This window comes from Haliotis asinina, chromosome 2 (assembly GCF_037392515.1).
Source record: "Haliotis asinina isolate JCU_RB_2024 chromosome 2, JCU_Hal_asi_v2, whole genome shotgun sequence".
NCBI lineage: Eukaryota > Metazoa > Mollusca > Gastropoda > Lepetellida > Haliotidae > Haliotis > Haliotis asinina.
This window is the reverse complement of record NC_090281.1, coordinates 37603144-37891501: the sequence shown is the minus strand read 5'-3', so window position 1 is coordinate 37891501 and position 288358 is coordinate 37603144. Positions and strand designations below refer to the sequence as shown.

Below are 288358 nucleotides of genomic sequence, written 5' to 3'. Positions count from 1 at the left end.
GCATCTCGTGTAAGAAATCTCCTATTTGCACATGGTTATGGTTTTGTATGCTTAAGTCACTCAGTTGGTGATGCAAGTTTGTTCTGAACTCAGTTTCGAGAGAGAAGTCTTAATTTGTTTAATCAACAATGTTGTTCATTAATAGATAATAGTTCACGGTACGGCTCTTATAGAATATACAAATCACTACTCCAGCCTGAGAAATATCTGTCGTTTTTAACATCAAAGAAATTAAGAAATTCATTTATACGTTTTTGGTTAGGTTTGATCAACATAATGGTAACCGCTTTTATATTGAACGATGCAAAAGATTGTGCCCAGTGTGTAGTATAGACGTGGAAAATCCATTTTCTACTTGTATGTCCTTTGTATAACGATTTCCGTACTAAATATATAGCGGAATACTATTCACATTAGCCACCTACATTAGCACTTAAACTACTTCTTTCATCAACTGACCAACATGTAATACTAAAGCTGTCGTATTATATCAGTTCTGCTCTTTTGAAACCTAACAGTCTGATAAAACGTTTGTAGGTCCATCACATTTCACTACTTGTACACAGTCTACTGCCCATATCGTGGATTGCTGTTTAGATCACTAATCACTTATACTCATTGCATTATATATATATATATAATGCAATGAGTATAAGTGATTAGTAATCTAAACGATATATATATATTGTATGTGTGTAACTCTAATGTATATGGGCCGGAGGCCTTTTGTACAATAAACATCTTTAACTTGACTGATTTTTCACCCGTCCTTCTTTATGGCTCCGAGATATGGGGGCACTAAGCACTGAAGCAATGAGAAGGTCCATACCTAATTCCTCAAACGATTCATATATGCTGTGAAATTTGCATCAAACAGATAATAATGAGAGAATAATGAGAGTTATTACATATTAATTGAAAAACTACTACTAAGGGACTCCTTTAGATATCCAAGGCAGAGCTATCTTCTCTCTAATCTCTAGATGGTAACCGAAAAAGGCATCACTGGGTGTCGAAGGTCAGATCTCTGTTCTATTCAACAGGTTTCGCGTGAACTCGATATCACAAAAAGTGGGTGACATGGGGCTATTGATCAGCACTTTCAAACAAAGGTTATAGGATATCTTTATCCAGGCTTGGCATTTGTCTATTTCTACCTCAGGTTATCAGTCATTATAATCTTAAAAATAGAGGAAAGTCACATGTACAACGCAAGGATTCGAACGCTCTTTAGACTAAAGATCAAAGTTTCCGGTAAGTGAGTTTTCTAAAACAAAACGGCCCGCAGCACTGCATGGTGAGCATTAGCCTTGTTCACCGCCCTGTAATTCACCGTTAGCTAAATATTTTACTGACAATGCAGGTTCATTGAACATTTTTACCATCAGTGTATTTTACAGTTACGGTAAATATAGCACCCGTGAAGGTCCCGGGGTAGAATAGGCCTTCAGTAACTCATGCTTGCCATGTAAGGTGACTATGGTTGGCGTAAGAGCATTGGCTAGTGAGGATCCCTCACGGCGTTGACACATGTCAACATGGGTTCCCAGTTGCGCAGATCGATGCTCATGCTGTCGATCATTGGATTATATTTGCAGACCGCTGCCATATCTGGAATATTGCTGAGTGCGGCTCAACTAAACTCACTCACTCGTCTCAGACATTTAGCTGATATTCTGTATATCCACTCATAAACAAATGAGTAAAAACTGTCTTTATTTAACCTCCACATTTATTTTGTCACACAGGAGCAATACATGATGGACTGCTTTGATAAACTGTCACTTCGCTGAATGGTCTTTAGACTCTCTTTACTTGTGAAGGTCAAGCCATTGTGGGGGCTTCGTCGCGTTTACTCACAGCCCTCCTATCGCGATTCCCCTCAAACAGTGATCCATCAGCAGGAATAATGCCATTCTCAACCAGTGCCCGAGCAACGTCGTTGTCAAACGTTTTGTCTGTCACCTCAGTGTAGGATGCGAACCTTCCAGTTACTTGAACTTCGCACAGGGTCAGGAGATCGTTGCTGTCAACTTGACTGGTCTTCTGGATCTTAATATAGCGGCCCACACTAGGCGCAAAGCAATTGACGGTGAAGTTAGCTCCTCCAGCGACGTTGCCAGTGATGGTACCGCAAAGTTTAGGGTACTCCAGGTATCTGTAGGGGTCTTTCAGGAGAGTGCTGATATTGATGTTTCGCAGGCGTTCAGCTGAAATTGAAATGAACATATTTATGAAGATCTTCAGCACCCCGTGTTTGTCGTAAGAGTCGACTTATGGGATCAGGTGGTCAGGTTCGCTAACTTGGTTGATGAATATCATCGTGCGATAGTTGTTCAGATCAATGCTCATGATGCTCAAAGACTCTCTCATGTTGCTTAACCCAATTAAGTATAAGAACATAAAAATGCTCACCACAGCAATCCCCCCTGTTGGTGACGGTGACGGAGTTGATGAAGAAGTAGGCGCCAAGGTCGATGTACAAGGTAGGAGTTGTGTCACCAATCGCGCTGGAGTAACAGCTTCTTCCGGTGATGAACTGGCTGTCAAAGTTACCGTCCACCGCCAGGCCAGGGGAAGCAATAAGGCTGGTTTGGGCAAATGAAAACTGAGAGGTGGCACGCACCGGGCGATTCCGGGCGACATTGATGGTGGGCTGTTTATTGAAGTTATCTGAAATAAAGAAAAAGCTTTGAAAACTAAAGCCAGACTCACTCACTGGAAGGTCAAACTCGATAAACAAGTCTGTTTGGAGGACTATACTTCTAATATATATAGAAGAAGTTTCTGATAATAATCGCACGGCACGCATCTTTTCCAAAATGTTTCAATTTTATCTTCAGGGAGGAGTGAAGTTTAACTGTAATCACATCCCCCTCAAGATAAAAGTGAGACCTGGAAGGTGACAAACAAGTCCTTCATGTTTGGAGGACTCGTCTAAAAACTAATTTACTAAGTCTTCCTTTCAAATATATAGACTCACTTGAAACAGTCACTATACGTTTAATATATCTAGACGTTTCTGAAAATAATCGCACGGTAGTGATCATCTCCAACATGTTTCATTTTTTATCTTCAGGGAGGGGTGAAGTTTATCTGTAATCACTTCTCCCTGAAGATAATGTTGAAACATGTTGGAGAAGATCCGTGCTGTGTGATTATTTCAGAAACTTCTTCTTCTAAATGTACTACTGTACACTCGGTAGTCTCTCTCTCTCCCTCTCTCTCCCTCTCTCTCTCTCTCTCTCACATATTATATATATATATATATATATATATATATATATATATATATATATATATATATATATATATATATATTCTTCCACGTTAGAGAAATCAATCTTCGATTAAACTCTATATATAGATATAGAAGGAAGAGTAACTGGGACAAAGTATACACACAGTTAATATTGCCTCCTGACACGGTAACTTCGCAGATGGTGAGAGGGTCGGTGGCGGCGGGTTTCCTGATGCGGACGAAGCGTCCAGTGACGGTCGGAGAGCAGGAGAGGGAAACTGTTTGACCAAGGGCCACTCCACCAATGACCATGGAACAGAACTCAGGAGTCTCGGTACTGGTGGTTGGATTAAACTCGAAGACCTCGATCGTCAGACCACTCAGACGATCAGCTGAAATATAGACGATGTTCTTTAAATTAACTAGCAAAGCACACCTGTAAAGAATCGAGTGTAGAATTGATGTTCAGTAACCCATACTTCTCCTAAGAGGCGACTAACAGGATCGGTTGGTGAGGTTCGCTGACTTGGTTTACACATGTCATTGTATCCCATTTGCGTTGATGTGGGCTGATGCTGTTGATCTCTGGGTTGTCTTGAGCAGGGTCGACTTTTTACACACCGTCGTCATATACCTGAATATTGCTGTGTGCGGCGTTAACCAACCAGCCAGTAAAACATGAGACTCGCTGCCTTAGTTGGCACATGTTATCGTATCTCAGTTGTGTAGAACTGATGCTGTTGATCACTGAAGTGTGTGGTTCAGAGTCGGTTATTTACAGATCGCCGTCATACAGCTGAATATTGCTGAGTGCGGCGTTAACCAACCAGTCAATAAAATATGTACAACAGCAGACTATTAAATCACAGTGGTAGCCGATTGATCAACAAGTGTGGACTGCCTAGGAATTACGTAAATGCATGTAAGCAGTGAAGATATGCTGCATATGTTAACTCCTCATGGTCTCTGTTGGTTTTACAAGGTATAGTGATTTATTTTAAATCAACCAAAGTATTCATCCAAATCAGTACGAGAATAGCAATGTTTGTGGAGATAATCCCTGAAAGAGGCACCAAAGCATCGATACAAAGATGGGGATCATAATCTTTTCTTTCATTTTTGGGTGTGGAAGGTATTAAAGCTGTGTTTACTTCTGTAGTTATTATTTATTTTCAGGATTGGTGCACTTTATACTGAATTTATTTCTAAAATGATTATCATAGTGTTTACGGATTAGGGATTAGATGGTTGACTAGAGTGTATGTATGTATATGTATAAAATATTCCAAACCGGTAAGGGGTCCCATGAAGGTCTGGGTTATATTTGGTGTCAGCAATCCATGCTTGTCGTAAGGGGCGAATGCAGTGACAGGTGGTTAGCCTGTTCATTATGACAGCCTCTAGACTGTCTGCTCAAGACTCGAGTATTTGCAGAAAGTCGTCATATTCTTGAAGCGTGGCGATAACATACGAACAAACTGACAAACAAGAAAGACAGATAAATTTGGTATAGTTACCACAGCAGTCGCCTCTGTTGGTGAGGGTAAGACCGGACACGTAGCGACGGGATCCCAGGTCCACGAACCAGAAGGGGTTGGGGTCATTCGCCGGAACATCGCTGGAGAAACACGAACCGGCAAAGAAGTCTGAGTTGAAATTGCCGTCGACGGCAAGGTTTGAGCTGGCGGTGATGGCAGGAACACCGTTGACGAAGACACTGCTGGAACCGGTGGGGCGATTCTGGGCGATGTTGAAACCTGGGAATGCAAGAATTGTTTGTTGTTACACGGGATCTTTAACAAGCGTTCAAATGTAAACCATGAATAGCGGTATGAATGTGTACAATATTTCCTTAAGACGCTGCAGGCATTTTGCATAAAGTGTACCAATTACTAGACATATGAAGACTCTTTTAACACACGATGTATTTGTTGAATGCAGTTGTTTTTAAAGCATTTCCATTTAAATCCAAATTTTAATTTCGTCCAGTGTTTACTTTTATGCACGCTATTTGAAGCCCAACAATTAAAACATATGCAACACACTTTGCATATACAATGAACTTACCGAAATTGCTGGCTTTCGCCACTGCTAAGAGAGCCGCCAAGCACACGATGAAGACCATGGTGGAAGGTGGGAATGAGGACAAGTTAGGGCGATCCATGGTATATATACGCACCTCACTATCACTCGTACATAATCTGGCGTAATAAGTTAATGTTGTCATTTCTGAATAAATTAAGGTGTGGACCAGGCTCTGAGACATAAATGACGGATGTTATGTTGAACTACCTGGTGTGGTGCATTTACCCTTAGATGATCAATCAATCGCAAACCTACATATTCATCTACCATAGCTTCCTGTATTGACATGATTTATTCGAACTTTCTTAATTCACGTAAACGATAACACTTGTTTTGCGGACATACATAACAGAAAATAATGATGGATTCAGACATAGGAACCTATTGAATTCTTAATTTGAAAGGATGGGGAGGTTGGGTGCCCTAGTGGTCGAAACGTTCGCTCGTCACACCAAAGACATCGGTACATCAGCATCGGTACAAGGTGTGAAGCCCATTTCTGGTATCCTCCGCTGTCATGTAGCTGGAATGTTGCTAAACACGGCGTAAACCAAACTCGCACTGGTTGGAAAGGAAACATTGCAATCGTGTTACTTCAAACTTTCATTAGTGCAATAAATTAAAGTTTAATTTTTTCACAATTCATTTGAAAATATATCTTGGCAGTAATGGCAATGCGGTGTATCTCCTTATTAAATCATAGTTTAAAGCGAAACAGAACGAAGTTGAGAATACATCTGATAGTATGTGTAAAACTGTTGTGTATGAAATCTCCTCTGCTGTTTACATTTCACACCTGTGAGGTGTGAAACTGAGCAGGTCTGGACAGGACAATCCACTGATCATCAGCATGAGCATCAATCTACTGAATTGGGGTACGGTGAAAATTGTTAACCAAGTCAGCGAGCCTGACCACGCGATTCCGTTAGTAGCTTTTTACTACAAGCACGGCTTACTGAAGATCACAGAAAATCAAACATGACCCAAATCTTCACGGGTATTATGAATGTGGACAGGGTTAATGGTACAACTGTGACTATACCATGATTATATATTTGTTTCAGCAGTATTACAGCTTTTGCTCTGTTTCTATAACGTTTGGAAAGCATTAACGCCTCCTGCGTTACTAGTCGTTGAAAGTTTGCCTTTATTGAAGGTTTCGATAATGTATACACATTAACTTTAGTAAGCACCCCAAAACATATCTGACGATTGAATGAGCCCTTTGGGGCATATCTGGGACATGACTGATTGTCGTGTGCAACAACGGGATCCTCCTGTACAGAACCTGGCCCTGTTGGAAGCTGCTTTACAGGAGGGGTGGTAAAGACTGACCCTTCGGAGGATCAGGAGGTTGACAGGGAGTATGTGAAGGGGGGTGCTGGTTGTTCTGCTGGTTTTTCACCTCTGACCTCCAGATTTGAATGACATTAGCATTCATTTCATATTGAATGGGCTGTATTGTTTCAGGAAGATGAAATAGAAGGCTGTGAAAGTCATACATAGGTTAACCAAGTGAGGGTTATATACAGTAGGATAAAGGTACTTAAAATAAAATAACAGATGAATTGCCTGTAAACAATTTAGACCAAAAGGTTAACAAATGAGTTTTAATATTAACAGAAAGTTGGACTACCTAATTCAACATAAAGCATGTACAGTTTGGTAGTTTTCTTTACAGGTACTACTTTTTCATAAACATATATGTATATTTTCAACTTGTTTTAAATTAACATATCCCCAAATTTCTCAGTCGAACGACAAGATTGGTTTCACCATTGGGCCAAAGAGATAGAGCTGACATTGTGTTGATTATGGTTCTGCGTAAAACAGACTATCTACATGGCTTTAGAGGATTGTTGACAGAGATTTGATATAAATATTTTCAATGAACATTTTCTATCAAAATCAAGTCCAAGATATTTATACATAATAACAGTTTTCCTTAGGAATAACTAACTGCCTGGAGGATAAAGGTGTTGCTCTGATTGATCAGTTTTCCAATGTCTTACAATTGGGATGTCTAACTAATATGATATCTAATGTAATCGTAAAAGCGACGTTACTACAGTCATCAGCATAGACCAGGAAATAACCGGTGAATGAGGAAGTGGTCATTACTATAACCCAGGGCGTGGTAACACACATGTACACTAATTATCCCCTTCGCCTGCTTGAGCTATAACCAGACGCCCCATTTGTGAAAAGTGTATGTTAGTGGTAACAATATGCATGAGAGCCCAGACAACGACGAAACCAAACACTGAACTTGGAAAAGCACAAAGCACACCTGATTATTCCGTGTAGTGACTTGTAATGAATAAGCAGTGAGTATCACATGTACGCGGCATAAAACATGCATGCTTTGGCAGGATACGTCCACCATTTCGCGAACACCTGTTATCATCACTTTTCCCATGTTGATTCGACCCGTGAAGATCCGGGGTAGAACAGGCCTTCAGCAACTCATTCTTGCCCCAAGTGGCGACTATGCTTGTCGTAAGAGGCGACTAACGGGATGCTTCATGTCCTCGGTTCCCAACTGCACCGACCGACGCTCATGCTGCTGAGTGAGATTTGTTTTACGCTGCACTCAGCAATGTTCCAGCTATATGGCGGCGGTTTGTAAATAATCAAATCTGGAGCAGACAACCCAGTGATGAACAGCATGAGCATCATGTGCAACTGAGAGCCGGTGACATGTGTCAACCAACTCAGCTAGACTGACTACCCGATCCCTTTAGTTGCCTCTTAAGACAAGCATAGTCGTCTTTTATGGCAAGCATGGGTTGCTGAAGGCCTATTCTACCCCGGATCTTCACGGGGCGTTTCATAAAAAAGAGTAAGGAAGAGAAGTTTTAATTGTTCTAACATTCTTTTCTTTACGTGTATCACGTCTAGATGCCATTCAACGAATTAAGAACATGTAAATCCCAATTTTGAGATCTGTTATATTTTTATTTGTGTATCAGCTGACGCTAATAACATTTTATGACAGACTATTTGGATATATCACATTTTCTTTACATAATATTTGCTTTGCTTTCATGGTGCATTTCAAAGCCAATAGAACAACTACTGGGAACACTTCGGCATGCATGAAAGTGAAAAGGTTAGAGAACCACCCACAGCATCATCATTACCTCATATGGAACCAATGTGGCGTCAGATTTATTAGCTTTTTGGGGAAAGAGTGACATAAAATGAGTCAGTGAGTGAGTGAGTTCATATTCAACGTTACATAGGCAATATTCCAGCCATATCGTGACGAGAACATTTAACACTACAATGGAATATTTGTATACTATAAAAACCTGTCGACGGTGGACAGTAAAAAACACTAGAATATCACAGATATGAATATAAAACCAGCATGAAAAACTAAACCATTGTAATTATAGAAGACACTACATAATAAAACACAGGCTATAGATCGCCAACAACCGAAGGTAGATCACCATACTAGGGACCATGGGGACTTACAGTACCTTTGCTACCTGCATGGACCCTAGCTGGATTTACACTACCCCTTCAGCTGCTGGCGAGTGTACGAAATGCTAGCCAAATTTAAAATGACAAGAATACTACGATTAAAAACCTGATAGACTTAAATTTACATCGAATGTTACGTACCCTCTCAGGAGGACAGTAATTTTACAATGCTTCAACACCCTTTGAGGGTACAGCCACTAAGAATCTCAGCTACTAATCTAAACTACCAATAATAAACAATATATATTTACAATTCATTGAACAAACAATTCTTTTAAAAACGCGATAACTGAATGAGAACTGATATTAGTAAAAAGATTCTTCAATGCTCGTGATTTAAAATAGGTATCCCTTCTGATGGAATATTCAACGCAATCAAGCAAGACATGCTTCACCGTGATTCTTTCATCACAAGGGATACAAAATGGAGGATCCTTATCTTTCAATAGGTATTTATACGTATATCTGGTGTGACCAATACATCGTCTCATGATGACCTCTTCAAATCTGGACTGACAACCAAATAAGAATAACCAAAAAGGGTTGGGTGTTCCACTTCTTCTGCATCAGATCACGGATATAGGATCTAATGGTAGCTTTATAATCGGTGTATGGAATAAGAAGTGGTGTCACAGATTTGTTGAGTGCTGCCTTAGCAGCAAAGTCAGCCATTGTGTTCACCGGAAATGCCTACGTGGCTGGGTAACCAACAGAAGACGATGTCATATTGGCCAGTACCAATATTATTATATACCTCAATAATTTCAATTAAAAGTGGATGTTTAAAAGAAATATTTTTAATAGCCTGAAGGAAAGAAAGAGAGTCTGAATAGATTATATGCTGTATATATATTGTTTATGTTTAGGGTGTGTTTGAATATATTAGTTAGTATGGCGTTAGCTTCAGCTGTAAAAATAGAACTATTATCTGGCAATCTAGAAGATATTGTTCAGGACCCAATGACAGTGGCTTGCACCACCGTCCTTTGAACCATCTGTAAATAAGGGTTTGTAATTGCTATTTGTAGTTTGTAATTGATTATATTCTTGTTTATATTGTAATTCATTAGTTTCTGAATGTTTAAATGAAGTTAATGTTAATTCGACTTGTGGTCTAACCAACTGCCAAGGAGGATAAGAAAGAAGACTGGAGGGAGCTATGTTTTCCTGCTCAATGCCGGCCGAAGAAAGATAGGGTTTAATTCTGTTCCCTAGAGGTGGAACACGAGAAGACTTCTTGTCGCACACATCCTCATAAAGTGGATTGAACACACAGTTATAGGCAGGGTTAGATTCATAAGAGTATAATTTAATAATATATTGTAAAGACAATTTTATACGACGTTGTGTAAGAGATGGTTTATCAGCCTCAACGTAGAGACTGTCAACAGGTGAGGTTCTGAAGGACCCAAGACAAAGTTTTAGACCTTGGTGATGGACAGAATCTAATAGTTTCAGGTTGCTTTTGCAGGCTCCACCATAGACGTTGGGCCCATAGTCATGTTTTGACAAGTGATCTATATAAGTGGAGGAGGGTAGCTTGATCCCCTCCCCACTTTGAATTAGAAACGACTTTTAATAAATCCAGCGCCTTCAGGCATTTATTTTTTAGGGACTTGATATGGGGGAGAAAAGTTAAATGTGAGTCGAAAATCAGACCCAAAAACTTTGCCTCCTTAACGACGTTGATGGGAGTGCTTTTTAAAGACAATTCTGGGTCTTTATTCGGTTTGTATTTTCTACAGAAATGTATACAATTGGTTTTTGATTAGAAAATTTAAAGCCGTTTTCAAGACACCATTTGTTTATTTTGTTCAAGCAAAATTGAAGTTGCCGTTCAATAGTATGCATATTTTTCGAACGACAAGAAATATTAAAATCATCCACAAGAAGTGATCCATCGATTGAATCATTTAAAATCTTGGATAAACTGTTTATCGTGATACTAAAGAGTGTAACAGACAAAATACTGCCTTGTGGAACACCCTGATCCTGATTATAAAAAGAGGTAAACGACCCCTTAAACCGAAGTCATGTAAATCCTTCAAAATGTCGTGTTTCCACGTGGTATCGTATGCTTTTTCGAGATCAAAGAAAATCGATACTGCATGTTGTTTATTATACTAGGGCATTTTTAACAAAGGATTCTAGTCGTACCAGATGATCAATGTTAGTGCGGTTTTTACTGAAACCACATTGAATATTTGTGATAAGGTTATTGGTTTCAAGATACCAAACTAATCTATTATTCACTATATTATTCACCAGATGTTAATGCTCGTACAGGAGATATGAATGATTTCATCATAGATGTTAATAGCCGCTATATACCAAGACTTGAAGATATGGATAATGAAATACATGAATTCACTATGCAACGTCACTCTTGTGATGATGTAATTAATGACTATGGCAAAGAACTCATCGATTTATGCTGTACATATGGAATTCATATGCTCAATGGTAGATTCAGGGGCAACAGAAATGGTGCATTTACGTGTTTCAAAGAGAGTGGAGCAAGCCTGGTTGATTATGTACTCTGTTCATCAAAACTGAGAGAATTCTAGATTTTGCTGTTTGCACGCGAAGCGAGTCAGATCACTTCCCTTTGTCTGTTAAATTCAACATTGGCACTGCGTCTAGGCATAGCACGGATGTAGACACGAATGGAACCAGTATCCTCAGATTCGTATGGAAAGAAGCTAATTCAGTAACATTCAGGAATACTGTATCTTCATCCTTAAACGACTCGCATATAGATTTATTACTTCAGAATCAGGTGGATAATATAGATCAGATTGTCAGTGATATCTCCTTAACCATTCAGAATGCAGCTGTAGCATGTGGTATGTTGAGCAGACCATATCAGGGACGAGCGAACAGCGCATGGTACGACCAGGAGTGTAAAAATCTCAAGGACAAAAAGTTCAAGTTATTGAACAAATTTAGCATTACCGGTGATAAACAACTACTGACTAAATACATTAAGCTCCGAAATATGTACAGATGCATGTGTCGAAGTAAGAAACAACAATACCAAGATCGACAGATAAATGAATTAACGGATGTGGATATCAACAACAGGGAGTTCTGGTAAAAAGTAAAGAAAATATGAAGTAATAGAAAAGTAAAAACATCTACAGGCCAGAACGAGTGGACCGAATATTTCAAGGAAATTTTGAATAGAACAGGTAATTCGGTAGATCAACTTCATCTCGACCACTGCAGTCTGTTAAGTGAGATATGTCAGGATGACGACATTATGCACCTGCTAATTAGGGACATATCCGGACAAGAGGTCGAGACAGCTATTTGGAACTTAAAGGACGGTAAAGCACCAGGTCCAGGTGGTATAAAGACAGAGATGGTAAAATGTTGTAATGACTTACTTACTCCGTATCTTACGATCATCTTCAACGAGATATTAGCTACTTGAAACTACCCCACTGAGTGGGCAAAGGGTATAATCGTACCTCTTCCCAAAAAGGTGACGTCAACGATGTGAATAATTATAGAGGCATATCCCTCAGGGATGTTTTTGGGAGAATATTTTGCTCAATTCTAAACGAACTCTTACAACTGTTTGCAGATGTTTACGATAAAATCCCCGAGTCCAAAGCAGGATTCAGGAAGAATTACAGTACAACTGACAATATACTCACAAAGTTTGATTCAGAAATATCTCTCAAAACGTGGCGGTCGCTTTTATTGCATTTTTGTGGACTTTAAAAAGGCCTTCGATTCCATTAATAGAAAGTTTCTTTGGTACTCACTAATAAGAAACGATATCCATGGCCGAATATTAACTGTGTTAAGAAATATGTACGCTAAAATACAGTCAGCTGTGAGAATAGGTACTAACTCAATTTCCGACTATTTCCAATGTTTGAGTGGTATTCGACAAGGGTGCGCATTTAGTCCTTTCCTTTTTACAATATTCATTTCAGAATTACAAGTCATGATGGAAAATGCCGACCTTAGAGGAATAGTTGTCGATCCTGAATTTATGGAGCTCTTTCTGTTACTTTTTGCCGATGACTTATGCATCTTCGACGATTCGGCAATTGGTCTTCAAAGAAAAATAGACATTCTACATAACTACTGTGTGACATGGGGAATAGAAATCAACATGAATAAAACAGAAATCCTAGTCTTTCGAAACGGAGGATTCTTATGTAATTCTGAGAAATGGTATTTACAAGGATCACAGATAAAATGCTCAACATATTATAACTATCTCGGAATAACGTTTTCCGCTTGCCTGTCTTGGACTAAATGTACTGAGACCCTTACCAGTAAAGCTACTAAGGCTATAATGGCTATCCAACGGTTATCCTACAAATATCCAAATATGTCTGCAAGTGTTCTTTTCAAGCTCTTTGACAGTAAAATAAAACCAATACTACTTTACGGCGCAGAAGTATGGGGTTATCAGGAAAGAGAAGTTATTAACAAATTCCACTCTAATTTTTGTAAATTTGTACTCGGAGTAGGTAAGCATCTGTCTAGTAACGCAGTATTAGCAGAATGTGGTAGATATTGTATTAGTATTGAGTATCAGATTAAATGCATTCGGTACTGGTGTAAACTGTTATGCATGCCTACTGATAGATATCCCAAAGAAGCCTATATTCTTATGAAAAAACTTGATAATTGTAACAGAATTACCTGGGCATCTTATATTAGGATATTGTTAAACATGTATGGCTTTGGTTTTGTTTGGGTAAGCCAAGAAGTTGGTACTGGCAATGACTTCCTAGTTGTATTTAAACAAAGACTTATAGACTCTGAAAAGCAAAATATGTTCAGCAAAACAAATGAGACAGTTCATTTATCTTGGCCACGGGGGTGTTGGCCACGAGGTGGCTCGCCACGGGTGCCAGTGACATAAAAACCGTTAGTGTCAAGCCAAGGCTGTGTTAGTTGGCAGTTATGTATAGTTGTCAGTCTGTATTAAGTGAATTGATGCCAAGTCCTCTTCGATTGCATCTTTTCACATTCAACCTAATGAAATATCAGCTTCCGGCAAATAACAAGCACGTGGCCGGCACAGGTAATACACTGTTATATATCTCAATGTTCATGTAACGTTATTTCAACAGAGTTGTTTCCTCTGAGGAACATCCCGGAAAGAGTTAGCAGGGCCTTGCAGACCCACATAACACCCTCCTTTCAGGGCATTATTCTAGATAACACCCTCCTAAGAAGATGTTATCAAGAATAATGCCTGATAGGAGAATGTTATCTTGTCTATGAGGCCTTGTTATCGATTCCTCCAAAAAAAGAAACTACATCATTTTCATTTTATATATTTCTAATTGAAATTAAAGACGATTACAGGACGTGATTTCATGTCGATGTTGTTGGTAACAACGGTCTCTGCTGGACTCTGTGTGGTGATTTTGGAGACATCCGTCTTTATCGGATTAACTGTCGTTTTGGACACCTTGTCTGCGTGTGTGTTTGCAGTGGTTTCTTGTTTACGGGTTTTTGTGAGTATTTCTGAAACCGTGGCTTTCTGGTAGTCACTCGTTCTCTTGTAGATACGAACAGCTTCGCTCCTGTGACCTGCGTGTTCACAGATTGTTTGTTCATCGACGTTGGCTTGATATAAGCTACGTTTCCTTTTACACGATTGTTTCGCACGACGTCGTGCGACGTCTACGACGATACACGATTTGTTCATTTTGCCATCCGAAGATATCGGTCGAGCTGTCCGATTTGCCGGATCTGACACAGCAATTATGGCGCCCGTCTCAAGACGTCAATCACTGTTGTACGTGCAGAAATTGATCGCAATTCTTGGATTGTATCTCATGGTCAAAAAAAAGAAAGAAGTGTTCGAAAAGAACGCACCGTTTTGGGGTTCACCCAATTTTGATGAGAAGAAAAGAGCAGGGGGCGTATCACAATCTGGTACAGGAGCTGAGCCTTACATGAAATTTCAGGAATATTTTCGTTCAATGAATTTTTCTACATTCGCAATTACACAGTTCAAGCACATGGTCAAAACTGAAAATTGGATTATTTTTAGCACAGTTGCCCCTTGAAACCAGTACGACGGGCTCCGTCACACGACCAGATCGCTACATGTACCGATAGAAAAAGGCCGTGGTATCACGTCGTGCTTCAAAAACGCAGAAAAGGAAATAGTTACTGATAATTCAACGTGAGCTAAATCTGTCGTACGACGTCGTATGGAAAAATCGTGCTAAAGGAAACGTTAGCCGCCGTCGCCCGTAGCGAATGGTTGGTCTTTTTGTAATGTATATCAGCGGAAGTGCAGATACGTTTGACAGTTTCTTGGACGGTGTTGAGTCCAACTGGGACACTGGCGAGCCAGATGCACGGTTTCTTTTTCCTCAGTGGTGTCAAATAAAAGGCGTCCTTGGTTTTGCGGACAAAGTTCCGGGCTGTGAATAAAAATTGAATATGATTAAAATAAGTAACTTGGAGTGCTTTAGGAAATTATAAGAATCAGGAACATTGCAATTGGATATCAACATTTTTCTTTACGTGACGAAAACGAAATTTCGGGATATGTTTTACTCGGACCATTTGTTTTCAAATGTTATGAAGTATTTAAGTAAAATAAACTGTCATAAATACCATTGTCAAAACAGTAAAACTAACAATTATATTTTTCTCAATTTATACCAAAGTGAGTTCTACTTCTGGTATATCGCAGATAGCAGCGGTCCGGTCTTGTCAGGTTTTCATACGCCCTTACGTCTTTGGAACAGCTTTGCGGTTTTTCAAACCTCCAGGGTTCGTTTTTCAAGCGTCTTCAACGTATCTTAAACTTTCAAAAAGTGTCAAAATAAGCGATCCTCGCCTTTGAAATGTCTCGCTTGCATCCAAAGTACACTGTCGTCAGGTCCCCTAATGTTCACGGTCATCAATGTCATCAATGTGTGGCCCCGTAATTTGCGGGGTTACGATGCTCTCTAATATACGAGTGCTTTACGCATGAGAAGTCACGGGATATTGCACATGTAGTTTTGTCGTCCTCACTGACAAAAAAGGTTTTTATTGTGATAATTTTGTTGAACTAATATGAATTGTAATCTTATCGGTTAAATATAGCACTGTGTCTACAAGTTTTTGAGGGGAATCGTCTCCCAATTTCTCTACTTTGGCGAAACTTATTACTTCTCTCTGCTTTCTTGAAGCCCCCATTCCAGCAGTTGACCTTTCCTTCATAACGCAGTCAAGACATTTTCTAGCGTCGCTGAAACTATCATCCTCAAATAAACTGAACTTAGAACCTGAAGGTTTTAAGGCAGATGAGAAAGAAGAGAATATCGCTTACAGCGAAGATGAGGGGTAATGGCTTCCACCTTTCTTCCTGACTTCACGCAAGAAGTATTTCAATGTGTTCAGTCTTCACGGCCACACATTGTGATTGCGAATGAAACTGGCGCGTGCAGCACATGCAATCACAGTACGTGCGCCGAAAGTTGTAACGAATCGTTTTTGTCCGAATACTTCCGAAAACTGCCGACTTTAACGAGGCATCAGTACAAAAAGTTAGAACGTGAAACCAGTCTTCGAAAATAAGTATGACGTAATTTTTTCGGTATATAATTTGGATAACACCCTCACACTCGAGCGTTCTAGCAAAGAAAGGCCTTTGCCCTAGGGAACACGTTAGCGCCCTCGGGTGTTCCCGAGAGCAAAGAACTTTCTTTGCTAGAACGCACTCGTGTTTCGGTGTTATCCTTTACGTAACGCTCATAATAGGCACTAACCATTTTGCTTTTCCGATCAAACTAGGGTGCTAATATACCGTGTTTACGATATGTTTTTTCACAAATTGTGATTATTTTTAAAACTTTGATCATTTGGTAACAGTGTGTTATTCATGCAGGAGATCAAACGGCTTTGCTTTGGAAACCAATTTTAATACTTTTAAACAAACCTGAAATATGTTTTATCTGTGTGCAAATGTGTCGTTTATATCATATCAGGCCATACGCTTTCACAAATGCGAGACATATAGTTATATAATAACTATTTCACGCCTTGATGCAGATGGGAAACGTGAAAACAACATAGATATAGATCAAGGCCTCCGGTAAGTTAAGAATTATGTGACAAACCACTCGCAGCAATGCACGGTTAGCGGTGGACTTGTTCACAGCCCTGCAATTCACCATTAGCTAAATATTTTACTGATAATTCAGGGTTTTTTTTAACAAATTTTACCTTTACTGTACATTGCATTTACGCTGTGTATAGACATTCTGATATTTTTTACATCAACTTATAAACAAATGAGAAGACGATGTCATCAATTAACCTCCACATTTATTTTGTCACTCAGGAACAACTCTACAATAGTACATGATGGACTTTGATTGAAAGTGAAATGAACTTCCGATGAATGAACTTTAGACTTTCTTTACTTGTGAAGCTCTGGCAGCATTTCTTCTTTGTCGCATCAATTCACAACCGTTTTGTCGCGATTCCCATCAAATTGTGATCCACCAGCAGGAATAATGCCATTCTCAACCAAAGCCTTAACCACGTCATTGTCGAAATTTTTGTCAGTCACCTCAGTGTAGGATGCGAACCTTCCAGTTACTTGAACTTCGCACAGGGTCAGGAGATCGTTGCTGTCAACTTGACTGGTCTTCTGGATCTTAATATAGCGGCCCACACTAGGCGCAAAGCAGTTGACGGTGAAGTTAGCTCCTCCAGCGACGTTGCCAGTGATGGTACCGCAAAGTTTAGGGTACTCCAGGTATCTGTAGGGGTCTTTCAGGAGAGTGCTGATATTGATGTTTCGCAGACGTTCAGCTGAAATTGAAATGAACATATTTATTTAATTTTAAACGACGGACTATGAAGATCTTCAGCACCCCGTGCTTGTCGTAAGAGTCGACTTATGGGATCAGGTGGTCAGGTTCGCTAACTTGGTTGATGAATATCATCGTGCGATAGTTGCTCAGATCAATGCTCATGATGCTCAAAGACTCTCTCATGTTGCTTAACCTAACTAAGTATAAGGACACAACAATGCTCACCACAGCAATCCCCCCTGTTGGTGACGGTGACGGAGTTGATGAAGAAGTAGGCGCCAAGGTCGATGTACAAGGTAGGAGTTGTGTCACCAATCGCGCTGGAGTAACAGCTTCTTCCGGTGATGAACTGGCTGTCAAAGTTACCGTCCACCGCCAGGCCAGGGGAAGCAATAAGGCTGGTTTGGGCAAATGAAAACTGAGAGGTGGCACGCACCGGGCGATTCCGGGCGACATTGATGGTGGGCTGTTTATTGAAGTTATCTGAAATAAAGAAAAAGCTTTGAAAACTAAAGCCAGACTCACTCACTGGAAGGTCAAACTCGATAAACAAGTCTGTTTGGAGGACTATACGTCTAATATATATAGAAGAAGTTTCTGATAAAAATCGCACGGCACGCATCTTTTCCAAAATGTTTCAATTTTATCTTCAGGGAGGAGTGAAGTTTAACTGTAATCATATCTCCCTGAAGATGAAAAGTGAAAAGTGAGACCAGTTGGAGAAGATTATTGTGATTATGTCAGTTTCCTTTGAAAGGGAAGTACATATTCATGAGTAACTATAACCCAATAAAGATCCATTTTTAACAATTACCTCGTGTAATCTTCCCTGTATGCTTCAATAATATAATATTGGAGTGTTGTTGATAGAAGGAAAAGTAACTGGGACAAAGTATACACACAGTTAATATTGCCTCCAGACACGGTGACTTCGCAGATGGTGAGAGGGTCGGTGGCGGCAGGTTTCCTGATGCGGACGAAGCGTCCAGTGACGGTCGGAGAGCAGGAGAGTGATACTGTTTGACCAAGGGCCACTCCACCAATGACCATGGAACAGAACTCAGGAGTCTCGGTACTGGTGGTTGGATTAAACTCGAAGACCTCGATCGTTAGACCACTCAGACGATCAGCTGAAACAGACAGTGTCCTTGAAATTAAATAACAAAACAGACCCGTTACCAACCGAGTGTAGAACTGATCTCCGCTAACCCGCTAACAGGATCGATTGGTGAGACTCGCTGACTTGGTTGGCACGTTATCGTATCTCAGCCGTATAGAACTGATGCTGTTGATCACTGAAGTGTGTGGTTCAGAGTCAGTTATTTACAGGTTGCCGTCACACATCTGAATATTGCTGAGTGCGCCGTTAAGCAACCATTCAATAAAACATGTACAACAGTAGGCTATTTAATCACAGTGGTAGCCGACTGATCAACAAGTGTGGTCCTTCAGACAGTGCGGTCTTGGAATAACTTAAATGCATGTAAGCAGTGAGAAAATGCTGTGCTTTTTCACTTTTAACACTGAATGGCCTGTACGGGTTTTGTCATATTTTGTAATGAGATGAGTTATTCCAAATTAGCCAGGTATTCATTAAAACCTAATGTGAGAATAGAAATGTTTCAAGATAATCCCTGAACGTCATTCATCACAGATTATGGTAGATAAATAACTCCAAAATTGTATAAATTTCAGATGATGATCTTTTCTTTCATTTTGGAGTGTGGAGTGGGCGTTATTAAAGCTGTGTTTTCAAATACAGGCTTTCGTTTGCGTGCGTAATCAGTCTTTTTCTTGCAGCTTGTTTCGAAAATGATTATCATAGTGTTTACGGATTCGGGCATGGATGGGTCAAGGATGCTGAAATATGTATAAAAGATTCCCAAAAGACAATGTGGATGAAGTTGGAATGGGTTTGACTTATTGGGAATATGATGGCAGGTAGTCAGGCTAATTGCCTACATTACTGACGTCATCCATTAGATTGTTTAGGACGCGAGTGTTTACAGAAAGACGTCAAATACTTGGACTATTGCTGAGTGCGGCGATAAAATATAAACAAACCGACAAAGAAGAAAGGCCAGGTAAACTGGAATAGTTGTCGGGTACCAACTTACCACAGCAGTCGCCTCTGTTGGTGAGGGTAAGACCGGACACGTAGCGACGGGATCCCAGGTCCACGAACCAGAAGGGGTTGGGGTCATTCGCCGGAACATCGCTGGAGAAACACGAACCAGCAAAGAAGTCTGAGTTGAAATTGCCGTCGACGGCAAGGTTTGAGCTGGCGGTGATGGCAGGAACACCGTTGACGAAGACACTGCTGGAACCGGTGGGGCGATTCTGGGCGATGTTGAAACCTGGGAATGCAAGAATCGTTTCTTGTTACACGGGATGTTTAACAAGCGTTCAAATTCTAACCATGAATAGCGGTATGAATGTGTACAATATTTCCTTACGACATTGCAGGCATTTTGCATAAAGTTTATCAGTTGACACTTTAACACACGATGCATTTCAAGCACACCTGTTAAAACGGGTTGTTTTAAAAGCGTTCACGTACATATTTCTACCCGCAATTTGGATGCTTAAATTCCTTTTGACTGTTATATACTATGCACGCTATGCATACACAGCATACGTACCGAAATTGCTGGCTTTCGCCACTGCTAAGAGAGTCGCCAAGTACACGATGATGACCATGGTGGAAGATGGGAATGAGTAAATGAGCCCCCACCACGGCTTATATACGTATCGGGCGATCCCGGGCGACCCAGGGCGAACCCAGGCGAGTTAGGCAACATGGCGCAATGTAAGTAGTGTTCTTGTAGTTAGTTAATTAAGGAAGTGTTCGTTAGTGAACGGTGCGCCCTTACAGGTGGGTCCAGGGAAGGACGCGTGTGACAGATGAAAGGATCTGATTAATGCATCATGTGACGGGTTGGATAAAGAAGGGACATTTGGTGGCAACATTTTATGTAAGATTGCAGGTGCCATGTGTTGTGCTGTAGAAATCTTCTATTTCAAAGCATTCAGTTGGTGTAAATGTAGTAAAATGAAGATGTCGACAATGATACCAGTGCAGTTTGTCATGCTTGAAAGTGTGATTCAGGATCCTGGCAGCCTGCAAATGAAATGTTTAGCAGTTTATCCATCCCCCAGCTCTTATAAACTATAATTGTCGGCTATTTGACCATACTTACAAATTGATAAAGGATGCGCTGAGAAGAATGTGATAGTTTGAGAGCATTGGAGATATAGTTTATAGCGAGAGACGATTGTTGATCACCAACTCCATACACACGTGGTACACGTGGGTGAGTTTTATAAATATTGGACTCGTGTAGCTATGGCAGAAACGATACAAATATGTTATTTCTTTCCAAAACGTAATCTGTGTGTGACTGCAAACACCTTCAATACCAAAACGAGGCAATTTTGACTCTTTCCCTTGTTTTAGAAGCGTTTGAAGAAATGTTTGCCTAAACGTTGTCAAGAAAACTTGCAAATGAAAATAACCGGGAAAACACGCGGTATCGAGCACTATAAATAGGTAATTATTTGTTTATTTTCTTTCTCATTTGATTTTGCCTGGAAAGGAGGAAAACATAATGCCGCCACAGAGTGGGCCAATCGAAACATCGCCAGGGGTCGTCATGAAGCTCAGGAGTAGTATTCTGCTGTTGCCAGACATTTCAACGTTCATCTGAGCACCATATCTCGCGTTTTTTATCGTTTCCTCCTGACCAAGATCGCCCGAGAAACGGCTGTCCGAGAGTTACTACCCAAGCTCAGGAACGCTACTTCCGGGGTATTCAATTGTGGCATCGCCTTTCCACAACCGTCAAGACTGCACAATGCATCTCGGGGTCTTCTGCATCTTTGCGGTCCAGGGTAATTTTACAGCAAATCGGTACATCAACGAAGTCCTTTCTAGCTTTCTTGCGCGGCCTCCCCGATCACCAGCTCTAAACCCAGTAGAACACCTATGGGAGGAACTCACACAACGTCAACGTAAACGTGAAAACACGCCTCAGATACTTCCACAACTGGTCATCGCATTGTAGGGGAGTGGGGAATAATTCCGCAAATGCGAGTTAGTCGACGTATCCAGTCTGTGTTGAGACACTTCTGAATAGTAACTGCTGCCAATGGTTGCCATATAGAGTACTGAGTTTGATGCCATCGTGTGGACATGAGTAAACAGAAACACAACAATAAAGGCTGATGTTATGTTGGAGAGCCCTTTGTCTGCGCAAGTGTGAATTGTCACCTTTTACCATTGAAATTACATGAAATAATTGCCCTTTAACTCTCACAATAAATTCTTCTATAATTGCTTTATGTGTTTCGTTTTTGGAAACGAGTGTAAACGTGGGATGTGGGAGGTCCAGTTCAGTTTCTTCTATGACAGGTATTTCTCAACATCTGGCAACAATGATATCTATAGCTATCATCTTAACATCCAGTTAAGTGTTTGATAGATTCCCAGATCAAACCACTCATACTGCAGAGGTATTTACAGTGAACTTACAGTTGTATTCATATTCCACCGTACGTCCAGTTTTCAGATTTTGAAAGTCTTAGCCCATTTTTAAGAACTAACCTTTGACCTGACGGTAGTTAATTCAATTCCCAACTTAATACAGTAAGTCTATCCTCTTTTGTAGTTTAACGGGGGTAAGAGTTCCTCCCCTTCAGCCATCCGAAATAATATTTATATATTCTTCTAAGCTAGAATTATGAACTGAACATAGCATAATACTTATTGCAGAACGCACAAGATATTAAGATATTAGAGTGGAACCAAGTTGTGTTACCTGTTATAATACGTAAATCAAACGAGCCTTACCTGGAAGGTGAAGTTTGATTGTAGGTCTGTTACGTCACAGGAATGCTGTACGTTTACTTGAGATTGCGCAGTGCTAATGAGGGTCAGTTTTTAAAGTATCTGTAACATAAGTGACACATTAAGGGGTATATTTACTGATCAATGCTGGGGTGGAAGAGATGGGCAAGTAAACCTGCAGTTTTCCTATGACGTAGCAGAGCTACAACCAAACTTTAATGTAAGTATTCTGCTACGTCACAATGCTTCCGGTTCACTTGAGATTTCAAAGCCACTTGATGGCACAGCGTTTCACATACACAACATAAGAACTAATTCTGCATCTACTAGTTTTATTATAACAAAGCTGCAACAATAAAAACATTTATACACAGCAATAAGCCGAATTTATGATGAACACTGGTTTTAGCACCATGTGGTTTGGTTTGGTTGATCAATTGGTACATTATATTGGTTAGCAAATGTTTGTTTTTTTCTGATGTCCAGCCCGCCTGGTGGAGAATGGCGGCACTTGTAGTGTCATTGCAGCTGATGTCGAAGCTGCTCGTGTACTGTGTGCTCCAAACGTGTACACATCTATTCCAGGGTATTGCATAACTGTGCTGAGCCACCGGGCAACTGTGTCTCTTCATACCTTGTGGCATCTGATGACTTATTAGCAGTTGGGTACAACAACCTCGAAGAGTAGAGGTAGCTTCAAGATAGTCACAGACAGTGGAAAAAATACATAGTCTTGGATTGTGAGAATAGCTAACTATTTCTACAAACACATTTGTTATCGTTGGTCTAGACTGTTTTATTTTTTCTAATCTAAACACTATTCTATCTGTAGACGTTTCCATGCGTGAAATCTCTAGTGACTACATCGACTGCAACCGCTGCGCTGTGGTGAGGGCAAGCAACATTGTCAATTTCAATGTGACGTGTTTGAGACTCAGTTTTCTCCCATGTTATCAATCCATTTTAGCCCCACACCTGCATCCCACACACTAGAGTATCTGGCTTGAGTGGGTCTTCTGCTCTCATAAATCATTCAACTAAAAGGTGACTACCAAACTTAACACCAGTGTTTAATGCCAACCATGAGGATATAGCTGAATGGGAAGTGTTTAATGAGCTATACCCCAAACTAAGCTGAAATAGAGTGGTGAGGAATAAGAGCATATCACTCAGATGCACAAATGGGATCGACATCCCTTTCACAACAGAATATTTCCCACTTGTGAAGGAACACATTGTTCTGTTTTCGAGTTGACTGTCTCCAGGAGGCCATAATGGCTGGTCTAGCGTCAGCCGGACATGCAAACAGTGTTATTTTCTTCCTCAATGGGTGAACCTTGTTGTTCTGTAGTAGTCCCAGGAGATCCATTCTTCGAGGTAGGATCCGTGGCTTGTCGATCAGCATCTCCATCAGTTTCACGTACCAGTACTATGCTGGCCAGCCTGGTATTACCATGATTGCCGTGCCCTTGTCCCGCTCTAATTTCTGCAAGCAACGGCTGATGCCACTGAAAGGAGGGAATAGGTAGATATAAATGCCAGTCCAAGGTTTGCTAAATGCATCACAGTATATAGCACCTGGGTCAGGTCTCCATGACACATAGCGAGGGATTTGGACATGATGCAAACATGTCAACATCTGGTGTGCCCCACAGCTGACATATCTGGCTAAACACGCTGTTATGTTACTTCCACTCTGGTTTGTCATCAAATAACCTGGATTCTCTATCTGCCACAATGTTTGTTGTTCCTGCTATGTGACCAGCACTTAACCAAATGTCTTTTTAGTATGCCCATGACCAAATGTCCTTGCAATGGCGTGCTTTTTTCTTGAACGGCTACCCCCCATGGACTTGATGTAGCTTACAGCAGATGCATTATCGATATACAGTCTAATATGGCAGTTTGAAGCCTCAGAGCACAATGTCTGCAATGCTAACAGTAACTCCAACTCATTAATGTGCCTTTCTGCCTCTGTCATGGACCATTTCCCATTTGACTGTCCTTCCCCACTCTGTCTTTGCTCCCCAGCCTGATTGAGATGCATCAGTGAACAACACAAGGTTAGGGTCCGGATGAGCAACAGGTTTACTGGTGTTTATGATGTTTCCAATCCACCATTCTAGTTCTCATTTAATTGCATTTGATATGCCCACATGAGCCTGGAAGCTGCTACAATGAGCTTTCAAGGCATCTATTTTGGCATTCTCGTGTTCTCTATAGTACAGGTGCCCCATCATCACACCAGGAAAACTGCTGACCATAAGTCCTATCACTTGAGCTACAGTCTGAATAGGTACATGTTTCTGGTTCCTGAGTGACAAGCAAGCAGCTTTTATTAGTTCAGCTTTGAAGGGAGAGAGTTGAACTGACAATTTGTTTAGGTTACAATTGTGACTTGTCAGCATTCACCTCAAACCCTAAGTCTTGAAATAGAGCGCCTAACTTCTTCACAGCCTTTTTACATTCTAGTTCACTGTCACCTTGGATGTAAGAGTGATCTAAGTATGGCACAGCTGAGTAACCCTTCTAATGAAGAGTAAAAATACTAATTTTAGTAATTTGGTGAACTTTTTGGGTGCACAGGCCAACCCATTTGGTAAGCAAGTATACTCATATAAGATATCACTCCAAATAAAGCGCAAGTATTTGTGATGTTCAATTGCCACAGGTACTGAATAGTAGGCATCTTTCAAGTCAATGCTAGCCATGAAGTACACTATGGTTGGGTGTGATTACAATGCAAAAAGGGAAGCGTGGACATAGTAAGGTATGAGTGGGTTACTGGCGGTGTCTTTGGTTGGGTGATGATAGGCCTGTGAGATGAAATAGCATTGATCATCATTCATGGTGGGGTTGAAGCGTTGGGTTTTTATGGCTTCTAGGAGTTCCCTAATCTTGTAGTCAGCTCGGTTGATTCAATATTTTCCAGGATGACGATGTTTTCGAAAGGATGGCATGGTCAGGGTTGACGTAGTTGTTGCTTGCTCTGGTCTATTAAGAGTTTTTTTTCTGGACTGAAGTTTTGATTTCATTAATAATATTTGTAGTGGGAGCGGGCGGGATGTTTCTTCAGTATAGAAGTCTCCACGTTCACAACGGATCTGATAGACTACTACCGACGCGGCATCTTTTGTTGTTAATGGCGGTTTACCTGTGGCTGAGGTTCTGGATGGACTCTTACAGCATTAAGCAGGCATACACGTATTCATGTTTTAACTACACTTTCCACTAGTACTTAATATTATCTCCATTTCATATATCTTTCACCCTTTAATAATATTTTACAGCATTAACCTATTAATATATTACTTGTATATACAACATGTCCTACATGAATTTACTGTCTCGTAGGTCAATGTTGGTCGGACATTTTTATTGAATTGTGTGGCACTTTGATGAAAATAATTCTTCAATATTTCTTTTCTTCTATAAAAGCAGCTTAAGTCTGGGCTAGTACAAGCAGCCATGTATACACACGCATGCACATCGTTATATGAGCGAAATATCCTTAAAGTACGACGTTATTGTGTTAACACACTTAGGTTTGATTTAGAGCGTGGAAATTTGCAATCTTGTATTTTTCGGATATTTTTTGGCATTGACAGTGTTTCGGTGGTTGTTTGCCGCCTTGTATTGTCTTCATAACGTTGTTTTCATATGTGTTGTGAAACGCATTTTCACACGAATATTTTTTTAAGCATATGTTTAGTTTACTTTTGTCAAGGGAATGAAACCAAATTTGTTGAAATGGCACCCATCAAACAAGCTGACATGTTCTGGTCAGTCTATCGGTGGTTAAAGTCAGGACGTCAGGACGAAGACCGGGTTCGAGTGCCCACATGAGTACAATATGCGAAGCTCATTTCTGGTGTCCCTGTCGTGATATTGCTGTGATATACCTAAAACCGGCGTAAAACTAAACTCCTACACAGAATGTATACTGGTTGCTGACTTGTTTTTGTTGGTGGTGGTGTTGTTGTTGGTGTTGTTGTTGTTGTTGTTGTTTTTAAAACATCCTTGGACTAATATCACAGCAGTATTGAACAGATCAGGCAGCTGCACACAACGACATATTTTGATCGTGTAGTCAGCCGTCTTGTAAAAGACACAAAAGGTTACCGTACAAGAAATGTTGTAACCTGGATGTTTGATACTTTGATGTGTCTTTCTTTGTTCGATACCATAACGGCATAGCTAAACATACCGTTGTTTGTACATACATATGTTGATATACGAGATGTGTAAAGGCGGTCAGTGAATAGTTGACTGATGCCATCATTACCATAAGGCTCGATCTCCGGTGTTGGGATGTGGGAGAGCCAGTTATCTCTCACGACAAACATGGAATGCTCAAGAACAATTCCAACCAAATGAAGTACCTGTTAAATCAAAAAGTGCGTATGTATCTGGTTTCCTTAGTCACATTTGGATTCTCTTGTCAACGGAATTTTTTTCACATAAAACTACACACACAATTGTGCAAGTACTGTTTAAATAATAATGATTGTATCATTCGTATATCTGTTGCACTACATCGAAAACACATGCATGTTAAGGTGTATGCCTGTCATATTAGAAAGGTAAAAAACTGATTTTAACAAAGGTGCCACATTGCAACTTTTACCAACTTTACGTTTTTCAAAATGGTTTAATATCCGAAGAAACAAAAGTACATAATACAGCAATTCGTTCTGAGCAATTTCAGTCCAGTAAATCAAAATATATTTGTCCGAAGGCATACGTGTAGACGCGACTGAAAAACACCCCAGTGTATTTATACTACTTACAGTATTGTAAGCAGATGAATCAGCGCTTGCATCGTTAAACCGTCAGTAATGCTGTTTTATGCAATTTTGTCAGTCACCGTCATTGCAAGCATGTCTACTTGCTTACATGTGTACTGAACGTTCACTGTCGTCCCTGATCATGTTGCAGTTACAGATGTCCGCTTTCCTCAACTAAATCTATTATGTGTGAGCTCCAGTGCCACAGCATTACATCTCGCTAGTGTCCTTAGTGGATATGCTTACGTTATGTCCCGTTTACGTTTATCAACAATTAATGCATAAAGTGTGTAGTAGTGTGTGAAACTGACAGTGGGCATTTTCCGGCCACATAGTCATTTCACACAGCTTGGCAAGGTGAGTATACGGCAAAGTCAACTGCTTGAGGTCGGTTCGTAGTGGTCAATCCTGCCGCTGATGGGTGTATACTTACATTAATTCACAGCCCATCTAGAGTTAGAGTCAATTTAGAATTTAATTCACTACTGCCATTAATGACGTTCTCACTCAGAACCTGAGCAACGTCGTTGTCGAACGGTTTGTTGGTGATCCCAGTGAAAGATGCAAACCGTCCATTTACTTGGACTTCACACAGGGTCAGGAGATCGTTGCCGTCAACGTGACGAGTCTTCTGAATCTTGATATAGCGGCCCACAGTAGGCGCAAAGCAGTTGACGGTGAAGTTAGCTCCTCCGGGGACGTTGCCAGTTATGGCGTCGCAAAGTCTAGGAAGCTCTACGAACCTGTATGGGTCTTTCAGGAGAGTACCAACATTGATGTTTCGCAGGCGTTCAGCTTGAATAGACAGGAACATGCTTATTTAGTGACTAACGACACATGTCGACGTTGAGGAGAGAGAAGTAACTACAGTAAACTATGGCAGTAACGACCTCAAAGGGCTCGCCAATATTATTTCGGTATAACTATTTCATCATAGGCATTTCGACTTAAATATACAGCACGTGGACGGAGCATGAAACAATTAGTATGGAAACGGTATGTTAGATTTGTCAATTCTTTATAAAAGGGGCGCCGGGGTAGCCTAGACGTTAAAGCGCACGCTCGTCGCTTTCGGATTCGATGCCACCGATGGGTAAAATGTGGAACACCCCTTTCTGGTGTTCCCCGCCGTATTGTTGCTGAAACACTGCTGAAAGAGGCGTAAAAGCATACTCATGCACTCATTCACGCACTCTTTATGAGCGTGTTCCTTATAAACGTAATTTATTGTACCTCGAAAAATACGCACACTGATGACTAGAAAGGATTTCGTAGGGACCAAGCTTTTACGTGGAGACAAGCGTCACATTAACGTTCTACAGTACGGTGATAGACTGAGCATTTTTCTAAACGGCTTGAGAACATAAACAAGAAAATGCATTTTTAATGCTTACAATATTACGCAGCAATAATATGCACGCAGTTCACCGATTTTAGAATTTTGTTCGATTTTGATGTCAATTCCTGGAAAAAATAATTTAGTTATGGCAGATCGTCAATGGTCTAGAAAACCTAAAACCTCAGCATCCGTGTACTCACCACAGCAGTCGCCCCTGTTGGTAATAATGATGGAGTTGATGTAGTAGTAGGCGCCGAGGTCGATATAGAGTGTGGGAGTTAGATCACCAATCGCGCTGGAGTAACAGCTTCTTCCATTGACGAAGTCGGTGTCAAAGTTGCCGTCAACAGCTAGGCCAGGGGAAGCAGTGAGGTTGGTGACAGCGAAATTAAACTGGGAAGAAGCACGCACTGGGCGATTCCGGGCGACATTGGTGTAAGGAATATTAAGAAGGTTTTCTGAAATTAGGAAATGAAGGTGTGGAAAAATGAATCTTTACGTTTGTGGAGAAGCCACTGTGCCGAAGATTACTGAAAGCCACTACATGACATCAACAATTTGGTATTTAAATCTGTTTTACCAATGAAGATCCGGGTTACACTTGGTCTACAGCAACTCATGTGATTAGGTTATTAGGTTAAAACATACTGTTGATCTCTGTGTTGTCTGATCCAGACTCTTTTACTTACAGACCGCCGCCATGTTGGGGAAAGGTGAATGATTTCATATTAAGCGTACATACTGTTGAAGTTGCCTCCTGATACAAAGACTTCGCAGATGGTAAGAGGGTCAGTAGCGGCGGGTTTTCGAATACGAACGTAGCGTCCAGTCACCATACGAGAGCAGGAGAGTGAAACTGTTTGGCCAAGGTCCACTCCATCAATGACCATGGAACAGAACTCGGGAATCTCGATACTGGTCGGGGGGCTGAACTCAAAAACTTCAATCGTTAAACCACTCAGACGATCAGCTGAAATATAAATGAAATCGTTCTTCAAAATTCAGTAACAATTATTTTTTGTCTGCTTTTTGATAGCAGTTAGGTTCATTCAGCCATTTTGACGATGAGCAGAAAGAACGCTTTCTATACTCCAGCAATGTTATGGTGAGAGACACCAGAAATGGGCTTCACACCTTTTACCCTGGTGAATCGAACCCAGGTCTTCGGCGTGACGAGCGAAGGGCTAACCACTGGCCTATCCCACCGCCTTGTACCCTTGTTGAAGCTATTATACATCATAACATATCTTACCTAACAAATAAATGTCGCTGTCTGATTGGCTGACCCAATCAATGTACCCCGGTTACAAGCGAGAAACATTTCCTGTGTTACCCTGTGATGTACATCACCCTTTGTACATCAACCCATAACGCCCTTGTAACCAGTGAACACCTTATAATGGTTTTCTTGGAAATATGGCACATTTTGCATCACTTGTTTATTACATGAATACAATTCACTGATTAGCTCTGACATAGCCACTGTGATACTAATGGGATATATTCCTTAGTAATATGGCCTGAATACCCTAAAGTAGGGGTATTTAACTAATGACGGGGACACTGAATAGCCTACTGCCATGGTCATCAAACCATTCATAATGTATCAGACCATTAACTTCGTCAGTTGAGGTGAGGTTAGGTGAAATGGGAGAGAGTTTTTTTGGGTTTCTTTGGGTTTTTTTCGTTTTTTTTTTGTTTTGTTTTTTTGTTTTTTTTGTTTTTTTTTGTTTGTTTGTTTGTCTGTGTGTGTGTGTGTGTGTGTGTGTGTGTGTGTGTGTGTGTGTGTGTGTGTGTGTGTAGATGCCAATCTGTACAGAAGCCAATTCAAAATATAAATTCTGGAACCCAATCAATTTTTTAAACATTCGCCCAAATAATGGCACTGAAATCGGCGTGATAAGGAGATAATCGGAGAACAGTATGCCCATGTGCTTTCAGAATTCAGCATAGAGTTGTAAAAGGCAAATCATGTATATTGTAGCCACGATTTGATTTCATCTTTCCAATTGGCAGTTGTTGGAGCTTTGGCTATTTGTGTGCTATGGTAAGGGGCATTGTAAATTATGACTACTTTGTTTGAGGGCAGATTAGGAATAAGTTTTTCTTGCAACCACTGCTCTTTTGTGTGGCTTTAAATATCAAAGGAACCGCCAGCTCCTTGTCGCTTCACCAAAATTTTGACACCGTGTGATGGACGTGTACCCATGATTCGTTAATGTACACGATTGGACGGTTCTCTTTACGGTATTGGCGAATCATTCTGGGAAATCTCAAACGCCATGCAACAATGTCTTCGCTCCATTGGGACCTGTCCGTCTGAACGAGTTTTCCGACATCTGCAACCAATTTTTCGCATTGTTTCTTCACTCCCTGTATATTCCAAATCATCAGTAGCCATTTTCATGATGTTGGCGGGACACTACTTGAGAACATTTCGCTTATATAACTTGTATGCGTGTGTATCTGTGGGACCAACAAGTACCATATTTTAAAGTCTTTTGTATGACGCGGCTGGGGATCGAAGCCGCGACCTTCCGCTCCCCGGCCGGGCGTTCTAACCACTACAGCACGGAGGTGGTCGTGTCAGGTAAAGCTGAAGCAGTATGACTTGTTACAGCTAAATAATTACATACCACAACAGTCTCCTCTGTTGGTGATGGTAAGACCGGAGACGTAGACGCGGGACCCCAGGTCCACGAACCAGAAGGGGTTGGGGTCATTCGCAGGAACATCGCTGGAGAAACACGAACCAGCAAAGAAGTTGGAATTGTAATTGCCGTCGACGGCGAGGCTTGAGCTGGCGGTGATGGCAGGAACACCGTTGACGAAGACACTGCTGGAGCCGGTGGGGCGATTCTGGGCGATATTGAAGCCTGGATTTACAAGAGAAATAATGTATAAATAGAATGCTGTGAAAGCGGTCACTTTTCTAAGGATACGACGCATTTATTTAGATACGACATACCACATATTGTTTACAAGCCTTTACACTTGTTTATCCCGGGAGGCACAGGTGGGGCAGGATACGTTCACCTTCATAGAAAATCGCAAGCACATACTTGTGATATCGCAGTCATACCATTGACTGTCGGAATTCTCGCAACTGTTATGAAGTTTACATACATTATGGGTGGGGGAATGGTTTTGGATAATCAATTGTATATACGATACCTTAGATTCCATATTTTTGAGAAAATATGCATAATACCGAGGTATTTACTTACCGAAACTGTCGGCTTTCCCTGCTGCTATGAGAGCCGCTAGGCAAACGACTAACTCCATGGTAGAAGGAAGGGACGACAATGGCCAGTGATTCCGGAACACGCCTTATATACGTAACAGGCGATCTCATGTTAAATGACTTCTGAGAAAATATGAGGTATGCGAGAATTGTCGACGAATACGACCTGGGAAGTGCTCATTACGACAAGCCCTAGGTAGCCCCCTGGCTGTTACATAAAAAAGGATTCATAAGAATAAAGTTAACGTGACAGGGCTCCCAATCAGAGCAACGAGTCATTAGAAGATTAGTTTCATGCAACTGTTTTAGGGGGTATTTTTATCTTCTTATTGTTTTCTTCTTCTTCTTCTTCGTGTGTCTGTTTCTTTTTTTTCAGTTGTGGCTTTTGTTGGTAGTGTCGGGGGTAAGGGGCGTTCTTGCTATTTTTATGTATTGTTAGTTTTCTAACACTCTTTTCAACATTATTTCAGGCACCAATTTTGTGTAGGATGTTAATGTTTTTGCTGAGAATATGGTTGTTTCCTGAGAAGGTTTGGAGCAGTTGGATACCCGGGCCTTTACCATTATCTCCAATACAACGGCCTGGAACACCTGACATGGTCTTCCAACATAATACCTACATGTATGTGAGGAACTGAACCCAGTTTTCTTTAACCACTTGGGTACGTTACCGTACCTCGTGATCAGGAATTAACAGTGATGGTGTTGGTCCCATTGTGTATTTTTGCAATAAAATGTCATTTGCCTGTTTTGAAACCACGGACCATTGCATATATGTCAGGTATTTACATCTCAAAAGATGTTTTATATGATCCTCATAGTTTTTCTCGGTTATTTTGTGTTTGTGCGTGCGTGCATTCGTGCGTGCTTGTAACAAAATGCCATCTGCTCTGTTTACTTAACCTACTCGAGATCTTGTCAAGGTAGTTAACCTTTGGTTTATATACATTTTCCCAAACTACAAGAACTTCATGACGTGTCTGGTGTGCGTTTGGGGCGTTCTGGGGCACTTGACTGGTGTGTCAGAAGTATCCTTAAACGTATAAGCAATCGTTACGCCATTGACAAGATCGGTAATTAGTCTTCTGAGACCTGTCTTTCACTAATAGTTTTATAATTAACTGTCCATTAATTGATTCATAATTACCTCTGACTTGGGGATTGGCTAAGTGTGTTGTTAGTCCACGACTAGGCATGATGTTGTGTTATGTAATCGGTCATAATGACCGTCAGTGTAGGTATACATACCGTGATCTCGGGAGTCCGGTCATAATTCTATCGTCTCATTTGAAATGGATTTCATCATCTGCATAGCCGCTTTTGTAGCAGCTGCGACCGCCAATAATTTCGGTAAGGAACTATCTGCCTGTACTGTCACGGGCAAACACATATTCATGTACCACTAGCATGATACAACATTGTATTGCTATTCATATACCTGTTATCCCGGGTTAGAAGTGGTTTTTAGCAACACATGCTGATCGTAAGAGGTGACCAACGGGATCGGGTTGTCAGACTCACTGACTTGGTTGCTACATCGTCAATGTTTTTCATTGCAGTTCTCAGATACATTACATATGGTATTATAAGGCAATATATATCACATTCTTGGATATATAGAAATATGCTTCAAATAAATCTGTATTGGAAGTCTAACAGCTTACAGTCACATTGCCAGTAGTATTTGAATACATCTCTCCAAAATATAGCATATTGAAAGGCAGTATTCCAATGCTCTAGTACCTTAGGGGCATTGTTGCTCTCAATCAATATATCATAAAATACCCTTGAACTATTAACATTTGAGATCATAGTTTGGTATACACTATTAATGTTTAATTGATTTATGCAGAGAATTCTGCTTCCTAAAATTTGTCTCCAGTTTACTGTAATGTTATTTAACGATTGATAATAATCTAAGAAGGTTCCTCATATTTTGTGCCTCTGTTTTAGCTCGTCAAAGCTGAAAAGACCAATCTTATTACAAATATCTCTGACGTAACGTATACCTCAATCAAACCAATTTTGTTATCAAGTATGAGGATTTATAGAGAGCCTTTCATAAAATAGTCTCCAGGCTGATAAAACATCTCTCCTATATGGATTGTCGTCGCCAGATAGGCAATGAACAGCATTAGAGCCATGTGACTGTGAAGGATTTGTGGGAAAGGTGTTGTTAAAGCTTGAATTTTTCCTTAAGTGGTATTTCAGTGATGATAATTTCAAAGCATTGATGAAATATTCAATGTCAAACATTCTGAGGCCTCCATTCTCGAAGGGTGATATTTGAATCTTATCATTTTTATTATTCCATATAAATTTATAGAATGCTTTCTTGAGTTCATCGATGAATGTGTTTGGTGGGTTGGGGAGTGCGGAGAAAATGTACTAGAGTAGAGATTGCTAGAGTTTTGATAACGGATATGTTACCGATTAAACTTAACTTTCTTCTGCGCCAGCTAGTGTTTAATCTATTAATGAGGCCTATGCGTTTTCTAGTATTCATTACAATGTACCCAAAGGTCTTGTGCCAGTCAAGTTAAAAGCCATGGGCTAAAGGTATATTTCTACCTGGCATAAAGTTTAGGTTTTGTCTTGTTATATTCATCGTAAGTCCTGACATTTGATACAATTTATTCAGTGTTTCAATTGCAGCCTTGAGGCTTGTTTGAGAACCGACTAGATATAGCTTTGCGTCATCGGCATATTGTCCAAGTTTCTGTTCTATAATCTTGCGTGTTATACCCTTTGTTTCGGGATTCGACCTTATAATAATGCCTAAAATTTCAACTGCAAGGATAAATAAGGTCAGACCAGGTGTCTCCTGTCTACATTCCCGTTCCTGAGGAAGAAGGAAGAGATATGCTTATTATGTAGCACCTGCGCTGTTGTGTTATTACTAATCAGGATATTAAATTTAAATCCATTTGATACTACTGGGCCCAAAAACAAACGCTTTCATTACCTGTGTTATAAATGAATTTCAGATAGTGTCAAAGGCTTTTTCAAAGTCTGTTAGGCAAGGCGTATTTAAAATTCTTTTTTTCAAATACAACATCTCAGAGAAGTCTTATATTTTATAAAACCTGTTCGATGCTCAATGTACAATTGTGTCTAATTTTGATTTAATCCTGTTTACTATAGAAGTGCTTACCAGTTTGTAAAGAACGTTTAGTAATGAAATAGGTCTCCAGTGTTTTAGAAATGTTCTGTTTCTTTTTGGTTTAGTTAAGCAAGTAATATTTTCTCTGTTCATTGTAGTAGTTAATTCATCATTTGTAAATGTTTTCTTTTATAATTACGGTAAACCCACCGGCCTAAATCTCACAAAAAGAACTTAAACAATTCGGTTAGTAGCCATCTATTACTCGGCTTTTATCGTTCTGCATGGAAAGAGCAGCTTTATTAATTTCTTCTAGGCTAAACTCTGTTTCTAAATCCTCAAAGTCTTTCTTTGTTATCTGGAATGTAAACAGATCTTGAATCCCTATCATTTTCATCCTCATGATAACGAATATCTCTATACAAATAACTGTGAAATTGTTTCAGTTCATCTAAAATATTACTACCATCTGTAATCGAATCGCCGTTATCTTTCATAACACTGCCTATAAGCTTACTAGTGAAATTTCTGCTTCCCAAGTGACAGAAATGGTTGGTTTTTCTCCGTCTTCATACCATTTAGTTCGTCTTAGAAAATGATTTCTTCTTACATCTTCCTCGTTCATATCCTAAGTGTTCATGCTGTTGATCACCGGATTATACCGGTCCATACTCGAATATCTACAGACGGCCGCCATATAGCTGGAATATTATTGAGAGTGGCGTGACACAACAAACAAACATATACCTGCTGTATCTCTTTCTTAATCCTTAATTCCGTCTTCAGACCAAAACATCGCCCAGAATCGCCCCACCGGTTCAAGCAGTGTCTTCGTTAACGGCGTTCCCCCCATCACAGCCAGCTCGAACCTCGCCGTCGATGGCAACTTCAACTCCAACTTCTTCTCCGGATCGTGTTTCTCCAGTGATGTTCCGGCGAATGACCCCAACCCCTTCTGGTTCGTGGACCTGGGGTCCCGCGTCTACGTGTCCGGCGTCACCATCACCAACAGAGGCGATTGCTGCGGTAAGTTTACCTAATCAACGCAGCTTCGAACATGCAAGCTAGTTTGGAACGAACGAACTTAAAACCGTAACCTATATTTGAGAGTAACAGAATAAGGACGACAAATCAACACGTGCTATTGAAAAGTGTAAAACGATGTTTCGTTATATTTTAGCTGATCGTCTGAATGGTCTAACGATCGAGGTCTTCGAGTTAGATCCCACAACTAGTTCCGAGACTCCTGAGTTCTGTGCCATGGTCATTGGTGGAATGGCCCTTGGTCAAACAGTTTCACTCTCCTGCTCTCCAACCGTCACTGGACGCTACGTCCGTATCAGAAAGCTCACCGCCACCGATCCTCTAACCATCTGCGAAGTCACTGTGTCCGGAGGCAAGTTCAAACGTAAGTATATGCAAAGGTAATCAATTGTTACCCACTTAATATGTTCACAATATTCATTATCCTGTGTAATGTTAAATGCAAACATAAATATTAAACGGTCACGTTTGCCACATATACATGCGGTATTATTTTAAACGATGTTTCCGGCATAGGATCCTTTTAAACAAAGAGATTTGTCCAAGTAAACTTCATTTTACGAAAATGCATAAATGTAATCGATTATTTTCAAATAATATTTACGGCGCTGAGTATTTGGTGATTTTAGGCATACAAAGTTACACAGACAGATGCATCGTGTATCGTTGTGCCTGTTTAATTTTACTTTTTGAAGTTGTGAATTTTCACAAATAACCTTCGTACACCATGTACAATTTGAACTTTTGACAATGATCTTAATTATGTTGTAAACAAAAATATGATTATGTACCTTTACAAGTTTCTGAAATAGTCAGGACTACAAACGAAGATATCGACGTCATTAAATTTTGCCCTGAAAGTGTATACATAGTGCTACTGGCCACGTAACTTGTATTCCGCTTCTTCAGCGACATTCCCTGGCGTCAACCCCACTAATGTTGCCCTGAATCGTCCAGCACGTGCTACCTCTCAACTCACTTTCGCGGCCAGCAATCTGATTGCCTCCCCTGGCCTAGCTGTGGACGGCAACTTTGACAGCCAGTATGACACAGGAAGGAGCTGTTTCTCCAGCATCGTTGGTGATCTGACTCCCACCCTCTACATCGACCTTGGTGCCTACTACTACATCACCTCCGTCACCGTCACCAACAGGGGGGACTGTTGTGGTAAGCGTTCTGCGTCTGTGTCCCAGAGACGCATGTTATCAGAGCCGTAGTACATATATGCTATGTGGATTGAACCGTTATAGTAAATGAAGCCGCTTTTAGCACTATCCCACCAGCGGGGGACAACTGAAACAGGATTCACACCTTGTACCGAACCCGAGTCCTTGTACACCTTGTACCGAATGACGAGCGAACGTTTTAACCAGTAGGCTGCCCCTGTTCCGATGTATGTTTCAGCGACATTTAAAATAGTGATAGTGTTCGGACAAAATTATATGCGGTATTGATATCATTATGTATTTAAGCTACGTACCAGGATGTACCTGACTATCAGAGAAATCCGTCATGAAACGGTATGACGAATTGTGTTTTTGTCGGACTATACAGTTGCTGTTTGCGACAAGGATGACGCAACACATACCGGAAGTACATAAGTCTCATTAACCTAACGTATTCAGACAATGACGTACTTTCAGCCGATCCGAATTTTCTCGTGTAAAAGTGAAAACACACATCACAATCAACTCTGGTTACACTGAATTCCAATTTCTCGTTTCATATGAAAATCAAATTTACAAATGAATTTTAACCTTGAAATTTAGTAACAACGTATTTCTGTTTCATGTCGAGGTGTAGGCAGCATGACCGTAACTAACACGTCACAAATTGTCCCTGTTTGATGGGTCGTAAAATCATTTGCAATGTATCTGGCTCACTCCGTACACCTGTTATGTGTTTTTACGCTTTTTCAATGTAGCTCTGTAACGTACAATGGGACTGACATAATATCAATTCCGTACCAGACCGCCAAACTTTTCTACCGACAGAGCCTCGTTTTGCGATTTCCTCGATTCCATTTGTCAGAGCTCGCCATACGGCGACGTGTTTGCAATATTAGGAATGTAGTGTTGCAATATACAAGTGCTTAGATGTATCAAATTATACTGATTAATATCTATGTATCCAGTTAAATGAATCAATTAAAAAAATCTGGGCTGTTTATTGTACTAAGGTGCACAATAGGACGGAACCCAGTCAACTGGAAACGAGATCAATGTTTTGACTTGCCTGTGCGGAGTAACGTCCCTTAGGCATTCCAGGAACTTTCATGCGTGTTCAAGCTGAGACTGAATAGTAATGGAAGCGCGTGCTGACGTAAACGGACGTAAACATTCTCTTATAAGTCAATGTTTCCCCTCTCGCTGGCGTTACTGAAGGTAATTTATTGTTTGACGTCGCACCCAGCAATGGTCCAGCTGTATGACAGCGGGTTCTATATGATGGTACCTGGACCATACAGTCTAGTAAGCACAGCATGAGCATCGGTCTACGCAATTGGTATACGACCGCATGTGTTAGTTGCCTCGCGACGAGCAAGGGTATTAGTGGCCAATGGGTACTGGTCAATGGTTGCATCTTTCCACTTTAAATGATTTTCACACAGTATCTTGTGTTTTAGCATCACGAAATTTTATTGATTTCAAAACTTAACGTTATTGGTGAAAGTTTGAGAATTAGGCCATCGTATAAAATGGTGCAAACGTTCTATATGCCTTGTAACATGGTGATGCTGAGTGCAACTCACTCACTATAACATGGTGATGCTGAGTGCAACTCACTCACTATAACATGGTGACGTCATACTCTGCTTCAGCTGAGCGTCTCCGCAACATCGACGTTGGAATCCTTATTCAGGACCCCTTCAAGTACCTAGAGTTCCCTCATCTTTGCGGCACCATCACTGGCAACGTCGCTGGAGGAGCTAACTTCACCGTCAACTGCTTCTACCCAGCCGTCGGCCGCTTCATCAAGATCCAGAAGACCAGCATGGAAGACAGCAACGACCTCCTGACCGTGTGTGAAGTCCAGGTCAGCGGGAGGTTCGCATCGTACAGCGAGGTCACCAACAAGTTTGTGGACGATGACGTTAGCCGTGCCATGACTGCAAACAACAAAGTTCCAAACAAGGTAGAAAACGATGATGCTGATGTAGCTTTTGAATTTGATTTTGACAAAGACTGGCAAAACCTTGGATGAATTGTGAAGTGTAAATCTTGCAGAGATACTTTTATTCGAGCACACCAGAGTACGATTATAATCTAATGATGATATTGCATCATAATGATGTAGATGCCAACCAATGTGCTTTATAACAAATAATGATTGTGACAAATGAAAAGTTCACTTATATTGCAAAACCTTTTTTGTACATTTGATGTGAATTCATAGCAGCAAATAGGCAGTGAAGTGAACGTTTTTCACATCCCAAAACGAACATGGACCTGTACCATGTGTCACTTAAATAGGAAACGGGAGAAGGGGTAGCCTCGTGGTTATAACGTTCGATCTTCACGCCAATTGTCCACATGTGTGAAGCCCATTTCTGGTGTAGTATTGCTGGAATAGGAAACGCCCCATAAAAAACAAATCTCACCATTTAAAGATAAAAAAAAACTCACACCAGCTATAGATATTAGACAACTTGAGACACTGACGCACAGTAGAGAAGATCCTCTCAGTCACCGATTGCAAGAAGCAACTAACCAGACACTGAAAGATATACCAGTACTGAAAGGTTCCACACCGCATTCTGAAAGTTTTGTTTTCAATAATGATGTCACAATTTAGTGCAAAGTTACAGATTTACACAGAGATATCGCTTTCCGTTTTGTTCAAGCCATCGAGATGTGTGATGTTGCCTGACAATTAAAAGTGAAATGATATCTAGAGTTTGATTTGAAACAGCGCATCCGTTGATGATCATATTCGTCTGTATACTTATGCCAAGAATAAAAAGTTAAGCGCCTGCCTATTTCAAAAGTAAGGTGTGAAGTTTTAGAAATGTTAGGCTGAACTAATTGGGAAGACCAATCTATATTTAGAAAAGATGTATGTGGTAATTGTTTTAGGGATATCATAAACATTTGTATTTACAGTTAAAGGATATATCGCTGCAGATGTGATGACACTGCCTTTTTTAAAATCAAAATAACTATTCCTGTTGTCCTTATACAAGACTATTAAATTTAGGTTTCAGGTGTGACGATATAACAATTATTTCTGATTTTCACTTTTCAAAAGAAGATAACAATTTTTTAGGAAAACAGTATGCATAATGGCTTTGTTTTTAAACTAAAAGTACTAAACCATATTATGATAGCTCTTTTTTTCTGAAAGATTTGCTATGTGCCAACCTATATTTTTGTAAAATATACTGGGTGACGCGCAATGAAAACTCCGTACAGGTCTGTGACCCGTGAAGGTTCCGGGGTAGAAAAGGCCTTCAGCAACCCATGCTTGCCATAAAAGGCGACTCAGCTTGTCGTAAGAGGCGACTAACGGGATTGGGTGGTCAGGCTCGCTGACTTGGTTGACACATGTCATCGGTTCCAAATTGCGCAGATCGATGCTCATGTTGTTGATCACTGGATTGTCCGGTCCAGACTCGATTATTTACAGACCGCCGCCATATAGCTGTAATATTGCTGAGTGCGGCGTAAAACTAAACTCACGCACGCACCCGTACAGGTCTGTATAACGAACGGACTCCCTGTACTGTATACACGTGGCTGATCACATATCTATTCATAATCATGAAGCATATTGTAGCCCATTCATTGTGTGGACTCACCCATTCATTATCTTTTGTCATACATGGTATATTTGGGATTACACTTCCTCTGTAAAGATCTATAGCCTACTTTTATATTATGTATTGTCCAAATTGCGCTGTAGTTTTAACTTCATATACTAGTTTTAGACTCGAATTGTGATACTCTAGTTATTTTACCGTACTTTGATGACGGGTTTTATAATATCTACATGTTCTGTATAATCATGTTTATTCTCCTCACGATATGGCTGAAATATTGCCGATGTGACGTTAAATTATAACTCACTCACTCACTCACTCACTCACTCACTCAATCCTCTGTAAAGAGCAGAATTCTAGCACTTGTGCTGGGCTGAGTCCTATCTCTGATTCGAACCAACGCTCTCAGAATGAGGCACAAAACCGAGAGCTCTAACACGGCGACTTCCACAACTTGAAGAACATGACCTTCAGAGAAGACCTCCTCTTTCAATCAGGTGACCAATATCAATGATCATGTATATTGTAATTATTTATCACGGAATATATGTTAGAGAAAACACTTCTCGATTTCGGTAGACAATGTAAAACCATCGGGATTCCAGTCCCCCTCTCCCTCCGGTTTTACATTGTCTACCAAAACTTCAGAGGTGTGTTTTCGCCTATACTTAAACCATGCCTCTGTCAGTCACTCACGCACAACTGCAAGCGATACTGAGCCTCTTGAGACCAGCGTAGCATGTCATCCGAAGACACTGGGAAATAACAAAATACAAAATTCTTCATCGGTATTTATTTCAAAATATATTTCAAGCACCTATGTTTCCATAGATACTACCTAATATATTTGTTGATATTTCACAAGAACATAGTGATACTTAACGCTAAGGTAAGTACCCTGAAGACAGGGACAACAGCTGCAAGGTGCCATGGGGAGACAACTCTGTTATTAGTAGTTGTATCCGCCTCCAATGTAAAGAGTACCGCAACAAATGAAGTTCTCTTGAGCGTTGCAGCTCTCTCGGTCCCAGAGGTAATTTCCGTTGTCGATGCAGCGCAACAGAGCACAGTTCTCAGGTTTCGAGTCGCTGTCTACCACCTGTGTCTGGGAGAGTCCAAGAAACGGTGACTGATTGCTGGTACCGTTGATAAGAGGGGATGTGAAGTTGGTGAGTGGAACCTCATCGCCGGGGAGGTATCGCCATGTTTGCTTGTTTTGCAGTTTGTTGGCACCAATCCAGTAGCTGGCATCTAAGAAAGTTTTATAATGTAATTCCATGGTTTAGGGTAGAGTTGGAAGGTGTGAATGTTGCCTTACGTCAAAGTCAACATATTCACGGGAAATACATTGTAGCTACGATTATACGAAAAGTAATGGAGCCACGTTTGTACCATTCGATATCAATTATGTCATTGATATCGAAATTGCTCATTTCCTTTCGTTAATTCGAGCAGGTAACACATTATGAAACATTTGCTTTACAAAGATCTGATAGATATAAAACACATAGATAAACTTCTTTCTCAAAGTATGACCGTCTGTAATTCTGTAATTGTATTTTAACAAAATGGAACTATTCAGGGGAGGTAACTTACATGTGTCGGCTGGTATCATTGAGGTTACGAAGTTGTTCATGTCGTAGGTGAGGATGTCTGCTAGATCGGTGAAAAGGATGTTGCAGTACTCCTGAGAACACATGACGTCATGAGATATAATAGGATACACACACTATTGCTTCCGGAACATGATAATAAGTCTCACTTTGAGATACCATGCCTGTGGTTCTATGTGACTTTAGTTTTGTGCCGCTTTTAGCAATATTCCAGAATTATCAACATATATGGCATTCATACACTGTACCCATTTGGGGACTTGAACCCGGGTCTTCGGGGAGAGGTGTGAACACTTTAACCCCTAGGCTACTCCAACGCACGCACACGCACACACACAAACACACACATCTCCCGCCTCCCCACGCGCCCGACCCGAAGCATCCAGAGCCTGTCATGGTAAACGTTTAGGTGTTGCTCGACAGGAGATCGAACTCTGACCATCCATTCTTCAGTGAGGTGTTCTGTCCACCAAACCACGAAGGTTACTGATGTTGGTCGTCTCCAAATTATCTTGATCGAGGCCCAAAATTTCACTCATTGCACTGACTGGTGTTAGACAACAAACTAACTGATATTTTGGACTGATTTTGTTGTTTGTTTGTTTACTGGGATTACCTGAGCTTGGGCGTATGTGGTCTTGAAACAGGAGTAGAGGAAACAGTAGCGGTCAAGTTGTTCATAGCCATCTGGACAAGCTGTGAGAAAACACGTCAAGACAATCAACTTCATTCAGTTTTACATTCACGAAGTGCAATAGTCATACCGCGACGATATGGAAGTTTTTCACAAACTTTGTACCCATGTGGGGTCTTCAAGAACCCTGGTCTTCAGCGTGACAAACTGAGAGCAGTAGGCTTAACGGACCTCAGAGAGTAAACGGACCCCTCAAATGTGGTGAAAACGGCCACCGCGATAAAAAAAGGGATGTTTTCTGGAATTATTTTTGGCTGTTTTTGCTGGGGTCCTTTTCTCTATAACCCGGCTACTCCACCGGCCCCCCATCAGGGAGAATCCGTTCCATACTTACGTAATTCAAACCCTTCGGCTTCAACCTCACAGAACTGGAGAGTGTCAAAGGAACTATCCGAAAGTTTAGATATCCGTATGTAACGACCGACCACGTAATCTGGACACGTGATGGTTATATTTCCGGAGGCTGCAACATCACTTTCAACCAAGCCGCACAACTCGGGAGTCTCCGTGAATGGGAAAAGGTCGAATACTTCGATAGTTACATTTGTGATACGGTCCCCTGTAAACAGAGATGTAGTTGGTTTGAAATGCAGACTTTGAAGGATTTCCTGCTCTGGGAGTAAAACGTGTGTATGTTTGGTTTTTTAATGATATGTTTAGTATCAGTGCCCATGTAGCTTGAAAATGAGAAGAAATACACCAGCGTAAAAATGTAGTTATGCTTTATAAAGGGCAAAAAATGTATTTTACTCTGAAATTGATGAGTGTATCTACCAATGCATATTTATGAACATAATACATCGAAGTTAAGGTTGGAATGCACAATTTATAGGTGAAGTTTGTGCCCGGCGTACAAATAGGAAGTGTATCTGTTTGTTTCCATTATGATACACACACATGTGGCTTTTGAATGAGAGAAACAGCCAAGGAATCTGAGAAAGGATCTGTGTACCTGTAAATGAGTCCTCTTCCACAGAGGTCACCCAAGGTCGCGCTTCTCGTAAAATCACCTAGCAGCGAAAACTCGCAACATGAATTATCTCCCCTCTTTTTATCCAATCAAAACACGTGCTTCCTCGACTTTGATTCGATATGTTATAGTACAAATATTTCACGCATAGTAACTATAATATTCAAATGTATAAGAATTCACAAATATACCTTTATTGCGATTTTTTCATTCTTACAAACGAGGTAACTCACTTAGGTTGTAAAATACATGCCGCCAGACATAGACATACTGTAGACAATAGATGACTGTTTGTACTGGAGTTACCGGCTGCATGTCACTTCCTGATTGACAAGTTGACCACTTAATGATAATCCCACAAACAAGTCGACGGTCAATCTGAAATGCTTCTGGCTAAATGAAGCGGTAGCCTTTGTGCTTTTATTGCCACCGTCCGGTTACATACCTCGGACATACATAAGGCAGTTTATGAGAATATTGTATCAACCAGAAACAACCCATGAAATAACAAAGTGGTAATGGTGACAACAATTTACAACTGCTAAGCGTTCCTCCGATATATAAGCAAGTGCAGTTTGACAAGTCACTCTGCATCTGAATAAACCTTGGAACGCTAGCAACTCTGATGTCATCATTATCCTGAATTCATCTGTTGTATTTTAAGGCGAAAAATACCGTGAGACAGCACGTGCTCAGCGGTAATTTGGGCCTTAAAATAAATCTGATTGCAAACCAGTCACGAATCCTGAACACAAACACGATGGAAAGGTTTCTGAGAAGATTTGAGTAACCTCTGTGGGAAGAAAATACTGTAAAAGACACGGCTTGACCGAAATGAGCGAGAGAGAACTTGGCTTTACGTCGCACTCAGCTATATCCCTCATTCTATATATGGCACCGGCCTGTCAATAATCTAATCTCGATCAGACAACAGAGTGGCCAACAGAATGATCATCGATCTACACAAATGGGATGCAATGATATGTGTGAATCAAGTCAATCAGCCTTGACCACCCGGTCCCGTTAGTCGCCCCTCACGCCCGGCATGGTTTCCTTAAGTTCAATTCTAACCCGGATCTTCAAAGGTATAACCAAAGTGAAAAAACCATCTTCGACACGTGCCTCTACGGAATCAATACCAGACTGTCACATTAACAGCTCGGACAATTCCTGTTCTGAGAGTTATTATTTAGTGTAATAATTATCTACTGCTGAATGAGTTGTAAACCGGCATACAAAGATGAAACAGTCAGGAAATTGCTTTACTCATTGTTGTCTATTGCCATGTAGAATGCGCGGTGGTACAATTTCCTATCGGTCTGATTGTATGTTATTGTAACCCTATTGATAACTTTGCTCTTGCAGTCAACCATTAGACTCCCGTTTGAGTATCAACAGTTTTAAGAACTCGCCGGGGCTCCCGATATCGCTGCAATTGTTCCGCGAGTGGGCTGCGTTTGTTTACATTTGAGATGCAATTCCTTCAAATTCCTTCAGGTTCGCGTTTTATATTTTAAAAAAAAGCGAAATACGAAAACTGTTTATAAAAATATCACATACCACAACAATCTCCTCTGTTGAAGATGGTGACATTGTTGATAACGAAGAACTCTCCAAGGTCTACATACCAGAAGGGGTTCAGATCGCCAACCTCACTACTAAAACAACTTCCATTAAAGAAATTGGAGTCTGTGTTTCCATCAACAGCTGCAGATGCAGTAGCATTGATCCCAGCCCCTGAAAACGCGGACGATGCACCTGTTGGCTGGTTTAACGCTATGTTCGTTGATGGACCGCTGATGTCACCTGAAAAAGTAATACATAGCAAGACCTTTAATTTGACTGTTGATTCGTTCAACGCTATGCTCTCTGACGGTCACTGATGTCACCTGAAAAAGTAATACATGGCAATACCTTTACTTAGCGCTGTTGATTGGTTCAACGCTGTGCTCTTTGACGGTCACTAAGGTTACCTGAAAATGTAACGTCTCGTATCAATGCACAGCCAAACCCTCACTTGGTACCGTGCAACCCGTTTGTATCTAGAAGATCTAGTACCCATTACTTTTACTGCCATAAAACCTTAAGAACTAAATAACTAATAATATGTTAATTTCTCAAGATTTTGATAAGATCCAGTTGCTTGTAGCATCACACCAAAGTATAACCAAAGTACATGGGGAACAGGACGTTTCTAACAGTTTTTGTTGAATTAGCTTCTGGAAATAAGCGAAGAACAGGATGTTTTCATTATGGACCACGAAAGTGAAATAGTCTTCATAAAATAAAGTATGAACAAAGTTGATATAATTTTTTGGATGACTTCTTTCTCCATGATGGAACAGGCATCTTTCACTGGTAGAGGATTAAAGAACGAAATGCAGTATACCAAAATCTTCAAGAGTGATATCTGTAAACAAATCAAACCAATGTTCAAGGAATGTTCTTGCATGGATATCTTTAAAACTGAGTCGGACAACAAATATAAGGAAATATTGAAAACCGTTTATTTAAGAAAAGAGCAAACATAATTTTGCTACGGTCGGCTTTTGGTTGTTCGGATCAACGGGGGAGGAGTAATATTTCACTCGACGGCTTGATTCGTGGCTCAAAATATCATTCACCTAATTGTCTGGTCCAGGTTCTGTTATTCTGTTATTCTACTGGCACCTTGATCCAGTTTCAATACGACTTCATGTAGTTTTAAACAAATTCTAACGATGTCATCCTCGATTAGAAAGTGAAATTTCTGAAATTCGATTTTATAAATAAATACTCCGGACCATTTTGGAACCGCAGGTTCAACAAAATTGGCTACCGTAGTCTTTGATAATTTAATAAGCCATTGAGGCTTTTACAGTGCCGCTCAAAACGAAAATACGGTTTTGTATGGTTTTTGGGCATTTACCGTTTACAGAATTGCACAGGTACTAAGATACATCACTTACATACCTAACGCAGATCCAAGGAGGCCGACAGCAAGGAAAGCACACAGCAACAGCATGACGACGACAATGCTAGCTGACATCAATAACAGACTTTATGTAGCGTTCATTAAATAATTTCATTTCACTATGGCTATTGTGCATGCAAATACATATCACGCTCAGTAGGACTCAGTATACGAAATGTCACACCTGTCAATTACGATCCCACTGAGCTCGGAATCGGAGTTAATTGACAATTTCTTGGTGTCAGCAGGCAGTATGTCGTCCGATATATTTCTACGTCAGCACTGAGAATACACAAAACAATACTTTCCTATTGACCTCTATGGCAACGTTTTACTTTAGTAGACATCCAGATACTATTGCATGTACATGTGTGCAGAGTGTGGTTTTAAAGCAATACAAAAAGAGATATGACAGCGTAGCTAACACTATTCATTTTCGAGGGCAGAAAGATTACAGGGGTTGACGACTCCCCTTGTGCTCGCCAACTTGGGGTAATATTGACGCATGCGAGACGGGGCCCAGCTTACACGAACACAACCAGACCAATCATGGTTCCGCAGAAAATGTCACCGTTATGAATAATTGATCAGTTTTAGTTACAGAGTGGATATAAATTTAACACACTTTAAATATCTCTCACACACTCATCCGATCACAGGCGCAGAATGATGTATTCTACATTTAAGACTAAGAAAAGTACTTGTTGAACGATTGATTCTGATTTGGTGCAGTACAAACTTGAAGGGTTCAGTTTTCTAACAAAACGTAGGGATAAAGGAGTTCGGTTAAATGGCTCGTTTCCTGGCTCGCACTGGAAAATGTCTAATGGATAAGTCATAATTCTTTATATGAGCATATTAGGAATACGTGGCTGGAACATGACTTCAAATGGCAGTCTACTTTTCATTCGCACTCGTACCATTCGTAGTAACTCGTATTATTTACTCCGCAACAAGCATAATACCGAGTCGTGCTCCTCTAAAACGATTTTTCTTTTGGTTTTTGAACAATAGAACAAGTTCAAAAACAATGATAACTCTGTGATGATGATGATGATGATGATGATGATTTTTAATGAGGTTTAACAATCGAGAATAGGAACTTCTTCGCGACTAACCAAATAAAATAACCGTTTATTTCAGCTCAAACAATAGGCACAAAGATAACGTTTAGTCTAATAAACTGAAGAATTTGGGAAAGTTCAAACATGATTTAGACTAGTGTACAGCATGTCTACCAGTTGTGTGATAATGCATGGATAACATTGCTGCCACGAACCTGGTGAAATTTCAGTGAGTACGTTGAAAAAAGTATGAAATATCCAAAGTGAAGAGAAATGTAAGCACAATGTTTAATATTAAAGTTCATAAGCTATATATGAATAAAATGCTTTGAAACTCGGAGCTATCTATTAATTATATTGCCTAAAATTGTCTGAAAGCGCGCGTAAGATTTTTGAAAGTGTGCCCGCAACATCGTTTGGCACACAATGTACAAATTACGAAATCACTTCATCAGTCACGTTACCAGACTTGCAGCAGTGAAAGATTCTTCGCTATTCATAACACCTTCACTTCGCAGTACGGCGTTTAGCAGTACTTTTTCACTCACTTTCACGTTGGTATCCAGCGTTAGAACCTTCACTAGGCACCAGAGAGATCGGAACGGGTAACGAGCGGTGTGACGGCGCGTGTGTGATTGGTCAGGCTCGCCGCCGCCCTATCGCTGGAATAGTGTTGAGTGGCACGTTAAAAATAAACCACAATTCGACTAGCTATTCAGTCACCAGCTTGGGATCCTGACTGAATTTGTACAACGGATTTTCACGAGAATAACTGCACGTATTTGAACACAACTCAATCGAACACTATACAGAACGTGATATGATGCAAATACCGTTTGGTGGGGATTTATTGGTAGTGCTTGTGTCCTCAACATAACTGTACACTTGATCTTTTGACGATAAGCCAAAATCTTAATAAGCTATAGCGCTGATATTTTGAACAGGATTGATGTGCCACATTTCAAAATGAATATTGAAAATGGAAAGGCATCTGGATAGACTTTATGGCTGATAAACACACTGAGTTCTGTGAAAACATAGACTGGCACACGGGCGACTTTTAAGTTCTTGACATTATCGTTAATGCTAATTAACCTGGGTCATAAACACAAGAAATAGAGTCGAAACCATAACAAAATGCTCGTGTCATGGAAGCATAGATTACTGATTTGATAGACAAATTAACAATCATTAAATCCTTAGCCCTATCTACCTTAGTACATATATTTTTAGCCCTGCCTGCTGGCCCTGAGGTTTTGTTAAAGAATTCAATCATTTTATGGAGTGGGAGAAGAGACAAAATAAAAATTACTAGTATGATTAGGAAATATGATGAAGGCGGCCTAAGAATGTTTGATTATCAATTTTTATGTCTAAGCCTTGAAAATTTCTCATTTAAGAAAAGGCAAACGAAATCCAAACTTTAAGAGTCCAAGCCAATTCCTTTATCTGACCGAATATCAATATCCGAAGTAACTGTAAAAATCATTATCGGAGAAGTGTTCTGGACGCAAGGTGAAACTATCTCAGAATCGACAAAGAATATACAGTAAAAATACATCTTATCTCAGCCTCCTCGGTTGAATCATCAGTTCAAAGATAAAACTCTCTTCATTGGTATCATAAAGGGTTGCATTGTTTTAGGGGGTGTCCGTAATGAATTGAAAAACGTTTATGATATCCGAAGAACTTGCTTAGACTATCACAGACTGCTGTGTAGTATCTCTTCTATGTTGAAACAGGGATAATCTACAACAGAGATAGGTCACTCCCCTGCTTTCTTTACCATTTGTTACAGTACTAATTAACATGTGCCTAGTCATGCTCCAACGCACACAGTTCCCAGCGCACCTTCACCTCTGTTTAACAGTACTGCAGCCTGTTTATTGTATCAGTCCGAATTTCACAATGAATGAATGAATTATAGTAAGAATTAAGAGCAAGAATTATAAGTGACTGAATGAAAGAAAGAAAAAAGAGAAATGAACGAATACATGATACACCACGGCCATCCCTCCCAAAACATGTTTAAGAATGCAAAAGTATCGTTAGAACCCATGTGTTAACATCAGCTGTCCTTTTAAAAATATCTACTTTGAGACATTTTTGTTTACATTAATAATTAATTCAGATATTTGATCAAATACACCCTAACATGTTTTTTAGATGATGAAACTATCACTATTACATGCAAACACATTTCACCTGATAGTATATTCCCCTCATAAGAATGAAGGGCGTATGTGAAAGATGTGAAAGATGTTTTGAAGCAATAACTAGGAACACTCAAACGTCGTGTTTGATGTCAAACGTCGTGTCAATGGCGGATCAGAAAAGATCGGCGATATGTCATATTTTTCACACTTCTCAAATACACCGTAACCATTTTACGTCATAAAACTATCACTATGACTTGCAAAAACCTTTCAACTAAAGGTATAAACGAATGTGTGAAATAATTTTTTATCGACTTAATTTAGTCTATCTTCGCCGTGAATCAAGAATGGAAGCCAGTGAGCTATAACATACTGACTTTGAACTTAACTACTTATCTGTTGTCCCAACACTGACTCTAATTACAATTATTTGACTTAAACTGAAGTGACAAAATAGTTAACGTATCTTCTACATATAGGTTTTCAGTTGTCACAGCACTCAGCGAATGTAATCAGCTGTTGAAAATATACCGGGCTCAATCTTAAATACTAAGCTGCAAACGTGCATTGTGACGTGCAACTTGACTACTGGAGACAGTTTATTTGGCTTTGCTTAAGACTGGAAAGGGTTGCAAATATGTTTATGATATTTTCACCTGTAATAAACGGTGTGTAAAAATGGGTGGAAAACTTTACCCTTAACGCTCAAAATTGGAAAAATATATTTCTCCCGTACAGGAGTTATACAAAAGATGTAAAACTTTTAGAATTTCAGTTTTAATTTCTACAGGGCACTGTGCAGCCTAAGAAGGAATTAAAGGTAGTGAACCAAGTGAACGGTGATATTCGCTCAATTTGTAGAACTGACTTTGCTCCTGTTTTCCTTCGATGTGAATATATAAAACAATTTGGGGTGAGTGTGGATATATGTTTGATTGCTCACATTAATATGGGTGTAATTTTGGATACCAATGCCATTCTGTTAAGCTACGAAGGTCAAATTAACTTGTTGAATCACTCTTCAATCTTTGCATTTTCAAACATGCGTCTACATCTCGAATGAGACAAATGACATCTGATTGTGTTTTCTATAGGACGTTGGTATGGCAGTAGCCAATAGTCATGAAGTGACTTCCTTTTTAACAACGTGCCAGTCCTTAAATTTTTGTATTTCAAAGAGGACTCTATAGCTCATATCAAACAAACTGCATCTGATTTTTGTATACTATTAGCCTAAGTCTTTTTCAAAGACTGCCTTTCTCGAACCTTGCATCTCCAACAATTAGACTATCTATGTCTGACTTTATGTATCACTGGCATACAACCTTTAAGTTTTCTTTATAGACTCTGCTTGCGTAATAACAATCATCTAAATTGCATTGGACTTTATATAATGTTTGTATATAGCATGAAACATTATTTTTCAAACAAATTTGGTACAGCCTAAGAATTGCTTCCCTTGCTGTCATTGCTCATGTCTTTGAACTTTGTATAGAAGCCTGTACAACATGCCGATGACTGCTCATACACATGTGAATGTTCCCGTTATGCCGGAACAAAAAAGTACCGTAAGTTTCCTCATCGTGACTGTACATTTGACCTAGTGACTATGAGTCAAAGTCTCAACTGACAACGATACATAACTGATATCTTAAAAAGGGTTGTTGTGCCACATTTCCATGAACATCCTCTAACCTCAAGGCCAGTCTGTGTGAACGAAAATGCGGGACCACATCCTAAGCCTCAACGTAGACCACAACGGAGGATGCGTTGGTGATAGCAGGTCTACCATGAGTCGATAGGAATCCAGATCACAATCCGACACGACATGCTTGAGACATTCTGTTACGATGAATACCCCAAAGAGGGACAGAGTGAAAAATTTGTGCATTGAAACAATCCCTTCACAATAGACCGCAAAGAAAAATAAGATAAGATACTTTGATATTGATATTGATATTGATATGAATGCTATTGTTACAGTGTCTACCCCTGTCCAAATATTTCTACAGACCAAACACTATGTAGCCAGGCTCTATGGTATCTAGTTATTATTATTCAATCTGCAATCTTGATCTTTATCACTACCGCAGAGTAAATCGTTTTGTAAGCTACCTCGTTCCTCTTTGTCACTTCCATTTATTACTGTACATGACATTTATGGCCTTTATTGGTCTACCCCCTTGGCTGTGTCTGTCATCACATCAACTGTAGAAGGAAGTGCTGATGTTTCTCTATCTGTCCATTGTTGAATCTTTGCCTATCTAATGTTGTTAAAATCTATATATATATATGTATGCTCACATCTATACTGCACGTGAGACGTGAGATGTGAGTGTGGAGACTGGCCTTCCGACTGTCTTTGTAGGGACGACCGCGAGCAGGATTATGCCGCTCGCAGGAAAGGCCCTGGGGTTGAGTTGGAAGTCCGCTCACCTCATTCATGTATACTTGTTTGTCATGTCTTGCAGAACCAACTAAAGACGTTCTAACTAAACTATGCCTTCGTCTTCATCAACGTATTCATTTGTCTTCGTCAACGTAATGTTCATCAAAATCATGAGCTAATTCACCACAAGCCGACGACGACAGGCCCTGTTGACAATATTTCTTGGGGACTTTTTCCTAGAATTAGAAAAAATGACTGCACCTCCTAATGACCATAGCTGTCAGTGCTACAAAATGAGATATTTCTTGCCTCGCATGCTTCTGTGAAATATGATTTTCGTTCTTTTATACGTTAATAATTTCCATTGATTCCTTGAGTGAGTTTGATTTTACGCCGCTTTTAACAATATTCCAGCAAAATTACGGCAGGGGACACCAGAAATGGGCTTCACTATCTGTACCCATGTGGGAATCGAACCTGGGTCTTCAGCATGTTATTCCTTCAGGAATTTAAATTGTTAAGCCATCGTTAATAGTAATTTTCTTTTATGTATATACTCTCATCGCGGCAACGGAAACGTCGGCAACGGATCTAAGACATGTCATCAGTCGACGTTGATTGCTAGGACTTCTACATGCAGCAGGTATTAGAGCTCGATGACCCTGCGTGGAAACCTGGAACATCGTCGCCGTAGGTTACGGTGGGCAGTAGATATAAATTTCATTCTACAGCACAGACAATAGAAACTACACTGACCCAAAAAAGAAACGCATAGCTGAAATCTCATTTTTAAAGTAGATTTTTTCGGAAAATATGGAATGGAATGACAATTAATGTAAATATTAAGTGTTTTTATAGTCAATACAACCAAAACAGACAAACAAACACAACCTCTGGTGATTATTCGCCACACCACAGCACCTTGAAAACGCTTTGTATAATCTGCACGTGGGAAAATCTGAAAGCATTATGCACGTGCAAATGCAGGATCTCAATCTTGATTATGATGGCTATAAAAGGGGACAGGTCCTGTTGCGATTAATTCTTCGAATTTCTTTCTATGCGACGCGAAAAATGCCAAGGTTAAATGAAGAAAACAGAAATAGAGCCATTGGACGTCTGGAAGCTGGGGAAAGTCAGTCATCAGTTGCCAGACGTCTGAATGTGAGGCAGAGCACGATTTCCCGTCTCTGGCAACGATACACGCAACACAACTCGACCAGAGACCGTCCAAGGAGTGGGAGACCAAGGGTGACAACTCCAGCACAAGACCGCTACATCCGGGTGCTTCATCTGCGTAATCGGGCCGTCACTGCTACGTATACCGCTGATCACGTTCCTGGGCTGCGTAGAGTCTCTCCACAAACCATCAGGAATCGCCTAAGAGAGCATGGAATTCGACCTATGCGACCTCATGCAGGACCTGTTCTGCATCCCCATCACCGTCGTGCACGTCTTCAGTGGTGCAGGAACGTTCGGGCATGGAACCTCTTGAATTGGAGGAGGATCTGGTTCAGCGATGAGTCACGTTTTCTGCTGTACAGACATGATGGAAGGATGCGTGTTTACAGACGTCGAAATGAGAGATATGCTCGACAGTGCGTTCGTGAGGTCAACAGACACGGTGGTGGAGGTGTAATGATGTGGGGAGACATATCTATGAACGGCAGGACACAGTTGGTGCATGTGCAAGGGAATCTCAATGCTGTACGCTACCGGGATGAAATTCTGAACCGTCATGTTGTTCCTACAATTGACACTAGAAGGGAAATTTTCCAGCACGACAATGCAAGACCGCACACAGCACGCATTACCACGGATTTCCTTGCCAACAACAACATTACAGTTCTTCCATGGCCCTCAAAATCGCCGGATTTGAACCCAATTGAACATTTATGGGACCAATTGGGTAAACGGTTACGACGTCGACAGCCGCAGCCACAGACACGTCTACAGTTGGTGAATGCGTTGCGAGATGAGTGGAGAAGAATCCCACAAAGGCGGATACGACGTCTTATACAGTCAATGCCCAGGCGATGCAGAGCAGTGATTGATGCCCGTGGTGGTCACACCAGATACTGACTTTCTCACTATGCCATGGAAAATAGAGACGCTTAATACCACTGTGAATGATTGTATATGTCTTGACACACATTTGTTAATACCCGTGTGAATTATCATTGCTCAAGTTCCATTACTTTTTGTGCAATTTAAGTTAATAAATCATCTCTCATAACATTGGATTTTCACCTATGCGTTTCTTTTTTGGGCCAGTGTATGTCAAAACAATGGTAAAACAATGCGGTAATTAGCTAAAACAATAGCCCATGACCCACATCCCTCATCCCTCATTACGTGCTCCAATTAGCAAAGACAATGAAACCAGTGACCGTAAATCCCCCATCCCTCATTTATCAATCATCCCTCATCCCTCATCCGGCCCACATTTCATCCCAAAAATAGCTACACGTGACAGTCATTATCTAATCATATCAATTTCATTAAGCCTAGTGATACATAATAATCACCATGATGAAAAGAAGTTAATGATGTTTAAGGAGAAATTATCAATGGATGTTTCACGCTATGGTTGATGGTTATTTGTTACAAAACGATTGGAATGCTGTCTATTCAAATAAGTTGTTCATACAGAACAGTCACGACAGGGTGGCATGACCGGTTGATACCCAGTGCACGGTGTACTTTATATATAGAATCAGCAAACCAGGGGTATCATGACTGGATGATGAAACTTAAACCTTTGAATAGTGCCATGTCATGATTAGTCATCCCTTTCACATTCTTTTTTTAAAAACACACGTTCCACTACGTCTATAAATCTACCAATGAGCGATGATGATTATTGTGTGTTGTCCAATGACATAGTTTGAATTCACCAATAGATGTGCGCATGCTCGCATCCATCACTGCTTACAGCAATGTTATTCCAACTGAGTACAAGCAACAGACAAGGTGTGCCTTTGCTGAACAGACATCATGGGAACAAGAGTTACAGATCGGTTCGTATTCTTTTATACAAAATCTTCACCATTTAGCCAGCACTATCCTGTTAGGATTGAAGTTGATGGTAAAATCTTCAACTGTGCTGAGCAGTATTATATGTACATGAAGGCAATGACGTTTGGCGATGTGGTTACAGCTGAACACATTTTAAGAGCCTCTTCTGCTGTTATGCAGAAGAGATTAGGAAGATGTGTGAAAATTTTTATTCAACACAAATGGGATGTTGTGAGTTACCATGTTGTGAAGAAAGTTACCCTGGCTAAGTTTATTCAGTCTTCCACCCTTCGACATGCATTAATGAACACCTCCACAAAAATATTAGCTGAAGCCAGTCCATATGATAGACGGTGGGGTGTTGGACTCTCTCTTCACGATCCCAAGCTATTAAATCCATCTAACTGGAAGGAACAAACCTGGATGGGGAAAGCTTTGATGGAGGTCAGACAAGAGCTTATGACAAAGTTGTTGAGAGTGAAAAGTGTTAAATTCTTGTTTACAGTCAACTGAATGGTAAAGCAGCTTTCTATTCCTGGAAGCAAGTTCTTCAATCATCACACACCTTGCACGAAACAGTTGTCATGCAATCTAACGAATGGTTTCAAGATCGCAGTGAATGTGTCAAGGATGCTAAGAGAAAGTTTCAAGATGATTCTAGGTCAACGAAAAGAATCATCATCAAGAAGACAAGAAAACTGTTCTTGTGTGTCGACGAAGTTGATAGTGGAAATCACATAAAGCATGCAGAAAATCTTCTCACTTTGTGTTACACTTTGGAACTGACTAAGATTCTTAGACGGTTATCCTGTGATTTGTGTTTTGGATGTATGTTTGAACCTGAGGGAGAACTGGTGCACACGTGTAAGCACATGTTAGAACAGGATCACGTTGATGGTCTTTTCATGAAATAAATGATGAACACGTGATTGATAAATGGTTGGAAGTATTTAAAGATGACTCATCTCTGAATTACGTGAACATAGTTTCATACCGCTGCAAAGACTTTCGGGACACTCATTTTAAAACATCAGAGTGGCTTCATGATCTGAAGCAACGTGTGGTTAAGATGCTGTTGTTAGAAAATCGCTTTCAATAATTGTGAATGTATACATGAATGAATTCTATTAATTAAATTATATGTTCCTTCCTATTCGTACCTTCCTGTTACAACTGTTTCATTCAGTACGTGTGTGAGTTCACAAAAGATGAACAGGGTATTGTCAGAGAGGCACGAAAAAGCGTTAGAAAAGTATTATTACGACCCTCACAATCCAGGAGCCTACTATGGTCCGTCCAAACTCCGACAGGTATTGAAGACAACACCTCAACCTGATGTTAAGCTCAGGAAGGTGAAATGGTTTGTCAACAACCAAGATCCTTACAGTTTACACAAACCAGTAAAGCATAGATTTAAAAGGATGAAAGAGTGAATTCCATGGACGAAATGTGGGATGTGGACCTTGCTGATCTTTCACGCTACAGCAAAGAAAATGAGGGTATCCAGTATTTGCTTGTCGTGATTGACATACTGAGTAGGTTTACTTTTTTCCTTCCTTTGGAAAATAAAAGGCCAGAGTCCGTGTTGAAAGCCTTTAAAAAAATACTTCAAGAAAGAAAACCAAGAAAAGTACGCGTAGATGGTTTTAGTGAGTTTAAGGGAGTGTTCAAATCTTTTTTGGAAAAACAAAATATTACCATTACTATTGCACGCAACGAAAACATTAAAAGTAATTATGTGGAACGCTTCAACAGAACACTGAAGTCGTTGATCACACGTTACATGACACGTAAGAACACCAAGCATTATCTCAGTGTTCTACCTGATTTGGTGTACAACTACAATAACACCCCACATTCGTCTTTACCCCTTCTATCACCTGCTCAAGTCAATAAAAGCAATGAATTGAAAGTTTGGCAACACTTGTATGTCAAACCCTTGTTGAAGTCAAAGGAAAAAAAGGTCAAGTGACAAAGAAATACAGATATAAAGTTGGTGATCTTGTTCGCATCCCATACCTGAGTAAACCGTTCACCAAAGAACTTGATCTGAAGTGGACGGAAGAACTTTTCAAAGTAACAGAACGTTTCAAAAAACAAGACATACCTCTGTACAGAATTAAAGATTTTCATTAAAGGGAGTTTTTACACTGCCGAACTGCAAAAGGTTAACAAAGGAGACGATATTGAGTGGCAAGTGGAAAAGATCTTAAAGAAGAAACGCATGAGAGGAAAAATGTATGTTTTGGTTCGTTGGTTAGGTTGGCCTAGTTCTTTTGATTCATATGTGGAAGAAAGTCAACTGAATACCTATGATGGAGAAATATGTGTTTCTCAAGAGTTCTGACACAAAAAAAATCATATTTCAAGGATAACAGCCCTTATCATTTTCACATTAAGCTCAATCAAAGACTGGTGTTGATGGATTTTTGGTCGTGTCTTTATCCGAGTTAAACTTTGGAAAGATAGACCTCACTCATGTGAACGATCCTTATGTAGATATACTGTGTAACCTGTGCGATAGTTCACTGTTACCACTGTTAAGACGCATTGATCTGAGGAATGGACCCAACTTTTCCTTTGCTAATGAATACAATATCCATGTGATGGTCAAAGAGTCACCTGGCATTGAAATCTGTATAAAAGCGAGCAGTGGAACACCACTGTCATTCTTGAAAGAGCAGACTCATGCAACACTTCACTTGAGACGTTATCCCTTTGCCGACTGAACATGGATTCCCTCCCTCTGTATATCCCAGATTATAGCAAATGGCAGAATTACTTCAAGAAACACATGACAAGTACTTCTCGTGTTGTGAATGGAAAAGCTCCCCCTAAAGTTATTCCATCTCACCGATCTGTTTCTCAACCGGAAGAACCTAAAATCGAACTGCAGATGACTTCAGAACAACAAAGTGTTGTGGAGAGAGCGGATGCTAAAGAGAAGCGTCATAGGTCTTTAAAAAGAGCTGCAGGTGAACAGATTGCCACAACCAAGAAGATACGCCAGACAAGTAACATCGCCTCCAAGACAGCTAAAGTGCTCAAGTGTACTCCTGTGAAAGAAAACGACATCTTCAGTTGAGCATCATGTCTTTATTGAATAGCAAAACTTTTGAAGAGTTGCTACCGGATTCGCTCAGCCTATTTACCTTACCACCATATCAGACCAGTATCCAGCAACACTATGTTGTAGATGTACGCCCGCTCAGTCAAATTAATGACTCTTCTCCACTGGAATTTCACACATCCAATTCGGGTAGTGATTACATTGATTTGAAGTGAACAAAACTGCACATAAAACTCAAAGTCACTCAAGCGGATGGATCGGTATTGGATGCAGACGAACACGTGGCAGCTGTCAATTTGCTTTTGCAGGCACTGTTTTCTCAAATTTCAGTGTATATGCAGAACCAGTTGGTGTCTTCGACCAACAATCATTATGCTTACAAGAGCATGACGAAGACCTTGCTAAACTATGGAGCTGATGCGAAAAGCTCTCAAATGACATCGCAGCTGTTTTACAAAGATGAGGGTGAAGATAATGATGCCATTGAAACAACTGATTGTGTCACTGGATCCAATTACGGTTTGATTGCACGTGGTACCTACATCAAGAAGAGCAATGAACTGACCATGTCTGGACCTTTGTATGAAGATGTGTTTAGCATGAAAAGACATTTAATCAATGGAGTAGATCTGACTTTGAAATTGAACAGATCATCACCTACTTTCTGTTTGATGAGCGGTAAAGCCAACCAAGAGTATACCATTGAGCTACTCGATGTTTATCTTCAAGTATGCAAACTCAAAGTCAACCCGGCGCTGATTCTAGCTCACAACACCCTGTTCCAAAATAACTCCAATGCACTCTACTCTTTCACCAAGTCTGAGGTCAAGGTCAACAGCATCCCTGTTTCTCAACTGACGCATACCATTGATAATGTGTCCAACCCCATTGCTAATCATTACATCATCGCCTTTGTGGAAAGCAAGAGTTTGGATGGGTCATATGACAAGAATCCTTTCAACTTTCAATCCAGCATGCTCAAAACTGTCAGTCTCTATGTGAATGGTGTCAGTGTACCTGGACATCCAACTCGAGCTGATGATGTGAACAGCTACGTAAACATGTTTGATGGCATGGGGTTTTGGAGAGAAAATCGAAGAAATTTCATATCCAGGGGAGAAATTTTGTTAGGAAATGCAGTGTTTGAGGTGTGTGGAGAATCCGAGTACATCAATCTGGTGAAGACTGGAAATGTGCGGTTGGAAATCGAGTTCAAAGCTGCACTAACCAAAACGCTGAGCTGCATCATTCTCAGTGAAAGAAACTCCATCATCGAAATCGATCAAGCGCGAAACGTCTTCATCAAGTAAACACAGAGATGAAAGCTTCACAGTTGATGTGCGCAATTTAATGTGATTCAACCTTACAGACTCACGTCTTGGGGGTGTATGCCACAGATACGCTTCCTATAATCGTACCTTTCATGCAAAGACAAGGTGTAGGATTTATTGTGAATACTGAGTCCAGTCAGAACAGTGGTCGCCACTGGGTTGCTATGTACTTTAAAAACAATACAGCAGAATTCTTCGATAGTTTAGCAGATCCTGTTGATGTTACATTTGATCGCTATTTAAAGACTTATGTTGGTTCTTACTTACGCAGTAATCACCGGTTACAATCTGTGAATTCAAATGTGTGTGGGTTCTATTGTTTGTACTATGTATTATGTAAATTTAAAGCATGCCAGATTCTAAACCATATACTTCATCAGTTTGATGTACACAACTTCATGTGGAATGACGCCTTTGTATCTGAATATGTTTGTAATTATTTCAAATACTGCTCTGCTTCTTGTCTAGATTGTAATTGATGTTATATCTATGTATGAAAAAAAAAATCAACAAAATTAGTGTAGATGAGATTAGGTTTCTGTTGTGTATAAATACCATGGTATCAAGCCTAGTTTTGCAGTTCTGTGCTAAAGAGCGATCTGAATACATCATGGGAGAACGTGTGTTACCATTTCAAACTCCTACTACAATATCAGTTGTGGGAGGATCTTCAAGTGGGAAAACCTTTTGGGTTGCACAGCTCTTAAAACAAGCTAGCTGCATCTTCGATCCACCACCCAACCTGATTGTGTATTGCTATGCTGTGTGGCAGGATGTCTACAGCGAACTTGAGAGGACGATTCCCAACATTCGATTTAAAGATGCACTACCTACAGAAGAGGAGTTAAAATCATATTTTTCGGAATCTGATAAATGGTGTGTACTGGTAGTAGATGACTTCATGCAAGACATTTGTAAGAACCCTCTGTTTTTACATCTTTATACCACACTATCTCATCATCTGGGAATTACTGTCATTAACATTCAACAGTCAGCCTTTCCTAAAGGCGAATGTAACAGAATCATGTCTCTAAACACCATTACTTTGTTCAGTTGTCTAACCCGCGTTCAGCACACGAATACAGAATTTTGGCATCGCAAATATTTCCAGGTCAAATTAAATATTTTATGGAATCCTTCCAAGATGCATTTTGGAGAAAACAATATGGATATCATGTTTTGGATGCTTCACCCATGCTGATGAACGCTATGGGCGATTACGCACAAACATATTTCCTGATGATGAAGTATGTACACTCTACTTACAAGAGTCCCAGAAGTAGGACTGAAATGATAAATTGGTCACTCTATGAGTGTTTTCATCATTTCACACTCACCGCTGAAGTTGAACAGAACCATGGATGTGTGCGGATGGTTCAATGATGTGCTCGCAGACTGTGTTGAAACAGAGCGTTACACTGAGGAGTATGGCTATAAGTTTAGTAACAGACTGAAGTCGTTCAACAACTGGTCTGTTCAAATGAAACAGTCGCCAAAAGCCATGGCTGAAGCAGGATTTATTTACACAGGACAATCTGATAAAGTCTACTGCTTCAAATGTAGGCTTCGTGTACATCAGTGGATACCCGATGATGATCCCATGACTGAACACTTCAGACTGTCTCCACGCTGTAAGTATATACACATGGTGTCTGAAACCATGGATACCAAGAAAGGTTAGAGCAACTGTGAATAAATATTAATCACCATAGTTTTTCAAATTGCCAACCTTCTATAAAACAACCAATTCATGTCACTTCAGCAATTGTACAGTCAGCTCTCCCTCAGAATGTATGCAGTGAAAGAAAGGAATTGTCTGATCAACATTATCGAAAAACACAGAAAGGATGATGTAACATTGAAAGAAACAGCTTCTCGAATGTTGTTTACAGTGTCAGTGTGGGGAGACAATTACGCTGCTTTACAAACAGAACATCACTATGACTCATGGACTGAAGTCATTAAAGACTTCTTGTGGAATAACAGACTGTGCCCCAACATATTAGATGAAGACATATGGATAGATGGTAGGGTAGACTATGAATGTTTCTGTAGTGAAAACGAGCGAGTGGTTGCTAATAATATTTTTCGAAAGGCTATGTCTTTACAAGATTACGAAGACTCAAAACACAGTACCACTGTGTCTGTTAAGGGTGAAGATTTGTTGGAAAGTTGGCAAAGAGATCCTCCTCATGATTGTAGTCAGTGCAAAGAAGATGACAACAAAGAAGATGCGATTTTGGGTTTCTAGAAAAATAACACTAACCAAAGATGTGTGTCTTCATTTGAAAGTGGAACAGCTACCCTACAGCATCAGCATGAGTGGTCTGCTCAAAAAACATTCAGCTTTTCTTATGATGTTGGAACAAGCTAGTGTCAGGCAAAGAAAGGCTCTGTTAATACATGCCTCACGTGAACAGCTTATGTCAGTGATTACTCTTATATTTAACATTTTGAGAGGAATCATACCCTTACCAGACAGTGATAAAATACGTCTCTCACGCTACAAGAAGTGCATTCGATCTTTAGCCAGCAAGACGGTTAGTAGTCGCGAGAAATGTGAGCTGATTCTGACACATCATTCGGTTCTACCCATTTGCATAAAATCCTTTCAAGTATACCTCTCATCGATTCACAATGAGCAAGCCTATGGTTCTTCTGACAAGAGAGACCTACCAGAGGTTGATGAACAATCAAGAAGAACAGATTCTTCCTCAGACAATGAATCAGATACTGAATCAGAATCCTCTGACGAGACAAGATCTGAAGATGATGAATCATAATAAGGGTTCTAGTGGTGAAGCGGTTGCATCTGTCATGGAACATAACATGGACTTTATGCTTCGTGTCCCTGAGCAGATCATTCGAGGGGTTTCGTCTACAAAGACCATTGGGAAGTTAATGAGCTTGTGGATATTTGTGAGCGAAAATATTCTGAATGGTCAAATAGGACTAACAGAAGATCTAAGACTTGTGTTACCTAATGGTGAGGTATTACATAGTTCAAATATAGTGGACTTGCTCCGCTTTCTCGTCATGAAAGCAGGTGCTGAGAGTCACCGACCAGTGGGATATAGAGAGTTTTATAAACTTTTGAGACATTTACGCGTTCCTAAACATCTCATGAAAAGCAGGCAAAAGAAAGACAAAAAGAAGAAGACTGTAAATACTTTATATCTAAAATGCAAAGCGTCTCATGGTGTGCCTGGTGTGGCAAACGTAAGGAAAACAATCGAACCATTTTAATGTACATCCATTCTTCTATACGTATTATGTACAATGAAAAAAAATGGATTACTAAATGACTAGTTGGTCTTGTTGTTTATCGTAAATGCATGTTGAGTTTGGTCAGCATCAGCAGTTTCTCTTTTCCTGTGTTGGAAAGCAAACCAGCATTCAAACTGTTAATGTTTTCATAACAGACAGTGTATCTATAATGGAAGTCTAGTCTGAGTTATGTACGTTGATGATGTGCACTTTCTAACATGTTTTGATGAGATATTCCACTCAGAGCTTCTTCAAAATAGAGCTACACCTTTTCATCACTATTCATCATCACACACTGGTGATGGATTTGAGACGGATGATCAATTTCACATCCATAGCAATTGTCTTCACACAATTTGGTGATTTTTGTCTGGAGTTCATTCAGGTAGAGCTTTTCGAGAATAGACTCGAACATTTGACAATTGTGTCTCAAGTCACGTGCACGCTCAAGAGACGGCCTTGTGGTGTTAATTTCACGCACTTCCACAGGATATACAGTGTTAGCAGGGATCACACCCTGTTCCATGAGCCGCTGCAGAACCCTCTGTGCTGCTTGATAAGCAGCCATTCGTGTTCTTCTTAAGGTTTGTCCTTCGCGCAGCGTTTCACCATTGGCACCGATCAGCCTGTATACATATCTCTGAACATTCATTTTGACACTGAAAATAAATTAATGATTAGATAAATAGTTAGATAAAAGGAGCAATATATATATATATATATATATATATATATATATATAATGAAGGAGTAAAGGAAGCAATATATGGTGAATGAGTAAAGGACTCCATACATGGCAAATGCGTAAAGGAAGCACATACCTGTTGAGCACTGTTTTCTTGTGGAAAGATGTCTTCACATACATAGTGAATGTATACAATTTTTTTAGATTAGTAAATATCCATATGGAACGCTGTGAACAGCATCATCTAACAGATACCTCTTGTCGTCAACTGGTGTCAATGCCACTTTGTTTTGTCTCTCAGTGTACAAAGTGTTATTGTATGAACGAATCAAGTGAAAGGAACAACTGAACCTCTCCTGTTCAAATAATGATTGTTTATACATATCATGTCTGAGAAATTTCTAGATGACAGATTTCTTAATGCCTTTAGCTGTCTTTTTTTCGATGACGTTTTTAGATTTTTGCATCAGAAAAGAGTACATTTTGCTTTTTAGTCCTACAAACTCTAATATGATGCCTCCGCCTGCTTCATCCTTCATTTTAACAGTTACCTTGCGATTTTCATCCGAGTATAACCCTTTTGGATCATCAGGTGCATAGTTGGAACACATAAGGATCCAAAAGGGGTTCATGTGAAGGTGCATGTACATGCATAAACAAACTGTCCGCGTCCGTCATCAAAAGGTCAAGTCTTTCTGGCCCATACTGCCTTTGCATGACATCATAATAGAAAGTGTAAATTTCATATTTGGCTAAATCCAAGATGGTGAAGCCAACAGCAATGGGTTGATCTAAATGTGCAGATAAATTTCTCCAACTCTACTGCAGTCACGTCTTCTGAAAAAATTTTGACCTGTTTGAAGTTACTTTTAGCTGCACATTTTCGAAGTTTAGATCTCTGTGTTACCAACTGAACTGTTTTATGCTTTCGTTTATTCGTGCAGAACCGTCCAAACACACAGTTGTTCATGAGTTTATAACGATCTTTATCACAGTCATCCTTGGCATTTTTGCGGTTACTAAAATTAAGATCGATGTAAGGTTTCAACCATGCTCCTTGTCTAAATTTTAACACTCTGTGTATTTTTGTACATATCAATCCATGTCTCATGTACAGCTGTAACGTTTTGAAGTGAATCACGTAGTGGGAACGATCTTTTAGAGTAGTGAAGAGTTTTTTACCGGATGATTTCTTTGAACCTTTACGCAACGATTTTTTGAGTGGGTTGAAATGAGTTAACAGTTTCTGGTGAGCAGGTGAAAACTCATCATAGGGAATGTCATCATGTGTAGGAGCCATGGGAAAAGCAGCATGAGCTTTGTGTAAGTGTATGGGATACAACAAATCGACTTCAAGGATGTAACCTGTATCTCCTTCTGTATCGACAGTTGTCCAGTCAATGCTGTTATACTCTTCAGAACTGATGAAGCGATAGTTTCCAATGGGGAGCGGTTGTAGCATGACTGTTGCATACAGAGAGTTAACATCAAAGTAGAGAAGAAAGGAGGTGTCTTTCGGTGGATCAAAACCTGATAGGTCATAATTGTTAGCAACTGCATATTTCTTGCTAATCATAGACACCCCGCCACGAATGGAATTTTCAATGAAATTGTAAGTGTCGACATTAGTGAACAGATCAAGTTTGGCATCTGTGATTTTCATAGCAGCATCCAGACAAAAACCTGGCATGGAGTAATAATGACAAATGTCAAGACCATAGTCTGTCAAACACCCTGTTCTGAAGGTCTCTATGATGTCGTTAATAGCAGCACATCAACTCTCACATACAACCGGACAAAGTCGCTCATGGTTTCACAGTCAAACTCCTTCCATAATTCATGAACAAATGTATATTCTTCCTGACTAATATTTTCATCAGACAAAGAACTGAAGAAGGATGCTTGAGAAGGTAAACAAGTCTCATTCAGTTTTCCCCAGTCATCCATGTATTCATAAGGAAAGGGAAGTTTCCTTGTTAACATGTTTCCATGATTGGGGAAGTGTTCTTTCAAATAGACAAATGAATCCACGCCTTTGTTCAGTTGGTTTTGTGTCAGTGCATCTAGGGAACTTTGCAGAAATTTGTAACTATCCAAAAAGACCAAATTGTTATCTACTGTAAACGATAGAAACTGTTCTGAGTTGTGAGGGATGACTGTAATGTCTCTGTCACCAAAGTGTTGTGCTACTTCCAGTATCAAGTGAGAATCATAACGTTCAGAGTTATGAAGCATGACAACCACTTTCTTGCGTAACTGAAAATTCAGGTTACATCGATTATGCAAAACTTGTCGAAAACGTCCTGTCAGGCTTTCTTGTGAAAGCAACAACAAATCAATCTTCTTGTTTTCATCTACATCCAGCAGATTACTGATGTACATGGGATACAAAGTATTATCTTCAAACCCATACACGTTGATACTCAACTCATTGGCTTCTTCAAATCGAGGAATTTGTTTTAAAGTCATGGGAAAGGTGAATCCTTCTAAATTCAAACGGTTTAAATAAGGACGATAATTTGCCTCGCGCTCTTTGTTATGAGAAGCCGGAAACAGTTTTGCTAAAATGCTGTAAGCAAAACAAAGATTATCACCATTTTGTATGTTGATAATACGTTTGGATTTCTTGACAAGAGTTTGAGGTAGTGGAATATAACTACCGCCTTTGAAAGGTTCAAAATGTACCACAGTGAGTTTCAAAAGTACGACGGCGGAGATATTCAAACCAGAATGAACCCCCTCATAATCATCCAGCGTCTGAAGCATCTTGTGTACGGCTTCAAGATACTGTTCATTTAAGTCACTACCCTCTGTAGCTATAGTCATGACACTACTGAAATAAGCCTCATGGTAACTTGTGCTCTCATCTTCCCGACTAGGTTTGGCCATTCTAATATGGAGACACAACCCCCATTTTACGGCTTTTTTCTCACGAATTTCATCCTCAATTGTATCAATAACCTGACTTTGTTCACTGATCATGAAAATTCAGTGGGTCCGTGCTATTCCGTCCGTCAAAGTCATAGTCTCTAACATCTCCTTGTAAGGAGTGGCTTGAACATGGACGTGAGATGATATTGGTGACGGGAGGGGCGCTAGGTGGAGGAGGGACAGATAGCGTAGCCGTTTTAGCCCTTTGCTTACGTTTACCTCTGCCACCACCCGACATGTCATGGTCAGTTTTATGTTTGTGCATTCTTAATGCTTTAGAGGTTGGGAAAGATTGATGACAAGTTTGACATATATGTTCATCAGGAGCAGATGTTGTACAGTTACATGAATGTCGTTGATAACCGAATTCGCTTTTAAACTGTTCAAAGCAATGTGGACATTGACGACAATAAACAACATTTTCGGAACAACTTTTGACATGACGCTTTGAATTGTCTGCCCGATTAAACGATCGATGGCAATGGTTGCAGGTAAACAATATGCCCACTTGTCCACAATGTCTCTGATGTCTTAACAAATGACATTTCTGTTTGAAACAATGTCTGCAAATTTCACATTGGAAGACAGGACATGTAGTTTGCTCAGACATTTTGTTATTTGTTGTTATTCACCTACTATAAAATTTGAATACGATTCACTATTGCATGTTTTTTTCTGCGCCAACTTCTACTTTGTTTATCTGAAATAATTAAAGTTATGATAAAACGTTTCTAACAATGTTTTAAAAATGATACACAAAAAAGGCCAAAGACTAAATATTCTGATTTTTACTCACTTCTCTGTTGCTTGTACGTTCGCTTGAAGAAGTCGAGTCTTGACTGTCTCTAGTCTTTGACGGACTGTTGAAGTGTGTTTCCGGTCGTGCATAACCTTACCCTTTTTATACCGTGTAAGTGCGCAATGTTGCTTGCTATTTCTCATGTCTTGTATTGAAAGAGGGATGCGACTGGGGTCGCCACGTTTTGAAAAAGTGTCACGATTACTTCGCTTCTGTTTTTCAACAGTACAACGTGGTTGCTCGGTACATGCAGGGACGTTGATACAACGTGTTTTGGAAATGATAGAGGGGTGTGTCGCTCATATATACTGCTCACCATCACTCACTATGTTGTCTTGACTGATATTCTTATATATGCGCGGATTCACATGCACGCGCACACACACACAAGCCATCGAACCACATGCTCGCACACAGAGTGAGAAGTCGACACTGCTAGACTATGGGTGAAAGTCCAACAAAGAATAAGAACAAGACTTTTTCAAAGTAATTATTCGTTGTATGAAATTAATAATTCCTTTTCATTAAGTTACAAATTGCGGGGGAGCTCCGTCGACTTCATTGTCAGGTAGCTCTGACGACCAAACCTCACCCCGCGTTCAGTGTGGTACGTGTGTTATTACAAGGACGTTGTTTGCTGGCGTTGTGGGGAAAGCGTAGGGGATCCGTGCCTGACACTGTGTCACTGCATCAAGAGGATCCCTTGATACCTTGTGACAGCAACAGGAAATGTAGACTAACGCTTAGTTTCTGAATACATATCATTTTGATAGTAACACACAAACACATTTAAATTCAAAAGGAGCATCAGGGAGACCAGAGATTATAGGGCTTGAGCACTGCAGCTAGGGTTGTGGTGTTTGGGAAATAATATGGTTCAGGGGCTGTGAGACAGACTACAAGGGATCTTATCATCTCGGATGGCACGGATCAAGACGGCCACATCGATTGCGAATACACTCAGCACAATCATACAATTAGCACAATCAGCGACAGCGTGGTCGCTGAAATAATAAAAATTATAAGATGAACGCTTTTGTGTAAACAGAAATAATGTTAAGTAACTTTACGATAGGAGTACTACATCATTACATGCAAGACTAATGAGAAGGGGCGTGATTGGACGAGTGGTAGTGATGTCGCACTGTATATCAGTGTGTTCTAAATCGGATTTGTAAATAATTTGAAAAAAAAACTTCTTGCTATAATTAGACTTAACACACACACACAGTTATGTGAACTGTTTAAAACACAAAATGTGACTTACTCAAGACAGTAATCTATATAAATTTATTAGACACCACATTGTGAGAAGCTGGTTTTGGTGAACATATAAGTAAATTCAGTCACAACTAACGAAGCCGGAGGAACGTTTCTGCTCCTGACAGATCACTATCACCAGCTCGCCGCTTTAACCGGAATGAACCCGTCGGACGAGTCTAATAACCAGGGATGTTGAGCGAACAATATGGTTAAAGTCAAGACATAGCTAGAGCTGTAACCTAACCTATCACCCCTCGTCTATCTTCACCGCTTTTCATTCAAGACGATATGCTTACGGGTGAGCACGTGTTCCCGTTGGTGAGAAACATTGCGCAAGCACCGCCATTCATGTGTCCATTTAGATTGCTTCGCAGAATATCTACCACCCATCATGATACTAACAGCGCAGTGATAATAACGCATTTTAAAGCTTGTACTTCTCACATCTTAGTATTAATTTCATATGAAATTTATCCAATACTATGACGATGTAGGTGATATAAAAGGTGTAAGAGCAAGAACGCTTTTGTCAATTTCTGGTTCTCCGAAGAAATTCAGAATAGTTACCTTGAGTGGGATACAAGATCATTATCTGAGCTTTTTAGTACGCCTATCAACATGTACGAATTTGTGAATATCACCTTTGTTCAAGACAATCGCATACAAATAATTATAAACCACTCAGATAAAGTAATCACAAAGTACCTACGCATAAGGTTCTGCAGGTTTTCAACAAAGCACTAATCACACGGCTTAACATGTATTGTTTGCATCAAAATCTCATGCACTTTGCTAGTGCACTCACTATCACGTTTGTATAAAGTCAAGGTACGTTCTAAACGAATACAACTCTCGTTTTCGCCTAACTGATGTAATTCTATCTAGCGACCTGTCACTTGAGACAGCATGATTGTCATAACGAATTTCAATAGGAGTGGAAACATAGTGGATACACATCACATAACAAACTTTTCTGATGAGGTAAAGTGCACAGATGATTAAACAAAAATGAAATAGAGAAACTAAAATATCTACTGTACATAATTACCTTCTATAAGTTATCTTGGAATTCTTCTTGTAATCGGTGAAAATTGCATCGACATTAATCAAATATTCGACAACTTTTTTCGTGTCGTCGATATGCACAATTACTCTGCAGCTAGTGCCCGACTTTTGAATGGAAAGTGACCCAAACAGTCGATCAAAAGTGAAATGAAAGTTGTTCATAATATAACTCAACAAACAACACGTGGTGCCGTTGTACTTCTAACTTCTTATAAGAGGTCGATAAATAACGCTTTTAATTTGGAAGCTGTGTTATACTCAAAAATAAAATCCGAAGCGTTATTACTGTTTCCAATTTTAAGTTTGTACGCTGTTTTTAGCATTAAATAAACAACATTTCTGTGTGTGATGGTAGATGGTTGCGAGCATGCGCACATCTATTGGTGAATTCAAACTATGTCATTGGACAACACACAATAATCATCATTGCTCATTGGTAGATTTATAGACGTAGTGGAACGTGTGTTTTTTAAAAAAAAAGAATGTGAAAGGGATGACTAATCATGACATGGCACTATTCAAAGGTTTAAGTTTCATCATCCAGTCATGATACCCCTGGTTTGCTGATTCTATATATAGAGTACACCGTGCACTGGGTATCAACCGGTCATGCCACCCTGTCGTGACTGTTCTGTATAAACAGCTTATTTGAATAGACAGCATTCCAATCGTTTTGTAACAAATAACCATCAACTATAGCGTGAAACATCCACTGATAATTTCTCCTTAAACATCATTAACTTCTTTTCATCATGGTGATATTATGTATCACTAGGCTTAATGAAATTGATATGATTAGATAATGACTGTCACGTGTAGCTATTTTTGGGATGAAATGTGGGCCAAATGAGGGATGAGGGATGAGGGATAAATGAGGGGTGGGGGATTTACGGTCACTGGTTTCATTGTCTTTGCTAATTGGAGCACGAAATGAGGGATGGGGGATGAGGGATGTGGGTCATGGGCTATTGTTTTAGCTAATTGCCGCATTGTTTTATTATTGTTTTGACATAGTTTTTATTGTCTGTGCTGTAGAATGAAATTTACATCTACTGTGGACTAAGACTGCACGTAGCTGCGTGGTACACATTTGGCATCGAGTGTTTTTTAGACTAATGTCGATGCACCATGTTCCTTCATGATTACATGCTTTGCTTTGATTTTGTCGATCATTACTAAGGGTGTTTATTTTCTAAGTCCGGGCGGGACAACTTAGGAATGGCCAACGAGTCCTAACTTGACACACAGAAGGGAGCAAGCTACAAAGACATAAGAGAATCTCTTACCCACTAGTTTAGTCAGTTTTCAGTGTTCAGCAGAGTTTAGCTATTCACATCACTTTGGTCGCTACTACGATACGTATTTGTATATACATAAGCATGAAGACGAACCACCATTTAATATACTTTACGCTGCACTTAAACTGTAAGTGAGCCGATCGGGTACCCTAGTGGTTAAAGCGTCCACCAGTCTCGCCGAAAACCGGGGTTCGATTCCGCATATGGGTTCTACATGGGAAGCCCATTACTGGTGTCCCCAGATGTTATTTGCTGGAATAACGTTAAAACCGGCGTAAAACCAAATTCACTCACTCACTCACTCACTCACTCACTCAGTTAAAGGACAGCCGTAGTACCGAGCCTACAGCAAACTGTAGCAGTTACCAATGTCAGGTGTAATTAACTTTTCATTGCGCGCATGAATCCATTGATGCTGACAAAATATAAACTAGGCAAAGGCTATAATACCATACATCAGTATTTTATTGCACACAAAGGTACACGTTATAGTGTTTTCAGCACTTTTATTCTGGCACGACATACCAAAAACAACATGATTAATCTTGATTTCCTTAGAAGTGTACTTTTGAAAAATCCAATTAACTGTGATGTGTGTCTCGATTTGGGGGCAAAGCGAAAAAGTCGATAGTGGGACTTGTGATCACACAGTATCTTTTAAGAGATGATTACTTCTTTTTCATTTTTTTTCAATTGTCCCTTCACTTACGATAATATAAGAATTAACCATGCTGCTTCAATATATTGTCAAACAATGTTTTTCATGGACTGGTTCAGGGGTTTTACCGACCAAAAATGTTACCAACTGAAACCATGTAGTCAGCACTTTCAGTAGTTTTGCCGTGGTATCGTCCCAGGACCTGCACTTCACACATAGTCAGGAGGTCATCTCTTGTCAGCACAGTAGTTTTCCTAATCTGAACGAAACGGCCGGTGATAGATCGAGGACATGTAACTGTAACGTCTGCAGCGATCGCGACGTTTCCGGGAACTCCTCCGCACCAACGAGGTTCTTCTTTATTGAGCAATGGCATGTAGTCGTACACATAGATGGATAGCTGGCGAAGACGATCAGCTGAGGTGTGAAATTAAAGAGGCAATAATAACACAAATGTGTATTTAGTGTGAACTGGTCCTTAACCCTCCTTATTTCAACGTGTGCTGACACCTCTTTTAGTGCTAATGCCAGCGCTTCGGATTGCTGAGGGGGCGGTACGGCTGGTTAAAGTCGTCCCTCGTTAGGCCGAAACCCGGGTCTGGATCTCTCGTGACCTTTGTTGGTTCTTATCTTAATATAACCAATTAACACTTTAGGTACCTTTGTAATATGTAAGAATCAGTTGTAATATAAGAATGACTGAGTTTGAGTAAAAGCGGGTCTGTTCTATTTCATTATACGTCATATGCCTATAAAAGGTATGTTTGGTGTGAGTTCCATATTTCTACTCACGACAACAATCCGCTCTGTTCGTGATGGTGACGGACTCGATTTCGTAATATCCACCAAGGTCTACCATCCAGTAAGGAGCTTTGTCATCCAGATTTGAAGAGAAGCAACTCCTGCCGCCGACGAAGTTGCCATCCTTGTTACCGTCAACAGCTAGATCAGAGGAGGTAGTGAGATTCGCCGCGGCGTACTCGTATCTGCTGCTAGAGAATGTCTTCTTTTCCAGTGCAATGTTCGTGATCTCTGCTGTTAAAGTTGAACATGCAGTTTACTGTTACCAATACGTTTCAACCACATAACGCGGAGGATGGGGAAACGAAGCGGACTTCACGGATGGTACTAGCAATCACTGAGACAGGATAATGATTTGATGACACACCCTTGTTTGATTTATTTGATGTTATCGCCGCTCTCATGAACACTCCAGCTACATGTGGAAGGCGACAACTTCAGTTGTGTGGAAGCTGGGCATGTGAACCAGTCACATTATCAACAACAACAGGAACATGGGAATTCCCTCAACTCATAAGTCATATAAAGCATATGCTTTCAATAGATGTAATTGGTCGATATATATTCAAGCTACAAGTCACCGTTCTGTAAATAATAGGATCTGAACCAGACAATCAAGTGACTGGCATCTTGAGCATCTTTATACGCAACAGAATGCGCTGACATGTCAGGGAGCCTGACCATCCGATTCCCGTTGCACAAGGCTATCGTAGCCTTACGACTGTCGTGAGTTTATAATTATAGTCCGTGAGGTACGGCAGTAATTTCGTGAAACGGCTTCGTGAGGCAATAAATCGTGTGTTACGACAAGCATGTGTTGTTGAAGATCAGATCTAAACCCGATCGTCACGCGTCTGACCACAAAGCATTGAAGTATTATACCTCACTCATATTATGAACACGAAGATATAACGAAAAGTCTTACATACACAAAGAATTACTACAACAATTATTCGGTCTATATTGAAAACAAGTACGAATCGATTGCATTACCTCTTGCTATAAATGCGTTCAAAATACTATTCATTCGGGTTTATCCTAATAAACTTAACCAATTTTGAGAATCCGAACGATTCCGAACGTTTGAAATCATCAAACTACAACACAGCCACACACATTGCATGTGTAACGACTACACTGAAGTATCAAATTACATGGATAATAACAATGATATGATATATTAAACAAAATGAAAAAGCAACAATTTGTCTTGTACTTTCAAGCGCTCGCTGACTTCTCGTTATAATGCAACCGCTTTGTTCATGATATCAATCACAGGTTTGTGTGAATGGCTCGCGTATTCACTATAAAGCCCGGCTTGTGCGTTGGGCAAACATGAAAATATCCTTACCTGCCATACAACCACCAACCACGAAAAGTAACGCGACGACAACTTGGGACATCATGTTGTTGTGGGAGAATACTGCGACGTTGACAACGGTCTTCTTTTATATCCTCACCTCGCTTAATTAGTTTGTGTGTATTAGTGTATCGAAAGACGATTCGCAGTGGGGACATGCGGCTACTGCTGTGCAACATGTGGTCACCACGGGAAGATTGTGATGAAGATGCCATTGTCTTTGATGCTGGCATTCCCTGCTGTGACCTTCCTCCAGCTGTGTTTACAAGCCATTATGCTGAGAAATCAAGTGAAACCTTATGGCAGTGGTGTAATATGAACAATCTGGCCTCTCGCGCCAATGGCCCGGGTTCGAATCCCAGTGGAGACACCAAAAGTTTAGACCTGGGTCTCATACTGTGTCGTGTCCCTGGGCATGGCACTACGTTCACATTGCATTCAGTTCATTCAGGTGTTTAAAATGGGTACCTGAAAATCGGACCAATAGTAGCAGCTTTCAAAGTACAATTCCATCAGGGTAATAAAGTAACGCCAGAGAGTAACAATGCGTTGGAATCTAGGCACAAAAGTTAGCGTTATAACTAGATAGTTGTGTCGTGTTGACCTGATTTTATATTTTGGGTTAAGGTTAAGGCTACCTGATGACTAGCATCGGCGACAACTACAAGAGGCAGCAGAAATAAGAAGACATAAACTGGCAGTGAATCATGACCAAGGTGTCTACCTGCCAAGGGCGTGGGACCTCTTAATTAACTCTTGATCGAACATATTTTATGAACTTTTGATGCATGTGAAGTCTCTTATCTGTTCATTAATTAGGTATTAATTGCGTAATTAACAATCACTGAATGCTAACTTTCAAGTTTCAACTCTAGCATGAATTCATCGTTACTGTGTAATAACTTTCAAGTTTTAACTCTAGTATGAATTCATCGTCATTATGTAAGTAACATGTCAAGGTTTCAACTACACTTACACTGTCCCCTTTCCAGGGTCGATGTCATAGTATCACCAGTCAGTTCACCTGATGAAGGGATCTGAAATGACCCCGAAAGGTTGTGTGTAAAAGATTAAAAGAAGATTTACCAATAAAAGATTTTGGTCAACTCGTTGATTGTGAGTGAGTGAGTGAGTGAATATTTTATGTCACATCGGCAATATCTCAGCCATATCGTGACGAGAACAACTAATATCAAAATCAATTATATGTCTACTATAAAACCTGTCAACGAAGGACAGTAAAACAACTAGAATATCACGAATGGAATTAAAACTAGCATGGAAAGTTAAAAACAACATCACCATTTGGACAATACACTATAAAATCAGGCTATAAATCGCCAACAACTGAAGGTAGATCACCATACTAGGGACCATGGGGACTTACAGTACCTTTGCTACCTACATGGACCCTAGTTGGATGTACACCATCCCTTCAGCTGCTGGCGAGTGTACAATATGCTTGCCAACATTAAAACAACAGGAATACTACGATTAAAATCCCTTGTAGAATTGAATTTACTATCAATGTTTTTGGACTTAAGTACCCTCTCAGGAGGACAATAATTTTCACAATACTTCAACCCCCTTTGAGGGTACAGTCACTAACAATTCTAGTTACGAATCCAAACTACCAATTATTAAAATACATCTTTTTACAGAAACATATTGCCCAAAATTCAATCAAAAAATCAATTTCTTTTAAAAAATCAAGAATTAAATGAAAACTAACGCTGCTAAAAAGATCCTTCATTGTTTAAACTGTAAAATACATATCCCTTGTGATGGAGAATTCAACACAGTCAAGCAGGATATGCTTGACCGTGACTCTCTCATCACAAGGGATACAAAATGGAGGATCCTCACCTTTTAACAGGTGCGCATGAGTATATATAGTGTGGCCAATACGACATCGTCGTAGAATAACCTCTTCAAATCTCGACTGACAACCCAAGTGGGTATAACCAATGTAAGGTTTTATCTCATGTAATTTATTTATACCTATTTCGGTGTCCCACTTCTGCATCAGGTCACGGATATAACACCTAATGGTGGCTTTGTAATCACTGTCAGGAATAGGCAGTGGTGTCACAAATTTGTTGAGTGCTGCTTTAGCCGCTAGGTCAGCCAATGTGTTACCAGAGATCCCTACATGGCTGGGTAACCAACAGAAGACGATGTCGTATTGGCCAGTAGCAAGATCATTATACAATTCAATAATTTCTATTAAAAGTGGATGTTTACGAGAAATATTTTAATAGCCTGAAGGCAAGAAAGAGAGTCGGAATATGTTATATACTGTTTACGTTTCGGGTGTCTTTGAATATATTTAAGGGCTGTTAGCTTCAGCTGTAAAAATAGAACTATTGTCTGGTAATCTAGAAGATCCAATGACAGTAGCACAAGCAACTGCGCCACCGTCCTTGGACCCATCTGTAAATAAGGATATATAACTGTTATATTTATGTTTCAAATGACTATATTCTTGTTTATACTGTAATTCATTGGTTTCTGATTTTTTAAATGTAGTTAATGTTAGGTCAACTTGTGGCCTAACCAACTGCCAAGGAGGATAAGGAAGAAGACGGGAGGGAGCTATATTTTCCAGCACAATGCTAGAAGCAGCAAGAAATGGCTTAATTCTGAGCCCAAGAGGCGGAACAAGGGAAGACTTTTTGTTATACAAATCCTCATAAAGAGGATTAAAGACACAATTAAATGCAGGATTAGACTCATTAGAAGCTAATTTTGTAATGTATTGTAAAGATACTTTGATACGACGTAAGTTGAGAGAAGGCTCATCAGCTTCGACGTATAGACTGTCGATAGGAGAGGTTCTGAAAGAACCGAGACAAAGTCTTAGGCCTTGGTGGTGAACAGGATCAAGTAGTTTTAGGTTGCGTTGATAAGCTCCACCATATACGATGGAGCCGTAATCAAGTTTCGATCACACGAGTGATCTATATAAGTGAAGGAAGGTAGTTTTATCCCCTCCCCATTTTGAATTTGAAACAACCTTTAATAAATCGAGTGCCTGCAGGCATTTGGCTTTAAGGGATTTAATATGCGACAAAAAGGTCAAATGTGAGTCGAAAATAAGTCCCAAGAACTTGGCCACCTTGACAACTTTGATTGGGGTACCACTGAGATATACTTCTGGGTCTTTATGGGGTTTGTATTTACGACAGAAGTGTATACAATTGGTTTTTGATTTAGAAAATTTGAAGCCGTTTTCAAGACACCATTTATCTATTTTGTTTAAACACAGCTGCAGTTGCCGTTCAATAGTATGCATATTTTTACCACGACAAGAAATATTAAAATCATCCACAAATAAAGATCCATCTATTAAATCGTTTAAAACTTTAGATAGACTGTTGATCTTGATGCTAAAAAGAGTGACAGACAAAATACTGCCTCGTGGAACACCCTGATCCTGATTGTAATGATCAGACAGGGTAGAACCCACACGGACTTGAAATTGCCTGTTATTTAAAAAGTTGAATTGAGGCAAACGACCTCGCAAACCGAAATCATGTAAATCTCTTAAAATGCCATATTTCCAGGTTGTGTCATATGCTTTCTCAAGATAAAAAAAAATAGTCACAGCATGTTGTTTATTTAATCAGCGCATTTTTAACAAATGATTCTAAACGCACTAAGTGATCGACTGTACTTCTGTTTATACGGAAACCACATTGTATGTCTGCGATAAGGTTATTGGTTTCCAAGTACCAAACAAGTCGATTATTTATCATGCGTTCCATGGTCTTGCAAACACAACTAGTTAGTGAAATAGGTCGATAACTGGGCGGATCCGTATGATCACGTCGAGGTTTAAGTATTGGTACTACTATGGCGTCACGCCATGACGGCGGAAAGTTACCCGATGTCCAAATATCATCAAAGATATTGAGAAGAGTTCCTGGGCAGGATTCTGGTAAGTGCTTCGGGAGTTGATAATGTATGTCATCAGCTCCTGTAGCAGTATCATGAGCTTGATCAAGAGCAGTATGGAGCTCATGAATAGAAAAAGTTTCATTATAATCTTCCCCATTATCTGTGTTGATATTAATAGTTTTCTTTTCTTGTTGTTTTTGATACTGCTGGAATTTAGGTAAATAATTAGAAGAGGAAGAGTGTTTAGCGAGGGTTTCGCCCAGTTTATTTACAATATCTGATTTATCAGTAAGTAACTGATCTCCATGTTTAAGATGATGGACTGTAGATTTAGTACCTTTGCCTTTAATTTTTGGACCATGTTCCATACCTTGGACATGGGTGTCCGAGAATTTATTTTAGATACATAACTTTGCCAAGCTTGGCGTTTGTTCTGTTTAAAAGTACGCCGTGCTTTAGCATTTAAAATTTTAAATTTATTTAAATTATGCACCATAGGATGACAACGGAAATAATGTTCAGCTTTTTTCCTTGCCTTCCTAGCTTGTTTGCACTCATCGTTGAACCATGGTTTTCTTATGTGTTGAACTGAAGAGGACTTTGGTATACACTCATCAGCTATGGAATTCAGTTCATCAGAAAAGCATTTAATAGCATCGGGAACGTCAATAAAACGTTCATGTTTAGGTTTTTCAGCACTAAGTGTTTCATATAAAGCCCAGTTTGCCTTTTTAAAATTTCTTTTAAATACAGTAGGAAAATGGTCACTTCCACAGAGATCATCGTGGACTGACCATTCGAATTAATTTAGTAGTTCTGAATTTGTCAATGACAAGTTAAGAGCAGAATAGGTCCCTGTCCCAGGGTGTAAATATGTGCTGGAACCATCATTATAAATACATAAATCATTGTCAGAACAAAAGTCCTCCAACAACTTACCTTTAGTGTTTGTAGTTACACTACCCCAGAGTGGGTTATGCCCATTTAAATCTCCCATTATAATACAGGGCTTCGGGAGTTGGTCATACAGGGCTTGAAGATCAGTTTTGGCAAATGTCGAAGACGGCGAAATATAGAGTGAGCATAGCGTAAACGCTACATGTAAAGTAATTCTCACAGCAACAGCCTGCATATTAGTATTTAGTGAAACAGGGCTTTGAATAACGTTTTGTCTGACTAGAACGGATGACCCGCCAGTGGCTCTATCACCCGAAGGTGAAAAAGAATGATATGCATTAAAATGGCGAAGGTCAAATGTATCTGTTTGTTTTAAATATGTCTCCTGGATCGCTGAAGGTGTAACATCTTGGACTAATAGCTGTAATTCATGTAAATTAGTCCTCAATCCTCTACAGTTCCACTGTACTATATTATTGGAATAAACTATCTTTTGGGGGGATGTATTGGGGATCTACCCCGCACTCTTTTGGAGGGCGACAAGCTATGTGCCCTAGAAAGGGCAGAAACGTCCATATCTTCAAGAGACCCATACTTATTGTACAATTGAATTTTATTTTGTGATCCTTTAGGAGTTCTGCCAATTTGTTGTTTTGAAGCATCAGGCTTTGGCTTCGGTTTACTTTTCACCGTTTGTTGACTATCAGCTGTTGATTGAGACTTTGAATGTGACTGAGATGATGATGATTTGTGATCAGAAGACGACTTTGAGGTACTAGGAAGTGATTCCTCTGTCTGTGATGATATAGCTGGGTACAAAAGCTGTGGAGAATCGCAACTGACCCAAGTCAAGGTAGTTTGGCAGCCTGTGGATGATTTTGTTATTTTAGAGCGTGACTCCGATGCTGATTTTGCTACTGCAGCATAACTTTCTAGAAGATCAGATCTTTTTACCAGATGTTTGGCGTCAGAAAAAGAGATATTTTGAGTGAATTTGATTTTGTTTATTTCCATTTGCTCTTTCCAAACAGGACATTGTTTAGAAAATGAGGAATGGTCGCCTGAGCAGTTGGTGCATTTTTTAAAGTCACTAGTGCAATCTTCTGTTGTGTGTGTCTTCTCACCACAGTGAGCACACACAACGGACAATGTACAAGTATTTACACCATGGCCGTACTTCTGACATTTAAAACATCTCAGCGGGTTCGGAATGTACAGGTCAACCTTGATGTTGCAGTAACCAGCCTTCAATGATTTTGGAACTGTCGGAGAAGAAAATGAGAACAGATAGGTATTGGTTGGAACACTTTCATTATTTTTACGGATTGAAAAGCGTTTGACGTCGAGCACACCTTGATCTTTCATTTCAGTCATGATGTCAAGTTCTGTCATGTCAGAAAACAACCGATCACGGTCTCTGATGATCCCTTTGCTCGTGTTTAACGTCTTGTGAGCAGATACAGTAACCGGAATTCCAACAAGCGATTCTATGCTCATCAAATTAACTGACTGTTGCCGTTTCCCGCACTCAATCTGCAGTGCACCTGAACGTAACCGTTTGATGTCCTTAACTTCCCCGGCAATACCTTGAATACCTTTGGCAACTGCGAACGGGTTCAATTTGATAGGTGTTTATCAACAGATTCAATCACAAGAAAGCGTGGCCAAAACTCAATTGATCTGTACGGTCGAAGGTCATCATCATCAACATCATTCTCAAGAGGACGTTTGGTTTTTTTGTGTGGGGATTTCATAAGCCATATTTAGTGTTGAGATTTCATCATCCGAGCTCCCAACCCACCACGGAGTATCACAAGGACACTGCTAAAAACAAGCGGATCTCCAGCTTGCAGCACCAAGGATACCCGGATGATATACTCCAGCAGAAAAATTAGAAGATTAATAGTTCCGCCAGATTGGCCCATGAGCCACCGCCTTCTGGCATACGACTCTAGGCAAAAACAAACAACATTAAGATCAAAACATTCGCTAAGTCTTTAGACATGTTATAATTTGGTAATTTTCTCACAACAGTAAACAAATGTAGCACAGGGCTTGGCGTGACCAGCCGATTGGTCGAACCGGGCCTATTCGACCACCCGTCTAGGCGAAGTCAGGGCCAAAGTGGTGTATTGAGCAACAGGAACACGATTGCAGGCCCCTATTGCCCTCAACCACCAGGATCCCCTCCTCCGCCGACACAGGCCGCAACCCACGGCAAACGGGTTAGTGGACCCAATATCCCCCCCGGGTCCACTACAGGGGAGTCGGCGAGCTCTTGGCGTTACCCAGCACTCACAACGAGGAGGTGGCTCGCCAGGGGTGCCTTGACTGTGAGAATGTGACAGGCACTGATGTAGTAATCTGTGTGACCTCTCTAGTACTTCTTGCACATGTGAAGATATGTCTCCATTAGTTCAGGTCTCAATGTTGTCCATTTCCAACTATGGAGGAAGAACATACTCGATTGTTCAAAGACGTCAAATGTCATAACCCTTGAAGCAATATGGTTAGTCCTCAACAGTCCACAACCGATAACTTGTTGAACAACTTGGAACAAATCATCATGGTTTTCGTATGAGAAAATGAAACTGTTGTTCCTCAAAGTTTACTTACATTTTACAAATGTTTGAAAGCATGTTATATATTAAATACTATTCAAACTGTATAAACATAAGTTTATTAATCAGATTACCAAATATTCAGTGAATGGATCCGCCTAATTTGTAATTTTGGTAATTTGTTTTCAGGTGGTATTGTTATGAGTTACCAACATACACAGCTCTTAATGACTCTGTCAGTTGATGTGAATGAAAGACAAGGTTATGTTGTGTATTACCTTTTACAGCATTAATATGTGAAGCAATCAGATGCAATGGTGTTATATAATAATTCCGTTATATCGCGGAGGGCGAGCTGGTTAAGGCGCTCCAGCGAGGTTGAGGTGTCGGGATCGAGCCCAACCTGTGACTGGGTGTAAAAACCTTGGAGTCAACATTGTGTGCAGACTCTTTCCGTGTTGTGACAACCCCTAGTGTGCAGTTCACAACCCTGTGCACTTTAAGACCCCACGAATCCGTTCGTATATGACCAGATGGAGGCCACATGAATACATGCATACACCCAGTTGCGGGTACAGCAAACTATGACTGTGTGTCCCGGTCCACCCAGCTGTGAACTGGGTACCTTGCTACATTTCCTGTTCAGTTTTTACGAAAGTACCACACAAAAAAAGCTCTATTCATAAGTAAATTTTAAATCCCAAAGCGTTTCCTGCAAGTACCAAAAACTAATCACATTCACATAGATTGGTGGAATGACAACACGTGCCATGTGTTCCATTTAGAAGTCATCATAGATGAGACCAGACAACATCTTGGTCAATAGTTATTGTATTTCACATTTTCCGTAAGCATGTTATACACATAAACCCATGTCACAATAACATTGTTCTGAAGGGTTTGTGATTGTGTTCACGGGCGTTGTGGTTTGATGGCATAAACGCAGCCGTTTCGGAGCATGTCATTGACTTTTTCGTGCTGCACGGGATTTTGTGCACTTTTCATCTGGGCATCTTGAACATGTGGCAGATTTTGAGTGTTGAGCGCTGGAGACAGAATAGACGAGTAGCTCTCCAGTAGTTTGTGACACAAAACAGTAAAATAGAAATAGGAGAGATAGATAGATAGATAGAGTAGGATTAACTAAATAGACAGGTTTGCATATTTAGTTTAATTTTCATTGCATATATTTTACATTTCATTACATTACAACGGAATTTCACTTTTAGTTGATTACAAGGGGATTTCACGTTTAGTTGTTTAAAGGGGAGTTCATGTTTAGTTAGTTAAAAGATTTGGTTTGAAAGGTAAGTCGAAATTTATATTTTAGTTTAATTTCCACTGCGTTACATTGGTAGCAGAGCGTGGTTTCTCTGACTCTGCACTAGCTACACTTAGGGATAGTAATAGTTTTTTTATAGGTTTCATAGACACATGCTTTTATTTTGGTAGTTGTTTCATTACATTGGTTGATAAATCAACAAACATGTCTGATATAGACAAATCAGAAGATAAAGTGAAGAAGTCTGTAAAGGTTACTTGTGATGTTAACAAGCTGGAGTTAAGAATTGCCCAGCTTAAAAAACAAAAGACAGCAGCTAAGTCTGCACTGACAAAAGCTCAGAACACGATGCTGAGTTTAATTGATGGAGAGCATCTTCCCACAAAGAAAGCAGTTAGGGATGAGATAGATAAGGTGAGTTCACTGCAGGATAAGGTTGTTAGCTTATTGTATGAACTCTCCAAGGCATACGACCAAGGTAATGATTGTGATCAAGCTAAGAAAACCAGTAAAGAAATAGATGATGTACTGGAAGTTAGTGATGAGACTATACAAACCGCAAGAATTCATTTGAGCGGCAGGTCAGATGAAAGTTCATCTACTAGTTTAAGATCAGGGATGTCAAGACTGTTTCGCACAAATGACACAAAGAAACACATCACTGTTACACATGAAGCTACAGGTGTTAATGAATCTAATAAACAAGGTGTTCCATATGTAGATCAGAGAGATGATGCTTGGAAGGGAATTAATACAGCATCACAAGATGACAGAATAGGTGATGATATGCGGACTAAACTCAAACGCGTTTCAATTCCTGTGTTTCATGGCAACATCAAAGAATATGAAAGCTGGAAGACTGCCTTCATTGCATGTGTGGACAAAGCCAATGCTACTAATGAATACAAGTTGTTACAGCTAAAACAATACTTAGCTGGAGAGGCTTCTGAGGTCATTTCAAGGTTAGGGCACACTGCAGCAGCTTATGATGTAGCTTTAGAACGACTGGAGAGAAAATATGGAGGTAAGAGAAGGCAAATCGCTTTGAAAATGGAAGAAGTTTATAACTTCAGACCAATTCGTCCAGGTAACGCCAAAGATCTAGAGAACTTCGCAGACCTTTTAGACATCACTGTTGTCAGTCTCAGAGAAGCTGATAAAATAGAAGAACTGGGTGACGGTTGTCTGTATTCCCAGCTGATGCGAAAAATGACAGGATCAATGATAACAAATTATCAAAGATGGTTGTTTGAAATCCAACGTCAGGAATCAGTGGAATGTTTAAGAGAATGGGTGCTTAAAGAATCTGAATTTCAAACAGTTGCATCTGAGGTAAAACTAGGCATCACTGAAAAGCCTAAAGAGAAGGAACATAGGTACAGTCAAAAGTCAGGGTCATTCTTTGGCAGGCCACAGGTACAGTTCTGTAACTTCTGTCATGAGAAGGGTCATCAAATAGGAATTTGTAAACGTTTCAGAGAGTTAGATATCCAAAACCGATGGACTAAAGCTAAAGAACTGAAACTGTGCTTTCGGTGTTTAGGTACGCGTCATGTTGGGAAATTATGTCGCACAAACATCCCATGTGGTATTGAAGGATGTCGGTCGACACATAATAGATTACTACATGACAGTAACTGGGTAAAATCACAGACAAGGAACTATGGAAACAGTAGCAACAACTCTGAAAATTGTAAAACAGAAAATAAACAAACAACCACAATGTCATCAACAACAAATGGATATTATGTATCTTCCCTCAGAACAGTTCCAGTTATTCTAAAGAATGGCTCGCGAAGAATAAAGGTCAATGCTCTTCTTGATGATGCTAGCACTCAGACATACATTAATGAAGACGTAGTATCAGAGTTAGGGGTACATGGTCAAAGACAGACAGTATCTGTTAATGTTCTGAACAGCAAGCAGGAAACCTTTAATAGCATGACTGTTGAAGTAGGTTTAGAAAGTCTTGATGGTTCGGTGGACATAAACATATCTGCGCTAACTACAACAAAGGTCACAGGAATGATGAAGGTTATTGACTGGCAAAAACATGCACGTGATTGGAAACACTTACATGACATTGAGTTTCCAAAATTGAGTTCCAGACCAATTGTGGACATATTGATCGGCATGGACTATTGCATATGACAACTGTTACAACTAGCCAACTTTAATTTTCGCTAGGTCTAAGTTTTATTTCTGTATACAAAATGCCTCAGACTGCAAGGGGCATTGACATGGGAGCTCAAATTGGTACGACATGTGGTTCCCGGTATTTGTACGTAAACTGCATGCATGTCAAGTGATGCACAGAACACAATACGCTGCTATAACATAATTTATAACACTGAAGAAGAACACAATACGCTGCTATAACATAATTTATAACACTGAAGAAGACTATTTAAAAAATTGATAAATAAAACTGACTATGTACCTGAACTGCCTGTTAAAGGATTGAAATGGTTCCTTGGAATTTCAAATGGCTACATAACTGAGCGTTCAATAAAGTGTTTTATTCAGGAATTCACAACAGTTCGTGGTTTAGACTTTGTTACAGTGATACACTGAATTATTTTTGATTGAAATGTCAGAAAACAAGTTTATCTTGGAGGTGATAAAGGTAAACGTTTGCAAGATATCGGAAGGCGATAAACGGTAGGTTCTTACTGCTTGGCATGTATCAGATGAGCCTGCGCTGTAAACGCGTTTGTGACAAGTAGGCGGGGCAGGGAATGTAGACGAATACACTCGGTTGCTACGGGTACATGAGGTAGATCGGGGATTAAGCAATACACGCTGACTGTGGCGTGAACTCAATGCCGCCTCTGTTTAGCATATTTCCCGCATACTAGGAAATTGCGTCAAGTCAAGTGGTATGCGACAACCTGTTTCACTAATGTTTCAAATGGAATGATCTGGAGGGCCTTAGCATACACGCAAACTGGGGACATTGTCAGGTAGTGGCTTATCTAACACTGGTTCATCAGTAGCACGTGTTTTCGTTGGTAACATTCCGTATTGTTAGGTAACAATAGTCAATGTGTTTGATGTTGTATGTCTAGTTAACGGCTGTCCTTAAGGCATTTGCGAACACAGGAGCATTGAAACTGTAATAGAAGTTAGATGCATGGATTTAGTAATTAGATGTGTCAAAGGTATGTGTTTTTCGTGGGTGGCTCGTTCTTGTAGTCGAAACTGTAAAAGTCTAGCTAATCGCAATTGTCAGGGACATTGTTCTGTAAGACGTATAAAGTATTGATTGTTTTAGTGACATGTTTATCTGGACATAATGGTATATGGTAATAGTTATGGTAAGCGTTTTGAACATTTGTGATGTGTTGTCTTTGAACACAAATGTCAGACACATTTGGTAAATACAATTTTAGGTGACGATTTAAGTTCAATTTCAATACTTCTCATCAAAAGATTAGACTCACTAGTGTACATATAGCCATTTACTTCAGGCGACTGTTTAAAACCCAATTTATACGATACTGTTCAAAAGTACTGCATAGACATGAACTGATGCATTGTATAGGAAAATGATTGTTGACATGAGTTCGATAAATGATGGAAATTTGTGAATTCTCAACAAAACGTTACACCAAAACGCATCGATTGTTGCACAATCTTTGCATATTTCCACATTTTCATCAGCAATTTGATGCACGATGCATCTTCAAGCCATTTCCATAAGGTTTGCAGTTGGTTTCCCCCACGTTTGTGGAGAAATCAAACGTTGATGTAATGTAATTAATTGCATATAACACATGTACTGAGTGTTTCCAGTGAATGTAAACCTTTGACGAGAAGTATTTTTCCGTCTGTTATACCATTGCTACTTTCCGGCATACACTGGGGCGAAACATCAACCATAAAGCCTTAAACTGGTAGTAATAAGTCTATATTCACATGTCCTATGTACTTAGATAAACTCTGTCTAAACTGGTCCATGTTTCAATAAACCCACTATGATTTAGTTTGACTTTTAGGAAAATACAAGGAATTATGTGATATTTGTTACGTACAAGTACTGCCTTTAATAACTTCCACATAAAATTTAGTTTCTGATGTTTTTCAAATCTGTTGTACTTACCGAATGTTCCAACCGTTGTCTTTCAGATGACTTAGATAGATATGTAACATGATTTCTTTCTGAAAAGAACAGTGAGTGGTGGTATCTCACTTACAGAGATACCGAAATCGATCTATTTTCGTAAAGCTTGGGGTTATTAAACATATAAGAAACTATGCTATGGCTTCAGATTTGCTATAATCATTGATATACTGCGCATGCAGAACAGTGAATCTGGATGTTAGGAAACATACAATCCATCTCATCACAGGATATACAAGGTATGATGATGTTTGTAATTCAGAAAATGAACTTTCAACCTCATTAATCCACATCACAGTTAGAGATTAGTGATGGCAATTGATTTTCATAAGGAACAAATATGTTGACTTAGGTAACATAGGTAAAAGAAGTACACGGTGCAGCGCAATTCTATGTTTGACTTTGCACCTAGCTGTGTACACCTTTCGTTGGAATCGACCATATATCCTTTAGTCAGACCCTTTCATTATAACATAGCTGAGTTGTGTCAGTCATACGGAGTATCTTGTTCTTACCTTTTGTGTTTCCAATGTAACCTGAATGAGACAATAAATCTGTAAACTGAATGCTATCCTTTGACATTTGTCCTTCCTTGTGACAATGGCTGCGTTGACATCTTTGGCGGAAACAGCCTTCAATCGTCTGCAATGCCGACTGTTTCAGGCATGGGTCATATATCTTACCAGATGTGTTAAAATACTGGTTATTGCCCCACCCAGTGTCTCAACCATACTAATGGTTACACCGCCTTTGCTCCAATGAAATTTCAAAGTTATTTTTTACGCCAACTTCAGAAATGGACTATAACAACGTCTGTATTACCGAGAACACGTCAGCAATGATCCCTTGGTCGCCACGTGTCGCCTATATAGTCTTATGCAATAGATGTCGGTAATTTAGATGTTCAATAGCAAATTTCAGCTTCAACTAGTGAACTGAAACACCCGCTGACTTTTAAAATTAAATCTTCAATTACGAATTCAAATACTATATATTACACGCCCTTTCTCCACTAGAATACAGATCGCCATTGACTGATGCTCAAGATGGTTGGCCTTTTCTTTTCCGTGTTGATGCTGCTGGGCTCTGCCCAAGGTGAGATGGCTGTTCGCGAATTTATCATGATACCATCCACAATCCAGTTCTCTGGTTTGTGTTAGTTGATGGTGCAGCATTCTGTCACATCGCTAGATCGTCACTTTGTAAAACTAAGGATCACACGATTCTTCATATAACTGCATGCCATGATAAGTACGACTTTAAAAACATATCATGAAGTAAGTACAGGAACTATGTTATTCATACGATCACACTATCTGTTTGTTAGTCGTCTTCTATTTTTTGCAGGAATAAACGTTTTCGTTTCAACGAATCAGGTCGCCACAGGAAGAACAACAGGTTCATCATCGTTTTTCACTTTCGGCGACCTGCAAGCGATGTCCAATTTGGCCGTTGATGGCAACACAAACGGCAACTTCGCTCAAGGCAGCTGCTTCTCCAGCAACATTGGCGACGACAACCCCGTTTGGTTTGTCGACCTTGGTGCAAATTTCAATATCTACAGCGTCAGGATCTTCAACAGAGCAGATTGCTGTGGTAGGTGTACAGTCATTTATTCACTATCAACAGTGTGTACTAGAAAAACGGACGACTCCAGGCGATCCTGCTCTCTGAATGAAGAGATTCCTCAAACATCTCTAATTCTGAGCATGTAATGTTCATGTGTAGTTTCAGTTTGGCACAATCACATTAGTTCCATAAGATGCACATGTGTAAATTCATCTCAGTATATCCAGTAAAGTAATTATTCATATTAAAGTGTAATGACAAACCATAACGTAATTATTTAAGTTGAGTTAAACTGGATCCGGGGACAATGAGTTTCGACTGAATCAAAATACTGATTTCTCTAAATTTGGTTGATTACCATTGCTAATGATATATGACATCTATAATGATATATGATATATGACATGAGTGTATATGCATCAACGTCACATTGCAGCTGAACGTCTCAACAACATCAGGGTGGACATTCTTCAGAACAACCCCTTGTCTGCTAACCCAGGCACTGCTGTAACTTGTGGCACCATCGGAAACCCCGGTGGTGTCGGGGCCGGAGGGTCTCGGGAAATTGTGTGTCCATTCCAAACCTACTACTACTATTACTACTACTACTACTATTACTACTACTATTTCTACACCGTCTTCCAAAACGGCCGCTACATCCGTATTACAAAAACAAGCACTGGTGATGCCGAAGGACTACTCACTCTCTGCGAGGTTCAAGTCAACGTTGCAACCAATGTCTACTATCCATACAACTCTGTTGGTGTAGCCAACGCAGGCGTAGCCAACGCTGGTGTTGCTGGTTCACCTTCAGGAAATGACGGATCTCTTCCTGACGGGGTCACAGTCACCGAGATCGAGCCTCAAGGAGACATGCACCGTGTCACTATTCCCGCCCCTGTATCAGCCCATCCAAATGGTCAGCAGGAACCGGAATCGCAACCACAACAACCGGAACTACAACAACCCGAACAAAAACTTCCGTCGCAAGGACAAGAGCAAAACATATAGAACATGTGATCAGGGGGAACGAGAAGTTCTTTCCCAAGAAGATGCAGTATCGTTTTGGTGTCATTTTCTGTCATTGACTATGCTCAGTGCTACTGTTTAATGCCTGCCAATAAATATTCTACCATTCTGAATCTTATTTGTATTCATTAACATGGTGTCAGCTGAGACCATCTCTTCTACTGATGCAATATGAATGAGAAGGATCAAGTGATTGTTTGAATAATTTGATACAAGTAACTCACAAGTCAATCACACAATCAGTGATTTATTACACATGAGGCCATAGGCCCATATACAAAAGAGTTACATGCGTATGCCAGTATAGAAACATGGATGAGATGAACGAAATGTAATTCAATTGACAAAACAAAGTTTGGCGAAATATCAAAGCATGGTGTATATATAAGGCAACATGAAACTGGGTAGTAGGATTTCTCCAAGATAAAAGCTTCTTAAAGTCCTGTTTGGATATAGAATTAGTTGTAGGTAAATATTTAATTCTGAGTTCATCATAGAATGGGCAAATATACATAAAATGATATTCGTCTTCGATTGCGTTATTGCATATTTTACAGCGCCTGTTTATTTTAGCGATGTTGTAGTGCCTACCTTTGTTGACCTCCAGATCGGAATCGAATGAGACAGTTTCTAAGGGGTTTAGCTTTAAGGTCGTGGAGCTACGTCTCTATTTCAAAGTCGGATTTGAAGGTGCGATATGTGTCGTATCTTGAACTTTCCTCCTGACCTGAATGCCAATCCTGCTTACACATGTCTACACTACGAGTTCGAAACGCCTTGAGAAATGAGTTACAATCGCCCACTGTTTGTGAAGTCCACACAAAGCCGAATGCGTAAGTGAATAATATTTTTTTTTATTGAAGAAGTCAAAGTGTTTTTGCCAATTTCGTTAAAGTGGTAAATCATGTTATACACTTTCTTTGGTAAGCGATGAGCAGGCATGTGAATGACTTTAAGCCAGTAGTGTAAGCATCGGGTGAGAGAATAAATGTATAGTTGATAGTGCCCACACTCTCCGTACACCATGCTGTTAGGAGTTGAACGTCCAGCATTTAAGAATTTCTTGCATGCAAACAGGTGCACCTTTTCCATAGAATGAAATCTTTGACATTACCAAATTTCAGAGCCGTAAACTAAAATAGGTAGTATCTGGGCGTCAAACAGTTTAAAGAATGTCTGGGGTGCTATAACATCAACTTTATTCAGGACTGATTGTAGCTGACAGAATGCTTTCTGCGCCCCGGTTGCTTGTTCTTGTACAGTTTTACTCATGCTCAAAGTCTGAGTAAACAAGACGCCTAGATACTTGTACTGTTTTACAACTTTGACTATGTCACCTTTGAATTTCCATCCATCTTTAGCTGGGACTTGACCATAAATATGACAATGTTTGTCTTGTCCAGATCAACATTAAGCTTCCATTCCTCTGAACATTTAGTTAGGATGTTCAGTACACATCCTTGGCGTAACCCATGTGGACAGTTGAAGAAGTCAGTTATGCCTTTGTCGCCACGAACACACGATTTTGAGATCTGGTACATAGATCTGAGGAATACATACATCTTCCCGTGTACAGTATTCTTCTGTAAGCAGACCCAGAGGTAATGTCTCTTCACAGAGTCAAACCGGAAGTCCACAAAAACAATATATAGTTTACGTTTCTTAAAGGAAAGATACTTTTCAACAAATGCAAACAACGTAAAAATATGGTCTGACGTCCAGTATTCTTTCCGAAACCCAGCTTGAGCTTCTGGTGATAATTCACATATAATTGCCCACTGTGTAAGTCTGTTATTAACAATACTGGTAAACAGTTTCCCCAGTATACTGATTAGCAAGATCCCTCTGTAATTATCCGGGTTGTCCACGCTTCCGTTCTTGAAAATAGGAACAATTATAGACTGCGACCAAACTTCAGGAAACACACCTGTTTGGAATAATATATTAAAACATTTGGTAAGGAAAGGCAGTGATTCTGGTATGGAACATTTAATCATCTAAGAGAGAATTCCATCCACGCCTGCCGATTTTCCTGTTTTCAAGTGTTGAATCGCGTCACAAATTTCGTTCTCTGTTACAGGGGATTCCAGTACCATGTCGTCCACATCCTCTAAGTAATCACCTGCTGTGTCATCCTCATCGGTACTAGGACATTCATAGAGACTTGGTGCGTTGTCTGAAGAGAATAATGCTTGAAAATGCCTCATCCATTGCGTTTCCGTTATATTATCCGTTGAATGTCGGGTAGTTAATGACAGGTTTTGCTCATTTGTACTCACATGATCGATTCATCTGATTGGTCCAAATTCAGATATAGTTCCATGTCGTTCAATGACATTAAGACATTAATTCAAACTAATATGCCACGACTCACAGAAAACAGCTACCTCTGCATTTCCACGCCAGAATCATGGATCACTCAAGAGAGCGAAACTCCCAATCCATATAATCACAGGATGTACAAGGTATGATGATGTTTGTAATTCAGAAAATGAACTTTCAACCTCATTAATCCACATCACAGTTAGAGATTAGTGATGGCAATTGATTTTCATAAGAAACAAATATGTTGACTTAGGTAACATAGGTAAAAGAAGTACACGGTGCAGCGCAATTCTATGTTTGACTTTGCACCTAGCTGTGTACACCTTTCTTTGGAATCGACCATATATCCTTTAGTCAGACCCTTTCATTATAACATAGCTGAGTTGTGTCAGTCATACGGAGTATCTTGTTCTTACCTTTTGTGTTTCCAATGTAACCTGAATGAGACAATAAATCTGTAAACTGAATGCTATCCTTTGACATTTGTCCTTCCTTGTGACAATGGCTGCGTTGACATCTTTGGCGGAAACAGCCTTCAATCGTCTGCAATGCCGACTGTTTCAGGCATGAGTCATATATCTTACCAGATGTGTTAAAATACTGGTTATTGCCCCACCCAGTGTCTCAACCATACTAATGGTTACACCGCCTTTGCTCCAATGAAATTTCAAAGTTATTTTTTACGCCAACTTCAGAAATGGACTATAACAACGTCTGTATTACCGAGAACACGTCAGCAATGATCCCTTGGTCGCCACGTGTCGCCTATATAGTCTTATGCAATAGATGTCGGTAATTTAGATGTTCAATAGCAAATTTCAGCTTCAACTAGTGAACTGAAACACCCGCTGACTTTTAAAATTAAATCTTCAATTACGAATTCAAATACTATATATTACACGCCCTTTCTCCACTAGAATACAGATCGCCATTGACTGATGCTCAAGATGGTTGGCCTTTTCTTTTCCGTGTTGATGCTGCTGGGCTCTGCCCAAGGTGAGATGGCTGTTCGCGAATTTATCATGATACCATCCACAATCCAGTTCTCTGGTTTGTGTTAGTTGATGGTGCAGCATTCTGTCACATCGCTAGATCGTCACTTTGTAAAACTAAGGATCACACGATTCTTCATATAACTGCATGCCATGATAAGTACGACTTTAAAAACATATCATGAAGTAAGTACAGGAACTATGTTATTCATACGATCACACTATCTGTTTGTTAGTCGTCTTCTATTTTTTGCAGGAATAAACGTTTTCGTTTCAACGAATCAGGTCGCCACAGGAAGAACAACAGGTTCATCATCGTTTTTCACGTTCGGCGACCTGCAAGCGATGTCCAATTTGGCCGTTGATGGCAACACAAACGGCAACTTCGCTCAAGGCAGCTGCTTCTCCAGCAACATTGGCGACGACAACCCCGTTTGGTTTGTCGACCTTGGTGCAAATTTCAATATCTACAGCGTCAGGATCTTCAACAGAGCAGATTGCTGTGGTAGGTGTACAGTCATTTATTCACTATCAACAGTGTGTACTAGAAAAACGGACGACTCCAGGCGATCCTGCTCTCTGAATGAAGAGATTCCTCAAACATCTCTAATTCTGAGCATGTAATGTTCATGTGTAGTTTCAGTTTGGCACAATCACATTAGTTCCATAAGATGCACATGTGTAAATTCATCTCAGTATATCCAGTAAAGTAATTATTCATATTAAAGTGTAATGACAAACCATAACGTAATTATTTAAGTTGAGTTAAACTGGATCCGGGGACAATGAGTTTCGACTGAATCAAAATACTGATTTCTCTAAATTTGGTTGATTACCATTGCTAATGATATATGACATCTATAATGATATATGATATATGACATGAGTGTATATGCATCAACGTCACATTGCAGCTGAACGTCTCAACAACATCAGGGTGGACATTCTTCAGAACAACCCCTTGTCTGCTAACCCAGGCACTGCTGTAACTTGTGGCACCATCGGAAACCCCGGTGGTGTCGGGGCCGGAGGGTCTCGGGAAATTGTGTGTCCATTCCAAACCTACTACTACTATTACTACTACTACTACTATTACTACTACTATTTCTACACCGTCTTCCAAAACGGCCGCTACATCCGTATTACAAAAACAAGCACTGGTGATGCCGAAGGACTACTCACTCTCTGCGAGGTTCAAGTCAACGTTGCAACCAATGTCTACTATCCATACAACTCTGTTGGTGTAGCCAACGCAGGCGTAGCCAACGCTGGTGTTGCTGGTTCACCTTCAGGAAATGACGGATCTCTTCCTGACGGGGTCACAGTCACCGAGATCGAGCCTCAAGGAGACATGCACCGTGTCACTATTCCCGCCCCTGTATCAGCCCATCCAAATGGTCAGCAGGAACCGGAATCGCAACCACAACAACCGGAACTACAACAACCCGAACAAAAACTTCCGTCGCAAGGACAAGAGCAAAACATATAGAACATGTGATCAGGGGGAACGAGAAGTTCTTTCCCAAGAAGATGCAGTATCGTTTTGGTGTCATTTTCTGTCATTGACTATGCTCAGTGCTACTGTTTAATGCCTGCCAATAAATATTCTACCATTCTGAATCTTATTTGTATTCATTAACATGGTGTCAGCTGAGACCATCTCTTCTACTGATGCAATATGAATGAGAAGGATCAAGTGATTGTTTGAATAATTTGATACAAGTAACTCACAAGTCAATCACACAATCAGTGATTTATTACACATGAGGCCATAGGCCCATATACAAAAGAGTTACATGCGTATGCCAGTATAGAAACATGGATGAGATGAACGAAATGTAATTCAATTGACAAAACAAAGTTTGGCGAAATATCAAAGCATGGTGTATATATAAGGCAACATGAAACTGGGTAGTAGGATTTCTCCAAGATAAAAGCTTCTTAAAGTCCTGTTTGGATATAGAATTAGTTGTAGGTAAATATTTAATTCTGAGTTCATCATAGAATGGGCAAATATACATAAAATGATATTCGTCTTCGATTGCGTTATTGCATATTTTACAGCGCCTGTTTATTTTAGCGATGTTGTAGTGCCTACCTTTGTTGACCTCCAGATCGGAATCGAATGAGACAGTTTCTAAGGGGTTTAGCTTTAAGGTCGTGGAGCTACGTCTCTATTTCAAAGTCGGATTTGAAGGTGCGATATGTGTCGTATCTTGAACTTTCCTCCTGACCTGAATGCCAATCCTGCTTACACATGTCTACACTACGAGTTCGAAACGCCTTGAGAAATGAGTTACAATCGCCCACTGTTTGTGAAGTCCACACAAAGCCGAATGCGTAAGTGAATAATATTTTTTTTTATTGAAGAAGTCAAAGTGTTTTTGCCAATTTCGTTAAAGTGGTAAATCATGTTATACACTTTCTTTGGTAAGCGATGAGCAGGCATGTGAATGACTTTAAGCCAGTAGTGTAAGCATCGGGTGAGAGAATAAATGTATAGTTGATAGTGCCCACACTCTCCGTACACCATGCTGTTAGGAGTTGAACGTCCAGCATTTAAGAATTTCTTGCATGCAAACAGGTGCACCTTTTCCATAGAATGAAATCTTTGACATTACCAAATTTCAGAGCCGTAAACTAAAATAGGTAGTATCTGGGCGTCAAACAGTTTAAAGAATATCTGGGGTGCTATAACATCAACTTTATTCAGGACTGATTGTAGCTGACAGAATGCTTTCTGCGCCCCGGTTGCTTGTTCTTGTACAGTTTTACTCATGCTCAAAGTCTGAGTAAACAAGACGCCTAGATACTTGTACTGTTTTACAACTTTGACTATGTCACCTTTGAATTTCCATCCATCTTTAGCTGGGACTTGACCATAAATATGACAATGTTTGTCTTGTCCAGATCAACATTAAGCTTCCATTCCTCTGAACATTTAGTTAGGATGTTCAGTACACATCCTTGGCGTAACCCATGTGGACAGTTGAAGAAGTCAGTTATGCCTTTGTCGCCACGAACACACGATTTTGAGATCTGGTACATAGATCTGAGGAATACATACATCTTCCCGTGTACAGTATTCTTCTGTAAGCAGACCCAGAGGTAATGCCTCTTCACAGAGTCAAACCGGAAGTCCACAAAAACAATATATAGTTTACGTTTCTTAAAGGAAAGATACTTTTCAACAAATGCAAACAACGTAAAAATATGGTCTGACGTCCAGTATTCTTTCCGAAACCCAGCTTGAGCTTCTGGTGATAATTCACATATAATTGCCCACTGTGTAAGTCTGTTATTAACAATACTGGTAAACAGTTTCCCCAGTATACTGATTAGCAAGATCCCTCTGTAATTATCCGGGTTGTCCACGCTTCCGTTCTTGAAAATAGGAACAATTATAGACTGCGACCAAACTTCAGGAAACACACCTGTTTGGAATAATATATTAAAACATTTGGTAAGGAAAGGCAGTGATTCTGGTATGGAACATTTAATCATCTAAGAGAGAATTCCATCCACGCCTGCCGATTTTCCTGTTTTCAAGTGTTGAATCGCGTCACAAATTTCGTTCTCTGTTACAGGGGATTCCAGTACCATGTCGTCCACATCCTCTAAGTAATCACCTGCTGTGTCATCCTCATCGGTACTAGGACATTCATAGAGACTTGGTGCGTTGTCTGAAGAGAATAATGCTTGAAAATGCCTCATCCATTGCGTTTCCGTTATATTATCCGTTGAATGTCGGGTAGTTAATGACAGGTTTTGCTCATTTGTACTCACATGATCGATTCATCTGATTGGTCCAAATTCAGATATAGTTCCATGTCGTTCAATGACATTAAGACATTAATTCAAACTAATATGCCACGACTCACAGAAAACAGCTACCTCTGCATTTCCACGCCAGAATCATGGATCACTCAAGAGAGCGAAACTCCCAATCCATATAATCACAGGATGTACAAGGTATGATGATGTTTGTAATTCAGAAAATGAACTTTCAACCTCATTAATCCACATCACAGTTAGAGATTAGTGATGGCAATTGATTTTCATAAGAAACAAATATGTTGACTTAGGTAACATAGGTAAAAGAAGTACACGGTGCAGCGCAATTCTATGTTTGACTTTGCACCTAGCTGTGTACACCTTTCTTTGGAATCGACCATATATCCTTTAGTCAGACCCTTTCATTATAACATAGCTGAGTTGTGTCAGTCATACGGAGTATCTTGTTCTTACCTTTTGTGTTTCCAATGTAACCTGAATGAGACAATAAATCTGTAAGCTGAATGCTATCCTTTGACATTTGTCCTTCCTTGTGACAATGGCTGCGTTGACATCTTTGGCGGAAACAGCCTTCAATCGTCTGCAATGCCGACTGTTTCAGGCATGAGTCATATATCTTACCAGATGTGTTAAAATACTGGTTATTGCCCCACCCAGTGTCTCAACCATACTAATGGTTACACCGCCTTTGCTCCAATGAAATTTCAAAGTTATTTTTTACGCCAACTTCAGAAATGGACTATAACAACGTCTGTATTACCGAGAACACGTCAGCAATGATCCCTTGGTCGCCACGTGTCGCCTATATAGTCTTATGCAATAGATGTCGGTAATTTAGATGTTCAATAGCAAATTTCAGCTTCAACTAGTGAACTGAAACACCCGCTGACTTTTAAAATTAAATCTTCAATTACGAATTCAAATACTATATATTACACGCCCTTTCTCCACTAGAATACAGATCGCCATTGACTGATGCTCAAGATGGTTGGCCTTTTCTTTTCCGTGTTGATGCTGCTGGGCTCTGCCCAAGGTGAGATGGCTGTTCGCGAATTTATCATGATACCATCCACAATCCAGTTCTCTGGTTTGTGTTAGTTGATGGTGCAGCATTCTGTCACATCGCTAGATCGTCACTTTGTAAAACTAAGGATCACACGATTCTTCATATAACTGCATGCCATGATAAGTACGACTTTAAAAACATATCATGAAGTAAGTACAGGAACTATGTTATTCATACGATCACACTATCTGTTTGTTAGTCGTCTTCTATTTTTTGCAGGAATAAACGTTTTCGTTTCAACGAATCAGGTCGCCACAGGAAGAACAACAGGTTCATCATCGTTTTTCACTTTCGGCGACCTGCAAGCGATGTCCAATTTGGCCGTTGATGGCAACACAAACGGCAACTTCGCTCAAGGCAGCTGCTTCTCCAGCAACATTGGCGACGACAACCCCGTTTGGTTTGTCGACCTTGGTGCAAATTTCAATATCTACAGCGTCAGGATCTTCAACAGAGCAGATTGCTGTGGTAGGTGTACAGTCATTTATTCACTATCAACAGTGTGTACTAGAAAAACGGACGACTCCAGGCGATCCTGCTCTCTGAATGAAGAGATTCCTCAAACATCTCTAATTCTGAGCATGTAATGTTCATGTGTAGTTTCAGTTTGGCACAATCACATTAATTCCATAAGATGCACATGTGTAAATTCATCTCAGTATATCCAGTAAAGTAATTATTCATATTAAAGTGTAATGACAAACCATAACGTAATTATTTAAGTTGAGTTAAACTGGATCCGGGGACAATGAGTTTCGACTGAATCAAAATACTGATTTCTCTAAATTTGGTTGATTACCATTGCTAATGATATATGACATCTATAATGATATATGATATATGACATGAGTGTATATGCATCAACGTCACATTGCAGCTGAACGTCTCAACAACATCAGGGTGGACATTCTTCAGAACAACCCCTTGTCTGCTAACCCAGGCACTGCTGTAACTTGTGGCACCATCGGAAACCCCGGTGGTGTCGGGGCCGGAGGGTCTCGGGAAATTGTGTGTCCATTCCAAACCTACTACTACTATTACTACTACTACTACTATTACTACTACTATTTCTACACCGTCTTCCAAAACGGCCGCTACATCCGTATTACAAAAACAAGCACTGGTGATGCCGATGGACTACTCACTCTCTGCGAGGTTCAAGTCAACGTTGCAACCAATGTCTACTATCCATACAACTCTGTTGGTGTAGCCAACGCAGGCGTAGCCAACGCTGGTGTTGCTGGTTCACCTTCAGGAAATGACGGATCTCTTCCTGACGGGGTCACAGTCACCGAGATCGAGCCTCAAGGAGACATGCACCGTGTCACTATTCCCGCCCCTGTATCAGCCCATCCAAATGGTCAGCAGGAACCGGAATCGCAACCACAACAACCGGAACTACAACAACCCGAACAAAAACTTCCGTCGCAAGGACAAGAGCAAAAAATATAGAACATGTGATCAGGGGGAACGAGAAGTTCTTTCCCAAGAAGATGCAGTATCGTTTTGGTGTCATTTTCTGTCATTGACTATGCTCAGTGCTACTGTTTAATGCCTGCCAATAAATATTCTACCATTCTGAATCTTATTTGTATTCATTAACATGGTGTCAGCTGAGACCATCTCTTCTACTGATGCAATATGAATGAGAAGGATCAAGTGATTGTTTGAATAATTTGATACAAGTAACTCACAAGTCAATCACACAATCAGTGATTTATTACACATGAGGCCATAGGCCCATATACAAAAGAGTTACATGCGTATGCCAGTATAGAAACATGGATGAGTTGAACGAAATGTAATTCAATTGACAAAACAAAGTTTGGCGAAATATCAAAGCATGGTGTATATATAAGGCAACATGAAACTGGGTAGTAGGATTTCTCCAAGATAAAAGCTTCTTAAAGTCCTGTTTGGATATAGAATTAGTTGTAGGTAAATATTTAATTCTGAGTTCATCATAGAATGGGCAAATATACATAAAATGATATTCGTCTTCGATTGCGTTATTGCATATTTTACAGCGCCTGTTTATTTTAGCGATGTTGTAGTGCCTACCTTTGTTGACCTCCAGATCGGAATCGAATGAGACAGTTTCTAAGGGGTTTAGCTTTAAGGTCGTGGAGCTACGTCTCTATTTCAAAGTCGGATTTGAAGGTGCGATATGTGTCGTATCTTGAACTTTCCTCCTGACCTGAATGCCAATCCTGCTTACACATGTCTACACTACGAGTTCGAAACGCCTTGAGAAATGAGTTACAATCGCCCACTGTTTGTGAAGTCCACACAAAGCCGAATGCGTAAGTGAATAATATTTTTTTTTATTGAAGAAGTCAAAGTGTTTTTGCCAATTTCGTTAAAGTGGTAAATCATGTTATACACTTTCTTTGGTAAGCGATGAGCAGGCATGTGAATGACTTTAAGCCAGTAGTGTAAGCATCGGGTGAGAGAATAAATGTATAGTTGATAGTGCCCACACTCTCCGTACACCATGCTGTTAGGAGTTGAACGTCCAGCATTTAAGAATTTCTTGCATGCAAACAGGTGCACCTTTTCCATAGAATGAAATCTTTGACATTACCAAATTTCAGAGCCGTAAACTAAAATAGGTAGTATCTGGGCGTCAAACAGTTTAAAGAATATCTGGGGTGCTATAACATCAACTTTATTCAGGACTGATTGTAGCTGACAGAATGCTTTCTGCGCCCCGGTTGCTTGTTCTTGTACAGTTTTACTCATGCTCAAAGTCTGAGTAAACAAGACGCCTAGATACTTGTACTGTTTTACAACTTTGACTATGTCACCTTTGAATTTCCATCCATCTTTAGCTGGGACTTGACCATAAATATGACAATGTTTGTCTTGTCCAGATCAACATTAAGCTTCCATTCCTCTGAACATTTAGTTAGGATGTTCAGTACACATCCTTGGCGTAACCCATGTGGACAGTTGAAGAAGTCAGTTATGCCTTTGTCGCCACGAACACACGATTTTAAGATCTGGTACATAGATCCGAGGAATACATACATCTTCCCGTGTAGAGTATTCTTCTGTAAGCAGACCCAGAGGTAATGCCTCTTCACAGAGTCAAACCGGAAGTCCACAAAAACAATATATAGTTTACGTTTCTTAAAGGAAAGATACTTTTCAACAACTGCAAACAACGTAAAAATATGGTCTGACGTCCAGTATTCTTTCCGAAACCCAGCTTGAGCTTCTGGTGATAATTCACATATAATTGCCCACTGTGTAAGTCTGTTATTAACAATACTGGTAAACAGTTTCCCCAGTATACTGATTAGCAAGATCCCTCTGTAATTATCCGGGTTGTCCACGCTTCCGTTCTTGAAAATAGGAACAATTATAGACTGCGACCAAACTTCAGGAAACACACCTGTTTGGAATAATATATTAAAACATTTGGTAAGGAAAGGCAGTGATTCTGGTATGGAACATTTAATCATCTAAGAGAGAATTCCATCCACGCCTGCCGATTTTCCTGTTTTCAAGTGTTGAATCGCGTCACAAATTTCGTTCTCTGTTACAGGGGATTCCAATACCATGTCGTCCACATCCTCTAAGTAATCACCTGCTGTGTCATCCTCATCGGTACTAGGACATTCATAGAGACTTGGTGCGTTGTCTGAAGAGAATAATGCTTGAAAATGACTCCGTTATATTATCCGTTGAATGTCTGTTTCTTTGCCGTGCACATATTTGTATTCATTAACATGGTGTCAGCTGAGGCCATCTCTTCTACTGATGCAATATGAATGAGAAGGATCAAATGACTGGTTGAATAACTTAATACAAGTAAATCACAAGTTATGCCAAAGACGTGAGTTCGATGTCAACAATGGGCCAAATGTTCACTCACCTTCTGAATCGTCCATATTGCACGGGACATGTTGGGTAGGTAATTACAGGTTTTGCTCATTTGTACTCACATTTGTCCAAATTCAGATATCGTTCCATGTCGGTGAATGACATTAAGACAGCTTTATGGATACAAAACACTAGCACATATGTTTCTTTGCTAGGAACTGTGACCAACGTTCAGTATATTGTTAATAGCTTGAGCCACCAGGATGAAAACACAAATCCCCTCTAAATTGTCGAAATGCAGATGTTTTCAGATTACATGTAACTTTACATTTCTTCACCTCCTCAAAGATAGATTTCACCTCGAAAAATATTATAAGCCCCCGTCGAGGCCTACGGAGCGAAAGATAGATTACTTCCCTACAAAATGAGGGAATTGGTCCCTAGAATTGGTCACAATCGGATCATTATTTCAAAGTTATATGCCACATACACGGATGTGGTGTGATAACCTAAACAATCCCTGCAGATTACCACTCTAATAGTCAATTAAAATACTGTTTAGGTTTGACAGCCATTTCACAAGCATACCAGTGAAAGTGTACAGAAATTCTTTGTGCTCTCTTAGGTGCTCACTGTCTCATGATTGAATGTGGTTGTAAATTGGTACTACCAAGAGATCAGCGATTATGGCCCCTTTGTGTTATTCCCGTGATAGAAGCCGAGTTCCTCTTCACCCTAGAATGTGCATTTTACGGTGATCTCAGAGAAAAACGTATTCCAAAATATTTCTATCTGTAATTATGTTTAAGCGGCTGCTGCAGTGTCAGAATGATATCACAACTAATCTTGGAAAGTGTACATTTCTTGCATTTGAATTGCGAAATAAGTTTCTATCACCATGATTATTTTGCATGTTTAAGTTTGCCCTTGACTGCCATTGTCTCTATTGTCAACTGCAATCTGTATATATGATTTTACAGGCGCTTCATGTCTCTCTGTAATACGCTGATATGTAGTATTCTGTGTTGTATTCTGTGCGTTGCATATAAATTTAAATTGTGAAAGTTCTTATCATCGTGACTTCGCATGCTGATGTTTGCCAATGTCAGCCATCGCCTTTCCTGTTAACTGCCATCTGTATTTCTGCCTTTACAGGCGCTCCATGTACCTCTGTAATACTTGGCCATGTTGTTCTCTGTGTAACGGGCCTTGCACTTATATTGCCAAATACATTTTTAGCACTATGATTACATGTTGAAGTGTGCCGTCGATAGCTATTGCCTCTATTGCCTCTAACTACCATGTGTAGGCCTGATTGTATAGGCGCTTCCTGTGTCCTTGTAATACTCCGGTATTGTACTCTAAATGGCCTGTTGCATCATTTACCATATAAAGTCAATCAATCAGTCACTGTTGACCAACGAAACAATACAAGAGTTTAGCCCAGATCCTCATTCCTCCTACTCCTTGTAACATGATGGGCAGAACTTTTGCCCACCACAGAAAAACACATACCTACTACCACAATTCAGTTATTAAAATCGTCTTACAGCCGAAGTACAACCAAAGTTCAACTTATTTTAAGGTTGAATCAACAAATGAGTTTAAACTCGCCTTTGACCAATGAGGATAAACCGAGGAGAGACCTGGCTACTGTCAGGCTGGTAAGGCTCATCATCACCTCGGGGCCCTTGCCCCGTCTACTCACAACCCAGACAGTGAACGGGACAACTCCCAGGAAACGAATCAACCAGGAACCTGCCGGAGATTATGAAGTGCCAGAAACAACTCTCCCTCCCGCGCGTCGCGTTTTGTTAAAATATTGACCACAGTATGTATTATAAGATATTAACTAAAACGCGACGCGCGACAACGCGACAACTCGACATTTCGTCGCATTGTCGCGTTGTCGCATTGTCGCGTTTTAGTCAATATGTTTTAATCAAGACTGTGATCAATCTTTTAACAAAGCGCGACGCGCGACAATGCGACAACGCGACATTTCGTCAAAAGCATGATTATTTTTATATACTTTTTAAGAGCTGAGATACCCGTGATTCGAACTCAGAACAATGATAAATGAACATCCATGTTGCCGTGTAGTGTGTGGGTTAAGGGTGCGTGGTTAATGGAATGGCGTATTCAAACTGTCCATTTTGCTGAAGAATATTATGATTCAGTAGGTGCATGTTTGAAACGAGTACATAACTACATAAGTATCGCTTGATCAAGTATCCATATGAGAAAAGTATGAGATATATTGTGAATTATCTCATGTGCAGGGTTAATAAGACAGGATTCAAACAGAACTAAAAACAGACATGACAACACATTATTGTATTGAAATACCTTGCTAATTTGCGAAGCTTCCCAAACCTTGAGAGAGTGCAGCGGTGGAGGAGTGAGGAGTGGTGTGGAGCGAAGTGGAGAGGAGTGGGCTAGGGTGGAGTGGAGTAGAACGGAGCGCCGGAGGAGTGAAGGAGGAGGAGGGGAGAGGTGTGGTGTGGTGTGGTGTGGTGTGGTGTGGTGTGGTGTGGAATGGAGTGGAGCGTCGCAGAGTAGGAGGAGGGCGTGAAGGGAGAGTTGTTTCTGGCACTTCAAGGGTACGCAACACTACCAAGCTATTTCATCGTTTCTAATAAACCATCCCTCCAAAAGAAACGCATAGGCGATTTGTATTTTTACAACTCTTCTGTTGCCAGGCGTCTGAATGTTAGTCTGAGCAAGATATAATGACTTACAGCTCGTTGCAGCCAGACAGATGTAAGAAATCACCGCCCCTTTTCAGGCAGGCCTAGAGTTACCACTGCAGCTCAAATAGGTACATGCGGGTACTACAGTTGCGTGATGGTACTCCCACGGGTGAGAGCACAACAGCCAGGGCACCTGGGCTTCAGAGGATGTCAGGTCAAACTGTACGGAACAGGCTGAAAGAGATTCGTTTGAGAACCAGAAAACCCGACGTCAGGGTCGTGCTACGTTGTCATCAACGTCTTCGCTGTCTAGAAGTATATTATTTGTTTTATAGACATTACTTTCTTCTAAAGCACATGCACTCATTACTGATGTAAAATTCATGCACTAAAGTCTATTTATGGACGAGTTATACACGTTTGAAACTTCTCTCAACAGATTTCTCGTCTATGCGTTTATTTCTTGGGATAGTATATCACCATGATAACTGTCCATTTGTATGGCGTTTTCCCATTATCACGTTCAAAGTCGACTATGATATCTCATTCTACTGGGTATCCATCCACTGCTGGCTGAACAGAGACAGATCTCGAACAAATTCATCAGCGTCGGACATGACTGTACCACGAAACTGCGTCAGGAGCCACATTATGGAACATAGTGACCCATTCGAGGACATGACCTGATGTTTCTGCCGATGTGGCTTGAATTTTAACAATATTTCAGTTTCTCACAACCTGTCATCTGGATATCGGCGAAATGTTCAAAGTGATTAATGTGTATGGTGCTGGGATTCGAACTTATGATAATAGCTATCTGGTGTGACAAAGAGACATTAATCTGCACAGCAAATTGCCCCGCCTTGAATGACAAGGCAAACGTGTGCCCTGATTACAATCAAAAGTTGCGCAAATATTTGTCTTGCTGCTAAAACACACTTCATTCACTAAATACATTTATATATAAAATAATTTTCAAACCAACAATGAAGATTTCCATTAAGTTCAAGAAAAGCAGTCCAACTGCCATTTCAAGCACTACTTCATTTTAAAAACCATTGGAAGTAGCAAAAGGACCATTAAAGTGTGAAATAGAGTTTAACTTTTCCTGCGCATGCGTACTATAATTTACTTTCTACGCATGCGCATCGGTAATCGAAAAGGGCGACAAAGAGACAATGCGACAATGCGACATTTCAGTATTTTGACCTTGAAAAGTGTCGCTATGTCGCGTGTCGCACTTTGTGGGAACAGAGAAAATGTTATTCGAAACGCAACACGCGACATCGCGACAATGCGACAAACAGGCGAAATGTCGCGTTGTCGCATTGTCGCGCTTTGGTTAATTTTTGCCTCATTTTGCTTTTTTTTTTGTGAGGGCGACAACGCGACAATGCGACAACGCGACAATGTCCCTTCTCGGATTCCATACAAAAGGGACAGAAAATTCAATGATATAAATAAATGCATTGGTTTTATCTAAAAGAACAACGTCAGGTTTGTCTGGGACTGTATATTGGCCTATTCCAGAGAAAACATCACTTTCCATGACTCCCTGGGCATATTCAGAGTCATACCATGGATGGACCTCTGAGTCAGAGCCACAGGCATGTCAGCAATGCCATCATGTCATTTAAGATATACTGTTTGTACCAAGAAACCGAGGAAAGACATCCACTGACAAGGATGGGTGTGAGTGGGAAGTGACTGCTCCTGAGCAGCGAAAAGGAGGCTCTTAGTTTCACATTTAAGACCAGCCGACTTCATCCAAGAGAAAGAGTCGGTTGGATTTCTATTCTGTTACCCACACTGCATGTACACACGATGCAATGGCTTCTCACGAAGCTTCTCCACAAATGACCGACTCTGGGCAGACTTTGTGAAGGGCTTCACCTTGTTTACTCCCATCGCTGTACCGTCCAGCAATACATTGCTATCAACATACTCAACCTCAAGTTTGTTTTTTTTTATTCTGTCCAACAACCTTGACACTCTTAAAATACCATTGTAATTCCTTGCTCCTATCGTGTGTCTTGACATGCATCACAAGAGAGTCAACCGATAAATAAATATGTGCAAAAGTACGCAATAAAATTCAATCTTGAAGAGCCTCCACATAAACCAAACCCCGACCTCCCGAAGTGACTGGCATATACATGTATAAACGATTGAGAGAGGAACGTGGATGGTGGGCTCTGTTATCAGACATGATCATTCTGGTCAGATGGTAAAGAATCTGGATATCTTGTCATGTCCAATCAACAACTCCAAAGGAAAAGGAGAGGACAGGCACAGTAAAAGTTCTGGTGATGTTGACCTTGTTTCGAGCATTTGTCTTTGAGCTCCAGATTTTCTTCAAGCGAGAATTATACCTGGCCCAAAGTTTATCTTGAATCTGGCCATTCTGGAGCTTGTCCCTACCTGGCATTCCAAGATAGGCGTAGACCTGATCTTCCACAAGATGCACAGACACGTCAAATTAGTTCATGTAACGAACAGTTTTAGAGAAATAGTTTCATTAAATGCATCATTTTTATTTGGGGGAAAAGGCACGTTTAGGTAAATCACAAATGTTCTCATTAATAGAACTGAACAAAATGTAAACCGGACTTTCAGAAAGATCTGCAATTGCTGAAGAAGAAGAGTTGATATAATTATAGGATATTTCTATAGCGCACATATCCACAAAACTGGTGCTTGCTCAAGGAACTGGTATTTGTTTCCCTCCTGAATGGATGTCAATTTAAACTAGTATTATCAATCTCAACTCCCCTAGGAGTATGTAACTCTTGCAGCCACTAGACGCATCAAGTTTATTGTGGCTTATTCATCCTAACAAGGTACCAGTTCAAAGCTAGGTAGACTGGGACACACAGTACTTTGTCCTAGTTCATTGCACTTTGCTGTACCCGCAACTAGGTGTTTGCACGTATTCATGTGGCCAACCTCTGATCATTAACCGACCGATTCGTGGGTTGTTTTAAGTGCACTGGGTTGGGTACTGTACACTAGGAGTAGTGACAATACTGAAAGTGTCGCACACAGTGAGATCGATCCAGACACCTCAACCTCGCCGGATCATTAGCCTGGCAAATTAGCTAGCTCGGCCACCGTGCCCCAATCCCGCAACTAAAGCAATCAAGTCCCTACTGACTTTCTTAATTAAACAGGAAAGACAAAACGATTAACTTTGCGCTCTGTCTGCCCTCATGACGACGTTAAGCTAGCAAGGTCACCATCAGCATAAGAACCGATAACATCGTGTTTCACCCTTGAAAACAGGATGTTGTGACACTGTTGCACTTGGTCCGCTTAATAAAATGATGAAAGTAGCAACTGATTTGTTGCATTTCTTGCACACAGACCTCGACCAGGTGCTCTGTCTTTATCAGTTGATGTGGCTAAACATGTGCCCCGGCCTTCCAGATTCCAGGATCTGAGCGATATATGGTGAGTCTCGGCCAGAAAATCCAATGAACAACGGCATGAACATTGATCTACGCAAATTGGGATACGATGACATCCTAACCAAGTCAGTGACCTTGACCTCTGATCCCGTTATCTTACGACCAACATGGGTTGCGGAAGACCGATTCTAACCTGGATCTTCATGGGTACTGCATAAGTGGCCAACGTCTTGCCAGGGGAAAGGAGGAGATTTCTTCAGTCAGGGTCAAGGAGGGGTAGTGCACTGATGATAGCACACCTGCCTCCTAGCCAACACAAACAGCACCCCTCCCCACTCCCAGACCCAACACACACGCATACAGGGACATCTCAAGTCTTGTGACAGGACTATCAGTGTTATCATTTTGTCTACAGAACAGGTCACCGCCACCCTATTAGGTTGTATGCTCGGAGCAATCAAATTAAATGAAATATTCATATGTGATTGGGCGTTGTGAATTTATTTGTTCTCTGTTTTGAAGAGTGTATTAGATGTAATGCTCAAAGTGACGTGAAACATACTTAGAATAACAGATATCCACAATCGCTGTTGTTCCTTAGTCAGATTCGCTTTTGACCATCTGGCAAATCTTTCAAAGGACGGCTCTTTCCTTACTGCCCAGCTGCTGGGTAGCAAAGAAAGAGAACACCCTGGTATGCTACATGCAGATAATTATATATATTTCCATTTAAAATACCAATCGTTAATAATGCCCAATATCCAAACTGTTACAACCAAATTATCTTGTTAGAACCTTTCCCATATCCGTTGAATTGAAACTTGTGCAATACACGGGTAGCATTACACTCCCAGTGAATCAGTCAAAACGTTTACTTAATGCTTGTTTACCTTGCATTTTTTATAATGTTAAATTTAATGTGATGTGCGAGTTTTAATTCTCTCTCTCTGTAATAGTCTAGCTATCTAGCTATTTCAATGTCCTTCGTCGATAGGTTTTCATAACTTACTTGCATTTATAATAAATGTATACTTATTTTAAATTACGATGTGCCTGAAATATTGCCGATGTGACTATTAATTTAAGCTCACTCACTCCTCTGGTTCTGAGTGGAAATTTCATTCAGTGTGAGAAACTAAGCTGTAGTCGTTTTTCACATGGGTTTGTGACAAACGGGTCTGTGAGTGAGTGAGGGTGGTTTTAACCGTTTTGGCAGTATGCAGATATTGTGCACCTGTGTCTTCGCAGTGAGAAAGGAAAGTCATTAATAAGTTACGGTAACTAATTTGCCGTTACAAAAGGTTTAACAAATCCCCTCAGAACCAGCACAATATAAACACTGACAAGTTTAAAATATTCAGTATTATTTTATTGACCAAAGAGTAAAATACAATGATTCACAATAGAGGTTTCCAGTACAATGCAACTGAGTCAAATCTAAAGTAATCACAAATATAATATCAACCAAAGCCTTGGTGTTCAGTTCTGAGAAACAGTTCTACTAAATCTTCCACAGCGATCTTGATTGTAAGTCGATGTTGATAATCAGACGAAGAGATATGGGATGGCCTAAAAGTCGGGCCAGGAAAAGTCGGGCCGGGTCGGACCACCGGGTACTACTAAATATGGATTGCAGAATGTTTGGGTAGCTAGAATTCCAAGTATGGATTGGTTGAAAATGTATAGTTAAAACCAACACTGATAACATACCGAGAGTCCCAGAGAAAAGACATTGTCTTGCTCTTATGTGTTGTCCTTGATATGTCTGTGTGAGAAGGTTACCGTGAGGAGTGCCATCCTGAGGTCCTGGGAAGGAAGTGACACTGTTTTTACTGCTTTTCTTTCCTTAATTAAAACAGTTGGGGTTTCCTAATTAACTTTTATTGTCTCATACTGAATCAGCAGAGGATGTTTATGTTAAAGAGGAGCGAGCATTGGCGAGAGCCAGTGGGCAACTATGACATGATTATAAATATGTGTTAGACGTATATTAAATCACAACATTTTGTAATATATTATAAAGGATAAAAAAGGAAAAATGCATTCGCACGCGCAAACATCGTATGTATTGCCACTGTATTATAAAAAGCATAAATCCAGCAAAAATCCAATAGCCTGCGAGTATGCAAATACTTAAATTTACTAGTACACAGGACAGACAAAATGCAATAATATCTACCTAAATAACACTTAGCAGAGCATGTGCAAACACGTTTCCTCAAAGCGCAGGACTCTTTTCTGTATAGTCTCAACATGCACAATGTATCACAAGCGTTCGGTTCGGCTTTGCACGTTCCGTCAGAAGCATCTTTCATCTGTCAAATGTATCTTGAAGTGTATTTAAATCATATCATATCTACCTAAACATCACATTGTAGTGTTACAAAATGCAACATGTAAAGATAACCGGTCCCTTAAAGTAAATGACCTGTCTTTCCAACATAGCCTCGACCAAAAGTGTTAAGTCTCTGTTCGTCCAGACTTGGCCCGACCTTTCAAAAACACCTCACACCTCACGCCTCACGTATCTTAAATTCTATTTAAATCCATAGTTTAGTATCATATCTACCTAAATACGGCTTTACAGAGCTTCAAATCGGTGTATTTGAAACAAACACGTTGCTCAAAGTGAACCCTATTTTCTTTACATTCTCAATAAACACAGTATCACATGTTTTCGGTCCGACCTCTCAAAAGCAGCTTAAACTTAACCCATGTATCTTGAATAGTAATTAAATCCATAGATTAGATCTACATGTACATGTACATCTACATCTAAATATCACTTTCCCATGTTACAAAATGCAACACGTTGCTTAAAGTGAACCCTATTTTCTATACATTTGCAACAAAGGCACAGTTTCATAAGCTTTCGGTCCGGCTTGTCCCGAGCTCCCCAAAGCGGCTTAAACCTGACACATGTATCCAGACATATTATGTAGAAATCCATCGATTGGTATTACATCTACCTAAAGATTTCTTTGTGATGCAATGAAATGCAGCATGTAAAGATAAACATATTTTGGTAGATAGAATAGTCATCAGTGATTGTAAACACAAAACAGTACACGTGTGATAGGTTTAAGCTGTTTTTGAGAAGTCGGGCCAAGTCGGCCGAACAGAGACTTCGGATTGAGGCTATGTTGAGAATGAAGTGAAAACAGGGCTTCACTTCAAGGGGCCAGTTTTCTTTACATGTTGCCCTTGAGAACATTATGAAGTAGTATTTAGGTGAATATGATGCCAATCTATGGATTTAATTACAATTGAAGATGCATGTTCTAGGTTTAAGCTGGTTTTGAGAACTCGGACCGAACTATTGTGGTTGAGATAATGTTTAGAGTTTGGGGAAGAGCTCATATCATGCATGCTTTAAATACTATGAATAGTGAATTGGATGTAGACGTAGGAAACATTTTCGTGCAGATGGAAGCCTGTAATGAAGTCAAATATTTATGCATTTTAATTCATGTTTCGTTTATCGATTCTACTTTCAGACGTAACCTCGGTCAGCCAGCTCGCATGAGTCTTCATGGGTTTTAGCCTATTTTTTCGTAGTAAACTATATATGGTACGGTATGGCAAATTCAGAAAACATGTATTTACAAAGCCCAACATTTCTATATGCTTTCTTTATGGATAACAACTTCTTCTAGTGTATATGATTTTGTTTGACAACGGCATATGAATCCATTCAAGTACAGTGAAAGAAGTTGTTACCCATGAAGAATCTTACATACTTCTAAATGCCCATCAAACAGATCATCTTCTTGTACATACAATGGACCTTCTGCGTATCAGCAAATGAACCAGACAATCGGAATCCGTCGTTACACTTGAGTGCACGCCCACTCGCTTTGACTGGTTTCGGTCTCCCGAGGGCTTCATTTCGAGGAAAGCAAGCCCAAGTACAAAATATTGCACTTTTCAATCTCGATTGTACGCTTATAATTTTGTTTATGTCTTTTTTTTTACAAGCAGCAATGTATATTATGTCATGAATAAGTGATAATTGTGTTCTAATTATAGTTGATTTATTGGTTGCATGTGACCTTTAAAGGCTGAAACATTATTACCGTACGCATGATACGAAATGTGACCCATACTAATTATCACTTCAACTCTAAACATTGTGACCCAGCAATAACTATCAGTTAATCAATACCAATACAAATTACAGAAAGTACACTCTCGAAACATCATAGTGAGTGAGTGAGTGAGTTAATATTTAACGTCACATCGGCAATATTGCAGCCATATCGTGACGAGAACAATTATAATTACATTGCATACCACAATTTTCAGAAATTAAAACCCTGTTGACAAAGAACAGTAAAACAACTAATATATCACAATTAGAATTAAAACTGTAGTGGAAAGTTAAATCTTATATCATTATTTGGACAATACAATATGAAAAGAGGCTATAGATTGCCAACAGCTGAAGGTAGATCACCATTACTAGGGACCATGGGGACTTACAGTACATTTGCTTCCTGCATGGACCTTAGCTGGATTTACACCATCCCTTCAGATGTTAGCAATTTAGACATATTTAGCCCAAAAATTAACAATGCACATATAATACGATTAAAAACAGTGGAACGTTTAAATGTACTTGAAATGTTTCGGGACTTACGTACCCTCTCAGGAGGACAATAATTTTACGGTACTTCAACCTCCCTCTAGGACACATCCACTAACAATCTTAGTTACTAATTCAAACTTCCAATCATAAAATATACATCTATTTACAAATCAGTTAATAAATCTAATTCTTTTAAGAATGCAATAATTAAATGAGGACTGTTATCGTTAAAAGGATCGTTCAGAGATTTTGATTTACAATATTTATCCCTTGTGATGGAATATTCAACACAGTCAAGCAAGACATGCTTGACTGAGATTCTTTCATCATAAGGGATACAAAACGGAGGATCGTCACCCTTCAATAGGTTTTCATGGGTATATCTCGTATGACCAATGCGACATCGTCGTATGATGACCTCTTCAAATCTGGACTGACAACCCAAGTAGGTATAACCAATGGAAGGTTAAATTGCATGTAATTTATTTACACCTACCTGGCTATCCCACTTCTTTTGCGTTAGATCACGGATATAAGATCTAATAGTAGCTTTAAGATCAGTGTATGGAATAAGAACTGGTGTCACAGATTTGTTGAGTGCTGCCTTGGCAGCAAGATCAGCCATTGTGTTCCCAGAATTGCCAACGTGGCTGGGTAACCAACAAAAGATGATGTCGCATTGGCCAGTAGCAAGAACATTATAAAACTCAATAATTTCTGTTAAAAGTGGATGGTTATAAGATATGTTTTTGAGAGTCTGAAAAGATTATATATTGTTTATACTTAGGATGTCTCTTAATATATTTAAGAGCTGTTAGTATTGCGTTTGCTTCAGCTGTAAAAATAGAGCTATTATCCGATAATCGAGAAGATATTGTCCTGTATCCAACGACAGTGGCACAGGCCACTGCGCCACTATCCTTGGATCCATCTGTAAATAAGGATTTGTAATTGCTATATTTGCTTCTTAATTGATTGTATTCTTGTTTACATTGTAGTTCGTTAGTTTCTGATTTTTTAAACTGTGTCAGTATTAGGTCAACTTCCGGCCTCACCAATTGCCAAGGAGGAGAAGAAAGAAGCCGTGAGGGAGCTCTGTGTCCCAGCTCAATGCCGGCAGCAGCAATAAATGGCTTAATTCTGATTCCAAGAGGCGGAACAACAGAAGATCTTTTGATGTACAAATCATCATAAAGAGGATTAAAACCACAGTCAAATGCAGGATTAGACTTATTAGAATATAATTTTGTAATATATTGTAAGGATAATTTTTTTCGGCGTTGGCGAAAAGAAGGCTCATCCACCTCAATGTAAAGATTGTTAGCAGGAGAAGTTCTGAAGGACATCATAGTGATGTAGTATCATACAGATGGGTGCTTATATATGAGCAGCCAGTTCTTCATTTGAAAGAAAGCTAAAGACCTTCTATGCCACTGGTTCAGTCATGTTTCAGGTGCATGAGTTACAACAAAGCTGTCGACGGTTTGATCCCCGGTCGCTTCACCCAGAAATAAAGGACGGCACAAGAAACGGGTTCACACTTTGTACCCATGTATGGAACCGGTTCCGGGTCTTCACGAGCGAATGCGAACTCTTTAACCACTCTTCTACCCTCCGCCCATATGTAAGGCAGAGAAACGTTCAACTCTGGACCACACGTCACATCATTTCCGAGGTCTAAGCAGTCGGAAAATCAAAAATCAAATCAAGTTAATCAAAAATAATGTGTGTGAAAATAAAAAGGGAAAACACTAAGGTGGAAAGTATAAATGTATTGTTATTCAAATAAGATATGTCTTTTAAATAACAATGTAGATTAATTTCATGTAATCTCAGCAACGTTTCTACTGCAGTTTTATTAGTATAAAATATAAATATAATAAAATTAGGCATAAACAATTAGGGTGAGTTAGTTTAGTTTTATGCTATATGACGGTGGGGTGTTATTAATGGAGTCTCGACCAAACAATCTAGTGATCGTAAATCATTAGCAGTGGGTTTATCAGTCAATTTTGTGTTCCCCTTCTTACAACCACAACCATTCCTGGTCTTCATATCAGAACTTTACGTTATACATGTATTCCGTCCGATAGTTTTATAGAGTTGTGCGTTGTTTCATGAACATTTATAGATTCGTTTGAAAAGCGTTCTGTTTACATTATATGTATAGAAAAACAGCTTAGACCTGGAAAGTCCAACAGCTATAAATCCCAAACAGCAATTTAATGGCGTGTTATTTTAATTTACTAGTACTTTATTTATGACGGACGTTATAATAAGTCATTTTCAAGGGGTTAGTGAATGATGCTCACGTCAATCAGCCATCTGCATACCCTCTATAGAGATTCACAATATTCCCATCAAAGTTTGTCACGTGAACAGTGATTTCAGTATTAGGTAGTCCTATCTCTATTAACTATATCTATTCCTAATTTCAAAATGGAAACCACATGTGTCCCTCAAGGCTATATCAGTTACATCTGTGTCGTAAATTGCTCCAGGAAATACGTTCTGTCGGCGTCAAATTAGGATATTCATTAAACGTTAAAACCACCCACGATGTACATATTAAACAATCAAATTGTAGATTAAGGAATACAACTATAAATCGTCCGCTCTTTCCTCACCAGAGTACATGTCTCAACTGACCGATGCTCAAGATGGTTGGCCTTTTCTTTTCCGTGTTGATGCTGCTGGGCTCTGCCCAAGGTGAGATGGATATTCATGAATTTATCATGATACCATCCACAATCCAGTTCTCTGGTTTGTGTTAGTTGATGGTGCAGCATTCTGTCACATCGCTAGATCGTCACTTTGTAAAACTAAGGATCACACGATTCTTCATATAACTGCATGCCATGATAAGTACGACTTTAAAAACATATCATGAAGTAAGTACAGGAACTATGTTATTCATACGATCACACTATCTGTTTCTTAGTCGTCTTCTATTTTTTGCAGGAATAAACGTTTTCGTTTCAACGAATCAGGTCGCCACAGGAAGAACAACAGGTTCAACATCGTTTTTCACGTTCGGCGACCTGCAAGCGATGTCCAATTTGGCCGTTGATGGCAACACAAACGGCAACTTCGCTCAAGGCAGCTGCTTCTCCAGCAACATTGGCGACGACAACCCCGTTTGGTTTGTCGACCTTGGTGCAAATTTCAATATCTACAGCGTCAGGATCTTCAACAGAGCAGATTGCTGTGGTAGGTGTACAGTCATTTATTCACTATCAACAGTGTGTACTAGAAAAACGGACGACTCCAGGCGATCCTGCTCTCTGAATGAAGAGATTCCTCAAACATCTCTAATTCTGAGCATGTAATGTTCATGTGTAGTTTCAGTTTGGCACAATCACATTAGTTCCATAAGATGCACATGTGTAAATTCATCTCAGTATATCCAGTAAAGTAATTATTCATATTAAAGTGTAATGACAAAACCATAACGTAATTATTTAAGTTGAATTAAGCTGGATCCCTGGGCAATGAGTTTCAGTTGAATAAAATACTGAAAAAAATACTGATTTCTCTAAACTTGGTTGATTACTATTGCTAATGATATATGACAACGACCAGAGTGTATAAATGTATCAACGTCACATTGCAGCTGAACGTCTCAACAACATCAGGGTGGACATTCTTCAGAACAACCCCTTGTCTGCTAACCCAGGCACTGCTGTAACTTGTGGCACCATCGGAAACCCCGGTGGTGTCGGGGCCGGAGGGTCTCGGGAAATTGTGTGTCCATTCCAAACATACTACTACTATTACTATTACTACTACTACTATTACTACTACTTCTACACCGTCTTCCAAAACGGTCGCTACATCCGTATTACAAAAACAAGCACTGGTGATGCCGAAGGACTACTCACTCTCTGCGAGGTTCAAGTCAACGTTGCAACCAATGTCTACTATCCATACAACTCTGTTGGTGTAGCCAACGCAGGCGTAGCCAACGCTGGTGTTGCTGGTTCACCTTCAGAAAACGACGGATCTCTTCCTGACGGGGTCACAGTCACCCAGTTCGAGCCTCAAGGAGACATGCATCGTGTCACCATTCCTACTCCTGTGGCAGCCCAGCCAAATGGCCAGCAGGAACCGCAACCACCACAACCGGAGTCTGCTTAAACTGCACAGACAATTGATACAAATAAGCTTCACACAATTAACTGCGTGGTCTAATGTATCAAAATATGTTTTGGATATTTGTAGTTCACGTCAATAAAACACTCTGTAGCATTAAAGTTTGCCTCTGTTTTGGAATTTTATGCTCAGCACGCCTCACAACAACTAATTTCATGTTCATGGAACTACCAACATCGTAGGTGTGTACATGGTCGTATATTTACAGATATATGTGTCTTCTGCAAACCTCTTCTCCAGACTTAAGGATCGAACAACATTAGATTCATCTTAAGGGAGGGAAGTATCAAAACCTTACTCTATAGTTGTTGGCTCTTTACAATGTGACAGTCAGCTCAACTCAACTCAGCTCATCTCAGCTAATTTGCCTAAGGTGAGACCACACAAGTGCTTCGATTTCGAGCAGACTGACGTCCTAGAAACTCGCATGAGGCAAGTTGCCAAAGACGGTCACCCATTCAAATGGTCAGCCATCAACGCTCAAAGTTGTTTTTCTGAACTGTGGACTGTACACAGGGTTACTTCCATCACTCCTTGGCATTAGAAGAGTACAGATTAAAAGGCCTAAATCACAATAAGGAGTGGAAACATGCACCAAACCATTTCTATCGTAAGACCTAAAACACAAAAAGAGGGGAAAATGTACCAAAACACTGCAATCGTGAGGCCTAAAACACAACCAGGAGTCTAAATATGCACTAAAACACTGCCATTGTAAGCCTAAAACACAACTAGGAGGGGACACATGTACAAAAAACTGCAATCGTGAGGCCTAAAACACAACTGGGAGAGGCGTATTACACATACCACCACCATCACAACTGCTTCTACACTTGTTAGGATTTCACGCAGCTACTGCAGAACATTTGGCAGATGAATGCTTGCGATTCTCTTCATACTTGAATAGGAGTAAAACCTACGGGACGTGTGTATGTTTCTTATATGTTCCATCTATCACGGGTTCACCCCGTAGCTATCTGAATAAATACCATTATAGAGGATTTTCACTATTCACGCTTCAGTTTGAATTATCTTATGACAAACTGTAAAACTGTTAACCATATTGACATTAAAGTAACACAAAACAGACAACACAGTTCTAATCCAAGCCAAAATACGTTATTTTATTGTTAATTTCAAAATAAACCACTAACTTTCAACCGTATTCAGATAAGGGTTATACAAGAAAACTGGATACATATTGTCATTCTTGGAACATATAGTAACTTGAAGTTCACTGGTCATCTGTCGATGTTTCCCCGCTTTCATCAGTATCAGTCACCCCTTCATTGACGTGATTGACATTGGAATACGGTAAGGGAACGGGAACACCCTGAAGGTTCTCGTCTTGGCTTGGTTGATACTCATGAAAGCCTTGAGGAACAAGGTCATTGCGGTCACCCTTGCGGTTTCTTTTCGATTTATGTTTGTAGAAGATACCGGTGGCGGCTTGAACCTCCACCTCACAAAAATTCAACAGTTCGTCGCCCGTTTTCATGATGCGGATGTATTGGCCTTGTGGGTATTCAATCCGGAAGTATTTTTCATAGTGTGAAGTGAACTGGAAGGTTTGGAAGGGACACACAATCTCGATGGTTCCGTTTAGGCCCACGCCGCCAGGATCACCAATGCTGCCACAGTTGACCACGTTTCCGGGGTTGCCAGACAAGGGATTGTTCTCGACAACGTCGATGGTAATGTCTCTGAGACGATCAGCTGCAATATGAAAACGATAAATATGATATTAGTGATGGACGGATGGATGTTTGGTTGGATGTATATGTATAAATGATATTAATTATGACAGTGACTGAGTGAGTGTTTGGGGTTTAAGCATGCGTATGTACGTATCTACATGTCTATGCATACAGGTACAACACTCATTTATGCATTTATCTATACCACGTAATATATGTATACATGTCTATGTGCATTAAATGCTTATGCTTGCAGACACAACACATACCGAATGATTGAGAGGTCCGCATTATGTATGAGCTTACCAACATAAATAGTGTTAAACAATAATCAAAACCTACATACAACACATACTTTATATGCCATAAGGTTTGTCTCCAACACACACACACACACACACACACACACACACACACACACACACACACACACACACACACACACACATAATACGTTGCTGGTTAAGTAATATGAACTAAACAGCTTGTGTATTAAACCTCTCCATCCTGAATGTGCATGTGTTTCCACACAATCGTATACATAATGCAACACGACCTAAATCATGGACTGCATTGAAACGTGTCAGTAATCACACATTCTGTGCATCGGTTCCATTCTGTGTAACATGTTTATTACTTGTGAGGAAAATATGTGAACTTGGAAAGGTCGTTTGAGACTTGCATCTCATCAAGCTTTGATATAACTGGAATATTGTTCAGGACGGTATGCACATAATTGCAAATGAACATAACTGTATGTTACAATTAACACACCACAACAATCTCCTCTGTTGAAGATCTTGACGCTGTAGATCTCCATGTTAGCCCCGAGGTCCACATACCACACGGGGTCGGTGTCCCCCATATCGCTGGAGAAACAGCTGCCTGAGAGGAAGTCGCCGTTTGGGTCACCGTCGACAGCCAAGTCTGCCGTTGCGTTAAGGTTTTCAGACCCGAAAAAGAAAGACGATGTGGATCCTGCAGTCTGTCCTTGAGCGACTTCGCTTATTGAGACGAATACATTCCATGCTGGTAAATAAAGCGAAGAACACATGAAAGATTTAAGAAGAATAAGAAATAAGAAAATAAGATTCTTTATTACGGATGATTCTACGTTTCGGTATGGATCCTTATACCGTTGTCAAGAGGACAGATAACGAGTTGCGAACCTGGCCCGAGCACAACTTACACTGTTGTTCTAACTACTTAATCAACTACACACATTTAATGTCATGATGTGCTTTTACGAATAGTAAGTACCATTGAAGTGTGAGAGAAGTGAACTTCCTTGAATGACTCCCTGCTTTTTAATTACTTTTAATCATTCTGTGGTTTGAGACCAATGATACCTTCTAGTATATTTATGTAATTTACCCTGAACATTAACAAACGGAAAGAACATTAGTTTTACTTGCCTAATTGTCGGTTTATCTTCCCAGTCCCCGTCGTGTTATATGTAGTACAGTAAATGTGTCAAATCAGGAAATGTATAACTTTCCTGGAATGTTTAGGAAATGCGTACATTTACTGAGTGGATCAGGAAATATTTACATTTCATAAATAATCCACAAAATGTACACATTTCCTGATCTGACACAATTACTATAACACCAAAATTCTAATGGTTGTCACAAGACAGATCATTGACAAATATATCAGGTATGTCTTGAATAATCCATACATGTACATGTCAGAGATATGTTGCTCTTTATGCCAGATGGAATATAGTTGGATATATCAACAATCCATGGCTTGTATCTAAAAGGCTATCCTTGCGTTACAAAGTTCGTATTTCCTATATCTATTTCTACAAGAGAGCAGAAAACCTTTTGTTACGAAGTTTCGCATCTGGCCCATTACAAACTAACTGTCTACTAAAAATCGAAATGTTTAAACGATTGTCACAAAACATACATTTTAGCATCATTTCGTTTCAAAGCAGAGCGTGTTCACAAAGTTTCACTTACCACAGGCGGACCCCATGACCATGAAATAAAGGAGAACTCGAGCGATCATGTTGCTTGCTTTCAGAACAACAATGTTGTGTCGAACAGTACAAAATCATGGAACCTATATACTGAAGAATTCTAATATAAAACTATAATTACATTTAAGTACAATTTCATTACGAACATAATAATAGCAATGAGTTTAGTATCAACATGCCCTGTGTGTTTCTAGTTTGTCAAACATTTACATGTCAACACTTCAGCTCACGTTACCTATTAACAAGTAAACATATGTCGAAGACAAATCCATAATAATATTGAATCATGAAACAGTTTTAATCATCTGTTAATGTTAACGAGCCTTTCTGCTCAGGGAGAGTAGGTGCAGTCTGACAGGGGCTTATCACGACAAAAGCTCTCTAGAAGGTCTGACAAACTGACTGTTTTACTGATTCTGAATACAGAGGTTTGTTGTTCAGTTTACAAGAACGGACTTAGTTTAAAAAAAACAAAATGTTGCGTTCTCTGAGACAAAATATAAAGGCCTTTATGCGTACACCAAATAATGTTAATACTGAGAATGTTAATGTCCTTTAGGGGTGCGGCAATGCTGTGTCCTTAGTCCGTTTCTGTTCTCATTTTTCATTAATGTATTGGTCAAAGAAACCACGTTCACCTGTACAAATGACGTTCAGTTATCCCTGACTTTCTCCTTTCTTTTAATGGCTAATGATGTTGTTCTATTTTATGATGCAGTAATTGAACATCCAAATGCAAATTCATATTGGAGAGAATAATTGCGAACCATGGTGTCTACAAGTCAGATTATTTCAAGTTAATTTAAACAACACCAGAATTGTTGTTTGGTAACTTGGGGCAGACTTTCTATAACGGACAATTAGATCTACGAACTTGTTCTCATTATAGTTTCATCAAAGCCCAACTACTTTCGTGTCCTAGATTTTCACTTTCTAGAATGTCTCTGGACAAGCATCTGTAGCCCATTTAGCAACAGTTCAAGAACTCAAGTTCAAGAACAGTATAACCCCTCAAGCTGAAGGTTCTCATTTCCCTACATTTTGCATAATTTTGAAAATATCTCATATCAACTTTCTTTTAAAATCTTTGATACTGAATTGATGTCAGTTCTTTTTTATGGTTCTGAGGTACATGTGTAGGGTTTTCAAAGGTTTAAATGCATCGAAAAAATACCTGATATCTACAGCTAATGATATTGCACAAGGGGAAACGGAAGATAGTCAATATATACGAGCAAAAATAAGTACATGGATGTAATTGTTGCTAACTTGTTCAAACTAGTCTAATTATTGAAGAACTCTGATTGTATCGAACCCAACCATCTTTTACCAAGACGCAACCAAAAGCATTTGTACGTGGTTTGCAGGAATCTTTGCAAAAAATTGTGATTATTGTCCCACACACGAGCACGAGCACGAGCCACAGGAATGTCACAAACGGGTGCTTCCAACAGTCACATTGCAAAGGCACTGGATTGCACAAGACAAACCATTCTTCGGCTGTTTGACCGGTTAAATATGACTGACCAGACATGTGATCGCCCAGACGTAGACGTCCCACAGTCACAACACCCCCAAGAGGATCGCTGTCTGCCGGCTATTCACCTACGCAACCGGATGTTGACGGTGAGGTTATCAGCAGCCACATCATTTGGTCATCACGTGAGCAGATTCACAGTGACAAGACGACTTCATGATGCTGGCATATGGGCCCAACGACCGCTGCTTGGAATGGCCTTGACCTCCCAGCATCGTAGGAACCGTCTGCAGTGGTCCTCACAAGATCGCAGTTTAATGTTACAGTATGATTTTGATGATAAAACACGTGTTTTGCAGTGTACGTCAGCATACTCTTTCCATTTCATTAAAAGGTTTCGTTATTGTCATGTTACTGGAAGAAACTCAACATGTGTACTTTCTTTTGCTCTTCTGTTTATATTGGCACTGAAATGTTCAAATCACATATTACTGAAACTCGCCAGAAGGCGTCCACGCAGCTAAAGCCTCTAATATATTATGGTTTTTTTTGTGGTGATGATACAAGAAACACTAGAAATAACCATAACTGGGCTATGTTATCTAAAACTAAGTTGTTTCAACTGGACCTTGGATATGCATGGATTGAAGGGAGCTGGGTCTTTTTTATCCATTGTTCATTACACAAAATGCATGAACGGAGACTTTCAACAAGAAGAACTAGGAATACTCATAGTGGAAAATGTTTACCGTCGTATTCTCATTTAATGTGTTTAAAGTTGTAAATGCAAGGAACTTTTTGATGTGTATATATTATACTCTAATATATTAGGAGCATATAAAATATATGTCATGCCACTATGTGACAATAACAATATCTTCTCATCTGTCTCTGTGTGTAAATTTCTAACGAACAATTTTATCCTATCTATATATATGTCCTGTCACACTATTGACACATTTTGCATATTGATATCGACGGAAAGTGACCAGTTTCAAACACACAATCATTCAAACGATAGAGGCTCGATCTGTTCTTCTTATCTGGATGTCTTTATTCGGTCTCGGAAAAATGAACCTAACTCATGAAATATTGCAAGATTTTGAAAGTTCAGCTTTCTTCAGTCTGAATACATTTCAGGACCCTAGTTGATTTCCTTGTGGATGTTTCAATATGCATCTGGAAAATGGTTAAGCACCCCTGTAATGTTAACAAAGTTCAATGTTTCGACTGGCACGTACAATGCGATTGTAAAGTTGTATTTTGTTTCTGTAGGATCGTACCGTATTACGGAAGCGTAGTAGGGCTAAGATGATTTAGTATAACTGTCTCCTACGTATGAGTTATTAAGACCTACATGGAACATATTATCCTCGACGTAGGACTTGATTTTCCAGCGACCTAGCGTATTGGTATTAACATTCAGTTCTATAAGAAGGAATTGCTTTGCTCAATGTGGGCAGTAAGCTGTTTACATCTGTATTAAACATTAGGATATCCATCTGATCAGTTTTAACAGTAAGACTGTTGCATCTCAATCGTGGTTTCGGAAGGGTTATATCGCTATAGGTATTATTTATTGTTTGTTTTGTTTGTGGATTCTGAAAAGGACTTTCGACCGCGTAGATAGAGCTTATTTTTGTCATATTCTATCAAGTCAAGGTGTGTCCTCCAGGTTTACGAAGGCATTGCAACTTAATTAATTATATGTTAAGACTTAAGTGTTCGTTCTAGTCGCAGACGTTGTCAATCGTTTGGTTGTCCTTTAGAATTAATGCAAGACTGTATCCAGGGTCCCCCTTGTCGTCGAGTGAGCCTCAGGAATGCACAGTCTTCACAATAAGACGTCACTCTTGCAAAACATTGCCGTTCCTGAAGCTCATGGGTATCTTTGTATTTTCTGGTCAAAGGACTGTGTAGTGCCCATTGATTTGTGGACCATTCTTAATAGACATATGACATTTCTGGCCTCCTCGTTATTGACTACACCACGGCTAGGTAAAACACAAAAAGAGAAGAATATTGACACCTCGCTTAGGATTAGGAAGTCCTAAGTAGGGGAAAAGTACCGTTTACACACAAACAATAGCATTCCATAGTCAAAAACAATAGCATTCCACAACTATGAATGACATTCCTGTATCAAAAGAAATTCCCACAGGCCCAACCTTTAAAAATGTAGGTTCGTTATGAATGGTTCAAGAATGTCATCATATATTCCTTCTATACAAAACTATAGTCAAAAGACATTCCTACAGGTGCTCCAAGGTGCATACAGGTTCGCTAACTCACATTCCATAGGTGTGGCATTTAGACAATACACATTCCTTCTATACAATACCAAATTGAAAAGATTCTATACAATACCAAATTCTTATCTTCATATATTTAAAATATTATCAAAAAATTGTTTACCACGGAACAATGCCATACTATAGCTTTTTAAATTTGCATCTATTTCAATCACTTGAAGCAAAATTCCCATCATTCCATTTAATGAACCTTCGTAGACAATCAAACTAAATGTGTATTACTCAGCATCCAATCAAACCCTCCTTCCACACATTCCTATCTTACACCTCAAACGTTTAAGCTATTTCAAATCAGTTTCATCAGTAGCTTAGAGCAGGAAGGTGTTGAAAATCGTCTTACATATTCGTCATGTCGCAGAAAAGTGTGGATGTGAAACGTGTTTCTCTTTCGTCAGTGGAGACATTTGACGATACATTTCTGAAAGTGAAGGATATTATGGATAGTCAAAGCTATCTGCATGAAATTATGATGAGATCGAGTGTGTTGTACACAACCATTTATACGGACATGCTGGAGAAGACCAAAGCCTTCGAAGGGAAACTTCAACCAATGTCGCCTCCTTTCTTGAAATGGTTGACGGATCACACTGATCTAATAGGATCTTTCTCCTCTGCTGCTACTGAGGACCGAACTTCAGAGAGCGGAACGGCACAGAAAACAGTTGCTCTTAAGAAAAAGAAGAGAAGGAGAAAAACAATGGAGGATAATCTGTTTCAACCTGATGTAAAGAAGCCAAATAAACAGCAGGTTAAGACAGCAAAGTAAGTATATATTTGTGTTACATGCGACTGTGTTCTACCTATTTAATTTGTAACATCATTTTTTGTTTTATATTCATATCTTTTTCCTTTCTTTTTGTTGGTAGGGTAATGGACAACAACTCAACACTTCATCGCTTGCTATAGAACCTATTACACCTCCAACTGAAGCTAACTTTGATGTCTCCAGTGAAGTCAACTTGCTAGCGGACGAAGACACCCTCGTAGCTGACTGTCAACCTGTTGAATCTAACCTAAACGACTGGTGGCAGGATTACAATCAGCTCATGGAAGATGTTGAGCAACAAGAGACAAATGCAGTAGAGGATGATCCTTATGAAGAACACAAACTGACTCCTCCGTCATAATGCCGTCATAATAATATGTTGCGATATATGAGTTGCAATAGTGGGCAGGTTCGGAGTCATGTGTGTTGTATGGATCTGATGAACTGTACGTGTTATCATGATCGGGAGGGGATGATGGATGACATGATAGCTCAAGACTGTCACGGACATATCCTCACAGTATAAGTTGTTGCATTCCAACAGAACACATATGACTGAGATGACTGTCATTGGTTCTTATCTTGTGTATGACGATTGCTGTGTTCAACTGATGTTGAAAGAAGAACAGTGATTAAAAGCAGAACAAAGCATTAGAAAAGTATTATTTTAACTCACAAAAAACAGGCGCTTTTATGGTCCATCTAAACTGCGTGATTAATTGACGAAGAACAAGCAACACAATATCAGGTTGTGGAAGGTGAAACAGTTTGTGAATGAGCAAGATGCTTGTACTTTACACAAAAAAGTTAGACACATATTTAAAAGGATGAAAGTAAGGGTTAATGCAATGAATGAAATGTTTGACGCAGATTTAGTAGATATGTCAAGGTACATGAAATGGAATGACAGTGTCAAATATTTGTTGGTAGTTGTGGACATTCTTTCACGCTACGCTTTTGTCTTGCCTTTGGAGAATAAGAGACCACTTACAATGGTGAAATCTTTCAAAGAAATACTCAAATCAAGACGACCAAAGAAAGTTCCTACTGATGCAGGATCTGAGTTGCGTGGAGAATTCGAATCATTTTTGAAAAAGGAAAACATCACCCACGTCATCACACGTAATGAAAACATTAAAAGCAATTATGTGGAACGTTTCAACAGAACACTGAAATGTTTGATTACACGCTACATGACTCACAACAACACCAAACACTATCTAGATGTTTTGCCTGAACTGGTACAGAATTACAATTATACTTTACATTCATCTCTGCCCAATTTATAGCACAAGTGAATAAAAGCAATGAAATGAAAGTATGGCAACACCTATATGTCAAACCTTTGAGGAAACAACTCAGGAGTAAATCCAAACATGTAGTGAAATAAGATTGGAGATATTGTTCGCATTCCATATCTGAGGAAACCATACAGTAAAGAACTTGATTTACGCTGGACTCAAGAATTGTTCAAAATAGCTCATCGCTACAAAGGCAAGAAATACCCTTGTACAGAATTAGAGACTTTCACAATCAACCAATCAAAGGATCATTTTATACTCAAGAACTTCAAAAAGTAAACAAAGGTGAGGATATCGAATGGCAGGTGGAAAAAATCTTGAAATGCCAACGCAGAGGAGGTAAAACTTATGTGCGATGGTTTGGATGGCCAAGTTCGTTTGATTCTTATGTGGAAGAAAGTCAGCTGAAAGATTTTTGATGGAGAAAATATATTTTCCTCAAGTCTTCAGATTCAAGAGAAACCTATTTTAAGGACAACAATCCCTATCATTTCCATGTGAAATTGAATCAAAGACTGTTGTTTGAAGCATATTGGGTTGTTTCATTAACAGAGTTGAATTTTTGGAAACTGACCAATGAGGACAAAATCCAAGACCCATATGTAAACATACTGTGCAACTTGTGTGATAGTTCACTGGCAGGAGATATTCAGTTGCCATTATTGAGACGTATTGACTTGATGTTGGGACCTAACTTTACCTTTGCAAACGAATATAATATTCATGTGGCATTGAAAGAATCACCTGACATAGAAATTGTTCTAAAGCCCAGTGATGAAGTGGCCTTGTCATTCTTGAGCTGGGAGTCCACTGCAACACTTCACTTACAGCGATATCCATTTGCAAGTTAAGATGGAAGACTCTCTTCTCTATGTACCCGACTATGAAAATTGGAAACATTACTTCAAGAAACTGAGCACAAGTCACCAACAATGCGACAATGGCAAATCATCATCTAAAGTAATACCATCGCATCAGGTTGTTAGAAAAGAAGAAGGACCTTCAATTGACTTGCACATGTCATCAGAGGCTCAGAGCATGGTAGAGAAAGCAGATGCTAACGAGAGACGTCGCAAATCTTTGAAAAGAGCAGCAGGTGAACAGATCATCACTTCCAAGAGGATTCGCCACCCAGACAACACTGTCCCCTCTAAGACAGCAAAAGCTTTGAAGTTTACACCTGTTTCAGGAAACGATATTTTCAGTTAACACTATGGCACTCTTATCCAGCAGCAATTTTTCGCAGTATGTTGAGGAATCGTTTTCTCTCTTTTCCCCTCCCAAGTTAGACAACAACCACAGAGGTGTTCTATTTCAAAGATGTACGTCCATTAAGCCAAATCAGTGACTCGTCACCATTGGAATTTGCCATTCATAAGCAGGGTAGTGAGTACATTGATCTGAAGAGAACAAGACTACATGTGAAACTTAAAGTGGTACATGATGATGCTACATCATCTTCACTGGCTGACAAAGAACATGTTGCACCAATTAACTTGTTCTTACAATCACTGTTCTCACAGGTTTCAGTTTCACTAGTAGCTAGCGCAAATTACCACTATCCATATAAAAGCATGTTCAAGACATAGCTAGATTATGGATAGGATGCCAAGAGTTCACAGTTGACATCACAATTGTTCTACAAAGATACAGGTAACCTCGACGACGCTTGGGAACACCTTTTTGAGAGGATGAGTGATTGGCATCATCATCATCATCACTGACATTCTTGATTTCAGACCATTTGGTTCGTTTCCTAATTGCTTCATGGTTATTGACAAGGCACCAAGTCTTGATGTGCTTTTGCAGATCTGTTATATTATCCATTAACACTCCACAGTCAGCACAAGCAGTAGCCATAGTTAAAGGACCTGTCTCGCTATCCGTGTCTGAATCTGTTTCTGTATACGGGTAATAATCAACTCGGCTATGTTCTTCGGTTTTACTGCTTGTATGGACAGGTTTATCAAGTGAGGCTGAGACTGTTTTGCTGAGACTGACAATGATCTGCTTCGTAGGCTGTTCACGTTCACACTGAGCATTTACTCCCCCATCTGTTTCTTTAATCATGTTCACATGCAGTCGGTCCCTGTATGTTTTAAATCAATGACAATCTGACCATATGGCTTTTCTGTAATCTTTTCATACATAGGCAAAAAGTAATCCATATTTTCAGGAAAGATTCTACGAGCAAAATGTTTAAGTTGTTGTTTGTCAATTGGTGAGTGAAACAGGGTTCAGTGCAATGTCTCTGAATTGTCGTCCTCTTGGAAACATATTTTGAACAAGAAGAAGAATCAGTACATTCTTGTGATGAGAAGTTTGAGTGAACAGTTTAGATATTTTGTTGTAAACTTTTGATTGAGTCCAATACCAAAACATTCCGCAAATTGGCATCCAAGCCGTTATCATCAGCAATATCATAGGGTAGGTCTTTGACAAAAGTAACGGGGTAGTTGTTCACTAATAGTTTGATATAAGGGTTGCCACTGCATATAACACCAAACAATACGATCTGGAGGAGGTTCAATCAAACCATCTCATAGAAGATGATATGTGAACATTGATTTCCCACAAGTGCTTGGTCTAACAACATGAACGTTTGAAGGAATTACAAATTTGAATTCTTTCTCCTGGTGTGAGCATACATTCTTAGGGGGAGGAGGAGGTTGAGTGTTCTGATCAGGAGGAGGAGTGTTTATGTTGCCATTAGGAGTAGGCGGAGGAGTAAAGAATTGTGGTGACCTATGAAATGCTATGACCTATGCTTCAGATGTCTGTAGGTTATCACTTCTTGTAAATGTCTTACCACATTCAGGACAGGTGATCATTTCCATGGTGTTCCAACTACAAAAGAGCAGGTTTATGAGTCTAAAGCAGTCTTTTTCATACCCACCAACCATCTTGTTATGTGTCAGTTTTGGTTGAGCTCGTTACAATTTAATCTTGGCTTGTTGCAACACCGCTTGTGTTGTGGAAACATATTTTATCTACACAGACTGTATTTTCTGTGGAGACTGTGTTCCTATCTTGCCTCTCATGTTCCTCTTCTTTTTCTTGTAGATTAAATTATTCTTTTCTTCAAGGATGCTCTTTTACATGCTTTTGCTCTCCTTCTCTGTGATGATAAAGGTCCAAATATATCATCTGTTGAATTTATCCTCATGGTTCAACAATATGTGCTTTCTCTAAGCAGGAAAGCATAAAACTGCCTCTTTGCTAGATACCAGTGAGGTTTTATTATTTCTTTTGACATGTACAGGACTGTTAAAGACCTAGGTTTACTTCAGTCCTCAGAGTATGTATATGTAAATGTGGAGAGGGTGGATGTTCCCATCAAGAGAGGGAGGGAGTTGGTGTGTCTATTAGGAGGAGGAGGAGAGAAGAAGAAGAGAGAAGAAGGAGAGGCGTGGATGTTCCTATGAGGAGGAGGGAATGGAATGTTCTCATCAGGAGGAGATGGATGTTTCCAATCAGGAGGACGATTTTTCTGTCAAAGATAGGAAGAACAAAAGGGTTTCTACTTTTTACATTTCGTTATATCATCTCTCAGTTATGGTTGTTTCATTATAATAGTCATGTGAACATAAAGGTAACAGGATAAGTTATCATAAGCTTGTATACTTTATGGGAACATTTCAATACCAAGATGACATTGCTGGTTCACACGAGCTGATGAATCTCTCTTTCTCTTGTCATTGTGTTTTTTAGTTGAGTAAGACAACATAACTGCTATTACCCTGTTTTTCTATAAGTATATGCTTGTTCTTCCACGAAAGGGATTTGATCTGCAGTGACTGGTTTGTTTGGATAAAGAGAATGAGATTTTTGGTATTGATGCTGGATTTGTCATGCCTATGTATGCATTCAGTGTGGGTAAAATTATAATATGTTTATTAAGCAACAATTATCTGTTTTCTTTTCTATGAAAGCAGTATTTTAAACTAAAGTGATGAACTTTTTATCAATGTTAAGGACTTTTTTAAGTCTAGTTTTCGGTTCAGTAAGTGTTGGATATTTACACTTCTTTCAATTCACTGCCTGTGTCGCATAGACCCTACTTACTTTGCAGTCTACTTTTGAAAAATATACACATAGAGGCAGCTGACCCTGTTTATCAGTTCTAAAAATGCATGCTTGCACTGCTAGCAAGCAAACATTATATAACGATACTCTGTACGAGTGACAAAGCGACCTACATTATATACGTTATGAAAGCATGTGATGACAGCATGAGATGTGAATGCACTTGGCTGTGTTAAATAAGCACGACTAAGAGTATACATTATGACTTGAATTCAACTCACTGTTCTAGTATACTTTATGTTTGAATTTTATACACTACTAGGGAGGTAGGTTATAACTTTACTGTGTATGAAACGCGAAGCGATATGAGGCAGCCTACATTTGATCGTTATGTAAACATGCGGTTTGAGTGTATATGGGAGTGTTTGTTGCATGTGGTGAATAAGTGCGATTAACCCTTTCACCGCATAGTTACGTGTCTCTTATACACATGTAAATCTGTTTTGAAGTGAACATGATTAAATGGAGTGTAAAACAACTTGAATAGTTTATTTTACATAAAATAAGACTATAAAAATATGAGAATTTGAATGTGTATTGTCCAAATGTACCTATGGAATGTGAGTTAGCGAACCTGTATACAGCTGGAGTGCACCTGTACTGATGTCGTTTGACTTTAGTTTTGTATAGAAGGAATGTATGTTGTCATTCTTGAACCATTCATACATTGTTTTAAGGTTGAGCCTGTAGGAATTTCTTTTTTTGATACTGGAATGTCATTCATAGTTGTGGAATGCTATTGTTTTTGACTATGGAATGCTATTGTTTGTGTATAAACGGTACTTTTCCCCTACTGTCCTACATGCCATCGGTGACATTGGTGTCGTATTGAGAAGATAACTGCTTTGGAATAGAAGATCACACAGACAGACAGCTTAGTGTCTGGATGTATTTTGGATTGCAACACACAGAATTTGAAAAGGCTCCTTAGGGAAGGCAGAGGAAATCAGTTCCGGCTTTGGCATTGCAGACAACTCGTCGCTCTCATAGGTGCTGAAGAACAGGTAGCAGTCTCGCATGCACATGAGATGTTTCGGTATCATTCCGTTCATGCCAGCTTTAATAGGAGGAGCTAGAGGATATACGTAGGCGTTGTAGGTGTGCATGTTCCTCATATTTTCATCTCTCACACAATACATAACACGGTTCTTATATTTTGAAATCTTTATTCACACTACTATGACAACTTACTCTGAAACGGAGCATGCAGACGAAGAAAAAACAACAATACCGAATGAATAGAAATTGTCAGTTCTTTTATATAGAGTAACTTCATGTTCACTGGTCATCTGTCGATGTTCCCCCGCTTTCATCAGTATCAGTCACCCCTTCGTGATTGACATTGGAATACGGTAAGGGAACGGGAACACCCTGAAGGTTCTCGTCTTGGCTTGGTTGGTACTCGTGAAAGCCTTGAGGAACAAGGTCATTGCGGTCACCCTTGCGGTTTCTTTTCGATTTATGTTTGTAGAAGATACCGGTGGCGGCTTTAACCTCCACCTCACAAAAATTCAACAGTTCGTCGCCCGTTTTCATGATGCGGATGTATTGGCCTTGTGGGTATTCAATCTGGAAGTATTTTTCATAGTGTGAAGTGAATTGGAAGGTTTGGAAGGGACACACAATCTCGATGGTTCCGTTTAGGCCCACGCCGCCAGGATCACCAATGCTGCCACAGTTGACCACGTTTCCGGGGTTGCCAGACAAGGGATTGTTCTCGACAACGTCGATGGTAATGTCTCTGAGACGATCAGCTGCAATATGAAAACGATAAATATGATATTAAGGAGTCATTATTCTGTATAAGGGTAGAACGGGAAAATGAGTGAGTTTGAACAGGACGTTAAACATTTAGGACATGCATTACTTCGGTCATGTCATATTGACAAACCGTGATATACCTGGAATACTGTTCAGATCGGCGCCAAAACATGCACTAATTCTGCAAAGGAACATAGCGGTAGGTTGTCATAAACGTACCACAACAATCTCCTCTGTTGAAGATCTTGACGCTGTAGATCTCCATGTTAGCCCCGAGGTCCACATACCACACGGGGTTGGTATCTCCGATATCACTGGAGAAACAGCTGCCTGAGAGGAAGTCGCCGTTTGGGTCACCGTCGACAGCCAAGTCTGCCGTTGCGTTAAGGTTTTCAGACCCGAAAAAGAAAGACGATGTGGATCCTGCGGTTTGTCCTTGAGCGACCTCGCTTGTTGAGACGAATACATTCCATGCTGGTAAATAAAGCGAACAACACATGAAAGATTAGATTTAAGAGCAGTAACGTTTCGAACATTAAGAAGGATAAGAAATAAGAAAATAAGATTCTTTATTACGGATGATGCGACGTTTCGGTATGGATCCTTATACCGTTGTCAAGAGTGAAGTAATACAGCACAGAACAGACTTATATACATACCATTCAGTTAGCCACTAATTTCTGACGAAATATTTCTATTTTATATTTGTATTCGGCCCAGCATAATATGCCCAACTAAATGCCAACTTTGTGTTTTTAATCAAATATACATCTAGCGTGGGTGGTTAACATCCTAGTGCATAGCACCAGATTGGTTTTATTTCTTTCTGTTCGCTGTTTGGTCAAAAAGAGAATGAGAACCATGAAGATCCAACTACAACATCATCATGACGGCCGACCTAGCATGGACAGATAACGAGTTACGAACCTGGCCCGAGCACAACTTACACTGTTGTTCTAACTACTTAATCAACTACACACATTTAATGTCATGATGTGCTTTTACGAATAGTAAGTACCATTGAAGTGTGAGTGAAGTGAACTTCCTTGAATGACTCCCTACTTTTTAATTACTTTTAATCATTCTGTGGTTTGACACCAATGATACCTTCTAGTATATTTATGTAATTTACCCTGAACATTAACAAACGGAAAGAACATTAGTTTTACTTGCCTAATTGTCGGTTTATCTTCCCAGTCCCCGTCGTGTTATATGTGTTACAGTAAATGTGTCAAATCAGGAAATGTATATTTATTAACTTTCCTGGAATGTTTAGGAAATGCGTACATTTACTGAGTGGATCAGGAAATATTTACATTTCCTAAATAATCCACGAAATGTACACATTTCCTGATCTGACACAATTACTAAAACACCAAAATTCTAATGGCTATCACAGACAAATATATCAGGTATGTCTTGAATAGTCCATACATGTACATATCAGAGATATGTTGCTCTTTATGCCAGGTGGAATATGGATGGATATATCAAAAATTCGTGGCTGTTATCTGAAATGCTATCCTTGCGTTACGAAGTTCGTATTTCCCATATCTATTTTTACTAGACAGCATCTGGCCCATTACAAACTAACTGTCTACTAAAAATTGAAATATGTTTGAACGATTGTCACAAAACATACATTTTAGCATCATTTCGTTTCAAAGCAGAGCGTGCTCACAAAGTTTCACTTACCACAGGCGGACCCCATGACCATGAAGTAAAGGAGAACTCGAGCGATCATGTTGCTTGCTTTCAGAACAACAATGTTGTGTCGAACAGTACAAAATCATGGAACCTATATACTGAAGAATTCTAATATAAAACTATGATTACATTTAAGTACAATTTCATTACGAACATAATAATAGCAACGAGTTTAGTATCAACATGCCCTGTGCGTTTCTAGCTTGTCAAACATTTACATGTCAACACTTTAACTCACTTTATGTATTGACATGTAAACATTTCTAAGACAAGTCAATAATAATACTGAATCATCAAACAATTTTAATCATCTATTCATGTTAACGAGCCTTTCTGCTCGGGGAGAGTAGGTGCAGTCTGACAGGTATGGAATCCGAGAAGGGACATTGTCGCGTTGTCGCATTGTCGCGTTGCCGCGTTGTCGCCCTCTCAAAAACAAGCAAAATGCGGCAAAAATTAACCAAAGTGCGACAATGCGACAATGCGACAACGCGACAATATCCCTTCTCAGATTCCACAGACAGGTGCTTATCACGACAAAAGCTCAAGGTTTTCAATATAACACGTCAAGCTGAAGGTTCTCATTTCCCTACATTTTGCATAAGTTTGAAAATATCTCATATCAACTTACTTTAAAATCTTTGATACTAAATTGATGTCAGTTCTATTTTATGGTCCTGGGGTACATGTGTAGGGTTTTCAAAGGTTTAAATGCATCGAAAAAATACCTTTGGGGGATCCTTATATCTACAGCTAATGATATTGCATATAGGGGAAAGAGGAAGATAGTCATTATATAAATACGCTAGCATAAGAAAGTACTTTTTGTAAGAAAACGCAATTGTTGCTAACTTGTTCTAACTAGTATAATTATTGAAGAACTCTGATTGCATCGAACCCAACCATTATTTTTCATTTACCAAAATGCAATCAAAAGCATTTGTACGTTGTTTGTTGGAATCTTTGCAAAATCGCAATTATTGTCACATGCACGATAAAAATTATGTAAGGAGGCTATTAACAAGAAGGACTAGGAATATTATACTTGTTGAAACATGGGCTAGGGAGGAGGACAGATTCACTCGGTCTGGCTATGTCCAATATAGTCAGGTAAGGACTCAGTCGGACCCAGCTGTTCGGAACTCAGGTGGAATTTTATTGCTCAGAGATGTGTAACCTTATTAAACAGTCATAGTACAGACATAATGTGGTTAAAGATACATAGCAATTGTTCATTGCACATTATATATTATATTACAGTGTTGCATATTTCTCACCTGTGAACTCGAGTGATTATGCTAATAAACCAATATTTACTATTCTGGAAGATTATATTACAAATATTCGATCAAATGATTCTGACTGTCAAATTATCCTCCAAGGAGACTTCCGATAATATAATTAACGATGAGCCCACCTATCTACCAATTGATGAGGAATTAAAACTACCAATCTGATTATGGGACTGAGACACGTTTATCCCAGGATTGCGTAATCAACAAACGTGGACACCAACTCTTGGCCTTTTGTAAAATTACAGGACTTATAATTTGTAATTAACGTGCATTGCTAATAATGAACAAAATACTGCAGACTATGTTCTTTGTACAGAAAATACCTTTCTTCAAAAGTTATGATATTGCGGATGAAGTGGAATCTCCCCATCTACCCATAGTGTACTCTCTTTCCGTTCACACTGTGAGTTCCAATCTTGTTACATGTGAAGATATCATTGCTCCGAATGTTAGGTTTGTCTTGAAACTTGACACTTATAGATATGATATTTATGTTGGTAATTGGGACAAAGTTAGTCTTGATTATAGTAATTTGTTCCACTCGTTGGTAGTCGTAGGCTGAACATTGTAAGATCGTTGTCTCTTCAGGTGAATGTGATGATGCCAGGGGAGGTAACTAGTTTGATAGAGAATATACTGAAGCTCGTTGTAAGTTCCGTGGTTTTCTCCGTGCATTTTATGCGGGTAACAGTTTCTGCGATAGTCAACGGTACATCGATGTGTGCTTTGTTATCAGCAGCTTTGTTCCTTCAAGATGTCTTATCAGTATCAAGTGAATGTTGAAAAACTAAATAAAGCTTTGTAGACAAGGGATGATAAATCATTTAGGGCAATTGTTAATCAAAAACGTTCTTTTAAATTGAATAAGAATAAAGCTTCCGAGTGGGTTAACTGTTTTGAAAGGTTGTTGTAAGTCAGTTTAGGTTGTTGAGAGTTTTATGAACAAATTCAAAAGTTTGTAGATTCTATAGATGTTGATCTCATTAACCCTACTATGGACCAGGAATATCTTGAGGGGAAATATCTATGCAGGAAGTTGTCGACGCTGTAGAGAGTATGCAGTCAGGTAAAGCGCCGGGTTTTAGTGGGATAAGCATAGAGCTCTTCAAAAATGCTCAAATCAGTTCCTTCCAAATGTTGCAATTTTTGTTTAATACCATGCAATATTCAGGGGTATATCCGTCAGCCTGGGCCCTAGGTGTCATTATTCCTCTACATAAAAAGGGCACTTTTGGAAGTTTCAGGAAAGATATTTGCTAAGATTATTAATAGCAGGTTGCAGGCATGGCTCAACAAGAAGATTTTTTTCACTCCAGAGCAGGCAGGTTTTAGACATGGTTTCCAAGCAGCTGATAGTATTTTTATTCTTTATACAGTCGTTAATAAATATTTAGCATTATGTACGGGACGGCCGTGGTGTGCTTTTATCGATCGTTAGGCTGCGTTTGATTCTGTTGACAGTTTACTTTAGATATTGAGGCCTGGAAATCAGGAAGGAAACATGTTCTCTTTGCTTGAAAATATGTATCAAAACGGAAACTCACGTGCATCACTTAAATCAGGCCACACCTCTTTTTTTAATGTATGTGTTGAGTACGCCAGGGATGTCAAATATCTCCATTTTTGTTCTCCTTTTTTATGAACGATCTAGTTGAATATTTGTCTGCTGATAATCAGAGGTGTCTCAATTTAAACTTTATTGAAGTGTTTATTTTGCTGTTCGCCGATGACATTGTTCTATTTGATAGCACAGTTCCTAGGCTGCAGAAGATAATTTATAAGTTAAATAACAATTGTAACACCTGGAAACTTAAGATAAACATTGACAAGACAAAAATTATTGTTTCTAGGAAAGCAGGTAGACTTAGGAAATATGAAAACTTCATTTTACATGGGACCCCTTTAGAGATAAAAATCTCCGCGTTCATTTCTCTTTAGAAGAACAAACTTGGATAGCACTGTCTATTGTTAAATCGTATATGGACAATTTCACAAATTTACCATTGAAAGTCTTGTTACATATATTTGATGTTAAAATTCTTCCAGTCTTGATGTATGGCTCTGAAATTTGGGGTTTTCATCCCTCACCAAATGTACAAAATGTTCATGACAAGTTCTGTAAGCAAATTCTTCACATGCCTGCACGTGGAAAGTTAATGCTTACTCTAAAATAGTGAAATACTTCACAAAATAATAAATCAAGATAAGAATATTATTTTTGTATAAAGTATATAGATATCAGTATCCGCTTAGCTGAAAAGAATCTTGATTGTTGGGCTCTGAGAGTTAAGAAACTTCTCTTCAGCTATGGTCTTGGAAATCAACAAATTACAAATATTAACAATTTCCTTATACAACTTAAGCAGAGGTGCATTGATATTGATCTTCAACGTGGGCTTCAGATCTTGATAAATATACCAAACTAGAATTTTTCAGACTAATAAAACTGACTGTGTTAGAAGAATATTAAATTAGTGCTGTAAATGTGAAGGTATATTGCATTGCCCTTTGTAGACTTCGCTGTCCAAATGATGAGTTAATGACTGAACGTGGAAAACGTTTCAGTCTAGCACAAAACGAAGGTTTGTGTCCCTTGTGTATTATTCCTACGATCCTACGAAAACAAGCTGGCTCTTCTGTTAACTTCTCATAATAATACCGTTATAAAAAAAAGCCTTGCTAAATGTATATTTTTAGCCATGAAAAAACGAATGAAATATTTTGGGTCCAGCTACCGTGTGTTCACATCTCTGTACAATATTACACCTCTGTCTTCATTCAGTTATTCCGGTGGCTCCTTACCGAGCAAACAAACCAAAATCACTGGGAAAATTCATGCTGGAAAATTTTCGTCGTCATATTCTTTGTTTATGTGTGAAAAGTATTTAACAGTTGTAAATGCAAGGAAACGGTAGCATCGCAGTTATGATGTGTATATTATACTCTAATATATTAAGAGCGTATAAAAATATATGTCATGCCACTGGGAACCAGTCCGGTAGAATGTGTGACAGTAACACTATCTTCTCATCTGTCTCTGTGTGTGAATATCTAACGAACAATTATGTCCCATCTAGGTATATGTTCTGTCACACTATTGACACATTTTGCATAATGTCAACAGAAAATGACCAGTTTCAAACACACGATCATTCAAACGATAGAGGCTCGATCTGTTCATCTTATCTGGATGTCTTTATTCGGTCTCGGAGAAATGAACGTAAAACATTTCAGGACCCCAGTTGATTTCTTTGTGGATGTTTCAATATGCATCTGGAAAATGGTTAAGCACCCCTGTAATGTTAACAAAGTTCAATGTTTCGACTGGCACGTACAATGCGATTGTAAAGTTGTATTTTGTTTCTGTAAGATCGTACCGTATTACGGAAGCGTAGTAGGGCCAAGGTGATTTAGTGTAACTGTCTCCTACGTATGGGTTATTACATAGAACATATTATCTCCGACGTGGGACATACTATCTCCTACGTAGGACTTAATATCTCCTGTAGGAGGATATGTTAATATGTATTAATCTGGAATAGTCAGACTGAATACCCAAGACAGGTGAACAATCCCCCCTTTCCCTGTTTCAGTCACTTTAGACTCTACAATGATGTGTTGTATTTACTATTGCAGTCTTCTGTGTTTCTTATACTATCAGAGCCTACAGTTTCCTTCACCATTAGACTCGAGCATTAGACTCTTTACTTCGAGGTTTTGCTTTACATAGAATTCAGCACAGGAAATTTTCCAGCGACCTACAGTACTAGTATTAACATTCACTTCTATAAGAAGGAATTGCTTTGTTCAATGTGGGCAGTAAGCTGTTTACATCTGTATTAAACATTAGGATATCCATCTGATCAGTTTTTTACAGTAAGATTGTTGAATCCGTTTCGGAAGGGTTATATCGCTATAGGTATTATTTATTGTTTGCTTTGTTTGTGGATTTTGAAAAAGACTTTCGACCGCGTAGATAGAGATAACTTTTGTCATATTCTATCAAGTCAAGGTGTGTCCTCCAGGTTTACGAAGGCATTGTAACTTAATTAATTATATGTTAAGGCGTAAGTGTTCGTTCTAGTCGCAGACGTTGTCAATCGTTTGGCTGTCCTTTAGAATTAATGCAAGACTGTATCCAGGGCCCCCCTTGTCGTCGAGTGAGCCTCCGGAATGCACAGTCTTCACAATAAGACGTCACTCTCGCGAACGTTGCCGTTCCTGAAGCTCATGGGTATCTTTGTATTTTCTGGTCAAAAGACTGTGTAGTGCCCATTGATTTGTGGACCATTCTTAATATACATTTTAGCGTTATCTGTATATAATAATGATTTGTCATTTCTGGCCGCCTGATAGTCTCACATATACCATAATGACAGACAAATAATTGAAACTCTTGCAGATTAAGTACCTGCATGTGGCACGTGCACAAATTGTTCCTGCACATCCACGAGGTGTGTTTGGGAGACACCTTCCACCAAGTACACTTGCAATGACTTCTTAACTGAACACCGTATTGACTACACCACGAGCTAGGTAAAACACAAAAAGAGAAGAATATTGACACCTCACTTAGGATTAAGAGGTACTACATGTCTTCCATGCTGGTTTTCCTCACGCGGACATAGCCCCCACCCACACCTCAAGCCCATAAGGTCTGAGAAACAGGTAGTATTGTCGCATGCACATGAGATGTTTCACTATCGAAGAACCATTGTTTCATCCCACGTGGTGTATGTTTTGTTATTTGTGTCTGAATTTAAATGTCTTTTGCAGAGCATTGACATCATTCCGTTCAAGCCTACTTTAATAGAAGGAACGAGAGGATATACGTAGGTGTTGTAGGTGTGCATGTTTCTCATATTTTCATCTCTCACAAAATAACACGGTTCTTATATTTTGAAATCTTTATTCACACTACTATGACAACTTACTCTGAAACGGACCATGCAGACGAAGAAAAAGAATAGAAATTGCCATTTCTTGAACATAGAGTAACTTGAAGTTCACTGGTCATCTGTCGATGTTTCCGCGCTTTCATCAGTATCAGTCACCCCTTCATCGACGTGATTGACATTGGAATACGGTAAGGGAACGGGAACACCCTGAAGGTTCTCGTCTTGGCTTGGTTGGTACTCGTGAAAGCCTTGAGGAACAAGGTCATTGCGGTCACCCTTGCGGTTTCTTTTCGATTTATGTTTGTAGAAGATACCGGTGGCGGCTTTAACCTCCACCTCACAAAAATTCAACAGTTCGTCGCCCGTTTTCATGATGCGGATGTATTGGCCTTGTGGGTATTCAATCTGGAAGTATTTTTCATAGTGTGAAGTGAACTGGAAGGTTTGGAAGGGACACACAATCTCGATGGTTCCGTTTAGGCCCACGCCGCCAGGATCACCAATGCTGCCACAGTTGACCACGTTTCCGGGGTTGCCAGACAAGGGATTGTTCTCGACAACGTCGATGGTAATGTCTCTGAGACGATCAGCTGCAATATGAAAACGATAAATATGATATTAAGGAGTCATTATTCTGTATAAGGGTAGAACGGGAAAATGAGTGAGTTTGAACAGGACGTTAAACGTTTAGGACATGCATTACTTCGGTCATGTCATATTGACAAACCGTGATATAACTGGAATACTGTTCAGATCGGCGCCAAAACATGCACTCATTTTGCAAAGGAACATAACGGTTGGTGGTCATTAACGTACCACAACAATCTCCTCTGTTGAAGATCTTGACGCTGTAGATCTCCATGTTAGCCCCGAGGTCCACATACCACACGGGGTTGGTATCTCCGATATCACTGGAGAAACAGCTGCCTGAGAGGAAGTCGCCGTTTGGGTCACCGTCGACAGCCAAGTCTGCCGTTGCGTTAAGGTTTTCAGACCCGAAAAAGAAAGACGATGTGGATCCTGCGGTTTGTCCTTGAGCGACCTCGCTTGTTGAGACGAATACATTCCATGCTGGCAAATAAAGCGAACAACAGAACTGAAAACATTAATGTTTTGAACACAAGATTGAATATACTTAGCTACTAATTTCTTATTAGCGTTTGAAACATGATTTATTTTGTATTCGGCGCACCTCTCCCAGAAATGCATGAATGCACACCTCGGTGATTCGGTACAATGATCTTAAAAGTGACGTTATACGTTGTGCTTTGTGCTTTGATCCTCGTGTAACAAGAAGCTGTCGACTAAAATACAGACATGTCTAAAAGAACGTGTTAACAAAGACAAGTTTTACTTACCACAGGCGGACCCTATGACCATGAAAAGGAAGGGAACCCAAGCGAACATGTCGCTTGCTTTGAGAACAACTTTGTATTGTTAAATGGCACACGACTCACGGAACATACTGACGACATTTCTAGTTTCCAGCTTTTATTACATTTCATTAAATTTCATGACAAACATATTAATTCCAATGATAAGTTTCGTTTCGGTTTATCCTGTATTTCTGCTTTGTCAACATTAAGTGTCAACATTTGTAATAGTTTCATCTACAAACACCCTTGTTTGTGTAGACAAGTCAATATACGCTGCTTGGAGACAATGGGTTGGTAAACAGTTTGAAATATTTGTTAATGTGCATAAACTTTTCGGTTCAGGGTAAGTGATTGCACATCGATATGGTATCATTGTGATACTATTCTTTATACTGTACAGATGCTATGCGAGTGAGTGAGTGAATTAGTACAGTTTTACGCCCTTATTATCACCAATCCAGCAATATCACAGCAGGAGTCATCCGACATAGCTTTTTCAAAATAAACCCAAACCTTTATTCACAAGAAGAGAATTGATCGTTGACGCCCATTTAAATTTACATCATAATGTAACATTCTAAACTTGGTTTGGAAACCCTGAACATTTTGCATATTCACACCACAATCAGATACAACGTTTAACAAAAGAAAATATTTGAAGCGGATATCTATCACATTCGCTATTGTTGTTCTTGTTTATGTAATTACTGTCGTTATTGTAGTTGTTATTGTTTTTGTTGCTATTGTTGTTTTGTAGTTATTGCCGCTGTTGTTGTTTTGTAGTTACAAACAGTTTACTTGCGTAATATTGGCCTTGTGGCCTATAATACAGTTATACGGTTATTTAACCGATGTACAGTGGTCAACTAGGTGCAGATCTTGTTTTGAATATATTATGCAAAAATAAGACAATAAAATATATTGCCTGACTGTTCCTTGATTTGAGGATTGATTCTAAGGCTAATGGAACTCTATACACTTTTCGAAGAAATACTTTTCACGCCAACATTCGTAACATTTACATTTGAAACAGGCATGATTCTCATCTTCAACTTCCAAGGGATTACATACTGTATACAAATAGTCTTTTATGGGGACATGTTTCTTACTTTACTTTGTTACTTTGATCTGGCTGAACATATACATTGGACAACGTCCAAGTTTACCGAGGATGGCCTTGTTGGAGGCAAATTTTCCAATTTTGAGAAATCTTTTAAAATTCATCATCTGAATCCTTTCAATTGAATCTGAATACTTGTGTCCTCAAATGTCAGTTCCATACAGTAGTACTGGTGCAAACTTCGTGTCAAATATCACCCGTGCCACAGAGCATGTTATTTCTTGGTTTTTCTTAAAGATTCTATACAATGTTTCCTTGTTGTGCAAGGGTTTCACACGCTTTTGTCCATATTAATCTTGATGAAAACACAATTCCAAGATATTTATAGTAGGTAAAAAAAACCTCCATATCCTGATTACCGAAGAGCCATCTCTCCAATTGTGTCAGAATTCCGCCATTTCGAAATACGATGATATTTTACCTTTTTAGGTTCAACTCCAGTCCCCATTTTAAACAGAATGACTCCAGGATCCTTAGTTATCGTTGCAGACCAGTAACACTCGTGACAAAACGAACGATGTCGTCGGCAAACATTAGTAGCAGTAGACCTCGTATGTCCTGAGTAACGAACACTCCACTGTTACAAGACCTGTACAGTTCGGTGGCCAATTCATTAATAAACAGAATGAAGAGTACGGGGCATACACCACGGGATGTATCAAATGCTACCGTTCCTGAAATACCAACTTTAACACAGGCCTTCACTGATACGTACATACTTTTGAGTAAGATAAATAACTTTCCATAATATCCACGCTCCACGAGCACATATAATAATTTATCTCTGTCTACGAAGTCAAATGCTATTTTTTAAAGTGATACGAGTGTGTATTTTCTGTATATTTTGTTAAGTAATAATTATTATTATCACAACATTTACTGTTTTGAATAATAATTATGATGGGTCACATTTTAATAGACGGTCAACACTTTTAGGGTTCTGGTTTTCCGGAATGTTTATGCTCTTAGTTTTCTATGTGTTTACTTCCGAGAGACTTATTCGAGGGCATTCTACAGAGTTGACGATGGTTATATGTGCCCGAACTTTCGGGAAATGACTGAGTATACATATAAAAAGGCTGTTTGACGTGTTGCGAGGGACACGTCACTGGCGTCACATCATCGTCATCATCTACATCTGTCAACGCTTTATCTACATCATCCGCTGTCAGACCGATCGCTGTGTTTGCATTCTGCATAGTTGATTCTCTCTCACACCAAGACTTTGGTGAGTTTGCTATATTGTATTTTGTGACCCATCGACTTAGATTTTGTCTCACTTGAATTACACTAGAAATCAGTATTGTGGAATTGACTTGTCTTAGGAATAGTTTGTCACGGTAAATTCTTAGCCGTAACAAAGGTCAGTGAATCCACAGTACGAGGGTTGGCTGAAAAGTTCTAAGTCTGACTGTGAAAAAAAGTTACAAAGTCCACGTTTGTAATTTATTTTTCTACATAGTCCTCTTCCAAGTTCACACACTTTTGCCAGCGATGCTGCAAGGCCCGAATCCCGGTCAGGAAGAAATCTTCTTCAGCTACCCTAAAAAAATCAGTCACAGCGGAAATGACGTCATCATTACTTGCAAAATGGCGACCGGCGAGTTCCTTTTTCAGTTTGGGGAACAGGTGGAAGTCAGAAGGAGCCAAATCAGGTGAATAAGGAAGATGGTCAATGAGTTTAAAGCCACAGTTGCGGATTGTTGACATGGCCACCACCGATTTGTGAACAGGCGCATTGTCTTGGTGGAAGAGGACACCTTTTGCGATCATCCCTCGTCGTTTGGCTTTGATTGCTTCTCGCAACTGGTTCAGTAGATCAGCATAGTATCTGCCGTTGATAGTTTGACCTTTTTCAAGATAATCAATGAGCAGAATACCCCTGGAATCCCTAAAGACTGATGCCATCACCTTTCCAGCTGAAGGAACAGACTTGGCTTTCTTCGGAGCTGGTGAATCAGGATGCTTCCACTGTTTTGACTGTAGTTTTGTTTCTGGTTGAAAGTGATGTATCCAGGTCTCATCCATGGTTACAAATCGTGCCACAAAATCATCGGGATCTGCTTCAAAACGACGCAAATTGTCAAGGGACGTCTGGAACCTGACACGTTTCTGTTCTGCTGTCAAGAGCTTTGGCACCCATCTTGCAGAAACTTTAGTCATTCCTAATTCGTTGGTGATAATATGCTCAACCCTCTCATGAGAGATGCCCACAACACTAGCAATATGTCGAGTAGTCAATCGTCGGTCATCCATCAACATATCGAGCACTCGCGTGATGTTTTCTGGAGTGGTTGCTGTTGAAGGCCTTCCTGAGCGTGGGTCATCATCAAGGCTTTGTCTGCCACGTTTAAATTCTGCAGCCCACTTCTTTACTGTGGAAAATGAAGGAGCATCATCCCCTAGAGTGGAGACCATGTCAGCATGTATCTGTGTTGGGGACATCCCTTTCTTTTGCAAGTACTTGATGACTGCCCTGTATTCAGTTTTGTCCATTTTACCAAAGGAGCTGTAGTTGAGATAAAACTATTAGTACGTTTGTAGTTCTTGTGTCTATGATTCACTAAATGATTGTCCTCATTGGTGGCAAACACCTGTCTCTACCTGGTGGGGAAAAACCACTCAGGCTGAGACCTTTTCAGCCAACCCTCGTAGAAACGACCTTTTGTTTGACCCAAATATTTGGAACACAATGCCTGTAGTGTAAATAAATGATTTGTAGTAGAATATTGTGGACGGAATCCGGCTTGACATTCAGATATTAATTCGTTAAGTTCAATCCATTTTGTAAGTCGTGACACGATTATTGTTGTGAAGACTTTTCCCATGATATTTAGTAGGGAAATCCCTCTGTCATTTGATGGCTCAGACTCATCTCCGGACTTAAATACAGGCAAGATCATTTCAGTATTCCAGTGTGATGGGAATATGCCCTCATCCAGGATCTTATTAAATAACAGTTTCAGATATAGGGTTATCAGTTCCGATGACCGTTTGTAAAGTTCCGGAGGTACCCCATCTGTACCAGGTGCTTTCCCATTTTTGAGATTAGAAATTGCATTTTTGATTTCTGCTTCAGAAATTTCCTCATCGAGATAGATGTCCTGGTTAGCTAATCCATCACCGTCATGGCATGAATGGTGTTCAAGAAAGTATTTTATATGTTCATCAAAGACAGAGGTCGTTTCGAATTATGTAGGATTCAATAATGTCTTAAGGGAACACTGCCAGTCTTGAGCTTGAATCCATGAGTCATTACCTGTGCGAAATGCTTGTTTTATCCTCTTCCAAAATTCTTTGCAATTTCCATGTTTTGCTGCATAGGCGATCTCGTCTGCTTCTTTCTCATCAAATTCAGCTTTCTTTTTAAAGGCTCTTTTTTATTCTAAGTACTTCCTTCGATTATCGTCACAGCTGAATTTCCTAAATCTGTGAAGGCATCTATATTTAATCATCACCATTACTTTGTCAGAAATATACACATCAGTGAAATGTTGTCTATCACTATTGCTATAAATATATCTTGGCACTTTCAAGAGGGGTATACTAGGCGCAGGTTGGCTTGTCATAAGCTTGATGACGTCACTAAGATGACATGATATAGGGAGGTGATCTCGGTATTACACTCATATTCTAGTAAATAGTTCACTCGATACCAGTATCTACTACTTTCATCTTGTGCGACACTAGACTCCTGAACCATAGTTTCCATCGTTTGCCACGCGGAGATATGTGGTTGTAGATTTTACGTGAAACAACGACAATTCACCTTATTCCAAAGATGTATAAATATAAGCAACAAAACCGTTTCCATGATCACTTGAAATAAAGCATCGGTATAATGATAATGCTGTTCCAGCAAGTTGACTAGCGAGTTTGTTATCACTGTGAAATGATGTTGATGACAGGTATTAGGAGAAAGATTGAGGTATTCTGCTCCACCATGTTGTATAGGACCTAAACGAGTGTTTGTAAAAATGCAATATTACTATTATTGGACTCCTAGAAGGATGTGTGGTTGGGTCAAGTGGTTGAGGTTGAGTGAGTGAGTTTAGTCTTACGCCGAACTATGTCCAGCACTATATTCCAGCTATCTGTAACTAATCCAGCCTAGCATGAGTGAGTCAGTGAGTGAGTATGGTTTTACGTTTTAGCAATATTCCAGAAACATCACGTAGGGGGACGCAAAGAATTGACTTCAAGCAGAGAACTCATGTGGGGAATCGATCCCGGGTTTGGGGACTGACGTGTTATGCCACTAGACTACCCCACAAGGCTACCCCACCGCCCCTACTCCAGTCTGAACCAGACAATCCAGTGTTCAACAGTATGAACTTTGATCTACGTAACTGGGATGTGATGACGTGTCAACCAAGTCTGAGATCCTAACCACCCGATGCCAGCAGTCGCCTCTAGCGACAAACATGGGTTGCTAAAGTGCTGTCGGAAGTAAAACTACTGTTCATTCATATTCATGTGTTCAATTTATGTAGTTGATATGTGAAAGTGTAAAATATCTGTTATGTTCGGATTAACTACACGCTCAGCGGTAGGGAGATAGGAAACATTAATAAAGCACTTCACTGACTAGAGATTAGTGTAGAAATGAACAATGCAGTCTCTTTGAGTCCAAAGAGACTTCTTTTGAACAGACCTTGGCTTTATGCAAATTAGAGTGTGATTATATTGTATTACAAAGGACAACATATGTCATATTTGGGATTTCACTTTCTTAGTAAAGTACAAATTCTAGTACTATTTTTCGGTTGAGTCCCATCCGGGATTCGAACCCGCACCCTCAGAGTCAGGCACCTAATCGCCAGCACACAAAGTCAGCCGCCTAGCCCACTCAGCCACCTCGACTTCCACAAAAATGAAAGTCGGACAACTGGTAGTCTAGACTGCGTACTTTGTGTACCCCTCTGATGAGTGTAAATTGGCACGGCTCCCACGGCCGAAAGCTATGATTACACGATGCCATTTAGAAAGTGGTCAAATGCAACATATGTCATATTTGGGATTTCACTTTCTTAGTAAAGTACAAATTCTAGTACTTTTTTTCGGTTGAGTCCCATGCGGGATTCGAACCCGCACCCTCAGAGTCAGGCACCTAATCGCCAGCACACAAAGTCAGCCGCCTAGCCCGCTCAGCCACCTCGACTTCCACAAAAATGAAAGTCGGACAACTGGTAGTCTAGACTGTACTTTACTAAGAAAGTGAAATCCCAAATATGACATATGTTGCATTTGACCACTTTCTAAATGGCATCGTGTAATCATTACAAAGGACACTTTTGAAATTTTCATTTATACGACAGCTGACGTAAAACAATGTTGAAACTATTAAGGATGCAGCTACCATGGAGTCTCACTGTCACCATAACAAGAAAGACATAAGAGGAGTTGTCTATATTTAACAAATCCAGAACTGGTGTCGCAGATAATGGTTGGGGTCGGGCTGGGGGATATTACCGGCTTATATGACAAGGGGGTACGCGCATTACAACATCGAGAACACGTAGGTTTGGTCTAAAGTAACGTTCATCATGTAGCACACGTGCATTTGTTTCACTGTTAGAACTACTGCGCTTGCCCCTTTGTAATACAAACCAGTAATAGCGATTTGGAACTGTCATCGTTTGTTAAACAACTATTATCCTAGGTTGGATAACATCTGACATTTAAATGTTCAGGTGGCAAGGTAACATTATGAGGATTTCACTTTATTTGATTCACTTTTATGTTTAAAGTGAAATTTATCGGTATGCTTCTTCCACAATGTCAAGTAATGGGATGGGCTGGTGATGGGCTTCTCATGGGCAGAGGGATCAGTCCACTTTCCTTTTGTAGGCACTTATTGGGTAATTTTCTAAGCATGGTTTTTATTGGGCTAGCATTGAAGGTAAGGGATACAAAAGGGCATAATATTTTTTTCTGTAGCCTCTGGGGTCTGACAGCCAAAGGTGAGGGATTCACTTGTTTGTCTGGACTCAGAAATCAGAGTTTTAGGTTTTTCTTTTAGTTTAACAGTTTAGTTTTAGGAAGAATAAAAGTTTGTTTAGATAATATTAAATTGTTAAGTTTTTGTTTTCTTTTGCAAGGGAATATTTTTTGGGGGGAGAGGTATTGAGTTAGGATAAAAATAAAGGGCAGTAGGATAGGTTTTTCGAATGGGGTTTTGATATGTATTTATTGTTATTTAAGATATTTGAAAGAAATATTGATTTTATTGATTGTTGATTTTATTTTGGAGCTGGAAATAAATTTATCTTGTTTACAAAATCTTGTGTTTGGTGTCATTGTGGATTTGAACCCATGAGTCTTTCGGACCTGAGGACCCAAAACAGGATAGTTCTGTTGCACAATGCTAATCAGTAGATGCGACATGTTCAACACTCATGAAAAGCACAAAATATCTTCAAGACGACCATTGTGCCGGTAGGGAGCATGACTATGACTTTGCGTCTATAAATCGCTACCAGATGGTGAAGAGTTTGCGAAATTGTGAACCTATCCAATCCAACCTCTCACAAACACAAGCAACGTCAAGACAAATGTTCAGCTGAGAAAATACGCGGGAACATACAGTTCAGGTAGGAATAGGGCATTGTACCGGATAGTATGTTTGTGGGTGATGCTCCACGTTGGAAGATGTCCTCTTTTGTGCAGATTTAACCGAGGCGTTGAGTATTGTAGCTTCATAAATAACTTTTGAGCAGGAACACATAATGCCATTTAGAAAATAGTCAAATATAACACATGTGATATTGGGAATTATACTTTCTCATTTAAGTACAGACTCTAGTACCTTTGTTTCGATGAGCCCTATCCGTGATTGGAACCCGCATCCGCAGAGTCAGGTACCTAATCGCCAGCACACAGTCATCCGCCCAACCCGTCCAGACAAAAGTACTAGAATCTGTACTTAAATGAGAAAGTGTAATCCCAAGCTGTAACATGTTCGACCGTTTGAGTTGAAGGGTGATGACGGTTCTTTAACTCTTCGTAGATAGAGCGTAATTGCTGAATCGTAGTAAAACTTATCAACCCAAGACCACGCTGGCCGCAGCTGTGTACATAGCGGTCATAATGTCCAGTATGTCTTGTTTACTGATACACATTCTGTCTGTAACTGTGGGTTCATGTCCACTTGACCATGTCACGTCACCTGTAAAGGGTCTGTCATGACTCAACCTCCCTTATCACAGCTGTCATTCAACATGAGTTAATTTATTTGCTGAGTTAATTCTTTTATCCATATGCAAGCATCATCATTATCCTGCTTTTCGAGTAATAGCACAGACAAATGAGTTGATTTCTTCAAACCCGCTGCGATCCGGGTCAGAAGTGGTCTGCAACAACCCATGCTGTTGATTTACTGCTGCTTACTAAACCTTGAGAAAGCCAAGTCGATATTTCATATATATCATAACGATGACGTGGGGTAGCCTAGTGGTCAAAGCGTTCGCTCGTCACGCTGAAGACCCGGGTTCGATTCCCCACATGAGTATAATGTGTGAAGCACATTCCCGGTGTACTCCAAAGTGGTTTTGCTGGAATATTGCTTAATGTGCTATAAAACCTTACTCATTTACTCACTCAACCCTTAAACGGGTACACAATGTGTGAAGTCCATTTCAAGTGTCCCACGCTGTTAGATTGTTGGAATATTGCTTACAACAGCGTAAAACCATACCCACTCATTCATAACGATGCCAGAATGAGATGGTCCTTTGATGACACGGGTGCAATGGAACCATGATTTGACCTGGTATTCTCTTGTTGGCATGGATTACTAAAGAACTTTGCCATATGTTTAAGCGAATAACGTCTAGAAGTATCTAGATGGTCTTATTTCCCACACTCTACAGAAATTATCCCGACCCGTTAAGTCTTGAATGATTTTCAGGTTCCTGAATGCAGTTCAAGACTCATTGTTTCGCGAGATATGTTCTACGATAGGATTGAAGCTTGTAAACACCATAAAAAGACAATAAGACATTTTCCTTCTCGTGAAAATACAGATTTTATTTTCACATAAAAACATTTGTCATGTAATGATTACACAAATTAAAACAAACGACCGGACCAGCCATAGAACCTGTCTTTATGGCTGTCCAAATCAAGCTCATTTGTGGAAGAAATAAAATGACCATTCGTAGGGAAGAATATTGCCACCACGCGGACCTCGCATAAGGTCAAGAGGTCATACTTGTCTTCCATGCTGGTTTTCCTAACGCGGACATAGCGCCCCCTTGGGAATGTGAAACCACCTGTGGTATTGGTGTGAGGGCAGTAGACAGGAGTTGTCTCCCCTGCACCCACGCTTCCAGTCACTGTCCCACAAAAGTCACCTGTTGGGGTCATGCTGGTAGGTGGACTGGTGAGAACATCCACCTCAATGTTTCTCATACGTTCCTCTGTAATAGGAATACAATACTTGCTTCAAATACAACGTTTGGGTTAGTTGTGTCAAAGTGGGAGTGCACTTGTGTTTATATAGACATATATATTCTATATAGGTTGTTCAATATATACTTCTATACAATTTCTATCCGTGAAGAACAATTATAATATTATCTGTCTGCTTTCTGTACAACTGGATTTTCCCCATCTCTTCTTTTAAAATAAACTCAGTTGTTTCCACCTCTGTCTCACCTCTGCCCAGAAGCGTCAACTTCATCATACAGAAAAGTTGCGGCGGGGTAACCTAATGGGTGAAGTGTTCGCTTGTCAGACAGAACTCCGGGTTCGATTGCTGACATGGGCACAGTGTGTGAAGCCTGTTTCAGGTGTACCCCGCCGTGATAGTGTTGGCATATTGCCCCCAAAACAATGCAAAGCTATATTCACTCATTCGTACAATTACTTAGTATGTTAAAGTGTGGGACTCGTCTTAACGCTAATGGTTTCTTGTGGAATGCTGTGGGGGCGTTTTATCCAAGTGCATGTTTAATACAATGCCCTATCCAACGCCCTAGTCTTACCCTGCATGTCGCCCCTGTTGGTGAGGGTCACTTGGTAAATGTTGCAGTCTCTACCCAGGTCCACGTACCAGTAGGGCTGCATGTCACCCACGTCGGTGGAGAAGCAGCTGCCTGCGTAGAAGTTGGTCTGAAAGTTGTTGTCGACTGCGAGGTCAGGTGAGTATGTTTCCCAAATGGATGACGATACTGTGGTCTTGCCACTAGACACCACCGCCATCCACGAGTTGTGAGAAATGGATGCTGCAGATGAGTAGAGGAGATCTGATTTCGCTGCTCGTAATTAGACTGAATCGGGATTAGAACCCACGATCACGTGTATGTATGTATGTATGTATGTATGTATGTATGTATGTATGTATGTATGTATGTATGTATGTATGTATGTATGTATGTATGTATGTATGTATGTATGTATGTATGTATGTATGTATGCATTCACGCAAGCAAGCACGTAAGCACGGATTTATGTATAATTTGCATGCATGTGGGTCTCTCTCTCGTTGCTCTCCCTTTCTATCACACACACACACACACACACACACACACACACACACACACACACACACACACACACACACACACACACACACACACACACACACTGTGCCTGTGCGTATTCATGTCGCATTGTTGTGATTGTTTGTTGTACGATACATCATTGAAAAATAAAATCGCTCCACTGGGAGCAAACACTTGACATACCTTGTGCATACCCAACGGCTACCCCGACGTAGAAAACCACGGCCAACATGATAGCGACTAGTGAGGGATGATGGTGAGAGCTGCGACTTTAAACGTTGCCTGTCCATGCCATTACATAACTTGTACATTCTGTAATCACACTGGTAATACGATTCCCTGAATTAGTTCTATATCGTTATAGCTTTGGTTCATTACAATCTGTGACCGGTCTGTGCATGGATTAATTGAAATTCTAAAGTTATCAGACTGTAATAGTAGCAATGTAAGATACAGGGAGATGTGGGTGTAGAAGATACAGTGTACACCTACTGGGGTTTGTAATTTGAGGTTGACTAATTGGACTGGATATCTCTTAATTTGTTGTCTTCAGAGACTGATTATTCCCTTGTGTTGGTGTTGAGAATTTACTCACAAATATGCAAAAACGGCAAGCTACCCTAAACGAATGTTGCTGTATAAAATTCGTGATTATTTCAAAATAGTTACAAATTGATAGAACTTTTAATAATGTCGTATGTAATAACGCGCACCTTCACACATCACTGAATGCTTTCATAGCAACCTGGGTGAGTTGATTTTACGCCTCATTCATCCATAGTCCAGGTACATGGCGGCGATCTATATATCGAGTCTGGAAAAGACAATGCCCTGATCAACAGTGTGAGCATCGATCTGCGCAAAAGGGACGCGATGACATGTGTCAACCAAGTCACCGACCCTGACCAACCGATCCCGTTATTGGGCTCTTACGACAAGCATGAGTTGTCAATATCAATTCTAACCCGGATCGTCACGGGTCTCTTGAACATGACATCCCTCATCGAAAGGGACACAATTTCTGGAATTATTGAAAATGCGAAAACAATGCATTTCTAAGTTAATTTGATGAAGACTTTACATTATTATAAAGATGTAATCAGTTCCCATTTGGTTCCCCATTAGAGTGGTGTGCATTCATAACATCTTACTTTTACACCCTAGAACTTTGACATGGCTGAACTTAACATACAGCGGATGATGAACACTCAAAAAGATCTATTAACGTCATAGTGCTGTTTGCAGAGAACTCAGAGAACTGAACTGGTCTGTAAAAGATTGATTTCGCATTTAAGCGACGTAGATGGTGACACTGTTTAAAAGCCTCTACACCGAAACGTACCTACTGAAACATTGCCACTGCAATAATACTACTAATAAGTTTCGGTGGGCTTTTGATGAAAGTGAAAACACAACGGTGTCCGGGGAAATTGCAATAGAATTGGTCCCCAGCAACTTATAGCGGACGTAGTAAGGTGATGTTAACAGGTTCAGCAATGAATTTGGTCTTAGACCAACAGATATGTTTAATCAAGAATGGAAAGCTACCTAAGATTCAAGATTCACAATATGAATATTACAGGACCTTTAAAACGTTACTCCAGCCAGGAAAATATTTTACTATTAATTACATATAGTTTAAGAACATTGTTCGTAAAATATCTATTACGTCTGTTTCCTTTAATGAATAATGAGGGTAGAAAAGCCTCTGTCGAGAAAGAAAGTCCATATATGTCCTTGATGTAACGTAGCAATAGAAAATGAAAGTCATTTTACACTGGCATGTCCACGTGATCATGCATTACGACAGAAATATATACCTGACCATTTTCAAGGAAAACAACTCCTGTATGCATGCACATCTTAGTTACAAAATAATAATGAAAATAGCATTGATCAATTGTCTTTGTATATTAGGCATGCACGTGCAAAAAGAGGATCTTCTTTGAACATTAGTTGTATACTCTCAGATATATGTCTAAATATAACACACTGTTCCTATATATGTGTAACTCTTATGTAAATTGGTTGGGGCCTTTCGTACAATAGACATCTTGTGACCTGACGTGCTTTCTTCAGAAGCAGTCATCCTCAGCTGGCGGCATGGGGCATTCGTCAGTTCGGTTATCAGTACGGTTAATTAAGTCTTGTTATCAGTCGCCATCTTGTAAAATACACACAATTCATTGATTATGGGATCATAGTGCTTCATACTATGTCATCTGCTCATCACGTCACCATTGACCTAGATCACCTTTTGAACTAACACAGCCCGTCAAGACATGAGGTCATTTTGTGTGGTATTGGTCTGTCAACTGACTAACATAGATCTGTTTGAATCATGCGGGGAGGAATCCTCTCAATATCAAGCATGGCGAATTGTTCACCTGACGTGTATTTTGTTCGACTGCACGGATTTTGCACTTGCAAGAAAAACGTCGCATAAAGCAATGAATAAATAAACTACTCTTCTCTCATGCTGGCTGGCATCTCATTCTAAACTACTTTGAAAATGATTTGTTTTCTTCCGCCAGTATCAACTCATTGTTGAGCATTTCTACTCAAGGTTGATTGAGCGTTTATGTAGTCGGGGGCTCCGGTCTCGGAGAGAAGAATCGCTTGAAATTCCACACACACACTACAGCACACTTAAGCTTAAACTCATATCATTTCGATGGCATAAATAAACCCATTCAAATTGAAAAGGAGCCCAATTGAGATTAGAGATTCAGAAGCAGAGGAAATCTAGACTTGCTCCATGCTAGCTTAAGCATTGCAGGGAGTGCAAGGTAGTAGGGGAAATAATGTGGTTCAGGAACTGTGAAACAGACGAACACAACAGCTGACATACTGGACTTTCTGGCCCAGCTTCGATTAAGTATGCCCGCATATGTTGCGTAAGACATAAACAAAATCAGCCAGCAACTTCCCATACTGAATACAAAGAACCTCTTCATCAGTACACATCCACACTTCGTCGTAAATAATAAAATCCCTTGCTTATCACGTCATGTTGTTTTCAAAGGTTCATGCAAAAATTTAAGAAATTTCAGAAGACGTGTAATTGTACGCTTGTACGTTCATCTGTATGTAAACAAAACGAGTGAGTGAGTGAGAGAGAGGGGAGGGAGGGGAGGGAGGGAGGAATATGCTGGAATATTGCGAAAAGCGGAGTATAAACCATTTTCTATGACTACCTCAGTCACCGTGAAAACATTGACAGTATGGGTAACTAGACAGGACATTCATGTATTTCAGACTATGTCTACAACTGTCTGTCACAATTTACTTTGTGTTACTTGTTCAGTCACACTTGTAACGAATCACCTAAATTCATAATACAATGAAATGGAGACCGTGATTAGTCTGCAGCGTATATTCCTGTGTGTAAATGAACTCTGTAGGGGACATACCTGCACGTGGCCTGAACATGTCACACTCTCATTTACTACTCGGATACCCGTTTATCACATGCAGATTGCAAATTTGTACAATCGTATTACAGACAAAGCGGAGTCTAGGTAACAGCTGGTAAATTTAACCAGTATTGTTCAAAGTATTTTTTCATGATCGTGTTGATTAAATAATATTGGGCAATGGCACTAATTTATGATGAAGACACGATATTTTGTTGATGCCTCGCATCAAAGGTGTCTTGTACAGGTCTGGTCGGACATTCAAATTGAACGGAACAGGTAATAAGTAGTATATAGAGTCCTGGGCAAAGAACCCCAACTATCTTTGGACGAAAATCACAAAAACGAAATTGAATATTAACTAAATTGTTATTTCGCCATAACATCTCGCAGGTTTTAAATCAACAAACCACACGTTGATTTCAATAACATATTTATTTCAATAATATTTTCTAGGATATCTGTAATAAAATACATGTGAATATTGATTATTAAACTATGATCAAAACCTCCGATTATATGAGGAAAATACACAAGTGTAAATATTTTCATTTGATTATTAAATCACAAGTAATCATTCTCCCCGCGAGAAGAACGAGATCGATATTTCCCGACTTTGCACCCTATATCTGTGAGGTAAGCAAGTGGACTGGGGGTCAGGCTTTGTGGATTGGTTGGCAGGGTGTCACCATAGGACAGCCTGGTCAAGACTGCGTTATTTACAGATCGCCGTCCACAAGATGGAGTGTAGCTTCCACCTAGAAACCCCAGAAACCTTCATGGGTCAAGACATCACCCGTCTATTCACACAGTTTTAGAGATTATTCGGAACAATAATGCAACCGATGTTGCAGTTGCACAAGGACACGATACTGTCTGGATGCAGTGAAGATGCCTCAAAGCCTCCTTGCTCCAAAATGTTCCAACACAAGTCAACGGAGGTAGCGGGTATTTTAAGTTAGATAACTTGTCCCCATGCCCTTTAACATTTATGAACAAAATATGTTTATTTCAATCAAACAGTAATGATAAGTTAATAGATCCAATCCAACCCCAACCCCCTTCCTTTCCCTTGTCCTTGTCTAGTCCAGACTCGATCATTTACAGACCGCCGCCATATAGCAGGAATGTTGCTGAGTGTAGCTTTAAACTAAAATCACTCACTCACTCCCATAATGACTAAAATATCCATAATATTAAAAACTGAATCACGTCACTGACAAAACAAATGCGACATATTTTTTTTACCGAGGAAAAATAACGGAAGCATTAGTTACTTTTGAGTAACCCTTCAGTTTATCACAGGTCTAAAAATGTCGTGGCGCTACAAAAAACGTCTGTAGCGTTACGACAAGTTTAAGAATGGCGTAGCGCTACGAACGTTTAGTGGATCTGGACACAGATACCTTACAAACGATAACGGTAAAACAGTGACACCAAGGGGATATCTGTGAAGAGGTTAGGCTGTAGGTGGGGCCAGGATCCCCAAACAGAGGAAGTACTCCTCGCTGTTACACTGTTCATCCTCCCACTCCCACTGGCCGGCGTCGTTCTGGCTGAGGGCGGCGCAGTTTTCGGGGTGGGTCATGACGGGCATGCTGCTGCAGGTGCCTGTGCCATTTACGAGGGGGGCGGTGAAACCATTAAGGGGAACGACGTCACCTACCAGATATCGCCACTGGACACGGTCAAGAAGATTGGTAACACCAATCCAGTACTCTTGACCTAAAGGACACGAAATATGCAGTAAATACATGTTATTATTTCTGAATAATTTTTGTATACATATTACATCATACAACTAGATAACTATATACAGCTAGACTGATGTTACGAGCAGTCGATCACGATGTGGAGGAACCTAGTAATCGAACAACAGCACATGCTCTGATTCAGTTTCAGCTTACTAAACGCAACTGACAGCTAATCCCAGCCTTTTTCATTGATAATGAAAAAGATTTGAGCTATTTGTTAACTTTGCAAATTGATGGTTACGATTATGTGTTGAACTATGTGTCATGATACTTGAAGACACAATTCAGCTTATTGTAACCAACTAATTTATAGCATTAATATCTATTGTGAATCTGGGTCATGATAAGTTTTAAAAAAACGCTATTTGCGGCGTAAAGCAATATTCATTCATTCATTCATTCCTTGAATGCATACTTTCAGTACTACAAACCAATAAACAAGAGAACGTAACAGCCAAAAGTATTTAAGTTTCATCATTCTGAGCTAAAAATAGTTTTCTTAATTTTTTCATACTTAATATATATCATGAAAAACAGAGTGATGAATTTCCTAAAATCCTTTGTCAGAAACTGCCACATGGTGGTGATTCTCTGGACAAAATGATTTCCAGAATGAAATAGTGACTCAGTGGCATGTAACACTACTGCTAGACTTTATCCAAGTGGAGACACTGGTTGATCAGATAACCGTGAGGCAGAACGACCAAACATTATAAGCTAATTGTGATTTACCTTTTTTGGCGTTGGAAGTCAGAACCATGTTGACAAAGTCGCTCTGGGCTTGTGTTCTGATCATGGCAAGGTCACTCCCCATTATGTTACAGTATTCCTGCAACAAGGACATGCGTCAGTAGTCTTTTAGACTTTAAGAAAAACATAGCGGGAAACTGTCTGAATGAGTATGGTTTTATGCTGCGTATGACAATAATTGAGCAACAGTACGGCGGGGGACATCAGAAATTAGGTTTCACACATTGTATCCATGTGGAGAATCGAACCGGCGTCTTTGGCGTGGCGAGCGAACGTTTTCACCTCTAGGTTACACGACCGCCCCTCGCGGAAAACTGAACATACCGAGGGTTAGCGCCTGAATGGTATTTAAAGCCGCCGAGTGAGTGAGCCAGTTTGGTTTGGCTCATCAGAAGAAAGTCATTACAGTTGAAGGTTAAAGCTATTTACATATTTTGTTAAATCCACAAATAAGGTTCAGAATTTGAGAACTGTCTCATAACCATTTGATAGAGGCCCGGCCATGGGACGCAACTATATGTTTGAATGCCGAACCCTTACCTACTGGGCCACAAAAGTCCCCAGGTCAACCCTAACCCACATCAGTGTATGCTACAGTAGCCGACATACATTGTATTTGTGTAATTGTAACGTTCTGTTAAAGTATGTACATTCTAGATTAAACAAAAAAATGTTAATTCAATAAGACATTCTGGAATAAATACAACATAGTTTCAATCGGAAGACGTGGGTGTTGTTTACCTTGGCTTGGGCATATGTCGTTTGGAATCCGGAGAAGTAGAAGCAATTGTCCCCCAGCTGGAAGTGATTGCAGGGACATTCTGTGGAAGAGTGAGTGAGTTGGGTTTAGTTCTGAGTTTACTAGCGTCATCGTGTTGTCGTGTTTCAACGGGAAAATATGTGGGTCGGCAAACTTTTGAAAGGCATTTAGTGCATTACTGGCCTCGTGCTTGTATTATATTTTCATTCATTAACGATGTTAAACACGTTTTCTTTGCAGTGCCTCTTGTATGTATATATACCCCATTTGATACTGCCTCCTATTCACCTGAAGAAGGAGCAAATAGTCGCTCCTATTCGCGTTATTCACAATAAAGAAACTGACTTCTATAAACCCAGATTTATATATCGTCATTGTGTCAAATGTGTGTGGGTTGTTAATGAACCCTGCATTTGCGATATAATGACGAGAACAAATTATACATTCTTCACTGATATCTGGTTAGGAAAGCATGACACTGATTCAGTGCAAGCATTATGTAGACACCCAAAACTATTATGTGATACTATTTTCATAAACTTCATATGGCTTTGGATACGAAAATAATCATACAAATGCGTGCTTGACTTTGTGGACTGTGCATTTGCAAGGGATTTACGTTATTAAGCAGTAAATCTGAAAGATTTGTTTCCCCCTTGAAACGGTTATCTAGTCGTTAACTGATTGAATAATGGGTTTGCATCACAAACTAAAAACGTGGGAATAACCAGTTGTTCGTGTTCACAGTTACACTCATTGTCAAGGTTCTTCAGTCCAGGGGGTGAGCCGCAGCGTGACACGTTATTCCTATCATACAAAATGTGAGAAGCAAGTTCAGCAGTCTCACTGGTGATCATTCGGGTTGGAACGGGTAGGAAAACATGGAATCGAGTACCAGTATTTACTTACTCGAATCGGAATCGCGTACCGAAAATGAAAGGAATAAAGAGCTTCAGTCAACATCCTGAATATTCTATCACGAGTTGACAGTGATAATCAAGGAACACTTGAGAAAATGACAATAGGACAGTGAAACTGAAGTGAGGCTATTTAATTAATTTACGTCTGTTTAACGAATATAGAGAGTAACACCATTGCCTTATACGTTCCTTGTAAAAACATAACTATAACTTGACTACTCACTGCTCATGCGCAGATAAATTACAGCCGTTAATAAAACAACGGACAATAATGAAGAAAAGAAAAGAAAGGTTGTTATCTGCTCTTATTACAGAGTTCTCTCACTTTATGGGCACTCTATAGGACTCGATTACAGCTTGACCCGACCCGGATTCACTTACCCGAGTACCGTGTACTTGCCTTGCCGCTCTGTGGGTGAAACAACGACGATGAGGTTTAAGTACACGTAAACTGATAGGCAGTTACATATATACGTACGTACAGAGGAGCCGTCTACCACCAACTCAACCAGTTGAAGGACGTCGTTGTCGTCGACGGTGGTGAACTTGTTCAGACGTATGTACCTTCCGATAGGTGTGCCGGCGCAGCAGAAGGTGGTGTTGGAGCCGGCGGCGGGAGGGGTGCTTCCAACCGTGGCGCAAATCTGAGGGGTCCCTCCGAGAGTTGGGTTGTTTTCGTACACCTCGATGATGATGTTGCGAAGACGCTCGGCTGAAAACAGTAGGTGATGTCGTATTCGGCAATATTGATGCAGACTTAAATATTCTGGGTAGGAAAACCAGTGGTTAGATGCTTGAGAAGTAGAGCGGTGAAGACAGAAACCGGGTTTTGTAGTATTACTGAGTCAAACTATGTGTTGTATCTGTTATATATTGACTGTGGGATCAGTTACCTAGCAAACACATGGTGATGAACATGTAACATATACTGTGCTGTGAATCACGTGACCTCCTGCCAAGCAGAAAGTAAATGTAAAACAATAATCAAACGATGGCCATACGCCATGGACGATCCAAATACTATACAAACGTTTCTAATCGGAATCATATCTACTGTTCTGCAGTTCCGATTCCAGTGACTAGGAGAAAGTCTGTTCAACATGTGAACGCACCGGTAACTGCGTGTACCAACCACGGAACCGATCTATGGATCCTGTACTTGGAGTAGTCTCCCTTGGTTTTAGCAGACGACCGTGGCATAGACAAAGAATGTTGAACGCTACGTCTGACAGATTCTCCTATTAAAGAAGGTAATATCTGACAAGTTTAAAAAATTACTGATGTTCAACCTACACAGTGACATAAACATGCATTGAGTGACTCATATTGCGCCACTGTTGGCAGGCATGAAGCAACGGTAGGACGGTGTTGACATCAACGGTTTGTTCAAGAATGAAAGGAAACCAGTCGATAACTCTGAGAAAGTCGGACCAAAGGACACTCCCTTCTCATTTTCTTGTCTGTAACTGCGCGTACGTCATTCAACACGAATCCATACCTTAGAGTATATATAACCATTCAAGGACTGACACTAAAATTCATCTTCCTCCCTAACCATTCCCCTGTAAGTAAGGACAAGTAACTTTAGTCTTTTTGAAAAGGGGACACTGGAGCAGTCTAGTGGTTAAAGCGGTCGCTCGTCACGCCGAAGACCCAGGTTCTATTCCCCACATGGATACAATGGGTGAAGCCAATATCTAGTGACTTCTGCTTTTATATTGCTGGAATATTGCTAGAAGCGGCGGAAAACTATACTCACCCACGCACTCACTACTTAAAGGGTTAGCGAACGATGTGACAAAGTCGGGAAAGGTGAATACATTTTACGAGCGCTTTAGTAGATTGCTATGCATCGCTGCCAATAGCTGTTTTGTATGGGTTGGGCTTTCTATCTAAAGCTTTACCCAGCAGTATTCCACCTGTCTGTCTGTATATAAATGAGTCTGTTCGGGACTATTCAGTGATTGACGTCATGAGCACTGATCTACACAAATGAGATGCGATGATATGTGTAAACCAAGTCAATCCTGTTGGTCGCCTCTCACGACAAGCACGGGTTGCTGAAAAGCAATTCAAACCTGCATATTCACGGGCTGATAACTAATGGTAGTTTGGGGGTTTTTTTCTGAGGCACTATGTTTGCAAACCATTGCGTAAAACAAGTTATTCAAAATTTGTGTACAGTTTGAAATGCAATGGTACAACACACAACACACAGAGTATATAACTGATGATCCTCACTCCGACTTCGGTGTGTTGCTGTCACCGATTTTTCTGCAGGTTTCGAATGTTCATAATCCCAGCTCGTTATTAAATACTAGCTCGAGGTTGACACGCAAAAGGAGCGTTCCACGAGGTTTGTTTGATTTAGTACCCGATTCCCATGAAATATTCCTTCTATTGACCAACATAAACATGTCAATACACACTTACACACAGTCAAAGGTGTCACAGTTCGGAAAGAATTACATCTCGAGACTCACATTTGCATTTTGATTTTTGTTAGCATAAAGCTAAATGCTCATCGCTATATGCTATCCTCCCACTTTAACTGAATAGTCGGTTTTAACTACAGTAACGTTCCAACCCCTACCCATTCTACTTACAACAGCAGTCCGCTCTGTTGGTCATGGTGATAGAGTTGAGGCGGGTGTTGCTGCCCAGGTCGATGTCCATGTAGGGCATTCTATCACCCACAGCAGTTGCGAACGTAGTGTTGTCAGCGACGAAGTCGGTGCCAAATCCGCCATCTACGGCAAACTCTGGACCGTACGTTACGGAGCCGAAGGTGAAGGCCGAGGAAGAAGATACCTGTGACGGGAGGATGGGGATCACCACGCCTGGGGACAAATAATTAGAGGTAAATTACTAATCTGTCTCCCAACTGCTGAACCACATTATTTTCCTTTCCATCCAACCTCTTCTGCACTGCAAGACCTATTTCCAGAAGTGAAGCAAGTCTAGATGTTACGAGTTTTTCATATTTCGAGTTAGAAGGGATAGTTTTCAATTTAATTCACAGCCCCTGAACCACATAACATTCGGTGTAGAACTTTCAAAATGGCCACCGTATTTAAAGTCGGGTCGGAATTGCGAGCAATGTCTGTATTGACACACTGTCTAAGATCATACGAATTCGAAGTTTCAACATGTAATCAAAGCCTTGAAATTGGAAAGAAGATGTTGAAAGTGTTAATTGTAACTTGGGATCGCCATCACTTTACACAGGTGAGGTGCTTTCGATTTCTTTCGACGCACCTGAGATGTTTGTTTCAGGTAACAGGCGCGACCGTAACATATTTAACCGAGCCAGCTCTTATTTAAATAACAATATGTTTATGCAAAAAAGTATCAAAATTACACTTCATAATGTAAAATACATGTAAATCAGAAACGCAGACATCGTTCTGTCGTGTGTAAGTGAGGTGGGGAGCTTTCTGTCGGTGTGACCACCGCATCCTTGAAACTCATAGCTACAGTATTAGGCCACAAGTGAGTAATCATTAGTGAAATTACCAGAGACTTACATGTTGATTTACTCTTGCAAGAATTTTCATTCATTTAGTTCCGGTCGAATTGCTTCCAATACTTAGATAAACAACCTGCATTAGGCATACCAATCAGGATTAGTGTGGCTGTCAGTGGGATAGATACATGGTGCTTAGTGACGTGCCATTCCATAACTAATCCAAGGGAAGATGAAAGAAAATTATGTACACGTAGCTAAGGATGATTTCCAAGATGTTTGCAAAATATCAAAATAAACTGACTTCTTCTCAGTTTATGAAAATTATTCTTGTAACATTTAGTTAGCATGTAAGTCTATGGATATTTCCTTAATGACGACTCACTTATGGCCAACTACTGTAACTCACCATAACGATTCTATTCCCCGATTGACTTAGTGTGTGAGTATGATGTTACGTCTCTTTTTGCAATATTTCAATATTATCACGGCGATGGACCCCCGAAATGAGAACCCATTTGAAAAATGTTACCCTGATCTGCGGTGTGACAAGCGAACGCTTCAACCACAAGGCCAACTCACAGTCCTCATTATCACACATGAATTAGACTTTGATAAATAATCTACAACATCAATGTAATATAGACGATACTTTTAGAGCTGTATCCTAATCTAATGGAAATTCGTTTGATATACATACCTTGAGTCTCGGCAATAACAAATAAAACCCCGAACAGAGCAAACGGCAACATTGTGGAAGGACGAAAGAAAGCACTTCTGTTAGTTAGCGTAACCACTGGTGAATCTATATATATTGTGATGTCTAATCTTACCCAGAATCTCCACGGAACAGATTACTCAAGCTTGAACGGATGTAACCTCCGTTTACCCGGCTGATTCGTTTGATAGTCGAGTGAAATTAAGCTATTATGGATTATCCCTGTCTACTTCGCTCTAGGGATGTGACGGATTATATTTTAAGGTCAATTTCTATGACGGCTTAGATACAAATTGTTTATACATGCATACCCTTTCGACGAGCAAATCTTCTCTGTTTGTTCGGAAACTAATCGTTGATATTGATCACAATGGCCGTAAACTGTCTGTATACATGGCAATTAAAAGAAAAGTTATTCCAGTGAATGTTTTTCTCGCGTTTAGTACCGCATATTTGAACTCTTGTTGACGTGGATTTCATAGTGTGAGGACATGTTGAACATCGTCATGGTACAGATGTGTTAGTTACATAGCTTACTTGTGATGTGTCTGAAACACGAACAATAATGAATGTACGTAATGAGTGGACATAAATACATCAAGACACATTATTCATTAATCGAAGCGTTTACTTCGTACAATGTATTTATGCACATGTCTAAAGATTTCATTAATATTATTTGGCAGAGCAGGGTTGCCGTAGAGAATTGTATCAATGTCTAAGTGAACATTTGATAGTACAAAATCTTGCTTCAGATCAAAACGGCATCTGACAATTTTTGAACATTTGAAAAAGAAATGGTTTGCATCTTCCACTGGAGCCAAATCTCATTTGTTACGCAAGCTGTGTCCGGAAATGATTCCCGTAAAAGGTGGACGTAAATCTATCAGGTAATCAGGAGCTTGCATATTAATAATGTTTAAGAATGTACACAGTTTTCTTTGTGTTCGTCTAATTTTCAATGGTAACTAGTCAGTTTCATTGTATAACCTATAGCTTGAAGCGAATTTAGGCAATCCGGTTATAATTCTTGCTGCTTCAAGTTGAACCATTTCAAGATTATCACAAATAAAGCTAGGACAATTATCCCAGACTTCAGCTGCATATTCTAAAATAGGCCGAACGTACCTTTCATGCATACTAGAGAGAATAAATCTAGGTAACTCGTACTTTAGCGTCCGTAATGAGGAAACAAGTTTTAAAACCCCCAAAAGCACACAGTACACACAGTTAGCTAACTGCCCTCTTTGGGGTATCCCTGGGATGTCTCTGTTGGTTGGATGCATGCCTTGCAAAAAGGATTAATCGCTAACAAACCGCGATGCTTCCATAATAATATTGTTTCCGTTCACATTCACTTACGCCGGTTTGGGATATTTTACTGCCGTTTTACACAGGTCATGCAAAACATGTTTCAATCATGAATAGGATTTTACTTTCGGTTTTACGATAGGTGAAAATCTGCTTGTCTTGATTGAGAACCTAAGTAGAGGAAAAGAAGTGGTTTGTCTTTTCAAACTATAATTCTGTATTCATCTTCAGATGAAACATTTGTTTGTTCACGGAGTAGCAATTGTTTACTAATTAGTGCTGGAGCGACTTATGGAATGACGTGAACGATATCAATGAGCTGGAGAGACTAAACGATATTCATAGGACTTCAGAAAGTATGTTTTTATTGTTATGTTTGTTTAAGAGAAAGGGAAGAGAGACAGAGACAAGAGAGACAGAGACAGGAGAGACTTCATAACATATGTGCAACCCTCTTCTTCAAATTCCTGGATCCGCCCATCATGTAGGGGGTTAATGAAAGCCGATTCTAACCCTTATATTCACGGGTGCTCCCGATAAGACTGTCGACAGTAGACGCACATCATTATGTCCTTTTTTCTACAGCGTTTGTTTGTTTGTTTTGTGTGTTTTTGTTATTTTTCAAGCTGCATGACGGCAGACAGTACATCATGGAGTCTTCAGCGGATAATCCAATGATTGACATTCAACTTTAGAGCTTGATCTCGTCTGCTCCATCTCCCCATCCAACCAGCTGCCACAAAAACTACACACCAGGATCTATCAAATTTACGAGTGTCTGGAAGTAAACGCTGCGTCATTGTGCATTCCTTCACTAGTGGTCAGTTCCGATTTTTGTCCTTGAACCTCGGATAACTGGAAGTTGTTACGTACTACAACTACAACAAATGGGTGCGTGACTGTGTACGGATTCCAGGCTCCAGACATGGTGTTATTACTGTACTAATTCTGAGTGACTCAGTATAGTTTCATCTCGGTTGTAGCAATATCAGCAACCCCAGAAGTGGGCTTCACACATTGGGCAATCGAACCTTGCATGTGAGGAGCGAACTCTTTAACCACTAAGCCGCTCTACTCATTTGAAGTAGATGTGGATAGTGCATGTGTTGCTGATGGTGTTGTACACCGATTTGTAAATGCTGATTGTGGGCTGTCACAGTGAGTGCGCGAATTATATGTCGCCGACACCCGTATTTCTTATTTCTTCTTTCGTCAGTTCTGTGACTGCCTCTCAACAATCAAATAATAAGGAGTTGTACGTGCTACCTGTATCTGACGCCCAGGTAATTCACGAGCTTTTGCCTGTGACGTTAGCACAATTTGAATTCACTTCTTATTGTCATCTGTCAGCCTCAGACGACGGCATACAGACAGATATCAACATTTAATAATGTTGTTATAATTACAGTTACAGACAATAAACAGCTTTTTAAGACAACTCCGTCTCATCAGATTTGTTTCGGACAAGACTCGAACCTGCGACATATACACAGGAGCAGTATTGCAATGTTTGCAACACCTTTTCTTTCACTCCTGTCCAGGTCTCATAGATCCCAACAGCTGGGAACAAAACTTATTCATTCATTCCAACATCTAGGGAAGACTTAAATGAGTTCAACAGTACTTCTCTTTGTTGTTTGATCTGAGCAAGCAATACGCAAGTGAAGTACTAAATGTGTTCAAGAGGGTAAATTGCAAACCTGCAACGTTTTGGAATTAAAAGAGCCTGTAGGGCATCGTGTCATCATTGTGATTAAAACACTTTTCACACAGCAGTGTATGAGATGGTAATGTCAGCCTTCTAGTATCTCTCACACAGCTTGGTTTGGTGTATACCCCTGGGTGACGAGACTGAAAACTGTGGACACTGAAAAGTTGACCAGGGTAATAATTCTCTGCACATTGAACACAGAAAAACACTGTTCGAATGGATTACTGTTGTTGCTGTTGTTGGTGTTGGTGTTGGTATTATGAGTATGCTTACTATTATTCAACATGCTTTGAATCATAGATCAGTCACAAGGCAATGTTGGAGCACGTAATGAAGATCTTTGTTGTCACAATTCTCCTGCTACCATAAGCTGGTTTTCTGCAGAGAAGCCAATGAGGATAATCCTAACATTGCACAAAGAGAGACAACTTTGTAAAACTGAGGACTTTGACATTGGGAAACACAGCATGCTATACAGCTTACATGACCACAAACTACTGGATTCGTCATGATCATTTATTTCCACAATCATCCATTTATACATTCAAACATGAGTGAGACTGTTATGTTTAGCACTGCACATCAAACAGTACCATGCAACATCTTGACATGTCAGCTTGATGTGACAAACTAAGGCAGTTCCATGAGATTACCTCTGAGTTGTGGCCCACAAGATGGGGTATTGTATCAATAAACCAAGATACATATTAATTTATGGCAAATGTGGAATTAGAACTCAGCATCAAGGGATTCTGCCCCAACTTGAGTACAGAACAGCACAGCAGATCGTGTTGACTTCAATACCCAAACACTGAGACAGGCAGAACTAAACACTCTCCAGTTGAAAAGTACCTTCTGTAATCAGCCCATAATGTCAAAGTCATCTCTCTGTAAAACAAAATGAAATCATCATTTCAAACATTTTCTAAAATTTATCATAAAATGTAACAGATATATTATTTCCTGGAGTTATAGCAAAGGCTCTTCTTCATGATAATTCTAGTCCATTTTCATAAATTCAGATTTAATATTTTTTCTGTTCCATAACTTTCAGACTACAATAGAGGCTTCTAAATGAAGATGATTTATTTTTGTTAGTGTATACATAAAACTTTCTGGCAACCACAGCAGACTTGTAGAATGAAATTGGGTTTTATGTAGATCCAAGTTTATTAAGTGAGTGAGAGGATGGTTTGATACCTCTTTGAACAACAATATCAAGGACACCTGAAATGAGCTTCATATATTGTACCCTTGAGGGAATAATCCTGTGTCTTCACATGACAAGTGGACTTCCCCCACCCGCCTCTAAAGATTATTGCAAATTGCTATGTGTGTATCCGCTCCTTTCATTATTATTATTATGTTTTACAGATTAAGATTGATATGCAGCAGAGAGGGTTCGGGTGATCCTGACACAGTGAGTGAGTGAGTGAGTTTTAGTTTTCTACGCCGCACTCAGCAATATTCCAGCTATATGGCGGCGGTCTGTAAATAATCGAGTCTGGACCAGACAATCCAATGATCAACAACATGAGCATCGATCTGCGTACTTGGGAACCGATGACATGTGTCAACCAAGTCAGCTAGCCTGACCACCCGATCCCGTTAGTCGCCTCTTACAACAAGCTGAGTCGCCTTTAATAGCAAGCATGGGTTGCTGAAGGCCTATTCTACCGCGGAACCTTCAGATCCTGACACAGTCAGGCCAGTAAGGCTCATCATTAGCTCAGGGCCCTCGCCCCCTCTACACGCAGCCCAGACAGAGAATGGGACTTCTCCCAGGAAACACTGCCTAGTCGAACCCAACAAGAACTTTCCGGAGAATATGAAGGCTCCCCAACACTGCAGCCTTCTGCATTTCCCACATTGTCATAATGGCTGTGTTCCCGGTGGAGAACCTGGGCACTCTCTTGACCTGCGCCAAGAGATCAGGAGGTACCAAACCAAGGGCATCGAGAACAATGTGGAGTCTGACGACAGTGTACTTGGGATGCAAGCGAGACATTTCAAAGGCAAGGTCCACATATTTATCATGCTTTTCCTGAATCTTGCCAATCACATTGCTGTCAAAAGGGACAGAAAATTCTATGATATAAATAATTTCATTGGTTTTATCAAAAAGGACAAGATCAGGTTTATTGGCAGTAATTCGTCTTAGGCTGTATATTGGCCTAATCCAGAGAAGTTTGAAAGCATCATTTTTGTTATTCATCATTATCATTATTATTATTTTATTTTATTTTTATCCACATATCTTTCTATTTGGGTAGGGGTTGGGGGTGGTTGGTGTCGGCTTTTGTTTAATGCTGAAGTCAGCAATATCCCCGCTCTATGGTGAAATTAAATCTATACAAATGAGATACTGACTACTGAGTATGACTACTCAAATTCATCAGTCCTGTTTTACAGGGGTTGCTAAAGACTAATATTCTAACTCAAATCAGGTTTAGCTGTGTAGTTCACTCACAATATCATTGTAGTCAAGGACATGTTTCCTGATGGCTGAGGTATCTGTCCATGTGATGAAATCCTCCATGTTCCTGCAATAGCAATGTCACAGTGTCACAGTGTTTACATCACATAACAGCATGCCACTTAATGTAGTGGAAGAGGCAGGATGATCCATCAATATCTACCACACTCCCAGGTCCAGACACACCACGTTCATGAAAGCTACCATCCTGATGATGAGTATTATGCTATATACAGAGCAACTTTAGTCAACTCAAATTTCTATACCAACAATCACTGGATCCTGGAGCATCTGGGTGAAACTAAGCAGGGGTTGAATAATGTCATCAAATTCTCGTCAGATGCTTAGTCTTTCTTCTTCAGCTGTTTTAAGTTCGCAAAGTGTTGTAGAATTGATACTCAAGACCTCTATGTTTTATTGACAGATGAGCTGGACAACATGCTCATCAGTGGTCTTACCCATAATGCATTTATAGCATTAGGAACAACACCCGAAAATAAATTAATCATTAGATTATCATCAAAAAACATTTGACATACTGTTCTGGGGCAGTTTTCACACAGTTTTTTATTTTCTTCGACAGTGGGTCACTAGTATTAGTGTGCAGCATGACAGGACAATGTATGTGGTATATTTCATCATGTATGAAACATACTCAGTAATCTTCTTTTTTTAATGTAGTAGACTCAGTAGTAGTGGTCAGGAAGTAAATTGAAATGATTAATTTATCATGGCCATGATACCAATGCACCCACCTTGTGACAAGGAAGGCCGGATCACTGACCACTTCTGGTCCCACACGAATGTCTGAATTGTGTTAAGGAACAAACAGTTCAATGCTATACTCTCTTTATTCCTGTTCTCAGCAGCTGCTGCATATAGGGCACAAGGTTGGTGGTTAGATACCCAGTCATGTCATCACTTGCCCGTCATATAGAAACTGAAATAAATATACCTGATACAGCACATGCAAGTGTTGAAAATGTGGCACATCCAGATTTCTACAGTTTCAAGGAGAGACTGGTGGTATATAATAAGACACAACTCACACAATATAACATAACATAATTAAGAGTCTTTGGGCTCCTCTATATCATATTTTATAAAAACAAGACAAAATTGTGTCTAGGCACACAGATGTCCCGTTCATGTAGGAAGCAATCCCTACACTGAGTGGGCTCTGGTGATTAATTTCTACCAAACAAGTCAACATACATCTATGCAACAGTGAGATGCACACCTTTCCAATGAAATACATGAACAAGCTTAATCAATTCTGTTGAGCAGTTTTTGTGGAGAAGTTGATAGAATTAATCAAACATTTCACTATCATCAGAAAGAAATTCCACAAATTTATCTAAGTTCAAATGTCTCTAAACATACAAAAAACTATAAAATACAAAAACAAATATGATATACACATCTTTTGAGTCTCTATAAAAGCCATAAGTAAGCTAAATGAGTTTTGTGTGGTGTTTTTTTCGAAGAAGTGGATAAAGTACACCCCTGTTGTATGGGACAAACAGGATAAATAGAACCAAATTCAACTACGTTCAAACATCTGTAGAAGTGACAAGACAGATGAACAAGGTGTGAGATGCCCACCTTTAGAGTCCTAATGAAACACACATAGAAGCTCAATCACTTCTTTTGAGCAATTTTTGTGGAGAAGTGGATAGACTTCATTCCCTAAACACTATTCAGAGAAAAATTCAACAAAATTCAAAACAAGTTCAAATGGCATTAAAATTGGACAAATAAAATACAAGATGAGATGAACAACTTTAGAGTCCCTGTAAAGCACATGTGTCACCTAAATGAGTTTGATAAAGTAGTTTTTGAGGAAAAGTGGATAACGTATACCCCATCTTTGTCTCCTATTACACCATCAACATAGAAAATTCAGCAAAATGTACCATAGTTCAAAAGTTTCTAATCTTACAAAAAAGCAATAAAATGCAAAAGCAAAATATGAGAAGCACACCATTCAAGTCCAAAAAAAGCCCATGTACAAGTTCACTGAACCCCACAGACCATTTTTTTGTGGCATACGGAAAGGCACAGAGGGTAACCCCTTCATATTATGGCAGTGGCATAAAAATTTAGGAACCATGTAAAATAGGTTCTTTTGAGAGACTAGAAGTTAATCTCTGTCATGACCCACAGATATTCAAATAAGGTAGCTGTTGGTACCCTGCCTGGGGATAAAGCTTCCAGCCAGTTACTTTTTATGAGAAGGGTTGTAGTGACCTGCTGAAGCTCAACAATGACCCTAGTCAATTGGTCATGACATTCACATTTAACCTCATAAATCTGACAAAGAGTCTTTCAGAGGAAAGTTTGTTAAATACAATGCCATGAGTTAAACAAGTGAAGAGATAAATAAGGAATCTGAACAAGTACTGACAGGATGTGTTACATTTATCATACTAGAATGTGTACATAATACTGTGGATTCCATCCTCGAAACAAAAACAAAATGTCAGGAACGGACATGACATCTGTCATACACGAATGCACATACTACAGTGGATCATTTAGGAAGTGGAGATATTCCAGCCTTAAAACCAAACAAAATGGCTTCCCAGACTGTGAGTGTGGCAGAAGGATACGTCCTTGTTCAATGAAAGTTGTCGCTGCACGCAGATTCTCTGCCATGTGACTTCTCACCATCACAATCGGAAGTCGTCTCCTACAACAAAGTAGAACAGTTAGAACAAATCTTTATATGTATCAAACATCAATGAAAAGGTGTCCCAGACATGCAACTGCAAGGATGGAATATAGCACCTCTGCTTATCAAAACAAATTTGGGCACTGCTGACATGTACTAAAGTCAAACATGTCATGGGGTTCACTGCACTGTGTTTTCACTACTTGGGCTTGTACACATTCTTTGCTCTTAATGTCACCATATGAAACAACAGTCATTCCTTATCTATTACTCTAAGCTGCTTCGATGAAAGATCAAAGGCGCCAACAATACTTTATCAGATGATAATGTGCACTTTTTGCTTTACGTCACAATGTGTTGACGTCACTGCGCCATCCCAGTCTGCCCGCTCATAATCGAACTTTTTTGCACTATGTCACAGTGTAACCAACGTCACAATGGATGTCAGTTGCCATCACCTCGTACAGCCTCCCACAGTAAACTGCTTCCTCGCATCCCATAATATCACTCAGCTAACATCACTGGTGGAAACATTACGTTTATGTTTTCCGTAGGATAAAATGTGTCATAGTTCGAGATAGTTTTACAGAGACATGGTAATGTTTGCAATGTTTACATTCCAACAATGCAATCGTGGAATGTCGCATGACTAGTCAGCTTCAGCTGAATGTACTGATCTAAACTTTCGTTGGTAGTAGAAATGAGACGGTCATATTGCCTTGTATGGTTTAAGAGAATCACAGATGTAATTCTAATGATCTAAAGAAGATATTTAACCCGAACATAAACCGTCACCAAACTGTTTTCTAGTAACGTTTGTCTTAACGCAGGGGGCTGACACATCAAAAGAACAGCACGTCAGTTAGCCCTGGGCGAGGATTCTTAAATGGATATTAGGATTAGAAATTATTAAATACGACATCTTAGAAAAGAAGTACAGTTCGTTCTACCACCATGAATAGTAAAAAAAAATATTCAAGCGTCCTCGTGCTGTAACTATAATAGTTCAGGGCAAGAGCATGCTTTATTACACTATTCATGGTGGTAGAACAAACTGTATTTCTTAAATCAACATAAACCTATGTATCACATGGATTTTGTTTCTTTAGTGGTTGTAAGCAATAAATTCTAAAAGATACAACAACCTAGTATTCAGTGTGTCAAGGAAATATTGCAACTCTTAAATATGCAAGACACTGTGGGAACCTACTCTACCTAGTTGCAGTCACAATGAACATAAAATTATGACCTAAATATTTTTCCAGAAATAGTTGATTTGTCTGAGCTTTGAAAACATAAACAGCAGACTTAAGACAAAGGCCACATCCCACAAAACAATCTCAAGTCTGTGTGAAAGTGTAATCATCAGCAGCATAGGATCACCCCATCCTTTGGTATCTTTAGAACAGTCAAAAAGTTTTACAAAGGTGCAGCACTGCATGAGTTATCTCCCCTGGACCATACCCTCACCTTCAAGGCTAATTCTAATCAGTACACACTGTGACGGAGTGAGTTGTCTTTAACTTCACTTTGAACAGTATCTAAGTTACGTCATGGTGTTACAGACTCATCTGGCAGGATGGCTTGTGGTAATAGAAGTCTCAGACGCAATCACACAATATTTTCTCACCTACAAAATGCTGATGCAGTCACCTTCGATACAAGTTGCAAACTGCCTTTTGTTGGTATCAATCCCATGCTGTGTCTGTAACAAAACAATTGTTTTAACTTATTTCCAACACTAGCAGGAAAGTCATTTTGATGAAGACATCAACTTACAGGTAAACTGCAATTAAAGATAATGGTGTTATGAGCCAGTATTTCTTATTCTTATGACCAGCAATGAGTGGTGTAAAAGACAGAGTCTACCTTAGTCTAGTCCTCATGAGTGAGTGAGTGAGTCTGGTTTTAAACCGCCCTTAGGAATATTCCAGCAATATGGACTTTAAACACTGAACTCATTTGGAGAATCGGATCTTCTTCGTGATGAATATAACCTTAAACCAGTATGCTAGTCCACTGAACTGTGGCACATCCAAAAATAGTGTAAAGTGTGTGATTGCTGTTTACCTGTAATTAAATTATATACCTGTGATTTAAATCTCGTACCTTTGCTCTGAAATCTGGAATCAAGTAATATATATCTGTGACTCACATGTCTGTATATATCTGTGAACAACTCTTGGACTATTGATCACTTTCTAAACCTACTAAAAACCAAATGTGAAATTAAGTGAGCACTGTGAGTGATCACTATTTAGATAATCAGTTCAGGATATAGCTTGTCATACAGACCCTGAAACAAATGGATCTAAGAGAGCCCACGCAAGTCTAGACAAATCACATGACCAGTCTTGATTACCAAAGTTTCAGAAAATGAATTAAGTCTCTGGCTTCTTTTTCATTTTATTTCATGATCATAGGTTTGAAACTGTAATTCTGTAAAATATGATCATTTCAGAGACTGGATGTGAGTCTACAGAGAACTTGCTCGTAACTCCTAATTCTAAGTCACCTCACAGGGAGAGATAACATCTCTGTATGAGTGGGATTCACAGATGATATTGCTACCTCTAATTGGAACACTTCATTCAGAAATACAAGTTTATTAGCCAGTAAAGCGAATACTGATACTGTCAGCCACACAACTATCATGTAATCTTGTATTCTTCATTACAGTGATTGCAAAACATTTTGTACACTCTTGCTTCTTATATTTTGAAATATCTGTGATATATCCATTGGGCTTGTATGGCATGATGACTAACGTTTAGTGTCTAAAAATATATGTCTGATACATTTATTTTGAAAAGGAGAAGTCCAGTGAGACGTGGGAGTTTTAGAACTGAACTTTCTACATTCAGGGCATAGAACTGTGGAGAAGACTGGACTGAAGGAAAATGTATGGTTGATAGATTGCCATAATGTCTCACAACATGGAGACCAGAAATGGGTTTTATGCATTGTATCCATGTGGGGAATCAAACTCTGGTCTCCATTGTGACAAGCTAATGCTTTTACCACTTGGTTACCCTACCTCCCATTGAAAATAAAAAAATCAAGATATTTTTTTACTTATTAGATCATAGTAATATGTTGATTCTTACAACAAGCAGTGTGTACTTGCCATGTACAGTGTCCTTGAATGAGGACAATATTCATCAAGTATCAGTAACAGATGTTTTGCACCATCATCATGAAGCCCAACCAGAAACAGAGTGTCACAGTCAACAGCTAATGACAATCTCTGGCAGGTTTGCTGATTATCACAGAGGCTCGTGTCAACTTATCTTGTTCAGCATTGTATATACAAGACCGCTATATCACTGCAGCTTATCATCCACTGACAACACTCTCCATCCTCTGTTCAGACTTGTGAAGCAGACACAGGATGATGCAACAAGTTTTGGAACAAACAAAGCCATTCAGGATCTGGGTTATCACGCCACCTTCATCAGGAGAGATGACAGCTGAGTGTGTCAGGTGACAGTCGATGAGGGCAAGACTGCTTCTAGATTGTTGACATGATGTGGTCACATACTGTTTTCTTTTTGAGTCATTAAACGCTTACATCAGCAATATCTCTGAGTGAGTGAGTGAGTTTTTTAGCTTTTAGCAACATTTGAGCAATATCAGTGGGGACACCAGAAATTGGCTTCATCCACTGTACCCATGAGGGGAATCGAACCCAGGTCCTTTGTGTGACAAGCAGACACTTTAACCACCAGGCTACCCCACTGTCCCCAATACCTCATAACGATATTTGAGAAAAGACATTGAAGAAGAACAACAACTATTACTACAGAAATATTGAGTGTAATAAAAATATTTCCTAAGCTGCAGTCTTGGTGTTGACCTTTCCTGTGTTGAAGGATGTAGGCAGATGACAATCAAGTCTATCCTACATTCCCTACCATGAAAGCCCTGCCATCTTTGATCTCTCTTTATGATTGCTACAATGGCATTCAGACATGATCAAAAAAACTGTTGAAACTTAATGAAACTCTGCAATTATATGAGTGCAACTGCAAAACTGGCCCTATCTCAAGTGAGGAGATTACTGCCTTCTCAACAACAACCAAGATCAGTCACGTCACCTTCAAGCTCTCCACAACACTGCCGCAATAACCATTATAAAGTCTTAAATCTTCAATCACATTACTTAAAATATTGCAAGAATTAGTTACCAAACCACTGCAATGACATACAAGTGTCTCACTGGAATGGCCCCTAACCACCTCACAGAGTTACTTCCCCTGTATCAGTTCTCATGCTCATTGAGCTGACAAAACCAAATGCTAGTGACAAAGCAAAACATCAAAAACATCTTTGGCAAAAGGTCATTCACTTTCAGTGCAGTAATGAAGTAGAATACACTCATGCATGAACTCAAAACCTAAGCGTGTCACTAACACCGTTTAATACTTCCCTCAAAACATACCTTTTTAAATGTCGATTTCCATCTTAAGCACACAGAGCATTTACTAGTCAGTGAAGAAACCATATAAATGCAAATATTATTGAGGAAGTACAGGGTATTGCAACTCATTCTACCCTGAAACACTCGATGCAGAGAGGGTGTTTGGGATCTACTGTGACCCACAATCCATGTGTCACTCAAGCAGTTGAAGTAGTGTCCGACTATTGTCCCCTGATGGTGGCATGTAAGTCACAGAGGATACTAATCGACCTTCCACTTAGTACCATGTTTATTAAAAAAGTTAATGATTTGGTCTCAAACAAGTGAAAGCAGTGTGAGGACTCTCAGCTTTCCACGAGTCAAGCAAGGTCTAGTAAAATTGCATCAGCAATATTATCATTGTGACATCACAACTTTGAACCATTTTGACATCATACATCAAGCAGTATTACACTAATGTCATATTGCTGTAAAAATATTACATTGCAGTATCTTAAACAGGCAAGTAATAACACATTATTTGAAGTATACAACATCAATTAGTGTTTTAATAACTCAGTTGTAATTTAGTCCCTACATTGGTTAGTCTACAGCTACTAGTGATGAAAGTGATGTGTAAATCTACCTGTGAATCCTGCAAGAAGCACAGACACCATAAATCCCCTTGATCCCAGCAAGGTGGTCTTGCTTTGGCACTACTGGATTATTGCCTAGTTTTTCATAAATTACACTAAATAATAGCCTGAGGAAGTAATATTTTCACAAAGAACTTGTTTGCTTTAAAACTAAACGGTGGTATTGAACATACTCTCTTAACTGTTTGTCACAAGTAGGTGTTTGATATCATCGTACTTGTTCTCCTTGCTATATTGCTGCAATATTGCAGATGAGATGTAAATTGTAACTTACTCACTTATTCACAATCATTCATACCAGAAACCAGCACAATAAGCTAGACTTCAAATCACCAGGCGGATAAAACACATAGTGCTGTTATCACCTGGAACCCCTCAAATCCGAGAAGAAGACTACATATTGTCAATAACTACCCCTTGTGTTGTATGGCATGATATGGCACCACCCTTAGACTTAGTCTCTTTATACACAGATACATAAAGACAAAAACACACAGTGAAGTGATTATCATAACTAAACATCTCTTTGACTGAACTGAGGTAGACATAGGTGAATGGATACTCCATCTTGTGAATAAATGTATTAACACAGCAAAACCAGCCATGAACATTATATTTGCATAACATAAAAATCAACAAGCGTCATCAGAAGATGACATATTGTCCCGGCCCCCACATAGTTGAAAGGACAAATCATCTGACAGTTACTTAATCTCTTTGTTTTGCAGGAAAATATTGAACGTTTTTTTGAGTTCTGATCCGGAAACGAAGCCCATCCGTACATTTTAAGACTAAGTCTGAAACATTCCATGGAAACTGAGAACATAAGAAATCACAACAAGAGCCATCAGAAGATGACATATCCTCCCAGCCCCAACATGTTTGAAAGGACAAATCATCTAGCAGTTGCTCATTGTTTTTTTAGACTAAGTTTGAATTGTTTCCATGGAATTCATGAAAATTATATATGCCATATATCTGTAATCAGCAAAGTCACAATTTCATCTGTCGCATATACCTGGCAAGATCTGTTGAAAAATATGACATGGTTTTTGAGTTGTGCTCTGGGAACGACGCCCATCCCTCCATTTTGAGACTAAGTCCAAAACGTTTCCATGGAAACCAAGAAAATAACACTTCACAAAAACCATTAAAAACCAAAAGGCACCACTTGGGGGTCTGACACACATATCTACCAAGTTCTACTGACAGATATTAAGTAGATTTTGAGTTCTGCCCTGGACATGAAACACACCTCTCACTTTTCAGACTAGGTCCAAAATGTTTCCATGGACAAAGAGAAAATAATAAATCACAAAAACCTGTACATAGCAAAAGGAACCACTTCAGCTTTTGACTGATATATCTACCAAGTTTTACAGAAAAATATTGAACGGTTTTGAGTTCTGCTCCAGAAACAAAACACACCTCTCACTTTTCAGGCTATGTCCGAAACATTTCCATGGAAACCAAGAAAATAATAAATCACAAAAACCTGTACATAGCAAAAGGCACCACTTCAGCTTTTGACTGATATATCTACCAAGTTTTACAGAAAAATATTGACGTTTTTTGAGTTCTGCTCCGGAAACAAAGCCCACCCCACCATAAGACTAACACCACAACGTTCCATGGAAAAAAAAAATAATAAAAATGCCAAAAATCTGTAAATAGCAAAAGGCACAACCATAGGTTGAGATTATTTCATCTAACAAGTTTGGTCCAATAATATTGAACTGTTTCTGAGTTATGCCCGGAAACAAAATGATTATGGATGAATTGACGGACGACAGACTCACACACAGATGGACGGACAGACAGACAGACAGACGAGACGTCAACAATAAGGCCAAACCAATTTTATTTCTTGTTCTACAGAACCACTAGTCTGTCGTACAGACCCTGAAGGATGCATATCCAAGAAAGCCCACGCAAGTCTAGAAAATAGCTTCTGTAGCTTCAGAAAATGAAGAAAGTCTCAGGGCTCCATTTGATTAGATCATTTGTTTTTCACTATGAACGTTTCTTCAGTAAAATATGTTCATTTCAGAGACTAGCTGTTAGTCTACAGAACCACCTGTTGTATTTTTTCAAGAATTAGAAAAAAAAATAAACGTGAATTTTCTCTGATCAAAAAATAAAATCCTAATATTTTCATTGACCAAAATTGTGACCTGATAAGAAAATCTTTATTAGATTGTATTTCATCCCATATACATATCATAAACTGACAAAAGTAAAATACTTTGACTACTTAGATGGAATATTACTTTGATTGGTGATTTTATTTTTTTTTTTTCTCCTACCTTTGGGTTTTCTGAGGACAAAAATCTGTAAAACAAGAAATAGAATTGGTCTGGCCTAAGGAAGTGATAAAATAACTAATGGCTGTCTTAGCACCAAAGATCCTTTTGGAAGACATATTGAATGAACTATTGAGACTGGACATTCCCTGGAACTGGCAATGGTTCTGGCTAATGTGATGCCAAAGCACACTCTCATAAAGAAAGTCTATTCATTAATAGTTTATCACACTTACACAGGTGGAATGCAAGGAGAACCATATTCTGAAATCATGAAAATAACAGAAGTGACTTCGATTGTCTAAAGAAGAGAAGTGAGCTACATCTTTCTACAAAAGTAACTGATAATGTTTTTCATTCAGAAGTGACATACATGTATCCCTCCAGAACAGAAATGACCCACATTCAACTCAATGATCATCATCAGTTGCAATATGGCTGACAAAATGCATGCGACATTCATCATCATCATCCAGCTGAAAGGTGTCTTTAACATATATTCTTTCATTCATGAATATGATCTAAACTTGTTTCAGCCATGACAAATACATAGCAGAACAAACAAGGACGGAGTTTCTCATCATATAATGCATTACAAGGCAGAAAGCAGTGGTGATATCCAAGCTTGTGTTAGTACGTCTGAAGTAGCGGTCTCTATCAATGGCGTGTGTCTGAAGAACAGTCACAGATATCACCATTGTTCTTGGTGACATAAGGTCAACCTCACCACACAGATAAGCTACTATCACTGATGAGCCCACCCGTCCAAGCCACTGGAATAACACCTCACAATATGTAGAAATTAGGTAGTAAAATCAAGAATATCTTTTTGTCCCTTTGGACAGCACGGTGATTGATAAAATTCACATAAATCAAATCAATATGCACTTCTATTTTCAGCATTGATATATACTCAGATATTTGACTACAGCTGCTGCTTCTATACTACTCATCAAAGTTTAGACTCACCAGTGTAAATGTCAACTGTTCTAAACGCTATTTTGTCAAATATTCCATACTGTTTAATGATACTGTATGTACACATGAACTGATTTTGTGTATAACAAATTTGTACATTGTTGAAGAGATTACTGCCATGAGTATAATAAATGATAAAAATGTGAAAATTGGCGAATTCTGAGCAAACTTTTACACCAAAATGCAGTTGTTCGAACCTATGATATTTGCACTTTCTTTTCAGCTATCTGATGCATGATTCTTCTGCACTTTAAGGTTTGCAGTTGGTTTACCCAAGCACCGACAGACTGTAGCTCAAATGTGTTGCGCAGTATAAAGAAAATGACCAGTCTTCTTACATGCGAGCGAAGCAAGCAAAGGTTGGCAATGTACTTTCCTCTCAAATATTTTTCATGTCAAAATAAAATATCGCCACCATCAAAAGTATACACCAATTTCTTCACTGGGTTGTGCTCTAACATTTCCAACCCCATGTTGAACAATACTCACATGAAATGTTTTTTATTCAACATTTTAAGCACAACTCGTGGTAGATCAGACCGTTCTTCACCTCCATTCCCCCTTCCAGCTTCCGGGTCAACGGAGTGAAGGAACAGTAGGGTATTATTCTATGTGACATCCTTACACTTACCTCCCCTGCGCCAGAAGTGTTTTTATGTAGAATAGACGTTACCAAGATTCTACCAATAGCAACAACAGATAAGACAAATAAACTCCAACAGTTCATGATAAAATTAGGCAATGTGGTATTTCACTCTAATTCCTGCTTATTCTTGTTCCGTCACTCCGTTCAACCGGAAGCAGACAGGGGTAATGGAGACGAAGAACGATCTGAATACCACGAGTGGTACTTAAAATGTTGATTAAAACATATTTCACGTGAGTAATTACTAAACATGGGGTGAGAAATGTGAGAGCACAGCCAAGTGAGGAAATGGAAGAGTACCTTTGATGGTGGCCATATTGTATTTTGACATGACAAATATTTTTCGATCCGAAGCGAGGGAAGTACGTTGACAACCTTTGCACACTTCACTCACATATAAGAAGACTTGTCATATTCTCTATGCTGCACAATCCCATTTGCGCTACAGTTTGCCTGTGACCCAAGTAAGGGGAGTATTAATCTTTGATGTAACAACACATATACATACATTGTGACATACCGGGAATGCTTTAAGTGAGTCTAAACTTTTGATGGGTAGTATACTACTGCTACTTATTTTTGAAAGAGGAGAAGAAATTTCTGTTCCTTATGAAAGCAATGTGATGGACAAGATTCATGAAAAGCATGCTAAATGAAGACCTTGCCTTTGAAATGTATCACTTGCATCCCAAGTACACAGTGGTCACTGCCCATTGTTTATAGTGCCTTTAGGTTTGGGGTCTCCTGATTTCTTAGATAAGGTCAGGAGTGTGCCTGGGTTCTCTACCACAGATCTTCTGACACTCGGGGCAATGCATCTGGTTGCACTGACAGTCTACTCTGTCATACAGACCCAGAATCAAACAAATCCCCAGAGGCACTTGCAAGTCTAGAAAATGTGGCAAGTCTAAATGAAAGTTTCAGGGCTCTTTTTCATTATATTTTACGTTTTTACTATTTTAACTATTCTGTAAAATATGTTCATTTCAGAGACTAGTTGGTAGTGTAGTGACAGTCAGTCTCAATATTTTCAGGAGAGTTCTTGCTGGGTGACTAGGTAGTACTCCCTAGGAGAAGTCCCATAAGCTGCCTGGTCTGGTGCAAGGAGTCAAGTGCCCTGGCTGATTATGTGCCTGTGATCATGATCACCCTAACCTACTTTGTCAGGGCTTTCCCACCGTGCAGAAAAACACAGAAAACCCATATTAATCATGGAAATAGCAACGTAAACATAATACCTCACTACTGAAACAGCAAAAAGGGAAACTCTAAATCGCTAAAACTGGAGCAAAAAAAAGGAAAAGCCTGCAACTTTGATTTTGCGCATGCACACACGGCAGACAAAGCTTCAAGCACATGTTGCCATTTTCCAGTTTGAACAAAAGTTAAATTCACTTTTGAAATATTTGTGTTGTGTTATTTGGCAGTAATCATCATCATGCTTGTGTTTAGTTTACTTTCCATTATATGACATGATTGACTATAATTATTTTGACATATTCAAAACATTTTCTACCCAAGAAATTTGACAGAAGCGTGGATCGTAATGTGCATGTGCAGTAGAGGTCAATGTTCACTGACGTAAAAATGTTGCAGTTTCATAGTTTTTCATTGCCTGTTTTACTGTTTCAGAAGCTAGGCCTGATGTTTATGTTGCTATTTCCATGATTAATGTGGGCTTTTCAGCATTTTTCTGCACAGTGGGAAAGTTTTGTTTGGTAGGCCTGTTTGTTGCATTTATGTATTTAAATCTGTATGACATAATAGTAAATGTAAACCTCATAGCTCCATGTACAGACACATGTAAAGAGTATTCAGACACTTGACGCAACTTCCATAGACTTACATGTTAATTTAGTGAAGCATAAATAATTTTCATAAATTTCATTTTTGTAAGACCCATTAGTCACATTTTGCAGATTTGTGGGTAATTATCATACCTACGATCAAATAATTTTTGTTTCCGTTACTTATTTATCGAATGGCGACAATCTAATCAACGCGTGTACCGTGCCATGAACTCCTCTAACATGGTTGTCTCTCGGATTGAGCATTATGGAATCATACATAAGTTGATAAATGTGATGTCATTAGTTAAATAGTGGAAAACTGAACTGAAATTTTGTGCGCAGAGCTGCAATGATTTCCAATTTGACAGTCAAGTTTTACAAAGATCCATCCTAAACTCGTTTCATGAAAATTATTCATGCTACACTGAAATACTATATAAATCCATGGAAATTACTTCAAGTGTCTGAATACTCTTTTCATGGGTTTGTACAGTGTGCAAAGTATGTTGAGCATGCTACTTTATTACTACAATAATTAATCTATTAGTGTCTGCGTGACTTCATCCAACTCCCCCGGAGGAATACAACTCTACCTGTGACATGTTGAAGGTCAACAGTGATAAGTCCTTTACTCTCTCTCTTCCTTCTTGGTACCTCTCAGTGGGTTCTCTTTTCATACTAAAAAGGCTCTTCTGACTAAAAGACCAGGGTTAAAGATTTCTTATTTTCTTTAAGGGGTAGTGGGGTAGTGGTTGAAGTATTAGGCCAGCACATTGAAAATCTCAGTTCGATTCCCCACATGGGTACAAAGCGTGAAGCCCATTTCTGATGTTGGTTGCTGTGATATTGCTGGAATACTGCTAAGGGCAGCATCAAATCCTACAAGATCTAGCTAGGTCAATATTTGATTTAGTCAGACTTCATGCTTTCTCAAATGCAAACAGACCAAAACATATCTAAAAGTGACAAATCAAATTTGTACATCTTGAACATGAATGTATTGAACACTTTTCATTGTGGAATTCATGAACATGAGAGGTATCTGGATTTAATAACCACTATGCCATTTGCTTCTCCAACACATATATATCCCTGTTCTTATACAGTGAGCAATGGCAGTGATTAATACATCCTAAGTTGACAATGACATTTCTTATCTACATAACAATTATTTCTGGAAAGCACTAACATTTTACACTCACACCACTGATCTCCAGTAAAATCCAAGATCAGACCTCTGTCATCAATTTTCGCTATGTGTAACCCACTGACAACCAGAATTCTCACAGATGCCACACAGTTTTAGATTTCAATTTGTAATGTATTTTCTCACAAGATATCATGTGTAAAGCTGTTCACAACAATTTTTTAAGCCAAAAATATACAAATTTTAAACTCAAAGTTCCAAACTTGACTGACTTCTGGCTATAGCTAGTGACATGCTCTCTCAAGATCCTCCTTCACTAACCTGGCATTTAAGGGAATGTATTCAAAGTGAAATTGTCAGTTCCAAGAAGATCAAGTCATCCAAAAAACACCTTGTATGTTCAATTCAAACCTAATTATGTCTATCAACCTAACAACTACTCTAAAAGACACGTTCATACAAGACATTATATATACCATCAATAACAAGAGTGGAAATGGACAAGTGGCCATGGAGTCCTGTTTTAAGACACCTATTCCACACAATCTAGCATCACTGTTTTACACCAGATGCCAGCTTCATTTTCCCTCACCTCCTAAATTAATTGATTCAATTTCTGAAAGATAAGATAAGGTGTTAATTATAGGGTTCTTCCACCTTTCCCATGGTGTCAAGTGTCCCATCAATATCAAGCCAAGGTGTGAAGGGCTTCCTGCTTCAACAATGGGCCGAAGCTTGCGGTGTTTTTTCACTTTGACCACAGGGTAACAATAAGATCAAATCAGAGTTGTAAATCAGGATGAGATATATCTTTGACACCTAAATAATCTTCATCATGTCCCTGGGGATGACTGGAGACATAGAACAAGAATAACACACATTATGATTTATCTTCTAGTTCCCAAGAGCCCAAGAAGGTTTTTATACTGCTGACTAACAAGTTACTTGTGTAAGATAGTTGTCAGCGGTATTCTATCTTAGTCTAACTTCTACAAGTAACTAAATCTTGACTAGACAAACAATGCAAGCAAATATTGTGGTTGGTTGGTTTTTTAACGCCGCACACAGAAATATTCCATCCATATCGCAGCAATCTGTAAATAATTGAGTCTGGAAGAGAGAATCCAGTGATTAACAACATGGGCATTGATCAACGCAACTGGGATACAATGGAATGATCACCTGATCCCATTAGTCATGTCTTATGACAAGCATGGAAAAAGCTGAACACCTGTTCAAACCCTCTGGGTCAGCTGCAAGCAACCAAGGCTGTAAATAGTGGGATCTTACAAATCAATGGTTGATATTATGAGCAATGTCACAAATGACCAGGGCAAAGGTCATGCAAGCAAACAAGCCTGTACATAGTGGAACCATAGAGAGCAATGGAAGATACTTTGAGCAATCTCTTGAAGCAGTAAGATGTAACCACCAATATCCTAACAGAGGTGCTAGCTACGTCTAGCCTTGGAACGGTCACACTGAAAGTCTCATTGCCTCCACAGTATCCAACTTGCCCAAAGAATGGCAAGTTCAGTAACACTTATCATTAATTATTGCTTCATCGACCATTGTATCAATGCCCTTCAAAAATTTACCATATATACCATTACAAAAGTCAGTTATGTCCATAAGATTCATGAGACTTGTGAGATCTCAATATTTGAAAACAAAGTTATCATGTTACATTTCTAATCGCAGAAATAATGTTGTTTCATTAAAGAGAAGCATGATACTAATCAGCTCTGCTTGATAATCACAGGCTTTGATGGAAGTACAATCAAATATTTGTCAAATTGCATAATGGATTCATTATGTACTTTTGTCAAAGGACACAAGATACTGATCTCACACACTTGTATGGTATTTGCGTCAATACATATTACAAGTCAATCAAAACATCCAACCTGATTTGTCAAATTGCACAACAGGACAATTTATGCTGATCTGTTGGTATTTGATAACAAGTTATTGTATGTAATTATTAATAGAAAGAGGTTTATAAATGGTGACATGTTGGGCGTACATGGCATAATTGTTCTTTGTGAGATATCACCGAGAAAATGCAGCTGAACCATGAGGAGAGAAAGGTCCATATATATCTGAATAAGCTACCTTAACTACATTCGTGAAAATGTTCCTGACGCCCACAACACATCACCTACACCATCTGCCTGACCCTTACAACACACCATCTTCACCATCTGCCTGACCCCACAACACACCATCTTCACCATCTGCCTGACCCCCACAACACACTATCTTCACATCTGCCTGACCCCACAACACACCATCTTCACCATCTGCCTGACCCCCACAACACACTATCTTCACATCTGCCTGACCCCACAACACACCATCTTCACCAAGTGCCTGACCCTACAACACACTTACTTTACTGAAAGTGTCACATTCCTGGCACAATAGCCTAGCTGTCCCCATGTCTTATCTGACCATACCCAACAGTCAGCAGCCAAAGCTATTTGTAGTAATTAGCCAGTAGGAAAGGCATGTCTTTGAGGTAAGCTTATGAGGTCCAGACATGTGCTGTGTCAAAGCCACATAAATCTGCCCCCTGAACCCTATATCCATGGGAAGCTGACCATGCAGACACACTATAGCTCAAGACATCATTAACCTTTTAGATACTGTTGGGATAAGACTGGGTTCAATCATAAACCAAATGTTGCAAGTCTTGCACTATATGTTCTGGGTGTCTATGCCTCAGATGAAGGCAGGAAAAAATGGGATTATTAGACTAGTTGCCAAAATGGTCAGTGTGGGAAGTTCTTGAAGGAACTCATGACATTTGGCTGAAAAAAACAGCATTGCACTGACCACTGAAGTTGTCATTGTCAGCACAGGCACTACAGATATGTACCCCAGGTATGTTTCTGCATTCACAAACTTAAGATAATCAAAATCACACACACACATATCCTAGGAGGAGGCCATTCCCAACTGTTGTTTTCTTGATTAGAACTGTCATAATGTTGTATTAGATGCATTTAACTGTGTTATAAAAGAAATAACTATACACAGTAACAAATATTTCCTAGTGCACAATACCACCTGCAATCACTTGAACAGGAACGACTACACACTGTTTCAGCTTTGGGTAGCAGGACCTGGACTCATCTGTAATGTGGGGTACCAGGTACATTTCTGTATTTTGACTTTGTTTAGGGTATATTAGGGTGTCCATACCTGGACACACATCTGTAGTACCTGTGCCAACAACAACCCCTTCAGGATGACTGACAAGGAGAAAGTTGGCTGGGAAGTAGCTGGATCCTGCCTCACTGTCCCTCACCAATACCTCCACATAACTTGATCCCTCCATGCCCTTCATATAATTATTAACATCTTCACCCAACCTGTAACAATAGCTTACCTGTAACTGGTTTGTGGAAAGGGAGTGAAAATGGTTTTGAAAATACATGAAAAGGTAACTGTGTTGGAATATCCTTTAATAATCAGATTACTGATCACCAAATTGATAAGAAATATACAGATGTTAAAGGTCACATGCAACCAAAAATTCAAACATAATTAAAACAAACATAATTAAAACACAGACATCACTTGTTCATGATATATGAAATGCATTGGTGATTGTGAAAAAACAAATAAACAAAATTACAAGCATATCATCACAAATCAAAAGTGCAATTTGTACTTGGGTTTACCTCCTCTAAATTGGCTTTTTTGATGATTTGTTTTGGTAAGAGCATACTGAAAGGTATCAGAATCTGCAAAGTTGTTTTTTACGTTGCATGTGACCTTGAAGTGTCCTTCAAGGGACTATATGAAAGCAGTTGGAGTGGGTGGGTGGGTGGGTGAGTGGGTGAGTGGGTGAGTGGGTGGGTGAGTGAGTGAGGATATAACCCCTTTTATTTCAACTAAATCATAGTGTTAGCCAAAAGTAGGAAGAATGCCCAAGTGGTGTTGGGTCTTTGGTACTTGCTTATATTCACACTGTCCAAAATCCCTGAAGTGAAAAGTGAAGAAGGTCAAAGTTCCATCAACATGTCCCTTAGTGAGAGGAATTAGCACGGGAGGTTCACTTGGAGAGATTTCATTCCATACCAAGATGTTTACTGGTAAGTAGAATCAGAGTGTCCTGGACAGATATGTGAAGATTTACCCCTGATGTCCTGATGTGTGGTGATGGCTGTGGTGGGAATGTTTTTGTTAGGGTCTTCTCAACAACTTACTTGTAACTGGAGATGGTTATTTAGTTCTGTGCTTTTAGTGTTTATTAGATAGTTCTGTACTGATTTCAGATTCCTTATATAAAATATTTCTGAAAAATGTGGCAAAAAAACAATGATGCTGATTACAGTGAGGACCATGTAACAACATAAACATTCCACTATAGAACAAACAGAAAACAAGCATTATTCCAAGAATTAATTCACTGATGACAGCGCAAAATGTTGGGAGGGTTACCAAGCAAATTTTTTGTATTATGACTACAACTTGTTTTCAACTTGTAGAAACTGGGGAAGACCCATGCAATACTTTAGCTTTAAGCTGTCTTCAACCTGTAGAAACAGGGCCTGCCACATTGTCCTCTAAAAGAGCTTCCTCTTTCAGCTTCCATAAAATACTATAGATATTAAGATGACCAACAGTCACTTTAATTTATGTCAGAACAGCTCAGCCATTAGTTGACAAGGAAATATAGTATACAGCATCATGCATCATACAGAGCAGAACTCCAAATAATTGGCATTTATCTTATCTCACACATAAATGTTGTTTTCAGATTGGCTGAGCACTCTCCTATTATTTTCAAAGCACCTCACTTACAAGCGAGGTACATTTCAATAGTAACTCATATGGTACTTTGTGGTAGGAGTTCTTTATCTTGAATAACATTAAATCACCCATGACTCATGGAAATTACCAATGTATAGCAAATGCAGACTGATTAAAGGAATATAACTCTAAATCTATTTTTCTCATGTTGTCTGCAAAACAACACAGCGAAGGCTATGAAAAGATTTGCCTTGCATTAGAATAAATAATTGTTTGATTCACATAGGTTGGCTGAACTGAACGATCCGATATCCATACTTCAAACAGTTAAAAATCAACATTGAGGTGTTTGGTAAGATAAATACATAGTTCACTGTTGCCTGGGGAACCTCTGGTTCACTGAACATAAACAAACATCCTGGGTACATGAACCCATTCCCCACACTGAGACAAGTGAAGGCAGTACAGTAGGAAATATTTCAGAAAACCTAACACATATGCTCTGCAGCAATGTTGTACAGTTTTAGAATCATTTACAGATGTATTTATTTAAAAAATATCAGTATGATTTAAGGTAGTGTCCCACCTTTGACATCGACACATTGAGGTTTTCCTTGTTGTGTTCTGGGAATCCTGTTTGCAAAGGAAACCACATACCACAGCGAAACATCTCAATTAATTTGGATAGCAGCACATAAACAAAGACTGTCTCAACAAATTATAAACAGCCAAGTAAACAAATTGCTGTAGAAATAATGAACTGCTTACCACTGTAATGTCACTTGTTCATCTTGCCATCCTAGTCATACAGATGGTTTAAACTTATAAACTACAACAGAAAAGAACTGGCAAATCATCCTATCCATGCTCAAAATTAGCGTAAGTGAAATAGTAATTGCAAACTCTTCTGTTCACTGTGTGAAAACACAATGAAACATAATGTTATGGCTGCTACAGATTTGTGTGAAGTATGGATTTCAGCCATCAAGAAGAACACTATGCACATAAATTTGTAATCCTGTTAAGCTTGAAATGTACACAGACAAGCACTTCTCGTAGAGAAATAAATGAAACTGACAGTAATGACGACACAGACTACACAGTTACTGACAAAACAATAATAATACAAACAATGAAGTAGTGTTTATTTGTTTATCACAGGCTGACACAAGAATGTTAGTGTTGTGAATCATCTATGAAACAAAACAACATTATTCATACTCCATTAAATTCAATTCAGTACTCTAAATGCATTCTGAAGTTCTTCCTGTACTCATATATGGAAAAAATGAGTACATACTGTTGATGTACACTGCATACAACTATGGTATATACAATATATGGCATATAGATATGCCAAGTAGCAACAAAACATGTAGAATTACACCCCATTATAATGTGGGCAGCATGTGTGATAGAGTGCATAACAGTCTAGAGCGTACATACCACAAATGTAACACACAGCCACAGCCTTAATCCTGTAAACAGCATCAAGTTGTGCTGGTTATCGCTCTGATTAATCAAAGTGAGAAATGGAGCTCAATCAGTAATTGATAAATAATCAATGATAATTTCTTTGGCATTTTAGAAGTTGGTAAGAACAATATTGAACGAACTTTATGAATAATATCTTAAAAAGATGAAACCATTAAGAAGCTGTTTTCCATCAAGTCTGTTCAATATTATCAATTGTAATTGTAAACTCCAGAACAAAACTCATGAGGGCAAAAACAGGTCACAACCATAACACTGCATAATTGAAACTGGCACCCATTAAAAGCACACAGTAATAAACACAATGACAACCTACTTTCTGAAGTTTAATTCTCTGTTAAAGTTTTTATGAAAGTTGATTAGTGTGAACTCAAAGACAATTGTTGAGGAGACTGAGATCTATTGACTGACCGATTATTAGATCAACTGCTCGGGGACTAGTACCAGGTCCACTGTATGTACATACGTAAAACATAGTCAGTCTAAACTGTACAAAGTATACTGGACATACCATACAGCTATTGCACGAGTCTCAAAGATAATAACTGATAGTTCAAATGAACATTTCTAAAAACAAATAAACAACACATGGGCATCCTTGTCTGTGTTGTTAAATTTACATTTCATAAGACTGTTGCTTAAATGCAAGATGCATCATTACAAGTTTGCAAATTCGCAAATGCATTTTGTGCAAGTTCCACATAAAATTGACGAAGTACATGATTTTTCTTTATTTTTATGGGCAGTTACAACCACAACAGGAAAACTTCATAAATGGCTCTAATAAATGTTTTTCAAAGATGGAACAGTTGAATAAAGCAATCACCAGTTATGAGACTTTAACAAGTTCCAAACACCATATGACATAGAGACGTCACGGTGCTGTTTATGCCTGTGTATGTATAACCAACTGAAGCTCCAAGTGGTAACATTACCAAGCCAGTGTAGAACAACATGAACCTGCACAGAACAAATGACGGGCCAAGCAATCAACATTAAGAATCCACCAACCATCATTATGTGCCGTCTGTGCCAAACCTGTGTAAATATATATCATCAGAATGAAGATAATCGCCAAACGTATCTTTGTTTATTGACAAACAACCAAACATCCACAAGCAAGGAAGCTCCTTTGAACCATTCCCACGCGTCTTGCAAGTAGATCTGAATTCTTCCTCATACCATGGAGATGAGGCATCACTACTTCCAGTATCGGTTACACCTGTAGCCACTGAGTAATCCACACTTTAGTTGCCAGTTGTGAGAACTACGACCCTTGCTGATTGACTGCCATAATAATATTTATTTATACACAGAAATGGCCACAAAGACGGCACTGTTAGAAGTAAAGTTAGGTTTTGGCAAACATCTGTTTCCGTAACATTCATGGCGAGGCTGTGACATGACAGGTCCAACATGAATGTTGTCTTTTTATTTTCAGAGATGTTATCAGAATCTTGAAGGTACAAAGCTATCTGTCGTCTGGTAAGGAGTATTTTCAAAAGGAAAAAATAACTGAACTGTTTACCTTTCATTTCAAACTGAAGAGGATTACAGGCCTCATTTAGAATCTCAATTCTTTTCTTGCCAGGATTCTTTACCCATGAGGAAGTAGCATTCCCTGGAATACTTTATTTCAATACTGAGATTGAAAACTCAAGCAGGTTCTCATAAACATATCTCTGATAAGAAATAGCATTTGAATCTGCAAATGATAACCATTAACACAAATGTTTTCCTTGGGGTTACTTATTTCTGTAGCAGATGGTGGAAGAGTTATCAGAACATTATCAAAACATGATGTACTGCCACAAAAACACAATGTGACACAAAACCATCATGTCTCTCCAGCATCAGTACCACAGTGTCCTAGTTAATTACACATGAGAGTGAGTGAGCAAGATTTGTTTTACGCCTCTTTGAACAATATTTTAGCAATATTCCAGCAATATCTTATCAGGAAGCACCAGAAACAGGCACGTAAACATGATACTAATAATTATAGATACCTGAGCTCAAAATTCCCATTATTGAGTGTGTTTGGTTTGCCTTTTTTTAGCAATATTCCATCAATACCATGGAAGGGATCAACAGAAACAGACTTCACAGGTTGTATCCATGTGGGGAATCCACGGAATCCAACCAGTGTCCTTGGTATGACAAGCGAATGCTGTAGGCTATCCCACCACCCTCAACACTTCCCATTTACAGAGCCATTTCCTCAAGTCATAAGACATCATTACCATAGTGACTTAACTTGTCTGCAACCAAATTTCATTCTCAGTTTCCTGGAGAGTATACAACCCAAACAACCTGTAAAGTGCTGGAAGATTTGCCATATATATGAATAATACGTTTACAAATTGTTATTCAACAATTGAATGAATGGTGGTGCAGAAGAAAGTTTTATTCACTGAAAAAGTTAAACTTGCAAAAAAGTACTACTGCTTGCCCAGTATTAACCTATTTTCTTGTGAATTTACATACCAACTTACCTATGTGGTCTAAGCATTAACTTTCTTTGGTGTGTCCAGCTGTAGGAGGTATCTGTGTAGAAAGAAGGTTAATCCCCGATCACTTCATGTTTTTTTATGTTTAACCAGCAATATAATGTTTGCCAGTTAAACAACAGGGCATGGAGCAGGCAATCCAGTGATTAATGTTGTGAACAATCCCCAATATCAGGTACAATGACATTCCATAAACCAAGTCACTAAGTCTAACCATCCAATCTACTTACCAAGCATGGAGTATTGGAGATCTGTTCTAACCTATAGAAGTGAGTGTGTGAGTTTAGTTTTTACGCCACTTTTAGCAATATTCCAGGAATAACAGGGTGAGAAACATCAGAAATGGGCTTCACACAATGTACCCATGTGGGGAATCGAACCTGGGTCTTTTGCGTCATGAGCGAATGCTTAAACCACTAATCTACCTCATTGCCCCATCAAGGCCTTGTATATCCATAGGGCTTTCTCATGTCCTTCACATTTTCACCTTCCAGTTGTTTAACACGACACTGAGCAACTGTCCAGCTGTATGACAAGGGTATCTGGATAATCAAGTCAGGGTCAGACAATCCAGTGACTGACATCACCAACATCAATTTATGATATCTTTAACTTCAACATCAGGAAATCAGGTGCATAACCACTGAATTCGGATACTCTCCTCTCACAAGCAGCATGGATTGCTGAAGACCAATTCTACCACACAATTTCACTGGATGCTTTTCTTAGTGATGAAGAAAAAACAAATATAGTTCTCAGTATCGAAATAAATATGATCATTGTGGATGTGGACTGGGAAAACATGGCTTACATGTTGTGAATTTGGTCCATCTGTGTCACAGTCAGAAGTGTACCGCTACAAGCAAAAGCCATGCTTCAACACATCACCTAAACAAAGAGAGCTTTTCTTTCCTACCTTTTTGTGCTTTTCCTACCTGAGATTACTAACAGGTGCAAGCAGTCTCTATGATGCATGTAAAATCACAACAGAATGATGCATGCAACACAGATGTCTTACACGTTCTACCCTTTTTATCTGACTGCCACAAAATGGAAGTTAAATATCGATGACCTTTCTTCTTTCACCCAAAACATTTCTTCCAACATTTTTTTCAGATGATAAACGACAGATGTCAGAAAAGTCAGATGTTCCTTAACATCTTTTGAGTGGTATATCTGTATGACGTCTCACAAACCCTGTTGCAGAAGAAACAGCAATGCCATTATGTATCATCTCCTTGTTACAGTAATTCAGTTTCAAATGAGGATGCTGTCATGCTTCTTTGTAAAATACACACATATGACTATCTCTTAAGTAAGGAAAACCTCCAAGCAAAGATAAAAGAAAACCATGTTCTATGGACAGTCTTCATCACATTGAGTGAGCTGTTTCGGTGTTGGTATTAATGTCTGTCATTGAAATAAAGAAGTGACTATCCACAGAACTTGGTTCTCCTTCATCTTTACAACTTCTAAATGTCTTTCAAAGAAGATATATTTGAACTGACTACAGGAAGGATACAGTGAATAAATATGTTCTAAAGGCTTCCTCTCTGTGGAAAAAGACACAAAACATTTAATATTTGATGCTGGTTCCTATTTTCCGGTTGTGTATGTAGCTTGTAAACATTACCCAATGTGTTTAGTCAAAAAGTTGATATAAAGGATATAATTTTCACAAATTGCTTTTATTTGGAAACATAGTGTCAACAGTTCTTAATGAAACACGAAATACACATGCAGGTCAAAATAGGTTAAGGAAGGCTCAAAACAGGAAGGCTGTATGTCACAATATCAATCAGACATGACATCAACTACAATCATAGGAAAGACTTGTATCACATCTCGCTTATTGTGAGTAGCATTAAGCATGCCATGAAAAGCAGCAAGTTGTACACTTTGTGTCAAGCATACACTTTGCATCAAATTTTGGTGTCGTCATGGAAATCTTGTGTATACTGGAGGAGTATTATTCCACGATGAAATTTCTCCTTATCGTGTATATGTTTAGGTCCATAATCACACACATAATAAACCTTGTACGCTTGTTGCCAACTTTAGACTGTCAACGTAAACAGTTTCTTAAAAATTTAAACATAAATTAAAATTTAATCAAGAGAATATGTAAACTTTCTGTCTACTCAAACCAGGTCATTTCTGACAGTCAAGGCACTGACCTAACATCTGAACCACTAGTCTATGTGGAGGAAAAACATTCAGAAACTATAGTTAAATGTGCAAACATTTATTCATCTTTCAGTATAAATTGTAAGTTGAGCTACAGTACATGCACATATCACATTGCAAATAAGGGGATACCGGTATACAAACAGTTCGTACACTAGGTATACTGGCCATACATGAAATAAAGCTATACACAATCAGTCCCATAACACTGGTCCAGACCATATTTATGAATGCATTAAAGGACCAAACAAGTAACACCAACTACAGGCCTCCATGGTCACTGTGGTCAACATCTTCTTATCAAACAACTAATTCCCAGTAACGGTATTGGGATTTGTTTACTGGCATCAAACAAACAAACAAATTATGATGGCTAAATTAATGATCCTGACAACACTGACACGGATGTCCCTCTTAAAATAAGTATGGGTTGCTTGGGACCTATTAGTCTGTCCCACAGTCCCCAAACCAGATTATTTCTCCATCCACCCAGCCCTTATTTTCCCTAATGCATAGCTCTCCCTCCGCAGCAATGCTAAAGCCCAAAATGACCAAATCTACCTTTCCCTAGATATATCTTATATGTCAGGGTTGGAATACCATATTCTAGTATGGCAGGACTGATGTTCACAACATCAATCACTAGGATGTCAGGTGCTAACCAGATTTTTTTTATAGGCTTTGATTATGTAAAAGGCATCAATATGTGGAATCAATGAAGGAACTAGCATATATTGTGGAAAAGATAAATTCACATCCATCATAAGTTTCTCCCTTTTGCTGTCCTATAGCTGGAATATTGCTGAATGTGACACTAAATGAAGAAAGCAACTAGTCAACAGGGCTGTGATGATTCAGTGTGCTGTGATGATGGAGTATTAGGTGAATTGATCTGTTTCCTTTCCCTTCATTCGTAATTTGGATTAACTAGAATTGAATATTCATGATTTTTGTCAAAATGCAGTGTCTATGCTTGAATTGTGTGTTATTCATCAAAAGGAGATATAGCAGACAAAATGGAATATGTCCAAGTCAGGCAAGACGTAAGTCAACAATTTTATATACTGAACTTAATGGTAATGAGGCCACCGGTCACAGTCATGTTGAAACAACACTGTCAACATGGTCAAACATGTCAAATATATACTTTGTTACTGTCTGACTTATTTCATATAAATGACATGACAAATGCTGACATTTTATTGTGTTTGTTATCCAGTACCTGTGACAATTATCACAATTGATTGGTAGTGGTTTTAGTTGTTGTGTTACGCCACACTCAGCAATATTCCAGCTTTATGGCAGTGCTCTGTAAATAATCCAGTCTGGACCAGATTAGATTATCAACATTTGCATTGATCATGGATACAACGGCACGCACCAACCATGTCAGCAAGCCTGACCACCCAATCCCTATAGCCAGCTTCTTACAACAAGCATGGCTTACTGGAGACCAAACATACACCTGAAGTGTGCTTCTCAGTATATATTGGGTCATCTCTTGTTTTCCTAGAATAACTGCATTTGAGGTTTTTGTTTTGTAAATAAGACCTCTTCTCAGGTTTTCCTTTTCGTTAGGAAGACCTCTTCCCAAGTTTTACTTTTTGTAATCATCTTTTCCTAACTCTATACGAACATCAACATTCAGTTGATATATGAGTGCTTGAAATCAATTGAAAAACATCCATCAAGACTGAGCTCATAGGGCAAATGTTTCCCTAGCAAGATTGGAACAGCAACGCTTAGATTTGTAGGCTGACACTCTACCACACAGCCATCAGGCTGCCGAAAGAAGTGGGTTTGAATTATCTATTTACAGTTACTGTCATTAAATTGATTTTACTGGAGCCTCAGTTATTGCTGTGTAGCTTCATTAAATGATCATCTACATTGTGATTATCTATCATATGTTAGAAAAAACACTTCTCATTGCATTTGGTAGACAATGTAAAACCATGGAGATCGAGAAATCCCTCAAGGCTTGGCCCCTTCCCCTCCGGTTTTACACTGTCTACCAAAACCTAAGAGGCATGTTTCCTCCTGTTCTTCCAACCCAGATCTTCATGGGTTCCTCAGAGTGGATTTGTTGCAGCCAAACATTAAGTCAAAACCAAGAATTTGACAGTCACTTGTTGCTGAAATGCTTGAGACAATGCCAGAGGACAACTCACATCAACATCAATATGGTGGGAAAATGTATTCCATGACAGTTCCTGGCATATCTTAAAGGTATTTGATAGTAACAAACAAACCCATTCTGATTGAAAAGGGGACCCAGGGACACTTAAGATACCTGAACCTGAGGAATCAAGACTTGCTTCATTTAAGGCTTTAGCATCGCACAGAGGGCTAGGCAGTAGGGAAGATAATGTGGTTCAGGGACTGTGAGACAGACTACATTGCAGAGAGGGCTTGGTTCAAGGACTGTGAGACAGACTATATTGCAGAGAGGGCTTGGTTCAAGGACTGTGAGACAGACTACATTGCAGAGAGGGCTTGGTTCAAGGACTGTGAGACAGACTACATTGCAGAGAGGGCTTGGTTCAAGGACTGTGAGACAGACTACACTGCAGAGGGCAAGGCAATAGGGAAAATAATGTGGTTCAAGGACTGTGAGGCAGACTAACAGACAGTCAGTCACAGGGTTGTTGTTTCCCTACTTAGTCCTAGAACTGAAGTTACAACCCTGGCCAAATTTGTTCATGATGTGTTTGATGTTCATGAACACTTCTTGAACTAATTGTGAAATGTCACGAATTTTTCACCAAAAGTTCATCAAGTGGTGAAGAAGAAAATTCTTGAACTAAGTTCACGAACTCTTCTTAAAAAATCATGAACTACTGCTTGAGTAGTTTGGCACATTGTCTAATTGAAGAACTGGTGATAAAATTACAAGCCACGGATGGGACAGAGATTTTATCCCAGCGTTGACAACTTGCCAGATTGGACAGATGCAGGTTTGACAGCTTCCACTCTATGTTAGATGTAATCAGATCTAAAACTGTATGTCCTACATTCTGTTGACGTTTCAAAATTTTCATTTGTGCATCATTTATTTCCTGTTTTGTATATACTAAATGGTTTAATATATGGTTGATTACATTGATAATTGTACTTGTTGGTGATCTATAGATCATATTTATATTGTACCGTTGAATATTTAATCATTGTTTCATCATAAAATGCTATTTTTTTAGGTCTTAGTCTGTGATAGTCCAGTTATTGTACTGTCCTGTGTGGACAGAAAGTTATTTTGTCTAATCCTATTTTTGATATATACAATTCTCCTATTGATGATATGGTGACTTCAAATTTTAACTCACTCATTTATTTCTCTGTCTGTAACTGTTTTAAGCTTGGTTTGAATATAACTGGTCTTTTGTCTTTGGTGCTACATCATTTCATCATTGAAACAGCCAGTTGAGAGACTGAAAAGACTTCTTGGACAAGCTTCCAAGTCACCGCCAGCTGTCCATAAGAATAAAATATATTGAAGAAGTTGGGTTTTTTATCATCACTTAACAGTTTTGTTCATTAAACTGATAATTTTAATGTACATGAGATTTCTGATGATCAGTCTATGATTTGTTTGTTAAGTTTTCACAAACTCTTCATGAATGCAATCTTGATGTCAGTAATCATGAAGAGTTCATGAAAAATTTGTGAACACTAAGTGAGAATTTTAATTCCTCAAGAATACTTCACGAACTGTTCATGAACTCTTCATGGGAAGAACTTCATGAAACCTACATGAACTCCTCCTGAAACATACTTCATGAACACTTCAAGTAGTATTCTTCATGAAGTTTTCTCACTTAACATTCATACATTTTTCATGCGATGTTCATGAACTCATGATTTCTTCATGAAGAAATTCATCATAATTTTGACAGGGTAAAGAAATCCAAATGGAGCCCAGACCAATCCTATATTTCAGAGTTGAGGGAATCTAGTTTAGCCATTCTTGACATGAAGTGGACTCTGTAAATTATTTTTCAAGAGTCTGGCAGCCATACTAACTCTCCCCTGTAGTGACGCTGTGTCATACTAACTCTCCCCTGTAATGATGCTGTGTCATACTAACTCTCCCCTGTAGTGACGCTGTGTCATACTAACTCTCCGCTGTAGTGACGCTGTGTCATACTAACTCTCCCCTGTAATGATGCTGTGTCATACTAACTCTCCCCTGTATTGACGCTGTCATACTAACTCTCCGCTGTAGTGACGCTGTGTCACACTAACTCTCCCCTGTAGTGACGCTGTGTCACACTAACTCTCCCCTGTAGTGACGCTGTGTCACACTAACTCTCCCCTGTAGTGACGCTGTGTCACACTAACTCTCCCCTGTAGTGACGCTGTGTCACACTAACTCTCCCCTGCAGTGACGCTGTGTCACACTAACTCTCCCCTGTAGTGACGCTGTGTCATACTAACCCAAACCTGTGTTAACCATTTACGAAAGAGGAATGGAATTTCAGACATGATGCAAATTCATATTTTTCGCTTATTCCTTTCTGTGAAGAAACATGTGTGATGAGGTAGAGACTGAAACAAGACAAAATAGTGTCCAGGGACACAGATGCCCTCACTGCTGTAGAAAGCCTTCCCCAGATGGAGTGTGCTCTGGTGATTAATTTCAAACCAAACAAGTTCAACATATATCTATGCAACTATGAGATGCACACCTCTTGAGTTCCAATGAAATGCACAAATAAGCTTAACCAATTCTGTTGGGCAGTTTTTGTGGAGAAGAGAACAGACTTAAACAAACACTTCACTATCATCTGAGAGAAATTCCACAATTTGTTCAAATGTCTCTACACATACAAAAAGCTACAAAATACAAAAACCAAATATGACATGCACACCTTTAGAGTCTCTATAAAAGATGTGTAACCTAACTGAGTTTTGTGCAGTGGTTTTTGAGGAGATGTGGATAAAGTACATCCCCCTGTTGTATGGAACAAAAATGTGAATAGAACCAAGGTCACCTAAGTTCAAACATTTGTAGAAGTGACAAAATTAAAAAGCTGGATGAACAAGAGTCTCAATGAAACACATGCAGAAGCTCAGTCAATTCTGGTGAGCAGTTTTTGAGGAGAACTGGAGAGACTTCATCCCCTATAACACTATATTCAGAGAGAAATTCAAAAATATTTATGTAAGTTCAAATGGCATTAAAATTGGAAAAAAAGATAAAATACTAAATCAAAATATGAGATGCTCACCTTTAGAGTCCAAATAAGTAAATGTGTAATCTAAATGAATTCCCTGATTACACTATCATCATTGAGAAATTTTGAAAAATGTATCCAAGTTTAAATGTCTCTAAACTTACAAAAAAAACCAATGAAATACAACAAAATATGAGATGCACACTGTAAGAGTCCCAAGAAAGAAAATGTATAATTTTGTTGAATTCCATAAACTAGTTTTTCAGGAGAAATGGATGCAGTACATTCCCTGTTCCGCCATATAGATGGAATAATGCTGAGTGCGGTATAAAACTAAACTCATTCACACTAAACTCACATTCCCTGTTTCATACAGCCGGACGAACAGACATACACAGAGGGTAACCCTATGTGCCTCCAGCCATATTATGGTGGAGGTATAAAAATGTTCATCTTAAACAAAAGTCCCAGGTCCCTCCCTGAAACCTTTGAAGATCAGGGTTAGAATTTATCTTCAACAACCCATGCTTGTCATAAGAGGCAACTAATGTGTTCGGGTGGTCAGACTCGCTGACCTGTTTGACAAACATCATTGTATCCCAACTGCAATATTACTGAGTGTGGCATAAAACGCACTCACTCACATCCCACCCTGAAAATTATCTGGCTGTCCCCATTTTCACAAAGCAGTCTTAACACAAAGATTTAAGTAACTTTACTTTATAACTCTGGAGTTAAGAACCTCTTTAACAGTACAATCAGTTTGTGAAACAGGATGCCGGTTCATTGAAGTATTCACTTTCTAAACTCAGTTTGATGTCATAAGACACATAACATTTTCCTGTGATGTGCTTGAAATCAAAGGTGTGTGCTTGATATTAAGAGAGGCATGTTTGTAACATTCATTAAATTTTTACTCTTCTCTGGGGTTCATTTCTCAAAATTATGGGTGTGGACACTGATTATGGTCTAAATTAACAAGAGATATAGGCAGAGCACTAAATGACACCAGCCATTCAAAACATGTTCATATGTTCAAAAACAAACATTCTTGTTGTTGTTTCCTCAGAAACTACCACCATGGCTGTAGGAACTGGACATTTTCCCACAATGCCATCAACATTAAGTATAGTCATAGGAACTAGGCCCCCAAAGTGCTACTGTAATAGTACTGTCAACTACAAAAAGTGACATTCAATTATCAAGAAAGAAACCAGAAACTAAAAAGCAGCCAAAGTGAGAGTCAGAAGTTACAACTGATCAAAACTTTAGACCTGCATCACTATTATTGCTAGAATCACAAACAAAACAAAACTTAACAAAAGGCAAACTAATGCTTATATAAGTCCCTGAATATATCATCATCTAAAAAGGACTCCTTGACTTTCACAAGTAAATCCACAAGAAGCAATAGAACTCCACTGGACATCTTTACCCTTTTGAAAATAGAACTTGTGTGATTCTGACTTTTAGTGAATGTTTCCTATGGCGTTCACAGACATTTTGCCTTTCCCTTATTTCACAACTGTTTGGCCAAGCATAATCTGTTTTGATGGTTCATCACGACTGGTTGTTTCACTGATGTTATATATTTTCATGTTATGTCTGAGAACTGCACAACCATGACAAGAGTCGAAGCCTGGTATGACAACTAAACACAAAGGCCACTCAACCACCCCAATGTTCATCTGACAACAGTTCTCCTCAATCCACACAGTCCCCCTATCAGCGACAATTATCTCTATCTAGTCACTATCATCATACATCTACTGATCCACAGTCTATATATCTTTCCACCAGCTGTTTTCAACACCATGCAAAGTCACACTACAAAATATGTCCTCCACTCAGGCAAACCACCAGCCACACCTAATTCACCATCCCACAGCCAGATCAAAACCAAACACTCAAATCTTCCCATCAAAGTTATCTAGGAAGTTGTTCTTCTTCACAAAGAATTTGAAATGGTCTGATCTTCTGCTGACTGTGAACAGGAACACTGGTCAGTGGAGGCATCAATGTCAAGCTGATAATTGGTTCAGCATGCCTGGATCTTCATCATGTCTGCAGACTGTCATGGAAGAAGTGTTGTATGATGCTGTTAAAAGTTTGCCAACAAAACCACATGTTGATGTATGACAAAAAAAAAATAGCTGAAGTTTTATCATTGAAAAAACAAATGCACTTCAGCTGAGTGATAATTCTTTTTGAAAGAAAAAATCAACCCTTCATAATCTTAAGATAGAGGATTTTTCATACTTGTTCCTGAAAGAGTTTAAAAGAAATTCGAATTTGGGCCATTTGACTGATATATTCATATCAGCATATGATGGTGGAAAAATCTTAAACAATACTAAAAACATACAGTAAGATACAATACAATATATATGAGGACCTTTCAGTATATATGGGGTAATCATACAATACAATATATATGGGGAACCTTTGAACATAGATCACAATAGTGCAAAAGGCATTATTGCGAAGGATGAATATAACATTTTTCCATGACTGTGAATGTAGGACTAGTGAAGCCGTAAGAATATACTCCAAAACGTCATAATAAAGAAGCTGATGTCCACAAATTTTCACCTTTTATATGTATCACTTCTTAATACATTTCAAAGACTTTAGAACTGGCTAAATCAAGATACAGGCAATGTAAATACAAAACCTGTTTAAAGGCCACACAAACTCACACACTGACTAACAACATATTTCTGAAATTAACATATTTATAGAAAAAAATATCTCGTAGAGAAAAAAATAAAACATAATGAACAGGAGCCCTCAGACTTTCTATATTTTCAGTCTGAAGCTTGGAAATCTAGACTTGCCATATTGTTTACACTTGCATCAGCTTTCTTGGATATACTTGTTTCATACATTACTAACACTAAACATGCATTGTTCCAAGATGCAGACAGGTAGGTAGACAGGTAGACAGGTAGGTAGACAGGTAGGTAGACAGGTAGACAGGTAGGTAGACAGGTAGGTAGGTTGGTTGGTTGGTCGGTTGGCTGGTTGGTTGGTTGAGCTTAGTCTTACTCCACACTCAGCAATATTCCAGCTATATGGTGTCAATCTACACAACTGGGAACAGATGGCACATGTGAACCAAGTCGGTGTTCCTGACCACCCGATCCTGCTAGTCATCTCTTATGACAAACATGGGATAATGAAGACCAATTCTAACCCGGATCTTCATGGGTCAAAGTTGCAGAATTGTTCCAAGTCATCACTCCAGTCCCAGTCTCTGCATCCTCAAGATGATATGACGATGGACCAGCTTCTGTTGTCTACAGCTTGTGTACCTACACAACATGAACTCCTGCTGACACAACAGCCATAAACAGCATTCCTGACAGCAACTGCAGCATTTCACACAGTGAATCTCCAAATTTATCTCTCAAACTCTCTCCTGTGATTACCAATACATTCTAAAACACTCTTTCAACATTCATGTATATTTTATCATCTACTCTATTTATTCTTTATCTCCATTTTTTTGCATTCAATTTATGACTTTTTGAAGGAATAAAATATGCATCAACATTCTGTGCTGGTCAGTGTTTTTTGTGAATCTGGCACTGGGATCTGGTTATAAATGTCAAATATCTCATTCTCATAGTCACCAGCAGTTAACCTGGTCAGTCTAACCCAAAATAGCCATTTCAATTCGATGATAACTCGTTCTGTCATTGATAAATTATTTAATGAGGTGCCATTTCTTTAAACTACTTTATTGATTAGTCTCTCAGAATTGCCAAGATATGCCAGTCATAAAAAACATAAAGGAGATATCAAACATACATCTAATTTTTAAAAGAATATTTCTAAAGAAAAAACAACAAGGCTTACCAAACATTCATTGATAAGTAAATTAATTAATAACTAAAATAAACTTTGAAAACATCATGTTAATATAACAATGGCCAGATTTGTGAAAGGTTAACGACAGTGTTAAGAAATGAAGGTTTATCTTGAAAACTAAACTGTCAAGTAGGGATGTAGGGTAAGGAATCAAATGTGCACTAACACTACTTTGTGTAAATACTAATGAAATTCTCAGGAATTAAAACCTTCATTTTGAGGACATGGAATTCCAGGAATCTGGTGATAAAAATGTTTACAAATGTCTGCAGAAAAATACTATATGTGTGTGTTTGATGTCAGAATGGCTGAAGGAGATTAATTACAAGACACAATAATTATTGAGAGTAAGAACTGACTGTCACTATGAATGAATGAATGAATGAGTTTAGTTTTACGCCAATTTGACCAATGTTCTATCAATGTCACAGAGAGGACTCCAGAAATGGGCATCAGGGCTTCACACATTATACCCATGTGGGGAAATGCACAGGGACTTGTATCGCTTACAAACGGCATTCGAAAGACATATAGGTGTATAGACCCTACCCTAGTACTTTAAAAAAGGAAAGGGATGTAACGAAGAAACCACCCCCTCCTCGATCAAAGTTACATGTTACCGCGTAAAATATTTTTAAGGCCCCGTCGAGGCCAACGGATTGAAAGCCAGATGATTTCCCTACAAAATGAGCTATAAATGGTCACGATTGCATCATTATTTCAAAAGTTATACGCTACGAATCATCGAAAACAGCTACCTCCGCAATTTCACGCCAAAATCAGGGATCACCAAATGCGGCGAAAACTCACCTTCTAAATTCGTTTATTAATTCCAGCCACGTTGACAGCACCAGCGTTTGGCTAGATTCAAACGGAATCGGGCCATCCGATTGGTTGGAAACAAAATATACAGTGGAAATGGCAAATCGGATGGCCCGAGTCTGTTTGTGCGGATCTGCTCAGTTCACTTGAATGTCAAGGTCACTTATGCCGACATGTGAGTAGGATTGCCGGCTATTTTGGTGAAAATGCTTGCTTACTGTCGAGAAAACGACATGTAGATGTTGTAATAAGTTTTCCGACTAGCGGAATGTCGCGGCCGATCGAATCTAGCCAAACGCTGGTGCTGTCAACGTGGCTGGAATTAATAAACGAATTTAGATGGTGAGTTTTCGCCGCATTTGGTGATCCCTGATTTTGGCGTGAAATTGCGGAGGTAGCTGTTTTCGATGATTCGTAGCGTATAACTTTTGAAATAATGATGCAATCGTGACCATTTATAGCTCATTTTGTAGGGAAATCATCTGGCTTTCAATCCGTTGGCCTCGACGGGGCCTTAAAAATATTTTACGCGGTAACATGTAACTTTGATCGAGGAGGGGGTGGTTTCTTCGTTACATCCCTTTCCTTTTTTAAAGTACTAGGGTAGGGTCTATACACATGTCTTTCGAGCGTTGTTTCTAAGCGATACAAGTCCCTGTGGGTAAATGAACCTGGTCTTCGAGCAAATGCATTAACCACTTGGCTACCCCACCCACCAACTGTCATTATGAATATTGTCATTGATAATATCTTACCTAAACTGTTGAGATGAAATATATTTTGGTTTCTGTTGGAAAATCCTGTTTGGATTTATATATGAACTGACTAAATCTTTGGTATCATATACTAGGCACATAAAGAAACTGTGCACACAAAAATTTAAAATAAAAATTTATCAAACCTGTGTAGACACATAAGAATTTAAACTCAGAGACTAGTGACATGTATCCAACATTCATGCACATGCCACGTTCCGTGACGTCAGTGGTTTTGTCCTTGCATTCCGTGTATAACATGACAACCATGTATATATAGCCAATATCACTCTCCTGTGTATAACAAGACAACCAGGACAATACAACAAATATCACACTCTCCATATTTACCATGACATTGCTGTAGGGACTAGGACTAGGACAAGTAGGTCCTATCAATCAATCCTACCCGCTGAGTGAAAGAAAGAGAGTAAACTGAGAAGTCTGAACTGTGCAGCCTTGCAATTCAAATGTCACACAAGTTTCCCATAGGATGTTTTCTGCATAGATTTTCTTATTTCTTTGGTCTGCTCTTTGGGCAAGGTATTTCAAACATATGATGTAACTGAGTCCATTGACATTTCAACAATAAACAATAAGACAACCATAAAACTGCTAAAACATCACCACTGTAAGTATATCAGGAGCACAGTTTCTGAACCCGGGGTAGCAGACCATTTCTTCCCCCTAAACTTTCCCTAGGAGAATGTAGACTAGGCCAAACTGTCCTTAGTGAAGTGTATCATGTGATATTCCTACCCCAGGGAAAATTTGGGTGAGACTACAGTTTCCTCCTGGCCACAGTTCTCCCCCTAGTATAAACGAGGATATTTTGTTCGGTTTTCTATGAAAACAGAGAGATTCTAGCCTAGCTAGGACACTTCTTCCCCACTCTTATTTTTACATCTAAACAGAGAGATTCTAGCCTAGCTAGGACACTTCTTCCCCACCCTTGTTTTTACATCTGAACAGAGAGATTCTAGCCTAGCTAGGACACTTCTTCCCCACCCTTGTTTTAAATCAAAACAGAGAGATTCTTGTCTAGCTAGGACACTTCTTCCCCACCCTTGTTTTTAGATCTAAACAGAGAGATTCTAGCCTAGCTAAGACACTTCTTCCCCACCCTTGTTTTTACATCTAAACAGAGAGATTCTGACCTAGCTAGGACATTTCTTCCCCATCCTTGTTTTTACATCTAAACAGAGATTCTAGCCTAGCTAAGACACTTCTTCCCCACCTTTGTTTTTACATCTAAACAGAGAGATTCTGACCTAGCTAGGACATTTCTTCCCCATCCTTGTTTTTACATCTGAACAGAGAGATTCTAGCCAAGCTATGACACTTCTTCCCCACCCTTGTTTTTACATCTAAACAGAGAGATTCTATCCTAGCTAGGACACTTTTTCCCCATCCTTGTTTTTACATCTAAACAGAGAGATTCTAGCCTAGCTAAGACACTTCTTCCCCACCCTTGTTTTTTACATCTAAACAGAGAGATTCTAGGCCATTAGGGAGAATCAGAAGGCCATTATCTTTTTCAGCTGTCCACTCATTTTTGATAACCAGAGGATGGTTTCCTGTTAATTCCATTCATTTTAACTGGAACACTATGGTTTATTCTTCATTGTCAGATTTAGTCGGTGTGTTCATAACAAACACGTTGGAGGCAAATAATCTGCCTGGCAATTTCGTAAGTTCAAGGAGTGACATGATTAACATGATTTGACAATTCGTCAAACACAGTACAGTTATCCCTCAAATAAATGGCAATATATACTACTCAAAAAAAAGAAACGCATAGTTGAAAAATGTTATCAATTTATACACTTAACGTTCAGTAACACAGGGCAGTCATGAAGAAAACCTGAATGAACATTAATGGACCAATGCTGCAAGAAACTGTACGTCACAAATGACGTGTTCCAAGGTCATGGTCACACAGCAGTCAGTATCTTGTGTGGTTACCATTAGCATCAATGGTTGCTTGGCATCGGCGTCCCATAGACTGGACCAGATTCTGGATGAAGTGCCTGTGAATGAGCTGGTACTCTTTCCTCAAGGCCACAAACAGAGCAGGTAACGTCTGTGGCTGAGGGTCATGTTGTCACACACGGCGACCCAATTCATCCTACAAATTTCAATAGGGCTAAGATCCGGTGATCCTGAGGGCCAATTAAGGACCTGAACGTTGTTCTGGGCAAGGAAATCCCTGGTTATTCTTGCTGTATGCGACCGAGTGTTATCATGCTGGAAAATGACGCTCTGGCAGTTCATGAAAGGAAGGACATGAGGCCTGATGATTTCATCATGGTAACATTGAGCTGTCAAAATGCCCTGGGCCTGAATGAGTTCTGTCCAGGATACTCACTGTATGAGATGACAGCCCAAACCATGACACCTCTACCACCAAATCTACCCACTTAATGTACACAATATGAAGAATAGCATTCGCTTCGATGTCAATATACACATGCTCTTCTGTAACATGACTCATCACTGAAGATAACAGTTCTCCACCTTGGCAATGGCCATGGGAGATGTTGGCGACACCAATGTCTGCTTTGTTGCCAGTGTTAAGGTGTAAGGACAGGTCCTCGCAAAGGTCTTCTGGAACAAATACCAGCCTCACATAAGTAGTTCCTCAGTCACACAGGATTATTTTTACCAGTTCCTCAGAAATTGTTCCGAGTCCTGTCACTACTGATGTTGTGGAGATGCTGTGGTTTACTTGTTCAACAAATGTCAAAGCTGAATAAACCTGTCCTGAGCAGGCATCGGCACATGGGGTCGACCTGACCTGGGGCAATCATGTGTTGACCCTTGGGATAGCAAAGTTTTGCTATGGTACTCTGTGACACATTCAGTTGCCTTGCAATCACAGACTGAGACTCCCCAGCCTCCAAATGACCAACCACATTGTTGCATTGAGCTTCTGTAAGTCTAGGCATGACTTTAACACCAAATTAAGACTGTCAACTGTCAAAACAGCACTGAAACCCCTTAACTTTTATTGGAAATGATGCATGGAATGTCATGCAGAAGGAAACGCATGTCTTGCCGTTCACAATTTATTGCATTTATTGAGGAAAACAGATTTTGGTGCGTTCTAGTGAGCTGTCCTCAATGACAATGGATTCAAACTCGGAAATGTTAGCGGACAGTGTTCACCACAGACATACTGATTACACAGACACCAATGATTCAAATTTGAAAAGTTACATGGAAAAATACTACCTACGCATTTCTTTTTTTTTCAGTAGTTTAAAGCAATAGTAATGCTATAATATATTATAAAGTAAAGATGCATTTTATGGATAACAATTGATTATTTTTACCAGTGCTTGTTTAAATTTTAGTGCTTATGTTAAACAGACACATACTGATACAGAACTATTTCCTGTCTAGTAACAGTAATGTTCATGTTACAGCCTTTAATAATAAGTTGTTTGGTATTGAATTGAAAGAAATCATCACTACCCACTAGACACCGGTAAACCAACCTCAAAGCTCTGGGTTATCATAGAGTCCCAAATACATGTGTCAATGCTCATGATGTTGATCACTGGATTACCCGGTTCAGAAATGATAATTTACAGACCGATGCAATATAACTGGACTATTGCTGGTTGCAGTGTTAACAACAAGAAACAAAACACCAGGAAACACTGAATGCACCACTTCAGCAATACTGGAAACATATGCCAGTTCCATAAAAAGTGTAATTTTTTTGTTTTTCCAACTAAACATGAAATTTCTACCTTTTCTACATAATCATCCAGTCTGTCTTTTAAAAGACTTACAGCAGAGATGCCTACATTCTCCTCCAAGAGAGCACCACCCAAACGTTGGGTCAGAAAGACTGTCTGTGGATTACTCAACACAGTGACTCAGAAGTGTAGAGCTGAGCAGTATGAGAACAAGAAGTTTCTTTGTCAAACACGTCCTGCAGCCAAACTGTCAACAACCAACCAGTTTCTTTGTAATCGGGTTGAGTTTCCACTCTACCATACAGGCTTCTGAGGCATTTGTTCAGACGTGAGATATCCTTATTTTGTATGCTTTTTTAAACTTTAAGGAAGACATAACAGAGCTTGGAACAGAAAAAAAACATGGCAGTATATTTTCTATTAATATCCAGCTCATTTTAAACTTGTATGTGTGTTAAAGAATGGCTCCAAATTACAGAGAAGGTGGTAAAAACACTAACTCTTGTTTTTTCTCACTGTGACAAGGCAAAAACAACTTAAAAGGATAAATGTTAAAGGTCACATGCAACCAAAAAATCAACTATAATTAAAACACAATTATCACTTATTCATGTCATATAATATACATTGCCACTTGCAAAAAAACAAATAAACAATATTATAAGCATACAATCATGATTCAAAAGTGCAATATTTTGTACTTGGGCTTACTTACCCAGAAACGAAGCCCACGGGAGACCGAACCCAGTCATAGCGGGTAGGGGTGCACTCAAGTGTAACGACGGCTTCCGATTGGCTAGTTCATTTGCTGATACGCTGAGGGCTCATTGTGTGTACAGAAAGATGATGTGTTTGATGGGCATTTTAGAAGTATGGTGAGTCAGAAGACAGTAAGATAATGGATAACAACTTCATTTAATGTACTTGGTGCGTCGTTTCAGCATGGATTCATTTACACTAGAAGATGATGTTATCCATAAAGAATGTATATAGAGATATTGGGTCATTCGTCCAAGTACAAACCATGACTTGAAACTGACAAGAGTTTGCACCAGTTTCCATCAGATCCAGTCATCAGAGAAAAATGGATGCAGTTTGCTTGCAACCCACAGACATAAAAACATGTCATGTGTCCATGTGTATGTATGTTTGCCTAATATCATAATGTGGCAGAGAAAGGACTGGGGTGCACGAGTCATAAATCAGTTAATTTTGTTTATGGCGTATAGCCTGATAGGTGTTAAGATCAAATTGCATGTGGTCAATGATTGAAGCTGTGCACTGCATATTGTCTTTAGCAGACAGACAGGTAGGCAGACATATAAGTGTCAATAAACCAGACACTGAGCTTTTTCTGTGAAAGAAGCTGCATACCACAATTAACAAATGTTTTTATGTAACGAGCAGATTATTTACTTGTTTATGTACACAACCAAGATTAGACTACTGCTCACGACCTCATACTCCGGGCATGCATACTGTTCAAGCTCCACGAACCTATTCACTGCGCACAGAGCAGCACAGCTGTTGAAACCACTTTTTCCTCCAGCGCTGGGAGAAATTTAGTGAATAGCTTTTTTTTTTCATCACATTTTTTTTCAACTTTTAACCTGAATCGGCATTTTTGATGATTTGTTTCAGTGAGTGCATACCGAAAGGTATCAGAATCTGCAATGTTGTGTTTTACGTTGCATGTGACCTTTAAATGCTGGTGTTACATACAATAGATGAAGGATGTTTTAGCTTGACAAACAGGTGCTCCATTGGATATGAAGTTAGTTAGATGGGCATATGTTTAATTGGTGTGCTTAGCATGGCTAACAGGTGTTACATCACACATGTGGTTAGTTAGATTGGCATGCATTTAGTTGGTGTGCTTAGCTTGACAAACAGGTGCTCAAATGGACACTAGTAAGATAGTTGGATTGCTCAGGTTGACAAAGAGATGTAGGTGCTCAGCTTGGGATGAGGGTGCTCATCAGATTGACAGTTTCAACATTTCAAGATATGTCACAACATGTCACCTTAATTTAAAATGAAATAAACACAAAGGTCAAATCTCTCCTGTGACCATTTTTCTAAAATCTGTGGAAACAAATACCCATCTAACAAACATTTTCAGAAGGAAACTAGGATTGAAAGCGGGTACCTGAACTGGGCCTTGCAGTTGGTTGCTACTTATGATACAAACAAACTGGAGTAGTTCTACTACATATGTTAGAGATACACAATCATAGATGAGTAAGTATGGTTTTACGCTGCATTTAGCAATATTTCAGCAATATCACTACTTATGAATCACCAGTGACGACATGCTATCATCTCACCCAGTTTTCCTTCCCCCAAATAAACCCCTACGGACTGAGGTTCACAGGCATTCTCCATGATTTCCCATGGATTTTCCACAGAACTGGATTTTCTGAGAAATAGCCCTTAACTTTGACTTACTACTTGTTTATTTGAAAATGGCCATCACTGGATGTGACTGTTGAAACTTGAAAACTTAGTTTGAAACCCACAACTCTTCGCTTAGTAGCTTGGCGGTTATAACCACTAGGCAGGATCGTTGTAAAGAATGAGATCATTTGCCAGTATGAACCAATTGTGTTCTTCACAAGACAAGTAGTGCAAGCAGTACACATGCAGGACACGGGTAGCACTTGCATTGTGCGTGCAAGACAAGGTGTCAGCTGTCAGTAGCATCCCAGTCTAACAGTAAATACCAAATACTGAACTTATATCTAAACTATATCTTCCTCAGTTCATAAGCTGGATCAAAACCTCCTCCTCAGTTTTGATCCTTTACTTCACACATTGTACCCATGTGGGAACTCAAACCCAGATCCCCGGTATGATGAGCCAACACTTTAACCTCAACTCTACCTCACTGTCAAATCAACCTGGAACCTCTTATTAGTCTTAGTACACTGGGCCACACATAATCCCAGACACAGACGATGATAATGGCACAAAATGATCAAATGGTATACACCTTACTGTATTAATGCTCAAGAATTTCTTTCTCTGGTTCAAGTGGTATACACCTTACTGTATTAAAGCTCAGGAAGTTCTTTTCCTGGTCTGGCCGGCTGACAACTTTGCCATAAATCATCTGAGGCTGCAGCAAACCAGCACAAAATATGTCCTAAATAACAGAAAATCAATTGCCATTAATTTTTAAGAACTTTCATTGTCTTCTTATTTTGCTGAGATTTATCTCGAATATGGCATTAACTATTCATCCAACTCTGAAATACACATTACAGATATATCCTTCAGTGGTTTCATGGGAATTAAACCAGCTGACTTATTTCTGACCAACCTGAGATTATCCATATGCGATTTCTCTTCCGATGAAAATCAACACTGAAAGAACATTAGCTTATCTTGAAAACATAATGTTACCTTTGCAAGCATTGGGGTTTGCATTATGTATGACCATTTAGTATCTCTTTTCCTCCAGTGGCCTGTTTTACAGAAAGATTGTAGTGCAATACTGGATTACTACTGGTATTTGCTACACATTTTTTCAATTGCCAAATTTTTTCTTACAGTGTCTTTTTGAATTAGGACTTCATTTAAGGTTGCAATTGTTCTCATTACACATACCAAGCTGGAGTTTTCTCATAAACATCTGAAAACCAATAAATTTAAAGTATTGTCAGTGTGTAGAACTACTGCTATAGAATCATTGAAAATGTGCAAAATCAAACAATCTAAAAACCCAAGTTCAGCCAGAGCAGGTACATATAAAGTTTGGACCAGATAATCCCGTGATTACCATCATGAGCATTGATCTTGCAATTGTGGACCCGTGAAGGTCCCGGGGTAGAATAGGCCTTCAGCAACTCATGCTTACTACAAAAGGTGACACTGCTTGTCATAAGAGGCGACTAATGGGATTAGGCGGTCAGGCTCGTTGACTTAGTTGGAACATGTCATCGGTTCCCAGTTGCGCAGATCGATGCTCATGTTGTTGATCACTGAATTATCTGGTCTAGAATCGACCATTTACATACCGCCGCCATACAGCTGGAATATTGATGTGTGCAGCGTAAAAGTAAACTCACTCACTCACCTGTGTCACAAAGTCAGTGAGCTAGACCACCTGATCCCATCAGTTGTGTGTCACGTCAAGCACGGGTTGCTAAAGATCAATTCTAACCCATATTTTCACAGGTTCACTGGTGAGGAAGAATCAGTAATATTTCAAAACTGCTATAACTGGAACATTATATAAGTAACTGTCAACCATACAGTAACAGCAACATATTCTTAAAAACGTACACTGAGAAAATGAATTTGACAAACCCAATATTGTTCAGGATATGTAACTACTTTAGAATAATGTGCTCACACACCTAAAATATAGGTACAGTGGAAGCTGTCAAAACCAACATCTGTCCAATCCGGCAAGTTGCCAACACTGGCATAATATCTCAGCCCCCATCCATGGCTTGTACATTTACCATCAGCTCTAAAAAACAGCACTTTGTCTAAACCGGATCATTTTTTCATTCCCAAAGAGTGCTGGTTTAGACAGCTTCCACTGTATTATGCCAGATTCTTTTTCAAGTACAAACATGAGGCAATCAGCTGCCTTTGAAACCAAGAAACAATTTCTCCTGCCTGACATTGATCCACCAGAAAGACCTCAATTCCTTCATGTATTTGTTAACAGAATTGTGACCAAGCATTATGGCAGATGCCTGTCAAAAAACTGTCATGTTATGCACAAAGCTCATACTGACTCTCTTCCACACAAAGAGAACTTGGTCATTCCAGAAAAAAGCATGCTGACAAGTTATGTCACAACTACCATGTGCTGATCACGTCATGGAACTGCTTGTGGGAGTGCAATTGGAAAACATTCTGCAACTTCAGACTGAGAAATTGTAACTGTTCACAGCCAACTGCTGTTGATAAATAACTATTCAATGATAAACACTGAGGCTAACCTCGACACTAACATAACCAGGAAATTGTTAAACTAACACATAGTACCAGAAGGAAAAATCCATTATCTACAAAAATATTGTAGAGGACCCTCTTCCCTCCCAGAAGATACAGTAATATAGATCTGCCAACAACTGAGTGAGTGAGTGAGTGAGTGAGTGAGTGAGTGAGTGAGGGAGTGAGGGAGGGAAGGAGGGAAGGAGGGAGCTTTTACCTATAGGCATAACCAGCTGATCGACAACCAGACCATGTAGGATATATTTGCTGCAAGGTCTGTAACCCAGGTCTAGTGATGTGTTTGGAAGTACAGTCCACCCTGCTCACATAAATTATGTATTTTGAAAATTATAACTATAAATTATGCAGACAGATATAAAAGGAGCAAACAAGCTTAATTTTCTGGAATTAAGGTAATCTAGAATGGCCAAATAATTTACATGACCTAATGAATGTGTTTCTTGGGTCTCAGAAGATAATTTGCACCTACATTGTCAAAATTTTGTTAGCTGAACTTAAGTCAAAATATACTTATGCTTTTGTCTCCAGTATTCCTAACCTGAGAGTTTGTAACTAACGTTCAGACTTGAGTATGTGATAATTAGTTATTTTAAGTGGGCTACCTTACTAACACATGGCCAGGGAGGAGAGATAGAAGGCAATTTGATACCACTAATGTCAAATGGAATCTCTTTCATCATGGCCAGTCACCACATCAAGAAATCCAGCTGGAGTTACATCCCTTCCCTGGAAGAAGAGCTCTTTTGTTTGGAGACAGACTTGGCGGCAGCAGCCATGTCTGATGTTGTCAACATTATCATCAAAATAAACAAAGGAAAGGAACTGTTTCACTAATCACCAACTTTGTTTTCAACAACTGTCGCTGGCAAGAGGAAACTGATCAGTGATTTTTGTCAGAACAGACAAGGAACAATCACTATGTTTATTGTACTCAAGATAGTTCCTCAAAACTCAAATTTAAAAAACGTACATTGTATATTGTAAAGGATTGTTCATTTTGAACCGTGGGTCCTCCAAAATGAAAGTGCCTTGGACACTCAATCCATTGTGTCACCTCTTTCAACAATCAAGAGTATTAAGGATCAGACAATCCTGTGATTGATAGTAAGAGCAATAGACTAATGTTTAATCTGTGTATATGTGTACGTTAGATTGTAACATATACACCAATTTAAATTGAGACCTGAGATTTAACCTGGGGAAATCTACACTTGCTTCCTTTAGGGCTTTAGTCTTGCTGGAACGGTCGGGCGGTAAGGAAAATAATATGGTTCTGGGACTGTGAGACAGACTATATAGGCAAAGATCCACTCAGTTAGACTCAGCAACCCTGACCTGATGCTCTACTGCTTCTGTTGAACAACAAGGGGTGAGTGACACCAATGCTAACCAAATTATTCCTTCAGCCATGCCCTTTCTGCAATCTTAAAGATCACATATACTCCAAGGGGTGCAAATGCATAAATCACTAATTGACATCATTATAAATGAAACTCCTTCATTAATACTGCTCAATGCGATCTTTAGTTACCTTAAATCGACCTTTTTCACAACAGTGCACAATTCTCAGCTGCAAACGAAATTTCAACCAATCGGAGCGGCGCGTCTCCGTGACATAATAGTAGGTTAGAATTCATCTATATTTCAGGGGGTAAACTATTTCATGTATAAGTTTTTCTACAAACCTGAAATTGCGACAGCTGTTTTGAAAACTGAAAGCTCTATGTTCTCTCAATCTACTATCAGTTTTGTCTGCTGCTTTGCCTAGTTTCCGAGTTACAACCCTTGTTTTCATAGACGATTTTGTCAAAATCACTTGGTGTCACTAGGTTGAAATCCGTATTAGGTGGTATAAACCTACACATTATTTGTCATCATTCACGTGATGCTCAGTTAATAAATTTATAACAGGTATAATTAGGTGTAACACCACTTAGATTACCCGACAAAGGTTCCCATTTGGCATTCATTGTGTCTGGATCGATCGAAGGATTAACCGATAACACACTGATTGATTAATTACTTTTATACGGATTTCAATGGGGGATTTGACAAAAAATAGTGTTTATGAATGTACATTTACTAATCTATACTGAATACACTCTGTCGTGTATGTGTCTATGTAAAAACAACACCCCTCTTTCAAAGGATTAACTGCCAATACATTGATTGATTGCAATCCTTGAACAAGGTAAGAGCCTGACATTGCTCCTATAACTTTAATTTGCTTTAATTTTAATATTTGCATTTTGTTTTTATTAAGTTGTCATAGCTTTCAACAGAATCACTGTTTTCGTCTTGAAGTTGTAATGATACAGACGACATACACTAGGGCATGCTTGCACATTATGATTCACATAGGCAAACTATAAAATTTCTAGATATTACATTCCTGTTATACCTTCACAGATCGCTTTTTTTGTTAAGTTTCAAAATGCGTACAAATATGATTACAAAGTAATTAGGATTATGAGACCAAATATAAAGACATATATTGACAAGTGTCTACATACTGGTGAGTGAACGTTTCCAAACAAGGTAAATTTAGTAAGTGTAGAAATTTATCGGACAGTTTTTCACTTCGACCCCGACCTCGCTTATGTTACAACTTGTGTCATGCAAATTCTTTTCGTCATGATTCAAATACATATTTAACTACTAGTAGAAAGTAGTTTGGATTTTCTAACTTGATGAACACAAACCATAATCTCATTAATTCAAATGGACTTTAGTCCATGACTTCACGATTTTCAAAAATGGTGGCGCCCTGTCTGAGAATGAATGCTATTTAAGTTTGTTTTCACTGACTTACAAAATCAAAATTGCTTTCTACTGGTAGTAAAATAAGTATTATATATGGACAATAGGATTTTGCATGACATTGCTTATAACATAACAATTTCAATCTTGGAAGCGAGGTGGAGGGCAATATAATATTACTTGCAACAGGCCCCCCTAAGTAATTGAAGGAATTACAGCAAATTTGAAGGAATTGCATCTCAAATGTAAACAAACGCAGCCCATTCGCGAAACAATTGCAGCAATATCAGTGGTTTAACAGTAATAACAGAAACACATCGCCCCTAACGGAAGCAATGTCGGTAATACTGGAAACACTCTCGACCATCTTTGGAGATTTTTCGGTCACGAGCGGAAACTCACACAGCAAAACATGGCGTCGTTGGAAGAAGCACTCGTCTCGGTGAGTTTTGTTTTTAGTTCCTACTATTACATTTTTATACTTATCCATCTTTGACCACCTGTGTTGAATGCGTTTAGGTATGAGGTGTTGTCAGGGCAATAGTTTATGTTTTTAGGAAAAGGTTGTCACTGCAGACTGAGTGTCACAAGTCATGCCCCTGGAGGTTGTTCACATCTGAATATCGAAGTCATGCCGATGATTACGAACATGCGCTAGATATAACGTCAATTTTTTGTAAAATGTGTTTAAATTTGTCAACTGCACTTCATAGGAAGAAACATTTTGGCTCATAAACTTCTTCATGGCGCACGTTCATGATGTTCGTAATCATCGGCACGACTTCGATGTTCAGATGTAAACAACCTCCAGGGGCATGACTTGTGACACTCTTCAGCAGTGACAACCTTTTCCTAAAAACATAAACTATTGCCCCGACAACACCTCATACCTAAATGCATTCAACACGGGTGGTCAAAGATGGATAAGTATAAAAATGTAATAGTAGGAACTAAAAACAAACCTCACCGAGACGGATGCTTCTTCCAACGACGCCATGTTTTGCTGCGTGAGTTTCCGCTCGTGACCGAAAAATCTCCGAAGATGGCCGAGAGTGTTTCCAGTATTACCAACATTGCTTCCGATAGAGGCGATGTGTTTCTGTTATTACCGTTAAACTACCGATATCGCTGCAATTGTTTCGCGAGTGGGCTGCGTTTGTTTACATTTGAGATGCAATTCCTTCAAATTTGCTGTAATTCCTTCAATTACTTAGGGGGGCCTGTTGCAATATTGATGTCACATCGACCCCCACCTTGCTTCTGTGGAAGAAGTCGTTATGTTACAAGTTGTGTCATGCAAATTCTTTTGGCCATGATTCAAACACACATTTAGCTACTAGAAGAAATAGTTTGGATTTTCTAACTTGATGAAAACAAACCATAATCTCAATAATTCTAACTAAACTTTTAGCCTGTGACTTCACCATTTTCAAAAATGGCAGCGCCCTGTCTGAAGACAAATGCTATTTAAGTTTCTCTTCAACGACTTACAAAATCAAAATTACTTTTCACTGGTAGTAAAATATGTCTTTTATTGATGGACACTAGGGTGTTACATGACATTGCTTATAACATAACAATTTCACTCTTGGACTGAAGGAGGGGTTCGATATAATATTACTTACGATAATATTGGCACTTCGACCACGGCCTCGCGTCCGAGGAAGAAAGCGTTATATTCATGCAAAATCCTTTTGATCAGCAATGTGTAGTAAGCAGTCTTTATTTCATGGACTTGATGAAACTTGAACTCCTTTTTCTATCCTGGAAGCGTGGTCGGGGGCGAATCATCCAATTTGGTATATACCACAGGCTTCCACAATGCTCGTTTTGCACACACAAACAACCAATTTAAGCAAAAAACTACGGGGTCCGGTGGAAATCTGTGCATAGAGACACCATCAACCCGACCCCAAGGAGCAATTGATGGCAACACAACAATTCTGCATGTCTTTGGTGACATTGAGAAATCAGCAAAATGACGAGCTTCCTACACATTTTCTATAAAACTAACTGAAAATCGTTCCTTCTATGATGTCACTGCAGGGCTCTTGCGACAGAGTTGCGTAACCTGTCTGTGGTTTTGTTTGCGCGCGAGAGAGAAGCAGACAGCTTTTTAGCAACTTTTAAGTGCTTGGTATTAATTAACCACAAGTTTTTTAAAAAAAGAATGGTGTTCTGTTTATGACTAACCAGAAATCTTTCATATGCAGTGGTAAAAGGAGTACCAAAACATTGACTTTAGTTGTTCTTTAAGCCTTAAATGAAGCAAGTTTAGATTTCCTCAGACCCTGACTTTCCCATCTCACTATGGCTCCTTTTCAATTTAACAGGTAATATTTGTTTAAATAAAAATCAGATACATTCCATGACTAAGCTTTAGAATAGATTTTACACTGATAGCTTACTCATATAACACTGTTCATCATGGACAGTCTACTCAGATGCCTGTTAGCCTGTGGCTAATAAAAATCCAGTCAGGCCAGTAAATCTGGCCTGACTGACTAGTGACTTTTTAAGTGTTTATTTTGTAAATATCTCACTGTCTTCAACTTTTTAAATTATAATACAAACTTGAATCATGCAAGATAATGGCTTGATACAAATGTTCATCAAAATCAGCAGCTTTTGTGACATATTTTGGATACTTGAGTATAAACAAAATGTTTCAGAAATTCTGACGTGTTCTTGATGTTATTTTCCTAGTGAATTATTTTATTGGTTGGTAACTTTCAGGCATTGCTAGTTAGCCCAACTGGCTACCAAAATTTGGGAACTATTTCGCGCAAACTTCTCCTATGCAAACTTGTGCTTTTTTTGCCTCTTGAAAACAGCAACCACTCCACACAGCATACACCCATGAAGATCAGGTGGTCACACTCACTGACTTGCTGGACACATGTCATCATATCCCAGTTGCACCTGTCAATGTTGAATGCTGTTGATCAAGGGACTGTTGGTCCAAACGTGACTACTAAAAGACTGCTGCCATAGAGCTACATTACTGCTGAGTGCAGCATTAAACAATTAACCAACCTAACACCAAATGCTACAAACAATTACAAAGGAGGCTGTCAGACCTGACCAGGATCATGTTGGAGCTGATTCATACAATTACCCTTGAAAATGTTTAAGGTTAAAACACATGAAAATCACAAACACTTGACTAAGGTCTTGAGACAGCAGAGAAGCCCATAAAGTTTATTTTTTAAAAACATGTTTCTCAAAATGGCAGCCATGCATAAACACCCCAGTATAGTAAGTTGTCAATATTTACACAGAAGCTAATCTGAACCAGCAGTTCATCAAAGGAATCTGACATTTTCATTGAGGGATGTTCTTTAAATGGGGCTCACACTGTACAACACATGCTGTACGCTATAGTTCAACACAAACATTGCAGTGCCCATCAATAAACTAACGCCAGGAGGTACCACACTTATATGTGGATGGAAAACACTGCAGATGGCGCTGTAACTTGACCTTGGATCTTTGAGGTCAGGGGTCGTGGAACAAAAAGCTTTGAAAACTTAAATCTGACTAAAACTACTTGACACCTGTGTAAAGGCAACATAAATTAATCGTAAAATTTTTGTCCCCACCCAACTCATCACTAAACACCACACCTCACATTATTGCACTGTCCCTGGGAACCTGGAGACGAAGAAATTCCCCATCCTACTTGACAAAATACACCAAGTATGAAATTTTACCATAATTCCTGACTCAAATAAATCATATACAACTGAACACAGATGCTGAGGACAATGTGCTAAAAACAGAAAAATATAAATACAGCAATACTTTGCCTCCAGTTTTAGCAAACACACTCTGAACAAATATTCAATTTCAAAGCATATTATTATTTTTCAAAGCATATTATTATTATTATTAAACACATGAAACAAATGATGAGTATCTGTCTCAACTCCTCCAATATGGTTATATGCTTGTACTAGAATGAGAGAGTGAGTGAGTGAGTGAGTGAGTGAGTGAGTGAGTGAGTGCATCAGTCAGGCAGTCAGTTTTGGAGGGAGTTTGGTTTAGCCTATATGAGCATATCAATTATATGACTATGTACATCACATCACCACTATGACCAACGTCAAACAGGCGTTTGATCATCTGAGTTGAATCCACCAAAAGAAACTACAGATATCACACAACATAATCACTTCAAATTCAGGATTTTACCCCCCTTTCCTTGGTTTCTGGTGCCACTGAAGGGCACAATCATCAATTTGAGGTGGCTTTGCCAACTGAGCCACTATTTCCCCTCCAGAAATCACAGAAGCTTGTCCTATGGACACTAGCCACAGACGATCAAACACTCAACAAGTAGAGTCAACACTTGGCCAAGAGCTTGCTGCCAATTACAGTTAAGCTGCTAATCTATTATTCATATCTGCCCACTTACAACACACAGACAAACAGCTCCTGAAGTCAACAAGGCATCCCTAATAAACCTGTAATGATGATCATAAGATCATGATGGCCTCTAACATAAACAGGAAAGATAGGAAGACAGACAAGGGATAACTTTATGTCTGAACCCTCAGATGTGAGGGCACATGGGGCACAGATCACACGTAAGATGATAAGAGCCCTTTTATTATTCATTCATGTCACAAGGATGTCATGGTACGCTAACACACCAGAGCAGCTTTTCATGATGACTAGTCATTATTTGATCTTGATATGCTATCATCATCATCATCATCATCATCATCATCATCATCATCATCATCATCATTTACCCAAAGTTTTATTATATTTACGTAAACTATGTTTAAAACAAACAGGCTTAAAACAAACTGATCACTATATCATTATATCATTATTGGATCAAGGCATATCAAAATTAATACCAAATTTCAAAAGTCAGATAACATACCTAGAGGATACTAAACGACATTCCGTGTAATACCATTTTTATCAAACGAGTTCATGGTTGGGTATCAGACGAGAGAAAGCGAGTTTGATACCAAATCTTTAACGAGTTTAATAAAAACGGTATTTCACGGAAGCGAGTTCAGTATTCTGTATTACTCGCCAACATAAATTGACAGAAACTGCGGTGAAATTGCTGACAGTGTGAGGACTCTCAGCTTTCAAGTCAAGCAAGGTCTAATAAATCGCGACATCAACATTAGCATTGTGACGTCACAACTTTCAACCATTTTCAATCAGCGGTATTACACTAGTGTAATATTGAAGTGAAAATATTACACTGCAGTATCTTCAACGGGCGAGTAATAAAAAGTACTAGTCTGTCATACAGACCCTGAAGTATATATATCCAAGAAAGCCCATGCAAGTCTAGAAAATGTGGCAAGTCTAGATTTCCATAGCTTCATAGCAGAAAATAAAGAAAGTCTCAGGGCTCCATTTCATTATATTATTTTTTTCACTATGAACGTTATTTCAGTAAAATATGTTCATTTCAGAGACTAGCTGTTAGTCTAACAAAGTACTCTTGTACCTAGACAAAGTGCAACTCCCATCTCGAGTCTACTGCCATGAATAAGTTTCATCCTCAAGCACCAGTGAAGTCTGAGAAGTTTATAGAGATGGACAGCGATAAGAACATAAGCACCCTGACACATGGTCACACAAAGAGAGCTTGCAGACAGCTGCTTGCCTGGTTCCCTCCCCTCCTCCCTGGCCCCTCCTTGCAGGCCAGAGTGTACTGGAGTGTACAGGAAACCAGGTCAGGCCAGGAGTGACACACGCCATATCTGCCACAAACCACATGTGTGTTGAGGAGCAGGGATGCTAGTGTCATATATCAGGTGGTATGTCCCACTCCATCACCCCCCTCCCTGATTTCCATTCTCTCATGTTAATCGGCCAGCTCTTAACCCCCACCCCCATCCCCACCCATCATCAACCAGCTCTTAACCCCCATCCCCCATCATCAACCCATCATCAGTGCATGTGGTCATGGCTCTTTCAAGTAACATGGGCACTTAATGACAGTGTGTAACTTACTGAAGCACCTTCAATGACTGATGGAGATTGTCCTAACATCTGACAGTACAAGGACAGTGTGCTTCTGGACAAACTCCCCAAATTACCCCTATCACCAATGTATTCTCTTTCCACCACCACAACCAAACTATTAACGTAAACATTCAACATTTTCTATCTACATTCAGTTTTCCATCTTGTGCCAGTGATTTGGATTCTTTACAAATAAGGAATCTGTCTTTCTTATTTCCTGACTCTTTCTCCTGCACAAGTTCAAAGAGGTCCTTTTCAAAAGTTTGGGAACATGCCAGACTGGCCTCTTCATCCCAAAGAAGACCAATCAGCATTGTTGAAGGCACTGTCTTCCATGTCACAACTGAAGTCCCCCCCCTCCCCCATCCCTCATCTGATTCAATGTCACCATGTTCCTACCATGCAATAAACACACATTTCTTCCCCTGATATATGAGAGCCAGTTCTTTTGGCTGACACGTGGTTCCCCATGCACCCCCACTCCCCCTCCCCCTACCCTATTTCTCTCTTCTAGCTACCTCATCCCCAGTCTGTGACTTGACACTCAGAACTTCACCCCAGTCTCTCCCATGGATCTCTCCCATGGATCTTTCCCTAAGGATCTCCCTCCATAGTCGAGCACCAAGATATGGAAGTTGGTATTTTATGGCACTCAGAGACCAATTTATTGACATGTAACGCCAACCTCTAGGATTTCCAAATGCATTGTGGAAGGAAAGGCTATGTGTTAGTCAATATCCTCCTGAATCTCCACCCATCCATTCACTCTCACAACAGACCATGACCACCTTCCTTCCAATAAATGCCCATTCACCCCAGCCAAAGACCATACCCGTAGCCTGCCTCCCAGTCCCTTCCACCCAGCCCTTCAACGATGCTAAAGCCCTAAATGATGTCTACATTCCTCAGATTCAATAAGAATATTATCTATATTCAGAAACTAAGTATTAGTCTAACCATGCCCTCTTTTCTTTCAATGTCTTTGTAGTAACCACCCAACCAATGACAACCATTATCCTGCACACTTCCTACCCCCACTGCTCCTTCCCCTCCACCTGAGTCCCCCCATACACCCCCCCAGGCCTCCCCAATGTCACATAAGCTATTCCACTTGTGTCAGGCGTGTGGTGGCCTTCTTGGATTTCAACATTTAAACTTGATGAACAAAGGGCAAGAAAGAACCTTTCCTGAGAGCCGAACAGATGCTGGAGAATGGCAGGCCCCGAACACATTGACCTGCATCTCAGTATACACGCATACATGGTATATACTTCTGTGACAGAAAATGGAATTCCACTTTTTCATACTTCAAGTTTCAAAACTGTCACACATAACTCTAGGCACAATTTTTTTCTCAAAATGGTTTACAAATTCCACCATCTGAAAAATATATATAATTTTACTGCTGGAAAATCTTAAAGCATGATTTCCATGATCAAAGTATGATATCTTTAATAGAGACCGGATGACATATTACTATTAAAGACTAATGACTGGTGACTTCATATTTCACTTCTGTGATGTCATTTCTCTAAGCATCACTCTAGTGACATCACATCTCTAGGATTTACTATTGTGATATCATGTCTCTAGGTTTCACTACTGTGATATTTCTCCATATTTCACTGGCATATCATTTTTCCTTGTTTCACTATTGTGATATCATATCCATGGGTTTCACTACTGTGGTATCATGTCCATAGGTTTCACTATTGTGATGTCACGTCTCAAGATTTCACTATTGAAGCATGTCTGGAGGTTTCACTATTGTGATATCATGTTTCTATGTTTCATTATTGCTATATAGGATATCGGCCAAACTGTTATTGGCTATAGCCTTCAAAGGTAAAAGTTTTTATGTATAATATTTTAAATTTGGTAAAGGTGCTTTTGAAAAACAATCAACTTTTCCAACACAGACAACACAATATAATTGTATGGACAGGAGATAGAATCATAAATAATTGTGATAATATTAATAATAATGATAATCATATTAGTAATCTGAATATCAGTAGCTCAAACAGTTGGAATTTCCTGAAAACTGGATTTATTTCCAACAGATGACATTCCTTTTTAAAATAATGGCAGGATTAGACATTGCAATGGTACAAGACCAAACCTACTTATCAACTCTTGGAGACAAATTGTTCAGTTGTTTTCATAATTTCTAACATTTTCAAGAACAGATCTGAGTTTAAGATGCAAGACATACTTCAAAATTCACATTTGCTGATGTGGATAAGGCATAAGTTGAGAAGCCGACAGAAAGAATAGAGCACCATCTAGTGAGTGAGTTTAGTTTTACACAACTTCTAGCAATATTCCAGCAATATGGGTTTCACAAACACTTTAACCACTAGCCCATCCCACCACTCTGAATGCAATCTACACATATGAACATATCATCAATGCACAGGTCAGTGTGTGCTGTGAGAAAAAAGTGTTTTTCATTGTCTTATGCCGCTTTTAGAAATACTCCTCAGACAGGGGTACCAGAAATACCCCAGTGCAGGGCAAAAAGAACCAGTCTTGGAATACCATGGGAGTGAATGTCAGCATATACTGGTCATTCAAGACATGGTCATCCAATGTTAAATAATCTCTGCAGACATGTACTGCCCGCGCCAAGATCAGATTAAAATCTCCATGTGTAGGGGGAATGATAAAACACAAAATTCCCACAATAGGAAAGAGAAGACACCACAATTGTAACAAAAAGCCTCCCTGTTCCCATGAACAGTTCAACATAGCACAGATTGGTTCAACATGGCTGGAATTTGATGGCGCCAAAAACGGGTCTACCGCCTTGACACTGCCCAATCAAATCTTACAGATTACACAGAAAATGTGACAAACTTTCTAGATGAAATGCAAGTGTGAAAAGAAAATGTTAAAACCATCTGTCTACACTATCAAATCTCCTCATTTGAGAAATTTTGAATGCTGAACTCAGAGCATGTGGTCAGATGACCCAAGTGACCCCTAGGGTCCAAAGGTCAGGGAACACAAATGCTCTCATGTCTAATAACTGCTCATCATCAACAAAGGGAACATGGATCAAAATTTACCTTTTAATTTGCCCATGTGTGAAATTGATTAAGTGAGTGGATTTAATACAGAGAATTAAGGGAGTTAAAGTCTTGCAGGTTTACCTCCCTTCAACTGAGAGTGCTAAGCTTATAAATGAGCATCTGTTCCATAGAAAATATGAGACCTGTTAATGGTTTCACATTACCTGTATGCTTGGTCAGGTTTTTTGTTAGATGATTCACTAAATCACCTTTCTAAATTCAACTTCCAGATTCAACTTCCAGATTGTACTGCTTTTACAGAATTAATATAAGCAGGTAGGTTATAGAAACATTCAGAAATCATTAAAAAAGAAAAACTTTTGGAGGGTAAGAATTTTTTTAGTGTGTAAATTATTCACCATTTCTTTCAGAGGTGATGAAATCATGTTTGTTTCCTTCACTAATTATAAAACATAGAGATACATTTTTCATCAAAGTTTGTTTTCTTTTCTTGTCAGTAAGTTTCACAATCAAGCTAAAAATAATATAAGGCCTAATTAAATAATATGACCATGAAATCCATATATCTCACACACATATCTCAACACTAACACTCCAAGAATAGTCACTGTGAGAATTGAATCCTGGCAGTAGATCACATGTTTTGCTTCCGACTCTAAATGGACAAATTCAAATGCATCGTTCCAGTGTTTCACCTGGCACATCATGCTAGCACCCATCAATATTACAGTGCATTGTCTTTATCATCAGACCAGCTAACAGTCTCATCATAAGGTGGGCCTAAATAAATTTTCAAAGACAAACTCATGTTTAAAAAAAAAGAAAAACCTCTAAATCTGCATTCTTGACAAATTATACTGAGTATGCATGTACCTACTAATTTGTTGTGTTGTACGTCAGAACCATGATTCGTTGAAAGGACAAAAGTCCATGTCTCATTCATATGAACTTGCCCGATAGTTTGGTGATCATTTGTGAAGCAGCTTTTTATTTATTTAATATTACATAACCCATGAGCCTAAAAAGACCATGGCATTGTCTTTTTGAATATGACGCTTGAGTTAAGACTTGCTCATGAAACTTCCAAAAGGGAAATTAGCCAAACATAATTGCTCTCATGTAAGCCAGTTACTAGTTATCTATTTTTCCTCATCCCACTGGCATATTGAAACAATGATCCAGAATATAAGAAATTACACTGACCCATACAAACTCAAAATGCAGGCTTAAGTTCTATGCATGTTTAATTCAGCCAACATAAAGTAAATAATGATATCATACTGATCAGTGCATTTGATTTTCGTTCTCACGATCAGCACTCTTTTTCTTTCTCAGCAATATCATTCTTCTATCTGTTGTCCTGAGGATATGGTGAATAATTAGAATGATCATTAACACTTTATTACTAATTAGCTCGAGAGTGGATGGTCTGTAGCAACGGCCCAAGTCATGCCATCCACGCCGTGTCATCAATTGCCGCCAATCACAACCAGTAATTGATACTGCATTGTCGCAGATGCAGAATGACAGGCTGAGACATTTTTCTCAACCTTGCTTTCTCATGTGAAACTAAAATAATCCTTTTTGACAATAATGCAATAAATATTAGACTTTGATCATTAATGATGGTCACAAAGATTAATATTCTGTAAAGCTGTCAATTTTGTGAGTGACAGCTGATGTGGACAACTCCTCATTGTTTGCACTCATTGTGGTGAAATAGCTGCTGCTCGTGAGAATTACCAGAAGCTACTGGTATCATTTATTGTAGCGCCCATAAAGAAGTAAAATCTGTTAAGTTTTTACCACATACTCTTGAGATATTTCAAATCAGATCTGAGGAATTTGATGAAGCTGTTTGAGTTACTGATTTCCACCTACTGAATGAAATATGAAAAAGAGAAGTTTGGACATTTCATTTTCAGTAGGTAAAGAACCAGTGACCTTCCACTTTCCTGACTGAACTTCAATTCACTACACTACAGAGGTGGTCTGTTGAGCCAAAACATCATTTGTTTTTTTAGATTTTTCATTTCTTTCTTTTAATGGCAACAGTTTCAAATAGCATCCTACTGACTATAAGTTCAGGGCCAGTCACACTGATGAATGATATTATAACATCTTCCACAATGTTTGACTACCTCGCATGACATATCCGGAGAAGCTAACTACTACATATCAGGAGACCCTAACTACTACATATAAGAAAACCCCAACTACTACATATCAGGAGACGCTGACTACTACATACCAGGAGACCCCAACTACTACATATCAGACCTCAACTACAACATATCAGGAGACCATAACTACTACATACCAGGAGACCCTAACTACATATCACGAGACCCTAACGACTAGATATCAGGAGACCCCAACTACTACACATGAGACCCTAACTACTACATATCAGGAGACCCCAACTACAACATATCAGGAGACCATATCTACTACATATCAGGAAACCTCAACTACTACATATCATTAGACCCTAACTACTACACATTAGACCCTAACTACTACACATGAGACCCTAACTACTACATACCATGAGACCCCAACTACAACATATCATGAGACCCTAACTACTACATACCATGAGACCATAACTACTACATATCAGGAGACCCTAACTACTACATATCATTAGACCCTAACTACTACACATTAGACCCTAACTACTACACATGAGACCCTAACTACTACATATCAGGAGACCCCAACTACAACATATCAGGAGACCCCAACTACAACATATCAGGAGACCCTAACTACTACATACCATGAGACCATAACTACTACATATCAGGAGACCCTAACTACTACGTATCAGGAGACCCCAACTACAACATATCAGGAGACCCTAACTACTACATACCATGAGACCATAACTACTACATATCAGGAGACCCTAACTACTACGTATCAGGAGACTCCAACTACAACATATCAGGAGACCCCAACTACTACATACCATGAGACCCTAACTACTACATATCAGGAAACCCCAACTACTACACAGGAGACTCTAACTACTACATACCAGGAAACCCTAACTACTACATATCAGGAGACCCTAACTACTACATACCAGGAAACCTTAACTATTACATATCAGGAGACACAACAACTTCTACATATCACAAGACCCTAACTACTACACATTAGACCCCAACTACTACACATCGAAAGACTAAAAGGCTACTTCATATCAGGAGACCCCAAACACTACAAATAACAAGATCATAACCACTACACATAAGACCCCAAGTACAACATTAACAGATCCTGTCACAGGGCCAGAATGCATTTTGTAGCATTAAACCATTACATAATTTATTTTTTCATTTTCTGAGCAAAAGGCCTATTAGAGGACATGAATAAAAATTCTTAAGACACCATGAAGGTCATTCTGAAAATACATCTGACAACATCAAGGATCAAAGAATATTTTAGGGGAAAGTTTAATAAAATTGTGTACTTAGTCTTCACTACCAAGAAATATAAAAAAACTAGTGGTAGCTACACCAAAATGTCACTCATATTAATATTAAAGAAGCTGTATATCCATAGACGTCACCTCATTGTCCATCACACCAACCTCCAATGCTACTCAAAGAACAACAAATATTCATGTTCACTGACATATTTTTATGTGAACAGCATCCATTTCTTTTTGGTTTAATTTGTACATCGTCATGATAGGTTGGTGCTTGAATATTCCAAAATACATCTCATGAACATCAGAAATGCACTATCATCTTCATCTTTACACAAGGTCACACATCCTCCTGTACTGCTCACCCGGCATTTGCACTTATATGTGAGATTGCAAATCATTCACACGAACTTTATATCTACCTTGAGTAATTGTACCTTTAGTGATAATTGTAATGTTCTCACAAAATGCTTGACCTGTGTACTAAGTTTGGTTTAGCTATCACGAATACTTCATGAGATATGCAGTGGAAAAAGTGACTGACACATGGACGGAAACTTGTTTCTACATCCCCCACAACAACAAAGTTGTGAGGAATAACAAAGTCTTGAATATCCCTTGCAACTGCAAAATACTCCTCCACGAGATATGTTTATGTCACTAGTTTTGGTGTGTGCATAGAAAAGTGGAAGGGGAGTTGCAAGATTTTTAAGTTCTGCTTCAGAAACTAGCACTACCACCAGTTTCAGTCATAGTTCAAACTTGTTGCCCTAGAAACACCAAAAATGTTTAATTCAGAACACCAAAACTACCAAAAGGCACTAGTACACTACCAGATATGTCTATGTGCTAAGCTTGGTGAAGATATATTGAATATTTTTTAAGTTTTGCTCAAGAAAAGACATGAGCGTGGATGGACAGACGGACTCCATTTTAGATCAAGCTACAGGACATAAAAAAGATCCAAGAAGGTGAGGTAAGCTAAGGGATGCTGTCCAAACATCATGACATTAGCTCACTTGACCTTTGGTCAATAAAATCAGCTGCAGATGCCGAGCAATATTTAATTCACTATCAAAACTATTTCTATTTGCAACAGATAACACAATGGTATTTATTTTGTGCTGAATGAATTTCCATATCTTGATATGGATAGTTGATAACACAAATGTCATAAACATGTTTTATTCATGAAACTTGAATTTTCACTTGCAACACCGCAACATTAATTTAGAAATACTAATTTGATCATTCTCCATATTTGAACACTCCATCATATACAATACATATTCATATGTGAAACTTTCTTGGATTATTGAATGAGAAGCCAGTTCTTGTTTTTTCAATGAAGTCTTATAATTTATCATATTTTATATTTCATGAAATAGAATTTCATTTGATACATTGTTCTTGCAACATTCTGACATTTCCACTAAAAGTACTTCAAACGCCAGGAACAGTATGAAAAAGTGAGAAATAACACAATTACTTTTTCTCAACGGAATAAGAACCAAGAATATTGGCCAATTGTTCACATGAGAAAAAGATCAAAGTTGCATCTTAATGGATTAGATTTGTTGGAGGAAAAAATAGAACCTGTGAGGTTGTTGATCATTGTGACAAGAGCTGGCTGCAAGTTAGTTGAAGGGAGTCAGTTTCTGTTGTCAATAACATTAGTCAGACAATTGCCCCCTCCACCACAATAAAGTCATTAACACTTTCAATGAAATTTGTCTGGCTCAAGATTTGATACTTGTCTGCAGCTCAAATTGTGCAAGTGATTTTTGTGTGGTACTTTTTTCCAGCAAATATTTTTGTGTCTTCACTAGGATTTTTTTTATGTATGTGGAGATTTACTGGATTAGATAAATAAGGAGTCTGTCTCTAGCAGTGGAGATAATGGGGTTTGATGGCTTGTGATGACTGTACGGCTACATTTGACTTCAACAAGAGCAGTCTCATCAGCACCAGCTCCTAAACATACTACCCAAGAGAGGTTGAACAACACTAAATTGTTTCATATTACTACAGTTAATCCATCGTTGAGGTAGGTGGGAGGCATTTAAAAGAGTGTTTGGTAAGTGAGTGTTTGGGTAGATGTGAGGCTGGGTAAGTGGTTAAGTGGGTGAGTAGGTGGGTGAGTGAGTGGTTGAGTGTTTTGATGGATGGGTAAGTGAGTGGTTGAGTTTTTTGGTGGGTGGGTGTTTGGGTGGATGGGTAAGTGGGTGGCTGAGTTTTTCGATGGGTGTGTGAAAGGTTGGGTGGATGGGTAAGTGAGTGGCTGAGTGGTTGGGTGGGTGGGTAAGTGGGTAGTTGAGTGGGTGAGTAGGTTGGTGAGTAGGTGGGTGAGTGAGTGGTTGAGTGGGTGAGTAAGTGAGGGGGTGAGTTCAGTTTTACACCGCACTCAGCAGTATTCTAGCTATATAAGCGGCAGTCTGTAAATAAACAAGTCTGGACCAAATAATCCAGTGATCAACAGCATGAGCATCGATCTGCACAGTCATGAAACGATGACGTGTAAACCAAGTCAGCAAGCCAGACCATCTGATCTCATCCCTACGACAAGCACAGTAGCCTGTTATGGCAAGCATTCATTGCTGAAGGCCTTATCTACTCTAGTCGAGCAAGTGAAGGGTTGAGTGGTTTGGTGGGTGAGTAAGTGAGTGGCTTGGTGAGTGGGTAAATGAGTGGTTTGGTGGGTGGGTAAGTGGGTGGTTAAGTATGTGGTTGAGAGTCCAGATTTACACCACACTCCGTGATATTCCAGCTATGTGACGACAAACTGTAAATAATTGAGCCTGGACCAGACAGCATGAAAATGAAACCGAGCAACTGGGAACTGATGACATGTGTCAGCTAAGTCTGCAAGCCTGACCACCCAAACCTGTTAGTCTCCTCTTATAACAAGCACAGTTTATGGAAGATTAGTTCGATCCCAGACCTCCATGGGTAGGTTGAGCAACGGAGAGAATTTAATGGAAGTGGAGTATGTGGAACAATGCTGGATGGTTGACTTGACTTGGCTGACATTGCACTCAGCAGTATTCAAACTATAGACATAACAAAGTCAGTGAGTCTGACCACTGATCGTAGCATGCATTGCTTGGGTCATATGTCTAAAACTGGATTAAAAGACAGTTGATTGATCGGTTGTGATTTCAAGGGTTTGGGATGTAGTTTGGTTGTCTACTTGTGATTTGGCTGTTTGGTTGGTGGGATGTGGTTTGGATGGATGGATGGATGGATGGATGGATGGGTGTTGATCAGTTGGATAGTTGGATGGTTGCATGAGTTGGTGGGTGGGTGACTGACATACAGATATCTGTATACATTGAAGAAAGGCAAGATGGACAAGACCATCTTCATCAGTCACAGCATAGCTGGATCTAAAAGTTTGGCTATCAATGACTGCTAATCTCTTTGAAATCCACCCAGCCTGTAATCAAGCTATCAGAACACACTGTGGACAATGGCCAGCTTACAGTGACCAGCCATTAGCCTAACAGTAAGAGACAGATAATGAACCTGTCGCTAACAAGGGGTCAGTTTGTTAGGGTCACAGGTCACTGGGCAGAGCTCACCACATGCCCTGGTGGGTATTCACAAACTGGACAGTGAGTGACTGAAGAAAATGGACCCTCATTTCAATCACGGAAGCATCTGTCACTTCAGAGAGAATCTTTCAACAGAATGGACATTGAACAGATTGGGAATGACAATAGTGAAACTGATTTCATGGGAAGTCACAAACAGGCCAAAAGTTTTATAGCATGGTCTCAGATCCAGACAAAAACATACCCTGTGTGTCAGGCGTAGTGCTGTTCTCATTAGCTGAAATAATCAAAGATCGGTTGCAGTGACCAAAGAACCAAGCAACTGATCGCATTATTTCATAATTAAACACAAACAATTTTGGAACTATTGTTATGGTCTTTGAATCACTTGAACAGTGTAACTTGTAGGAGCCTGGAAACTTGTCTACTTCTTAGCAAACTCACTTCACAAACTGAAAAGTTATGACTGAATATTTCCAACAAGTGTATGTTGATGGCATATTAGTCATCACTTTCAAGTATCAAGCTGCATCATGTTATACATATCTGCAAATATATAAACAACATGGATAGGAAAGTATGAAAAGTGATGCTGACCAACTTTTGTCGATGATTGTTTGTTGGTACTTAAGTCACCAACCAATTCCCAACACTAACCAGGTGCTGTAATGTGATTGTATGTGTCTCATTTCATTATCAATCCTTTTTCTGTCTAACTGCAACAAAACATCTAAAAGTAGTTTACATGTTGACGGAATCATCTGAAGATTTCTAAAACCAAAATGAATGAAGACAGAAATGACCTATGGATCTTAACATCTTTATTCCCAATGTTGGCGATCTGTTGAGATCAAGGTATCAACGGACCATAGCAAGCTTGAGATCATGAAAAGTTCCAAGGATAAGTTTTTCTCAGCGTAGATTAAAAACACAATTTCATTAAGACATGAAAAACATCTTCATACATATATAGCTTTTTATTTTAAGTTTAAAGTTCATTATTTCTTTACACATATTAAATTTCTCATTACATTACATGGAAATCCAGATATTTAGTCCATTCATGTTTAGTTACAGTAAGTCAATATTTTAGCAATTTATCTTATTTCCCTCTTTTATTTCCCAATCCCAACTAATTTAGTTTAATATAGTATGAAATCAAACTGGAACCAAGAATACCTCAAGAATATATACTTTTTACTTGAAAAATAGGAGCAAGACTTAAGACTCCAGTACCTGTTTCCATCACAATACCTGAAAATATTCTTAACAAACATTCACTATTTCAGACAACAAAAACAGTAGATCAACACCTCCTCAGATCCACAGAGCATTCTTACCTGAACTCCATAAAATGCTTTTTTTTGCAAGACACAGGTTGTTTATGCCTCAAATCCCATGAGGTCAGTGGTTCCAGCCTTTTACTACAATATGAATATATTACTGTCTTTCTACAGGAATATAATTCTGGAAGTAGTTAAAACAAAAATACAAAAGTTGAAAAAGGAAACCAGCCCATCAATAAATTTTAAAATCATAAAACACTTAGTTTTCAATTCAAAAGCTGAATTTATAATAGTACTAGCAGCTGCAAAACTACTAACGAATAAACCTTTGTCAGTTGATGCCAAAGTGAATTACTCACATCTCAGCAACACATAAAATTACAAAGGAAAAATTAGTCGCATTGTCGTTAACAATTTATTAACTCGCCACATTTTATCCCATCTTGCCGGGAGCTTCTTCCCGTGGGATAATCCAGCAAAATAAAAATCCAGCACAGATTTGGGAACTTTAACCCCTGAGCAGCAAGCCGAGCAAACAACCTAGAGATTTATCATAGACTAATTACGAAATGAACAATGTCTGCATCTTCGACTGTCTGGTCCTTGGAACAGGAAAACAACATTTTCTCATTCACCTCAAATCTTGTTGGTCAGCACTGAGAAGCACAAATTTAATTCTTGTAATAAAAAAATGTCCCTTGAGGCAGCTACACAAGACTAGAGAAGCTCTGCCACCAGGACATTTCTTTGCCAACTTGCCGACAGTTACCTTTGTATGCACAACTGATGGTAGTATTTCCTACAAATGTTCAAGTCAGACATTTAACGTAATTATAACAAATTGGAAGAAATACCAATACCCCAAGAGATAGGCATCTGACCAGCACTGTCGTCAAAAAATGGCTATAATTTGTCAATCAACGTGCTCCTTTGGAAAAACCAGTGTTGAGATATCTCAGTCTGAACAGATGGTGAAGGGGATGATGAATTAATTATAACCAATTTGATCTAAACTTGCTTCTTTTCTCTTCATGGAAGTATTTGGTCTGATATTTTTTGGTAATTAGCTGGGATATGGGATACTTTATTATAGGAACCCTTTCAACAGAAGCAGAGATTGGCTCATCAATTGGCACGTTTCATACTATTTTCCTAATCCTATAAATTAGCTTCTTTTTCATTTCGGTCTAAGAATAGAATATTTATACACCAACAAACTGATGTTACAGCCTGTGTGAGTTATAAGAATACCCTAACAGTATTGAATTTCCAAGTCCTAATGTTAGTGGGGTTCTCATGATAAATGAAAATGGATGATATTTTTGCAATATCCTGTATCTGATGTTTGAAAATCAAAGATAGATCTGCTATGTCTTGTGCAGATATTAGATAATCAAAAACTGATATGCTAGACCCTGTACCTGAAATTACATAATAATGTATCTGCTATAGCCTGTATCTGATGTTTAACAATCAGTAAGTGAGTGAGTGAGTGAGAGATGATGGTTTTAACACCATTTTTAACAACATTCCAGCAATATCATGGCAAGGGACACCAGAAATGGGCTTCACACATTGTATCCATGTGGGAAATCCAAGCCAGGTCTTCAGCCTGATGAACAAACACCTGAACCACTAAGCCTCTTAGAAACAGAAACAATAATCATCAGTTATATCCTGTGCTTATAGTTGATAGTAATTGAACATCTTTACCCTCTACCTGCTAGTGGTATCTGATGCCAAATTTTTATCCAAAATTAAAACCATCAGTCTGATTTGCAAATGATTACCCATAAACATATACATCCTCAAAAGATAATTTATGGAGCAAAATCATGCTAAGAACTGATTTTTGACATGACAGTGACATGCATGTTTCATGTATTTACACAGCCAGTGCTGCAAAGAAATTTTGTAAAAATGTCACTGTACTTTTGGCCTTATGGTCACTCTGAGACATAAATCTGTCTGTCTGTCAGTCTGTCTCATTTCTGACATACAAAATCTTATCATGGTCAATCTTCTAAAACAAGTTCAATCTATTCCAAAAAACAACAGTAATGAAATTTTCTAGGAATCTAATTTAAGGCCAGGACACTTAAAATTTAAAATCACACAAGAAATTTACTGGAAAAAAGTGTAGACATTTCTAATATCTTTCCTAATATAAAGAGATAAATAAATACATAGCTTATATTAATGAATACAAGTTCTTTCTTATCTCACCATAACTTACAACTTTTAAATTAAACAACAATTATACAATTTAATGCCATCACAAGACAAACGCTGTAGAAAACATCTAAAAAGTTTTTTATCTTCTATTTATTCTTTATTACTAACTGCGAATGAAGTCTAAATATCAGACTTGTGTCAATGGAGGCAGGAACCCTGAATCACGTCAGCTGAGAGTGTCGCATATCCCAGGAACATCCAGGAAGCATGGAAGTCAATAGATTTGGGCTGGTGTTCTGTCGAAAAGTCAGAAAATAAATACAAGATAATTGCAATGAGAGGCGTCAAACTGCAGGCTATTTACCCTGGTCTGTTGGCCACTGTTCCGATCCAATCGGACAAGTACGATGTTCCTATTTAAACTACGACATCGTAACAGGGTGGCAAAACTCACAGGGGTCAATGTTTGTAGTACAAACATGTCAACAGTTCTGATAAGCCAGTAGCTGAGGTTTTTCTCCTTCCAACTCAGAGTTGCATTTTCGTCAGCCTTGTTGTACCAACAATGGGGAATTTTTGGAGATTTTTGCCATAATGAAAACATGGGTATTTTTCTGGAGCAAACAACCTCTCCCTTTCAAGCTCTGGTTCCATCTGTTCTATCACTCAAGCACAACCCACTCTGAACCAACAGGGTGGATTGTACAAGTCACAGCACCTTTTCAGATTTGGCAAACAGATGAATTACTTAAGTTAAAAGAACATATGTTTATATCTAAATACCCGAAATGTTAGCTTGACATAGGTTGATGGTGAAAAGGTCAGCTTTGGAACTTAAAACTTTCAAAAAGACAGCACCATTTCAACTATGCTTATTCAAAGTCATCTGAATTTGAAGAGAACATGAAGAGTAATACAATCAGACCTCGTATATCCGAACTTCAGATATCTGAATACCTCGGTTTCCAAACATTCTTCACAAAAAATGAATTTTTCTAGCAACAATTTAACACGTATATCCGAATTTCGGTTTCCGTATACAAACGGTCAGTTTTGCTAACGAAACAGCAAAACGTTCATAAATTTGCCTCGTACATCCGAACACCAAAGCTGACATCGGCAAGATGTTGGATGTTTACGGCTTATTAACAGTGATCACTGCTTTTACCTTTGTTGTCGGTGAGATATCAAAACACGAAGTCTATCATGTCTGCTGCTTGCCAATTCATTCTAAGTCTAGCTTGTTAATTTACTGTTTATTGAAGACATGCATTTATCACCGAGTGTGTAGGTTAATTAGAGGAGAAACCATTAAAGTTTGACACTGAGTTGACACTAAGTCGAATTGTTGATTGGGTAACTATAAATAGTGACAACTGAGGGTGTCAGTCCTTATGCAGAGGACAGCAGATCTCTTTCATGATTGGCTGCTGGTTTTTGACCGACGGATGAGATCACATGGAAGGCGGGTGATATTGCTTCTTGACAATGTGGCAAATCACAACTGCAAGAATCTTAAACTGACTACTGTTAATGTCCATTTCTTGCCACCGAACACAACTGCACACATCCAACCCATGGATGCAGGAATCATACGACAAACATTGACTTCACACCAGGTGAGATCTCACAGCAAAGGTCTGATTTATCACTTCGAAAATGCCGGTGACATCACAAATCTGGAACTGTTATTAAAATTTCAAGCAGCAAATAATAACTCTGCTGCCCATCAATACTCATCAGTCAAAGACTTTTTCAAGCCAGCGTAATTTATGTTATGTTATGCTATACACATGTAGCCGACCACCTAGGTCCTGATTCAGACATCCGAACGATGATTCGTATATCCGAACAATTCAATAAAAAACCAAAGTGTTCGGATAAACGAGGTCTGGCTGTATTGAGCTATCATGTTAGAACAGGGTGAGTGAGTGAGTGTGAGAGAGAGTGCATGAGTGAGTGAGAGCAGGAAAGCCTATGTCGCAGGAAAGCCTGAAGTGTTATAATTCTCAAACAATTTCCTATTTGGTAAAACCCACAAGTGAGGGTATGTTGCTGACAAACCTTGAACCACCCTAATCAGGGCAAAGTGGGATTTGAACCCTTGATTTCAGGTTTAAGGGCAGTTCATAAGAGGCAATCCTCCAAAGCTGAACGTGGCACTTTAGACATCTGGGCAACTTGGACCCCAGTGGACTGTTTGATGTAAGAGGTCAGAATGACATAACTGGAATAATATTTCTTTGTTACAGCAACAAACATTCAGTATCTGAGAAGTGAGCTTATTTATGCTATCCAAGTATTGAACACACATGATATGATTGTACTGATATCTTACTGGATGGATTGTCATGCTATATATAGGAACTGATGTGTAATATAAAGGATTGTTGAGTTTTTTACATAGAATGTATATAGACTGATGTGTAATGTAAAGGACTGATGTGTTTTAAGATATTGATAAGTTAGATACAGATTGACATGTTATATATTTTGACTGATGTGTAATATAAAGGACAGATTGATGAGTTATATACAGATTGACATGTTATATATTGTGACTGATGTGTAATATAAAGGACAGATTGATGAGTTATATACCGTATACTGGGAAATTTTGAGGTATCTAATTTTCAAGGTTTTCAAGGTTAGTAACACAAGCTGGAAAATGTTATATCTAATCTAAATGTTTAGTGACCCTCGAGAGCCTGATTGAAAAAAAAAACAACAAAAATGTGGTGTCGAGACAATTTAATTGTAATTATTCGTTCAGAATAATATGCATTACAAAAATAATTAGGTAATTCAGTCAGTGTCTTAAATGTGAAGTCAAACCAACTGTCAATAGTCTTGACGTCACTCTCTGACCAAACAGACTACACTGGCGATAGTTAGTTGTTAAGAAAACACTATTGCCTGAGAAAAATTGGCATCATGTTTGAACTCTGTCGACAGAGAGTGTCATTTCTCACAAAAAAGGATCAAAAGTTTGTTTTCATTACTAGTATTCAGGTATACCCAAAATCAAAACAATCTGACGGTAGTTATCAATGTCTCCTCACTGAGTTTTGGTCTGTTAAGTGATGTTACTGGCTACTTTCTTCTAACCTTGAAATTAAATTTGTCTAAAGCATTTATATGCTTTAGATCCACAAACCTTGAAATTTTTAGCACCTTGAAAGCTCTGGGGGTCTTAAACCTCAGTATTTTAGTACCTTGAAAATTTCCTGGTATAAGGTACATAGAGTGACATGTTATATATAGTGACTGATGTGTAATGTAAAGGTTTGATGTGTTGTAAGAGATTGATGAGTTCATAATATACAGAGATTGACATGTTATAGATAGCAGCCAATCTGTGGTACACATATACAGACCTGAATGATATACACACAGATCTATTTTATATACACATCGATAATACAAGAAACACAAAGCCTGACATGTTATACAGATAGACTGATATATACACACAATTCCTTGGGGTGAATGGTTAAGACCACTTCACAATATGACCATGATTAGCCTTCTCTCCAAATACAATATGCCTTACAATAATGAAGCACAAACACAAACAAACTTAACTCCTTCACAGGAGATTCAAGTAAACAGAGCCTGAAGATTAAAACTTGAAACAAAGGCGCCATTTGTTGGCCAATCAGAATTGATTTTGCCACAATCTGTGCAGCTGTATTTGAAGAGGTCAGAGGTGACATGAATGCTTAAACGGGAGTACTCTTTGACAAATTCCAAGACAAACAGCCCCCACACCGTTCCCACCCTCAGTTGTGTGCAAACTGTCATGTCAGTGGGAGGTATTCACATGAATAACCATGAAGAAAACTTCTCACATCCATTACTTTCTTAGAAATCAAAATCTCTTGCTATCTTACAAAATATCATTTCCTCATTTCCAGGTTTAAAGTGTTTTATCACAGATTTAGCAATAAAATATAAAACCACAGCATTTTCATTTTAAGAAAAGCTCTCCTAACATGCTTAATTTACGTAAGTGTGGCTCCTTAAAGTACTCTCAAATAATTAATATTTTAACTCACTGAGCTGAACCAAGAATAAACAATTCTTGTGTATGTCAGACTTAAAAATATATTATTATTTTGTCGGAATGAATAATGATCATAGAGAAATTATCTTATCGAATAAAATTACTTTGTTCTTCCCAAGGGCAATATTTGATAATTATGACATGATGAAAGTCTCAATATCAGAAAGGTGATGCAATCAGGGTCTTAAATGATTACCAAAAATATTCTGAAATATTTACATAACTACCTCTGATCATAAATATCTAATTTAATGCCTCCAGTGCAATTGGACATTTTCAGCAATGCTTTCTCTCCCATCCATCCAAATAACTTCAAGCACTATAATGTTCAAAATCTCATGCATTTCATCTCTGATGAATTCTCTAAATATTTCATGCCACACGGAAAAACAAGGAAACTCTTACAAATTTTGTAAAACACATTAGACTTCACCAAATGCATTCTCATAGTTATTTCTCTGACATACTTTAAATTTCTTACATTTAAAAAGCTTTTGACACTATTGAAACCTTCTGGATAACAACCAGTGTAAATTTAATGTGTTTTTAATCAAAGAAATTTGTTCATGCCTACATCAGCAACAAATTTAGCAGTCAGACATGTAACATAATTTATTATGGTTATACGAGGCAACACAGATTAATTATCACATGATGAGCAGCAATAAGTACAGAACTCTCTTTGACAAAAATGATGACTTTCTAATCTGAAATATGGTTTATCTGTATAGCCACTAAGTGCTTTCACAGAATATTGTAATATGTGTTGTGTTCATTCTGACTGCAGTTTCCCATCAAAGAAAAAGCGGCATCCACAGGGGGCATATCAAGAAAATTAGGCAGCATTGAGACTTCCCATTACTTCACTGAACTTGCAAGTGACATTGGCCAACATTAATGTTTACCCTTTTCCCTTGGTGTTATGTGAGCAAGATTTTGTGGGAAGGGTGATGCTAAATGGGATTGAAAAGCACATTCAAGATTATTGCAAGTGTGAGTGAGTGAGTATCGTTTTACGCTTTCAGCAATATTCCAGCAATATTGCAGCAGGGGAACACCAGAAACAGGCTTCACACGTTGTACCCATGCAGGAATCTAACCCAGATCGTTGGCATGACAAGCAAGCACTTTAACCACTTGGCAACCACAACACCCACTGTTACAAAGAAACGTAAACAGCACAAAACAAAATGCCCCAAAAGCTCCACTCAAACATTGATAACATTGAAATATTTAAAAATTAAATCATACTGAAAAAAGTTTTCTTTCAGAACTACATGTGTTAAACCAACTCACAGAACTCAATGAAAAACAACAATCATGGCAAAGAACTTTACACAAATTGCAAAAGTCTCACGCCCTTCAATTTTGCATTTTTCCATTTCGGTAAGAATCTCCAGCATGTTAACACATTACGAATGTGTGGAATCCATCCAACACAGCATCCCTGGACACAGCACATCCATGTAGAGCAGAAAGTGTTGGGACGACCCCCGCATGAGTCAACAGGTTATGAAGCTTAGTAAGTGCAACATACCTTGACGATGTGTCAAGGTAATACAAAACATTCACCACTTTTTCAAACTCATCTTATTTTTACACTCTTTCTTTAATTTAATATAGCAACTTGTGTTCTAAACCTGTGAGAGAAAATAAGCTGTTTGACAGTTATTGGGAAACAAATGAGAAACAAATATTTCGAAATATGTTGTTTTTTGACTTGGCTTGAAAAATCATACATTGAAATGCCAACAACAAATATACATCAACACTATTTGTCCAGTTTCTTTAATTTACTTACATTCTAAGTCATGAGAGAAAAATGCCATTTAACAGTCATTTGGCACCAAATAAGAAAACAAAATATTGAATATATACTGAGGGAAACAATAAGAAAACACATTAAAGTACAAGTGTTCCTTTATTCTTTTCCAGGTTTCTTCACAAGCTTTGTATAACACTGTGGATGAGAATATGAGAATAAATAAACACTGCAATGAAGCTGTGTTCCCTTATTTGTTTCTTTCAGTATTTGTTGCTTTTACAGCTTTCTTTAAGAATATCCTTAAAAAGACCGTTCCAAATTATCCACAAGAACAAATCAAAAGGTGACACAGAAAAGAAAATAATTTGTGGATCACTAAAACTCAATGGTGACACCAGATGTTCTAGATATTCTCACTGACTGTGTTTTTGACAACTTGGATTGATCCAGTTTTTTTTTTACTAATCCAGTTACAGATATATCACTGAGATAACAAGAATGGACAGGTCACTTTGTATCCATGGAATCAAACTGAGAACCAAGACCTTGTGAGCAATCACTTTCAGCACTCAGCCAACCTGCCACTACAATAGCAGAAGTACCTTGACCAGGATATAGTGACAGTAGTTCCACATCTAAATAACATTGTCCTGAGGCCCGTTTCACAAAGCCCTCTTACCAGTCCGACCTTGTAAAGCAGGTTGTAGACCACCTCTTACTTTTTTATCCCGCTTCACAAAGACCTTGTATATTTGCACTGTGTCATTAAGGGCCCCAAATTTAGGACCCCGACTGACCTGTCGTAAATGCTTTAGGAGGTCGTAAACACTACTAGTACAAAGATGGCGTCAACGACTATGGTACAGCAAGTGATTAAAACACGCTAACTAATAAAGCCTGAGAAATCCTGAGATCATGATTCACAGCATTATTTGGTGTACAGTATAATTTCAAATGTGAAAATGGGATAGTTACTCTGATTATTTAATTCAAAAGTAACATGCTAACGATCACTGATATCAGTTTTTCATGTTATTACCGCTGATATATCTGAAACGCAGCCGATGAACCTAGAACCGGTTGGGATGCTTTCGAAACTATACTCACATGAACATCTAAGTGGAAATATTCCATAGTCATCTGTGACAAGTGCAAATTACCGATACACGTTGACATGATATTACATCTGGTCTTTGCCACCAATACCAACAGTCTAGATAAAATAAAGCGAAACATACTGGGGGTGAAACCAAAGACTGCACTAGTCTGAAATGTAAACAAATAAAAATTCCTACTTTACATTGTGTAGCACTTTATAAACAAATTCCGATATCCAACCGGCTCTCCATTCTTTGAATGGCTCAATACCTATATGCATAGAAAGAGTATCATAGCAGGAAAGAGGAAATTAAAAACAGATACAATTCAAAGATTTGATACTTCGTAATTGTCCAAATTTCCCTGCAGCTTGATGCCATAAAAGAAGCTAAATCACGCAGAACAACGGTAATTATCAGTGTTTCTGGCTTCTTCTCTTACTTACAATGAAAATGATGAAAACACATAACAACACACAGATAGTCAGAGTCATTCTGATTACTTACATATGATATTCATTCTCAAACGATCCCTGAATCAAGGGGAGAGTCCTTGCAAAATCCTGTGTACCCTTGTCAGCGAAGGTGCCATTTTGTAAGAAATCGGTCATCGGTCGTGATATCATACTTCAACTTTGTTGTACATATTAAGCCATTTCTTTTAGGTGAAGGTCAGATGGACAAGAGTAAACAAAAGAGTTTCCGATAACATTTTCAGTAAGTACTATGAAGTATATTTAGCGTATGGTCCAGATAGTTTTTCATTAAAACAATTTTGGTATCTACCTTTAGCCTTGTTCAATGTCACATCCAACGTGGATATTGGGTATACATTTTCATTCTTTGAAAGTTTTTGATTGATTGAATAAAAGTTACGAAAGAAGCTGACACATTGAGAGTAGCAGACAATATTTAAACCTTTACACAAGTGTTAGTAGAACCAACAATAGTCATAATGGCAACATGTACTTTAGTTCCTCTGATGTACAATATTCAATACACTGGGACACATATATTGCAGTTTTATATGAACAGGTTAATGGACAGCGATTAATTCAAACCTTATACATAAACTGATAATATTAATGGAAATTATTCATACATTTTATCTTGTAATTTTCAATGGAATTTAGTGAGAGAATCCAATTATTACGATAAGATAACCCCCTTTACCTCCACTTAAAAACATGACATTTGCATTGTCACTGAAACTATTAGTGTTCCCTCTAGGCACATTTAGGAGGGTGAAGCACCCTGCCTTTTGACTTTGGCACCCTGCCCTTTTTATTTTGCGCCCTGCCCTTTTTCGCCTCAATCACAGTCATTTACTACGACTAGTGTGTATTCTCCAGATTTGAAATGCTTTTTCAAATTCTAATCGTAAAATACAAACTGAGAAGAGTAAAAACAAACTTTAGAATTGAAATTATAAGACAATTTGACTTCTTATACATTTTGTTGTTTTTTCAATAAACCTCACCAACATGCCCTTTGAGGTTATGAAGTACCCTTTTCCATGAATTTACCCTGCCCTTTCTGAACCCTAGGGGGAACACTAACTGTGTTTCTATTTTGAAATACTTTGGGAACAACATAATTTCACATCTACATTAAACTATCATTAAAGTACCACCCCCTCATGAATCAAGTGATCTTTATGTGCAATAGTACATACAATTTATGTCCCACCAATAAACATTACTACGAATGTCAAGTAATGACCGAATCTGAAATGCCTTTAAAACTATGGCTATTTCAACCAAACATTAACTGTAAAAGATACGTCAAAGTATGGATCAAAAAAATATCATAGAAAATATGTAACATAGAGTTTCATGTGTGTTTTTGTTGGAGGTGAACATAGACGAGGTTATAGCAACACAATGTTGGCAGTCCGCTTTAACATTCTCACACACAGAGCAGAAACCTCCCAGCTAAACACCAGAGCCATGTTCAGCTTTAAAGGGCCTTAATCCTATCAAAGCCACTCTGCTCATTTATCACCTAATATTGAAAACATATCTCTTACACCAACAAAAGGTTACAGTCACAGTAGTCACAGGCTCATATCTACATTGTGTTGGGAAAATATGTTCATATTATTTTTTACAACAGATGATTCATTGTGCAATAATGTCTTCTTACTTACCCCTCCCCATGAGGATTGCAGGAGAAACAGTTTGGATGATTAATGACAGTCCCATTGTGGAGATTCCTGGGTGAATATGTGTCAGCAAAATATGATTGTCTTCCTCAGGGAAAAAGCTCCCTAGTTTTTGTCTTCCCATGTTGATTCCAGGGATAGGTCTTAGAAACGCCAGGTCTCTAAGGAGTGAACAGGTCTTGCATACAAACAAATGATTGTCTTCCCTTTTTGATCATGGGGAAGAACAGATCCAAATAAAACTACAATTATCTTCTAATGTGGATTGACTGGATTGTCTTCCTGTATATTTTCCAGATCAGAACAGATCTCGGACATCCCATAAGTAACATCGCAAGAAGATCCCAGAATAGGTTAAAGACCATCCTCGATATCTCCCGGGGTATACGTTCCGATAAATCTCCACTATACCATGGACGCATCTACGACTCTGCTAGATAAATTTATTACCTCCCTTGACTGTCTTTTGATCCAGTCAGGTGTCTACGCTGGGACGTTGAGCGAACCAATCACAACTCACTTTCATTTTTTGAATTATCTAACCGATTGTACTCGGCAACAGAAACCATGCAGAGGTTCTCTGGAAGAGGTAGAAGGCGTTCTTGCATATGTTGTTTTAAAGTTTCGGACCTGTCAATTTGTTTGTATGATTTCCCTAAAATCTTAGACGCACTGCGAGCAAACCTTCGCAGTTGCGACCGCTACCTTTGTTGACACTGGCAAGCTCGGTTATAACGGCGGCCTAGCTGATTGGCTACTGTGAGAAGGCGGAACAGCAAAGGGAGGTAATAAATTTATCGGGCAGAGCCGTAGATGCGTCCAGGGCATAGTGGAGACTTATCGGAACGTATACCCTGGAGATATCGAGGATGGTTAAAGACATGCAATGATTGTCTTCCCTTGTAGATCTTGGGGCAAGATAGGTCCAGCGGATCTTATAACTGACTTTCTAAATGGATTGGCTTGATTGTCTACCAGTTTGGATTCTGAGGTAGAATAGGTCTCATGAGAATCCTATAATTGACTTCCCATGTGAATTCTTGGGCAGAATAGGTCTCAAGCATCCCCAACATCCAATGACTGTCTTCTTCTTTGGACACCACTGCAGTAAGGGTCCCAGACATCCAATGATTGATTACCAGTGTGGAATCCAGGGCAGAAAAGATGATCAGAGCTTTCAGATTGTCTTCCTGTATGGATTTCAAGCAGAATACCCAATATCTCCCAGTGAAGGCACCTCAGATTTTGTCGGAAGGTGGGCACATTTGCATAGTATCCTTGGACATGATCCACTTTCTCTCAGTTCATCTAACTGTAAAATGGGTGCCCATGAGGATGTGCTGGCAATGCAAGTGTTTAGTTCATAGCACATAACAGGCAGCATGGCTGTATACTCCCCAGGGAGTTGAACAAGTTTTAGAAAGTATGATAGTGTTCTATGACCGGGTATAGTAATGTACGTAGTGCCTTGAGCAGGCAATGTGCCTGGATATGAGTGCCATATAAGCACACCATTACCGCTATTGTTTCATGACTGTCTTCTAAGTATATACTGTGGCAGAATAGATCCTAAGTACTCATTATTGACATTTGGAATGGATAATGAAGTAGAACAGATTGTTCTACTATATGACTGTCTTCCCACAAATTTCAGGTCAGAATTGAACCCCCAAATCCCATTATTTGACCTTTTGTGTTAAATCCAGGGCAAAATAGCAGCCTTCATGTGCTTCAATTTAAAACAAAACGTTGTTTCATCAGATCACTAAACTCTTTTCTACAAAAGATTCAACAATACCACTGCAAAAAGTTCTGAACTGCAACAAATTATCATCATGTATATTTACTTCCCTAAGTACTGATCTTGACCTTTACATGTCAGCAGTTTCTATTTCTTTCTACATCAACCTTGATAACTTCAATTTTATTCCCATTTCTGAAACAGCTTACCATATCACTCATCTTGCTAATTTTCAAAATGCAATGTCTCCCTATTCAAACAGGGCTTGAACAGTATGCCTCCCTCTTTGAAATACAAAAAAAAAAAATAAATTTTCAAATTGGCCATCTCTAGTAACCTCATACTTTAAGTTAAGACAGGGAGCAAATTTGACGTATCTCATAAGCTGACCCTCTCCTCTTGGTGCAGAATCAAATCTCTGCCACTTGGGAGATTCCTCGTATGAAGTGCTTATGTTACGGATTTGTAACATTTGTTTGAAGGAGATAATCTTCAATGTAGCATGTTTAACACCCGAGAGGTTGCTGGTGGAGGGCAAAATAAATAGACAGTTTTTCAAGCAAGACAAGGTATCCCTGCACAGCTTTAGTTGTTGTGACCCAGGCCACTACCTTGCTGTAATGTATGTGGGAAACTGGGTGGGACTCAAACACGTTAGGACAAATTAGGAAACTTGATGTCATCTTGCATATAACCAGTGAGTCTGTTGACATGACAGAACATGAAATATGGATCATGTGAAGTATCATATTGAGTATGTTCTTGTCTGTGTTGTGTGACACTGCGCTCAGAAATATTCCAGTTTACTGATGACACCATATTAACAGACAATACAGTGTAAGTATCCATATCAGGTATCCTGTCACCAAACCTGATCACACAATCCCCCATGTACAAATCAATATGACATGAATACAATACGCCATTTAGAAAGGAATCAAAAGTAACTAATGTTATGTCTGAGTATGGTTATGTAGTGATTGAGTGACTTTAGTTTCATGCCGCACTCAGCAATATTCTAGCTATATGGTGGCAGTCTGTAAATAAGTCTGGACCAGAAAATCCATTGATCACAAGCATGAACATCGATCTGCACGACTGGGAACGGATGACATGTGTCAAACAAGTCAGCGAGCCTGACCACCCGATCCCGTTAGTTGCTTCTCATGACAAGCATAGTCGCATTTGTGGCAAGCATGGTTTGCTGAAGGTCTATTCTACCCCCGGACCTTCATGGGTTGTATGGTTATATAAGGTATAATGAATGGTTGGTTGGTTGGTTGTTAAATGCCACACTCAGCTATATTCCAGCTATGTGGTGGCAGTCTGTACATAATTGAGTTTGACCTGACAATCCACTGATCAACAGCATGAGCATCAGTCTACAAAACAAGGAATTACATGTCAGTGATACTGAACATCTGACCTGAGATGTCACCTCTTATGACAAGCATGGGTTACTAAAGATCAATTCTTCATGGGTTAATTTATAACTTATAAGTTGTTTACAAAACATACTTGTCTGACAGGCTGGCAGTATCAGCTAAGCCGCTTACACCCCTAGATGAATCTGATCCACCTGAGAACTGTTTGTACATTCAACTAATACTGTAAAGTATTATGTCAGATGTTTCAAGAAGCCTCTGACAAACTAGAAATCATAAAACCTCAATGCATATTGGCCTGTGAGAAAAAGTTTCAGCCTCACTAAAACATTACTGAAGTCTTTCACTTTCATGCCCTACAAGATCAGTAAAAAGAACATAAACTGTGTATATTTCAGTAATAAATAATAAGGAAATGCAAATCAGACTCAAACGTCTCCCTGTGAATGATGGAACAATTTTGACCAGGAGTGTCCTTAAAGATGTGAAGTGTTCATCTTCCATCTCTTTTACTTCCTGTAGTCAACCTGACCTTCCAAGTCCTCAGGTCATTGCTAGGACATAGCTCCAATATTGATTGAAATTTAACTTTAAACATAAAAGATTGCTTCATATAATCATAAAATCTATAACAAAGAAAGAAAATATATTTGTGATGTTCTAAAAACTATAAAACCAATTGGTTTTTACGTAAATGATCCAAAATACTTCAAAGAGTGTATGCCTGATGATTGCTGAACAAAACAATAGCAGGCATTTACAAAAAGTATTCCCTGTGAGTGAACATGGCTCTGATAGCCTTTATAACAACATACAAGAAACATCATGGTGGGGGACAATAGAAATGTGCTTCATCAATTGAGCAGATGTAAAGAATGGAACTCTGGGCTTTGGGAAGACTGCCAACACTTTAACCAGAATGCTACCCCACCACACTAAGACACTGATCATTAATTTTCTTCTTAATGAAAGTTTTTTCAAGTTAAAAACAAGCAATTTCCTAAAATGGTTCACCCTAAAAGGCTGGCCTGGATTTATTACAGCATTTCATCAGGTCAGCGAAGTAATGAAATTCCGAATCAAGTTGTCATATATTCTTTTGTCTGCCCATCACGCAGTGGCTATATCACCATGGTCAAGCCCTGATCAATTCCATTCAGACTGACCTCTTTGTTTGGTAACCTGAATATGACAAGCCTTGACGGACATTCGTTGATTGCAAAGAAAAGACAACTTGAAATGAAGGTCAAAACCCAATCATGTGTCAAACTGTTTCAGTCAATAGCCCACTGAAGATGAAGAAGTAGAAGAAGGAAGCACACACAATGATGAATAGAACTTCTAGCTGTGGTCATTTTTAATCATCGGACACCAGTGGACGAAACAGTGATATTCCAATATATCATGACAATGTCAGTATCGTATATTGAATCACAGCTAAATGGACAGGCTTTCGGAAAAGGATGATTTATGGGCTACATACAATGACCATTGATTACACCTTTGTTTGTAAACTGAACAAGACTGTCTCGTCCATGATGCTAATCTGGATAATAGCATAATATGTAAACAGAATCAAAGTCTTACTGACAGCTATAGACCACAGCAAACAACAGCTGCTGTTCTTGTCATAAACATTGCATTTGTCTTGTGATTTTAGAGGCCATTGCTGAAGTAGAAGAATAGCTGCAAAGATCCAAGATTTTGTTTACAAATTAGACAAACTTTGTTTTCACTGTACAGATACTATGTAAAAATGTAATTTTTATTATTAATATCATTTTAAGTTGTTTTTTTTAATATCTGACAACCTTGAGTGAAAAAGGATATATTCATCTATTTCACACAAAAATATCAAGTGTTTCCCACAAAAATAGCATTGATGACATCACATCAGCGATTACAAATCTGCGAATTTTGTATGGGTTCTCAACGATGAGCCATAATTTTCCCTATGCACTGCAAGGAAGTGTTGTGGTTACATGGCTTCCTATCTATATATTGCCGAACATGAGCAGGCAATTGATCTTACTGAATTGTCAGTTGATAATTTTTGATATAAATGATTTTGCATCTGAAGTGGTATTAATAATCACAGGTAAATAACACTGATGTTTGTTTGCTTTTTTTTTACTTCTGGATTTCCATTGTTAATAAAACTGCTCCCGGCTTCCTTGGCATCAACTCTTCCGAAACTGTCTGTACACACACTCCAGTCTTGCACATTCTCCCCTGATATAGCACAAGCAATGCAATCGTTGAAATCACCAGAAAATCAAATTCAGCTGAATTAGGGATACTACATCAGCATTACTTATTCATGCTCATAATAATTGGTTTGAGTGACGATATTTTTGACAGAGGCAGCTGTAGTTCTTTAAAGCAAATACACTTTAACTGAATGTATTTGTTATATGCATATCTGGTAAAGTCACACTATTCTATGGTCAAGCTAAATGACAACAGCCTGAAAATACTCAGAGCTTGACTTGACAAACCAGTGAGTAACATCATCAGCATCGAAACATGCACATCAAAGTCAGGAAGTGAGACAACCCCTGTTGTTAATCACTTCTCATGATGATGAGAAGCTGAAGACAAATCCAAATCCCCATTCATCACTGATGTATTATAATCATTGTCAACAGCAGTGACTAATTATCTGTAAAGCCATCCTAAGGAGGTAAAGGTCACAAAAGACACTTCAGACTATCCAGGTCAAGTTGCCATATTTAACTTAAAGAAACTTCATCACATCAGAACAAACCAATCCAACGTGGACATGCATTAAGTTCACACAGAAGTCATCTTTCAACACAATGACAAGAAGCACTGATTATTGAGGACTATAACAGTGTCCTCTCAAAATAAACATTTTTAAAATAATTCTTCTCAGTGACCCTTGAGTTTAATAGATTTCTCATGTCTGATTCTTTACTTCACTTGAAATGAGAACAAATGTGGACTGGAGTAAATTCTTTATCAGGAATGTATGGGCTCTGAGAAAGTTGCCTGAGACAAGACAACAATATTATGGTACTAGTTTCATCACAACTCTTATTTTTGATAAATACTGAAAAGTGGATGGTCAACATACACAACACCCTTCTCAAAGCCTCTCCAATATAACAATGCTTAATTTAAAATGGCTAACTGGCAAAGTTAGTGAGTGAGTGAGTAAGTATGTATGTTTTTATGCCACTTTTAGCAAATATTCCAATGATATCTCAGCAGGGGAGACCAGAAGTGTGGTGAATAACTGAAAGGGTAAGACATATTTATAGATGGTATTTAATTTTATTATGATGTCACATTTCAGTAGAGACTGTTGAACCGTTACTAAGCAGGAGTGAAGTAGACAACAGTTGAGAGTTCCATACAGCCATACAGACTATCAACAGCCAGAATGTCCTGGAGAAGCACACACCACCCTGCAACAACCTCATCTCAACCATTGTGAACAGTAGACTATGGTGATTACAAACCTTCAGAACTGCTATTGTTAGCATGTAATAACTGCAATTAGATATCAGTGTGTAAAACTGAAGACAGAGTTTGTTATAACTGCCAGTTCATTTGAAACATTCTTGACATAAACATAATTTAATGTACTTTGATGCATTACTTTACTATTGCTTAACAATTGTATACCCATTTATGCCAAATCATCACATCATTCAAGAATCCAAAGTTGTCATCAACGAAAGTATTTTGCCACTAAATGCTTCTTTAACATATCGTTATTAACAGTTTACAAAACACAGTAGAGGATAAAGAGTTCAACATCATATTCATGCATACCTAAAATATACCAAAGCATCATATCATTACTCAATGACTTACTAAGAAATTCTGGAGGAATGGATTTCATCCTAGTTCTTCTCACTACAGAAACTCATAGCCTGAGTCAAGCTACAGTCTGGAAAGATATGATTATCAAAGTACCCTGATCCACCATTTACAAGAGACTATGGAGGATTTTTCATTTTTGATACCACTGTAGTATCACACACCAGGGAAAGAACGATCAGGTAAACTGGTATGACAAATGCCACTGTTACTGTTTATGACAAATATGCACTACTAAAATCATTCCTTGCATTGCCAGCATACATCAAGCTGTACATCCTAACAGAACACTCTTCTGGATTTACACCCCTGCCTGAAACTAGTCCGTACACACAATACGCGAAATCCAGTTGTAAATGTTGCCATTTTCAGAACAATATGTTCAATGAGGCAGCAACCACAGCGGAATATTACCTCGTATAAACCGTCGAAACTAATGAGAATCATGCAGAGAAATTAATTTCTCTTGCTCTTTTATGTAACCCCACACGCTTGTGATGTAGCTGTATCCAATCAATAATCTCTACACAAAATCCTCTCTTAATAAAGTGGCACACGCCAAAATAAAACACACTCTAAATAAACATGACAAATACTAAAGGAAACCTTAATATGTGAAAAGTCGGGTTGCAGAGGCGAGCCAGCTTTGACTGACTGGCTAATTAGAATAACAATGGCAGGAACTGTGGATGGGGGACAATATTGGCAGGACTGGTTGACAGTTGGGATTGATCCTGAAAATCAACTGAAAATCAACATGGTTTAACAAGTACCCGATTCTATTTCCTAATTGTGAATGAATATTGATCTTCTGAAAAATTATCATCTACTAAAGAATATAATCAATCAATGCTTGCATAAATTAATTGATAAACTACACATACCTTACGTCAGGATTTGAACAAATGATTTAGCAGTATGTTGAGTGCGTCCAAAAATCTACATCTGACTGAGTCGTGAAGTTTTGACACATCAAGTAGTTAGTACCATGACCAATATTACAGACCTCTAATTTTTGTCTGTAACAAACACGCTAGACAAATAAAAATGACCACACACTTCATCTTGAAAATAGTCCTGCAAAGGTTCACATTTGAAATGATGAATGTTTTACTATCATCAGTGTGGAAAGCATGGATCCTTAGGGTAAATAAAAAAAGTGAAATATTTCTCAGGCATCGGTACATCACCTATAAAAATTTGTGCCACTGCCATTTAAAAATAAAATTTTGACTTCACCACGTCCCCATCCTCCATTGGTCCACTATTTGAATGAGTGTCTGGAAGAACAAGTGTGACTGAATCTTCAGCTCATTAACACATGCTAAACTTTCCATGCTGTATTTTTCAGAGAAAAACATAAAAATGTGTTCCTCCTCGTCATTTATTTTCTCAAAAATTGGAAATAAATGTCCTACTACCCTCATCACTTTTGAAAAAATTGTGGTAGAGAAACATTTTTTTCTTTTTAAGCAGCCTTACACAAAAGTTCAATCTTGAAAGTAAGCAGTATGTGCTGCTAAAAGAACTGAAATGTACATTGAATAAGAGCATAATCAACAAAGTGCTCTTTCCAACTGTCATTCTGTGAAAACAAAGATATGTAACAATTGATATCTGTAAGAGATATATCATGATATACACAGAAACATGACAAAGTTGGAACTCACAGTTTCTCCAACAGCTGGGACATGGCTTCCGCTCGGAATGGATCCTTTGCATCGAGTTCCCGTATCTGCTTGGCCAATTCCCGTATGTGATAGGCTAGTTTCTTGTACCTGAAACACACAAAAAGTAACATTCAAAACATGGAAGAATAATACTGTGACAAGGGTTACAGAGAATTGATTAGTTTCTGTCACATTATTTATTTAAACCACCAACATGTCATTTTGCTATGATTACACGATGCCATTTAGAAAGTGGTCAAATGCAACATATGCCATATTTGGGATTTCACTTTCTTAGTGAATTACAAATATGAGTATTTTTTTGGTTGAGTCCCAAATATGGCATATGTTGCATGTTATTTTGTTGTTGTTAAACAATATTCCAGTTACATGACTGAAGTCTGTACAGACTTGAGTGTGGACCAGACAATCCACTGACTGAGTATGATGAGAACTGATCTAGAACGCTGTCACATGCTTCAGGCAAATCACCTGACCACATAATGACGTTTCTCACATTTTACAAGGGTTAAAGTAAGTAAGTGAGATGGGTTCTACACCAGTTTTAGCAATATTCCAGCAATATCGTGGCAGGGGACAGACACTGTACCCATGTGAGGAATTGAACCCGGGCGTTCGGCATGATAAGTGAATGCTTTAACCATTAGGCTACCCCACCGCCCCTTTTGAAGCAAAGCTTTAACAGATGCAAATCTTGTCTTTTGTTAGATTTTCCACTGCCACTGGTGCAACTGGTGCAAATCAAACGGGAATGAATCAAGCAAAAATATAGAATGATGGTTGAAGTGTGGCTTTACTGAAACATTCATCCATATCAAACTGGCCTGACAAGACTGGACCAGACAAGCCAATGACTGAAGCATCACCATGGTTTCAAACCATTGGAGCACAATGTAGTCTTCAGCATGACAAGCAATGCGTGTTCAGCACTAGGCTACTCCCCATGACTGACAGACTACACTGCAATGCTTCACCAGTGGAGCCACAGATTTGATCATCAATCAACAATTCTTCCAAAAATATTTCAGGCCAAATGTTCATGTGTAGTTAAAGATATACAATTACCACATGAACATCTCACATGAATATTCAAATCCTTAAATTATTCAAACCCTGCAACATTACTATTCCAATTCATTTAAATCTATTACAGACCTTCAATCTCAACTACAAGAAAACAGTTCAAAAGGGTCACATGAAACAACAGCAACATTCAAACCCTTACAACACCAATCATTTCAAAAACAGAAGATCCCAAAACCCATGATGATCTGAGTTACAACTGGTCTTCAGTCAATGACTGCTTTCAGCAAAACTCCTGCAATACTGTTGAGGTGAACACCAGAAATGGCTTTCACACATTGTACCCAATGCCATGTGGGGAATCAAACTGAGTCTTGGGCATGACGAGCAACTGCTTCAATCACAAGGCTTCAGTACCACCCCAACTGGTCTTCAGAAAGCCAGGTGTCTAACACAACTTGGTCATGCTTGTCATTTTATCCCAAATACACTAATCTATGTTCATAATGTCAGTCACTGGATTGTGTCATCCAGGACTGATTACCCTCAAGCAACAGTAAAATAGTTGGAACATTGTTAAGCAAGCTGACCACAAAAATACACAAATCTTATATATAGTACTACAATGTGCAAGAAAGGGAAAAGTAACACAATACCGATACAAGACACTATCACCTTTCACACTGTAGATTCAGCATCAGTGAACAGTAGAGATGTGGACCTAGTTTTTGGTAAGGCTTAAATGATAATGGCTGCCAGCAACAGAATCATGACTGCCTCCCATCACAGGTACAGCAGCAGCTGTGTCATAACCAACACCATTGCAACGCAACACTGATGAGTCCCTCACAGGTTGGTGAGAACAAGAATGTTCCCATGAACCAGGACACTTGCTATACGTACAGGTTGTTACAGTGAGTGAGAGATGGAGCGAGTCAGTCTTTTTATTCAAAACTTCAATTTCTATCAAGCTCAGGTCAAAATTCAATCAAACTAATATTTAATAGGTATAGTCATTTATATCTACCTATTTTTATACCCTCCAACTTTGTAAGAAAAGCACTGAAAATGCTTCAAATACTTGGCACATAAATATATTTGAGCCTCACGGATTGGTGAGTAAAAAATATTTACAGTCAGATTGGGAATCAGAATGCACCTTACTTTTTGGCCTTATACCAAGCAAGGAAAAAACATCAAATGTTCGCACACAAGGTAATGGGTACAACACACTTGGTGGACGGCGCCACCGTTTGACATGAATCAGGCAGTAAACTATCAGTGGGTGCAGACATTATGTCATTAATCCTCCTATCGCCAACATCTAACTTCTGTTTCATAAATAAAGGTAATATCCTGACCTGTTGTCACTTGTCAGATGTCGACAGCTCTACCATGCATCAGTGGTGTTAAGCAATGATAGGCCTTATTTCCTCAAGTTACTGTGGAGACTGGGACTCAATGCCACTCAACCTGAGCTCATTCAAGAAGTGTACTCCCAGACAGTGTTTGGTTCCCGCCACCTAGACTTGCACATTTCTCCAAGGCATTAATCAATAGTTTATAAGATAATTTGTAGAAAATATAAATATTCCTTTTATCTTGACTTGCCTCTTAAAAGGATAGAATTACCATACATTCATGGTCTTAGTTTTCAGTACAGCCTTGAAGCAAGGAAACCAGCCACCGTACACCATTCAGATAGTTGGTACACACCGTAACCTACATATTACATGTTGTCATGATCACTGGACTGCCTAGAACACGATTTGATTGTTTACGTACAGTTGGAATTTTGCTGATTGCAGCAGTAAACAAGAAACAAGCAAAACATTCCTGAAACATGGAAAATATAATTCCTATGGCAATGAATCGTCACCACATTTCTGAATATTTGGTTACCTTGGTTACCTTGGTCAATATACTGAGCAGTCTTGGGTCTCCCCCAAGTGATTTGCTTTGATCTTACCACCTGTAAGCATCCATTTGTTAGAGTCACTGCTAGTCATGATACCACATTAATATTCAAGAGACAGCCATAGACAGATCTCGATTGTGACCATGTGATTTATTTCCAGTGCACTGTGTGAGTTCGAACCAATATAGTTTATGTTAAGAAAGTTTAGTTTAGAAAGTAACTTATCCCCTATCTTTACTTCTTATATTGAAGAGAAGACAAAGCTGTCATCACAAGTTTGTCAAAGCATTTACTGGCAGTTTGGTATTTGTATACAAGCACTGCCAGGCAAGACAAGGTAAGACATACGGTCAACAACACGTACATAAAAGAGTATAACAAAAATATATGAAATCAGATGCTATACAATTTGGATGCATATAACTGTTGAACTAGCAAAAACAGCAGACTAACGAAATCACACCCATAACTTGTACACAACATTGGCAATTGACATGAAGTCTTACTATTCTTATCATAACAGAGCCGTATTTACTTTATTACTTCCGACACTTACAATGAGCAGCATTATTTGTTTGAATTTCTTATGAAAAGTTGCCAGTCTTCAATGATGTGAGGTTGTGGTTTGCTGCAACCAATCTAGGATGAATGAAACACACCTACAGGAACCGATGCCTCATCATGGAACAATAAGAGATACTAGTCCAAGGCATAAGATAGTCAGTTGGGTATAATGCCACCATAAACAACATTCCAGCAATATCACAGTGGGGAACAACAGAAAGGGGCTTCACACATTCTACCCATGTGTGGAACTGCACACGTTCCTTCAACATGACAAGTGAACACTTTAACCAGCAGGCTACCACACAGCCCCATTAAGGCATAAACAGAACATTTGAACAGACAAGTTGAACAAACTCACATGCCTATGGTAAGACTATATCTATCACATTTGCTTCCTTGTGGGGCAGGACTGAAGTCCAAGAAACTCTCAGGAATCAAGCTGCCAAACATGGTCACCCATCGTCCAATGTTGCTTAACTTCAACTGATTTGTAACCTGAGGCTCTACACAAAAGACCACACACCACCACCTGGTTCTTTTACTACAGAATTCAAAATGTATATGCATACAAAATGACAAGTCACTGTATTTCAAGTTACAGGAACAACAGAGATGTCAATTATTGCCAACAGGTGTTTCAATCATTCTTAATGCAATTAAAAATTTAACCTATTTAACCTATTCAGATTGCGAATCATCCGGACTACTAAATCAATCACTTATAAAACGATGAATAGCAAGCACAAAAATAAATTAAAGACATAGCAAAATTTCTTTCATGGTTGTCTGCGTTCGTTTAACCTTCCTCACTGAATTCATCACATCGATAACTTTACCGAGTGACACCTCATTGCCGATTGTCTCAAAATATGTCACCAGACTTTTCCAGTCGATCTCTTGTAGAATGCCTTGAAAGTCAGAACTATACCTGCATCCATCATTGAATATGAGACATGGTTTGGGTTGGCAAAAAATGCAAGGTCACTTTCGCAAAGTTAGCGAAGCACACTTGTGACTTGCAGTTTTGTCGAAAAGCAAAATCACTTCAAGTCCACATGACCTCATCTGACTGTCAAAGTACTTTAACCAATAGCAAAACAGCTCACTTGTCATCCACGCCTTTGAATTGTTGCGGTATCTCACATAGACAATGTCTAAGTAAAACAACAACCCTTAACTGACATTTCTCAAAAGTTAACGAGTTTATCTCGTCAACTGCATGTCACCGAGTATTTATTGTTCCCACTGATTAAGACCAGTAAAGTAAACTCTGCCAGGAGGTGTTGCTACAGTTCATGAACATGACTTACAGCCTCCAGACTGCAAAACAGTTTATTTAACTGATTGGTTACAGCAACATAGCATCCAGTTCCAGAAAATGAATTTCCAGATTACAGAAGAAAATTAAACACGCATAGATTTGTAACCAGCTGAAGATATCTTGAATTGTTCTAAAGATATCTAGAATTGAACAGAAAATATCATAAATTGAAGATATCTTGAACTGAGATAATTATAGATATCTCCAATAAAACCATGATAATGCGAATTGAATTAAGGATATGTTGAATCATGTTAATGATATCTTAAAAAGAATTTATGATATCTTGAATTAAATTAGATATACCTTTAAATGAATTAAAGATATCTTAAATAGAGAAAATGTATTAGTGGTTTACTGATATCTCAAATTCTTTTAAAGATATCGTGAATCGAATTGAAGATATCTTGAATTGAATTACAGATATCCTGAAATGAATTAAAGATGTCTTGAACAGAAACAATTTCAAAATATCTTCAAATACTTCTGGCTACATATCCATAGATACTTCCAGTTCGGAAAATGGCAGGTGACCATGCATGTACAGCTCATACATGCCGAGAGCCAAGAAGCAGTCCTGTGTTATCAAGACATGATGATGACCGAGAACAACACCTTTATACATACTACTCAGATACGTCGCTATATGGCTGAAATAATGCTGATTCGACATACAAATCACCACAATCCTGTTCAGATTCTCATGGCCAAATACCCACTGTATTTTCTCAAGATATTCTAGATATCTTTCCCATGGGGTTTTGACTGAAAAGTTCATATGGATGTACTTCAAGATAATTTCCTTGTACATACATGTAACTGTCATATTTTTATGACTATGAATTTAGATAATAATACGTCAGTAAATCGTCCAATTCTTTTATCAACGGTAGCGAGCTGGCATGTTCACATGTTGTGCACATGCGCCAAATTTCTTTAGTCCATTTCTGAAGATGTTCTGCATTCGCGTGTCACAAATATTCCCCAAATTTAGATTTCAAATCAGAGCAAACTTAAATCCATGAAAAGCAATTCATTAGTAACCATTACTACAGTCATACAGTATATTTCTTTGGACAAAATTGTTTGTATTATTATGGACTATTATATTTGAACACGTTTATATTTGTTGTCAGCATTCTATGAATATACAGTATTGGAGCATGTACACTACAAGTACAAGTATGAATGACCAAAAACTCTCTGACAGACTCACAGGGTGTTTACATTACAGCATCGCTGACCCCCGTGTGCCAAATCACAGGACAATTTTCTAAAGAGCTGTGCTTGTGAGACAATATTCATACTTCATCTAAATCAAACCTGTTCAAACAATATTATTGGAACTGGGGAGTCCATAAGCATTATCCCCAATATCAGTATGTTTATACCCATCCTCGATATCTCCAGGATCTACGTTCCAAAAAGTCTCCACTATACCCTGGACGCATCTACGGGTCGGACCGATAATTGTATTACCTCCCTTTGCTGACTCCGCTTTCTCACAGTAGCCAATCAGAGTAGTCGCTGTTATAACCGAATTTGCCAGTGTCAGCAAAGGTAGCAGTTGCAACTGCGAAGGTTTGCTCGCCCTGCGACTCACAATTTGGGGAAATCATACATGCAACTTTATAGGTCCGAAACCTTTTTTAAAACATATGCAAGAAATCCATCTAATACTTTCAGAGAACCTACGCATGGTTTGTTTGCCAAGTTTAATCGGTTAGAAAATTTAAAAAGCGAAAGTGAGTTGTGATTGGTTCGCTCAAATTCCCAGCGTAGACACCTGATTGGATAAAAAGCCAGCCAAAGGAGGTAATAAATTTATCGGGCAGAGCCGTAGATGCATCCAGGGTATAGTGGAGACTTTTCGGAACGTATACCCTGGAGATATAGAGGATGGTTTATACCTAGAACAGGAATAAGGTGAGATGTATACTAATCAACATACATACCGAAAAAGACCCTCGGTATCAAGGAGGTTAAGTGTCCTGTGCATTGCGTGACCCATTAACACACCTTTTTGTAATATGATAATATGAATGATATTTTCTTTGGAAGGAAATCTGTAAATTATGACGTGAAAGCAGATAATAATGCTATATATTCAGTGTGATGCTGGGGCAGGGGGTACAAATTCATAAATCCTTTATTGGCATTGTTACAAATTAAACCTGTCATTAGAATACTCATTTCAACATATGAATGACTTAAATACAACTGTTTGACAACAGTGCACAATTCTCTCGCGTAACTAAACCAGTCAGAGGGAACATCAGAGAGGCGGCCTATCTGACATAATGTGAGGTCCGCCTATGTGGGGCACTGTAGAATTCATGCACATTTCTGGGTGTAAACTATCTTGTTTACAGGTTTGTCTACACCCGAACCCCCATCCCCAGCTCAACCCATTTGCTCATGTACTTTCATTTAATCTTGTCACCTGCTTTGCCTAGCTTCCAAGTTACAACTTGTTTTCATTGACAATTCTTTCAAAATCACTTGTTCTCATAATGGTTATAAATCGTTATGTTACAAGCTGTGTCATGCAAAATCCTTTTGGCCATGCTTCAAAACATATCTAACTATGAGTAAGAAGCAGTTTTGATTTTCCAACTTGATGAAAACCAACCATAATCTAACTGATTCTCAAATTTACCTTAATCCGTGATGCCACAATATTAAAAAAAGTAGCAGCGCCTAGGGGCAAACATCTGCAAGTCTGAGAATAAGGTTTGTTTTCACCAAGTTACAAAACCTAACCTACTTTCTACTGGCAGTAAAATAGGTATTTGATTGATGTACTATAGGATTTTGCGTGACATCGCTTATAACCAAACAATTTCACTCTTGGAAGCGAGGTGAGTGTCAGCATCGTTCTACTTACAATATTATTGTCACTAGGATCTTGGAAGCAAGGGAGGGTCTAGCCATCCAATTAAAAATATACCACAGGCTTCCTCCACGCTCGCTTCACAAACAACCTGAGGGGTCAAGTGGAAATTTGTGCACGGTGACACCAACATCTGACCCCTGAGTTGAGGGAAAAGTTGACTTTGAGAAATTAACAAAATTACAAACTTGTTACACATTGTATATATGTGCAGTGCAACCTGGTGACAGATGTACGTAGCCTGTTAGTGGTTTCGTTCGCAGAATGTCAAATTGTGCAGAATGGGATGCTCGACACTGAGTAGTATGAACTTATCATACAATAGGGGCTTGATCCGCTACATCCCCATGGCAAATTTTTAAGGTTAGACTCACAGGGATGAAAAACATTATTGACCAAAGCCTGTTCATCTCCCCTCACTGCCATCTTTGATGATGTTTATGCCATTTCGGGATGCTATGGTTGCCATTTTTTTTGGCTTGGTGACCATTCTCGGGTGCTGTTGTAGCTGGTATGCAAGTCTTATTTCCATTTCAAATTATTAGTGTTCTGTTACAGAGCATTTGTTTTGGTTTTAAAGGATATTTGTTATTGTCTTGGAAGTTTATTTTCCTAGTTTGTTGATTTATGTTTGTTTTTTTGTGTTTTTTTTGGTGCACATGAGTTCAGTTTTGAAGATTTGTTCACCGTTTGTATGGCAGGCATGAGAACAGAAGCTGGTCGAGCTGATAAACAATTTTTGTTGTACCATTTTACTGTGCCCTCTGTTACTTGCCCACATACCTTTGCCACATGTACATTGTCACTTTTTCATTATCTAGATACATTTTCTATACACAAAAATCTCCACATTTTAGTTCAGCTTAAATTGAATATGTGAGTATATGTCCATGCGTAATGCAGTTACGACATACTACACGTCTATCCTACCTAAATGAACACATGAACGAAAAACATGACGTTTCTTGCGTTATTGTTGTGATCGAAAACAGAACCAAGTCCATGTCATTTGGAATATTGGATAGATAACTCACTTTGTGTAGTCTTCACGCTTCTGAATATGATATTTCCTCAATGCCTTGACTTCAGAAACATTATTGTCGATTTCCCAAGAGATGAAATCGACCTTTTTCAATAATTTCTTCTCGTGGTACTTTAGTTTACGAACCATATTTTCACGTGCTCATCGAAAACAGGAAGTCAATAATGTAAGGGACATAACTCATCTCATAGTACAGTTCAAGCCGCTACAGACTTTTTTGCATTAATTTTCTTCTGTACCACAAACCATACCGATATCGGTATTAAGTCCCTGTCCATGGTAGTTGAAACAGAACAATTGTGTATTATTTTTACAAATAATAATTAAAACAAGGTAGGACACACACACATAATAGTTTTTAATTTTATAACATACAATTTGAGAACACATATAATGTTCGTGTGTTCCACAGATATATTTTAAACATCCCATGTGTCACAGTAAAATGTCAAAGGCATACTCCACGGGTGAAAAACCTACAGATGCACGTGGGTTATGTCGGGACACACAACGGAACGGAATAATTACATTGTTATCTCACACAATAAAACATAGAAGCATGAACTGGCAAATGGACAAAGAGATTGTTCATTTTGCTTGTCGATTTACATTTGTCAATAACAAACTTGCCAATCATTCTATCCGAGGCGCGTGGCGCAACCAGGATCTCAACTGAAATCAATATCCCTACATCAACGACACCAAAAATAATTTTATGACCTGGGGTTATTGTTACTTGAAAACAGGGATAATTAAGTGTGATATTCTATGAGAAGAATGGACAAATTAGAACATTGTACAGAGATTTACGACTTGAAAGGAACCATTTGGTACCATTTGCGTTTGACGAACCAATCTGCTTGAAGAGGAACTCAGAGCTATGTAGCGCGTGGTTCGATGTTGAACGATTCGTTTATTATTTATTTCTATTCAATGTCTACATTAATTTTATCTAATACATTTACCGCTCTGTTCAGTGTGTGAATTGTGAGCCGGTATATGAACATGCCCTTTTGTAAATTTCCCGTAATAAAACTATTGCGTGTTAAAACTTTTGACGATGTTTTTATGTACGAATATAAAGCCTTTTTATTTTTGCTTCCACAGTTATGTGTTTTCAGCAACATGTAACGCATGCCGGTACTATCGGCTGTATGCTCACAGAGCCGAGAGTGTGTGAGTGGGTTACGTTTTACGCCGTGCTCAGCGTCTGTAAATAATCGAGTCTGGACCAAACAATCCTGTGATCACCAGCACGGGCATTGATCTACGATGCGGATATGATGACAAGTGTCAGCTAGGTCAGTGAGCCTGATATGTTCACTCTTACGACAAGCACAGATTTCTGAAAATCTGTTTAACCCAGATGTTCGCGGGTTTGAGACAAACGGGGATTTGGGAAAGAGTCCCAGGGCATTGTCCTTATTTAACTCTCTCGACTCTGTGTGCCCGTGAAGACAGAATAGGTCTTCAGCAACCCATGCTTACCACAAAAAGCGACTATACTTTATGCCAGATTCCTATGATGGTTTTGGAATAGAAGCGACAAAACTCTTCCACATTCATAGGAAATCTCTATTAGAAGTAGAGTCGCTTGTGCAATTGTGATTGTATCATGTTTCAGTAGTATTACAGCTGTATGATGTTGTCTGCAAACACATCCGGTCGGAACCATACAATCCAGTGATTGCCATCATGCGATGTGATGACAGAGCACGTGTTTATGAATTACTATGAAATAGTGCTGATACCAGGTGTTCGCGAAAAAAGGTGAGTGTATCCTGCCCCACCGGTTGCGCTTGACATAAACATGTGCTAAATCCAGTTAACTGTTTACCTGAAATAATTTGGGAACGTGTGGCATATATGTCAAAAAAGAGAATTGCATCGGACATCATTTTCATCTCTGATTTGCTTCACATGTCTATCATAAACCGCCTTGGATGCTTTACTGAGGCTTTGGATGTTATGAGATAAAAATGGTCCATATAGCAGCTTTTCACAGGATTTCTTTATTGTGAAAAGATGAAGAATATGTAAATATTATCGAGTGAGCGAATAACGTCGATGATGAAATCTAGAAACGAGAATGCCTTTGGCCCAGGGAGAAATGTTACATCTTCACAGGACATCAAGTTGATTTTAACACATGTATTGGAGAATCTCCCCCGTAGTCCATAGTAGTAACACACTTTTAACCTTACTTGCTCAATCAGCATTAGTCTTCAGCGAAACATGTTTGTCGTAAGAGGCGATCAACAGGATCGCGTGGTCAGATTGGCTGATTCTCCGTATCTCACTGGCCATTGCTTGTTTGTACCAAACTGACTGATTAAAACCCATGTCATTGTTTGTGAAGAGACCCACACCAACGTGGCTATCAACGCTTTCTGGGTAAAGAATAAGATGACGTCGTCATTTGTTAATAATGCAACAGGTAGCAGGTTTTTTACGACGTCGTTCCATCAGTACATTGGTGGAGATGGCAAATGAAGCAATTTTGCTTCATACATTGAACCAAAAAGTGCGTCGATAATGCCAGACTACCTGGCTCAACGTAAGGGAGTTCCACTGCTCTTCAGCGTATGCCCATGTTCAGAAAACAACGCACCAGTCTCTCAGGCGTGTTCAACAGAGGAAAGCTCAGGCCAAAAAGGTGACAGTTGATCCTTTGTAGGTGATATCGTCGAAAGGCAAAACGTCGACACAGTCAATTACCAAAAGGTTTCTTTGTAGTTGGTTTGCTATCCAGTGACTGTCCTTGCAAAATATGGAGTGGGATTCGGTATGTCGTAGTGATCTCGCCCTGTCATGACCGATACACCGCCAAATCTGTTACGAAGTTGGTTTCGGCTTCACGTTCTTTTCGAGACACAACTACGCATGTCAAAGAAGTGAACTGGGACTCATTTGTAAACATGCCACGGGACCGAATGCTCCGGTTTCGACGTCGAGTACACCACTGAAGCAGAGCATTGAGCTACAAGAAAATGACAGTCCACCCCATAACTTGTATCCGAGTAGCCTGATGAAAGTGTACAGCAATATAAATCGAGTTGGTATAGCCGGATTTAAGGTCGGTCGATCTTTTCCTCTTGCGTTGAGTAGATCACTGGATTGACTAGTCCATACTCGACTATTTACGGAGAACCGACACAGAGCTGAAATATTGCAGAGTGCAGAGTAAACTCACGGACTTCCTAACGTGGTCGACAGTGTATAGTGCTTGTTGGTACCATTCTCAGTCTGTTGATCAGACTGTGAAACATTGAACGTATCGGCCTCTGCACTCTTTCTGCCAGTTTCGAGCAGTCCACTAGCTACGTAGGTTAGTGGGTGAGTGAGTATGGTTTTACGCTGCTTTTAGCAATATTCCGTCAATATGACGACGGGATACACAACTCATGTAAGTATCACATACAAGAGTCTACAAGGCATGCCACCAGAATATCCAAGTGCATGAAATGTTTATCCCCGACAAACCATCCACGCACACAACTGGGATCTGACAGCAAATTCTTATTGAAAACTCTTACTCATAATTGGCCTCTCATGGAAAGTGTTCTTTCAGTGTTTGTGCTCCATCGTTGTGGAATGAGCTGCCCCTCTCCTTTAAACTATCCCCATCTTTTGCTGCGTTCAAATCACATATCTTGAAACGCATCTCTTTTCATTGCACTATTCCAACTCTACTCAAACATTGTTACTATTTTGTATCACTTTGAGCACCCACTTAGTCAATGTATTCGTGCTGTGTAAATGTTCAGTATTATTATCATTTTAGTATTCATGTGGGGAATCGAACCCGTGTCCTCGTCATGGCGATCGAAACCTTTCACTACAAGGCGGGCCCACCGTTCTGCCGCATCGTTGGGGCATACGCATGCAATGACTGAACTCAATTAAATCACAAACGTATGATATGCAGAATCGATAACATTGTCAGAAATAATGGTTCACAGAGATTCATCGACCAAATTTGAAAGTCTTCATGTCATGAATGACACCCGAAGAACGTGTGCGACAATGCTGCTTAGGGCCCGGGCACTCCCTCGACCGTGTTTCGGTGTTTGGTTTTACAGACATAAAGATTCTGGTACGGTACATTTGTAGTCAGCACTTATCTCTGTTCTAATGCTAGGCATTAACGTTTAGATTTCATGATCCAAAAAAGATTATTATGCAAGCCTGTGTTCAAAGATTTTAAGAGTATCGGAATTCATGTATTTCCCGAGCGAGAGAAAGGCTATTTTGTATGAATTCTTACACGAGTTTCGCAAAATCAGAATAACAAACAATTTAATCATAATAGTTTTAAGCTCCTCCCTGTGAAGATATCTCTAATCACGACAAATACAATTAGTGCATGACCAAAAGTGTTTCAGCCAATCACATGGCCATTTTTCGCTAACACCAAATCCAATGGTTCAAGGCAGACCACGTAATGACGTAGGGTGATCGTTCTAGTGACATAATTCCAACCACACATCACTGGTTCCCGGTTCACTCAAAGCTCGTCAACGTGCACCAAAGCTATAAATGGCGATATGACAGATGGGGCCCGGCTTACGTCAAATATACCGAGTGAATGACGTAAAATATTCAGTGGTGCCAATGAAATGATATTTACGTCGCTGCAAATGCAATACATATGTTACACAATGATAAACGCGGTTGTCTCAGCAAAGAACATAAACAAATGTAAATGTTAAAAAGTACGATTACATAAGAAGTTGCGATTTTTCTAAAGATAACCTTGACATTAAAGCTGTAGTATACCAGGCTTCGATTACCGGATATAAGATCGTAAGTTGCAAACTGATTTGTGGTCTTCGAACATGGACAGCGTGAAGCCTATTTTTATTAGTTTGAAGGAAGTTTATACGTGCTTTTTTTATGAGAAACGTCACTCCAACTAGACTGAATGCGGCTATTCCGCTAAACCTGTTGCCGATTGAACATTAAAGTGCAACATAAGCTCGATGGGAAAGCCCACAATGTTGTGCAAGGGCGTTTATTTCGCTGATGCAACTCATCAGCACTGCCTTGGGATTGCCACACCAAGCTTCAAATTCAGCGGAAATCTTGGATTAGAACCTGCGATCAGTCAAGTGATCAAGAATCAAGAGTGTCAAGAATCCATGAACATAGAAGAACAGCTGAGTTGGTCATATGAGTGAGTGAGTGAGTGAGTTTACTTTCATGCCGCTCAATCACGTGGGGGATCAAAGTAAGGTCCGCTTTAACGCTTTAACCACTAGGCTACCCCACCGGCCAATCTCCACGGAGAGCAGTCACTTTATACTGGAACCTATTCTGTCTACATGATAACCCACACGAAGTCTGGAATATTAAGTAATTCACTATAATCCCCATTAAACCTTTAAAGGCACATCCTATGACCAGAGTTGCAGTTGTGCCGCAACTACTGTTTTCATATTGAGATTCGACAAGAGAAACCAACAGTTTCAAGTCTGGAACATCGCAATCGCTTGCTGCACATACAGACAGCCAGCTCAGACAGGCTGTGACAAACCGTAAACTGAATTGTTGCCGGCCAAATATGTGGCCTTTCGAGTAACATGGAAACCTCTTTAATTTGAGCTTCATATATTTGATGTGCATCACTGGAGAAAATATATCTGTATGGTCCTCAGTGTGTCTGCAGAGCTTGATCGTTGTGGTTCCGAATTGAAATTATACTCGATACATACATGCATGTTTGATGGCCACCAGGGTTTCCTTTAAATGAGGTTACACAAGTGAGGCAGCACAAATAGATACCGATTCATCCTAAAGGAGATCTCGTGAGAAAACCCGTGACCGTATACGAGAGGATCATCCGGGGAATTACGCCATGTCACTGAATCAGGCCAATATTGCGCAGAAGCGTTTTTAACCTAATCACGCTTATCACTGCTGTCAATAACTGGCCGTTAGTGTTCATTTATCCCAACACAACCGAGTCAGTCTGCCCACAACTGCCGCCGAGTGAGTTTCTCTGTAATTCACCCACCTGTAATTAACGAGACTCTCGCAGAGGTGCCGCGATCGTTACGTCACGTGGCTATTTTTCTGCAGTTTGGCATCTATGTATTTCGTTGGTGTAATGACCGTTATTTGGTCATCTGGCATCATTTTGACCGTGCTGTACAATAGCTGAGCGGCATCGACAGCAACACGATGGAAGGTTCGCCTGTAGGAATAGAATTCATGGGTTAAGATAAAAGGCTTTGGCTGGCTTTTATTTTGTTGATGCGACCGCTGGCCTAATGGGATGAAATAAGTGACAGGATGGGGACGAGACTGAATTAGACGACAACCGCAAATGCTGGCTAAAGCATTATTGGTGCTCGTGATCAGTGTTCGGACAGACTTGGGTATTAAAAGGACGTATTTATCCAGAACGTATTTAAACTGGCACATTTTACAAATCACAGCTGGAAGTATATCAACAGTAGGAAGCAATGGAACTAATAAACCGCGCCTTCGGGCAAATTACATCAGACTAATGTCTCGCGAGATGTTCGTCATCAGGTTTGATAAAGTGGTGATGTTGAATGAGAGTGGAGAGTGAGTGGTGTTTTGTGCCGCTTTAAGAAATATTCCAGCAAAATCAAGCCGGGGGACACCAGAAATGGGCTTCAAACATTGTGCCTGTGTGGGTAAACGAACCTGGGTCTTCCACGTGACGAGCATCCCCGCTATAACCACTAGGCTTCACAACATACGGGCTTCAAGGGGAGTCCTTCCCCAGCCATACCCTTCTATAGCGGTCATAGAAGTCCCGAATCTCTTGCCAGGATTCGAAGCACGGGCCAGAACCGAAATCGGAACCAAGGTGACACGGAAAGGACACATGTACTTCGTGTGCGTGACAAGACCACAAACCTACCTCACCAATACCTCGTGTAGTTAGTGTACATTATCACAGTCAGAAACGCGCGTTCTGATATATCTTTACGGTATGATGCATTGCTGGCGCGCTTGATATTAACTTGATTTGGAAGTGTTTAGGCAATGACACAGAGGTATTTACCTGTGCCCTAACCACAATATAGACGCAACTTTACCAGCCCACTGGTTCCGCTTCTTGAACGGATACACATAATAGCATCAGAGAGTTGCATTAACTGCTGACAACTTGTGTTCAAAGAAAAGGTTTCATTTCAATTTAATAAGTCACTGAGTGCAATACTTATTTTGTACATCATGTAATCCTCGCAGCTTATTGACAGCTTGGATTTGACATTGATAAGCAAGCAATCTGCTATCTACGTGTTTGTGAGTCGGATCCTTTGATATGAACCAATACCCTGGAAATGTGAATAGAATTAATGTCGGATATGAACTGCACTTTCAATAAAATGTCGATGGTAGCTCACGGGTACACTATCTACATTTCGATGCGAATTCCGTGTCCAATTTTTTATGAACCCACTCGTTTCCGCTAAGTGGGGCTGTACGTTAACACCGGGGTGATATAAGTTCACAACGCCTCCCAATCCTAAGCTTGAATTACTGTATTATGGACATGTTTGGGAATATTTAAGAAGATAGTGGTAGCTGTATAAGCTATTAGTTGTGCCTCGACTGGGAAAAACGGGACAACGTATCTGACAGTTAGCAAATCGTGATACTTATACCCTTGACAGAACAGGAAAATTATACGTCACACTTTAAAGTTGCCTCCAATACATGAAACTTGCTGGATCAACTCCGCACAGGCGTGATCAGCCTTATAAGTGGGGTATAACAGCTGCACTCCGAGATCGGGGGAACCTCATGTTATATTACGTCCATGACAAAGAGTAATGGCTCTGTATTATGGGGTTCATCACTTCACAGATCAAGGTTTATCTTCAAATACTGACTCACTAATCTTTGTTTTGCGTTTTGTTTCGATTAAGCTCGGGAACGACATAGAACCTTTACCACCTTGTCCCTTAGTAGCCTCAGGGTTAAAGCGTTCGCTCGGCACGCCCAAAAAACACGGGTTCTATTCCCCAAATGGGTACAGGATGGGAAGACCATTTCTGGTCTCTGCCACCGTGATATTGCGGTAATATTGCGTAAAACTAAACTCCCTCTGTGACGGTCTGTAAATAATGGAATCTAGACCACACAGTCCAGTGATCAACATCATAAGCATCGATGTACTTAGCTGGGACCACCGGACCCCGTCAGTCGCCTCTTACGACAAGAATGAGTTACTGAAGACCTGTTCAAACCCTGACCATCATGGATTTATCCCTTTGACGGCACCCACCAGATTACAGGAGTAAAAAGGCCTCATAGACAAATGTTGAACTGAAGGGGTTTTCTCTAGGACCTTGTTACGATGGAGTGCGTGAGTTTGGATGTACACCGCTTTTAGCAATATTCCAGCAACATCACAGCTGGGGTTAGACGTGTGGCGTGTCGAGCAAACGTTTTAACCACTGGGCTACACCCCTTCCCCCTCTCCCTAGTGGTTATTTAACCGTCAAGGCGAACTTGGCGAACAATACACGATGCTCATATCTGGTGTCCTCTGCCGCCATATTGCTGAAGTATTGCTGGAGTATTGCTAAAGGCGGCTTCAAACGATACATATTCACTCGCCCACCAATCTGAGTCCATGATACGTCACATAACAGCCGTGTTTGTATGCCATTTATGGTTTACGGTCTCTTTCAGTTTGTCACTATTATTTTACGCCAGGGGCAGGAAATATTTCAGCCTGTTCTCAACATATAAATATTCACGCAAACGAATAAGGGAATGCCTGAAAGTTCAGGTATTCCTGTATTCTTTTCCGAGTTTCTTCCCAAGCTCTATATCCTGGAAAAGAATTAAGGAACACCTGTACATTCACGTATTCAGGTATGTACATGAGTATATAATCTGTGTATACCTACTTCAGAGGTTATATGTTAATCTCTTTGCCAGTCTGACGAGGCCGAAATATTATCGTCCGAGCTATTTTTGTAATTCATTAACGAAACCTATAGAGAATTAAAATGTATCCAGTCACGTGATTGCACGTAGCCCCGTGGACCAGGGAAAGGGTGAGAGTGGAATGAAACCGTTTTACATAAATAATAAATGCTCTGGGGGTGTAGGAGAGATGGAGTGCATCAGCCTGACTACCCTATACCTTTGTATATACTTGTCGAATCCTAAAATGCATACTGAGGTCCCCGGGACAGATATATATCAATACCTTAGTTAATGATCAGAAAGACAGTGTTCCATTTAAACACTAAGATCTAATTCGCCGTCTGGACCTAAACCGGAGTGTACAACCATGGGGTTTCACTTGACGAAGGGTCAAGGAAGAGCCCAGAAACGTTGTGTATACAATAAACAAGAACTTGACATCCATTGTGTTCTATCTTGAACAACGGAATGCATAGCAGCATGTCGATTCGTCACAAGATTGCACATTCGTCACAAGACTGCACATTCGTCACAATATTGCACATGTGCACGTAACTAAAGATGAGGTCTTTAAGTGCACTGCAAATGAATTTAATCCTTTGGTTATGTTCCTGTGTGTATGTTAATGTTCCCACTGATGTTATCATTTTCGCTGGTTATTATATAATTATGCTGAGTCTTTTGAATATTCTTCTGAATATATTCATCCCGAATGCGCGTAAGATCAGACTGAGGTGCTACAAGGTCCAACTGTAACTGGATACCTTGCCCATTAATGCAAAATTTGGAAGTTCAGGGTGAAGGGTTGATGAGTGTGTTGACGTGTCGTCGTCTGAAAGCCTCGTTAATATCTAGCTCATTTTAAGGTCGTTGCTGATAACGTTGTGTTTTACTACCATTTGTGCATGTTTTCCCTATAGTTTCGTAATATGAACACATGTGGCACTATTTAGTGCATGAAAGTCCTGAAAGAGGTTTAATTTGTGAAGTCCTTTCAGGTAGTTTTTGTGACTTTTCGAGTGCTGTAAATTTAACATCGAGTCTGGGAAAGTTTGTTTGTGTGCTTACTTGTTGATTAACTTGTTTGTTTGTTAAGGCCATTCAGCAATATTCCTGTTTTACGACCGGAGTATATTAACAGTGAAATCTGGTCCGGACGATCCGGTGATCGACATCATAAGCGTCCGTCTACGAAGGTGGGATACGATGACATGTATCAACCAAGTCAGCGAGTCTGACCACCCGACACCATTAGTCGCCTCTTACAACAAGCATGGGATATCTACTCTACACAAGATGTCGGAGTATAAATAGGCTCACAGTATGGAGTCGAGGACAGTTCCAAGAGAGCTACCCTGCACATGAGGAATGGTGACTCTGTCGCCGGCCTTTATATGTTACTGTTCAAAACCACTAGTTGGTTGGTCGGTTGGTTGGTGTTTAACGCCGCGCTCAATAATATTCCAGCTATATGGTCTGGAATATAGTTTCTGAATAATCGAGTTTGAACCAAGTGTCCAACAGCATGAGTATCGATTTACGCCGCTGGGGTACGGTGACGTGTCAACCACGTCAGTCAGCCTGACCGCCCTATCCTGTTAGTCGCCTCTTACGAGCATTGGTCGCTGAAGACCAGTTCTAACCTTAATCTTCAAAGATCCAAATCCATTGGCCTGAACACGTAACAGTATCTCTAAATAAGACATTCACTGTCGACAAGATACTGTATACTTTGTCTTTACGCACTTTGTGGACAGTTAAGTAATAGGACCTCTTCGTGTTATTATAAAAGATATATTTTAACTTTCGGTGTGAGGAGAAAAATAAAATGGATTGGAACTCAGAATTCACTACAATCTTTAAAAAAACGGTCACACACGGCCGGTCAATGTTGGTTCGAATCTCAAGCTGCTCCAAATGTTTAGTAGGTTTGTCGGGTCCACACCTGTGGTCCTAGCAGAATAGTACACTTTGGGAACATGCTCCCAGGCTTCAGTATGATGACACATCGCGCTATATTGTATAACTGAGATGACTGTCACTCACTCACTCACTCACTCACTCACTCACTCACTCACTCACTCACTCACTCACTCACTCACTCAGAAGAAGAAGAAGAAAACGATTATAATCAGTCATTGTGAGTTCCAGTTGGCCATTACAGACCTATTTTAGCAGAGGCGTTATAGTAAGATGGGAGAGTCAGTACCTGGGAAACTATGATGCGTTTAGTATTACTGCAAAAACGTGTTTTTACAAAAAGCTGGCCGGGTGGAACCTGTCGGGAGGACTTGCACCCGATAGTGTGCGAGTTTATACAAGCACATTGTAAACAGTTGCACATTTGTAACTGCTTTGTTTAGTTTTCGCAACAATGATCGATATCGTTTAAGAATGGATTCTAGATTTTTAATTTAGTTTTTCAAAAAAGATTACGTATACGGTCTTGACAAAAATGCATTCACGCGAGTAACCATCTTGAGAATGCTTCAGTGTCAAATTGCCCGGTACTAAACATGATACAGTCTCAAAAGTTGTATATATGTTGTGCGCCTTTACCCTATCAAATTTCCCCTACCTCACGCCCACCGCCATTAACACTTCACCCGTCTCTGCCCACCCATGGTGTTGTCTGTGTTAGTCGAAGTTGGTTTTGTGTTTGTTTGGTGTTCAACGCCATACTTACAAATATCCCAGCCGTATAACGGTGACTTATGCATAAATCAAGATTGGAGCAGACAATCCAGTGATTGACATTATGAGCATCGGTGCACGCAATATGGTACCATGCCTCGTTCATTAAATCTCTCTTGCTGACTACTAACCGTAGTGTATACTGATGACTCACTACTAAATGTTCACCCGTAGTTCCCCGCTGACTGTCGTAGTCACTGTTTACGGCATCAGTTCTGCTAACAGGCACGTTAACTACTAAGTAATACCTTCATTACTACTTCCCACGGTCAATCACAACTACAGTGCGATTACTAACTATTTGAAAACAATGTCAACTGCAAAGACATGCTGCCTCGTTCGTTACTAACTGTTCGATAGCGCTCTCAACTTTTGCGTTCACCACTTACTGGCTCGTTCATTACTAACTATCGAAAAATTAACTTGTAATCTCTGAAACGAACATATGTTACAGGAAAACGGTTCCGAAATTATGCTCATAATCAAAAAGAGTCCAGAGGCTTTTTATTTGCAGAAATTATAAAAATTATAATCAAGTAATGTAGATTTGCCACGTATTCTAGACTTGCATGGGTTGTATTGGGTACTTTTGTCTTAGGGGTTGAATGACACACTGTCGAGCACACTGCCAACTGCCGGGTTAACTGCCCTGTTGGTATGGCGATATTTGATGGCACATTGTCTACGCAGTACTGGAGAATACAAGCTAAACTATTAACAATTAATCACATCGTGATGTCGGTTTCTGTAATCAGTGAATAGATCATAGATGAATAATAGAACACAAAAACAGATACAATCTACCGTAATCTTTCTTAAGGGATCGGTTCTTCCATGCAGGCTGATTTTCTCGCCGACAAAGATGCGTTCTTCGGTTGCTCACGTTAAAACATCTTAACGCCACCTTTAGTACATTCTTGAGCGAGACGTTTGGAAAACAGCCGTTATATAATCACTATAAATTTTAAAGGTATACAAGCTGTAACAGAAAAACTATTCGTGCCTTTGAGGTAAGTTTGCCGTACTTTCGGGATTATCAGATTCAGCGATTTATGGTTGACCATAATATTGAGTGAGTGAGTTTGGCTGCAAGGTGTGAAACCCATTTCAGGTGTTCCCCGAAACGGAATAATGCTAAGAGAGGTGTAAAACTATACTAACTCATTCACAAAAGTGACATGGACAACTGGTCGTTCATACTTGCCATTCACTAATACACTTTCTCCCCACCTCATACTTGTCATTCACTAACACACTTTCTCCCCACCTCATACTTGCCATTCACTAATACACTTTCTCCCCACTTCATACTTGCCATTCACTAACACACTTTCTCCCCACCTCATACTTGCCATTCACTAACACACTTTCTCCCCACTACATACTTGCCATTCACTAATACACTTTCTCCCCACCTCATACTTGCCATTCACTAATACACTTTCTCCCCACTTCATACTTGCCATTCACTAATACACTTTCTCCCCACCTCATACTTGCCATTCACTAATACACTTTCTCCCCACCTCATACTTGCCATTCACTAGTACACTTTCTCCCCACGTCATACTTGCCATTCACTAACACACTTTCTCCCCACTTCATACTTGCCATTCACTAATACACTTTCTCGCCACCTCATACTTGCCATTCACTAACACACTTTCTCCCCACCTCATACTTGCCATTCACTAATACACTTTCTCGCCACCTCATACTTGTCATTCACTAACACACTTTCTCCCCACCTCATACTTGCCATTCACTAACACACGTTCTCCCCACGTCGTACTTGCCATTCACTAACACACGTTCTCCCCACGTCATACTTGTCATTCACTAACACACTTTCTCCCCACTTCATACTTGCCATTCACTAACACACTTTCTCCCCACGTCATACTTGCCATTCACTAACACACTTTCTCCTCACGTCATACTTGCGATTCACTAACACACTTTCTCCCCACTTCATACTTGCCATTCACTAATACACTTTCTCCCCACCTCATACTTGTCATTCACTAATACACTTTCTCCCCACCTCATACTTGCCATTCACTAATACACTTTCTCCCCACTTCATACTTGCCATTCACTAATACACTTTCTCCCCACCTCATACTTGCCATTCACTAGTACACTTTCTCCCCACCTCATACTTGTCATTCACTAACACACTTTCTCCCCACTACATACTTGCCATTCACTAATACACTTTCTCCCCACCTCATACTTGCCATTCACTAGTACACTTTCTCCCCACCTCATACTTGCCATTCACTAATACACTTTCTCCCCACCTCATATTTGCCATTCACTAACACACTTTCTCCCCACTACATACTTGCCATTCAGTAACACACTTTCTCCCCACTTCATACTTGCCATTCACTAACACACTTTCTCCCCACTTCATACTTGCCATTCACTAATACACTTTCTCCCCACCTCATACTTGTCATTCACTAACACACTTTCTCCCCACCTCATACTTGCCATTCACTAATACACTTTCTCCCCACCTCATACTTGCCATTCACTAGTACACTTTCTCCCCACCTCATACTTGCCATTCACTAATACACTTTCTCCCCACCTCATACTTGCCATTCACTAACACACTTTCTCCCCACTACATACTTGCCATTCAGTAACACACTTTCTCCCCACTTCATACTTGCCATTCACTAACACACTTTCTCCCCACTTCATACTTGCCATTCACTAACACACTTTCTCCCCACTTCATACTTGCCATTCACTAACACACTTTCTCCCCACGTCATACTTGCCATTCACTAACACACTTTCTCCCCACGTCATACTTGCCATTCACTAACACACGTTCTCCCCACGTCATACTTGTCATTCACTAACACACTTTCTCCCCACTTCATACTTGCCATTCACTAACACACTTTCTCCCCACTTCATACTTGCCATTCACTAATACACTTTCTCCCCACTTCATACTTGCCATTCACTAATACACTTTCTCCCCACGTCATACTTGTCATTCACTAATACACTTTCTCCCCACGTCATACTTGTCATTCACTAATACTTTCTTCCCACGTCATACTTGCCATTCACTAACACACGTTCTCCCCACGTCATACTTGCCATTCACTAACACACTTTCTCCCCACGTCATACTTGCGATTCACTAGCACACTTTCTCCCCACTTCATACTTGCCATTCACTAATACTTTCTTCCCACGTCATACTTGCCATTCACTAATACACTTTCTCCCCACTTCATACTTGCCATTCACTAACACACGTTCTCCCCACGTCATACTTGTCATTCACTAACACACTTTCTCCCCACTTCATACTTGCCATTCACTAACACACTTTCTCCCCACTTCATACTTGCCATTCACTAATACACTTTCTCCCCACTTCATACTTGCCATTCACTAATACACTTTCTCCCCACGTCATACTTGTCATTCACTAATACTTTCTTCCCACGTCATACTTGCCATTCACTAACACACGTTCTCCCCACGTCATACTTGCCATTCACTAACACACTTTCTCCCCACGTCATACTTGCGATTCACTAGCACACTTTCTCCCCACTTCATACTTGCCATTCACTAATACACTTTCTCGCCACCTCATACTTGTCATTCACTAACACACTTTCTCCCCACTTCATACTTGCCATTCACTAATACACTTTCTCCCCACGTCATACTTGCCATTCACTAACACACTTTCTCCCCACCTCATACTTGCCATTCACTAATACACTTTCTCCCCACCTCATACTTGCCATTCACTAATACACTTTCTCCCCACTTCATACTTGCCATTCACTAATACACTTTCTCCCCACCTCATACTTGCCATTCACTAATACACTTTCTCCCCACCTCATACTTGTCATTCACTAATACACTTTCTCCCCACTACATACTTGTCATTCACTAACACACTTTCTCCCCACCTCATACTTGCCATTCACTAATACACTTTCTCCCCACCTCATACTTGTCATTCACTAACACACTTTCTCCCCACTACATACTTGCCATTCACTAACACACTTTCTCCCCACTTCATACTTGCCATTCACTAATACACTTTCTCCCCACCTCATACTTGTCATTCACTAATACACTTTCTCCCCACTACATACTTGTCATTCACTAACACACTTTCTCCCCACCTCATACTTGTCATTCACTAATACACTTTCTCCCCACTACATACTTGTCATTCACTAACACACTTTCTCCCCACCTCATACTTGCCATTCACTAATACACTTTCTCCCCACCTCATACTTGTCATTCACTAACACACTTTCTCCCCACTACATACTTGCCATTCACTAATACACTTTCTCCCCACCTCATACTTGTCATTCACTAACACACTTTCTCCCCACCTCATACTTGCCATTCACTAACACACTTTCTCCCCACCTCATACTTGTCATTCACTAACACACTTTCTCCCCACGTCATACTTGTCATTCACTAACACACTTTCTCCCCACCTCATACTTGCCATTCACTAATACACTTTCTCCCCACTACATACTTGCCATTCACTAATACACTTTCTCCCCACCTCATACTTGTCATTCACTAACACACTTTCTCCCCACGTCATACTTGCCATTCACTAACACACTTTCTCCCCACTTCATACTTGTCATTCACTAACACACTTTCTCCCCACGTCATACTTGTCATTCACTAACACACTTTCTCCCCACTTCATACTTGTCATTCACTAACACACTTTCTCCCCACTACATACTTGCCATTCATTAACACACTTTCTCCCCACCTCATACTTGCCATTCACTAACACACTTTCTCCCCACGTCATACTTGTCATTCACTAACACACTTTCTCCCCACTTCATACTTGTCATTCACTAACACACTTTCTCCCCACGTCATACTTGTCATTCACTAACACACTTTCTCCCCACTTCATACTTGTCATTCACTAACACACTTTCTCCCCACTACATACTTGCCATTCATTAACACACTTTCTCCCCACCTCATACTTGCCATTCACTAGCACACGTTCTCCCAGCTACACGTGTGTTTTTATATTTCGGTTCGGGCCAACAAAAACACTTGTACCTCTATGTCGATTTCTTGCATTGTGTCCTAAGGCACTGGAACTTCTATTGTAAAACTGAATTCCAACCTTAAGCCCTGACCTAGCAGCATGAATGAGGCTCTTCACTCCGGTGACGTTGATCGATGCCCAACGTCAACACACACGACAACGTAGAAGATGACGTGATATCATCGTGGGATTGTGCCACATAGGCACGTTCACCAGCCTACATAATCTCTCGCATAGGCGAGGACGCTGAAGCCGTACAACCCAAGCCCTTTCAAGCAAAATGCATGAGTGAGTGAGTAAGTGAGCAGGTTAAAGCAAAAAGGCGTCAGTATTTCAACCGTACCATACCCTCTTGAACGAGTGACATGTTTCAGCAGGTTAGATTGAGTGAGTCGGTTTCATGCTGCACTCAGCAATATTCCAGCTATATGGTGGAGGTCCGTAAATAATCGAGTCTGGACCAGGCAATCTGGCGATTAACAGCATGAGCATCAATCTAAAGTATGTGTGGTTACGACGGCATCTGTCAACCAAGTCAGCGAGCCTGACCACCCAATCCCGTTAGTCGCCTCTTAGCATGGGCTGGTGAAGATCAGTTCTAACCTGGATGTTCGCGGGTTTCGGCAATTTGGACGCCAGAATGAAGCATGTGTTGCCTTCCCGGTATTGTGGTTGTTGCACTACCCAGAAAGCTGAAAGAACGTGAAAGCGGTTTGATTACTATATGTGGAATTGATCTCCTCCAAACAGTGCTCTACAGGCGACTACCGATATCGGTGGTCAGACTCTTTGATTTGATTGTTGCATGTCATCGTATTCTAACTGAACAATGCTCATGACGTCAATCACTGGATAATCTGCCCCAGGCTTTATTACATTCAGACCATTCTGAAAACTGCTTAGCGTGGCTATAATTAACAAACAAACAAAGATGTACGTTTGTTACTGGAAAAAGCTTCCTCCTGTTTTCAAACACCACTAGGTTGACAGGTAAAACTTTCTGTCTCACAGTTGTGATCAGAGATTTCATTTTGCTAGATCCTGTAACGTTTAGTTAATCTCTCAATCTGTCTACATTTTGAACTGTATCACGTCTGTTTGTGTGATGTTTCACTGATCCAACTAAAAGCGTGTTTTTGAACATGGTACTCACAAATATGCCAACAGTAGATTCGTAATCACAAAGTAGCTCAAGATTTACAGCTTTATTGAACGCACAAATCTGACACAAAGACAGCTGAAGGACCCGGATCAGTCACACACGTGCCGGTGCATTAAGAGTGGTAACATTTAGTCACGAAATAGACATATCTTATTTAAACATGCATCGAAATTAATAAGGTGAGTGAAAAACAATTCTTAACATTGAAGGATGGACTCGTTCAGTCGGACTTGACAAATTATCTAGACTTGAATTGATCTACATTTTTTTCATCTATTTTTAGGGTCTGGGAAATTGACTAAGATCAAGTTGTGGTCAAGGTCATCGAGAATTTGAAATTACATCAAAAACATTAAAGTAGGACACTCTTAAATAACGTTTCATGACTCTTTTTTTCGAAACATTAAGAAAAAAAAGCGTCTTGTCTAATTTTGATGGCAGTAAGTACTATCGGAAACATCACATATATACACATCACATGTGTTGTTATTTCTATTTCGCGTAAATCGACATGCATTTTGTAAAACAAATAAAATAGAAGACATGGTATCATCCTTGACACTATATTGAGTTAGTAATTTATATTTTGTTAGAAATACATCAGATATCATCATGATCAGTTACCAGGAACATACAAAGACCAGGTTCACATATGTGTGCCACGATGCAGGCATCAGTAAAGACGTAGGGACGTTAAGATCAGAACTACTGACGAGCGAAAGAAATTGCACTTCATAGTACAATTCGTCCTGTTTCATTTGCGGCTGAAACAATCTTAACTCAGTGATATAACCAAATAAGGTTTGAGTGAGTGAGTTGGATTTTACCCCGCTTTTAGCAATATTCCAGCAATATAACGGAGGGGTACACCATGTACCCATATGGGGAAGCGAACCCGGGTCTTTGTGGCCCTTTAGCCATTAAACTACAGCCTACCACGACAGACACGGCTGGCTGAAGAACAGTTTTAACATACATCTTCACGGCTATTTAGAATAATTATTTTAAAAAACTCTTTCGTGTTTTCTGGTAAATTTTCATAAATTGCACAACATAAATAGATTGTAAAAGAATGAATGCTGTGTAAGATTTTGCACATCAATGAAAAGCCAGCATTATGCAGATAGACTTTGATGTGAAAAAAAAATACATATGAGGTGTTTTTTGAGGAATTTACTTCATGTTTTGCACTATAAAAGAGATTAAATTTGCCTCCCCAATTTGTTTTGGATTTATCGTCCATTATGAAGAGGTGGGAACGCTGTAAATGGAACATTTGTATTACATACCACATGCCTACAATTACAAGGGTAATAGCCAAACAAATGTATAATATGTTCATTTTGACATGAGTTTTACATTTCGTCTGCAGACATGTGTATGTGTTGTGTGCGTACAGCTTGTGCACATGTGTCCGACTTCACGCACTACTGGATAGGTAGGTAGCCTGGAGGGGACAGTGGTCACTGGAGTGGCGCTACATATGTGGACTGTTATGTTACATTCCTGATATGGGTACAATATGTGAAGACTGATTTAGTATTTAGCATATATTTGCACACTCCTTCTCCATTCTCCACTTCATCAGCAGTAGCATGTAAAGGGGTTGTTGTTTTTTTATTTAAAAAGTCGTTCCACACAATCGTCTTGCAGAAATCTCAAAACAAATTCATTGTGCTTCAACTACTATTAATTTCATCATGTTTATACGGTCGGATCAATTTTTGTTTAACTTTGCATTATCTTCTGTTTAACGCCACACTCAGCAATATTCTAATTCCACTCGGTGGTCTGTAAATAATCGTGTCAGGTCAAAACAATCCAATGATCAACACTATGAACAGCGATCTGCGCAGTCGGGATGACATGTGTAAACCAAATCAGTGAGCCTGATCACCCAATCTCATTTAACCTTGTCACGAAAGCTCACAGTGGGAGCCCACATTCAACTGATACACTCTCTCACGCTCATTAAACATCCTTTCACGCAGTTTCATACATGTCCACATATTTACACCTGAAATGGAAAGATGCAGCTTTCTACCAACAGGAGATACCTACATTCCAATTTACGTTGTAAACCCATACAGATGACGCTGTCAGCATCTCCGTCTCTGTACCGACATCGTCTACATTATGGATGAAGTGTAACAGTATCACAACTTCTTATGGTAAACCATATAGTTAAATCTGATGGAAGAGGTAAGGATTTATATATACATTCCTCTATTAAATATACATTTTTGAAATCCAAATTAAAGACAATTTGATATGCTCGATTGTTAGCGGGAGTGAATGAATTACTACGAATTTACGTCTCTTTTGGGCAATATTCTTGCATTATAGGGGAACGCCAGAAGCTCGCTTCACTTTTTGCACAATGTGGAGACGTGAACCCTGGCCCTAAAGGTAAAGAGGAAACGCTTAGTCCACTTGACAACCATGCAGACCCGTGGACTGGGTGGGCGAGTTGGGTGACATGCCGCGGTGATGAATAAGTAAACAACATCACGAAAGATACGCGATGAAAAGGATTACATAAATTGAGGAATCGAACTCGAAATGACGAACAAATACCACGGTGCTACCCCACTGCCTGATACAGTCTTTATAGACAAGATATAAAATAAATGATCACTTGATTGATACTTATACATACGTACATAACCTTGTTGATATGTATTAAAACTACTTCTGTCTTATTCATGAAGATTCAGGAGTGGTAGGGTAGTCCAGTGGTTAAAGCGTTCTCTTGTCACGCTGAGAACAAGAGTTTGATTCCCGACATGGGTACAGTGCGTGAACTCTATTTCCGGTGACCCCCGCCGTGATAATTATTGCTGGAATAGTGCTAAAACCTACGCAAAACTGAACTCACGAAGACCCAACTGTCCTAAACGCTATAAAGGTTGGTCCCAAGTTGTTCTATAAATAACATACATCCCGTCTGAAGGACATCGAAATTATTTTCGACAAGAGTAAACTGAGAGGGAGAGGAACACCAACCATATCTACAACTCACAAGACTTCAAACTAAACGCATGGTTGATAATACGGGAATACAAATGCGCTGCATGTGATGAGAAATGATATGAAAAGTGGGGGGTCATTACGAGCATACTCACACCCATGTTCTGTAGTGTGTCCCTCCGTGTGTGCGTGTGAATGCCTTGAAACCGTCAGTCTGTCTCGTAGTCCCTGAACCGAATTATTTTCCCATACACCTGTGTTGTGTTTTTGATAGTTATCAACACAGTGCTGTCTTATTCCCGAGGATGCAGGGGCGGTGGGGTAGCCTAGTGGTTAAGCGTTTGTTCGCCACGCCGAGAACAAGGGTTCGATTCACTAAAGTGGTAAACGTTTGGCTGAGTAAGTGAGTTTCAGCTACATTGGCGGCGGTCTGTAAATCGACCAAGCAGTCCTGTGATCAACAGCACAAGCATCGGTCTACGCAATTGGGATACGATGAAATATGTGAACCAACTAGCGAAATTGACCTCCCGGCCCAGCCAGTCGTGTTTTTCTAAGCAGGGCCTTAACAGGCATGTATGTAAAACCATTGAGACCTGATACACGTCGGACACTCTTCAGACGTACTCTTGACACACCGTGATAGAATAAAACCACATTAAAGGGGCGTTAAACCCTACATACTCACTCACTCACAAATAAATTTTATTTACACCTACGTTCATATTCACCCTGGCGAACACACATAGGTAGAGTATAAGTGTTCAAGGTATTACGCGATGAGGGAGCCTAGTGTCTGAATGGTTCACACCGAAGACCCGGGTTCGATCCCCCACTTGGCTACAATGTGTAAAGCCCATTTCTGGTGTCCCCCGCCATGGAATTGTTGGAATATTGCTACAAACGGCCTAAAAGTAAACTCACTCTGAGGTGATAATTAATATTTAGATAATATTTTCTAAAGAATATAACTATTTAACAAGATATAACTATCAATAACTAGACATGCCTGCTTAAAGTATAGAATTCAACATCCATGGACTTAGCCTTCAGTATATAGCCTTAATTGGAACTCTGCTAAATGACAGATTCCACACAGTTACTGGGTGGGGCACAAAACAGTGGAATATTGTCAGACTTGGCGACCTTATTAATTTACCCACGTCGCACCCTGGGGCGTTGGACGACGCTGAGATTACTTCATCGTCAATTGATCTGATCCAGACTCATATTAACAGGCCACCGCGACATAACATAGATATTTCGTACTGCCAAACAATCTCATCTTTACAAAGTATGTGGATATCGGTGAACATGTTCAAGTTTTCAGCAGGTATAATTTTAGCAAGCATTCTTTTAACAGGATTTAACCTCAATTTGTCTACTCTAACGGGTGTGTGAGTGTAGCAACACTTCACAAAATGTAAATCCACTCGTGTAAACAAGCCCGGATCAAGGTGTAGGAACGTCATACAAGCCTACTGGCCCAGGCTAACGAGTAGTGATCGTGTACGGCCAAGTAATTGCCTTTGTATACACATAACCTTCCCAGTAGTTCTCGGTGTGGTAAATAGGGTACGGTCTAAAAAATACCATGTTCAGACTCAGAATTCTTTTATGTCGCTCCTCTTCCACTAAAAATATAATTTAATCATTGTTGTATCACAGATGATAGTGATTTTTCAGTTCAGTCATTTTCTGAGTTTTCGTATGAACTGTGTTTAACAGTACTTGATATACTCATAGAAACAAATAAGGGAACACACAAAAGTACATGTGTTCCTTTATTCTTTTCCAGGTTTCTTCACAAGGTATGTATTGCAGTGTCAGTGAAATTCTGTAACTAAATAAAGGAACACTTGTACTTTCATGTGTTCCCTTATTCGATTCCATGAGTATGTTATTTTATGTACATTTTTGTCTCGAAAGTTTTCATCATCAAGGCTTGACTTTACCTATGTTACTGTTACTTGTTACTAATGTTACGGTTAGTTTTATCAATGTTACGGTTAGTTAGTGTCTGTGTTAGTGTCACGGATTCATCATGATTCCTGTTAAGCTACACAGACCAACGGATGACACCCATAAACTAGGGTCCGGGGAATGATACACACTTGCAGTGTGGCAGTCAGATCTTCGTGTAGGCCTAGTGGTGACAGCGTCCGCAAGTCACGCCTAACATCCGGGTTCGATTCCTAACATATGTACAATGTGTGAATCCCATTTCCGATGTCCACGGCGATATTGCTAGGTTATTGCTAAGAGCGACGTAAAACTAAACTGAAAGGACTTTTGGTGGGAAAGCGGATTGTCGGTGTGTCGAGTTTCGTGTACCCATCGCACGATAATAAAGCAATAGATTGGTTGCAAAGATTATTGACAATAAAACATTCGGTTTTGGTGTAACTCGTAAAAGCCACAGAGTTTACCAGTGACTGCAAAACATTAATACAAAACAAAGTATTCGGCAATACACTGAAAAAAGATCTAGTTGCGTTTTAAGCTAGCATATGATAAAGTTGATGCAGAATATTCCATGTTCGCAAATGTCGGGATAATTTAATCATGAACACACGCTTATGTTCCTAGAGTGAGTTTAGTTTTACGCAGCTTTTAGCAATACTGTAGCAATATCACGGCGGGGAACATCCATGTACGGACTCGAACTCGGATCTTCGCCATTTGGCTACCCAATCGCTCTTCATGTTTGAAGTCGTAACCAACTAAAGGCGGACTATTGACGTCAGATACGAAGAGTAAACTACGAGCTGGACTGGTACGGGTCCCAATTTTCTAACTGGGTACCCGACCCGGGTACCATTTAATTGATACCATACCGACAACCTATCTTACTCTTCGCATGCTTAGTTGTTGATATCTTGAGAGTTTTCAGTTTTTAAAACAATCTCGACCATACGACAACAATGTCGGTGTAAATGAAATAGTACCAAACACATTCAATTAATAATCCATTTATTTTTCACTAGGTCAAAGCGGGGTCAGGTAATGTTATGGGTCCAACTCTTCAGGAAACCCTGCCGGGTATGCGTGATAACCGTCCCAGCCTTACTCCGAGCTTGCAGCTCGGTAATTATTAATTATTAGTAATTATTATTGATCGTCCCAAGCCTTAGATCATGGCATAATCTTCATCTTGCACATAGTCCTTTTAAAGTCTTCTGTGACGTCATAGACCCGTCACAGACCCGGGGTAAACTGGGTCTTCAGCAACCCATGCTTGCCATAAAAGGAGACTATGCTTGTCGTTAGAGGCGACTAATGGGATAGGGTGGTCAGGCTCGCTGACTTGGTTGACACATGTCATCGGTTCCCAATTGTGCAGATTGATGCTCATGTTGTTGATCACTGGATCGTCTGGTCCAGGCTCGATTATTGTGCAGACCGCCGTCATATAGCTGGAATATTGCTGAGTGTGGCGTAGTAATAAACTCACTCACTCACTGTGACGTCATAATAACAGGACGACGTCTTCTTCAGATCCTTACGACAACGCTATGGTTTCCCTTGAAGATCCGGGGTAGAATTGTTCTATACAGTAACCCATGCTTGTCGTAAGAGGCGACTGACGGAATCGGGTGCATGGTCAGGCTCGCTGACTTGGTTGACACATGTCATTGTAGAGACGGTATGGTATCTTAGTGGTTAAAGAGTTCGCATGTGACAGCGAAGACCAAAATTCGATTCCCCATGAGGGTACGATATATGAAGCCCAGTCATGGTGTCCCACGCCGTGATATTGATGGAAAATTGATATAAGCGGAGTAAACCTAGCTTAACCTCACTCACTATTGTCATTGTATCCTAGCTGCGGAGATTGGATTGACGTCCAGTGCTGTTGATCACTGGGCTGTCTGGTCTTGACATTATTTATAGATCGCCGCCATAGCTGAAATATTACCGAGGATGGCATTAAACAAACAAACAAAAATCAAAATAAACAATGGCATGGTATGTCAATGGACGGGCGCGATAAATATTGCTCGGACAAAAGGCCACACACACACTATTCACCCGCATTAAAGAGAACAACAGTTCTTCGTACAACTAATTATCATAAATCAAAAGGCATCCGTGACGGTGCTGTTCATTGTGTTCTGTTGTATAATGGCAATGTATTATTTCGGGTCGTTTAACGACCTTTTATTCTCAACTATATTTTCCTATATCAAAATACTTCTTATCAAAACGTACTAATTGTTTTATGAGCGTCATAGATCAAAATGTCAACTACAACCCATACTTACAACTCCACATTTAAAAGCTCAATCGAAGAGTAGAGTTCTTCAATAATAAATGCTACCTTAAGAAGACGGTTTTAATTATGAGCGGTTTTGAGTAGATTCTAAGGCACGGTACATGCTTTCTGTGAATTATTTAACTCAAACTATGCATTATCAGTTTGGGATGGCATAAAGATCACACGCAACTTTAATACAGTTTGGTCACATTCCGCTTTCATTTTCAGAGATATCCGTCTTGATTTCATGAACAACGGACTTAACTTTTGATTGAGCCAAATCGAGCTATACTCCAAAATGCCAACTGAATGAGAAGCCGTTTTAAGACGCAAAATTACAATATAAAAAGAAAATCAAACAAACAAAAAACAAAAGCAAATTCAACACGTTCGTTTTTCATTAATTCTTTTTGAATAAACATATTGTACCTTTATGTTGAGTATTGTCAAGGGATCTATTTTGCCACACGTTTTTCAAATTCTATCTTTCAAAACACGAATTGAGTTTCAAAGCATCCTTGGCTTTTGACACGGTGCACATCGCACGTGTATGGCGGCAAAACAGGATATGGTTTTGTCGTATAAAGGTATTGAACCTTGCCTTTCTCAGTCTCAGTTCCGCGGACCTGTCGTGTGCCAGCGCTGGCAGTCGTGTGCTTTACCAGAGCGGAACGCTCTGTCCTTTAAACACACGGGCCGCCAGTGTTG

At 39.3% G+C, this 288358-nt stretch overlaps 16 protein-coding genes across 16 annotated transcripts; 6 read left to right on the top strand and 10 right to left on the bottom strand.

The window, feature by feature from the left end:
- Positions 1 to 1824: 1824 nt before the first annotated feature.
- LOC137271791 (uncharacterized) lies at positions 1825 to 5366 on the bottom strand. Its single transcript, XM_067804192.1, has 5 exons — positions 5309 to 5366; positions 4759 to 4998; positions 3406 to 3633; positions 2416 to 2673; positions 1825 to 2210 (listed from the first exon to the last, which is right to left on the bottom strand). The coding sequence occupies exons 1-5, from the start codon at positions 5364 to 5366 to the stop codon at positions 1825 to 1827; spliced, it is 1170 nt and encodes a 389-aa protein (XP_067660293.1).
- An 11895-nt stretch (positions 5367 to 17261) lies between these two features.
- Positions 17262 to 20322, bottom strand: LOC137271790 (uncharacterized). The gene is made up of 5 exons (XM_067804191.1): positions 20265 to 20322; positions 19740 to 19979; positions 18525 to 18752; positions 17848 to 18105; positions 17262 to 17620 (listed from the first exon to the last, which is right to left on the bottom strand). The coding sequence occupies exons 1-5, from the start codon at positions 20320 to 20322 to the stop codon at positions 17262 to 17264; spliced, it is 1143 nt and encodes a 380-aa protein (XP_067660292.1).
- Positions 20323 to 27694: 7372 nt separating this feature from the next.
- Positions 27695 to 31879, bottom strand: LOC137271789 (uncharacterized). Its single transcript, XM_067804190.1, has 5 exons — positions 31822 to 31879; positions 31231 to 31470; positions 29337 to 29564; positions 28795 to 29052; positions 27695 to 28050 (listed from the first exon to the last, which is right to left on the bottom strand). Exons 1-5 carry the CDS (start codon positions 31877 to 31879, stop codon positions 27695 to 27697), a joined length of 1140 nt encoding a protein of 379 aa, XP_067660291.1.
- Positions 31880 to 33130: 1251 nt separating this feature from the next.
- LOC137271788 (uncharacterized) lies at positions 33131 to 39189 on the top strand. The gene is made up of 5 exons (XM_067804189.1): positions 33131 to 33188; positions 35728 to 35967; positions 36122 to 36349; positions 36895 to 37152; positions 38807 to 39189. Exons 1-5 carry the CDS (start codon positions 33131 to 33133, stop codon positions 39187 to 39189), a joined length of 1167 nt encoding a protein of 388 aa, XP_067660290.1.
- Positions 39190 to 41693: 2504 nt separating this feature from the next.
- On the bottom strand, positions 41694 to 47049 carry LOC137271787 (fucolectin-3-like). The gene is made up of 6 exons (XM_067804187.1): positions 46974 to 47049; positions 45582 to 45827; positions 43386 to 43610; positions 42974 to 43053; positions 42337 to 42431; positions 41694 to 41988 (listed from the first exon to the last, which is right to left on the bottom strand). The coding sequence occupies exons 1-6, from the start codon at positions 47047 to 47049 to the stop codon at positions 41694 to 41696; spliced, it is 1017 nt and encodes a 338-aa protein (XP_067660288.1).
- Positions 47050 to 59057: 12008 nt separating this feature from the next.
- LOC137271786 (uncharacterized protein F54H12.2-like) lies at positions 59058 to 59981 on the top strand. Its single transcript, XM_067804186.1, has one exon. It carries the CDS (start codon positions 59058 to 59060, stop codon positions 59979 to 59981), a length of 924 nt encoding a protein of 307 aa, XP_067660287.1.
- A 27957-nt stretch (positions 59982 to 87938) lies between these two features.
- Positions 87939 to 89472, top strand: LOC137271785 (fucolectin-like). The gene is made up of 3 exons (XM_067804185.1): positions 87939 to 87987; positions 88240 to 88488; positions 88898 to 89472. The coding sequence occupies exons 1-3, from the start codon at positions 87939 to 87941 to the stop codon at positions 89470 to 89472; spliced, it is 873 nt and encodes a 290-aa protein (XP_067660286.1).
- A 3290-nt stretch (positions 89473 to 92762) lies between these two features.
- On the top strand, positions 92763 to 94296 carry LOC137271783 (fucolectin-like). The gene is made up of 3 exons (XM_067804184.1): positions 92763 to 92811; positions 93064 to 93312; positions 93722 to 94296. Exons 1-3 carry the CDS (start codon positions 92763 to 92765, stop codon positions 94294 to 94296), a joined length of 873 nt encoding a protein of 290 aa, XP_067660285.1.
- Positions 94297 to 97586: 3290 nt separating this feature from the next.
- LOC137271782 (fucolectin-like) lies at positions 97587 to 99120 on the top strand. The gene is made up of 3 exons (XM_067804183.1): positions 97587 to 97635; positions 97888 to 98136; positions 98546 to 99120. Exons 1-3 carry the CDS (start codon positions 97587 to 97589, stop codon positions 99118 to 99120), a joined length of 873 nt encoding a protein of 290 aa, XP_067660284.1.
- A 15724-nt stretch (positions 99121 to 114844) lies between these two features.
- LOC137271781 (fucolectin-1-like) lies at positions 114845 to 116321 on the top strand. The gene is made up of 3 exons (XM_067804182.1): positions 114845 to 114893; positions 115146 to 115394; positions 115798 to 116321. The coding sequence occupies exons 1-3, from the start codon at positions 114845 to 114847 to the stop codon at positions 116319 to 116321; spliced, it is 822 nt and encodes a 273-aa protein (XP_067660283.1).
- Positions 116322 to 117558: 1237 nt separating this feature from the next.
- Positions 117559 to 120016, bottom strand: LOC137271780 (fucolectin-like). The gene is made up of 3 exons (XM_067804181.1): positions 120001 to 120016; positions 118808 to 119062; positions 117559 to 118052 (listed from the first exon to the last, which is right to left on the bottom strand). The coding sequence occupies exons 1-3, from the start codon at positions 120014 to 120016 to the stop codon at positions 117571 to 117573; spliced, it is 753 nt and encodes a 250-aa protein (XP_067660282.1). The 3' UTR covers positions 117559 to 117570.
- Positions 120017 to 131240: 11224 nt separating this feature from the next.
- LOC137271779 (fucolectin-6-like) lies at positions 131241 to 133467 on the bottom strand. Its single transcript, XM_067804180.1, has 3 exons — positions 133419 to 133467; positions 131943 to 132197; positions 131241 to 131716 (listed from the first exon to the last, which is right to left on the bottom strand). Exons 1-3 carry the CDS (start codon positions 133465 to 133467, stop codon positions 131241 to 131243), a joined length of 780 nt encoding a protein of 259 aa, XP_067660281.1.
- Positions 133468 to 139697: 6230 nt separating this feature from the next.
- LOC137271778 (fucolectin-6-like) lies at positions 139698 to 141030 on the bottom strand. Its single transcript, XM_067804179.1, has 3 exons — positions 140982 to 141030; positions 140440 to 140694; positions 139698 to 140213 (listed from the first exon to the last, which is right to left on the bottom strand). Exons 1-3 carry the CDS (start codon positions 141028 to 141030, stop codon positions 139732 to 139734), a joined length of 786 nt encoding a protein of 261 aa, XP_067660280.1. The 3' UTR covers positions 139698 to 139731.
- Positions 141031 to 150129: 9099 nt separating this feature from the next.
- Positions 150130 to 151329, bottom strand: LOC137273690 (fucolectin-like). The gene is made up of 2 exons (XM_067806489.1): positions 151107 to 151329; positions 150130 to 150539 (listed from the first exon to the last, which is right to left on the bottom strand). Exons 1-2 carry the CDS (start codon positions 151321 to 151323, stop codon positions 150190 to 150192), a joined length of 567 nt encoding a protein of 188 aa, XP_067662590.1. The 5' UTR covers positions 151324 to 151329; the 3' UTR covers positions 150130 to 150189.
- Positions 151330 to 156500: 5171 nt separating this feature from the next.
- LOC137271777 (uncharacterized) lies at positions 156501 to 163443 on the bottom strand. The gene is made up of 6 exons (XM_067804178.1): positions 163392 to 163443; positions 161832 to 162065; positions 159704 to 159937; positions 158287 to 158366; positions 157528 to 157624; positions 156501 to 156766 (listed from the first exon to the last, which is right to left on the bottom strand). The coding sequence occupies exons 1-6, from the start codon at positions 163441 to 163443 to the stop codon at positions 156501 to 156503; spliced, it is 963 nt and encodes a 320-aa protein (XP_067660279.1).
- Positions 163444 to 166933: 3490 nt separating this feature from the next.
- On the bottom strand, positions 166934 to 262720 carry LOC137273691 (U3 small nucleolar ribonucleoprotein protein IMP3-like). Its single transcript, XM_067806490.1, has 7 exons — positions 262527 to 262720; positions 253750 to 253857; positions 173212 to 173286; positions 171520 to 171599; positions 169663 to 169714; positions 168902 to 168974; positions 166934 to 167319 (listed from the first exon to the last, which is right to left on the bottom strand). The coding sequence occupies exons 1-7, from the start codon at positions 262661 to 262663 to the stop codon at positions 167293 to 167295; spliced, it is 552 nt and encodes a 183-aa protein (XP_067662591.1). The 5' UTR covers positions 262664 to 262720; the 3' UTR covers positions 166934 to 167292.
- Positions 262721 to 288358: the final 25638 nt, after the last annotated feature.

Excerpts from the sequence above, each read along its gene's own strand:
- LOC137271779 (XM_067804180.1), bottom strand. The coding sequence starts at position 133,467 with ATGATCGCTCGAGTTCTCCTTTACTTCATGGTCATGGGGTCCGCCTGT. Across the intron at positions 132,198-133,418 it reads GGTCATGGGGTCCGCCTGTG|CATGGAATGTATTCGTCTCA; the intron begins GTAAGTGAAACT and ends TTTATTTACCAG. Across the intron at positions 131,717-131,942 it reads CAACAGAGGAGATTGTTGTG|CTGATCGTCTCAGAGACATT; the intron begins GTACGTTTATGA and ends TTCATATTGCAG.
- LOC137271777 (XM_067804178.1), bottom strand. The coding sequence starts at position 163,443 with ATGTTGCCGTTTGCTCTGTTCGGGGTTTTATTTGTTATTGCCGAGACT. Across the intron at positions 162,066-163,391 it reads TGTTATTGCCGAGACTCAAG|GCGTGGTGATCCCCATCCTC; the intron begins GTATGTATATCA and ends ATTTGTCCCCAG. Across the intron at positions 156,767-157,527 it reads GACTTCCAACGCCAAAAAAG|GTCAAGAGTACTGGATTGGT; the intron begins GTAAATCACAAT and ends CGTGTCCTTTAG.
- LOC137271791 (XM_067804192.1), bottom strand. The coding sequence starts at position 5,366 with ATGGTCTTCATCGTGTGCTTGGCGGCTCTCTTAGCAGTGGCGAAAGCC. Across the intron at positions 3,634-4,758 it reads CAACAGAGGCGACTGCTGTG|CTGATCGTCTGAGTGGTCTG; the intron begins GTAACTATACCA and ends TCTATATTTCAG. Across the intron at positions 2,211-2,415 it reads CAACAGGGGGGATTGCTGTG|CTGAACGCCTGCGAAACATC; the intron begins GTGAGCATTTTT and ends TTTCAATTTCAG.
- LOC137273691 (XM_067806490.1), bottom strand. The coding sequence starts at position 262,663 with ATGGTTCGTAAACTAAAGTACCACGAGAAGAAATTATTGAAAAAGGTC. Across the intron at positions 173,287-253,749 it reads TCCCAGCTGTTGGAGAAACT|ACACAGCATGGGATTGATAC; the intron begins GTGAGTTCCAAC and ends GTTTTGTTACAG. Across the intron at positions 171,600-173,211 it reads ACTGCATCAGCATTTTGTAG|GAGACGACTTCCGATTGTGA; the intron begins GTGAGAAAATAT and ends ACTTTGTTGTAG.
- LOC137271788 (XM_067804189.1), top strand. The coding sequence starts at position 33,131 with ATGGATTTCATCATCTGCATAGCCGCTTTTGTAGCAGCTGCGACCGCC. Across the intron at positions 36,350-36,894 it reads GTCCGGAGGCAAGTTCAAAC|CGACATTCCCTGGCGTCAAC; the intron begins GTAAGTATATGC and ends CCGCTTCTTCAG. Across the intron at positions 37,153-38,806 it reads CAACAGGGGGGACTGTTGTG|CTGAGCGTCTCCGCAACATC; the intron begins GTAAGCGTTCTG and ends ACTCTGCTTCAG.
- LOC137273690 (XM_067806489.1), bottom strand. The coding sequence starts at position 151,323 with ATGGCGGTGGTGTCTAGTGGCAAGACCACAGTATCGTCATCCATTTGG. Across the intron at positions 150,540-151,106 it reads CAACAGGGGCGACATGCAGG|AGGAACGTATGAGAAACATT; the intron begins GTAAGACTAGGG and ends TTCCTATTACAG.
- LOC137271778 (XM_067804179.1), bottom strand. The coding sequence starts at position 141,030 with ATGTTCGCTTGGGTTCCCTTCCTTTTCATGGTCATAGGGTCCGCCTGT. Across the intron at positions 140,695-140,981 it reads GGTCATAGGGTCCGCCTGTG|CATGGAATGTATTCGTCTCA; the intron begins GTAAGTAAAACT and ends TTTATTTGCCAG. Across the intron at positions 140,214-140,439 it reads CAACAGAGGAGATTGTTGTG|CTGATCGTCTCAGAGACATT; the intron begins GTACGTTAATGA and ends TTCATATTGCAG.
- LOC137271780 (XM_067804181.1), bottom strand. Across the intron at positions 118,053-118,807 it reads CAACAGAGGAGATTGTTGTG|CTGATCGTCTCAGAGACATT; the intron begins GTGTGTTAATTG and ends TTCATATTGCAG.
- LOC137271783 (XM_067804184.1), top strand. The coding sequence starts at position 92,763 with ATGGTTGGCCTTTTCTTTTCCGTGTTGATGCTGCTGGGCTCTGCCCAA. Across the intron at positions 92,812-93,063 it reads GCTGCTGGGCTCTGCCCAAG|GAATAAACGTTTTCGTTTCA; the intron begins GTGAGATGGCTG and ends TATTTTTTGCAG. Across the intron at positions 93,313-93,721 it reads CAACAGAGCAGATTGCTGTG|CTGAACGTCTCAACAACATC; the intron begins GTAGGTGTACAG and ends GTCACATTGCAG.
- LOC137271782 (XM_067804183.1), top strand. The coding sequence starts at position 97,587 with ATGGTTGGCCTTTTCTTTTCCGTGTTGATGCTGCTGGGCTCTGCCCAA. Across the intron at positions 97,636-97,887 it reads GCTGCTGGGCTCTGCCCAAG|GAATAAACGTTTTCGTTTCA; the intron begins GTGAGATGGCTG and ends TATTTTTTGCAG. Across the intron at positions 98,137-98,545 it reads CAACAGAGCAGATTGCTGTG|CTGAACGTCTCAACAACATC; the intron begins GTAGGTGTACAG and ends GTCACATTGCAG.
- LOC137271785 (XM_067804185.1), top strand. The coding sequence starts at position 87,939 with ATGGTTGGCCTTTTCTTTTCCGTGTTGATGCTGCTGGGCTCTGCCCAA. Across the intron at positions 87,988-88,239 it reads GCTGCTGGGCTCTGCCCAAG|GAATAAACGTTTTCGTTTCA; the intron begins GTGAGATGGCTG and ends TATTTTTTGCAG. Across the intron at positions 88,489-88,897 it reads CAACAGAGCAGATTGCTGTG|CTGAACGTCTCAACAACATC; the intron begins GTAGGTGTACAG and ends GTCACATTGCAG.
- LOC137271789 (XM_067804190.1), bottom strand. The coding sequence starts at position 31,879 with ATGGAGTTAGTCGTTTGCCTAGCGGCTCTCATAGCAGCAGGGAAAGCC. Across the intron at positions 29,565-31,230 it reads CAACAGAGGAGACTGTTGTG|CTGATCGTCTGAGTGGTTTA; the intron begins GTATGTAATTAT and ends TTTATATTTCAG. Across the intron at positions 29,053-29,336 it reads ATCAGGAGGCAACTTCAACA|AAAACCTTCTTAATATTCCT; the intron begins GTATGTACGCTT and ends TCCTAATTTCAG.
- LOC137271787 (XM_067804187.1), bottom strand. The coding sequence starts at position 47,049 with ATGTCAGCTAGCATTGTCGTCGTCATGCTGTTGCTGTGTGCTTTCCTT. Across the intron at positions 43,611-45,581 it reads CAACAGAGGAGATTGTTGTG|GGGACCGTATCACAAATGTA; the intron begins GTATGTGATATT and ends CTCTGTTTACAG. Across the intron at positions 42,432-42,973 it reads CCACATACGCCCAAGCTCAG|GAGTACTGCAACATCCTTTT; the intron begins GTAATCCCAGTA and ends ATGTGTTCTCAG.
- LOC137271790 (XM_067804191.1), bottom strand. The coding sequence starts at position 20,322 with ATGGTCATCATCGTGTACTTGGCGACTCTCTTAGCAGTGGCGAAAGCC. Across the intron at positions 18,753-19,739 it reads CAACAGAGGCGACTGCTGTG|CTGATCGTCTGAGTGGTCTA; the intron begins GTAAGTTGGTAC and ends TGTCTGTTTCAG. Across the intron at positions 18,106-18,524 it reads GTCTGGAGGCAATATTAACT|ATAACTTCAATAAACAGCCC; the intron begins GTGTGTATACTT and ends TCTTTATTTCAG.
- LOC137271786 (XM_067804186.1), top strand. The coding sequence starts at position 59,058 with ATGACGAAGACCTTGCTAAACTATGGAGCTGATGCGAAAAGCTCTCAA.
- LOC137271781 (XM_067804182.1), top strand. The coding sequence starts at position 114,845 with ATGGTTGGCCTTTTCTTTTCCGTGTTGATGCTGCTGGGCTCTGCCCAA. Across the intron at positions 114,894-115,145 it reads GCTGCTGGGCTCTGCCCAAG|GAATAAACGTTTTCGTTTCA; the intron begins GTGAGATGGATA and ends TATTTTTTGCAG. Across the intron at positions 115,395-115,797 it reads CAACAGAGCAGATTGCTGTG|CTGAACGTCTCAACAACATC; the intron begins GTAGGTGTACAG and ends GTCACATTGCAG.